The 233630-nt window shown below is 45.3% G+C and overlaps 1 protein-coding gene across 2 annotated transcripts; it reads right to left on the bottom strand.

Moving 5' to 3' along the window:
- Nucleotides 1-47615: 47615 nt before the first annotated feature.
- On the bottom strand, nt 47616-206722 carry COG2 (component of oligomeric golgi complex 2). Of its 2 annotated transcripts, none has more exons than XM_073560121.1 (18): nt 206542-206718; nt 204396-204557; nt 199011-199076; nt 198717-198797; nt 190663-190760; nt 180583-180691; nt 177462-177641; nt 165140-165264; nt 164795-164921; nt 160622-160761; nt 140260-140321; nt 138816-138967; nt 125250-125444; nt 96930-97002; nt 88463-88605; nt 86657-86796; nt 51456-51633; nt 47616-48482 (listed from the first exon to the last, which is right to left on the bottom strand). In XM_073560121.1, the coding sequence occupies exons 1-18, from the start codon at nt 206611-206613 to the stop codon at nt 48387-48389; spliced, it is 2199 nt and encodes a 732-aa protein (XP_073416222.1). In that variant the 5' UTR covers nt 206614-206718; the 3' UTR covers nt 47616-48386. The 2 variants fall into 2 exon arrangements, 1 of the variants encoding a protein (XP_073416222.1); XR_012226896.1 differs by lacking the exon at nt 47616-48482 and adding an exon at nt 63480-63539 and having other exon boundaries at nt 51496-51633; nt 206542-206722.
- Between the last annotated feature and the right edge of the window lie 26908 nt (nt 206723-233630).

Below are 233630 nucleotides of genomic sequence, written 5' to 3'. Positions count from 1 at the left end.
CAAAGAACTGTCTGAGGACTTGAGAAACCAAATTGTGAGGAAGCATGAGCAATCTCAAGGCTACAAGTCCATCTCCAAAGACCTGAATGTTCCTGTGTCTACCGTGCGCAGTGTCATCAAGAAGTTTAAAGCCCATGGCACTGTGGCTAACCTCCCTAGATGTGGCCAGAAAAGAAAAATTGACAAGAGATTTCAACGAAAGATTGTGCGGATGTTGGATAAAGAACCTCCACTAACATCCAAACAAGTTCAAGCTGCCCAGCAGTCCGAGGGTACAACGGTGTCAACCCGTACTATCCGTCGGCATCTGAATGAAAAGGGACTGTATGGTAGGAGACCCAGGAAGACTCCACTTCTTACTCCAAGACATAAAAAAGCCAGGCTGGAGTTTGCCAAAACTTACCTGAAAAAGCCTAAAACATTTTGGAAGAATGTTCTTTGGTCAGATGAGACAAAAGTAGAGCTTTTTGGGCAAAAGCATCAACATAGAGTTTACAGGAGAAAAAAGAGGCATTCAAAGAAAAGTACACGGTCCCTACAGTCAAACATGGCGGAGGTTCCCTGATGTTTTGGGGTTGCTTTGCTGCCTCTGGCACTGGACTGCTTGACCGTGTGCATGGCATTATGAAGTCAGAAGACTACCAACAAATTTTGCAGCATAATTTAGGGCCCAGTGTGAGAAAGCTGGGTCTACCTCAGAGGTCATGGGTCTTCCAGCAGGACAATAACCCAAAACACACTTCGAAAAGCACTAGAAAATGGTTTGAGAGAAAGCACTGGAGACTTCTAAGGTGGCCAGCAATGAGTCCAGACCTGAATCCCATAGAACACCTGTGGAGAGATCTAAAAATGGCAGTTTGGAGAAGGCACCCTTCAAATATCAGGGACCTGGAGTAGTTTGCCAAAGAAGAATGGTCTAAAATTCCAGCAGAGCATTGTAAGAAACTCATTGATGGTTACCGGAAGCGGTTGGTCGCAGTTATTTTGGCTAAAGGTTGTGCAACCAAGTATTAGGCTGAGGGTGCCAATACTTTTGTCCGGCCAATTTTTGGAGTTTTGTGTGAAATGATCAATGTTTTGCTTTTTGCTTCATTCTCTTTTGTGTTTTTTCATTTAAGACAAATTAAATGAAGATAATAATACCAAAGAATTTGTGTTTGCAATCATTTTCAGGAAGAAACTGAATATTATCTGACAGAATTGCAGGGGTGTCAATACTTTTGGCCATGACTGTATGTGTGTATATATATATATATTAGATTATGGCCCGATGCTATCGCATCGGGAGGATGCGATAGCATCACACCTCTTGCCATGTTAACCCTCAACACACACACTCCTCTCACCTTTCACCATCTCCACTCACTCTTTCACTCCACATACGACCCCTTCTCTCACTCCGTCTCTCATACTCACGCCGTCATCGCCGCTGCTCCACGATCCCCGACATCTTCTTCCGCCGGCGCCATCCTGGATCCAGACGTTGTCCACGCCGGCGACATGTTCTTGCAGCGACGCCATCTTGAGTATCGTGAAATCCCGCGATACTCAAGATGGCGTCGCCGGAAGAACATGTCGCCGGCGTGGACGACGTCGGGATCCAAAATGGCGTCGGCGAAATCTCGCGAGTTTTCGCCGACGCCATTTTGGATCCCGACGTTGTCCTCGCCGGCAACATGTTCTTGCGGCGACGCCATCTTGAGTATCGCGGGATTTTGCCGATCCAAAATAGCGTCGCCGCAGGAACATGTTGCCGGCGTGGATGCCGTCGGGATCCAAAATGGTGTTCGCCGACGCCATTTTGGATCCCGACGTCCTCCACGCCGGCGACATGTTCTTGCGGCGACGCCATCTTGACTATGGCGGGATTTCGCCGATCCAAAATGGCGTCGCCGCAAGAACATGTCGCCGGCGTGGAGGACGTCTGGATCCAGAATGGCGCCGGCGGAAGATGTCGGGGATCGTGGATCAGTGGCGATGACGGCGTGAGTATGAGAGACGGAGTGAGAGAAAGGGTCGTATGTGGAGTGAAAGAGTGAGTGGAGATGGAGAAAGGTGAGAGGAGTGTGTGTGTTGAGGGTTAACATGGAAAGAGGTGTGCGGTGACGTCACCGGTTACAACTGGACGGAAGTTGTTACAACCGGAAGCTGCTTAGGGCATTTATTATTATAGATACACACACACATTGTATGTGTATATACAGCTCTGGCAAAAATTAAGAGACCACTTTCAAATGTTCCGTTTGTCTGAGCTTTCTCTTTATAGGTATATTTTTGAGAAAAATGTAAATTGTTCTTTTTGGCTATAAACTTCCGATGACATGTCACCGAATTTTCAAGCAATAAATTTTGTATTTTTTTTCTGACAAAGAAAAATGGTCAAAATTTTTTAAAAAACCCACTACTTTTAGACCTCAAATAATGCAAAGAAAACAAGTTTATAATAATTTAGAAACAACAATACTAATGTTTTAACTCAGGAAGAGTTCTGAAATCAATATTTTGTGGAATAACCATGATTTTTAAAAACAGCTATCATGCATCTTGTCATGCTTTCCACCAGCCTTTCACACTGCTTCTGGTACAAAAATTTAAGCAGTTCTTCTTTGTTTGATGGCTTGCGACTATCCATCATCCTCTTGATTACATTTCAGAGGTTCTCAATGGTGTTCAGGTCTGGAGAATGAGAGATAAAATAAGAATTTCTGCGCAGGTTTCTAGTAAAATAATTTGCAATTATCACATATGCTGGTTAATGGCTGCTTAAATTGTATAAGTAGATTGCTACCTAAAATATTTAATTTTTTTATCTTATTTTTGCTCAGAATTAATTTTATTTTATTAGTGTCTTACATCTGCTCTGGAATTGTGACGAGATTATTGGAATTATTAGCCTAAAATTAGCACACCAGCACTACTACTCCATTTCAAGGTAAATGTCGGTAGATTTATGCTTGAATATTGGTTTGTTCTCCAAAAAACATCACAATTTTATTGGTTGCAGTTTTATTGCAGCTATATTAACCGGATTTTAAGATTTAATACACAGCTATAATTGTTACGGTCACATTAACCAGCCTATGTGATAATTGCAATTTATTTTACTAGAAACCTGCGCAGAAATTCTTATTTTATCTCTGATTTCTTATAGTTCGGTCTTGTTTTTGTTTTTTTTTTAAACTCTTTTTATTGGTTTTTACAAAGCAAAACAGGCTTGTACATTTTAAGAGAGACATAATGCTATGCAAATTATTACATCACAGGCTGTCAGACATTAATAGTAATAACTTTTCTTCTCTTTAGACTTCCATTTGAGCTGGTAATATCTCCCTCCCCCCTCCCCCTCTCCCTCTCCCACCCTCCCCATATAACTTTTTAATACAAACCCCCTCCTCTTACCCTGAAACTTTATCAGACTACAGTTAGAACAAATCTCTCCATTCTGGGATCAACCAGGACGCTCTCCGGCCGACGGTCATCACTTCTTCAGATCGTTTAATTCAGTTTTAGCATGCCCAATGTTCCTCTCAGAGATTCTGTGTGATACCACGTTGTGTCCACAAATGGACCAACTATATGCTTTATTTCTTCCCCATTGCAATGTTCCCTAATAAACTTTTTCCATTTTGTGAAAAATTTAGCTGTATCTTTGGACTTTCTCTTCTCTGCTTCCAATTTATCGAGAATCATTATATGTTTTAGATGTTCTGCGAGTTCTTTAATGGTTGGTATTTCTGGCTTCAGCCAATATTTTAATAGTAATTTCTTTGTGAGCATAATAATTATGTGTACAACCTGTGGAGGGCTTCCGCTTCCCAATCGTATTCTAGATTGTTCCTCCCAATAATGGAAGAGAACCAAGTTCACCGGGATTTCGTCCCCCCAGTCCCAGATTTTTTCCATAAATTTTCTCACTGCCCACCATAGGTCTGTTACTAGTTTGCAAGTCAGCAAACCGTGAAGTAGATCAGTATATGGTGTGTTGCATTTGGGACAGTGGGTGATTCTTTCTGATGCTGCAGAGCTCTTTGGAAACTGGAAGGCATAAATCGCCCTATGGATTATTTTGTATTGAGTTTCTCTCCAGCCTTCGTTACCAAGGAACTGGCGGACTTTTATCCAACCTTTCCTTATTTTGTCTCCCAAATCTTTATCCTCTAGTTGCGTTTCCCATTTCTTATAGAATGTGTCTGGGTGGCTATCCAAGAGGACCTCCCTCATCTCGCTATATAGCTTTGATATAGACGCTGAGTTTTTCGCTGAATTAACCATTATGTCAAACGCATTACGTGTGAACTCAGTCTGCGTATCTACTAGTTAGGCCATGACATGGTATTTAATTTGTTCTTTTAGATTGAATTTTTCTATTATTTCTTTTTTACATAGCCATCTGTTTTCTGTGGGATGTATCAGGTGTGTGATGTCTTTTATGCCCCTATCTCTCCATTCCTTATACAATTTATTTTCTACTCCCGGTAGAAATTCTGGGTTGTTCCATATTGGAAGATATTTTGATATTCTAAACGATAATTTATATTTTTTTCTCACCGTCTTCCAGGTGGCTATGGTGTCTCTAAATATCAGTGAGTTTTTTATTGTGGGCGGTAACATCTTTATTCTTGCATGTATTAAGGATCTAAGATCCCACGGTTGAGCGTAGTCTTTCTCCAATTTGTAGGCAGAGTATTTGCTCTCCTCGTGAATCCAATTCAGAAGGTACCTCGCAAGGCATGCTATATTGTAATTTCTAACACTAGGTAGATTTAGGCCCCCATCTATCTTTGGAGTCATCAGCTTTTTGAGACTTATGCGCGGTTGTTTGTTTCTCCAGACGAATTTGGAGAACACGGTGTTTAAAATTTTTAGTTCGGTCTTGTTGGTTCAGACCCTTATTTTTGCTACGGTCTCTAGGGGGTATTAATGCGCCACCACTATTCACTATTTTTTATCAGATCTGGAGAATGAGGTGCCCATGACAGGGTTTTGATGTGGAGGTGTCTTAATTTTTACCAGAGCTGTATGTATGCATGTATGTATATATATATATATATATATACATATACAGTGGGGCAAAAAAGTATTTAGTCAGTCAGCAATAGTGCAAGTTCCACCACTTAAAAAGATGAGAGGCGTCTGTAATGTACATCATAGGTAGACCTCAACTATGGGAGACAAACTGAGAAAAAAAAATCCAGAAAATCACATTGTCTGTTTTTTTTTTCATTTTATTTGCATATTATGGTGGAAAATAAGTATTTGGTCAGAAACAAAATTTCATCTCAATACTTTGTGATATATCCTTTGTTGGCAATGACAGAGGTCAAACGTTTTCTGTAAGTCTTCACAAGGTTGCCACACACTGTTGTTGGTATGTTGGCCCATTCCTCCATGCAGATCTCCTCTAGAGCAGTGATGTTTTTGGCTTTTCGCTTGGCAACACGGACTTTCAACTCCCTCCAAAGGTTTTCTATAGGGTTGAGATCTGGAGACTGGCTAGGCCACTCCAGGACCTTGAAATGCTTCTTACGAAGCCACTCCTTCGTTGCCCTGGCGGTGTGCTTTGGATCATTGTCATGTTGAAAGACCCAGCCACGTTTCATATTCAATGCCCTTGCTGATGGAAGGAGGTTTGCACTCAAAATCTCACGATACATGACCCCATTCATTCTTTCATGTACCCGGATCAGTCGTCCTGGCCCCTTTGCAGAGAAACAGCCCCAAAGCATGATGTTTCCACCACCATGCTTTACAGTAGGTATGGTGTTTGATGGATGCAACTCAGTATTCTTTTTCCTCCAAACACGACAAGTTGTGTTTCTACCAAACAGTTCCAGTTTGGTTTCATCAGACCATAGGACTTTCTCCCAAAACTCCTCTGGATCATCCAAATGCTCTCTAGCAAACTTCAGACGGGCCCGGACATGTACAGGCTTAAGCAGTGGGACACGTCTGGCACTGCAGGATCTGAGTCCATGGTGGCGTAGTGTGTTACTTATGGTAGGCCTTGTTACATTGGTCCCAGCTCTCTGCAGTTCATTCACTAGGTCCCCCCGCGTGGTTCTGGGATTTTTGCTCACCGTTCTTGTGATCATTCTGACCCCACGGGGTGGGATTTTGCGTGGAGCACCAGATCGAGGGAGATTATCAGTGGTCTTGTATGTCTTCCATTTTCTAATTATTGCTCCCACAGTTGATTTCTTCACTCCAAGCTGGTTGGCTATTGCAGATTCAGTCTTCCCAGCCTGGTGCAGGGCTACAATTTTGTTTCTGGTGTCCTTTGACAGCTCTTTGGTCTTCACCATAGTGGAGTTTGGAGTCAGACTGTTTGAGGGTGTGCACAGGTGTCTTTTTATACTGATAACAAGTTTAAACAGGTGCCATTACTACAGGTAATGAGTGGAGGAAAGAGGAGACTCTTAAAGAAGAAGTTACAGGTCTGTGAGAGCCAGAAATCTTGATTGCTTGTTTCTGACCAAATACTTATTTTCCACCATAATATGCAAATAAAATGAAAAAAAACAGACAATGTGATTTTCTGGATTTTTTTTTCTCAGTTTGTCTCCCATAGTTGAGGTCTACCTATGATGTAAATTACAGACGCCTCTCATCTTTTTAAGTGGTGGAACTTGCACTATTACTGACTGACTAAATACTTTTTTGCCCCACTGTACATGCAACATACACACTACATACATGCTACATACATACACACTACATGCTACATACATGCAACATACATACATGCTACATACTACATACATGCTACATACCACATGCATGCAACATGCATACTACATATATACTGCATATATACTACATGCATGCAACATACATATATACTACATACAATACATACATATAGACATACAGTACATATAACATAGAGTACATACTCACCGTCACTTGTCACTTTGATCCCCGAAGCCATTGTCCCCTTGAGGAATAAATATCAAAATAAAAAAACACCAATATACTTACCCCGATCCGCAGAAGTCCACGAGGGTCCCACGTCCATCTTGCGTGGAGAACAGCAGCATCAGCTGATGCTACCGTTCTCTACCAGCTCCAGGAATACAATGACGGAAGGTAGGTATCCTTCCGCACTGTATTCCTCCACCACTTTAAAAAAAAAAAAAAGTCCCTAGTCTCACTTTATGCCATTGCTGCGTGGGAATTTCCCATGCAGCAATGGCATAAAGTGAGACTAGGGACTTTTTTTTTACAGTGGTGGAGGAATACAGTATACCCACCTCCCATACCATATAAGGTGCCACTCTCTGACCTGGAAGCCCTGCCAAGGCGCGACTAGATCCGCACTGCCCGCATATGCAGACTCACATTCACAGGCACTGCCTCCTCTGCCATGACTTTCATACCTTTTATCTTCTTGATTCATTTGTTGCTATTTGTTTTCTCTCCCTCTTATTTATCCTGTCATGCATTTTTTGTGATCTATTTTATCCATTATTCTGCTCATCCTATTACCTAATATTTCCAGTAGTTGTTTTCATTATTATCTGTTATTTCTTATTTCCCATTGTATTTCCCCCCTTTACTCTCTATTGTCTATTCATTATTTATTTAATCAGTTTTTTTGTAATTTATTTCCATCCATTGTCTTTGCCTGTCTTCCTTCTTCTATTCACTTATATAGGTATGTGTATATATACAGTGGGGCAAAAAAGTATTTAGTCAGTCAGCAATAGTGCAAGTTCCACCACTTAAAAAGATGAGAGGCGTCTGTAATTTACATCATAGGTAGACCTCAACTATGGGAGACAAACTGAGAAAAAAAAAATCCAGAAAATCACATTGTCTGTTTTTTTTCATTTTATTTGCATATTATGGTGGAAAATAAGTATTTGGTCAGAAACAAGCAATCAAGATTTCTGGCTCTCACAGACCTGTAACTTCTTCTTTAAGAGTCTCCTCTTTCCTCCACTCATTACCTGTAGTAATGGCACCTGTTTAAACTTGTTATCAGTATAAAAAGACACCTGTGCACACCCTCAAACAGTCTGACTCCAAACTCTACTATGGTGAAGACCAAAGAGCTGTCAAAGGACACCAGAAACAAAATTGTAGCCCTGCACCAGGCTGGGAAGACTGAATCTGCAATAGCCAACCATCTTGGAGTGAAGAAATCAACTGTGGTAGCAATAATTAGAAAATGGAAGACATACAAGACCACTGATAATCTCCCTCGATCTGGTGCTCCACGCAAAATCCCACCCCATGGGGTCAGAATGATCACAAGAACGGTGAGCAAAAATCCCAGAACCACGCGGGGGGACCTAGTGAATGAACTGCAGAGAGCTGGGACCAATGTAACAAGGCCTACCATAAGTAACACACTACGCCACCATGGACTCAGATCCTGCAGTGCCAGACGTGTCCCACTGCTTAAGCCTGTACATGTCCGGGCCCATCTGAAGTTTGCTAGAGAGCATTTGGATGATCCAGAGGAGTTTTGGGAGAATGTCCTATGGTCTGATGAAACCAAACTGGAACTGTTTGGTAGAAACACAACTTGTCGTGTTTGGAGGAAAAAGAATACTGAGTTGCATCCATCAAACACCATACCTACTGTAAAGCATGGTGGTGGAAACATCATGCTTTGGGGCTGTTTCTCTGCAAAGGGGCCAGGACGACTGATCCGGGTACATGAAAGAATGAATGGGGTCATGTATCGTGAGATTTTGAGTGCAAACCTCCTTCCATCAGCAAGGGCATTGAATATGAAACGTGGCTGGGTCTTTCAACATGACAATGATCCAAAGCACACCGCCAGGGCAACAAAGGAGTGGCTTCGTAAGAAGCATTTCAAGGTCCTGGAGTGGCCTAGCCAGTCTCCAGATCTCAACCCTATAGAAAACCTTTGGAGGGAGTTGAAAGTCCGTGTTGCCAAGCGAAAAGCCAAAAACATCACTGCTCTAGAGGAGATCTGCATGGAGGAATGGGCCAACATACCAACAACAGTGTGTGGCAACCTTGTGAAGACTTACAGAAAACGTTTGACCTCTGTCATTGCCAACAAAGGATATATCACAAAGTATTGAGATGAAATTTTGTTTCTGACCAAATACTTATTTTCCATCATAATATGCAAATAAAATGAAAAAAAAAACAGACAATGTGATTTTCTGGATTTTTTTTTCTCAGTTTGTCTCCCATAGTTGAGGTCTACCTATGATGTAAATTACAGACGCCTCTCATCTTTTTAAGTGGTGGAACTTGCACTATTGCTGACTGACTAAATACTTTTTTGCCCCACTGTATGTAGCATGTAGTGTGTATGTTGCATGTATGTAGCATGTAGTATGTATGTTACATGTAGTATATATAGTATATATGTAGTATGCATGTTGCATGCATGTAGTATATATGTTGTATGTATGTTGCATGCATGTAGTATATATGTATTATGTATGTAGTATGTAGCATGTATGTAGCATGTAGTATATATGTAGTATGTATGTTACATGTAGTATATATAGTATATATGTAGTATGCATGTTGCATGCATGTAGTATATATGTTGTATGTATGTTGCATGCATGTAGTATATATGTAGTATGTATGTAGCATGTATGTAGTATGTAGCATGTATGTAGCATGCATGTAGTATGTAGCATGTATGTAGTATGCATGTTGCATGTAGTATGTATGTTACATGTAGTATATGTAGTATGTATGTAGCATGTATGTAGCATGTATGTAGCATGTAGCATGTATGTAGCATGCATGTAGTATGTAGCATGTATGTAGTATGCATGTTGCATGTAGTATGTATGTTACATGTAGTATATATGTAGTATGTATGTAGCATGTATGTAGTATGTAGCATGTATGTAGTATGTAGCATGTATGTAGCATGCATGTAGTATGTAGCATGTATGTAGTATGCATGTTGCATGTAGTATGTATGTTACATGTAGTATATATGTAGTATGTATGTAGTATGTAGCATGCATGTAGTATGTAGCATGCATGTAGTATGTAGCATGTATGTAGTATGCATGTAGTATGTATGTTACATGTAGTATGTATGTAGTATGTATGTAGCATGTATGTAGCATGTAAATTTTATAATTTTTTTTTTACATTCAACACATTAGCCGGATGATGGGACTACTGCTGTAGTCCCATCAGACGATGCCTGCACAGACCCCCGGAGCCTGCACAGCCCACCGGCAGGCCGGCACAGCTCCCCGGCAGGCCGGCACAGACCCCCGGAGCCTGCACAGCCCACCGGCAGGCCGGCACAGCTCCCCCAGCAGGCCGGCACAGACCCCCGGAGCCTGCACAGCCCACCGGCAGGCCGGCACAGCTCCCCCGGCAGGCCGGCACAGACCCCCGGAGCCTGCACAGCCCACCGGCAGGCCGGCACAGCTCCCCCGGCAGGCCGGCACAGACCCCTGGAGCCTGCACAGACCACCGGCAGGCCTGCACAGACCACCGGCAGGCCGGCACAGACCCCCGGACAGTCGGCACAGCCCCCCCGAAGGCCCGAACTGACGGCGCATCATGATGCGCACAGACAGCGCATCATGATGACGTCATTTCGGCAGCCAATCAGAGCCACAGAAGTGGCATTTTGGACTTCCGATTCCGGTATCCGATACGAAAAAAGTATCGGTACTCGGTATCGGAATTCCGATACGGCAAATATCGTCCGATACCCGATACTTGCGGTATCGGAAAGCTCAACACTAGTTCTCACAAAGCTTTTCGGCGGTGAATCCGCCTTCATCAGGTATGACCAGTGTGACAAACAAGAGGTATTTAAAGGGAGCTAATCAATGATCTAATTTGGACATTTAGCCCCTTCCCAGCTTGAAATCAAATGGGCTGATAACTGCATACAATAGCTGGCTGAGAAAAGAGAATGTTTCAATTCAGGATAATGGGGTATTAAATGGGTAAAAGTGTACTTATTACATCTAAGACACAATAAAAAATAATCCAAATAAAAGGCAAATGAACGTTAAGAATTATAAAAGAAAAAAAAACAAATTTTAAGGTTTTTTTTCCCTTTATAAAAATATTTTTAAAAACATTTCTGCTGATGTAGCAGCAAAAAACAGGGAGATTAAAATTACATATTAAAAAGCTAAGAGTTATTTATTTTTCATATTTTTTTATTATTTTTTTTCACCCAGAGATCTCAGGGAACCTAAATGAAAAAATTCTCTTTTCCCTTACGCATAGAATATAAAGCGTGGAGCAATGGAAAAATAAAATTTCAGAAAATCACATTTTCAAGATTAAGGTTGAGACCCTCAGGGTGCAAACACCCCAACTTGAAAATCCAATAATTCTCCCCATTGATGAGTTGTCTGTACCTGTCATTTACAGTGTCAGATATGTGGTCAATGATTGTCACGTTTAGCTGTTTATGATCTTTCTGGTGTTCAGTTAAAAAATGTTTTGAAACGCTGTGTTGTGTAAACCCATTTTTGATATTTTGCCTGTGTTTACTGAGGAGTGAATGCATGGCCTGTATCGTGCGGGCCAACATATTGCAGGCCGCATGTGCATTCCAAAACATAAACAACGTAAGAGGATTGACAACTCAGCCTGAATTTCATCTGGAATGTTTCTCCTGTTGTCCTAGAGGAAAAAGTTGTAGCCCCTTGGACTAGTGCACCGCAACATAGGCACCTTGGTGCTCCACATTTGAAGCACCCAATAGTACTTATGCCTATAGATGTGCTTTGTCTGGTTTGTAGGGAAGTTAGGCTAGGTGCAACCAAGTTTTTAAGGGAGAGATTTTTTTCTACAGATAATGTTTGGTTTCCCTGGGAGGTGTTTTGCTAGGATTGAATTATTTTTAAGGATGAACCAATATTTATTCAACAGTTTTGTTAGTGTTCTGGTTGATTGGTTATAAGTAGAGTTGAGCGATACCAGCCGATACTTGAAAATATCGGATCGGAATGGATCGGCCGATCTTTAAAAAAAGTATCGGTATCGCCGATTCCGATACCGGGAACCAATGCAAGTCAATGGGGCCAAAATATCGGAATTAAAAAAAACCCTTTCTTTCCTTGTAGGTTAATTCTACATGAAGAAAAACAACTAAGAATAATGTAGAATGTATTGTGGAAGGTGGAGGAGACATTAAAGCCATAGAGGTTTAGCCCAATCAAATGGAATAGCAGGAATTAAACTTTTTTTTTAAAGACGTTAGGAGTTACAAACATATTGACTATGTTAGCCTAATTTATATTTTGCCAGACATGTATGTCTTCTTCTTCTTTCTTCTTATTTCTTATTCTTCTTCCTTTTTTTACCTTCTTCTTCTTATTCCTTTTTTTACATTCTTCTTCTTCTTCTTATTCCTTTTTTTACATTCTTCTTCTTCTTCTTATTCCTTTTTTTACATTCTTCTTCTTCTTCCTTTTTTTACATTCTTCTACATTCTCTTCTTATTCCTTTTTTTTACATTCTTCTTCTTATTCCTTTTCTTACATTCTTCATATTCTTCTTATTCAACAATTATTATTCTACATATTCAACTTCTTCATCTTCTTCCTATTCTTCTTCATCACATTCTTATTTGTGTCAGGCATTCCTGTAGTTGTTATCTAGAAAAGTTAGAAGTTTACACCTTCCGTTCTGCCTGTCACAAAAGATTTACAACAGGATTTGTCCGCGTTCAGTTTGGCCTGCAGCAGCAGGCCTTTTCCAGGGGCACCACGAGGAGGAACGGACTCACCCCCATACACTGCTTAGTCTTCTTCTGCTTATAAATAAGATAATATCATTTGCTCAGAGTATTAGTCTTATGCTTAATGTTCTTCTGCTTTGTTTTTTTATGCTTCTTTGTCTTCTCTCTCTTGTTGTTCTGCATCTTGGTGGTTGTCTTCCTGTTCTTTGTCCTCTTGAACCAGCTGACGGTACTGGCACCCGGAGGGGCAGCAGAAGGAACAAGAGCCAATGGCACTACCGAGGACCAGCTGACGGTGCTGGAACCCGGTTACTAAGCAGGAGGTACCTGTGCTACAAAGCACTACCAAGGACCAGCAGACGTTGCCGGAACTCGGATACCGAGATGGAGGCACCTAGGCCAAAGGCTTTGCCGAGAACCAGCTGACGGTGCTGGAACCCGGATGGGTAGCATAAGCTGCAAGAGCAAATGGAAATAGCGAGGACCAGCTGACAGTGCTGGCACCCGGAGGGGCAGCAGAAGGAATAAGAGCCAATGGCACAACCGAGGACCAGCTGACGGTGCTGGAACCCGGTTACTAAGCAGGAGGTACCTGTGCTACAAAGCACTACCAAGGACCAGCAGACTTTGCCGGAACTCGGATACCGAGATGGAGGCACCTAGGCCAAAGGCTCTGCCGAGAACCAGCTGACGGTGCTGGAACCCGGAGGGGCAGCTGAAGTTACCCCTGAAAAGCAAAGTTGGCATGCCGCAAGCTGGCCGCAGTTACCGAATCACACAGTCCTACAGGGGGTGCTTGTCCTACTGGCACTACGGAACAAGCCTTTCTTACCAGAACCCGCAGTCCACATAGGAAGCACCTAAACTGCTGGCACCCTAGCCTCGGCTAACCCAACCGCAACACGACATGGCAACTTGGGGTGGCAAAATGACATTGACACTTCCCGGAAACAGCAGGCAGGGCTGGAACCAAGCTGGGCAGGAGGGAGTACCCGTGCCAAAGTCAGTTATGAGCAGCAACTGGCGATGTTGGAGCCCAGGGACAAGCACTTAGCAGGCTGAGGCCTGATGTGCTGTCAATTGGGAGGCAGCAGGACAGATTGCCATCAAAACAGCAGGGGAACAGCTGACGTTACTGAACCATACAAACACAGGAGCTAGTGTTTTACTCTGTGAAGACGGCACTTCCGAGCAACAACTGGCTGTGTTGAAGCCCAGGGACAAGCACGGAGCAGGCTGAGGCTGCATTGAATAAATTTTAAGATCGGTTGTAGACTTCTACTAATTTTAACCAAGCTCCACTTAGGCCTGTGGCTTCACTGATTTTCGTATTTCCCCTGTCCTCCAACCCCGCCAGTTACAGCTCCGAAGTGGCGTCTGCACAATCCACACTTGTTCCTGTGTTACAGGTGTTCAGTCCGGTCAGTTAATCCTCTGATGTGTGTCCGGCAATGTCGCCTGCTCTGTCCACATTCCCATAACTAGTTATGGGAATGTGGACAGAGCAGGCGACATTGCCGGACACACATCAGGGGATTAACTGACCGGACTGAACACCTGTAACACAGGAACAAGTGTGGATTGTGCAGACGCCACTTCGGAGCTGTAACTGGCAGGGTTGGAGGACAGGGGAAATACGAGAGACAGTGGAGCCACAGGCCTAATTGGAGCACGGTTAAAAATCAGTAGTAGTAGGACTGTGTAGGCAGCAGGAGACTTTGCCATCCACACAGCAGGGGATCAGCTGGCGTTACTGAACCCCACTGAGACACGGGAGCAAGTGTCTCTTTCCGTGTGGATGGCACTTCCGAGCTACAACTGGCTGTGTTGAAGCCCAGGAAATAGGAGGGTGTAGGCAGAGGCCTACTGTCTTTGGAATGCGGAGACAGCAGGAGAGACTGCCATCCACACAGCAGGGTATCAGCTAGCGTTACTGAACCCCATTGAGACACGGCAGCAAGTGTCTCTTTCCGTGTGGACGGCACTTCCGAGCTACAACTGGCTGTGTTGAAGCCCAGGAAATAGGAGGGTGTAGGCAGAGGCCTACTGTCTTTGGAATGCGGAGACAGCAGGAGAGACTGCCATCCACACAGCAGGGGAACAGCTGGTGTTACTAAACCCCACTGAGACACGGGAGCAAGTGTCTCTTTCCGTGTGGACGGCACTTCCGAGCTACAACTGGCTGTGTTGAAGCCCAGGAAATAGGAGGGTGTAGGCAGAGGCCTACTGTCTATGGAATTCGGAGACAGCAGGAGAGACTGCCATCCACACAGCAGGGGAACAGCTGGCGTTACTGAACCCCACTGAGACACGGCAGCAAGTTTCTCTTTCCGTGTGGACGGCACTTCCGAGCTACAACTGGCTGTGTTGAAGCCCAGGAAATAGGAGGGTGTAGGCAGAGGCCTACTGTCTATGGAATTCGGAGACAGCAGGAGAGACTGCCATCCACACAGCAGGGGAACAGCTGGCGTTACTGAACCCCACTGAGACACGGCAGCAAGTTTCTCTTTCCGTGTGGACGGCACTTCCGAGCTACAACTGGCTGTGTTGAAGCCCAGGAAATAGGAGGGTGTAGGCAGAGGCCTACTGTCTATGGAATTCGGAGACAGCAGGAGAGACTGCCATCCACACAGCAGGGGAACAGCTGGCGTTACTGAACCCCACTGAGACACGGCAGCAAGTGTCTCTTTCCGTGTGGACGGCACTTCCGAGCTACAACTGGCTGTGTTGAAGCCCAGGAAATAGGAGGGTGTAGGCAGAGGCCTACTGTCTTTGGAATGCGGAGACAGCAGGAGAGACTGCCATCCACACAGCAGGGGAACAGCTGGCGTTACTGAACCCCACTGAGACACGGGAGCAAGTGTCTCTTTCCGTGTGAACGGCACTTCCGAGCTACAACTGGCTGTGTTGAAGCCCAGGAAATAGGAGGGTGTAGGCAGAGGCCTACTGTCTTTGGAATGCGGAGACAGCAGGAGAGACTGCCATCCACACAGCAGGGGATCAGCTGGCGTTACTGAACCCCACTGAGACACGGGAGCAAGTGTCTCTTTCCGTGTGGACGGCACTTCCGAGCTACAACTGGCTGTGTTGAAGCCCAGGAAATAGGAGGGTGTAGGCAGAGGCCTACTGTCTTTGGAATGCAGAGACAGCAGGAGAGACTGCCATCCACACAGCAGGGGATCAGCTAGCGTTACTGAACCCCACTGAGACACGGCAGCAAGTGTCTCTTTCCGTGTGGACGGCACTTCCGAGCTACAACTGGCTGTGTTGAAGCCCAGGAAATAGGAGGGTGTAGGCAGAGGCCTACTGTCTATGGAATTCGGAGACAGCAGGAGAGACTGCCATCCACACAGCAGGGGAACAGCTGGCGTTACTGAACCCCACTGAGACACGGGAGCAAGTGTCTCTTTCCGTGTGGACGGCACTTCCGAGCTACAACTGGCTGTGTTGAAGCCCAGGAAATAGGAGGGTGTAGGCAGAGGCCTACTGTCTTTGGACTGTGGAGACAGCAGGAGAGACTGCCATCCACACAGCAGGGGATCAGCTGGCGTTACTGAACCCCACTGAGACACGGGAGCAAGTGTCTCTTTCCGTGTGGACGGCACTTCCGAGCTACAACTGGCTGTGTTGAAGCCCAGGAAATAGGAGGGTGTAGGCAGAGGCCTACTGTCTTTGGACTGCGGAGACAGCAGGAGAGACTGCCATCCACACAGCAGGGGATCAGCTGGCGTTACTGAACCCCACTGAGACACGGGAGCAAGTGTCTCTTTCCGTGTGGACGGCACTTCCGAGCTACAACTGGCTGTGTTGAAGCCCAGGAAATAGGAGGGTGTAGGCAGAGGCCTACTGTCTTTGGAATGCGGAGACAGCAGGAGAGACTGCCATCCACACAGCAGGGGATCAGCTAGCGTTACTGAACCCCACTGAGACACGGCAGCAAGTGTCTCTTTCCGTGTGGACGGCACTTCCGAGCTACAACTGGCTGTGTTGAAGCCCAGGGACAAGCACGGAGCAGGCTGAGGCTGCATTGAAGAAATTTTAAGATCGGTTGTAGACTTCTACTAATTTTAACCGTGCTCCACTTAGGCCTGTGGCTTCACTGACTTTCGTATTTCCCCTGTCCTCCAACCCCGCCAGTTACAGCTCCGAAGTGGCGTCTGCACAATCCACACTTGTTCCTGTGTTACAGGTGTTCAGTCCGGTCAGTTAATCCCCTTTTGTGTGTCCGGCAATGTCGCCTGCTCTGTCCACATTCCCATAACTAGTTATGGGAATGTGGACAGAGCAGGCGACATTGCCGGACACACATCAGGGGATTAACTGACCGGACTGAACACCTGTAACACAGGAACAAGTGTGGATTGTGCAGACGCCACTTCGGAGCTGTAACTGGCGGGGTTGGAGGACAGGGGAAATACGAAAGTCAGTGAAGCCACAGGCCTAAGTGGAGCACGGTTAAAAATCAGTAGTAGGACTGTGTAGGCAGCAGGAGACTTGCCATCTCCACAGCAGGGGAACAGCTGGCAGTGCTGAATCCCACTAACACTTGAACGAATGTGTTTGGCTCTGTGGACACGACACTTCTGAACACCAACTGACGCTGTTGGAGCCCAGGATTAGGCGAGGAGCAGGCTGGGGCCTGTTGCTTTTGGTAGGTGAAGGCAGCAGGAGACTTGCCATCTCCACAGCAGGGGAACAGCTGGCAGTGCTGAACCCCACTAACACTTGAACGAATGTGTTTGGCTCTGTGGAGACGACACTTCTGAACACCAACTGACGCTGTTGGAGCCCAGGATTAGGCGAGGAGCAGGCTGGGGCCTGTTGCTTTTGGCAGGTGAAGGCAGCAGGAGACTTGCCATCTCCACAGCAGGGGAACAGCTGGCAGTGCTGAACCCCACTAACACTTGAACGAATGTGTTTGGCTCTGTGGAGACGACACTTCTGAACACCAACTGACGCTGTTGGAGCCCAGGATTAGACGAGGAGCAGGCTGGGGCCTGTTGCTTTTGGCAGGTGAAGGCAGCAGGAGACTTGCCATCTCCACAGCAGGGGAGCAGCTGGCAGTGCTGAACCCCACTAACACCTGAACGAATGTGTTTGGCTCTGTGGAGACGACACTTCTGAACACCAACTGACGCTGTTGGAGCCCAGGATTAGGCGAGGAGCAGGCTGGGGCCTGTTGCTTTTGGCAGGTGAAGGCAGCAGGAGACTTGCCATCTCCACAGCAGGGGAACAGCTGGCAGTGCTGAACCCCACTAACACTTGAACGAATGTGTTTGGCTCTGTGGAGACGACACTTCTGAACACCAACTGACGCTGTTGGAGCCCAGGATTAGACGAGGAGCAGGCTGGGGCCTGTTGCTTTTGGCAGGTGAAGGCAGCAGGAGACTTGCCATCTCCACAGCAGGGGAGCAGCTGGCAGTGCTGAACCCCACTAACACCTGAACGAATGTGTTTGGCTCTGTGGAGACGACACTTCTGAACACCAACTGACGCTGTTGGAGCCCAGGATTAGACGAGGAGCAGGCTGGGGCCTGTTGCTTTTGGCAGGTGAAGGCAGCAGGAGACTTGCCATCTCCACAGCAGGGGAACAGCTGGCAGTGCTGAACCCCACTAACACTTGAACGAATGTGTTTGGCTCTGTGGAGACGACACTTCTGAACACCAACTGACGCTGTTGGAGCCCAGGATTACGCATGCCGCATGCAGAGGCCAATGGGCAGCGGTTTTTATGGAGGTTGTTGACTACTACTGATTCTAACCATGCTCCACTTAGGCCTCTGGCTCCACTGTCTCTACTATTTACCCTGGCCTCCAACCCCGCCAGCTACATCTCTGAAGTGGCGTCAGCACAATCTACACTTGTTCCTGTGTTACTGGTGCTCAGTCCCGTCAGTTGATCCCCTGATGTTTGTCCGGCAAGTTCGCCAGCTCTGTCCTCATTCCCACTACTGGTTATGGGAATGTGGACAGAGCAGGAGACCTTGCCGGACACACATCAGGGGATAAACTGATGGAACTGAGCCACAGGAACACAGGAACAAGTGTAGATTGTGCTGACGCCACTTCAGAGATGTAGATGGCGGGGTTGGAGGCCAGGGGAAATAGTAGAGACAGTGGAGCCAGAGACCTAAGTTGGGCACGGTTAAAAATCAGTAGTGGTTTGAATGTTGATGGAGCTGGTGACTTTGCCATCCACACAGCAGGGGATCAGCTGGCGTTACTGAACCCCACTAACACAGGAGCTAGTGTGTTTCTCTGTGCAGACGACACATCTGAGCGACAACTGGCTGTGTTGAAGCACAGTGATTATAGTTCAGGTGGTAGAAAAATGAACACACCAGCAGACCTGGATACAGTTGCCAACCACTAATTTAGTCTGTAAGAGGAATGGCAAAGTCTTTGGAGATCCAGGCCTTGTTCATTTTCAGAAAAGTCAGCCGGTCAACATTATCGGAAGATAGTCGCGTGCGACGGTCTGTTAGTACACCACCTGCGGCACTAAAGACGCGTTCCGATAATACACTGGCAACAGGGCAAGCCAGCACCTCCAATGCATACTGGCTAAGCTCTGGCCATGTATCCAGCTTAGAGACCCAAAACTTGAAGGGGGAAGAGCCATCTGGGAGTACAGCGACAGGGCAAGACATGTAGTCTGACACCATCTGACGGAAGCGTTGCCTCCTGCTGACTCGAGGCGTCGCTGATGGTGTAGACAATGGTGGTGGACACACAAAACTTTGCCACATTTGGGCCATAGTGGTCTTGCCTTGCGCTGCGGCGCTGCCTCTGCTCCCTCTTTGTGCAGAGTTTCCTCCACTGCCTCGACGCACAGAGCTGCTTTGTAAAGCACTAGCAACAATGCTGTCGGGTGGAATGGAAAACATTATGGACTGCACCAGTGACTCTTCGTACTCCCGCAGTTTACGCTCCCGGTTCAACGTTGGTATGAGCCTTTGTACGCTGTCCCGGTAGCGAGGATCTAGGAGGGTGTACACCCAATAATCAGCCGAGACGAGAATGTGGGCGATGCGGCGGTCGTTTCTCAGGCACTGCAGCATGAAATCAACCATGTGCTGCAGACTCCCAACTGCCAAAGAACCGCTGTCCCCTGTTTGAGGCGTGACCTCCGCCTGCTTTGCATCACCCCACCCTCGCTGTACATACTGAGTAGAGGTTTGTGTACCTCCCTCCTCTGGAGAGATGTCTTCCTCCTCCATCGACTCCTCCTCATCCTCCTCACAAAGTGTCCCATGCCTAGGCCTTTGTGAGGAAACACCTAGCGCAGACTGTCCAGAAGCAGATGGCATTTGGGACTCCTCATCCTCCACCTCTTCCGAAACCTCATCCCTTAGTGCTTGCAGTGTTTGTTGAAGCAGGCAGATAAGGGGGACAGTCATGCTGACTAGTGCATCATCCTTCATAGAGGCCCACTCAATGGTGCTGAAGTGTGAACGGCGCACAGTGCGACTTGTTTGCGCCTGATGCAGCTGGTACTCCATGACTGCTGCCTGCTGCTCACACAACCGCTCCAACATATGTAACGTTGAATTCCATCGGGTGGGTAGGTCACATATGATGCGATGTTCCGGAAGGCCAAATCGTCGCTGCAGAGCAGCGAGGCGCGATCTTGCCGTGCTGGAACGCCGCAAGTGAGCGCACTCTATGCGGACCTTGTGCAACAGTGCATCAAGATCCGGACAGTCCCTCAGAAAGCTCTGCACGACCAAGTTAAGCACATGTGCCAGACATGGGATGTGTGTGAGGTTGCCTAGGCCAAGAGCTGCCACCAGATTTCGGCCATTGTCACACACTACCAAGCCCGGCTGGAGATTCGCTGGCCCAAACCACACATCGCTCTCCTGCTTGATAGCATTCCAGAGCTGCTGCGCTGTGTGGCTTCGATTCCCCAAAGAAATTAATTTGAGTACAGCCTGTTGACGTTTGGCCACGGCTGTGCTCATATCGGTCGTAACAGGCTCCTGCTCTGCTGTTTCTGAGGAACTTGAGTAGGAGGAGGAGTCTATGCGTACAGAATGGAGTCCTGCAATCCGTGGCATTGGAAGAACACGTACAGCGCCACTCTCCAGATCTGTACCCGGCTCCACAACATTGGCCCAGTGGGCAGTGAGGGAAAGGTATCGTCCCTGTCCATGGTTACTGGTCCACGCATCGGTGGTCAGGTGGACCTTGCTACTAACGGCGTTTAGTAGCGCATGTTTTATTTTGCCCTCAACATGTTTCTGCAGGGCAGGGACGGCTCGCCTGCTGAAATAAAAGCGGCTGGGCACGTTGTATTGGGGGACTGCCAATGCCATTAAGTCCCGGAAGGTGTGAGTGTCCACCAGCCTGAATGACAGCATTTCAACTGCCAGAAGTTTGGCAATGCCAGCATTCAGAGACTGTGCTCGGGGATGGTTTGCCGAGTAAGGGCGCCTTTTATCCCATGCCTGTGCTACCGATGGCTGTGATGGATGGGAACGTGCTGCTATGGGTGGAATCTGACAGGGTCTCCGGACAACAGTGGCAGAGGTTCTTCCTTGGCGATCCTGTGAGGAAGCCGAACCAGCAGTGTGTGAGCTGGAGGAAGAGGCCCCAACACGAACTGAAGAGGTGGTAGGTGGTGCTGTACATTGGCCTACGTCTTCAGGGTGTCTCTGCAACTCCAACTCGTGCTTGGTGCGCACATGTTTCCACATATTTGTGGTATTGAGGTTGCTGACATTTCTCCCTCTTTTGACTTTCTGATGACACAGCTTGCATTTGACAAAGTAAATGTCATCTGCAACTGTGTCAAAAAAGGACCACGCACTGCAAGTCTTGGGAGTGCCCGTTTTGCCTTTGGAATGAGGAATGCTGCTAACGGGTGCCGAAGTGGAGGGTACAGGCAACCAAGTCTTCCCCCTCCCTCTGCCTCCTGTATTGGCCGGTAGGGGAATCTCTTCCTCCGAGCTGCTCCCACCACCTTCCTGTTCCTCACGCCATGATGGGTCAAGGACCTCATCATCTTCCCTCCCCTCTTCAAACAGCTGCTTCTCCGGGGTTGTCTCGCCAGCACCGTACGCACCAGAAAGTGGCAACTGAGTCTCGTCATCATCTGATGCGTACTGAGGTGTGCTGACCATAGGCACTGGCCCACTCGCCTCTTCAGATTCAGAGGGACAAAGAAGTTGCGCATCACTGCATACTCCCTCTTCTTCACATTCAGGAATGCTGCTTGGCTGGCCCCCTCTTTCCAAGCCAACAGATTCCGAGAACAGAAGTAGAGACTGTGATGGCTCCTGTCCATGTCTCTCTGACTGCCTGGGCACGTTGGCAGGTGGTGAAGAGACAGATGGTTGCTCTTCGGTGCTCTGGTCCTGAGAGGCTGTGGAAGTAATTGAAGTCGATGCGTTAGCTGCCATCCATCCGACAACGGCTTCAATTTGTTCCTCCCGCAGCAGTGGGGTACGTTGAGGTCCTACAAAGCTGCGCATAAAGGACTGTTGCCTGCTAAAACTGGGGGATGCTGATCCACTGGTGCCCGCAGCAGGCCCAGAATCCCCACGTCCTCTACCTGCAGAATCCCCACGTCCTCTCCCTGCTGAAACTCCACGCCCACACCCACGCGCCTTACTCCCTGCCTTCTTCATCTTGCCAGACTGCTTAAGATAGACAGAAAAGTACAAAGGGGGGCCTTAGTGTGCTTATTCCTGAACAGCTGGCTACAGGTACAAGAAACACTAATTTTATGAAGTGTGTGTGTGTGTGGACTACACTTTAATAGGAGCTGATGTGGCCTACACAAGTTCCAAATGTAGTGTTTGGTGAACTTTTTTTGTGGTTTCTTTGTTGGAAACAAACTCAAAGTATGTGAACAAAGAATTGAAACTGATAGTATCACCAACTTTATGGAGCTATTACAATGCAGGCAGGTAACCTACAATGCAAAAGATGAGGCTCCAAAAAAATTGGGTAATACTAATCTGGCTGCGCCAGCAGGGCACAAGCCAGAAAAAAAGGCTCCTCTATCTACTCCTATATAGTGTTTGCAACCAACCAATGTTGATGGATACGGATGGATGCACACTAATAGGAGAAGAAAAAATGAGCTGCAGTCAAAGACAAATATGTGTGTGGCAGTGACGCACGTTGAGCGTCCTACAACCAGATGTAGCTGCAGGACACTCTACTCAGCGTGAGCTGCACTCACACACAGTCAGAGACCTCTCAGACAGCCGTGAACAGTGCAGCTAAGTGGGCACTGGCACTGACAGGCTGCAGAAAGGCTCCGCTGTGTACTCCTATATAGTGTTTGCAACCACCGTAGATGGAGACGGATGGATGCACACTAATAGAAGAAAAAATGAGCTGCACTCAAATAAAAATGTGTGAGGCACTGACGCACGCTGAGCGTCCTACAACCAGACGTAGCTGCAGGACACACTACTCAGCGTGAGCTGCACTCACACACAGTCAGAGACCTCTCAGACAGCCGTGAACAGTGCAGCAAAGTGGACACTAGCACTGAAAGGCTGCAGAAAGGCTCCGCTGTCTACTACTAGTGTTTGCAACCAACGTATATGGATACGGATGGAAGCACACTAGATTGAAATTATGTAAAAAATGCAGCTCAAAAATTAAAAGATGTATGAGGCAGCAGTGATCACACTGGGTGGCCTACAGCCTGACGTGGCTGCAGGACCCACTCCACAGCGTGAGCTGCACTCACACAGCCCTTGCAGACAGCTGTGAACACTGCTGCTAGGGCAAAGAAGGCTACAGTGGTGGTTTATGTAGCCTGGGTAAAGCACTAGATGTTTGGTGGAATCGCTATTTCTAACTGTCCCTCACAGTCTTCTACAGCAGCCTGTCCCTAACTGAATTCACAGCAGAGTGAACCAGAAATGGCAGCTGCGGTGGCTTTTATAGTGCATCATGACATCATTTCGGCAGCCAATCACAGCCATGCCAATAGTTAACATGCCTACATGCCTAACAGGATGTGCCCACACTTCGGAGGATTCCCATTGGCTTAATCAAAGCAAGCAGGCTCATAGCATGATGGGAACTTCCGATTCCGGTATCCGATATGACAAAAGTATCGGAAGTCAGTATCGGAATTCCGATACCGCTAATATCGGCCGATACCCGATACTTGCGGTATCGGAATGCTCAACACTAGTTATAAGTTGTAATCAGATTCAGCTCTGCTGCTGTTGGCAATCCTTCCAGATTTATTGGCATCCATTTTTTCCAGGCAGGACTCCTGGGTTTCCTTTTTAACCCTATTAAAGGCATTCTCCAAAAGCTTCTTAGGGTACCCTTTATTCTTAAACCTCTGTCTAAGGATTTTAGATTCCTTAAGAAAATCAGATTCCAGACTACAATTCTTCCTTGCAGATCCTCTCCTGTTCCGTCAGGGTGGACGGTGAATGTTGGTGGACAGCCATTTTCAGGTCTCTCCAGAGATGCTCAATTGGGTTTAGGTCAGGGCTCTGGCTGGCCATCCAAGATTAGTCAAAGAGTTGTTCTGAAGCCGCTCCTTTGTTAATTTAGCTGTGTGATTAGGGTCATTGTCTTGATTGAAGGTGAACATTCGGCCAAGTCTGAGGTCCAGAGCACTCTGGAAGAGGTTTTCATCCAGGATATCTCTGTACTTGGCTTGGTTTTTTCCACACATACCACTTTGAATTATCACCAAAAAGTTCTATCTTCGTCGCATCAGACCAAAGAATCTTATTTCTCATAGTCTGGGAGTCAATCAAGTGTTTTTTTAGCAAACTACGCAGGTTTTCATATGTCTTGCACTTGTAAGGAAGTGGCGTAGAACCTTGTTTGCCCCTCCCCCATGAGAACATGCGGCCTTGTTTGCACGTTTTATATGTTACTCTACTATGTACTACTGTGCATTACCCTGTTATATATATATGTATTGCACTGCTTATGTCATGTGGTTTTAATATGTTGTGCTGTGTTTGCCCTGTTCTGCCATGTTCCTATATATATATCTATCCATCTCTGAGACAAAGAAGTTGCGGTCACTGGGGAGCGCTAGGTCGGTCGGTCTCATAGGGCTCAGTGTTAAGAGGAGATCCACCGCAGCTCCAGCCGTACACCTCCAAAGAAGGACATGAGCAATGTAAAGATAAAACACACGGTCAGAGGAGTGCTAGGAACTCCAAGACAAAGATATTTTGTTCTAGTCCACAACGCGTTTCGATGGTTGCACCGTCTTCATCAGGTACCAGTTTATTAATGACAGAGAGTAAGGGTACCGTTACACTAAGGCCTGTTTCACACTTCCGTTTTTGTGTCCGCCAAACAGATCCGTTTCCGTTTTTTTGACGGAAACGGATGCCAACGGATCCGTTTTTAAAAAAACGGATCCGTTTTTTGACGGATCCGCGGTAACCGTAATGGAAGTCTATGGGACAAAAAAAACGGATCCTGCAAAAATGGCGGATCCGTTTTTTTACGGAAAACAACGGATTTTGACGGATTTGAAAAAACGGAAGTGTGAAACAGGCCTAAGCGATGCACCAGCGATCCCGACAACGATATGGATCGCTGGTGCATCGCTAAGTGGTCGCTAGTGAGCTGCCACACATGCAGATCTCACCAGCGACATAGCAGCGGTCGGGGGTCGCTACTTAACTGTCAGACGCGGAGATCCTGACGTCCTCCCGCCCGCGACCACGCGTCGCTCGTCGGAGCCACAGGAAGCGCCCGACGAGAAACCGCCCAGGACATTCTCGCGCAGTCAGCGATAACCAGCGGGGGAGCTGGTCAGAGGTAAGTATCACATGTAGCAATATCGCTAGCAATATCGCTGCTACGTCACAAAACCAGTGACGTTACAGCGATATTGCTAGCGATATCGCTATGTGTAATGGGCCCTTAAGGGGTATTTAAACATAAAACAACCAATCAGAGGATAATTGCAATTGACGAATCACATGGTAAAATGAAGTTACAAGGAAACGGTGCAGGCATAATAAAAAACAGGAGTTAAAACATATAATATGAACCTCATTAAAATAAACCATAATAAAATATAAAAAAAATATATATAAACAATATATACTTTTGCGATTCAGTGAAGAGGTGTTTGGAAAACCTATAACAAATACCTGTGTGAGTTGCTGAATTGTAGGTTGCTGAGTGCTTTCTACCTGTTCAATTTTTGGGGGGCTTGTTTAACCTATTTTTTCTCTCTACAGGGTTAATCTCTTATTTTAATATCTGTGTTTTTAAGGGTTAGCTATATTGCATTTAAATCTTGAGGTGTAACTATATTCACAAGGGGTTAATTAAGGGTGGGAGTTAAGGGTTTATAAGGGGCAGCTGGTTGGGGTTCAACTCCTTTTGGAAGTGCATTGAGCAGCAGGGTGGTGTGCTGGTAAAAGGGAAAAAAAAAATCTTTTAAATCTTCTGCCTGAGCGAGTGTGAACGACCTGAGTGTAAGTGCGGACTGTGGTAATTGTGTTTCTTGAGATTCAGTGACTTTGGATTCAGGGAGTTTCCAAGGGAGGTATTACTGAATTGCTGTTATATTACGGTATATTAATACTTTTTATTTATTTTTGCTTATATTATTGTCTGGTGCAATCCCCATTAGGATGCGCTCCACTATTGCCAATGCCATCCAGTGCACGTCTTGCCGCATGTATGAAATCCTTGAACAGCCGGTCGAGGGTGCATACTGCTGTGCAAGATGTGAGCACGTTGTGCATTTGGAAGCCCAGATACTGGATCTAAATGTGCAGCTGGCAACACTGAGATCCATAGACAATATGGAAAGGAGTCTTCTGCTCACTGAGCAGATGCTCAATGGGATAGATGAGGGGGGGATGCTAGGTTGGAGCTGCAGGACAATGAAGCAGCTAGCTGGGTGACAGTTAGAAGGCGGGGTAGAGAGAAGAGCACCAGGGAGGCTAGTCCTGATCTGGCACACCCCAATAAGTTTGCTAAGTTGGCAGATGAGGGGAGTGTTAGTGCAGGAGTAGCACTGCTGCAGCAAGGCATGTCCTCTGAAAGCCGGAGGAGTGTCTGCTCCAGTAAGGGGGGGAAATAGGAGAGCAGGGCAGGCCAGACAGGTTCTGGTAGTGGGAGACTCAATTATTAGGGGAACAGATAGGGCAATCTGTCACAAAGACAGGGATCGTCGAACGGTGTGCTGCCTACCTGGCGCTCGAGTCCGACACATCGCTGATCGGGTTGACAGATTACTGGGAGGGGCTGGTGAGGATCCAGCAGTCATGGTGCACATTGGCACAAATGACAAAGTTAGAGGTAGGTGGAAGGTCCTTAAAGATGATTTCAGGGAATTAGGCTGTAAGCTTAAAGCAAGGACCTCCAAGGTGGTATTTTCGGAAATACTTCCTGTACCACGTGCCAAGCGAGAGAAGCAACGGGAGATTAGGGAGGTTAATAAGTGGCTCAGGAATTGGTGTAGGAAGGAGGGGTTTGGGTTCCTGCAGAACTGGGCCGACTTCTCAGTTGGCTACAGGTTCTACGCTAGGGACGGGCTGCACCTCAATGGGGAGGGTGCAGCTGTGCTGGGGGAGAAAATGGCTAGAAGGTTGGAGGAGTGTTTAAACTAGGGATGGGGGGAGGGTATTCCTTTTATAGGAGGGGAAGACAGTGCAGATAGAGACCTGGGCGCAAATAATGAAATTGGGGGTGGGGGTGGCATGGGGTGTGGGGTTAGAACAGTTAATAATTTAAGAAAGAATAGAGGTACAGAGAGCTACATAAAGTGCATGTATACTAATGCCAGAAGCCTCGCCAACAAAATGGAGGAATTGGAGATAATGTTGTTGGAACATAATTATGACATGGTGGGGATATCTGAGACATGGCTGGACGAGAGCCATGACTGGGCGGTAAATTTACAGGGCTATAGTCTGTAGGGGAGGAGTGTGTTTATATGTAAAATCATCCTTAAAACCCATCCTTCGTGATAATATATATGAATCTAATGAAAATGTAGAGTCCCTGTGGGTAGAGATAAGGGGAGGGGGGGAAAAATAATAAATTACTGATAGGGGTTTGTTATAAGTCTCCAAAAATAATGGAAGCAACAGAGAATATCCTCATAAAGCAAATAGATGAAGCAGCGACTCAAGTAGAAGTCATTATTATGGGGGACTTCAACTACCCTGAAATACATTAGGGAACCGAAACCTGCAGTTCCAGCAAAGGTAATAGGTTTCTGACAACGATGAGAGACAATTACCTTTCACAACTGGTTCAGGACCCAACAAGAGGGGTGGCACTGCTAGATCTAATATTAACCAACAGGCCAGAACGCATATCAAATGTAAGGGTTGGGGGTCACTTGGGTAATAGTGATCACAAATTAATAAGTTTTCATGTATCCTTTAATAAGATGTGTAGTAGAGGGGTTACAAGGACACTAAACTTCAGGAAAGCAAATTTCCAATGGATGAGACATGATCTTGGCGCAATTAACTGGGACGATATCCTGAGACATAAAAATACACAAAGAAAATGGGAGACGTTTATTAGCATTCTGAATAGGACCTGTGCACAATATATACCGTATGGGAATAAACATGCTAGAAATAGGAGGAAACCACTATGGCTAAATAGAGCTGTAAGGGGTGCAATAAGAGATAAAAATAAAGCATTTAGAGAGTTAAAGCAAGTAGGTAGTGATGAGGCATTAACTAAATACAGAAGATTAAATAAATTCTGTAAAAAGCAAATCAAGACAGCAAAGATTGAGACAGAGAGACTCATCGCCAGAGAAAGTAAAAATAATCCCAAAATATTCTTTAACTACATAAATAGTAAATAACTAAAAAATGATAGTGTTGGTCCCCTTAAAAATAGTCTGGGTGAAATGGTGGATGAGGAAAAAGCCAATATGATTAATGACTTTTTTTCGACAGTATTTACACAAGAAAATCCCATGGCGGATAACATGATCAGGGATAAAAATTCTCCATTAAATGTCACCTGCTTAACCCAGCAGGAAGTACGGCGGCGTCTAAAAATCACTAAAATTGACAAATCCCCGGGCCCGGATGGGATACACCCCAGAGTACTGCAGGAATTAAGCACAGTCATAGATAGACCATTATTTTTAATCTTTAAAGATTCCATAATAACAGGGTCTGTACCACAGGACTGGCGTATAGCAAATGTGGTGCCAATATTCAAATAGGGGACAAAAACTGAACTCGGAAATTATAGGCCAGTAAGTTTAACCTCAACTGTGGGTAAAATCCTGGAGGGTTTTCTAAAAGATACTATACAGGAGTATCTGGAGAAGAATAACCTCATGACCCAATATCAACATGGTTTTACAAGGGACCGTTCCTGTCAGACTAATCTGATAAGCTTTTATGAAGAGGTAAGTTCCGGACTGGACCAAGGGAATGCAGTGGACGTGGTGCACATGGACTTTTCAAAAGCTTTTGATACGGTGCCACACAAAAGGTTGATACATAAAATGAGAACAATGGGGATAGGGGAAAATATGTGTAGGTAGGTTAAGAGCTGGCTCAGGGATAGGAAACAAAGGGTGGTTATTAATGGAGCACACTCGGACTGGGTCACAGTTAGCAGTGGGGTACCACAGGGGTCAGTTTTGGGCCCGCTTCTTTTTAACATATTTATTAATGACCTTGTAGGGGGCATAGAGAGTAGAATTTCAATATTTGCATATGACCCTAAACTCTGCAGGGCAATCAATACAGAGGAGGACAATTTTATATTGCTGGAGGATTTATGTAAACTAGAAACTTGGGCTGATAAATGGCAAATGAGCTTTAATGGGGATAAATGTAAGGTCATGCACTTGGGTAGACCGAATAAGATGTATAATTATGTGCTTAATTGTAAAACACTGGGCAAAACTGTCACTGAAAAAGACCTGAGTGTATGGGTGGACGACAAACTCACATTTAGTGGCCAGTGTCAGGCAGCTGCTGCAAAGGCAAATAAAATAATGGGATGCATTAAAAGAGGCATAGATGCTCATGAGGAGCACATAATTTAACCTCTATATAAAAGTCACTAGTGCGACCACACTTAGAATACTGTGTACAGTTCTGGTCTCTGGTGTATAAGAAAGACATAGCTGAACTGGAGCGGGTGCAGAGAAGAGCAACCAAGGTTAATAGGGAACTAGGGGGTCTGCAATACCAAGACAGGTTATTACACTTGGGGTTATTTAGTTTGGAGAATCGAAGGCTTAGGGGTGATCTTATTACAATGTATAAATATATGCGGGGACAGTACAAAGACCTTTCTAATGATCTTTTTAATCTTAGACCTGTGACGGGGACAAGGGGGCATCCTCTACGTCTGGAGGAAAGAAGGTTTAAGCATACTCACAGACGCGGATTCTTTACTGTAAGAGCAGTGAGACTATGGAACTCTCTGCCATATGATGTTGTAATGAGTGATTCCCTACTAAAATTTAAGAGGGGACTGGATGCCTTTCTTGAAAAGTATAATATTACAGGGTATATACACTAGTTTCCTTAATATTGTGTTGATCCAGGAAGCTAGTCTGATTGTCGTATGTGGAGTCGGGAAGGAATTTTTTCCCCAATGTGAAGCTTACTGTTTGCCACATGGTTTTTTTTTGTCTTCCTCTGGATCAATGTTAAGGCAGGTTAGGATAGGATATGGGTTGAACTAGATGGACTTAAAGTCTCCATTCAACCTTAATAGCTATGTTACTATTTACTATATATAAAAAAAATATAAAAAATATGTAAAAATATTATATTTAAAAATGCAGCAATAATAAACAAATTAAAATGTGAATGAAATTATCTGGTCACTTTTTCAATAGTCTGATTTAATCTCTCAGGGGCCAGTGTGCCTAGCTTAAATATCCAGAAGCTTTCTCTATTGACTAAGCTGCTATAGCGGTCAGAAACATTATCTGGTATATGATCAATAATTGTTAGTTTTAGAGATTTTAAACTTTTCTGATGTAAGGTTAAAAAGTGTTTGGATAAACTATGCAATAAAAAGCCGTTCTGAATATTCTGACGGTGCTTATTCAACCGTGCGTGCATAGTTTGTATAGTGCGACATACGTATTGCAAGCCGCAACCACATTCAAAAAAATTAAGGGAACACTTAAATAACAGAATATAACTCCAAGTAAATCAAACTTCTGTGAAATCAAACTGTCCACTTAGGAAGCAACACTGATTGACATTCAATTTCACATGCTGTTGTGCAAATGGAATAGAAAACAGATGGAAATTATTGGCAATTATCAAGACACACTCAATAAAGGAGTGGTTCTGCAGGTGGGGACCACAGACCACATCTCAGTACTAATACTTTCTGGCTGATGTTTTGGTCACTTTTGAATGTTGGTTGTGCTTTCACACTCGTGGTAGCATGAGACGGACTCTACAACCCACACAAGTGGCTCAGGTATTGCAGCTCATCCAGGATGGCACATCAATGCAAGCTGTGGCAAGGTTTTCTGTGCCTGTCAGCGTAGTGTCCAGAGGCGCTACTAGGAGACAGACAAGTACACCAGAAGATGTGGAGGGGGCCGTAGGAGGGCAACAACCCAGCAGCAGGACCCTTACCTCAGCCTTTGTGCAAGGAGGAACAGGAAGAGCACTGCCAGAGCCCTGTAAAATGACCTCCAGCAGGCCACAAATGTGCATGTATCTGCACAAACGGTTAGAAACAGACTCCATGAGGATGGTCTGAGTGCCCGACGTCCACAGATGGGGTTTGTGCTCACAGCCCAACACCTTGCAGGACGCTTGGCATTTGCCACAGAACACCAGGATTGGCAAATTCGCCACTGGCGCTTTGTGCTCTTCACAGATGAAAGCAGGTTCACACTGAGCACGTGACAGACGTGACAGTCTGGAGACTCCGTGGAGAGCGGTCTGCTGCCTGCAACATCCTTCAGCATGACCAGTTTGGCAGTGGGTCATTAATGGTGTGGGGTGGCATTTCTTTGGAGGGATGCACGGTGTTGGGCTGTGAGCACAACCCCCATCTGTGAATGTCGGGCACTGGAGTCAGTTTCTAACCGTTTCTGCAGATCTGCAGACACATGCACATTTGTGGCCTGCTGGAGGTCATTTTGCAGGGCTCTAGCAGTGCTCCTCCTGTTTCTCCTTGCACAAAGACTGAGGTATTGGTCCTGCTGCTGAGTTGTTGCCCTCCTGCGGCCCCCTCCACGTCTCCTGGTGTACTGGCCTGTCTGCTGGTAGCGCCTCCAGCCTCTGGACACTACGCTGACAGACATAGCAAACCTTCTTGCCACAGCTCGCATTGATGTGCCATACTGGATGAGGTAAAAGGCTATCTTGCCACTCACCAGGTCGGACTGTGCGATGAAGACAGATTCAAATGCCCCCATAAACAGATTTGCATAACTAGGGGCAAATCTCGTCCCCATCACGCAGCCGTTGACCTGGCGGTAGAAAAAATGTTCAAAGGAGAACACATTATTAAGAACTAAACTAATAGCACTTTTTAAGAAATCCTTTTGGATTGAGGGCAATTGTACATCTGCTGAGAGGAATTGATCCACTGCCTCTATACCACGATCATGGGAAATGTTCGTGTAGAGGGCTTGGACATCCATTGTCAAAAGACAGTTGGGGATATAAGAGAAAGTTTGGAGGGAATCAATGAGGTGGGAGGAGTCCTTGAGGTAGGAGTTCAGATTCATGACATACTTTTGAAGAAAAAGATCCACATAATGTGATAGATTACTGGTGATGGAGTAGATACTGGAAATAATGGGATGACCTGGGGGGTTAGATGGATTTTTATGAATTTTTGGTAAAAAATAGAAGAAAGGGATTTTGAATCGAGAAATAAGAAATTTGAATTCCTTTTTATTCAGAACTAGCTGAAGAGCCCGGCGTTGCCTGGGCATAGTAACCAACTGTGGTTAGTTATAACAAATTATAATGATTATATTGCACATAAAAAACGTGCATCTAATCATATCCTGTGTGATACTGACTGCTGAGCCGTGTATCTAATCCTATTGTGTGATACTGTCTGCTGAGCCGTGTATCTAATACTATTCTGTGTGATACTGTGTGCTGAGCTGCGTATCTAATCCTCTCCTGTGTGATACACAACTCAGCAGACAGTATCAATCCTATTCTGTGTGATACTGTGTGCTGAGCTGCGTATCTAATCCTATCCTGTGTGATACTGACTGCTGAGCCGTGTATCTAATCCTATTGTGTGATACTGTCTGCTGAGCCGTGTATCTAATACTATTCTGTGTGATACTGTGTGCTGAGCTGCGTATCTAATCCTCTCCTGTGTGATACACAACTCAGCAGACAGTATCAATCCTATTCTGTGTGATACTGTGTGCTGAGCTGCGTATCTAATCCTATCCTGTGTGATACTGTCTGCTGAGCCGTGTATCTATTCCAATCCTGTGTGATACTAACTGCTGAGCTGTGTATCTAATCCTATCCTGTGTGATACTGACTGCTGAGCTGTGTATCTAATCCTATCCTGTGTGATACTGACTGCTGAGCTGTGTCTCTAATCCTCTCCTGTGTGATACTGACTGCTGAGCTGTGTATCTAATCCTCTCCTGTGTGATACTGACTGCTGAGCTGTGTATCTAATCCTATCCTGTGTGATACTGACTGCTGAGCCGTGTATCTAATCCTCTCCTGTGTGATACTGACTGCTGAGCTGTGTATCTAATCCTATCCTGTGTGATACTGACTGCTGAGCTGTGTATCTAATCCTATCCTGTGTGATACTGACTGTTGAGCCGTGTATCTAATCCTATCCTGTGTGATACTGGGCTCCCTCTGCAGTCTGTGTCAGAGGGTGGTCTGTGTTGGCACGGTAATAAATTGTGTTATTTCCAGCTTTACAGAAGGACGATAACACCATAGAAATGATAAGACTAATAGGCCTCAGTTACCAAAACTGTCTACAAAGAAAACTGTTGCTGATAGCAACCAATCACAGCTCATTTTTCATCTTTTAAACAGCTCTGGGACAGCGTGGTGAGTTTTTGAGTGGCGACTTTTGTGCTTTGACTTTTATGTGGCGAGGTTGATGTATGTGTGGTGAAATGTGTGCTGAGGGTGGTATATGTGTTGAAGCATGTGGTAGAGTGTTGCGCATTTTGTATGTGTGTGTTCATGTGTGTGGTGAGTATCCCATGTCAGGGCCACACCTTAGCAACTGTATGGTATATACTGTTTGGCGCCATCGCTCTCATTCTTTAAGTCCCCCTTGTTCACATCTGGCAGCTGTCAATTTGCCTCCAACACTTTTCCTTTCACTTTTTCCCCATTATGTAGATAGGGGCAAAATTGTTTGGTGAACTGGAACGCATGGGGTTAAAATTTCGCCTCACAACATAGCCTATGACGCTCTCGGGGTCCAGACGTGTGACTGTGCAAAATTTTGTGGCTAGTAAGCAGAAAAGACAGCACAAAAAGCTGGATAGAGGTAACATATTAAAGATACTAATAAATAAATGCTCCAGCTCATTGTAGGACAATGCAGGATGCACTGCAAAAATATAAATATAAACCAAATGAAAAAACAATGCAAGTCCAAAGTATATTGTGGTTAAAAAATCACAAATCTTTATTGAAAAACCAGGTAGCAAGCAAATGTGGCTTAAAAACAGTGACACATGGAAAGACAGCAGAGAAATAGTCCACAGTATCCCCTAAAAAAGTGACGTCAAAAATATAATATAACCCGGTAATGCGAATAATTTGAAGTAACATTCATATGGCCACAAAAACAACCACAAAGGGTTGAGTATAAGTAGATGGCCAGCAAGTAAACAAATGTAAGGAAAAATCCAAGGCTGATCAACAGGAATGTTAGTATACAAGTTTAAGAGCCATATAGAACACATAACCAAATTAGGCACTGTGATGAAGGAGCGGCCGCCATCTTAGATGTGGGGCCACATATCTGAGCTTGGCATCCATTTTGGTCTAAGTTCAGAAATTACAGGCAGCTAAAGGCTTCTATACCCCCAGGCGCTGTGTACTTAGTGAATACAAGCAGGATTTAGTGTTCCAATGCTAAATAGCCAGGGCATTGGTGTGATAATGAGGATAGGCCCAAAACAGAGCTTCAAAGCCCAGGTACTGAGCCGTGCCAGCAGGGGGCCAGATAAAGCCTGAGGGCTTCAATTAGAATGTGCGTGCTTAGCAGACGCAGGAATATGCATCCTTTGTGTGTCCCAGACACTGTGGCTCCATCCTATGAACACGAATTATGAACTATCTTTCGAGTTATGGACACATGAAAATATCCGAGTGACCCTGAGGGAATCGTGCATCTGGCAGTGTGACTCCCGAGTCGATGAGAGCACTGATTCCTGAGATATAGAGATTGGCCCTCTACAGTGACCCAATAGGGCCATGTTTGCACTCCACACGACCGGCAAAGCAAACCGCATTCACTGGTACCTCTCATGTTCTGATTCGATCATGCTGTAGAAAGTTATCCCCTTTCTTAGATATTGGAATTAAGTTCTGCAAAGAGCTAAAGGGTGGAGATTATTAGCCCACCCTCTGACACAGGGGGAGGAACCCAGCGTGTTTAAGGGCTGGCAGCCCCTGGCATTCAGTCATCCACAAAGAAGATCCAGACGATGATGATCTAAGAAGGACCTGGGGACAGACCTGCCGAGGGGAGCAGCGGCCCATGCTTTGGGGGTCTGTCCAGCAACTAAGATTCTTGTACCTGTAGACTGCAGAGCTCCCCGGCAACCGCATGCACCCTACAATACAATCTGGTAAATTGACCTCCAGCTTAATATCTCTAAGCCTTGTACCCTATTGTTATATCTTTTCTCTGACTGCAAATTTACTGTATATTTCTGTAATTATCTAGTGCGCCCTTAAGGCAATTAAACTATAAACTTAATCTTGGGCTGATGCTTTTACTCTGATCACGAATCTTAGAACCCCCAGCGGGTAACAGGACCTCCTCCCCGGCGACCATTTGCTCTAGGTGCAGTTCCCTTACTGACCTGAGAGACAAAGGGGGGCGCCGGAGAGCTGTGCCTGTGTAGTTACGTCACGGTGGTGACGTGGGAGGAACGGGTCCGCGTGTGTGTTCCTCCACAGGCACATACCAGGATAGCTGGGACGCTGTACACCACACTCTGGAGTTGGCTGAAAAAAATGAGTAATTTTTGTATTTTGAGAACCATTATTCGAAGGGGGAGGATAAAGAAAAAAAGTGTCTATAAGGGATGAGTCCACTAAACTATTTCTCAACAGGCCAGTGGGCTCAATGGTATCAACCACTGGTAATGAAGTGGAAGCATTCAATGTGGTAGAAGAAGATGCTCGAAGTGTAGGTTAGATGAAAGATTGGAAAGAGGGGTATTAATTGTGGACAGTAAATTTAGACAAACCATCGAAATCGTCCCGCACACCAGGAGCAGCCATAATTGCATTACCAGATGTACCCTCCAACAATAAATCAATATTAGTGTTCTCCAAAGACAAAATCTCTGAAGTGGATCCAGAATGGACTGAACCAGGGTTTAAACATGAAGGAGTATTCGCCTCTTCCGTTTGGGTGGGTATAGCTGAACCAACTAAACTGTTATTAATGCTGCCCTTTAGTTTGTCTTTATGTTGTTTGTAATATAATTTCTGCTGTTTATTACTTGGAGTGAAAAATTATTCAAATCTCTGATGACAGATGGTTTCACATTTGCTGAAGAACCAAAATTATCTAGTGGTTAAATTGGCACACCAATTTCCATAAGGACAGTTTCAATATTAGTGAGATAGGTTTTCCTGTCCCTTATGAATTTAGTTGCCTTTTTCTTTATTAAATCTTCAAAATTATTTAATTTACTGTATAGTTTACTTTTAAATTCAATAAAATCAGCAGAGGCAGAATAGGAATAGTGATGTGATTACGTATGTGCTCCAGAGAATGGATATAAACTGCTTGCTGCAAAGGTACACATGTATAATATACATGCTGCAGAGAAATACTAACATTAGATCGCTATCCACTTTATTCTACCCAACAGCAGTAAAGTTAGTGTTATCAAGTCCCCTACAAATTTATACCTGCGGGAAATATTAATTAGTTGCAAAAGTGTTTTTCCTATATTTTTACTAAGTAAACCTGGGGGTGTGTTTAAAACTAAGGTGTGTCTAATAGTTAGAAAACTTTGAAACTTTACATAAATTAACAGCAAAATGTTTACATTACACCTATCAAAAAAATGTTATTCAAATATTCATCTGAGAACTCCTAAAAAACTTTTATTTTTCAGTACCTTTTCCTGCAAAAAAATCTTTAGAAAAAAGTTGTTCTAATGAAATAATAAACTTATTTTATTAATCTTTTTTGTGTCACTTCAAAATTATTTTTTGTTTCTCAGTTAATGAGAAAAAAAAGGTGGTAAAACTGTTATGAGAATTAAGTGCAGCCTGTGATTTATAGGCATCTGTGATATAAAGAACCTCTCAGAGCGGTTCAAAGGGAGGACTCCTCAGAGCCTCCAGAACTAGATTGAGGTTCGCATGCGCAACCCCCTGAAGAAAGGTTTTGACCTGAGAACGGGAGGATAGATTCTTCTGGAAAAGGATGAAAAGTGCTGACACCTGACCCTTTAAGGAACTCAGGGCCAGACCAGCGTCCAATCCCTTCTGGAGAAAGGCCAAGACGGAAGGCAGAGAAAAGGACATAGGCGGAATGTGTTGAGACTGACACCAGTGGAAACAGGCTTTCCAGGTGCGATAATAGACCCTGAAAGATGACGCTTCCTAGCCTGGATCATAGTGAGAATCACCCAATCTGAAAAACCAGACGCTCTTAACACAGCGGTTTCAACAGCCACGCCATTAAATTGAGTTACCAAGAACTCTGGTGGCAGATCAGACCTTGGGATAGAAGATCCGGTCTGTCTGGGAGCCTCCAGGGGGCGTCCGTGAGAAGGCTGATGATGTCTGCGAACCAAGACCTTCTGGGCCAGTCCGGCACGAAGAGAATGACCGGAACCCCCTCCACCTTGATCTTCAACAGCCTGGGAAGGGGGATGAAGCAGATAGGCAAGCGCAAACTTGGACCAGGGAATGGCCAGAGCGTCGGCGCCCACCAAGAGTGGGTCGCGGGACCTAGAGACAAAATGTGAGACCTTCCTGTTCAGTCGGGATGCCGTAAGGTCCACGTCCGGAGTCCCCCATCGTATGCAGATCTGATTGCAGATCTCCTGATGCAGGGACCATTCTCCTGCCGCAAAAGCCTCGCGACTGAGAAAACTGGTGGCCCAGTTGTCGACACCGGGAATATGAACTGCAGATATCGCAGGAACCGTCGACTGTCCAGAGAAGAATTTTGGTTACCTCGGCCATTGTCGCAGAACTCCGGGTCCCTCCCTGGTGATTGACATAAGCCACCGCTGTAGCATTGTCTGTCTGAACTCGGATTGGCAGACCCTTGAGAAGTGTTTCCCAGTGGAGGGACAGAAGAATAGCTCTCAGCTCTAGGATGTTGCTTGGCAGAGAGGATTCCTTTACCGACCAACGTACTTGGGACAGTCAGATGACGGAATACTGGTTCCCAGCCAAGAAAGTTTGCATCTGTCATCACCACTTGCCAGTGGACAGGAAGGAAGGATCTACCATGGAGGATGAGAGGGGAGTCCAGCCACCATCTGAGAGATCGTTTGAATTGGTAAGAAAGCCGAAATGGACGATCCAGGGAGAGAACAGACTTGTTCCACTGTGAAAGGATGGCACACTGAAGAGGTCTTGAGTGGAATTGGTGAAAACGGGACCGCCTCCGATGTTGCCACCATCCTCCCTAGAACTTTCATGACTGAACGGCAGGAAGGAAGCCGTGCGCTTTGTAGAGAGCGAACTCCCTGCTGGAGGATTACTCTCTTCTCTTTGGGGAGAAAGAGCCTTGTTCGACGGGTGTCAAACAGCACGCCTAGAAAGATCAGGCACTGAGCCGGAACAAGGCATGGACTTTTTCCTGTTGACAAGCCACCCGAAACGGGAAAGGGTGTCGAGAATGATGGCGAGGCTGTCTTGGGCCTGAGAAAAGGACGGAGCCTTGATGAGGTATGGAATGAGAACAAGACCTCTGATTCTCAACATGGCCATCAAGGCTGCCATGATTTTGGTGAAAACTCTTGGGGCGGTTGCAAGACCGATTGGCAGGGCGACAAACTTGAAATGATGCTGATGTACTGCAAAACGCAGGAACCTCTGATGCACTGGGAAAATAGGAACATGAAGATAGGCATCCTGAATGTCTATGGTGCACAGGAATTCCTGCGCCTACATGAAAGCAGTTACAGAACGAAAGGACTCCATCCTGAAATGCTTCAGTGGACTCACCTGTTCAGCACAGCAACTTGAAATCCAGGATGGGCCACACTGTGCCATCCTTCTCCGGCACCACAAACAGGTTTGAATAGAAACCTGTGAAGCGTTCCCACTCCGGGATGGGCACGATCACCCCTGAACCGAGAAGGGAGGTGATGGTTGCAAAGAAACCAGAGACCAGAGCAGGATCCCTTGGAGGACGAGATTCGAAGAAACGTTTTCGGGGCTGCAAAGCGAAATATATTTTGTATCCCGAGGATACGATCTCTGACCCATGCGTCCTCCACCGAAGCTAGCCAAATATTCTTGAAAAAGAGAAGACGACCGCCAAACTTGGGAGATACGCCGGGACCTTGACTTGAGTCAGGTCGAGGAAGATCTGCCAGGCTTAGACCTGGTGGGTCTACCCTGGGTGCTACGGGAACGCCAGGAAGAGATGGCTTTAAAGGATGGCTTCCTATCCTGCCGAGCCTGCAGCCTCTGCTGGTGGGAAAAAGTCTGTGGTCACGAAACGATGAAAGGACCGAAACTGCCGCTTCAGAGGTGGCCGATGGGGCTTGGACTGGGGAAGGGAAGAACTTGTGACCCCCAGTGGCATCCTTGATAATCTGGTCCAGCAGGGAGATGAATAAACAAAATCCCTGAAAAGGCAAACTGGTAAGTGACTTTTTTGAAGATAAGTCCGCCTGCCAGGCCTTAAGCCAGACAGTTCGGTGGTTACAATATTGCTAGACACCTGAGCTGCTGCCGCACCCAGGTATTTTCCTGCATGCAAAATTTGGACGGCGAGATCCTCCAAGTCATCCGGACAAGCTTCAGCGCGAATGCCACGACGGAGTTGTTTGGCCCACTTGGCAATGGCCATTGAGACCAAGGTGGAAGCAAAAGCCGGGCATAATGTGGAAGCGGCCGCTTCGAAAGCTGATTTTGCAAAGGATTCTATGATTCTGTCATTGAAATCCTTGAAGGATGCTCCATTAGCAAGAGGGAGCACCGTGCTGGTGGACAGTCTGGACACTGCCGGGTCCACGGTAGAAGCTGTCCAGTTAGCGGTGAGTTCAGGAGAAATGGGATATTCCTCTCTGAAAGCGTCTGGTCGGGTTCTCCCTTTCCCTGTTGAGTATTTCAAATTCTCCATGAGGGGCGAAGACCTTGGAAGATGGTTTTGACCATCTAAATGAATCCTCCTGATCTGCGGGTTCCGTAGAGGTGTCCTTGATGTTAAAGGTCTCGTTAACCGCCACAATAAGGCTCTGGACCAAATCTCTCATGTTACGAGGTTTGGTCCGAATCCAGATCCGATTCATCCTCTAATGTCGCGTCCAAGAATATCTCGCCTGACTCGGGGGAGGAGGATCGGGAGAGGCAGACCGCTGGGAAGACCCGGGGGGTGAGATGGAGTGGGAAGAGAACCTAGAAATGCGCTCCTGTCTGGATCTCTTGCGGCCTGTGTTAGAAAGCCTGGACAGTGACTCCTGTGACCCAGTAGCAGCTGCGGGCGTAGGAGGGGGCAACCTGTCAGTACGGAACACCAGGGTCTGTGATACCTTGGTGAGGTCCACCACGACTGCGAAAGAGAGGCAGCCCATCCTGGACTAAGGGCTTCGCTGTCGGTAGGAACAGAGAGGGGCTCCTGGGCGGTGGGTACAGTGGGGTTGCTGCAGCTCTGACAGAGGGGGGGACTGACCCGAAGGAAGCTTGCACTTACACGAAGAGCACACAAAATGACTGACCAGAGCAGAAGAGGAGGAAGAGGTAAGAGGGCGAGAGAACGCTCTCCTTTAGGCATGATGAGAAAGACCCACTAACAGGTGCCAGAAGGTTAGGGGACAGTAAGGCGCAGTGTCAGGCTGCAGAGCAGCTACTCACGGACCATGCAGGCTGATGGCAGAGCAGGTCCATCTAAGCCCCAGCAGGTATCCAGGGCATCCAGGGGGCAGGCAAGTTCCTGTAGGTACGCGTAAGTCTGCGGGGTGTCCAGGAGGCACCCAGGTCCCTGCCGGTACCAGGCAATCTGTGGGGCGTCCGGGAGGCAGGCGATAGACAGAGGTGCAGTGAAGAAAGCACGCACAGTAGGAGGGAAGAGCGTGCTTTCTCCGGATATGCTCGATCTCAGGGGCCCAGGGGAAGAGGTGGAGCCAGCCGCCATATCCGGAGGTAGTAAGATGGCAGTGGTCAGTGCTACCACAGAGGCTGAGGGAGTGGGCGGAGCTAAATGTCAGGCCGGAAGAGACAAGACGGGCCTAAATTTATTGTTCTTATCACCGGAGCAGGAGGGAGCGGCGCAGAGGTTCCAAGGAGCGCCCAAACAGGTAAGCCAGCACCCTATCTGCCAGATATTAAGGGATAAAAGCCCTTAACAACAAAATGCCACAGCACTCCAAAAAGACTGCATTAAAGGAGAAAAGACTTCTTACAATATGCCCTCTTTATTTTTTTTTTTTCTATTTTTCTTTCCTTTCTTCTTTTGAACCTGGGGGGAGAGAAGAGTACCTTTGCATCCGCAGATGTAAAACGTCCGAGTTTGTTGCCACGTGGGACATCTTTGCCTCCAAATACCGACAGGCTCTGGTGGGCGAGTGGGTAAGGAGATGGGGGTCAGGACTGGATCGCCTAAACACGCTTCTGTGTTAGGGGCTCTTGGTCCTGCAGGTCAGACATGTGAGGATATGGGGTGGGAGTACACACCATACTCAGTCTCTTTGTGGGAGTAGAGTAGTGACCGTTCACACTGTATCCCTCTGGGTACCTGAAAAGGAACGACGCACACTGAGGTAGATAAGGGTCTAATGAAATACCTATGTCCACCTCCTACTGACACTAAGCTAAGACTGAGTAGTCTAGTGCCAGGCGGTGGGGTGTACACTGCAGAGGAGGAGCTATCTTTGTGCATGTCAGCCTCCTAGTGGCAGCAGCATACACCCATGGTTCCTGTATCCCCCAATAAGGCGATAGAGAAAAAAGATAACTGTATGAATACCTAGTGTGCCATGACTCTAAATGGCTTCACCATAGGGCAACGATGTTTTTTCCATTTTAAGAATAGTTTTTCATTCCTTTGTGTCTTTCTGAATCTATTAATTCAACACGCAAAAGATGTTTCTCATCTGAGAAACTGTTGGCTATACTGGAGTCTCTTGAAATGTTCTTAGGTAAGAATTATTAAAAAATTAACGCAGAGCTTCACCTGCTCTCACTCTGTGGATCCAGCAGAGGCTGCTCCAGTGGCCAGTTGGCTGGAAAACTGCATCAGATGTTTCTCATGATAGTTCTAGTCACTTGACAGTTTCAGACAATTCTGGGCCTCATCAGTACTGTGACATTTGGGCAGCTTCTGGAGCCGGTGTTCTGTGCTGGACCCACAGGGCTGACAACTGGTGAAGATTCCTCTGTTTATTATATAACTGTAATGATACTGTACGATATGACATAAGGTTCCCTGAGCATTACACTACAGATGAGACTCATGCCTGTCACACAGCTGCGACCTCCCCCTTCCTCACCCACAGCTCACACACACTGCAGCTCTGTGCCTGCATCTGTAACAGGACACCAGACACTTCCTGTGCCAACATTCCCCTCTCCCCAGCTAAGGAATGTTAATTAGCTAAGTGGAAAGAATGTCCTTTGTTCTCTACCATAGCTCGGACCCCGTTCACGACAGAAAAACGAAACAGACATTTCTGCCACATACTCCAATCCGGCTTCACTACGGTGGTTCTTGCTAAGGTCTAGCCCCAACGGAATCCGAGAAATGGATTTCTCCTAAACGGTGTGACAGAATTACTGCATGTTTGGTTTTGAATTATGCCCTTCGACAGGCTATGGAAAATGATACCATGTGCGTGTTTATACGAGGTACCCTCTGTGAGATATAGTTATAATAAGTTTAGTAGTCAGATTTTAACTCCAAGAGCAGGGGGAGGACCATCACTTGACCGCCCCTTTTATGATGTCAGGACCCAGGACTATAGAGTACACTCACTCAGTTGGGAGGTCTTTCTTGCTGGAGATTTCGTGCTGCTAGGATCCCAGATGCAGGGAGACATCTGGCCCTGCCTCCCCACATGGTTAGCCTAAGTCTATCTAAGCAAACGTAAGTGTTAATCTCTATTTTAAACCCGTTTATTTTATATTTGCATTGTACATATCTAATGTCTCAACTTTGTAAAACCTGTTGTGAGTTCATTTTCCCCTTCACCATTGAAGTCTGATGAACGCCCTCTTCTGGTGAAGGAAGGTAGTGAGGCTGATTACCAAGCATCTGGGCAGGATGATGATGACTGGGTGACGGGAATTGCTGACTGGATATAAGGCAGCCGACGCCCTTCTGCCTTGCTGGTGATCTCTCTGAGGGATTCTAGGAGACCAGTCTGATTCCTGCGCCTCAAAAGCTAAGTTTTCTGCTCTGTTTTTTGCATTTGTGTTTTGGTTTTGTTTTTCCGGATTTCTGCCATTCCCTGCTGGGGTGTGCTGAATTCCTTTTTGCTCTGTCTTCAGAAAATACCTGAGTACTGATATAGTCTTTTTGAAGCCTAGCGTCTTTAGGGCTTTTTTCCCTATCAGCTGTTGGCTCTTGTTTTGATAGGGTTTTGGCGGATTACAGACGACAGCTTTTCTATCCTGTCCTATGTAGTTAGCTTGGGCCCCATCATTTGCTCAGACTATCTTTCTATCTGCGTGAGTGTTTTTTCATCTTGCTTCACCGTCATTATATGTTGGGGGCTGCCTATTGCTTTGGGGTCTGCTCTGGGGCAGTTTAGATTTCCCTTTCTGTCTTTAGGCTATGTAGTTCTCCGGCTGTGATCGAGGGGTCTAGGGCACCGTAGGAACCCCCCACGGCTACTGCTAGTTGTTGTTGATAGGTTCAGGGGTCTGTAATCCGATAGCTGCCAACTTCTCTGGTTTTCTGGACTTAGCTAGTATTTCTGTTTTTGCCTCCTACGGTGACTCACTCATAACAAATGCCCTTTTTATCTTTGCAACACTGACCGTCTTTGGGAATAAACTATAAAACTTATTAGCTCTGACTCCATGCTCTAAAAATGAATTTACGTGCCTTTAAGATAATTACGCTACTGAATCGGGTTGGCTTCGAACCCCTGTATTAAGTTTATAAATTAATAAAAGAAAATCTGGCGGCGAAGTGTGGTCTTGGTCCCGGGTACTGCTGGCTGTGACGGAAAGGGATTTTATAAGCTTATTGGGTGGCTGCGGCCAGAGCATTTTATAATTCCCTCCCTGCAGCGTGCCGGGTGGCCAGTCCTCATTGAAGCATCCGGCCGGCGACCAATTATCCCAGTTGTAGTTCCCTGACTGACCTGAGGGTAAGGAGGGCGCCGGAGAGCTGCGAGTTCCAAAGTGGAACTGAAAAGCTTCGTGAAGTATTGTGGGCAGTGGTGGGACAACCAAAATAAACTCCCCTGCGGTAAATTGTTCGGACAAGACTAGCTTGCTGTTTTTTTTTTATCACATGGTGCCAGCGGTGGGATAACCAAGATAAACCCCCCTGTGCCTGTGATAGCCGTGTGTTGGCAGTACGTCGCATCCCTCCGTCCGTGACATACCGGTGTCAACAGCGGGATCGTAACAATATCAACTGCCATCTCAAACCCACTATCATAAACATGTGTTCTATGTACAGACAGCACATGGGTGGCAATGTGCACGGTCAGTGATTTTCCCCCAACTTTGTAGACTTGTATGTGTAATTTTAATTCATGGCTCACATCAAAAGTAGACAGGTCTCTGTGTATTTTTGTGGACCGTGGGTTCGCAAGAAACAAATATGTGAATAGCTCCATAGAATAGAATGGTTATGTGTTGCAGCTGTGAGAAACAAAATCACATATTTGATTTATGGACGTCTGAATGAGGCCTGAATGTAAAAAAAAAAAAAAAAACCTGGCCAAGTGGCAAACAGAGCTAACTTTTCTCTACAATTTTAGAAATGAACACACATGGCACAAATTCCACTAAATTCAGAGGCATATAGTAATAAATAACAGGCAGCACGGTGGCTCAGTGGTTAGCACTGCAGCCTTGCAGCGCTGGGGTCCTGGGTTCAAATCTCGCCAAGGACATCATCTGCAAGGAGTTTGTATGTTTGCGCGGGTTTCCTCCGAGTACTCCGGTTTCTTCCCACATTCCAAAGACATACTGATCGGGAATCTAGATTGTGAGCCCCATCGGGGACAGTGCCAATAATGGCTGTAAAGCGCTGTGGAATTAATGGTGCTATATAAATGAGTAAAATAAATAAAATAAAACTATTTTAGAGCAACCTGAAAAAAAATAAATAAATATGAAAATACCGTATATACTCGTGTATAAGCCGACCCCCCTAATTTTGCCACAAAAAACTGGGAAAGCTTATTGACATGAGTATAAGCCTAGGGTGGAAAAAGCAGCAGCTACTGGTAAATTTCAAAAGTAAAAAGAGATACCAATAAAACTAAAATTAATTGAGACATCAGTAGGTTAAATGTTTTTGAATATCCATACTGAATCAGGAGCCCCATATAATCCTCCATACAGTTCATGATGGCCACATAAGATGCTTCATATAAAATACACCCCATATAATGTTGCACAAAGGTTAATAATGGCCCCATAAGATGTTCCATAGAATAATATGCCCCATATGCTGCTCCATAAAGGTTATGGCCACATAAGATGTTCCATAGATTATGCCCCATATGCTGCCCCATAAAATGTGCCATAGATTATGCCCCCATAAGATGCTCCATAGATTATGCCCCATAAAATTCTCCATAGATTATGCCCCCATAAGATGCTCCATAGATTATGCCCCCATATGCTGCCTGCCCCATAAGATGTTCCATAGATTATGCCCCATATGCTGCCCCATAAGATGCTCCATAGATTATGCCCCCATATGCTGCTGCAAATAAAAAAAAAAAGACACATACCTCTCATCCCTAGGGGCCAGGTGCTAGTGTCACCGCTGGCTCAGGACCCCGGCACTTGAGATATTCACCTGTCCCCTGTCAATCGCTGCTTGCCGCTGTCTGCCGGGTCCTCTGTCAGTGACTGTTCAGGCAGAGGGGACGGCGCACACTAACCATGTCATTGCACCCTCTGCTGCCTGAACGTCACTGACAGAGGACACAGCAGACAGTTGCGAGCAGCGTTGGAACGGGGACAGGTGAATATTGCATATACTTACCCCCTCCTGGCGCGGTCTCTGTAGCCTCCCCGCTTCTCCCACGGTCTCCCTTCCTTCCTTCAGCGGTCACGTGGTATCGGTAATTAAAGTCATGAATATGCGCATATTCATGACTTTAATGAGCGGTACAACGTGACCGCTGAAGAGAGACCGTGGGAGAAGCGGGGGGCTGCAGAGACGCGCCGGGGGGGTCAATATGATCTGACACCCCCGCTCCCCCTCCAACCCTCAGTATATGACTCACATATAAGCCAAGAAGGGGACTTTCAGCCCAAAAAAATGGGCTGAAAATCTCGGATTATACGTGAGTATATACAGAATTGAGGGCCATATTTCTCATTATTCTTATGTATTCACACCATATGTCTCTACATGTCACTAAAGGCTTGAGAAAACAGGAGCAAATGTTTAAATTCATTTATCTGAAAAAAATATATAAACAGGGGTCTCATACACAATAGACAGTTGTGTGTTCCCCAACATTAGTCTAATGTGTATGGGGGCTTTAAAGAGGATATCAGGAAGTTTAGGAAAAAAGGCATGTTGTTGCCAACAGATGCAACTACCTGTATGTGGCACCCGGCATCGGTCACTGACTGCTCCTGCCAGAGATTCATCTACTCCCTGTAAACAGAGCAACAGTTGTTCTTCCTGTTGACAGGGCAGGACTACTGGTGTCATGCTGATTAACAGTTGGCTTCCGCTGCTTAATTGGGGGAAGCCGACTGTCAATCAGCGTGACACAAATAATCCCACCCTGTCGACAAAGAAAAACTGCTGTTTTGTTGACAGGGAGTAGCTGAATCTCTGGCAGGAGCCATCAATGACCGGCACTGGGTACAACAGGCACGTAGTTGCATCTGTTAGCAACTGCATGTCTTTTTTTTTAAAGTCATAGATATCCCCCTTTAACATGCAGATTAATATTTATATATACACAAAGCAATAAAACCAAAATGGTTTCAAGACCAATATTACATGTTCATCTGTAATAAATGTCTGACTGCAGGAATTTATAACAATCCCAAGATTAAAAGCACCCCTAGCCCTCTGGTTCCTGGCAGAGAGTTGACTATATCCAAAGAGAAAAAAAAGGTAATACTGGATCCTTGAATTAAAAATATCCTTGTTTTTATTTGAAAATCATTTTAAAAAAATCACATCAGGGTAGTCAGTAATTGGTTGATGCGTTTCGGCAAGAGCCTTCAAATAAAAACAAGGATATTTTTAATTCATGGATCCAGCATTTCCCTTTTTTCTCTTTGGATATATTTATGCACCCAGTCGACAGGTGGCTGTGTTCCTTATTTGCATGGATCAGTCAGGTCAAAGGACTTTCTGGTGAGCAACATACCCTCTACTGATTTTTACTTTAGAGAGTTGACTATATATAATCAAGGTCTCAGACTATGGAAACAGCTTTTCATGCAACAGCTATACTTTTATTATTGCTGAAAACTATACTCCATATACAGAACAGATCATCCCTGATCCATTACATTCAGTAAATATTCTTTTATGAGTGCAATAAAACTAACATTTCTGTACAGAAAAAAACATGTACTTTACAAGTCTAATAATTTGGTACATTTTTGCCATGACTACAAAAGGAGTTCTAAATTAAAGAGGCTGGCCACTTTTTGGACAACCACTTCTCAATCACCATATTTTCTTTATGTACAATGAAAACAGTTATACTGACTGTGTGGGCACCTGCTCTTCAAGGGCTTGCGTGATGTTCTTATGTTACACAAGCCCTGCAGGCAATCAGCAACTGCAGTCTTCACTCTCACGTCTTTGACATCAGGAGGAATTGACATCCAGGGGAAATCTTCGCAGCAGCTCCAATTTCCTCTGGATGTCAGTTTTGTCCAAAGGAAGTGAAGCGGTCGCCGACTGGCTGCAGGACTTGCTTGACATTGTTACACGAACCCGGGAGAACAGTCGCCAAAATCGCTGGAACGGCGTCTGCACCATAGGCGGTTATAGCTATTATTACAAAACCAAGGAAGAATATGGTAATTGAGAAGGGGTTGTTTGAGTAATGGGCAACCTCTAATTAATTTGAAAACTTTAATCACATTAGTTTTGTAATCAGAAACACAAGACAAAGTAGAAAACTTGTCAAGCATCAGATAACAAGAATATGTACAATAGATCCCTTTAATTGTTCATTCAAATTATTACTTTATTCCACTACGATTTGCTCTCTAGCAACTTGAACTAACTCGATAAGAGCAGCAAAGCTTTCAAAATCATCTGTAGACAGTCCAAAATTCTGAATCTAAAAAGGAAAGAATACAATACTGTAGTTAACTGGAGCAAAGGTTACAAAGTAATGCAATAACGTATACCATAATGGTTTGTGCTTAAGTAGTAGACATTTGACTTTTTGTCAATGTTTATGTTCTTAGGTGCAAAATGCTGATAGTTTAAAAGTTGGGCCAAATTCACCCGTCAAATTTTTTTCTTGACTGTAAAAAGTGGGATAGCTTTTCAGCAGTAAGCTAGATCAGATTTTCATCAGTGTTTAGCCCATCTGCAGTTATTACCGTTAGTTTTAATCAGTTTTTTCCAGATGCAAGAAAAAAAAGATGATGGAAATGTCACATCCTTTTAAGTCAAACAGTGAAAAACGGCAGCAAACAGATGCAATTAAGACATCAGTTTGCTTTTTTTTTTTTTTTTTTTTATTACCCATTCACTTTGTTCAGAAGTTAGACCAAATTTCTTTATGCCATCAGCAGACGTGTGCTGCCCCTAGAATATAATGTGTCAGTGTGCAATCAGTGAAAAACAATAATGGCACCCATGGACAAAGACTGACATATGAATGAGCTCTTAGGCTAAGTGCACACGTACCGGAACTCTCGCGGAAATTACTGCGAGAATTCCGGAATTCCAGTACGCGGGAAAATCGCATTTTAAATTCCCGCGATTTTCCCGCGGAAAAACTAGCATTTTGCAAGCGTATTTAGCTTGCAAAATGCTAGCGTTCTCCAAGCGATCTGTAGCATCGCTTGGAGAACTGATTGACAGGTTGGTCACACTCGTCAAACATAGTGTTTGACAAGTGTGACCAACTTTTTACTACTGAGGCCGCCTATGCAGCATCAATAGTAAAAGATAGAATGTAAAAAAAAAATAAAAAATAGTGTTATTCTTACCCTCCGATGTCCCGCGCATCCGTTCCCAGTAATCCTTTGCGAAAATGCCCGCGATGACGTCAGTTCTCGCGGGATTGCGACGTCTCGCGGTGATTCGCGATGACGTCGTGCGAATGACCGCGAGACTTCGCGATCCCGCGAGAACGGACGCCATCGCGGGCATTTTCGCAAAGGACTACTGGGAACGAGAGCGTGAAGAGAAGCAGGAAGGCTGCGCGGGACGACGGAGGGTGAGAATAACAATATTTTTTATTTTTAAATTCTATTTTTTACAGGGATATGGTACCCAAAGCCCGGAGGACAGTCTCCTCTCCTCCGGACCGTGGGTACCATCCGCAAATGTTCTGCTTACTTTCCGCATGGTGTGCACAGCCACATGCGGAAAGTAAGCGGAACAATGCATTCCTATGGGTGCGGGATCGCCGCGATTCCGCAAATTAATGAGCATGCTGCGGTTTTTACCGCGAAGCGACTCCGCCGCGGTAAAAGCCGCAGCATTAGCACAGCATTGCGGAATCCCATAGGAATGCATGGGATGCTTATTTTTCGCGTTTTCGCGGCAAAATTGCGCGGTTAAAACCGCCGCGGAAACGTGAAAAAAACGCCACGTGTGAACTCAGCCTTAGAGCTTGATCAAGGCAAGTGTATTTTTTGTCTGTGTCCTATCTGTGCTGGCAACAGAACTCGCAGACAGAATACAGACCAGATATATCCTATTAATATAAAAGGACAATAATTTATAGCTTATATATTGTTGCACAAAAAGCAAAAAGTGAATTTCCACTTTGACTGAAAGTTATTGTGCGAAAAAAAAACCTGTAGCATAGAAGTTTTTCTTTAGCGTCAACATATTCTGCAGCACTTTACAATTCAGAGGCTACTTGTACAAACCAGATAAGACATTACTGAGTAACACATAATACAAACATACTAAGAGGAGTGCGGGCCCTGCTCACAGGTCTACAATCTATGCGGAACTAGGGTACCATAAAAGATAAAAATAAAGAAGTGCTTGTCATGTAATGTCCAGCCATCAGTGTAATAAAGAAGGCATCCAGATAACGCTGCATGAACCGGTCACCAGCCAGCATATGTACAAGCATGGATATAAAGCGCTTGTACTGGTGTGCATGGAAGAGCGAAAAGGGAATAGTTAGATTAGTGAGGTGAGGTATGTTTTACAGCAGACAGCTCGATTACCAGTGTACTGTGCAGATAAACACACGCACACAAAATGTAGGACGTGGCTGGTCCTATTTTAACAACAATATTCTGGAACCTGCTTAAACAATAGCATTTTTCTGCCCAAATCAATAGATGAGACTGCAGAGATAAAAACGAATACGATTCCCAACTATTCTTTGTTTTTGTGTCATCTTATGGTTTTCCAGGCACAGCTTTGTACTTTTGCAGCTGTGCCTAGTATTGCAGCGCTTTCCTATCTCAGTGGAACAGAACTGAAACACAAGGCACAGCCATTACCAAGTATAGTATAACCACAGCAGCCACTGACATCGGGGCTAGGAGAAAACAGATGATGGGGGGAGCAGCACTCAAACAAAAAGGATCAAACAAGCTACTTTTGCAATTCCCATAAAAGTGAATGGAAAAAGCTGCACATAAATGACGAGCTCTCTATTGACAGCAACACAAAAGGGTCCCGCTTCTCCAGATGTGAGGCTTAGCTCCTACTGAAGTGAATAGAATCTGAACTGCAATACTCAGGAATGGCCTGTACACTGTTAACAAAGCGGCGCTCTTCTATCTCTATTCACATCCGGCCTCCACCAACCTGATACTGATGACCTTTTTCTCGCATATAGTGATTAGCATCTTAAGCCTGAAAACCTCCATTACCGGGTTACCATATAATGTATGGCTGTTCCAGGTCCCCCATAGAGGGAGCAGCTATGTTTGTCCCCTTCGCAAACTGTCGCTGAACATGGCAGAGCTCTCTGTAGTGCCTTTACACTGCCGTTTCACATGGCATTAAGAAAAACAAATGTAGAAATATAAGAGACCAGATTTAGTTTTTTGAAAATTTGATTCAATGTACTTTAAGGAACTGATGTAAAATATAATTTGCATACCTGATTAGCAAAATATTCCACGTCAAGAACTAACTGTAGCCGGATTTTGTTGTCATCGCTGATCCCACCATTAGTAGTATTACTGGACATTGCTGTTTTCCGTGCTTGTTTGAGTCTTTTCAGACTTTCCTCCATTTTCTTAACAGAACTGAGAACATCAGACACAGTCTCGTAATACCTGTAGGGCACAAGTGATTCATTTTAAGGTAATACAATAATATCAAAACAGAAGGCAGAATGTACAACCAACCAATGTGTGTGAAAAATATGCAAATACTATAAAGCCAACACTTTTTGGGGGGCTGGTAGACAGAGTTAACTAAAAGTTTTCTTTCAAGTAGAACCAAAATATTGTAGATTTTCTTATGGAGAACTGGGCCGACTTCTCTGTCGGCTACAGGCTCAATGAAAGGGACGGGCTGCAGTGCTTAGAGAAAAAATGGTCAGACAGATGGAGATTTTAAACTAGGATCTGGGGGAAGGGAGGGTAGATGTGCCAAAAAGGGGACAGATCGAAGTAGACAGAAAGCGAGACAGTAAAGGTCAAATCAGGATTTAGGGGGATGGGACATGCTAGGAACATAGGAAAGTGAGCAGGAGAAATAAATATGCTAATATTAAATGTCTGCTGGCAAATGCAAGAAGTCTTGCAAATAAAATGAATGAACTGGAGACTTATGTCAGCCAAAGAATACAATGCGGTGGGCAGTACGGAAACCTGGCTGGCCGAAAGATCTCTATTAATGGACATAAGATCTTGACCTTTCCAGATTACTCCATTGAGGTCCAAAAACAAAGGATGAAATTCTCAGAGGTTAAAAGACGGCTGAGGAACTTAGGATTGTCATATTCCATGATGTATCCAGCTCGTCTGCAATTGGTTGCTCTGAAAGACACCACCCATTTTCTTCCAGGTCCAGAACAGGCCATGAAGTGGCTAGATCAATACGAAAGACAAAAACCGTATTTCTCGGACCATAAGATGCACCCCAAATTTTCAGAAGGAAAATAGGGGGGGAAAAAAAGGTGCCACATGGGGGTCCGTCTTGCAGTCCGGATTCAGCTTACCGGGGGGGAAGGGGGGGGCAAGGTGACAGGGTTTTTTTCCGGTGGTCCAGGCTGGTGCGGTGGCCTCCAGTAAATCCCATCCCAGGTTGGTGCTCTGAGATTCCCGGTGGTTCCGCCAGTATTTTGCGATAGGTTCGTGTGCTCTTTGGAGCGGCAGGGCTCCGGCGGCACTTGGTGAAAGTCCGAAGGCCCTCACAGATCCATTGCTGCGATGCAGTGGCCTCCAGGAAAATGGCCGCCGAGGGTGGCGCATACTCAGATTCACATCTCGGCAATGAGATCTCGTCGCAAGAGCTCATCTCCCGAGCTCTTGTTGCCGAGATCTGAATGGCACCCCAGGCGGCCATCGCATCACAGCAATGGATCTGTGAGGGCCTCCAGGCTTTCACAAAATGACAGCCGAGTCCCACTGCACCAGCCTGGGAAGGGGGAGGCTGCATCGCCCTGCAGCGTCGAACCGCCACCACAGTATTTTTTAAGTGTATTCCGACTATAAGACGGACCTCCAATTCACCCCAAAATTTTTTGAGAAAAAAGTGCATCTTATAGCCCGAAAAATATGGTACGTCATGATGCCACATGAAGCTGCTGAATAGTTAAGAGAGTGGTGGTTTTAAATAGTAGATACTCCAGATGGGGTAGCTACCAGACTTGAAGTTATTATAATGGTTTTTCTTTTCCCTCCTTACTACTTGACTTAGGTTGGCATGGTACCATATACTGAAATATATGCAGAGATAGATGTAATAGTAGCACGTTTACATCAGCTCCAACTGTGTAAATGTCTCCTGTCCTGCTAACTGCACCAGGAGTACTCTCGCCTACTGTACTCTCAGGGCAAGAGAGGAAAACAATACTCCACTGTTTGGGGAGAGGGAAGGTTACTTGTTATATTTGGGGGGACAATCACAGTATGAGTCCTTGAAGTACTGGCATAGTAAAGGTATAATGCAATGGCATTTACAACAAGATCCTAAGTACAATTTATGATCCTAGCAATAATGTCTAAACCAATTGAGATTATAAGCTGGAACGTCAGGGGTCTTTCAGATGGGTCAAAACGAGCAGCGATCCTTCAATATATTCAATCACAAAATCCCTCTATAGTATGTTTGCAAGAAACACACCTCCCAAAAGAGAGGCTTTATACTATAAAGAAGAGATGGATGAAGGCGAGTTACCACTCCATATTCTCTTCATATACAAAGGGAGTATCTATAATGGTAATTATGCAAATTGTCTCTTCAGAGAGGAAGAGGACTAGAACTCTAGTGCCACCTATTAGAAGTAGCAATCCTAAAAGTCAATGTCGACCCTTTAACGAGCCTTGTTACATGACTTAGGATAAAAGCCAAGCCAGAGTCAATTTGCAGACACTGTGATTTGGGGATACTGCCCCTCGTCAGTGCAAAGTGTGAGATCTGGTTTGGCTGTGAGAGAGGCGTCTAACCGATATCCAAGAAGTATCATTTCTCCTTGTGGAGAATGACATGCTAAGCATGTTGAGATGAGGAGACAAAGCCGCGATGCTCCTCTGGGAAATGGTTCACGCTTCTTTACCATGTAACCTAATTAAAATAGATATAGATTGTATATTTAACCTGTAAGATAATTGATACAGTAATCTCCATCGTTTCCATCTACATCCCGCCTCCATATTCTGGTAAGGTTATGCAAAAAATATTAGCTTTATCTGCGTCTAATCAGGGAACTCTGCTCTTGATTATTGGGGATGTTAACAACATTATAGACTCCCATTGGGGTAAAAGGAAACCTGACCTCATTAGAAAAAAAGGGAACATAACACCTTAGGGAACATAACACCTTTTGGGTTGCGCTGGTAGATTTATGGAGAAATAGATTTCCTGAAACCTATCTATACTCGTGTTATTCAACAACACAATTCCTTGTTATGTACAGATTTGGCACTGGGGAATATGACTATGGATCGCCTGGTGGGAAATATTCAATATCTGCCTAGCGTTATCTCGGATCACAGTCCTGTTCGGGTTTCACTCAAAGTGGGCACAAACTCCCCTAGGCTCTGGAAATTAAGTCAGTTCTGACTACAAATCGTAAATGTAGAAAAAGTGGCTGCTAACCTCAGTTTTCCCAAATTATTAATGGAACAGTATCTATTCCAACGCTCTGGGATTCTATGAAGGCCTACTTTCATAAGTTGAGGATCCAAGAAAAGCACTTCTGAGCATCCGCGCTGCTTTAGTGATAAGAATTCTTCAGAAATCCATATAAATCTTTCAAGTTCTTTATTATATGTACTACAGAAACTACGCGTTTCGAGGTGACAAACCGCACCTCTTCTTCAGGTTACAGTACAGAGGACAACTCTGTACTGTAACCTGAAGAGGTGCGGTTTGTCACCTCGAAACGCGTAGTTTCTGTAGTACATATAATAAAGAACTTGAAAGATTTATATGGATTTCTGAAGAATTCTTATCACTAAAGCAGCGCGGATGCTCAGAAGTGCTTTTCTTGGATCCTCAACTTATGATACCTAGTGGACGCTGTCCACCTGCACGAGCTCTGCAGCAGCTATATGACTGCAAAAAAACGTTGAGAGTGGTTGTGTCTGAACACAACCCATAAAGGGTGAGTACTCCAGAGTACTTTTATATTTTAATTGATTTATACCAGGTGAAGCCCTATGTCTGCGCCCCCGCCCTTGTTTTCTCTTATGAAGGCCTACTTGAAAGGGATATTTATTAGAGAAATAACTAGGAGCAAAATGAAAACTAAAAAAAGCAGATTAGGCAGTATTTAAGAACTCAGGCAGGCTGAAGTTAACGTGATGGATGATCCTATACCTGATGCTCAAAGTTAGCTTAAAACAGCCCAGTCCCTGGCTACATGGACGTAATTGCAAAAAGTGGAAGAGGAATAGAGCCTTTCTGGGAATCACTTTTTTTGAAGAAGGTGAAAGAGTAGGGCACTTACTATCTCTTGTTACTGCAGCACAAATTGATTTGTTCTATATTTATAAGCTTCGCTCTCAAAATGGAGATTGGGCAGAGTCTAAAGGGAGAGATTCTGGAGGTTCTGCTTTCATTTTATGAGATACTATACTCTTCAAAGGTAAGGCCTCCGGAAGGAGAAATTTCTAATTTCTTAGAAATGGCCAGGTTGCCCACATTGTCTGAAGATGAGAGGAGGGTTCTGGACAGATCCCTGTCATTGAAGGAACTAGAAAATGCTCTACCTTCTATGCTGGGTGGTAAAGCTCCAGGCGTAAATGGCCTCCTTGTGTTGTATAAACATTTTAACAAGGTATTACCTCCAAATTTGTTAAAGCTATACAACCACTCTTTTGCAGTAAGTTCATTTTCCACCATCCATGAGAGAGGCAAACATTACTATAATCCCTAAAAAGGGAAAGATCCTCAGCTCCCTGAGTCATATAGACCCATTTCTTTATTGACCGTAGATATTAGCTAATAGGCTGTCAGGAATTATGTTTAAAGTGATACATCCAGAACAAACTGGCTTTATGGCCAACAAATCCACAGCTATTAATTTACGCCGCCTCTTTTTGAATGTGCAGCTCCCAGCGGATAATATTGGGCATAGAGTGGTGCTGTCGTTGGATGCAGTAAAGGCTTTCGATAGCGTAGAGTGGAACTTTCTCTGGAAGGTGGTGAAGAAAATGGGGTTCAAACCCATATTTATATCATGGGTGCAGTGGCTATACTCCTCCCCTACAGCTAAAATCAAAGCAAACAGTGAGCTGTCTCAAAGTTTCACATTATATAGAGGCACAAGACAGGGGTGTCCTCTGTCCCTATTGTTTGCCATTGCAGAACCCTTAGCGGCAGTAGTGAGGAATTCTTTTGAAGTTAGAGGATTTCAGTATGGGAATATAGAAGAGATGATTGCACTGTATGCGGATGACCTTCTGCTATTTCTGGAAGACTATGGTAGATCCCTGAATAGTCTAATGGATATACTCAAACAGTTTGGGCGGTTGTCAGGTCTGACTAATAACTGGGATAAATCTGTACTAATCCCCTTAGATTGCCCGGTAGACCGTTCAGACATTCAGCATACTCAAATAGAGGTGGTTTCCCAGTTCAAATACTTGGGGTTGGTAATATCGTACCCTCTTAGAGATTATGAAAAACAGAACCTACTGCCTCTTCTAGACAAAATTAAGTGCAAAATAACGGCATGGTGTAAACTCCAACTCTCTGCATTGGGCTGGTTAAATCTTATTAAGATGGTGTTGATGGCTCAGATTTTATATATTCTACATAATGCTCCCATTTGGCTCTCGCTATCTAGATTCCATAAGATAAACACACTTTTCAGAGATTTGATCTGGCGTAAAGAGCAGTCCAGAATAAGACTAGAAACTTTACAGAGACCAAAATACAACGGTGGCCTGGCACTGCCCAATGCATGGTTATATTTTCTGACGGCTCAATGCCAACATATGAAGGGATGGAAAGAAAGTGACACAGGCAGTTCGGTCTGTAAAGTTATTCAAAACACTGTGGGACAGGGGCCCCTTGTGGAAAGTTTAGAGGCAGGCAATTTTGGGGGTCTCTCAGTATACTCTACATTGGAGTTAGTTTCCAAGGTTTGGCTTAAAATCAAACAAATAAAAGGGATCGAACACTTATTAATGTACACACCTATTTGGAGTAAAGACTCTCAGAATTTGCTAAACTAACTGAGTTCGGGAACTGCAAGAATGAGGCGCTGAAATCCTTGGACTGTCTACAAAAAAGAGTTCCATCTACCCGATAGTTGCTTCTTTCAATACTTTCAACTCAAACACGCCTATAGCGCCCAATGTACAGTGAAAGCTGTTAAAACTCAGAGATGTGGTATTGGACACTATTTGCTCAGAGAGAGCCACAAAGGGGGTAATATCCAGTGTTTATAATGACCTTCTCTTTGTCTTCCTTAATTTCTTACATTGGGCGTACTATTCCGTCCATGTGACCTGGGACTTAAGTCCCATGGACGGAATAGTACGTCATACGCAATCAGCTGCGCTCACGGGGGGAGCGCAGCTGCTCGTGGCCGGGTGTCAGCTGATTATCACAGCTGACATCCGGCACTATGTGCCAGGAGCGGTCACGGACTGCCCCTGGCACACTGCAATCAAACATGATCGAAGGTGTACCGGGGGCATAGGGAAGAATCGCGGAGGGAGGGGGCTCCCTGCGTGCTTCCCTGAGCCCCTCTGAACAACGCGATGTGCTGGCGTTGTTCCGAGGGCCTCCTTCCTGCAGGCCCCCGGATCAAATTTGGCCACGGGGGGCCTTCGGGGTCCTGCAGGAAGGCGGCTTTCTCAGTGCCTGCTGAAAGCAAGCGCTGAGAAAGCCTCCTGCAGTGCCTGTCAGATCGCTGATCTAAGGCTAGTTTCACACTAGCGTTTTTGAGCGCAGCGACGGCCTGTGCACGGCCGCCGCTAAGCCCCGCCCCCTGCCGCGCCTCCTCCGGTAGCTCCACCTACCGGCGCATGACGCTGCATGCGCCCTGCGTCCCCTATCTTTATCACTGGGGGCGCAGGCCGTGCGCAGTATGCGTTTGGCGGCGCATGCGTCCTTTTGACGGTGCGCTGACCTGCGCCAAACGCAACCTGCTGCAGTTTGGTTGCGCCGGCGCACCGTCAAAAAGGCGCATGCGCCGCCGCACGGCCTGCGCCCCCAGTGATAAAGATAGGGGATGCAGGGCGCATGCAGCATCATGCGCCGGTAGGCGGAGCTACCGGCGGAGGCGCGGCAGGGGGCGGGGCTTAGCGGCGGCCGTGCGCAGGCTGTCGCTGCGCTCAAAAACGCTAGTGTGAAACTAGCCTAACAGTGCACTGCAAAGTGCCAGATCAGCGATCTGACACTATATAGTGATGTCCCACACTGGGCCAAAGTAATTAACATCACTACTTCCCTTCCGAGCCCCGACGTGTGCCCATACAGTAGTTTTCTCCCACATATGGGGTATCAGCGTACTCAGGACAATTTGGACAACTTTTTTCTCCTGTCACCCTTGGGAAAATAAAAAAAAATTGGGGACTAAAAGATCGTGTTTAAAATAATACGATTTTTTTATTTTCACACCTGGGCGTTATAAATTTCTGTGAAGCACTTGGGGGTATAAAATGCTCACCACACATCTAAATAAGTTTCTTGGGGGGGGGTCTAGTTTCCAAAATGGGGTCATTTGTGTGGGGTTTCCACTGTTTAGGCACATCAGGGGCTCTCCAAATGCGATATGGCGTCAAGCCAATTCTGTGTTGAAAAAGTCAAACGGCGCTCATTCCCGTCCGAGCTCTGCCATGCGCCCAGTGGTTTACCCCCACATATGGGGTATCAGCGTACTCAGGACAAATTGCACAATAACGTACTCAGGACAAATTGCACAATAACTTTTGGGGTCCTGTTTCCCTTGGGAAAATAAAAATTGGGGGTGAAAAGATCATTTTTGTGGAAAAATATGATTTTTTAATTGTATGGCTGTATGTTATAAACTTCTGTGAAGCCCTTGGGGGTTCAAAGTTCTCACCATATATCTAGATAAGTTCCTTGGGGGGGGTCTAGTTTTCAAAATAGGGTCACTTGTGGGGAGTTTCTACTGTTTAGGCACATCAGGGGCTCTCCATACATGACATGGCGTCCAAGCTCAATTCCAGCCAATTTTGTGTTGAAAAAGTCAAACGGCGATCCTTCCCTTCTGAGCTCTGCCATGCGCCGAAACAGTGGTTCCCACCCACATATCAGGTATCAGCGTACTCAGGATAAATTGCACAATAACCTTTTGAGTCCAATTTCCCCTGTTACCCTTGGTAAAATAAAAAACCTGGACCTGAAGTAATTTTTTTGCGAAAAAAAGTTAAATGTTCATTTCTTTTTAAACATTCAAAACATTCCTGTGAAGCACCTGAAGGATTAATAAACTTCTTGAATGTGGTTTTGAGTACTGTCACTGTACTGTATTTTCTATCATATAGACCCCTCAAAGTGACTTCAAATGTGATGTGGTCTCTAAAAAAAAAAAAAAATGGTGTTGTAAAAATGAGAAATCGCTGGTCAACTTTTAACCCTTATAACTTGCTAACAAAAAAAAAATTTTGGTTCAAAATTGTGCTGATGTAAAGTAAACATGTGGGAAATGTTACTTATCAAGTTTTTTGTGTGCCATATCTCTGTGATTTAAGGGGATAAAAATGCAAAGCTGGAAAATTGCAAAATTTTTGCCAAATTTCCATTTTTTTTCACAAATAAACGCAATTTATTTGAATGAAATTTTACCACAAACAAGAAGTACAATATGTCACGAGAAAAGAATGTCAATCACCAGGATCCATGGAAGTGTTATAGAGTTATTTCCTCATAAAGTGACAGTGGTCAGAATTGTAAAAATTGGCCTGGTCATTAACATGCACACCACCCTTAGGAGTAAAGGGGTTAAGAAATTCCCTCTGTGGGTTAAACAGAAATGGGAGACAGATATTGGTGTTATTACAGATGAGTGGGCTTCAGTGCTGGAATACATTCGCAATCTTTCGCTTAGTGAGTCCAAACAACTCTCGCAGATCTAAGTCTATGTTCCAAAGACATACTAATAGAGAATTTAGATTGTGAGCCCCATCAGGGACAGAAATGATAATGTGTTCAAACTGTAATGCGCTGTGTAATATGTTGGCGCCTTATAAAAAGTTATTATGTCATTCACAGAGTATACAGATCACCTGAAATGATGTTCAAAATAGGTCTTAAAAATGATTCAGGATGCCCGAGGAACGCCCAAGAGGAAGCAGGAATATAACATGTTATGGTCATGCTCGAGTCTGTACTCATATTGGGGAGCAGTTTTGGGCCATATAGAATCAGTCAATGGGTGTGTGGTGACTAGTAATCCTCTAACCTGCATACTGGGATATGTAAATGAATGGTGTACTGTTGAGACTGGGAAACTTGCCATAGCTCGATTACTTTACATGGCTAGAAAACGGATTGATAAACACTGAACTTCTGCAACTCCCCCGACAGGCAGAGCATTTATTAAGCTGAGTCCCTCATATCTTTGGAAAAAGGGGTATACCTAAAAAATGATAGAAGTAACTATTTTGATAAATTATGGGGTAACCAGCCATCAGCCTCAATAGGATCTTGTTAGATGTGTATCAGTTGTTATGGAATCACTACACATTGTGTTTAGAAATGCCAACCGGCTGTGTGCCTTTCTGATTTGCCTGGTCTTGACCGGCCAACTTGTTCTGTTTTGTATGATTGTATATGGAATCTCACAGAATTGGAAGAATTTTCCAAGGAAGAAAGGATGAAAATCCATCCAACAAGAATTGAAAGACTCATGGCTGGCTACAAAAAGCGTTTACAAGCTGTGATATTTAGAAAAATGGGTGCTACTAGGTACTAACCATGCAGGATAGCCAAACTTTTGCATCAGCCCATTTTCCTTTCAGCAATTTTTAAAATGTAAAAGATGAAAATATGTCATAGAATCATAGAATGTTAGTGTTGCAAGGGACCTCAAGGGTCATAGTGTTCAATATATATATTTTTTTAGAAATTCTTTTTATTGGGTTTTCGCCAACATGCAGGAAACACATAAATCCAACAGTAGTGGTACACCTCAGGAAAGGTCCTCACATGTCAACTTGGTATACAAATGACGGTACCACGTGTAACTTTAGTCATAGACCAGAATAACATAACTCCCTCCCCCCTTCCCTCTAATTCAATCAAATGATGCTTTCCAAATCGATAATCAGTACATATCGCAATGTTGCTCTCCATCCACTTCCCCATCTACCATCTCATTAGTGTGGTTCATCCCTCAACCTTAAGCCTCCCAGCGTGCCTCGCAGGTCTTCTAAATTATGCCACGCTGTATTGCGGAAAGGTGAAACCAGCCTATATATGTCATCTCTAGAGAATTGTTGTATAACATAGTCTTTCCACTTTGTGACGAATTTCGTTGTCCTATTGTCTTTGTCATTTTCTGCTTCTGTTTTCTCTAATGTCATTACCCTCTTCAATTCTGTCAACAACTGTCGGAGACAAGGGGCTCCCCTATCTAAACACTGTCTTAAAATGAAATGTACAAGATTGCAACTGTGTGTAATAGTTGAGTGTTCGACTTAGTCAATCCTAGATCAGTCATCTTAGCATTTTGTCCAGTGGGAAATGAGTGTTCATCAGACCATTTGCCCAGTTCTTTATCTAATCCCAGTGAGCGTATATGTGGTTACACTCCCAAAGCCCATGAAACATGTCTGTCTTGGGAGGATCGCATTTTGAGCAATCCTGCCGCCTGTCTTGGTGAGCTTGCGTGACTGGTAGGTTGAAGCCCATTTTTCATTATGCACATCTTTGCACAACTCATTCCACCCAGACAAGATTGACTCCCCCACCTCTGCGTCTTGTAATCTAGTCTCCCAGCTCTTGAACAATTCTTGTGGACCTGATGGTAGTAGGGTCCGTCTCATGATCAGGTAAATGGTTGAGATGTTTACGTCGGATGTGTGACTGGTTAGGAGGTTGTCTAATTCTGAAGAGTGACATTCTTTGTGTATGTCATGTAATTTAGTAAACATGTGATGTCGCATTTGTGCATATTGCAGGACATGGGATGAATCAAGTCTTCATTTGTCAAAAATCTTGTATGCAGTCATCCATCTACGTTCTTAGGTCTGCATCAGATCCCCCATAGTTCTAATTCCATTCTTGCTCCAGATCTTAAACAAGGCATTGTCCTTTCCCTGTCGAAAGTAAGGGTGTCCCCAAGGTGTCAAGTATTTAGATATCTTACATGACATTCCCAATTTGCATCTTATGGCTTTCCAGGCGCCCCTAGTGTCGGGAAAAATCACTGAGTTTCTCACCGTCAAGTCCAGTGCCGCACTTGAGGAGTGCAAAATCACTGTGAGATCCCATGGCTTACATCATTCGGCCTCCAATGCATAGTCCGAGCGTTTGTATGTCTTAACCAGTCAAGAATGTGTCTAGCGATACAAGCCAAATTATACCCTCTAATGTTAGGTAGTGCTATCCCCCCTCCTCCCTTGGGAACATCATTGTGCGTTTGCTTATTCTACATCTTCGTCCTCTCCTTAGAAAATCTGAAAAGGCCCTGTTGAGTTTGTTTACATCTACGTGTCTTTAGGGCCCTTTACACATAGCGATATCGCTAAAGCATCACCGATTTTGTGACGCAGCAGCGATATCACTAGCGATATTGCTACATGTGATACCACCGACTGGCTCCCCCGCTGGCTATCGCGCAAGATCGGCCTGGTCCATTTCTCATCGTCGGCTTCCTGCTGGTGCCGATGAGCGAGCCTTGGACGCAGGCGGAAGATGGTCACCCTCGCCGCGTCTGACAGGTGAGTACGACCGCCGCTGCATCGCTAGTGAGATCTGCCTGTTTGGCAGCTCACTAGCGACCATTTAGCGATGCACCAGCGATCCTGACCGGGTCATATTGTGGTCGGGATCGCTGTTGCATCGTTAAATGTAATGGGGCCTTTAGAAGAAGGGGTAGTGCTGTGAATTTGCTTTCTGGCCTCCCTCTGGTTATTACTGAAGGTAGTGGAGTTGGTCAGGACCAAGTGGTGGATAAGTTGTCCCACTCTCAGGAAAAAGCCCAACGGTTTTCCAACTGGGATAGCACCATTGGTCCCCGGTTTAAAGTGGGTGATATGGTTTGGTTGTCTTCAAAGAATATTCCTATGAAGGTTGCGTCTCCAAAATTCAAGCCAAGATTCATTGGACCTTATAAGATTTTGGAGATCCTTAATCCCGTTTCTTTCCGATTGGCTCTTCCAGTTACGTTTAAGATCCATAACGTGTTTCATAAATCTTTGTTGAAGAGGTTTGTGGAGCCAGTAGTTCCTATGGTGGCGCCTCCTGACCCTGTATTGGTTAAAGGCAATTTGGAGTAAGAGGTAGAGAAAAATAGAATTAGACTTACCGGTAATTTGGTTTCTAGAAACCTTCCACGACAGCATGAGGAGGAGGATGTCTTCACGCCCTAATGGGGGACAGGAAGCACGAGAGGTTAAAAGGTCCCTCCCACCTCCCTCTCACCAGTGACTTATAACTGATTACCATAGCACCGGTTACCTTAAGATTCTCAGAATTTGTCCAAGAATGCAGGGAGGGAAATAGTGGTGTCATGGAAGGTTTCTAGAAACCTTCCACGACAGCATAGGAGGCATAACAACCTATACTGCACTAGGGGGGGACAACGGCCTGAAGAACTTTTCGGCCAAAGACTAAATCCTTGTTGGACACAAGGTCTAATCTATAGTGTTTCGTAAAAGTATGTAAGGAGGACCAGGTTGCTGCCTTACAAATCTGCTCTGAAGATGCACCTGCCCTCTCAGCCCATTAAGTAGAGGTAGATCGTGTTGAATGCGCTTTGATCCCTGCAGGGGGAGTGATGTTTTGCGCCAGGTATGCTTCAGAGTTAGCCTTTTTAATCCAATTGGCAATGGTGTTCTTTGCCACCTTCTTTCCTCTGTTTTGACCAGAGGTATGGATAAATAGGTTGTGGTCGATTCTATATGGTTTGGTGTACTCCAAGTAGTGGAGAATTATACGTCTTACGTCCAGCGTGTGAAACACCTCCTCTTTGGGGTTTGCTGGGTTTTGACAGAATGAAGGAAGAATTATATTCTGAGACCTATGAAAGTCAGACACAACCTTTGGTAGAAAAGATGGATTAAGGGAGAGAACTATGGAATCGTCTCTAACTGTTGGGTAGGGTTCCTTGATTGAGAGAGCTTGGAGCTCTCCTACTCGCCGTGCTAAGGTTATTGCTATAAGGAAGGCTAATTTGTAGGTGAGGAGCTGAGAAGTACAGGATGACAGAGGCTCAAAGGGTGATTGAGTGAGTCCCGTAAGCACCACATTCAAGTCCCATGGTGGAACAGAATCTAGTTTTTTTGGATGTAGCCTAGCGGCTGATGTCATGAATCTTTTTATCCACCTGTGGTTAGCCAAGTCACAGTCAAACAGAGCTTAATGCTGATACTTGTACTTTTAGAGTGCTAGGTTTTAGACCTAATTCCAGCCCCCTCTGTAAGAAATCCAGGATACGGGAAATGCTAGGGTTGTCTGGATCGGGCAGGTCTGGCAGACACCATGAGGAGAATCTCTTCCATAATTTATTATATATGGCAATGGTGACCGGCTTCCGAGATTTCTGGAGGGTTTTAATTACCGCCTCTGATAGCCCCCTGGCCCTCAAGATCTAGGCTTCAAAAACCAGGCCGCTAACTTCATTCCCCTGAAGTTTGGGTGATGCAGAGGGCCCTGTAAGAGAAGGTCGTCTTTTATGGGTAGGATGAATGGCCCGTCTACCTGTAGTTCTGCTATTAGAGTGTACCAGCTGCTCTTTGGTCATAGCGGAGCTACTAGAATTGTTGGGGTCTGATCCTCCCGGATTTTCCTCAGGGTTGCAGCAAGGATTGGAACTGGCAAGAAGGCATATGCCAGATGGAACCTCCACCTGTGGGCGAAGGCATCCACTCCCAGGGATCTGTTCCTGGGGTTTAGGGAGAAGTAGTTTCTCACTTGAGCATTCTCTCCTGAGGCTAGTAGGTCCACCTCCGGGAGGCCCCACCTGCTGACTAGTTTTCGAAAGATTCTTCCATTCAGGGCCCACTCGCCGGGCTGGATGCGTTTTATGCTTAGGAAATCTGCCTGAAGATTGTCCGTACCCCTCAGGTGGACCGCTGTCAGGGAACGAAGGTGTCTTTCGGACCAGCAAAATATTCGGCCTGAGAGGCCCTCCAGGTTGCTGGATCTTGTGCCGCCCTGGTGCCTGAGATGTGCCACTGTTATGTTGTCCGAATAGACTCTGATATGTAGGTCTTTGACCAGGTGTCTTGCTGCCAGGAGAGCTTCCTCCACTGCTTTCAGCTCCCTGAAGTTTGAGGATCCTGCACTCATTTTCTGGCTCCATAACCCTTGGAATGGCTGTCGAGACGCTACAGCTCCCCAGCCTTTTTTGCTGGCGTCTGTCGTTACCGTAACCAGGGGGATCTGGGACCAGTTGATTCCCCTGCACAGGTTTTACCATGCTAGTGAAGCTTTCACTGTTCCCAGGGTCTGGACCCTTTTGTTCAGGCAGGTGTGATCCCTGTTCCAGTTTCTTAAGATATGAGACTGGAGTGTTCTGGAGTGGGCCTGCGCCCAGGGCACCGACTGGATGCAGGAGGTCATTAACCCTAGTATGGACATGGCTGCCCTGAGGGTCGGGGATCTCTGTCCTCTGAAATCTGAGACTCTTTACATTATGGACCTCTGATGTTCCTCCGGGAGGAAGGACATTTGATTCTTTGAATCTAGTAGGATTCCTAAAAATTTTACCTTTTGAGAGGGTTGAATTTGCGATTTCTTTATATTTGGGATCCACCCCAATGATTGGAGAATGTCTAGAGTCTGGGCTGCCTGGTCTTCCAGGGCCTGGTAGGAGGACCTTATTATCAGTAGGTCGTCCAGGTAAGGTACAATACATATTCCCCAGATTCTGATGTAGGACACGGTCTCCGTCATAATTTTGGAAAACACTCGAGGGGCAGAGGATATTCCGAAGGGAAGCACATTGTATTGAAAGTGCTTGACTTCTGGACCCTGACGAATCGCAAACCTCAGATACTTCCTGTAGAAGGATGTATGGGGATGTGGAAATAAGCATCCTTCAGATCTATAGTTGCCATGAAGTACGATGGCCCTATCAGAGGAATGGCGGTCTTTACTGACTCCATCTTGACTTTGCGGTATGCAATGTGTCGGTTGAAGCCCTTCAGATTTATTATCCATGCCTCCCCTGTGGGCTCTTTTACTAGGAACAATCTGGAATAATGGCCCCTTCCCTGCTCCTCCACAGGGACCCGAGAGATGGCATTTGAGTGTAGAAGAAGCCGAATGCCGGATTTTAGTGCTGGGGACTCCTGAGGAGGTAGGGAGGTAACTCTTATAACCCGCGGGGAGGGGAGGATTCGAGCTCTAGCAGTAGGCCCTCTCTGATCACACTGAGGACCCAGGGGATGTTGGAGATCAACTGCCAGGCAAGAAAGAACCTCGAAAGCCTTCCCCCGACCGGGGTCGAGTCATTGTTTTTCTTGTGGTTGCTGATGCTGGGGGACCAGGATGTTCCTGCCTCTCCCTTTAGCGTAGCTCCATCTTCCAGTCTTTCCCTTTCCTCGCGGTTGGGATGACTGATTCTGGGGGGCTCAAAAAAGACGCTTTCTTGTGGTCCTCTGCTCTGGAAGCACTTTCTTTTTATCTGTGGCCTTTTCTAGAATTTCGTCTAAGGCAGGGCCGAAGACTTGTTCGCCTTTGAAGGGTAAAGAACAGAGTTTAACCTTGGATGTAATGTCCCCGCTCCATGTTTTAAGCCAGAGGGCCCGCCTAGTGGAATTTGACTGGAACATAGCTCTGGCAGAGGCACGGATCATCTCCATTGATGCATCTGCCAGGAAACCCGTAGCTCTCTGCAAGATAGGGAGGGAGTTAAGGAGGTCACTCCTTGAGGTACCACAAGATATGGCTCTCTTGCTCCTCAATCCATTGGAAGAGGGACCTAGAGACACAAGTGGACGCGATTCCTGACTTTTAAAGTAAAGGCAGAGGTTTCCCAGGCTTTCCTTAGGAGGCTTTCTGCTTTACGGTCCATCGGATCTCTAATCTGGGATGCATCATCAAACAGCAGAACCGTCTTTTTTACCACTCTTGCCACCTGGACATCAACTTTCGGGATGTCCCATTTAAATTCCTCTCCCTACAGGGGAAATCTATGTCGGATTTATGAGGGGGCCGAGTAGCGTTTTTCTGGATACTCCCATTCCTGGGAAATCATATCTGCTATACTCCTGTGGACTGGAAAACCTGTTCGTTTAGGCCCCTCGTATCCACCAAACATGCGATCCTGTGCTGTCTGCGTGACGGGTTCGTCCTCTAGGCCCATAGTGGCACGTACTGCACTGACCAGCTCCTCCACATATTCTGTGGAAAAGAGGTACCTTCTAGTGTCGGCTGACCCAGAGGTTCCCGGTTGTTCCCAACTCTCGGATCCCGAATTGTATGATCCCTCTGATTCAGACTCCGAATCCTATATTTGAATTTTCTGCTTTTTTGGGGGTGGTGAGCCCACAATCAGAGGGAATGGAGGTGGTGGAGGGGGGGGGGCAGGGCAGCTAAAGAGGTTTCAACCTGATGGGTAACCAAGCTGCGGATTTCGTCGATTAATGACGGGTGCTCAGCCCTAACCACCTTATCCGTGCAAGCTTGACATAGCTTTTTCTCCCAATTTGAGGGAAGTTTTGTGCTGCATATGGCACATTTAGCCGACTTGCTGGATATATTGGTGCTCTTATGGGCAGACTTTTCTCCCTATGAAACAAGGGGGAGAAGTATTTTGAGGACCTATACCCTGAGACCGCACCACTAGGACCCACCCCCGGACACTTACTGTGACTGGGGCAGCGCTGGGCTCTGCAGACGCAGGGCAGGAAGACCCGTCCATGCTAACAGGGGATTCTGCATCTTACCTGTCGGTGTCTTCCGGCGGGTTAATAGCAGATTAACCCCGCCCTCAGCGCAGTAACTCGTTTTCCCCCTCCTCCCTGGGTCCCGAAGTAGGCACAGCAAGCGCTGGCGAGCTCCACGCGCCGGCAACAGGATGGGGCCGCCATGACAGTGCGTCCTCCACATACCCCGGAAGTGACCCGCGCGTGACGTCACTTCCGGGTATCGAACTGCACGCAGGGGGAGGAGGAGAGACCGGAGAGCTACAGGAGGCCTCCGGTCAGGGATCACTGGCCCGCTTTACTCCACATAGGGGAGCGTGGGAGGGTCAGGAACGGTCCCGAATCCAGGAGGAGACGGGAGCAGATCGGGGGAGGGGAGGCAGTGCCACCGACCACCACTGCCCGGCTTTTTTGGATCCTCAGGTATGCTGCAGCAGCCGGCCACACAGCACACCAGACCTCTCCATGCCCCATAGGGGACAGGAAAGTCACTGGTGAGAGGGAGGGACCTTTTAACCTCTCGTGCTTCCTGTCCCCCATTAGGGCATGGAGACATCCTCCTCCTATGCTGTTGTGGAAGGTTGTTAGAGAAATATTGGATTCTAGTTTGGCTAGACGGAGACTCCAGTACTTGGTCAAATGGAAGGGTTATGGCCAGGAGGATAATTCTTGGGTCTCTGCTTCTGACATTCATGCTGAAAGATTGGTTCGTGCTTTTCACCGGGCCCATCCGGATCGACCTGGTGGCGTGGATGAGGGTTCGGTGACCCCTCCTCAAGGGGGGGGGGGTTACTGTTGTGAATTCGCTTTCTGGCCTTCCTCTGGTTATTACTGAAGGTAGGTAGTGGAGCTGGTCAGATCGACAGAGGGGTTGCGAGTTCTCTTTCTGGGCTCCCTCTGGTTACTGGAGCTGATCTGATTGACAGAGGCTTGCCACCTGATAATGATGATGACGATTGGAGATCTGGGGTTTCAGATTGGGATTTAAAACAGCCGACTCCCTTTATGCCTGCTGGTGATTTGCTTCCTGTTCCTCCTGAGGTCTGATTTCTCCAGCTCTGTGCCTGCATGTTCAGCTAAGTGGTTTATTTGCTATTCTGTTTGCATTTGATCTGGTTTTGTCTATCTGTTCTTGGTGCGGGTCAGCCAGCTCCGGCTGGGGCTGTGCTGATTCACCGCCCATATGTTACTGCTTGTGCCAGTTTGTTTTATCCCCTGTTAGATTGGTTTATTTTTGCTCTGCTTTCAGAATAAACCAGAGTGCTGATATAGTGGGGGGGGCGAAGTCGTGTGACTTCAGTGTTTTTTGCATCAGACGTGTTGGACTTTTTGCAGGGTTTTTTGCGTGATTGCAGTGTCTTTCCTGTCCTGTCTAGTCAGTGTGGGCCCCATCATTTGCTCAGTCTATTTTCCTGCCTGTGTTTGTGTTTTCATCTTGTCTCACCGACAATATATGTTTGGGGGCTATCTATTCCTTTGGGGTCTGCTCTGGGGCAGTTTAGATTTCCCCTTTCTTGCTTTAGGCTGTTAGCTCTCCGGCTGTGCCGAGGCATCTAGGATCATCGTAGGTACACTCCACGGCTACTGCTAGTTGTGTACCAACCTCTCTGGTTTTCTGTGGCTTAGCCTGGACATGCTCTCCTCCTCGGTGACCCATTCATAACAGGGTAGGGTTTGTAGAGGATACAGCAGGCATGAAAAGCTTATCATTTTGATTAAATAGTTCCTCCCCAAGAGCGATAGTGGCAAATACTTCCATCTTTTTAGTTCCTGCATTATTTTATTCATGATGGGAGCATAGTTAAGTCTATAAATAACCCTTGTGTCTTTTCCCAAGAAGATCCCTAAGTATTTTATCGCCTTACTTGCTATCGGTATGCCATGTATAATAGCATGTCTCTGCTCCTGCTGTCCATGTCCCATAGGTCTATGGATGAGAAACATGAACTCACATTTGGATTTATTCAATTTAAACCCCGACAGCTCTCCAAAGATGTGCAGCTCTTTCATTAGTCCCAGGAGATCTCTAATTGGGTCTGCCATATAAAGAACAATGTCGCCCGCAAAAAAAATGGACTTTATTTCTCTTTCACCTACTCTAATCCCTTGGAAACTAGGGCCTACATTGATAAATCTAGCAAGTGGTTCTATGGCAAGGTTGAACAGCAGTGGCATAATTTTTGCCACAATCTTTAAGTCCAGGTTAATCAGGGAGATAGACCGGAAGTTGGCTGGCTCGTCTGTCGGTTTGTCGCCCTTGGGGATGAGTTTTATATAGGCTATGTTCATGTGGTTAGGAATGGCTCGACCTCTCAGGAAGTCATTATAAAGTTGTTCAAGTGCGGAACAATCTGCTCCTTCAGAATTTTATATAGGCTGGCGTCAAACGCATCCGGGCCAGGAGCCTTATGAACGAATAGATCCCAAAAATACATCATTTGAAAGGTAACTCACCAAACCCTGACTGATGCACTGGCAGGATGCAGCAGAGCCCCATTGATAAAGGCTGGGGCAGCACAGGTGCATTGCACTGATGAGGACAGCCAGTAACCCAATATGGTCTGGCTGCCTAGTGGAAAAAAAATGCGCACACAGATAAGGCTTGCATAAGGCATAAGTCACACTGATAGGTGCGATGCAAAAGTGTCTGAGCAGCCTATTGATGACACCCATAGTATTAGCAGGCAGGCTGCTCCGCACTGTATACATGATGCATCACACAGAAAAACCAAGCCAACATGAAGGGCTCTAGCTGCAGCCTGCAAAAATGATAAAAAGTGCAAAAAGATAAATAGATATGGGGTATAACTAGGGCCTACATTGATAAATCTAGCAAGTGGTTCTATGGCAAGGTTGAACAGCAGTGGTGAAAGGGGGCAGCCCTGTCTCGTTCCTCTCCCCAGCTGTATCATGTCTGACAGAAACCCTGGTGTATGGACTTTTGCCCTGGGATTAGTGTATTCTAAGGTCAGAAAGTTTCTAAACTCTCCTTGTACACCAAATTTGTCCAACACCTGCTCCAGCCATGGCAAGCCCACACTATCAAATGCTTTTTCTGCATCTAACATGACCATGGTCGGAGCTCCCCCCTGATGACCCCCTAGCCTTACCGCCTCCAGCACCATCATAGACCGTCTTATGTTCCCCACTGCTGATTTCCCTCTCACAAATCCTGCTTGTTCTGGGTCTAATAGTTTAGGAATGATCTTTGCTAAATCTGCCATAATTTTTGCCCCAATCTTTAGGTCCTGGTTAACCAGGGAGATAGGCCGGAAGTTGGCTGGCTCGTCTGTCGGTTTGTCGCCCTTGGGGATGAGTTTTATATCGGCTATGTTCATGTGGTTAGGAATGGCTCGACCTCTCAGGAAGTCATTATACAGGTTTTTCAAGTGCGGAACAATCTGCTACTTCAGAATTTTATATAGGCTGGCGTCAAACCCATCCGGGCCAGGAGCCTTATGAACGTATAGATCCCCAATTACGCCCGAAATCTCTTCCTCCATTATTACTCTGTTTAACGCTAATAGATCGATTTCAGAGATCGTCGGGAGCTCAATACCCTCCAGCCATCTTCGTCTCAGTGCCGGGTCAGATCGTCAGGGCTCGTATAGGGAAGCATAAAACTTCCCCAGAATGCTATTTATTTCTCGTGGGTTAGTCGTTATGGAGTCGTCCTGCCATTTGAGGGCTGCTATTTGGGTCACTGTACAGCATCCTTTGGCCAAGTTGGCCAGCATGCGTCTGACCTTGTCGCCAAACTTATAAAGCTCGGCATCTCTTAATGATTTCCCAATCAACTCCCTCTGTCTAGCCCACGTGTCAAATTCTAGCTTTTCTTCCAACCAAGCTTTTTTATTGTCCTCAAGAGGGTGTTCTTGGAACCTGATGTAAGCTTGTCTGACAATATTACTCGTCTTTAGATATTGAGCAGTCACTCTTTTCTTTATTACTGAGGTGTGTGCTATAATTCTGCCTCTGAGTACCGCTTTAGCCGTTTCCCATAGTGTATGAGCCGTTGTAGTCTGTTGGTTGTGGTGTAAGTACTCCGTCCACCATTCCCTCAGCAGTTCAGTGAAGTCTTTGTAATTTTTTAAGAAATGAGGAAACTTCCATTTTATGTCCGAACCTCTTGGATGCAGGTCGTGTAGTGTGAGGGTAACGAGCATGATCAGAGATGACAATTGTCTATTTCTACCTCCTTGGCCTTTGAAGTCAGGCTCTCGCTAACTAGAAATAGGTCAATGTGAGACCATGTATTATGTGGATGGGAATAATGGGTATACTGCCGTTCGACCGGATGGTGCGGTCTCCATACATCTTGGGTCATTAGGTTAGTTGCAAAGTCGCGCAGTGAAGAGGCCTTCTTCCCCGGGTCAGAGCTGCTTCCCCCCCAAACCTTGATCTATCCTCAGTCCAACATGACCCCATTCATGTCTCCTCCAATTATCAGATTGTGTGTGCCCGTCGACAGTACGGAAGTGCTCAATGTATGAAAAAATAAGTCTTGAGCAGAGTTGGGGGGCATAAACATTATGAATGTCAAATGTTCCGCTGGGGGTTTCTAGGACCACACGGACATGTCGACCTTGATCATCATGCTAGTACATAATCAGCTTGTGTGGAAGTGCCTTGCTGACCAAGGTAATCACCCCCGCCTGTCTACCTTAGCTCCCGAACCATACAGCCCTCCCACCCAAAGTCTATGCATTCGGAACATGTCTTGTTGGGATAAGTGTGTCTCCTGGAGTAAAACTATGTCACCCCACAATCTTTTTAAGTGTCTGAGTACCAAAGACCGCCTTTAACATTCCACGATATGATCTTAACCATACGTGGTGGTGGTGCGTCTCATTGTTAAATGGTCTGTCTGTAAAGTAGTATAGTGAGTATTGGGCAGGATGACCAGTGGATGTCAAGAAATGAACTGTAGGAAGTGAACCAGAATTTAGATAAAGCACCTAGAGCGGTACATAGTAAGCAATAAAAGACTGAACCAGAAATTATTTGTCCCAACATGGGAAACAACTTACACATTCCCTTCCCAACTATCCCTCCCCCTCCCTCCTTCATCACTCGTTTTACATGTACTCCCATTTTTTCCAGTGTGACCTTCCACTTCCCTTTCACCAGCCCGACCTGACATCTGTATTGTCGGCTACTGTAAAGATATGAAAGTTCAGAGCATAGAAAAATGCAACCAATATATATCTACATGTTCGAAGGGGCCCACTGTGATAAGTCTCGAAAGTCCACGACGTCACCTCCAGCCCCGTGCATGTACATGACAGCCGGAATGCAACATCAACAGGCGGCGTCAGTGGAATCTCCCGTTTGGTGTTGTCATCGTAGGAGATCGTTCCTGGCGGAGCTCTCAAGTCGTCTGGTGGGTGGAGCGGCTGCTGTTGTCCTCGCTTTCTCTCACTGCGTCCCGGTGTCCATTGGGAGACTTGCAGAGGGTGTCATGAACGCTCTCAGAGCATCATTAGAGTCCTTCCAAATTTTAAAGGAGCCGTCCATTTGTCTCGTTTTGAGGATGGCGGGGTAGAGTAGTTGGAACTGGATGACTTTCTTATAGAGGAGGCTACAGATCTCACAAAAAGCCCTGCGCTTTTTAGCAACTTCTGGTGAAAAATCTTCAAAAATTACAACTATGTGACCTTGAAGCATCAGTGGCTGTCGTCTGCCTCTGAAAATGCGCAGTATCTTTTCTTTATCCTTAAAAACTAAATATTTTGCAACAGCCTGACGGGGCTTCTGGGCATGCTGGTCGTCGCGTTTGTCGCCATTCAAGTGTGGGCCTCTCAGCGAGCTCCCCCCGGGTGAGCCCACCCTGTGTGCTCTTTCTACCTTGCACTTGTCTTGTAATCCTAGGGCCTTAGGTAGTTCTTGCTCAAAATTGTCATTAAGCTGTTGGTATGTAACAGATTTTGGCAGCCCCACTATCCGGAGGTTGTTTCTTCGGGACCTATTCTCTACGTCTTCAAGTTTGTCTCTAATCCAGGAGCCCTATTTTTGGGATGTATCCAGCTCCTGCTCAAGTTTAATCATCCTGTCCTCCATATCAGACACTCTCTGCTCCAGGCAGTCCAACCTACTGGTATGTTGAGCTGATGTCTCATGGATTTTCTCCAGGGCATCCCTGACTGCCTCTTTCACTGCAGCCTTAATGTCCCCTGTGAGATACCCGGCCACCTCCCTTGCCAGCTCCTTGCGGTCCCCATATGGAAATGCTTCTGCTGCAGGACCTCCGCTACCAGGAGTGTCTGGACTGCGGTCTCCTTTAGGGCTTGTACGGGGTCCCCCCGTGTCTCCCCGCTCTGACCTGGTGGTTTTTTGCTGTGCCTCCGGCATTCTTTGTTTTCCCGCTCTGCGCCGTCACCTTATTAATCTCCATAGCTGCTCTGTGCGCTCCTGCGGCTCCGCTCCGAAGTCAGCGATCCACGTTTCCTACGTGTCGACGTAGCGGTGTTAGCGGGCACCGCATAAAGTGTTCTGCGGACACCAGTGGTCTAATGGAGTCGCTCTATGTTGGGCCGATGCACGGAGCTCCCTCACCCCGCTGCAGCCACGCTGGTGCCAAAACCAGAAGTATATTTTTGCATGCAATACAGAGGAAATGTGTCATCTTTAACCCTTTTAGAGATCATTTCATCTCCAACTTGCTCAACTATTCACAATAACAGTAATTTTGACCAGGGGTGCACAAACTTTTACATGCCAATGTATGGTGTAGGCTGGGAATGTACAGGTATATTTTAATATGTCTCCGTTACTGGTTACTACATTCAATATCAAACAGTAACATTTCAAGTGAATTATAAGAGGAGAAGGGGGACAACATTCCCCTGCTGTACTATGAACTGTGGTGGAGAATACACATCAGCACATTGTAGACAGGACGCCCAATGAATACTTCAGAATCTTGTTATAAGGATAAAATTTGTGTAAGAAAAATAGTATTATAGAAACCATTTCATGCCATCTATTGGCGAGTAAAATTTACTAAGGGTGAGTGAGGGCATGAAGCCCTCCTGACGGCAGACCCTGGTTAAAGAATTAGAGGGTGAAGTACAGTCACAGAATCATCATGTAAGTAGATAGATGTGTTAACCTTGATAAGAGTTTCTTGTAATTACTGAGATATCGAGGAGACCTGCTAGGTCAAAACGATCAACACCTGCACCATTATATGGTGCAGATGTTGATAGTTCTGACCTATAAATATATTGCTGTATTGGACACTATGTGCTGGTCTGCTCTTCTCATGATTAGAGATGAGCGAATTTGATCGGGTCAGGGCTTATTCGGCAAGCTATAGTGCTTACCGAATAAACTGCAGAGGGAGCCAAGCTTCCTGGATCACTCCAGCTGATCAGCGGTTCAGCTCCGCAGCTGCATGTGTTGCGGGTGTGTGACAGTCACGACACATGCATGAAGAGCACAACAAACAAACATCCGATCAAAATCACTCATCTCTACTCATGATGATCTTTCTGTTGAAAATTCATGAATTTGCAGATCACGTCTCAGAGGAACGGCTAATTTTGGAGCTGGGTGGAGGTGCCCTGTGTGTGCATTCAGTAATCAGAGGATCTGAGTAGCTGCAGCTCAGAAGTTCATTGTTTATCTCCTAAATTGCCTTTTAGGGTGTCTTCTAAAGCAACAGAGTATGGGGAATCACAGAATCACACATTATTGCGCCTGTGCTGTCCTTTAGTCTGTGAAGTTGTAGAGCAGGTTTACATGATGCTGGCAGCTCTCCACATCAGAGGATGAATTAGCGAAAGTGAGTAATTCATCAAGCGTCGTTTCAAAATCGTCTACTGTTTGATGGTATTTTTTTTCATCTTGGTAGAGTGTGGGGAATGCGGAACAGGGAATGCCCGTATTTTTAGAAATTTATACAGATCTCTCTGAGAAAAACCATCTGAATAGGTTTCTTGGCCTCAGCTTCTCAGTATCAGCTAATTTTCAGTATGGGAGAAAGATGTTAACATTTATAGCATATTGTCATGGCTGTTGTTGGTAGTCCCGGGACCAGGGTCTCGTTCCCTGTCCCCAACGCTAGGGGCGCTCTAGCTCGCCCTGGTCCCTGGAATACTTCTGACAGCCAAGCCACATACCTTGCCTTAGCTCCAGAAACCTCCCTCCATCTGTACCCTTCCCCATCCAGGGAAGAGGGGAGTAGTACTGTACCGTAATACACCAACCAGACTAACAAGGTAATACGAACAGGGATAACAAAAAATAGTATACATACAAATATCACACACAAGTATAACACAAGTATCAGAGGAATGCCACAGGGATTAGAGGATGGGGTTAAAACAAAGTAGGAAAACAAGAGGAATCACATACCCAAAACATGACAGTCACAGATCAACCAAATACCTTCTCAAATAACCACCAACAACCTCCAGCCATGCAGAAAAAGCTAGCTGTGACAGTGAGTGCTAGCCAGGGCACAGAGTATATAGGAGATAGGAGTGTGGCTAACAGTGAACAGCTGATCCTTAAAGCAGGAAAGCTTCCAGGAGCTCTGAACTGAGCAGATTAACTCCTGCACGGCTAAAAGAAACCTATACCGTTTAATATGACGGTGAAGTGCTTCTAATCAGTGCAAGAGTAGGAGAAATCAGACACGGCGGTCTTCTGGCTCCTCTCTGTCGCAGTAAACCCTTGACACAGACAGTCCCTTCTAATTTGCAAGACAGTTTGTTACATTTTTAAGATAAATATAAAATGTTAAGTATAAAAAATAAAATAAAAAAGGTGCTGCTGAGTAATATCTTCATAAGAATTTACCAAAAGAATAAGGGCTAAGCATTTAAACAGTCAGCATTTTAGCAGTACAACAGACAGGGTTTAAATTGACTAAAATGGGCAAGCTGCATCTTATTTATTCCATCTCTACGTCTGAAAGAGGGCTGTGCCTGATATTTGCACATTCCCCTCCAAGGAAAGCATACTACCATATGCCCTATCAGCCCTCACTATTTCCTCTTTATTCAGGATTTCTGCACTATGGAGGGCCCTGTCTTTCTATTCTCATTATAGGTTTATTACATTTTTAAGCAATCTGTCAACCCTTTTTTGAGATATCATATAATGATATCATTCAGTTGTGTGTCACATAAGGATTCTCTTAGTACTTTTGCTTCCCCCTGACCCCGCACCTTTCATGCATAAATACCTTTTTTTATATCGATTCAGATGTATGTAAACTGTCACAGTCCGGTCCGATGGGCGGGGCTTATCCAACTGCTCCCCCCCTCCCTATCTTGCTTTACACAAGAAGAAATGCATAGAGCAAGACAGGGAGGGGGGGGGGAGCAGGTGAATAAGCCCCGCCCAGCGGACCGGACAGCGGCAGTTTACATACATCTGAACCGATATAAACAAGGTATTTATGCATGAAAGGTGCGTTGTCGGGGAAGCAAAAGTACTAAGAGAATCCTTATGTGACACACAATTGAATGATATCATTATATGATATCTCAAAAAAGGGTGACAGATTCCCTTTAACTCCTTCCCCATAAAACCTGTTCTCACTTAAAGGACCAGCCCAAATGTTACAATTCTGACCACTTTATGTGGTAATAACTCTGAAATGCTTGAACATAGCCCAGTGATTCAGTTTTTTTGTGACATTGCCAAGGTTATTAGGCAACTAGGGGGTCTGCAATACCAAGACAGGTTATTACACTTGGGGTTATTTAGTTTGGAGAATCGAAGGTTTAGGGGTGATCTTATTACAATGTATAAATATATGTGGGGACAATACAAAGACCTTTCTAATGATCTTTTAACTCTTAGAGCTGTGACGGGGACAAGGGGGCATCCTCTACGTCTGGAGGAAAGAAGGTTTAAGCATAATCACAGACGCGGATTCTTTACTGTAAGAGCAGTGAGACTATGGAACTCTCTGCCATATGACGTTGTAATGAGTGATTCCCTACTAAAATTTAAGAAGGGACTGGATGCCTTTCTTGAAAAGTATAATATTACAGGTTATATACACTATTTTCCTTAATATTGCGTTGATGCAGTGAGCTAGTCTGATTGCCATATGTGGAGTCGGGAAGGAATTTTTTTCCCCAATGTGAAGCTTACTGTTGCCACATGGTTTTTTTTTGCCTTCCTCTGGATCAACATGTTAGGGCAAGTTAGGATAGGATATGGGTTGAACTAGATGGACTCAAAGTCTCCCTTCAACCTTAATAACTATGTTACTATGTTACTATGTTAATGCCAGTGGTAAATTTAGGTTGAAATTTGTTGCATTTATTTGTGAAAATATCAGAACTTTTGCAGAAAACTTCACAATTTTCAAAGTTTCAATTTATATATCCTAAACCAGTTAGTCATGCTGTTTAAAATAATTTATGAACAACAATTACCACATATCTACTTTACATTTGCATCATTTTTTAAACTTTTTTTGTTAAAAAGTTAGAAGGGTTACATGTTTATCATAAATTTCTAAATTTTTCCAACAAAATTTACAAAACCGTTTTAATAGGATAGTTTCACATCACTTAACAGCAGACAAAAAGGCAGCAACACTTACCTGCCCAGATCATGGAACAAATGCACTACAGGGTGCAGCCACTCTCCACCTACCCATTCCTGGAGGGGGTGACTTCCCAGTATGCAATTGCACACTAAAGGCCCGTATATTGCAATTGTATTCCCTCCAGGAATGAGTAGGTGGAGAGTGGCTGTTAATTTGGTATTTTGCACATGTGTTGCTAACATTTTGCTTTATGGGCTGGCTGCACCCTGTACCGAATTTGTTCCAAGATCTGGGCAGGCAAGTGTTGCTGCCTTTTTGTCTGTTGTTTAAATTGAATTTTTGGAGACCGAGTCTTCTTTAGTGGCTTTGCTAATTAGTTTAGTGTAGGGACTCGAAAGCGTGGGGACCCTCGGTGCGGGTTACGAGCTTACGTATTTTGGCCAAAATATCAACCAATACCTCACTATTTTTGTATTTTTTGCACTATATTATTCGGAGTGCAGCCAAGCCCAAACACATCTGGTCTCTCATGAGGGGTGTTCTCACTGTGATGCATTGACAGTGTTCTAGGCAGCCCGCCTAATCGAAAAGTAGGGGCATGACTAATAGGCTGTGAACCAGACATTATGCAGTTCCCTTGTGTGAACAACACCCTAAGCGGGCCTTTATTATGCAATTGTATACTGGGCAGTCACCCCTTTATGGGCTGGCTGCACCCTGCATTGGTTCCATGATTTCGGCAGGTAAGGCTACTTTCACACATCAGGTTTTCGGCGTCAGGCGCGATCCGGCGTTGCGCCGGATCCGGCAAATATTTCGTAAAACCGGATGTGACAGATCCGTTTTTCTGCCGGATCCATCTTGTTCTTGACAGACAAAACCGGATCCGTCTCATCCGGCTTTTGTTCCGTTTTTTGACGGATTACGCCGGATCCGGTTTTTAATATTGACCCTTGTGGCCTTCCGAACGGGATTGGCTACTGAAAAACTATATATAGCGTGTTCCTATAGCCCTTCTTTGACAGGTTGTAGAGGAGAAAGTGCAGGTTGGAGAGAAGAGCAAGTTACTGGCGAAGATGGATGTTGTGATTGGAAATATTTTGAAGAATTTGGCGGATTTTATAGCGGAGGCGAATCGTTTGAGGGTGATTGTTCTGGAGAAGGAGAGAGCGAGACAGCAGCGCATCAGGCATCGTAGACGACGTTTGTGGATCCACCCCATCACAGCCAAGAGAATGACGCGTGGGGTCTATTCTACACTCTGCATGGACCTTAGACGAAACCCGGATAAATTTTTTGGATATGTTCGGATGAAAATGGAGAATTTTGATTACTTGGTGGAGCGCATTGCACACCTCATAAGAAAAGCGGACACCTATTGCCGCTTCTCTGTTTCACCCGCAGAGCGTCTGATGGTGACTTTAAGGTAAGCCACATTTATTGGATGTGCTCGCATCAGAGCACACTTTCACTGCAATCTTGTTGGTGGTAGTTTGTATCTCCAAGTGTTATAGCTGACTTTTGGTATGTAATGCTGTGATTTAAAACTAATTGATTGTTTTTTAATTCCCCACAGATTTCTTGCAACTGGAGAATCCCTTTCGTCACTGCATTTCCAGTACAGACTTGGTATTTCCACCATATCTGGAATAGTGAAGTACACATGCCGTGTGCACTGTGGGACTCCTTAGCTGAAGAGTTTTTACCAGAGCCCACAACAGAGAGGTGGATTGAAATTGCTGACAAGTTTCAACAGATATGTCAGTTTCCCAACTGCTTGGGCGCTGTGGACGGGAAACATATCCGCATTGTAAAGCCAGCCGGATCGGGATCGGAATATTTCAATTACAAGAAATATTTTTCAATTGTCCTCATGGCCATCGCTGACGCGGAATACAAATTTATTGCTGTTGATATTGGGGCCTATGGCCGCTCCAATGACTCAAGTTTTCAAACTGTCTGCCATGGGGCGTAAACTGTATGGAAACACCTTCCAGTTCCCACCCCCTAGACCGCTGCTGCAAACATCTGGTCCACCTATGCCATTTGTCTGTGTAGGGGATGAAGCCTTCCAGCTGTCAGAACACCTTTTGAAACCGTACTCTAGCAGAGAATTGACAAGAACAAAACGCATTTTTAATTACCGCCCTACAAGAGCAAGAAGAATGGTTGAATGTACCTTTGGTATTCTGACAGCCAAATGGCGGGTCCTATTGACTGCGATCAACCTCAAGACAGAAACTGTGGACGAGGTGATCAAAGCATGTGGTACTCCACAATTTTGTTAGCTGCAAGGAACCCATTTCCATTGAGGACACCTCTGAAGAAACCACCTTGCAAGATTACCATGACATTACCACTAGAAGTTCTGTGACGGTATCAGTAATGAGGGAAAATTTTGCACTATACTTTATGTCACCTCAAGGCAGAGTACACTGGCAGGATGACAGAGTGTGAAAGATTTGTGCCCTTAACCAAACTTGTGTACCTTCTGTACCAACAGTATATACCTTTGCCAAACAAAGTTGGCTATCTTGTCATGGTCTTACTATTTTTACCTTTAGGCCACAGGTGTGTACCTGGTTGTGTTTTATGCAAAGTATTTCACCTTGTAACAAAAGTTGTGTACATTGTTAGGAAATCACCAACAATAAACACAACTTTTTAGGTGAAATACTTTGCTTCAAACACAACCAGGAACACAACTGTGGCAAAAAGGTAAAATTTACCCACAGTTATATACCTGGTTTTGAATACCTTTTTACCTTTGAAATACCCTGTATTTAACCTTTTTTTTAAACATAGTTCGCCGCAGAAAGAAATGACAGACAACCATTGTAAAACGATAATTTAACTTTTATTTAAATTATTTTTTTTTTGTAAAATGTTTTTAAAGTTTAAAAAACTTTTTTAATAAATGTTTGAAACCAACCAAATGGGTATTTTTATTACAACAAAAAACATTATAACTCGGTGTAGTGTGGGATGGAAATACTGCTGGAGGGGCTGCGGGACACTTCGACACTGGGAGTGTGGAGAAAGGACTGGGATCGTGGTGGGGAAGGAACAGTTAGAGGTGAAGGTGTGGAAAAAGCTACAGAATGGGTAGACATGTGGGAGGCAGAAGAGGTGGTGGGCGGTGGAGTGGAGGGTTGGGCAGGGACTGTAGGAGCAGATGATGTTGATGGCAAGTGGTAGGGGGGCAGGAGTTTGGTACGGGGGCAGGAGTTTGGTACGGGGGCAGGAGTTTGGTACGGGGGCAGGAGTTTGGTACGGGGGCAGGAGTTTGGTACGGGGGGAGGTGGCTGGTACTGGGGAGGTGGCTGGTGCTGGGGAGGTGGCTGGTGCTGGGGAGGTGGCTGGTGCTGGGGAGGTGGCTGGTGCTGGGGAGGTGGCTGGTGCTGGGGAGGTGGATGGTATGTAATAGGAGGGGGAGGATGGAAAGTGGCTGGAGGGGGTGCAGGTGGAGGAACTACTGTGGTGGGAGAAGGAGGTTGGGAGGTAATGTGCTGGAGAGCACCGTGGCATGAATGCATTACATGCATCTGCTGGGTAGGAGAGAGCGTTTCCATGCGCTCCACAACAGACCTGAAAAAGGTGTGGTTTGGCGAAGATCTTGCTTCTGAATGCATGGTTTGCAGAAGTGTCTTCACCTCCAGAATGCTGGAGTTGATCTGCTGAAAGCCTGCGGAGATTTGCTCTGACAAGACTTTTAGACAGTTCTGGAAAGACGCATTCAGATGCAAGAACTCTGGCGCATAAGTCTTTTCCTGACCCCTCTGCCGCTGCCGCCCAGTACCCGCAGGTGTACTAGAGGTGGCAGGGGCAGAAGGGTGGGGTAAAGGGAAATCGATCTCCTCACCAGCAGCTTCATGTAATGTAGGCGGCCACGATGCTCCTGTGCTGGTGGATGGGACAGATGGGTCGAATGTGTGGGAAGGCTGGGAAGGTGCAGATGTACCGGGGCGGTCGAAGTGTCCCTCGGTGCCGGTCTCCTCAGGGATCGCCTCAGAAGGGTCCAATCATGCAGGCTCCCGAGTGCTGCTCACCGTGCTGTGGAATAAAGAGAAAAAAAAACAATTAAAATAGTGACATGGTATGGCCCTGGCTGAAAAAAAAAAAGTTACATCTAAACATTTTTTTTCACATGTGGTGTGTAATATTTACCTTCTGGTGACCATTGTTTCCCGGAGGAACGACAGGGCTTGTGCGTACTTGTACTTGCTCCTGCGTCCTCCAGATCCACTCGGGGCCCGCATCTCTTTATTGAACTCCTTCTTGAAACGATCCCTCACAGACCGCCACCGCTTCACAATTCTGTCCCCTGAAACGAGAAAGGAGTGGTTAGTATACATCAGTGTTTCCCAAACTCCAGTCCTCATGGTCCCCAGGGGTCATGTTTTCAGGATTTCCATAGTAAATGGAAATGCTGAACACATGATCCGTGGGGACCACGAGGACTGGAGTTCGGGAAACACTGGTTTACATCAAGCAACCGGTACTGTATATACTTACGCTCTTTAATCTGGGCCCGAGCATCGAGGTCCTCCCAGCGGTCCACAAGGAGCGAACAGATTTCCTCCCAGAGTCGTCGGGTAACGATCAGGTCAGCATGGCGGCGGTCAGCCATATTCCATAGCGGCTCCCTTTCTCTGATGAGATCGATGAGGTGGTCCACATCAATCCCTCCATCCTCACCGTCAGAGTCGGGAGCACACTGTGAAGGCTGTTAAAGAAAAAGACAAAAATAACATAATTTGCCTCCACAAAAGAAATGAAATAAAAAGTGCAAAAAAACAAAGCAAAAATATTTATACTTACACGCTGGTGACCGCCGGGTTGCTGTCGCCGACGACCCTGGGAGGCACTGCGAGGACCTCTTGGCCGAGCACCAGATTGGGAAGACTAGAGAAGAAAACAAAAAATGTTATGTCTTTGGATGTAGGCATTTGTTTGCTGTGTGTGGTCTGCAGAACATTGTTTTCTATGTGTTGTGTGTAGTGTGATGTTGTGTTTCTGTGTTTGATGCAAAAAACTTACCAATTGTGAGCCCACTCCAGGTGTCTGTCCACCCCTTCCTTCTTCTTCTGGGAGCTCCTCTTCATCTTGTGATTCCTGTTTTGAAATAAAAGGCAATGAATAGACATATATTACAGAGATGATGGATTTTGGAAATAAAAACTTACCGTCAAACGCTGATGATGCGAGGGAGGGCTCCCAGAAGAAGATGTGCTGTCTTCCTGCTGGCCAGACTCCATGCCTGTGGGTGGTGTTACTGCTGCTGCCAGTGCTTCCAGTGCTGCCACTGTTGCTGCTGCTGCATCTCTTGGGCGGCTGTTGAATAAAGAGAAACAAAGGGGCAATGAATATCTTGATATTCCATGGCCCTAGTTTGGAGGAATGGGGGATTTGATAATTACCGTCTCTCATCTGCTGCTGGACTCCCCTCCCGTTGTTCAGCATGCTGCTCCATTTGGGGTGGTGGTGGTGCTGATGGTGCTGCTGCAGTGGTCTCCTGCCTTCTCCTGCGCCTGGTTGCTGTCTTGGGTGGCATGTTGGGTGTGGCTGAGGGTCCCACTGTCATGCTTTTATATGTGTGTCTTGTGGGCAGAGCTACTGAGCATGCTCAGACCAAAAAAACGGATCCGGCCACCGGATCCGGATGTCGCCGGATCCGGCGCATTGCGGCACTCATAGGCTTTCATTGTTTGAAAAAGCCGGACACGCCGGATCCGGCGTGTCCGACTTTTTCGCCGGAGACAAAAAACGTTACAGTAGCCGTTTTTTCCAGACGCCGGATCGCGACACATTGCCGGATCCGGCGAAAACCGGATGAAACGCATGGCCATCTGGTGCGATCCGGCGCAAATGCAAGTCAATGGGGGGGAAACCGGATCCGGCATTGCATTTCGCCGGATCCGGTTTTTGTCAACAGCGCCGGATCGCGCCTGACGGCGAAAACCTGATGTGTGAAAGAGGCCTAAGTGTTGCTGCCTTTTTGTCTGCTGTTTAAATTGAATTTTTGGAGATTGAGTCTTCTTTAGTGGCTTTGCTAATTAGTTTAGGATCACATCACGGTCAAAACAACTTTGAGGGCCTATGTGACAGAAAATACTCAAAAGTGACACCATTTTAAAAACTGCACCCCTCAAAACCACATTCAATAAGTTTATTAACCCTTTAAGTGCTTTGCAGGAATTAAAGCAATGTGGAAGGAAAAATAATGAACATTTTAATTTTTCCCACAGAAATGTTGCTTAAGTCCACAAGGATATATATTTTTTTTTATCATTGTATTCACATGCAATCCTTGGATCAAGGCTGGCATAGTTCCTGCATACCGGAAGATTATAATGAGTGGATCCATCATATGGATCAACTGAGTGTACATACAAGACATCCAAAGGGTGCGTGCAACAATATATATCTTCTTGCGGTGAATATACACCTACACTTTGACTATGCAACCTTGTCTCCCCTTTTAAATCTCTTTCCGATATCTTATTAAGTCCACAGGAGTAACAGGAGAAAATGGACTGCACAATACTTTGTGCAATTTCTCCCGAGTACACAGATACATCATATGTGGTGGAAAACTACTGTTTGGACAAACGGCAGGGCTCGGAAGGAAGGAGAGCCAATTGAATTCTGGAGAGCAATTTTGGCTTGAACAAACTGCAGATGCCATGTCACATTTGAAGAGCCGCTGACATGCCAAAACAGTTTAAACCCCCACAAGGGCCACATTGTGGAAACTACAACTCGAGGAATTCAATTAGTGGTGTAGCTAGCATTTCCTGAGTACACCGATATCCCATATGTGCTTAAAAATTACTTTTCAGGTACAATGCAAAGTTCAGAAGAGAAGAAGTGCCATATCGTAATGCACAATGGCAGAGCACCTGAGGTACAGTACCAGAACAGCAGATCCCCCCCATAAGTGACCTCATTTTACAAACTACACCTCTCAATGAATTTATGTACAGGTGCAGCGAGAATGTTGACACCACATGTCTCACAGAATTTCATACTACTGGAAGGTAAATGATCTAGATAAGCGAACTGAAGGTAAACTAATTAAATTTGCAGACGATGCAAAGCTAGGAGGGATATCTAACACTAGAAAAGACAGAAAGGTTTCATACGATCTAGATAAGCTTGAATAATGGGCAGCGACTAATGGAATGGTATTTAACTGGGAGAAATGCAAGGCTCTACATCTGGGCAAGAAAAACAAAAATGACATCTATATAACAGGAGGAATAGAACTAAGCAACAGCATGTGTGAAAAAGACTTGGCTATACTAATAGATCACAGACTGCATGAGTCACCAGTGTTATGCAGCAGCCAAAAACGCAAACATAGTTCTAGGATGTAATAAAAGAAGCAGAGAGTCTAGATCATGTGAAGTAATTATCCTCCTCTACTCCTCCTTGTTCAGACCTTATCTGGAATACTGTGTCCAGTTCTGGGAACCACATTTTAAAAAAGACATTGAAAAACCGGGGCAAGATCAGAGAAGAGCTACCAGGATGGTAAGCGGACTGCAAAGTATGTCCTACAAGGAACAGTTAAAGGATCTGGAAATGTTTAGCTTGCAAAAAAGAAGGCCAAGAGGAGACTTAATAGCTGTCTACAAAGATCTGAAGGGATATCACAATGTAGAGGGATCACCCTTATTCTCATTTGCACATGGAAACACGAGAAGCAATGGGATGAAACTGAAAGGGTTAAGGTACAGGTTAGATATAAGAAAAAAAACTTTTTGACAGTGAGGGTGAACAATGAGTGGAACAGGCTGCCATGAGAGGTGGCGAGTTCTCCTTCAATGGAAGTTTTCAAACAGAGGTTGGACTGACATCTGTCTGAGATGGTTTAGTGACTCCTGCATTGAGCAGGGGCTTGGACACGATGACCCTTGAGGTTCCTTCCAACTCTAACATTCTATGTTTCTGTGTGGCTGAAGAGGCATGTTTGAAATAGGAGTGATAAGAGCTTTTACAGGGGTCCGTAAACTCCCAAAGCACACTAGCTTACATTCATTTAGGCAAAAATTCTTGTATACAAAATATTAGTAAGGCAGGGTCACTCACTTGTGTGTACATTCAGAGAGGGTTCCTTTTAGCCATCCTTGCCTAGTTGCCATTTTTACTTTGTTCCCATACTCATGCTGAAGTTGGAACAGTGGCTTGAGAGCATTGTCCACGTAGGATGATGCTTTGGTAGGCACCTCCTGCAAACAATGTGCATTTATTTCTCACAAGATACTGTTTTCACTTAAATGACATCACAAGAAGAAAAAAAAGGTGCAATAAAACCCCCTCTAAATATTTTATGTCCATGGGGAGATGTGATCAATAAAATTAAGTTTTGGTGAAAACTTTGCAGCTGTGTGATTTTTAACCTTTATTTTTGAAACTTGTAATTCTCAGATAATATTTTTGCAAACAGAAAATGTTATATAATAGGTTATTTTCAAACTGGACTGTTTATTACAAAAATTATGCTACAAAGCTGGCTATATCAACCACCAAAAAATATGAGTACCGGCCCCTACACAGTGCAAAATTCTTGCGAGTTATATAATGGATGTGGATGTATGGAGTATGCCATGTGCCGGCAGTACTATACAGCAGACACCCCGCTGTAGTAGTTGCTCTTGGTGGTAGTTCAGAGCATTCCTCAGGCATCCCAGCTTCCATGTTTTCAAACACTAGATGAAGGCGCTTGTGGCCACATCAGTCAGCTTCCTCCAATTGTAAAACACGTCATGGGAAAGCTGTAATTTAATAGAGGGAGGGTGCAGGACAGAGCTGATCGCATGATGCTACCATCATATGTCATTTTGAGAACAGGATAGCTGTGCCATCTGTAAGGAAGATTGCACCACCAGGCAAGTGGTGTCTAACAAAGGATGACAACTAATACTTATATATTAGAAGTGCCACAAAACTTTCCAAACATTTTTTAAACTAAAGATAAAGTGGTCAATCCCTTTTCACATTTTGAGGCAAGAAAAATTCTCCATCACACAAACCATATTACATCTCTGAACATGGTAGGCTACAGAGCCTGCCATGGGACTATGGGGCACTAGTTCATAAAAAGACCACTCGGATTTGTAATGGTTTTTAAACACAGTCGTATAGTCAGTTTGTTTTTGAGTGGATCTATTTCAATATGAAAATACACATGCCAGACACGGGGGCCTTGACAAGCCATAGAAACCTATGATCACATCTCAGGGGCGCTGGTAGAGTAATAGAAACTCCTTAATGTGTGCTTGCTGACTACTGCATCTGTGGCAAAGGGATGAACGGCTAGCACAGGCGTTATTTCTGATCCTGGCCATTACAGCTGACATCCAATGCTCAGGAACTCCTCACCCCTGTGACATAACTGGGCACTGAGATGCGTAAAGTTATTAAAAACGTGAACTCAGTTATGCGTTTTTTCAGAAAGGAGTTAACAAAGGAGAAGCACTGCCAGGGCCCACAGAGAAGTAATATGCACAGAACCTGTACGGCTCTAGGTATAAAGGGGCGTATTTATAAACCGGTCTAAAAGACAAACTACCCTTATGCCCATAGCAGTAGATCAAAGCACAGTTTTCAGTTTAGAGGCTGAAATGTGCCTGTGTAAATGGGATTTTCCCATCTCATATAGCGATATCTCCAGTATATGCCATCAGTTATGATCTGTGGGGAGGCACTTCTTAGGAATAATCTCTAAATATCAAATCATCTATTACTTTTCATTTCTTGTTAACCTAAGATACCGTAAATTGATTTCAACTGCATCATGTTCTCTTCAGTCAACATGCAAATAAATCTAGATATATCCCAAACAAAACACACAGATTACTTAATAGTTCACTTAATGGAAGTCAAGTGACTAACTTTGTTTGTCCTTCTGTAAAGCCTAGGGACTTCTACCGCACTTTTAAAGTATATCAGGCATGATTCTCCAAGGTCCACAGAGATTTTGCCATTTATAGCTGACAGCGGAGCTGATAAAGAACTGGATATGTCTCCCAGTGCGCCTAGAAAAACACAAAAATGAGAGAATTCAGTATTTCACGTTTTTGTGCGGTCGCCGCACACGTCAAATCGCCACATGCTGACGCATCCACATACAACGCATGTCCCTGCGTACCCAATGTTAAAGACAGGTACGCAGGGAAACGCAGGACGCATGCAGAAGTAGGCGGCCATCCGCAGCCCTCCTGAACGCAAATGTGAACCTAGTCAAAAGTGTTTTTTAAATTACTGAAAGGAGAGAAATTTTTTCCATCGTAAATATCTTTTAATTTTTTTTAAACCGAACTCTGACCAAGGAGGGGAGAATGTGTGACTGTATAAAGAGGAAATAAACGATATAGGGAGATTTTGCAAAGAGTTGAATTTGTTTATCCCGCTTTTTGATTTAGCCAATTTTTTCCATGTGTAGATAGAGGCAATGAAGATAAGGGTGGTCATGAACATTAGAGCTTTTATTTAGTAATTTTTTAAGTAATAATTCACGTGGAGGCTTATTATTGTTCAATGTAGTTTCTAGTTCTAACCAGGCTGGAGATTCATCAGAAGACAACCAGTGTATACTCTGTTTTATAAGGTTAGCACAATAGTATGCTGTGATGTTTGGAAGTCCCAGTCCACCAAATAGTTTATTTTTGTATAAAATGTTTGCAGAAATTCTTGCTTTTTTTGTTATTGCAAACAAAAGAATTAATCAAAGTTTGAAGGCTTGTTAGATAGGATGTTGAGATTTTTAGAGGGAGAGTTCTAAAGACATATAGGATTTTACAAAGAATAAAGGTTTTAACTGTTAAAGCCTTACCCCAACATGATAAGTCTTTATTGCCATAGAAGGAAAAGTCTTTGTCATGCCCGCCATGTCTGATATGCCGCATGACCCCTGGAGCAGGGTGCAAGCTCACCTAAAGGGGGTTTTACACTAAGCGATATCGCTAGCAATATCGCAAAAACGTCACTGGTTTTATGACGTTATAGCGATATTGCTAGCGATATCGCTATGTGTGATACTTACCAACGACCGGCTCCCCCGCTGTCCATCGCTGATTGCGCGAGAATGTCCGGCTCCATTTCTCGTCGGGCGCTTCCTGCTGAGACTTCCTGCTGTGACGACGAGCGACGCGTGGAGGCGGGCGGGAGGACGTCAGGATCGCTGTGTGTGAATGGTAAGTATCGTGCGCTGCGTCGCTGCTGCATCGCTGTGAGGTCTTTCTGTATGAAAGCTCACTAGCGATCATTTAGCGATGCATCAGCGATCCTGACCGGGTCGGATCGCTGGTCGGATCGCTGGCGCATCGTTAAATGTAAAAGGGCCTTAACAGTCTTGCTTGTCATGTCTTGTGTGCTGCATGACCCCTGGAGCAGTGTGCACGCGCACCTCATGACTGTTGTGCTGCATGATTCCTGGAGCAGTGTGTACGTGCACCTCATGACTGTTATGCTGCGCCACTCCTGGAGCAGTGTGCATGCGCACCTCACCTCATGGCTGCAAGCCGTTGCTGTGTGCGCACCCGTCCCTGCTCTGCCTGCTGTTATCGTCTCTATGGTCCTGGAGGCCCTGATCATGTGACCCTCTCTATGGTCCAGCAGAATCTGATCTAGCTAGCCTCTGTATGATCCTTTAGGATCTGAACCGGAAGTCCTCTCCTGGTTCTGACCCGAAAGTGCAGGTGCTAATGCCCTATATCAGACCGCCCCTTCCTATGGTCGGGGCCTGAGTATTGTGTTGCTTCCCTTCATGGCTGCTTGGTCGCTCCCTGCATTCTGTGCCCCTGCACTCTGCCCTGTTGTGCATCTCTGCACACGCTCTGTGCTTGTATTCTGCCTCTTGTCCCGTGCCATGTCTTGTGTTGTCTTTTGTGCCATGTTTTGTCTCTGTTATTCTTTGACTTGTAGTACTTCCTCTGTTCTCTTCCTTTGCCTGTTTCGCCATGTCTTGTCTCTGCTATTCTTGGACTTGTAGTACTTCCTATGCTCTCTGCCTTTGCCTGTTTCGCCATGTCTGGTCTTTGCTATTCTGAGCCTTGTAGTACTTCTCTTGTTCCCTGTCTTTGCCTGGTTTCCCTTACTCTGTCTTCTGGTGCTCTCTTGCACATTCCATGTCTAGTCTCAAGGTTCTGCCTTGACCCTGCTCTGGGCTTCGGCCTACGCTCCGCTGCTAGACTCTGTCCTATGGTGCTCTCTAGCACATTTCATGGCTAGTCTCAAGGTTCTCCCTTGACCAGGCTCTGGGCTTCGTTCTACACTCCGCTGCTAGCCCTATACTCTCTCTGACCCGGCTCCGTGCTTCTGCCTACATTCCGCTCCTTGTTCTGTACTTTGCCTAGCCTTGCCTCTTGCCTTACCTTGTTTCTTCTTGTGCCCTTTGCACGCGCCTGGCCTTTCCTCGCCTGCCTGTCTGTGCCTCAGCCGTGCCCGCCTGCTTGTGCCTCAGCCATGCTCGTCGGCCAGTGACTTAACTGTGTTCGCCTGTTGTGCTTCAGCCGTGTTCGCCTCAGTCTTGCCCGCCAGTCTGAGCCTCAGCCCGACCAGCTAGCCAGTGCCCCAACCGTGCTCTGTGCTTCCTTGCACCCACGCTGCCCCCGCACTGTGCATTGCGTGCTCTCTTAGAATGCGCAGGCCCTAGCCTGCTCCTTGGCATACCTCCCCGTGCTTCTCTAAAGCATGCGCAGGTTTCGCCATGTACCCTGTAGTGCCCTCTAGCACGCACGGGCCCTAGTCTGTACCCTGTTGTGCCCTCTTGCACGTACAGACCCTAGCCTGTACCCTGTCATGCCTCCTAGCACGCGCAGTCCCTTGCCTTAGCCTGAACCCTGGCGTGTCTCCTAGCACGCGCAGGCCCTTGCCATAGCCTGAACCCTAGCGTGCCCCTCTGCACCCGCAGGCCCTTAGCCTGAACCTCAAAGCACAACGTGTTCCCTAGCACTTGTGGGACCCGTTGTTAACCATGTACCCTGGCGAGCCTCCTAGCACGGCCAGGACCATTCTTTGTACCGTGCCCCTGGCGTGCCTCTAGCACGCGCAGGACCTTGAACCTTGGATCCTGGTGGCTTCCCTAGCGCGCCCAGGACCTTGAACCCTGGCGTGTCCCCTAAACACACACCATGCCTAGTGTGTTGAACCCTGCCTTGCACCTTGCCCTGGACCCTGGCGTGTCCCTAGCACACACCTTGCCCTGGACCCTGGTGTGGTCCTAGCACGCACCCTCTGCCTTGAACTTTGCCTTGGACCTTGGCATGTTCCCTAACGCACCATGTCTGGAGCTCTGTTGTGCCTCCTTGCCTGAACCCTGGTTTGCCTGCCGGATGCCCGGAACCTGACAATCACTGCCAGAGATCATAAGCCTGACGACTGTGGCCTGATGTCCGGAGCTGATGTCCGCAGCCTGATGCCCTGATCCTGTCAATCGTTGCCAGCAGTCCGGAGTCTGATGCCATCGAGCCCTTGCCTGTACCATGCCATGGACCTTGGCGTGCCCACGCATGCACCTTGCTGTGTTTTCTCTGTTATCACGTCTTGCACCTGATGTTACCCCGAGTTCGTTTTAATGAAGATACCTTGAAACCACGCCTTGTCTTGTCTTCTGCACGTCCCTTGTCATTAGACACTTGTGTATTCCTTGAGCCGGCCGTCTGGTTCCAGCAGTCGTGGTGGCTCATCCCCTTGGTCTTACCCCTGACACTCCCTGTATAGGGGGTTGTTCCTCACAAGGTCAGCTCGCCCTTGGTGGGTGGGTGCCACGACCCAGAGGGTCCACTCTAGAATAGGGACTCAGCGATAGCTGACTCCCTCACAGTCTTTAGTAATAGTGTCGATTAAGGATTTCAGGTTGGTGGGGGTTAAGGTTTTTTGTGATGGTTAAGCCTAAATATGTAATGCTATCTTCTGCCCAACAAAATGTAGATATCTTTGATTTGGGCATCTTGGTGTTCTTCAATAAGCTCAAAAGTTGCAAAATTTTTTATTACAGTTATAACTCCAGCTTTTTCTTGGGGTTTGTAGATTCAAATATGTTGGGGAAATTTTTATGAGAAAATATAGAATTATCCTTCATAAATTTTGTTTCTTGAATTCATATTATATCAGCATGTAGATTTTTAATTTCTCTCCAAAGAGTAAATCTTTTTTGAGGGCTATTAAGGCCTCTTACATTATATGTCATGTTTTATACTCATTTTGATAGTTAAGAATTGAAAGGTTAGTTTTTGAATTAAGCAAGTGTCCCAGAAATGTTCCTCACAATATTTCGTAGACCGAGAGTGTATATTCTACAATAGGGTTCAATCATTACTAAGTTAACAGACTATAATAAAACAAAATAATGCTAAGTAAAACAATAAACTAGAGTCCTCTAGAAGGAATCCTGTGCCACTAGTGGATTATCTATATTTTGTTGGGGGGAAAAATAAGTTTGTGGAAAGAGGACCTGAAGTAGTAACCTCTAATATGGGGAACTGAAGTATTTGTAAATTAAGAACAAAATCAAGTAATATTAAAATATAGTATTGGTATACTAGACACATTGAAAAAAATAATTAATAAAACATTGTTAAGAAAGTGTATGCACGAAGAAATGTACAATAAATATATCAGCTGTCAGCACTGTGCAGATTTTAAATTGACTAAGTAATTTAGGCCTATGAAAGAAATTTTGGTGAGTATTTCAGCGTTTACTGTTGAGAGGGGGATTAGTCTTTGTGTAAGGGGCGTCACTTAGTGAGAAGATTCAGGTGAAAAAAGAAAAATAGTTTCTCCTTTGCAGGAGACAAGTAGTTTCAGAGGGAAGCCCCATCTATAGCGAATTCCGATGTTTCAACAAATGACTTTCGGGTTTCAATTGTTTTAGATAAGTCTGTAAATATTTTTTGGTGACTGTATGTATCAGGGAAAGTTTTTTCTTCTCTTATGAAATTTTGAATATTTTCTTTAGTGTTGAATAAATGTATTCTTAAGACGGTATCTCTAGGAGTGTCTATCAGAAGGTGTGCTGGACGTGGAAGGCGATATATTCTGTCAATGGTCAAATAAAAATCTGTAAGATGGAATTGATTTCTTGAAGAGTGTTTTTACATAGTCAGAAAGGTTGTTGGGAGCTATTTTTTCTGAAATTCAGAGGATTTTCAGGTTGTTTCTACGGCTGTGGTCCTCTAAGTCCGCTAATTTAGATTTAAGTTGGCTTATTTCAAGACTTAAGTCTTTGGATAGTTTTTCAGTTTTCTCCTTGACAGTGATGATTCTTTTTTTCGGGATCTGCTAGCTTATTATTAAAAGGATCAAAAGTAGATTGAAAAAGTTTTGCCTGTTTCTCAAAGCCTAATTTCATGTTTTCGTTAATTTTGTTGGCAAGGTCCATCATGTATGATTCTGTGTTGCTAGTCTCAGGTAATGGGAGGTCCTCTGTGGGATTGTCTGGATTAGTTGTATTTTCTATATTAGAAGTAAGAACCACCTCTTTTGAGATGAGTTTTATTTGGACTTAAGTTTGGGGATGAGTCGTCAATTTCATCTTCTTCCTCAGAGAACTCCTGAGAGTAGGAATATTTGTGACCCCAGTCCCTTGGTTCTTTCCTTTTTGAGGATATAGATAGGTCCATTTCTTCGTTTAAAGATTTTACCAGTGGAATTGAGTAAATCTTTGTTTGACTTTGTCTACAGCTTTTTTTGTTTGAGGGTCTGAGGAGAAATGTTCTGTCTGGGGTTTTAAAGGACCCCGAGATTGAACAACTTTGTTGTAGGTGTGAGTAATATTTGTTTTAATAGGATCTGTTTTTTTAACTCTTTTTAGAGGAGATCTAGATTTAAATGGGCTAATAGTGTTTTGTAAGTCTTCTTTAGGATTGTAATAGGAGTGATGTGAAATATTCTCGTAATGAGAGCTGGATGGTTTGTTATATTTAGGTTTTGAACCACTTTTGTTAATTTTGGTGAAAAGGTAGCGGTAGGAAAGTACCTTACTAGATTGCAAAATATTAAAGTTGTTGAATAAAGATTATATGATTAATTCAGTTAAAATAATTAGTTTTGTTATACCAAGTAAAGCTTTGTTCAAAATTCGGAAAATTTAACAGGAAGGTTAAATCCTATTAATATAATTTGCACTAGCTCTAAATAAAAGATCAGCGACAATAACTATAGACCTACACTTATAATGTAAAGAAAGTGTGAATGATTGGTGTCTATTGTTTTATATCAATTAGATGTAGTGACAAAATAGAGAATATATATCTCCGTAGGTATAGATATCTACAAGATGGAAAAATGATGTAACTTTAAAGCAAATTTTTATCTTTTCCAGAGTAAGCAAGATCTCATAAATGGCACCCAGTTCGGCTATTGTGGGGCTAGATATCAAGGGAACTTGCACAATGCTCCAATCAGTCTCACTTTGAATGGAGAACAAATATTAAAATATAATACTTTTGATATAAATTCTCCATATGAATTACTTATAAATTACTGTATTGAAAATTTTACTTCAACTTCTGTTGCAATGGTAAATACCATATGTCCCTTTATAACGGATGGAATATCTACTAGAATAAGAGGTCAACTTTGGCGCGGTAAAGCACAATGACCAAGCTTACTTAATCTATGAAAATGACAAAAAAAATTCCCCAAAGTTCTACTGAGATTATATATATATATATATATATATATATATATATATATATATATATATATATATATATATATATATACACACCCATATATATTTTCTATATCTATATCTCACAATCATCTATATAAATATGAAGTGATGTTTAATCTTCTGATAGGACCTTTATAGTTCCTAAGTGATAAACCGATTCCAGGCGAGAGTCCTCCGGTGTCCGGCGTTGAATGGAATCCTTGGCGGCGTCAGTCTCGGTGTGTAGCACTTTCCAGACGACCTCCGCCTCTCCTCTCCTTATGCTCTGGTACGCGGCTGGCACAGCAGAAATCCTTGACGTGTTGTAACCGGTCTTGTTGCAATGAGCTTTTGCAAAAGGCTCTCGCAGTTGTCAGTCACTGCTCGCGGCTTCCCTCTGGTGACCTCGGCAGAATCACTCCTGGGTCCCGGTCCACAGCTGCCACTCAGCACAGCAGCGCAGTGATAAGGCCTCTTTCACACTTCAGTCTTTTTGTTTTAGTCATAATCCGTCGTTTTGTGAAAAAAACGGATCCAGCAAATTTGCCTGCTGGATCCGTTTTTTCTCATAGACTTGTATTAGCGACGGATGGCCATCCGTTTCATCCGTCATTTGACATCCGTCAAATTCTTTGTCCGTCAGCTGGAGACAATGGACAAAGTAACGTTTTTTTGTGTATGTCGAAAAGTTGGACAGTGACGGATCCAGCGTCGTCCATCGTTGGCTATAATGGAAGTCTATGGGCGCAGGATACATCGCTGTCCGTCAAAAGACGGTATCCGTCGCTGGATTCCGTTTTTCAAACTGAGCATGCCCGGAACAATTTCTCTCCCTTCATTTTAACCCCTATAGCCTTTCTGGCACATAAAAATTCTCTCTCTCTCTCCAGAATTCTGTTCCTTTAAATTTCCTATAACTCCTGCTTCGACTGATCCATCAAAAAAAACGGATCCGGTGCATCAGTTTTTACAATCTGCTCAGGATCCATTTTTTCAACACTTTGAAGGATTGTGACTGATTCTAAAACACTGAAGTGTGAAAGAGGCCTAATCGCTGTAGGACTCCTTATCTTGCTGTGTCAGATCTTCCAGCGGTGAGCTATTGTAAAGAGCTTCCGCGGTTGTCAGCCGCTGCTCGCGGCTTTAACGCTTGTGTTCCCGGTCAAGCCTTTCCTGGGTTCCTGTTATGCTGCCTTCAATTAAATCAATTGCTTGAAAGCAGAGATGGTAGTGGGGCAGGTCTAGCTGAGGCTCCAGTTTTATAATTTACCTCAGGTTTAGTGTATTACGTTACCAGGGATAAGTTGTTTAGCAAGATGGTGGCTTGTCAACGGTTTTAAACTGAGTGTGGTGGTAAAGTCTCTGGCCTGCGGTTCACCTTACCCGCCTTCTTCTGAGGTAAATAACTTCAGATTGGGTAGTCCGATTTTTTCAGGAAAGATCTCAAAATGTTCCTGGTGATTTTCTGAACAAGTCTATTATAATAGTGGTTGAGGAGAAAGACTTCTGGTAGATGTCAAAGTTGATTTAGAGGTTTTCACCTCAGAGCTCCCGAGCGACTTCTGCTGCTCACCACATAGTCTTGGCCACGCCCCTGAAGCCTGCCATTTGTAAATGTTCAGTGATAGCTGGGCACCTGCATACAGAATGTCCAGAATTAAACAACTGAACTTTATACATCATATGGATGGAAGACTGCCTTACCTTTAATTATTTCCATATTCTTAAGTCCAGTTAAACTAAGTTTGACTTGAATCATATCAATTAATTCTGGTATCTAGAAAAGATAAAAAAAATTCTATATAAACAGATTGTCATTTGAGATGCAGTAAGTAGCAAAACTGTGTAATAACACACATCAGTTCTAGTATGCAGGGCTGTGGAGTCTGAGTCGTGGAGTTGGATCCCATTTTGGTGGAGTCGGTATAAAATGGACCGTCTCCTAAAATATATAATAAATTGGGTAGAGTAGTTCAATGCAGTTTGTGGGGACTATTTTTTTCATAAGAATTTGGGAAAGTTATGAAATGTCCTATTAATATCTGTCCTATTCCTGATCTAAGGTCTAGACTTTTAGCTGAGATGAATCTGCGATGCAGTATATGCTCATGATAAGTAGTGAAGCTCCTCCTCTTCAGATCAGGGGAAAAAATAAACATACAGGGAAGGAAAACCTGCATTCATCTCAGAACTTCTGGAGTGAACAGGAAAGCAGGATTAAGGTAAGTACTTCTTAAAGCATATCTAAACTTTCAATAAACTGTGCATAAATCAATAGTCCAGTATATGTTTCTCTGTATGATTGAGGTTTTAATTTCTTTTCTCCTCTTAGCTCATGTTTGGAGAAATTAGCTGCTCTGATGACTTCTATACACTATACATAGAATATAAGGGGAAAAAACTGTTTTCCAACATCTCAAATTTGGAAACACAGTAACAGGATCGATGAAGACATATTTTTGTGTGTGTGTGTTCTGGAATATGATTCAGCACAAACATGCTCCCTCTCTCTACTCCCCTCTTCATAGACTGTGAAGAAATATGATATGAAGCATTTACTGAGCTTGTACCCTGAGACAAGCTTGACACTGAAAGTTCAGAGTAAAGCTACCTAACAACATATTTTACAAACTTTATACTTATCTGTCTTATTGATTTATGCAAAGATTGTTTTATTTCTAACCTAAATTATACAGTACATGATTCCCTATTCTTACAAGAATTACAATATACCTTTTTTTTTTACAAGACAAAATTATTTTGAGAACAAATTTACAAAATGTCTACGAAGCATCTTATGAAGTCAGCTGTATTTGAGCATTTCACAGTGATTCAAGATGAAAAAAAAAAAATTGTGTATCACTGTATGAATGACCCAGATGAAAACAAGTGCTGTGATGCTGCAATCAGTGCATACTCAGGCAGTGATAAAAATGCTCCTTCAAGAGCTTTCAATCTAAAAAGATATTTGCAATGCTGCCACCCAGAAGTTTACAAAACTGTGATTGGAAAAGACTACAGCAGCACCAATAAACCAGAGACCAGCACTTCCCGCCAGGCAAAGACGGAGGAAAGAGCATCTCAAACATCAGTTACAACATATTTTTGTAAGTGACAAAGTTACTGTAACAATGACAGCAGATATGTTTAAAAGACAGCTCACTGAGCTTGTTGGGAAGGACAGTGTACCATTATCATTATTTGCACGACCAGTTTTCCAGCTCTTAATGGAGAAATGGCCCGCAAACTTGGTGTTTCTCTGGAAAAAGAAAGTATTAGAATATTAGTGATTGAAGAAGCCCTTAACCAAAAGGAAGATCTGAAAAAGACTCAAGAGACGCTTTGGGTTTCTTAAAATGGATGTCTACACATGTCACAAAGTGAACTATTTTGCTATTAACGTTCAATGTTTGTCACAAAAAAAAAAAAAATTGTTACGAAGACACTGGCAGTAAAAGGCACTAAAGCGCATCACAGCAGCCAGTTTCTCCAGACCTTACTGGAAAAAGGTCTGCAAGATTATGAACTCAAAAAAGAACAGGTTCCTGCTATTGTAACTGATAATGCTTCAAACATGATAAGTACAATTATACTGATGAATGAGAATAATGTAGGTGAACAGCAGCTAGAAGAACATTTCACATTCAGTATGTTGGAGATGAAAGGCCACAGTTCTGTCCTCATAACAGAGGAACAAACAGATATTACTAGAGAAGAACAGCAAAAAGTTTCTTTACAATTAGATGATCTTGTTGAAGCTGCTTCACACCTCTTTCCTATTCATCAAATGCAGTGTTGTGCACACGTTGCAGCTGGCAATAAGATATAGTCTGCAAGAGGGACATGCTGGAACTCTGAATAGCAAAGTGAGGAAATTGGCTATTGCTACCAGAACCCCTTTTTTCATCATACCAGCGAACAAAGGTGGAGTACAACGCGATCAAAAAGTCATATGTAAACATCCATGTTTTCCCAAAAAAAGTAATCTTGTCCAGTAAAAAAGCCCCCAATCAGCTCTCTCAAAATTTTTTTACGTATTTCAGAGTCTGGAGATGCAAAAACTATTTTTTTCCTTCTATAAAATTGCTTTTGCCGTGAAAAAATAGCAAAATATTAAATACCCTACATAAATGTGGAATCGCTGTACTTACTCAAAGAATAAACCTCTGTCTTATCACTTTTACCAAACTGTAAACTCTGCAAAAAGCAATAAAAATAAATAAATGAAAACAATTCTTAAATTGTTTTTTTTTCACTTTGCCTACCAAAAATCAGAACAGAAAGTGATCAAAAAATATTGTGACTCAAAATAGTAAAATAAAAATTTTAGTTCATCCCACAAAAAACAAGCTCTTACATGACTGTCGGCAGATAAAAAATTAACGCTCTGAAAATATGGCAATGCAAAAATATTTTTTTGGGGAAAAAAGTAATTTAAGTGTGTGATAGTAATGAAACACAAAAAAATTATAAAATATGGTATTGCTGTAATAGCAACCCAAAAAATAAAGCCACCTTAAGTTATCACTTATACTGCATGGTGAACGGTGTAAAAAATAAAAGTAATTCTTCACCTGTTGTGGATTTGCTCATTCTGCTTCAAAATATGAAAAAAAGGCTAATCTCACATTATCCTACTCTACACTGAGTGCTTACATCAGGGTTTCCATGTAAATCTCTGAAATACGTGACTCAGACGAATCCCAGGCGGAAGATTCCCTATAATGAGGCACTTTGGACTCTGGCCTCTGTTCTGGCAATGTTCGTCCTTTCAGTGGTGCACAAAACATTTTAGTGGAATTTTTTTTTCAGTTTCACAGTCTAATGTTATACAATTCTGTGAATCACCTGTGAGTATAAAATTCTCACTACACCCCTAGATAAATTCCTTGAGGAGTAGTTTTAAAAATGAGATCACTTATTTGGAGTGGAGGGGGCAGGCGGTGCCATTTTGGCATTGTAGATGTTCTTCAAATGTGACATGGCATCCGCAATTTATTATAAAATTACGCCCCAAAATTCAAATAGAGTTTCTTACTCCAGTTTGCCCAAACAGTAGTTTCTTAACCCCTTCGCACCCGAGCCTGTTTTTGCCTTCGTGACCGGGCCAATTTTTTCAATTCTGACCAGTGTCACTTTATGAGGTCATAACTCTAGAACGCTTCAACGGATCCTGCTGATTCTGACATTGTTTTCTCATGACATATTGTACTTCATGATGGTGGTAAAAATTTTTAGATATGATCTGCACTTATTTGTTAAAAAAAATCAAAATTTGGCAAAAATTTAGAAAATTGTGCAATTTTCAAACTTTTAATTTTTATGCCCTTAAATCAGAGAGTGATATCGCACAAAATAGTTAATAAATAACATTTCCCACATGTCTACTTTACATCTGCACAATTTTGGAAACATAATTTTTTTTTTTTAGGAAGTTATAAGGGTTAAAAGTTGACCAGCGATTTCTCATTTTTACAACAAAATTTGCAACACCATTTTTTTTAGGGACCACCTCACATTTGAAGTGAGTTTGGGGGGTCAATATGACAGAAAATACCCAAAATTGACACCATTCTAAAAACTGCAACTCTCAATGTACTCAAAACCACATTCAAGAAGTTTATTAACCCTTCAGGTGCTTCACATGAATGAATGGAATATGGAAGGAAAAAATAAACATTTAACTTTTTTTCACAAACATTTTACTTCAAAACCATTTTTTTTTATTTTCACAAGTGTAAAAAGAGAAAATGAACCACTAAATTTTTTGTGCAATTTCTCCCGAATACGCCAATACCCCGTATGTGGGGCTAAACCACTGTTTGAGCACATGGCAGAGCTCAGAACGGAAGGAGTGCCGTTTGACTTTTTCAATGCAGAATTGGCTGGAATTGAGATCGGATGCCATGTCGCATTTGGAGAGCCCCTGATGTACCTAAACAGTGGAAACCCCCCACAAGTGACCCCATTTTGGAAATTAGACCCCCCCCCAAGGGACTTATCTAGATGTGTGGTGAGCACTTTGAACCCCCAAGTGTTTCACTAAAGTTTATAATGCAGAGCCGTGAAAATAAAAAAAAATCATTTTTTTTCCACAAAAATTATCTTTTAGCCCACAATTTTTATTTTCACAAGGGTAACAGGAGAAATTGGACCCCAAGAGTTGTTGTCCAATTTGTCCTGAGTACGCTGGTACGCCATATGTTGGAGAAAACTACTGTTTGGGCACACGGTGGGGCTCGGAAGGGAAGTAGTGACGTTCTGAAATGCAGACTTTGATGGAATGGTCTGCGGGTGTCATGTCGCGTTTGCAGAGCCCCTGATGTACCTAAACAGTGGAAACACCCCACAAGTGACCCCATTTTGGAAACTAGACCCCCCAAGGAACTTATATAGATGTGTGGTGAGCACTTTGAACCCCCAAGTGTTTCAGTAAAGTTTATAATGTAGAGGCGTGAAAATAAAAAAATCATTTTTTTTCCACAAAAATTATCTTTTAGCCCCCAATTTTTATTTTCACAAGGGTAACAGGAGAAATTGGACCCTAAGAGTTGTTGTCCAATTTGTCCTGAGTATGCTGGTACGCCATATGTTAGAGAAAACTACTGTTTGGGCACACGGTGGGGCTCGGAAGGGAAGTAGTGACGTTCTGAAATGCAGACTTTGATGGAATGGTCTGTGGGTGTCATGTCGCGTTTGCAGAGCCCCTGATGTACCTAAACAGTGGAAACCCCACACAAGTGACCCCATTTTAGAAACTAGACCCCCCAAGGAACTTATCTAGATGTGTGGTGAGCACTTTGAACCCCCAAGTGTTTCAGTAAAGTTTATAATGTAGAGGCGTGAAAATTAAAAAATCATTTTTTTTCCACAAAAATGATCTTTTAGCCCCCAATTTTTATTTTCACAAGGGTAACAGGAGAAATTGGACCCTAAGAGTTGTTGTCCAATTTGTCCTGAGTCCTGAGTACGCTGGTACCCCATATGTGGGAGAAAACTACTGTTTGGGCACACGGTGGGGCTCGGAAGGGAAGAAGTGACGTTCTGAAATGCAGACTTTGATGGAATGGTCTGCGGGCGTCATATTGCATTTACAGAGCCCCTGATGTACCTAAACAGTGGAAACCCCACACAAGTGACCCCATTTTAGAAACTAGACCCCCCAAGGAACTTATCTAGATGTGTGGTGAGCACTTTGAACCCCCAAGTGTTTCAGTAAAGTTTATAATGTAGAGGCGTGAAAATAAAAAAATCATTTTTTTTCCACAAAAATGATCTTTTAGCCCCCAATTTTTATTTTCACAAGGGTAACAGGAGAAATTGGACCCTAAGAGTTGTTGTCCAATTTGTCCTGAGTCCTGAGTACGCTGGTACCCCATATGTGGGAGAAAACTACTGTTTGGGCACACGGTGGGGCTCGGAAGGGAAGTAGTGACGTTCTGAAATGCAGACTTTGATGGAATGGTCTGCGGGCGTCATATTGCATTTACAGAGCCCCTGATGTACCTAAACAGTGGAAACCCCCAATTCTAATTCCAACCCTAACCCCAACACACCCCTAACCCTAATCTCAGCCCTAACCATAACCCTAACCACAAACCTAACACCAACACACCCATAACCTTAATCCCAGCCCTAGCCCTAACCCTAGCCCCTGCATTTTTTTTTTTTACTTTTTTTTATTTTTGTCACAAGATCGCTGCCCTGCGATCTGACTCATAGTAACGCCACTTCACCTCTGATCATCTGTCAGTGTGAGATCAGAGGAGAAGCAGCGTTACTATGTGACAAGATCGCTGCCTGGCACATAATAACGCGACTTCTCCTCTGATCTCACAATGACAGATGATCAGAGGTGAAGCAGCGTTACTGTGTGACAAGATCGCTGCCTGGCACAGCTGTGCCAGGCAGCGATCAGCTGTGCCAGGCAGTGATCTAGTCACACAATAACGCTGCTTCACCTCTGATCAGCTGTCAGTGTTAGATCAGAGGGAGAAGCCGCGTTACAATGAGGGAGATCGCCGGGAAACAAGCAGCTTTCCCAGCGATCGCTCCCATTGGCTGCTGTGACGCTGACGTCATCGGGACCTGAACCAATCAGGTCTCGATGACGTCGGGGGGTCCCAGCATGCATTGCGCACCGGGATCCCCGCGTTGTAAGGTATGTGGGGGTCCCGGGGGGCACAAAACCGCCGACAGTAGATAAACGTCGGCGCTGCACAAAGCCCAGCAAGCGCCAACGTTTATCTACTGTGGGCGGTCGTGAAGAGGTTAAAGCAGAATACTTAATTTTCACAGCCCAATGTTAAAAAATAAATAAAATCCGCAAATCATTAGCGAGTTCCTAATGCTCATTACACCCTTGGATACTTTTTTCGATCAATGCAATTTCCAAAATAAGGTCACTTGTGGAGAGTTCCAGATTTTTTGGCACCTCAGGAGATTAATAAATCCAAATACACTGCTCAAAAAAATAAAGGGAACACTTAAACAACAGAATATAACTCCAAGTAAATCAAACTTATGTGAAATCAAACTGTCCACTTAGGAAGCAACACTGATTGACAATCAATTTCACATGCTATTGTGCAAATGGAATAGCCAACAGATGGAAATTATTGGCATTTATCAAGACACCCACAATAAAGGAGTGGTTCTGCAGGTGGGCACAACGGACCACATCTCAGTACCAGTGCTTTCGGGCTGATGTTTTGGTCATTTTTGAATGTTGGTTGTGCTTTCACACTTGTGGTAGCATAAGACGGACTCTACAACCCACACAAGTGGCTCAGGTAGTGCAGCTCATCCAGGATGGCACATCAATGCGAGCTGTGACAAGAAAGTTTGCTGTGTCTGTCAGGGTAGTGTCTAGAGGTTGGAGGCGCTACCAGGAGACAGGCTAGTACACCAGGAGATGTGGAGGGGGCCATAGGAGTGCAGCAACCCAGCAGCAGGACCGCTACCTCTGCCTTTGTGCAAGGAGGAACAGGAGGAGCACTGCCAGAGCCCTGCAAAATGACCTCCAGCAGGCCACAAATGTGCATGTGTCTGCACAAACGGTTAGAAACCAACTCCATGAGGATGGTCTGAGGGTCCGATGTCCACAGATGGGGGTTGCGCTCACAGCTCACAGCTGCACTAACTGAGCCACTTGTGTGGATTGTAGAGTCTGTCTCATGCTACCACGAGTGTGAAAGCACAACCAACATTCAAAAGTGACCAAAACATCAGCCAGAAAGCATTGGTACAGAGATGTGGTCTGTGGTCACCACCTGCAGAACTACTCCTTTATTGAGGGTATAATTGCCAATAATTTCCATCTGTGGTCTATTCCATTTGCACAACAGCATGTAAACTGATTGTCAATCAGTGTTGCTTCCTAAGTGGACAGTTTGATTTCACAGAAGTTTGATTTACTTGGAGTTATATTCTGTTGTTTAAGTGATCCCTTTATTCTTTTGAACAGTGTAGTAGTTTCCAACCACATGTGGGGGTATTGGCGTACTGGGGACAAAATGGAACCCACATGGAAATGGAACCTACAATCTACTGTGCAATCTCTTGTTATCCTTGTGAAAATGTGAAATTTGTAGCTAAAGCTACAATTTGATGAAGAAATAAAGTAATATCTAATTTTCACAACCCAATGTTATAGAATTATGTGAAACATCTGTGAGTTCAAGATGGTCATACCCGTACATGAATTCCTTGAGGTGTGTAGTTTCCAAAATGGGGTCAATTGAGGGTTGTTGCTGGTACTTCAGCTCTTAAAATGCAACATGGCGTCAAATGCAATCAAAACCAGCCAAATTTGCGCTCCAAAAGAACAAATAATGTTTCTTTCCTTCTGAGGCCTGCCGTGTGCCCTAGCAATAGTTTCTCACCACATATGGCGTATTCATGTAGCAAGGAGAAAATGCTAAGCAAACAGTGAGGTCCATTTCTCCTGTTACTGTAGTGGAAATAAAATATTTCTGGCTAAACCAACAATTTAACAAAAAAAAAAATGTTCTCTTCATTTATTTTCTTCCAGTTTGCATTAATTCCTGTGAAGCCCCTGAAGAGTTAACCTACATTCTGAGTGCAGTTTTAAATAATTTGAGGAATGCGGATTTAAAAATTGCGTTTTGCTTTCCGATATACAGTATAGGCCCCTCAAAGTCACCTCCAAAGTGTAGTGAAGTGGTCAGTTAAAAATATAGGTTTTGTAAGATTCATTGAAAAATGCTACTAAAACATGGATTTTTGTGAGTACTCACCGTAAAATCCTTTTCTCCGAGACGCTCATTGGGGGACACAGAGACTGTGGGTGTGTGCTTCTGCCGTCTGGAGGCTGACACTAAGTATACAAAAAAAGAGTTAGCTCCTCCTCCGCCGCATACACCCTCGCCCCCAGACCGGGCGTAATTCAGTTTAGTGCATAAGCAGTAGGAGAACGCGCCTTAAACTCAGGCAAGAAATTATACGTCTGAAAAAGGGACCACCCTGATCCTTACATAAGGATTTGTATAATTCAAAATAAACAGATGCCAACTGGCTAATAGGGTGGGTGCTGTGTCCCCCAATGAGCGTCTCGGAGAAAAGGATTTTACGGTGAGTACTCACAAAAATCCATGTTTCTCCTTCGTCTCATTGGGGGACACAGAGACTGTGGGACGTTCTAAAGCAGTCCCTGGGCGGGATCTTAGCTCACCCAATCCATGCTATTTTGCGCCCCTGATTAGAGGTGCGCAACTGCTGCCTGGAGAATCTTTCTTCCCAGGCTTGCATCCGAGGATGCCTGGGTATGTACGTTATAATGTTTGACAAACGTATGCAAACTGGACCAGGTAGCTGCTTTGCACACCTGTTCCGCTGAAGCCTGGTGTCGCAGTGCCCATGAGGCACCCACTGCTCGAGCCGAGTGTGCCTTGATCCCTGCCGGAACCGGCGTGCCACTGATTTGATATGATTCTTGGACTGTCAGACGAACCCATCTGGCCAAAGTCGCTCTGGACGCAGCGAGTCCCTTCCGCCGCCCTTCTGGAATCACGAATAGAGAGTCTGTCTGGCGGAATGGCGCTGTCCTTGTCACATACCTCCTAAGGGCTCTTACCAGATCCAGGGTGTGCAATGCCTTTTCTACCCTATGCACCGGTGCCGGGCAAAACGAGGGTAAGACAATGTCTTCGTTGATATGGAATGCAGAGACAACCTTCGGCAAGAAGGGGGGAGCTGGCCTTAAAACTACTTTATCCTTATAAAAAGTCAGGAACGGCGGTTTACAAGATAAAGCCGCCAGTTCCGAAACCCGCCTAATAGATGTTATCGCTACCAGAAAAACGACCTTTCTGGACAGGTAAGGTAAGGAGACTTCTTGTAACGGTTCGAAGGGAGGCTCCTGAAGGGCCCTGAGCACTAAGTTCAGGTCCCATGATTCCATCGGTGCCTTATAGGGGGGTACTAAATGTGCGACCCCTTGCATAAATGTCCTAACCTGCCAGACCGAAGCGACCTTTCGTTGGAAAAGCACCGACAGGGCCGAGACTTGCGTTCTGAGCGAACTCGGAGCCAATCCCGCGTCCAGCCCTGCCTGCAGAAAAGCCAGTACGTTGGGGATCGAAAAAACCAGAGGAGCCACTCCGCGATCCCTACACCAACGGAAAAACACTTCCCAAGTCCGATGATATACCTTCGCCGAGGAAGGCTTTCGGGCACTCACCATCGTGGCCACCACATCGCGCCTGAATCCTGCCTGTGTTAACAGCCAAGATTCAATGGCCACGCCGTCAAACACAGGGCCCCTAAGTTCGGATGGCAGATCGGCCCTTGGGACAGTAAGTCCGGCCGATCTGGGAGACGCCAGGGTACGTCCACCACTAGTTGAACCAGATCTGCATACCAGGCCCGCCGAGGCCAGTCTGGGGCCAGCAGAATTGCTGGAACCTTCTCTCTCCTTATCTTTCTGATGACTCTTGGAAGCAGAGGTAGCGGGGGGAACAAGTACGGGAGCCGAAACTGGCTCCACGGAAGCACCAGAGCGTCTGCTGCGATTGCCTGCGGGTCGAGGGATCGAGCGACGAACCTTTGAATCTTGGCGTTCTCTCTGGATGCCATAAGGTCCACGTCTGGTGTCCCCCACCGTTGGCAGATCTGTTGAAAAACCTCGGGGTGCAGGGACCACTCCCCTGCCGCGACCCCCTGTCGGCTGAGAAAATCCGCCGCCCAGTTTTCGATTCCCGGAATGTGCACCGCTGAAATTACCACGTGGTTTTTCTCGGCCCAACGCAGTACCAGCCCGACCTCGCGCATGGCTGCCTGGCTGCGCGTGCCCCCCTGATGGTTCACATACGCTACCGCTGTAGCATTGTCCGACTGAACGCGCACCGGCCGGTTTGTCAGCCAACGCTGAAAATGTTGCAGGGCCAATCGTATTGCCCGTATCTCCAGAATGTTGATCGGGAGAATTACCTCCCGAAAGGACCACCGCCCCTGGGCTGTGTGACTCTGGAAAACTGCTCCCCAACCCTGCAGGCTTGCATCGGTCGTCACCACCAACCACTGTTCCGGGGGAAAAGGTTTCCCCTGAACCAGAGACGAGTCGCGAGTCCACCACTGGAGTGACCGTCAGACCGGTGGAGACAAACTGCACCGATGATTGAGGGAAAGCAGCCTTCGGTCCCATGCTAACAAGAGCGCATGTTGAAGCGGACGGAGATGGAACTGGGCAAACGGGATTGCCTCCATCGCCGCCACCATTCTGCCCAACACACTCATGCCGTACCGGATGGATCTGGAGCCCGGCTGAAGAAGGTTCCGTACCCCCTGTTTGATCCTTTGCGCCTTGTCCTGAGGGAGGATCACCAGCCCCTGGGAGGTGTCGAAAACCATGCCTAGAAATACGATTCTCTGAGCCGGAACCAAGGACGACTTGTTCCGATTGATCAGCCAACCTAGGCGGGCCAGGGTATCCAGAGTGATACCGACATTCTCCTGGCACGCCTGAAACGACGGCCCCTTTACCAAAAGGTCGTCCAGGTAGGGTAGTACCGTTATGCCCCGAGCATGCAGGATGGCCATAACCACCGCCATTATCTTTGTAAAGACTCTGGGGGCAGTGGCCAGACCGAAAGGCAGAGCAACAAATTGGAAATGTCGCCCTCCGATCGCAAAACGCAGGAACCTCTGGTGTGGAGGAAAAATCGGGATGTGTAGATATGCATCCTGCACATCGATCGAGGCCAGGAATTCCCCTGGATCCATGGCTGAAATGACCGAACGGAGGGATTCCATCCGGAATCGCCTGACCCTGATAAACTTGTTCAGGATCTTTAAATCTAGAACTGGCCTTACTGTCCCGTCCTTTTTGGGGACTGAAAACAGGTTCGAGTAAAAACCTTGCGTCTCTTCGCTTTTCGGCACTGGGACAATGACCCCGTTGCGCTGTAGCGTCATTATAGCCTGCAACAGACCTTCCGCCTGCGATTCTGTTCCGGAGAGCCGGGAACGGAAGAAACGCCGTGGCGGGAGTCCGACAAACTCTATTTTGTACCCGGACGATATCAGTTCTGCCACCCAAGCGTCGCGTGCCACTGCGACCCAAACGTGGCTGAACCTTAGTAGGCGTCCGCCCACTCTGTCGTCCGTAGGTACGAAGTGCCTCGAGTCATTTTGCTGGAGGCTTTTGTGATCTGGCCCCCCTCGCTCTGGGCAAACGGCCTCGGCCTCTACCCAGCGGATTGGCCCTGTAAGAAACTTGCCTTTCTCTAATCTGACCATCATTTGCGGAGGTGGATGCCCTGGCCGAAGTCCACCTCCAGGAGCTACGAAAGGGCCGAAAACGCCTCTGCGTCTGCCTGAATGCCGGCCAACTCTTCTGCTGCGGTAGAAAACTACTCTTCCCCCCTGTGGCTTCTGAGATAAGCTTATCAAGCTTTTCACCGAACAACCGATTGCCTTGAAAAGGCAATGAGGTCAAGGATTTTTTAGAGATAGAATCCGCTTTCCATAATCTCAGCCATAATGCTCGCCTTACAGCGATCGCATTTGCTGCTGCCACAGCAGAACACTCGGCCGCATCCAGAGCGGCGCCGACGAGATAATCACTCGCTCCTGATATCTGATTTGTCACCTCCAAGATTTCCGCGGGCAGATCCCTGTCTTGGAGGGCCCTATGCAGAGTGTCTGCCCATGAAACCATGGCCTTAGCCACCCAGGTAGCCGCAAAGGAGGGGGCCAGAGCCGACCCTGCTGCCTCATACACTGAGCGGGCAAGCCCCTCTATGAGGCGATCAGTTGGGTCCTTAATAGAAGAACCGCTGGGTATCGACAACAGCGATCTTGATGCTAAACGTGACACCGGTGGGTCCACTACTGGCGACTCCACCCACCCTTTATGGAGTTCAGGAGGAAACGGATACTTTGCTTGCAGCGCCTTTTGCATTGCAAGGCGCTTATCCGGGTGTTCCCTATGTTTCTGGACTAGCTCCTCGAACTCCGGATGTGTGGCAAACCTTCTATGCGGACGCCTGGTTTTCTTGAAGGAGACCTTGTGACCTGAGGTCGTGGACACATCATCCTCGATCTCTAAAGTCTGGTTGACCGCCTCAATGAGGCTGTCCACCGAGTCCTGGTATCCCAGGCTTTCTGGATTCCAGGCTTCCTCCTCCTCCTCGCCCTCGTCCTGATCGCTTTCTGAGCTTGGCGACAGGGAACGAGATGCCCTAAAAATCGCCGCCGACTCCCCAGAGGGCCCGGCCGACGGAGAACGAGCTCTCTTACCATGAGCTTGTCTGGTGCTGGAGCGGCCCCTAACGGACGAAGGGTCCTGAGACGTGGACGAGCTGTCTTCCGCTGGCAGACCACCATCCTTGACCCTGCCCGGGCCCCGAAGGGACTCAATTGCCTTCGTAAGGGACATCATAGAATGCGATAAAGACACTGCCCATTCTGGGGGGTCCTGACCCCTGGGCTCTGCAACAATGGGGGGCTCCTGGGCTCGCTCCGACTCACAGGCTTCGCAAAATTTACCCGGCTGCGCCTTAGGCAGCCTGACCCCACAGGAAACGCAAACAGCGTATAGGAAAGAGTGAGCTTTCCCTTTGCCAGACATATTGCAGGGTAGGGTAGGAGGAGGAGGGTAACCCCTTCCTTGACAACCAGTGCGGCACTCGAAACGGGGTTGCACTCACCCACCGGTAACGTCCCACCTCTTCCACGGGGTGCAATGGGGGGCTCCTGCTCTGGACGCAGCGAAAACCCTGAGACGTGGACGAGCTGCTTCACGTGCCGTTACTCGCCGGGGGCACTGCGGTGCACTTTGGAGAGAGGCGGCGGGGCTTCCGACCGCACTCCGGCGAGGAAATGCGAGGAGGGGGAGGGGGGCGGGAGCCTCCGGTCACTGTGCGCGCCCGCCGCGCTCCCCGGGCCGCCGGAAGTCAGTGGGCGGGGCTTCCGCCGGAAGCGGCGGGCGGGCCTCGCGCGGAACTCGCGGCCCTCCCCATACAGCGGGGACCGCGGCCGCCGGCGGAGCTTCAGCCGTACTCCGGCGGGAACCTGCGAGGAGGGGGAGGAGGCGCGCGCTCCCCAGTCACTGCGCGCCCGCCGCGCCCCCCGGGCTGCCGGAAGTCCGTGGGCGGGGCTTCCGGCTACCACCGGAAGGGGCGGGCAGGCCGCGCGGGGCTTTGCGGATCTCCCCATACCGCGGGGACCGCGGCCGCCGGCGGGACTTCTGGCCGCACTCCGCATGTGGCACTACTCGCACCGGGTTCCACCGGGGAGAGAGTCGGGCCCCGTGAGAAAAAGTAACCCCGTCGGGCGGGGGAACAGACAGCCCCGCGGCGCATTCTGGAGGGTCCCGTTCCGGGGGGTGACCCTACAAACAAAAAGGTGAGCCTGGCCGCCGGGGGGCTCTCTTGGGGTGCTCTCAACCCCATCCCTGGGCGGGGAGGGGGAGGCTACTGGGGGTGGATGCTTCGATCCCCTGGCTCACCTGCGCCTCCAACTGCACCCCTGGTGTCACTACCTAGGGGTGGAGGGGGCCAACCTGAAATCCCGCGTTGCAGGAGAGGAACAAAACGTGGAGTCCGTTGGGGATCGCCCATCGCTCACACGTGCTCGCCCGTTGTAGTTCATGGGGAAATCGAATCCTCTCATCAGGATGCGTTGCCCCTCTTTACAAAATAAAAAAGAAAAATGGTTGTCTGGGGAAAAGTCCCAGATGTGTCCCTCGGTGCGGGAGAGAAAACACGTGGAGGACTACTCACACGTGGTCGCCCGTTGATGATTTGGGGAGATCGGACCCTCTCTATAGGATCCGTCGCCCCTGTCTTATCTTCAAAGAAGGGAAAAAAAAAAAAAAAAAAAAACTTGTCTGGAGCTCCAGACTGCGTGTGCCTCCATCAGACACTAAGCAAAAACTGAATTACGCCCGGTCTGGGGGCGAGGGTGTATGCGGCGGAGGAGGAGCTAACTCTTTTTTTGTATACTTAGTGTCAGCCTCCAGACGGCAGAAGCACACACCCACAGTCTCTGTGTCCCCCAATGAGACGAAGGAGAAATTTTAATCATTCTAACATCTTAAAAAAAGACTTTTCAAAATTTATGCCAATTTAAAGTAGACATGTCGTAAAGGTTAACTGCTTTAATTATACATCATGAAAAAAGCAAATTAACTTGCTTTTTGTATCTACTGTCATTTTACAGCAATGACCGCTTTTATCTTTCATAGTATACAGTTGGTTTCCAAGAAGTTTGGCCACTAGTGCCGGCCCAGACCAGAGTGTGTAGTAGCTACAATCCAGGAGAGGGGTTAACCCTTAACATACCGGCCATCTCTCTCCATCCTACTGATTTCTATACAGCAATTAGATGCTCATCTCCCCCCTACTTCTCAGATCCTGAAAAGCTGACTTTATAAATCTTTTAAATTCACCAGCACCTACCATTGGCTACTTTCAGAACAGTTCTCCTATTCAGGGCTCACTATGATGTCCAGAACAGATTGCTTGTTCAAATGGACTTTTCTCTATGTGTGTAAATACAGTGTAGAATTCAGAACAAACCCCTGATGGCTGAATGAGTTGCAGCACAACTTGTGTAGAGCTTTATAGTACTACTAATGCTACAGCTCTGCTACACCCCAGGAAGGTCACTCAAGGAGCAGTGCCCTATCTTTCAGAAACTAGGGAGTAACAAAATTTCATGGCTCTGACCTGCACAAGAAACAACTTGAAACTGCATGTTTAACTATTTTGTTTGGTATGACTATTTTAGGGTCATACAGTGATAGTTTGAAAACTGGAAACTTTTCTACATTTGTCAATTTTTTTTTTTTTTTTACATTTTCCTAAACAAAATCATATCAACCTAAATGTTTGCTAGGATGAAGTACGATGTGTAAAAAAAAAAATCTCAGAATCACTGTGATATGTTGAAGCATTACAGAGTGATCACCGCAAAGTAACATGTCAGATTGGAAATATTTGGCCTGCCCCCTTTCTCCATTATTGTTTGCTTTGGCGGTTGAACCCCTTGCTCAGTTAATCAGAGATGACCATGACATAAAAGGTATTAGAACTAACTCTAGAGAATACAAAATAAAGTCTATATGCTGATGACATTTTACTGACAGATCCAACTAATTCCATACGTAAAATACAGATGCTACTTCATAATTTTTCATCTATCTCGTATTTCAAAATAAATGTGATTACGGCAAATCAAAAATCCTCCACGTTAACCTAACCAAAACTCAAATACATGATATTAAAAGTATATCCCCCCCTTGGAGTTGGGCAGGAAAATATATAACGTATTTAGGGCTCAAATTTTAAAGAGACATTCATTCTCTGATCCCTACTAATTTGGATATTCTCATAAAATCCATTACTAAAGATCTCTATTTTTACGAAGATAATGTGTTGTCATGGTGGGGGGAAAATTTGATCATTAAATCTATTATTTTGCCCAAACTTTTACATGTTTTTAGATCCCTTCCATTAATTATATCTACTGCATTTTTAACGAGTATGCAGTCTCACATTAAAATTTTTGTCTGGGGAAACAAAAGGGCCAGAATAGCCACTAATCAGTTATTTAAAAATAAGCTGCATGGTGGAATGGGGTTTCCCAATGTAACTGCGTATTATTACGCCAATTTAATAAGACAGTCTATATTGGTGGCCTAATGAGTACAAGCCCTCCTGGCTAGATTTGGAGTGGTCCTTTAACAAAGGAATTCCACTAAATAGAATCGTCCTAAATCTCCTCATTAAAAAGGACCATTTAGAACGAACACTATTTTTCTGGCTATAATTGAGGCATGGAAAAAGCTTCTGAGACTCAAGAGAAACATCCCTAATTCAGAGCTCATCAAACAACTTTCTCTCACTTTCACTGGGATTATTACTGAATTAAATCTAGATCCCATGTCGGCTGACAGGGAGAGTACCAGAATTCAGGACATATATGATGGTAAATTTTTTTTTTACCCGTTTGTCCAAATTGAATCCAGATTTAGGGTACCCTCTCCTGCCTTTTTGCAATATTTTTTTTTGAAAAACCAAGTAGGGATTTTCCGTCAATATAAACCATCTCTTTCAGAACCTCCAGCTCATATGCTAAGTAATTTATGTCATAGTATATTTTAGAGTATTCAATACCCCTATAAATGGTTCAACAATGATCAAGAATTTTGTAAATCACCATATATGCTCAAATGGGAAGCGGACCTTAACATCTCAGTTTATGTAGACGACTGGGAACGAGCTATTTCATCAACATAATCCTCTACTGTTTCAATGGTATTTCAAGAGTCGTTCTACAAACTGTTATCTCGGTGGTATTATACTCCTAGACTGGCCTTAATCAATACAGACAATTCCCCATTTTGCTGGAGAGAGTGCGGGCAGATTGGAACCCTTCTGCATATTTACTGGTCATGTCCAAAAATCAAACCGCTATGGGCAGAAATTTCATCCCTGATTGATCAGATTTTGAAAAATAAAAATTTTACCCTAACTCCTCAGTTTGCCCTACTTTCTTTAAATGTTGAGCACATAGAACCGTCTTTGAGGCAACTTATTCTCCATATCTTTCTAGTAACAAAAATTAATATAGCTCTTTTCTGCAAATCCCCTCTACACAGGATTTAATAAAGTTTCTTTACACAAACCGCATGAAAACAAATTAGCTTTGACAAACAATTGCTTCAACAAATTTGCTAGAAAATGGCACCATTGGCTGGATTTCCTTAAGGGCAAGTGTTGTTGCTTTAGGTTTGCACTTGTGCTATGTATTTTAGCTATACATTTGATTTGATTTGCATAAATCTTTCGTTTAAGTATTTTAACTACAGTATATGTTTTGAATTGTTGCATGTAAATCGATTTTCCTTATTTCTTTCTGTTTTCCCCTTTCCTTCCCCTCCATCCTGGTTATTACAAAATGTTAATAAAATTTCTTGAAAAAGGAAATATTTGTCCTTGTCAGGAAAGCGAAAACGGACCATGGTAGTAAGGGATTAATGGGAAGGAGACGTTAAGAATTTTTTTTCAATGAAAGAGAAGCGGTTGCAATGAGGATTGTAAAAACTGACAGACCAAAAATGGGCCCACACACTGAATAAAACAGAATATTTTCACATACAAAGAAAAAAAAAGAAAATCTTGTGAAACTGGTATAATCCAGAATGTGTTGGGGGAGTAATACAGTTTTCAAGATTTTGCAATGAGGAGCTTGAAGATATAGGCATGCATAAACTGTAAACATGCATTTTTTTGTTACAAAATATTACTCATAGCTGACAAATTGCACTGAAGACGCTCATTAGGATTGGATGGAATTTTAACAATATGCAAGGTGCTTACTTTCAGAAAAAGTAGAAGTGATTATTTTTTTAAATTATAGAGCTTAGATTTTATTTGTGCATGTGCAGAAAAAAAGTCAAGCGAAAGGATGAAAAAATAAATACCGTATCTACTCATGTATAAGCCGAGATTTTCAGCCCATTTTTTGGGGGCTGAAAGTCCACGTCTCGGCTTATACACGAGTCATATTACTGGGGGTCGGCGAGGGAGGGTAGCGGGGGTGTCCGAGATCATATTGACTCCCCCGCTTCTCCACGGTCTCCCTTCAGCGGTCACGTGGTACCGCTCATTAAACTCATGAATACGCAACATATTCATGAGTTTAATGAGCGGTATCACGTGACCGCTGAAGGAAGAGCTGCCGGAGACCGTGGGAGAAGAGGGGCTGCAGAGACTGCGAGAGGAGGGGGTAAGTATATCCAATATTCACCTGTCCCAGGTCCATCGCTCTTCACCACTGTCTGCTGCTTCCTGTGTCAGTGACGATCAGGCAGCAGGGGGCGCTGTGACGTGGTTAGTGCGCACCGCGCCCTCTGCTGGCTTAACAGTCACTGACACAGGAAGCGGCAGACAGCGGTGAGTAGTGATGGACCCCGGACAGGTGAATATCTCAGGTGCCGGGTCCTGAGCAGGAGAGGAGAGTATGGCATTTTTTTTGCAGCAGCATATGGGAGCATAATATATGGAGCATCTTATAGGGGCAGCATATGGGGGGCATATTCTATGGAGCAGCAATATGGGAGCATATTCTATAGAGCAGCAATAAGGGGGCATATTCTATGGGGCAGCATATGGGGGCATATTCTATGGGGTAGCATATGGGGGCATATTCTATGGGGCAGCATATGGGGGCATATTCCATGGGGCAGCATATGGGGGCATATTCCATGGGGCAGCATATGGGGGCATATTCCATGGGGCAGCATATGGGGGCATATTCCATGGGGCAGCATATGGGGGCATATTCCATGGGGCAGCATATGGGGGCATATTCCATGGGGCAGCATATGGAGGCATATTCTATGGGGCAGCATATGGGGGCATATTCTATGGGGCAGCATATGGGGGCATAATCTATGGAGCAGCATATGTGGGCATAATCTATGGAGCATTTTATTGGTATCTATTTTTATTTTTGAAATTTACCAGAAGCTGCTGCATTTCCCACCCTAGGCTTATACGCGAGTCAATAAGTTTCCCCATTTTTTGTGGCAAAATTAGCGGGATCGGCTTATACACGAGTATATACAGTAAGTGATTTTAGGAAAGCAAAGTATTTTGTTTTATCTGGCAAAAATAGTCACCTAGGAAAATAGGACAATATACAACATTAAAACAAATTGGTTTTTTTCAACCTTTCTGTTCAGTAAAAGTAGTTCGCCATATTACCCAGTAAAAGTAAAAAAAAAATACGATTCAGAATCAAATGTTTTTGAATGAAGAAGCCCATGCACTTCAGACATCTCATCCTCATCACTGCACATTTGTCAATGAAGGAGTAAACAGCTGCCAGTTCTCCTCTAACAGTCAAAAATGTAGCTAATGTGGTGGGAAGGGGGAAAAGATGGAGGGCTCACCAAGGAATTGGGGGACAGAGGGAGGCCACCCCCAGGGAATGGGGGTAAAGAGGTAGGCAACTGCCATTCCTAACTGTATTGACGATACAGTCAACCTTTAAGAAAGAGCAGGGAGACCGGGCCCTAATGCACTACTGCTCCGTTTTGTAGTAACAGCAGGGTAATGCACTGGATGATTCCTAGACAGAGCGATATCACAACATCATTGTGCCAGGTCTCTGACTCAAAGGAGTGTGGCCCCGAAAGGATAACTTATGAATGGGTCACCGAGGAGGATAGCAGGACCAGGCTAAGCCACCAGAAAACCAGAGAGGTTGGTAACTAAGCGGATTGCAGACCCCTGATCCTATCCACACAACTAGCAGTAGCCATGGTGTGTACCTACGATGCCCTAGATGCCTCGGCACAGCCGGAGAGCTAACTCAGCCTAAAGCAAGAAAGGTAAAATCTAAACTGCCCCGGAGAAGACCACAAAGGAATAGATAGCCCCCAAACATATATTGTCGGAGAGACAAGATGAAAACACAAACGCAGGCAGAAAAATAGAGTGAGCAAATGATGGGGCCCAAACTGACTAGACAGTACAGGAAAGGAAAGACACTGTCTGCAATCACGCAAAAAACCCTGAAAAAACCAACACGTCTGATGCACAGAAACCACTGAAGTCACACAACTTCGCCCCCACTATATCAGCACTCTGGTATATACTGAAAGCAAAGCAAAGAGACCAATATAACAGGGGACAAAACAAACTGACACAAGCAGTAACATATGGGTGGTGATCCAGCACAGTCCCAGCAGGAGCAAGCTGACCCGCACAAAGCAGAGATAGACCAAACCAGATCAAATGCAAAAAGATTAGCAAATGAACCACTTAGCTGAACCATGCAGGAACAGAGCAGGAGACATCAGACCTCAGAAAGCACAGGAAGAAAATTACAAGCAGGGATTGAAGGAAGTCAGCTGTCTTAAATACTCCAGTCAGAAACCCCAGATCTCCAATCGTCATCATCATTATCAGGTGGCAAGCCTCTGTCAATCTGACCAGCTCCACTACCTCCAGTAACCACCGGAGTGAGCCCAGAAAGAGAACTCGCAACACCTCTGTCAATCTGACCAGCTCCACTACCTTCAGTAACCACCAGAGGGAGCCCAGAAAGAGAATGCACGACAGATAACATCACTGTGTACGTTCACTGGGGCCTTGCCACAGTCTGCTGGAAGACTCACCACAATCCCTGGGTTAGGTGAGTATATGATTTTTTTTTTTCATTTTAATAGTACTTGTGGTGGCATCATACTGTGTGTATAGGGGAGATGTGGTCCCATTATACTGTTTATATGGAGAGTTGTGAGGGACATTATACTATGTATGTGGGAGCTGTAAGGACATCATACTGTGTATATGGGAGCTGTACATGGGGGACTCGGGACATTATTACTGTAAGTTGGGGGACTCGGGACACTTACTGTAAATTCATGGAACATGTTATGTGACAGTCAAAGGTGTATTCAAGGGTGTAAGGTAGCGCTTGTTATTCAGGTAGGGGATACTCGCTAGGCAGCCGATTAACCAGGTCCGGCACGGGTTTCTCATATAACATCAACAGTCCATGCGGTTTATTATTCAGCATAAACCATAAACAGCAACAGAAAGATCATATCAAACAGCATAACGTCCATGACAGAGCTCCGCTCTGTTAATCCTGTGGTCACACAGGATTTATGTCCTGTACGCAGGCTCTCTAGCCTCACAGTTATTTCCCCTGTCCGGGTTACCTCATAGCTGCTTCTCAGTCCTGACGTTCATTCCCTCTCCTAGGAACTCTCAGACACATGTAGCCATGATACACAGCGTCCCCACGTGCACTCAGGAAGGCAGACACATCTTCCTGCACATCAGCAAGACTAGACCTTCCATACGGACCAACAGGGTCCAAGCATTCACTCATGTGACCTACCCTGGTCACCTTATATGGTCCGTAGCCACGCCCACCGGATCACATGGCTATGACCTCATCGCAGGCCCTACAACCATTCACACACATACTATTCACTATGGGCGTTTTAGACCCACGCCCCTGGGTGGATTTGTAGGTGACTGATCCCACCCATCTCACCAACCACCTGAAGGCTTCTCTCTGACACACTGGAACAGAACATCAGCAGTAGCTGTGGTGATCAGCACATAATCAAGCCTTCATCCCAAGGCCACCCACCTTGGGATACATAACGGTCCTTTAGCACCGTACTCCTGTTACCACACTGGATATGCCTGTACACCCGTCCTGGGACACCCACACAGTGCCCCCTAGCAGACACAGTGGTCACTACACCACATACCTCCCCCCCTCTGATCAAGCTTGAGGGGTTGAACACACGACATCACCCCGGGATCTCGAGACCGGGCACCCATATCACCTTGCCCCACAGGTCGAGAGAACCGTCTCCGTCTGTTTTGTCTGTCATACGGCCTCATATCTACGTTAGGCCTCCCCCGCCCCCAGCGGTCAGAATATCGGCCTTGAGCTTTGGCCTTCCAGTCGCAGTCTGTCTGCGTCATCAGACACTGTTTAGTCTCCATCCTTTCCCTGTCTGTTTCGTTCCCCGACCGGCTCTCCCGGTTGGTGTGGTCATAAGTCTTAGTCAAGCCTACTGTCTGGCCTGAGTCTGACTCATTCAGCATCTCACAGGAAGTACGGTCTCTCAGCCTCGTACTGCTCGTCGAACAGAAAATTGCAGACTTTTGATATCCTGGCCTTGTTGACATTCTTCGGCCACCTGCCATGTCACTACTTGGGTTGAAGGCGGCCGCCACCTGATGTTCCGCACCTCTTTATCTGCAGTAGGTCCACCCTCAACTGCTCAATTTCTTGCAGGTACACCACTCGATACTCCAAGAGCATCCGAAAGTTTCTCAGGCTTTCCATGGAGCCAACCACCTTGACGGGAATCACGCCCTCTTCACCTGATACCTGGACTTCATCATCCGGAGGGATCCTCACCCTCGCCACACCAAAGATATTTACAAGGTCTTGCATTACCTTCCTGAGTCTTCCAATGATTCTCCCAATCAGACCTTTGGGTACAGGAAATAATCTTCTCCCAAGCCCAGCCGTTTCTTTGCTTCCTTTGCTAGCTCTATGCGTCGAGCAGCTTTCATATTACTCTTCCTAAACAACTGCTTAGCATGGAGACATTGCAGATGCATATTTTTCAGGACAGCTACCCAGTTTGCTGTGTCTTCCCTGGCTGATATCACCAACTGCCGAGTCTCAGGTGCCCAGTGCACCTTACACGCTTTGACCGCTCTTTTAAAAGCCTCATGCACACCTTCCTCAGTACAGGCTTCTTGCATGTCTTCGGGCACGTCAATCACAGACTTGAACCCAAGCAGTAACATATGGGTGGTGATCCAGCACAGTCCCAGCAGGAGCAAGCTGACCCGCACAAAGCAGAGATAGACCAAACCAGATCAAATGCAAAAAGATTAGCAAATGAACCACTTAGCTGAACCATGCAGGAACAGAGCAGGAGACATCAGACCTCAGAAAGCACAGGAAGAAAATTACAAGCAGGGATTGAAGGAAGTCAGCTGTCTTAAATACTCCAGTCAGAAACCCCAGATCTCCAATCGTCATCATCATTATCAGGTGGCAAGCCTCTGTCAATCTGACCAGCTCCACTACCTCCAGTAACCACCGGAGTGAGCCCAGAAAGAGAACTCGCAACACCTCTGTCAATCTGACCAGCTCCACTACCTTCAGTAACCACCAGAGGGAGCCCAGAAAGAGAATGCACGACAGATAACATCACTGTGTACGTTCACTGGGGCCTTGCCACAGTCTGCTGGAAGACTCACCACAATCCCTGGGTTAGGTGAGTATATGATTTTTTTTTTTCATTTTAATAGTACTTGTGGTGGCATCATACTGTGTGTATAGGGGAGATGTGGTCCCATTATACTGTTTATATGGAGAGTTGTGAGGGACATTATACTATGTATGTGGGAGCTGTAAGGACATCATACTGTGTATATGGGAGCTGTACATGGGGGACTCGGGACATTATTACTGTAAGTTGGGGGACTCGGGACACTTACTGTAAATTCATGGAACATGTTATGTGACAGTCAAAGGTGTATTCAAGGGTGTAAGGTAGCGCTTGTTATTCAGGTAGGGGATACTCGCTAGGCAGCCGATTAACCAGGTCCGGCACGGGTTTCTCATATAACATCAACAGTCCATGCGGTTTATTATTCAGCATAAACCATAAACAGCAACAGAAAGATCATATCAAACAGCATAACGTCCATGACAGAGCTCCGCTCTGTTAATCCTGTGGTCACACAGGATTTATGTCCTGTACGCAGGCTCTCTAGCCTCACAGTTATTTCCCCTGTCCGGGTTACCTCATAGCTGCTTCTCAGTCCTGACGTTCATTCCCTCTCCTAGGAACTCTCAGACACATGTAGCCATGATACACAGCGTCCCCACGTGCACTCAGGAAGGCAGACACATCTTCCTGCACGTCAGCAAGACTAGACCTTCCATACGGACCAACAGGGTCCAAGCATTCACTCATGTGACCTACCCTGGTCACCTTATATGGTCCGTAGCCACGCCCACCGGATCACATGGCTATGACCTCATCGCAGGCCCTACAACCATTCACACACATACTATTCACTATGGGCGTTTTAGACCCACGCCCATGGGTGGATTTGTAGGTGACTGATCCCACCCATCTCACCAACCACCTGAAGGCTTCTCTCTGACACACTGGAACAGAACATCAGCAGTAGCTGTGGTGATCAGCACATAATCAAGCCTTCATCCCAAGGCCACCCACCTTGGGATACATAACGGTCCTTTAGCACCGTACTCCTGTTACCACACTGGATATGCCTGTACACCCGTCCTGGGACACCCACACAGTGCCCCCTAGCAGACACAGTGGTCACTACACCACATACCTCCCCCCCTCTGATCAAGCTTGAGGGGTTGAACACACGACATCACCCCGGGATCTCGAGACCGGGCACCCATATCACCTTGCCCCACAGGTCGAGAGAACCGTCTCCGTCTGTTTTGTCTGTCATACGGCCTCATATCTACGTTAGGCCTCCCCCGCCCCCAGCGGTCAGAATATCGGCCTTGAGCTTTGGCCTTCCAGTCGCAGTCTGTCTGCGTCATCAGACACTGTTTAGTCTCCATCCTTTTCCTGTCTGTTTCGTTCCCCGACCGGCTCTCCCGGTTGGTGTGGTCATAAGTCTTAGTCAAGCCTACTGTCTGGCCTGAGTCTGACTCATTCAGCATCTCACAGGAAGTACGGTCTCTCAGCCTCGTACTGCTCGTCGAACAGAAAATTGCAGACTTTTGATATCCTGGCCTTGTTGACATTCTTCGGCCACCTGCCATGTCACTACTTGGAGGGACCCTTCGGGTCCTTACATCTTGGGTTGAAGGCGGCCGCCACCTGATGTTCCGCACCTCTTTATCTGCAGTAGGTCCAGCCTCAACTGCTCAATTTCTTGCAGGTACACCACTCGATACTCCAAGAGCATCCGAAAGTTTCTCAGGCTTTCCATGGAGCCAACCACCTTGACGGGAATCACGCCCTCTTCACCTGATACCTGGACTTCATCATCTGGAGAGATCCTCACCCTCGCCACACCAAAGATATTTACAAGGTCTTGCATTACCTTCCTGAGTCTTCCAATGATTCTCCCAATCAGACCTTTGGGTACAGGAAATAATCTTCTCCCAAGCCCAGCCGTTTCTTTGCTTCCTTTGCTAGCTCTATGCGTCGAGCAGCTTTCATATTACTCTTCCTAAACAACTGCTTAGCGTGGAGACATTGCAGATGCATATTTTTCAGGACAGCTACCCAGTTTGCTGTGTCTTCCCTGGCTGATATCACCAACTGCCGAGTCTCAGGTGCCCAGTGCACCTTACACGCTTTGACCGCTCTTTTAAAAGCCTCATGCACACCTTCCTCAGTACAGGCTTCTTGCATGTCTTCGGGCACGTCAATCACAGACTTGAAGGTTGTGGTCCTGCTCTCTTCCTGGACAAAAGGCTCTGGGTTTACCGCGAACACTTCCCTCACTACGGTTGTCCCGACCGGGTGAATATCTTCTTCAGCCCTTGGCTCCAACTCTTCATGAAATTCAGCCTCTTCGCGACCCGTTGCCAAGATGGGTACTGGCAGTTCCGTGTTATCACTCCCGCTCAGCCGCTGTATGTCTTCGTCCAACTTCTCCCGCAAAAGACCTCTTACAGTTTCTTTGAGCTCCAAGACTTCTTTCTCGAGCTCCTCGACCCTGTGCTCGGCCATTTGTCTCAGGACTCTTTCTCGTTTGACATGTTCTTCCACTGTCTCTTTTATCAGCTGTATCTCATGATCCTGTTCCCTTTTGGCCATCACGTGTCGCACCACTACTTCTTTAATAATATTTTCAACAGGTACCACTAGGTCAGCCCCATCAGTCGAGTGACCCCTCAAGTTACCGTCCACCTGTGTGTCTAGTCCAGTCGTCTCATCTCCCAGCCCACCATCCGTCATGTCATGAGACGTCAGGTCCGTAAGTTGGGCAGATGTACTCCTTCTTCTGGTCACTTCTACAACTGATGTGTCCACTTTAGCAAGCGTCACCGTCTCAATGTCTGCTAGCCTAAGAGTAGAAACGTCTCCATCCCCTTGCTGTAGAGGAACTCCCCTCTACCACAAGCCAGAGAACAGTCTAGAATCCCGGCCTATAACCACTGGACAGGACAGATTCTGGACTACCGCAACATCCTGTCCCTCGATGTCCCAGCCTGTTTCAAAGACTACCCGGGCCACTGGACACTCCTTAGTGCCCCAGTGGTTACAAGTGACCCCAAACTTTCTGCCGGGTATCTCCGGAGCAACCCTCAGTAGAGTCACCGGGCTCTCCAGGTCCACCATACCAACTATCTCTTCACTATTTACCTGGAGGCCACACCCCTGTAGCATTGAGCCGGCTGGGTAGTTCACCAGGCAGATTGGACAGACAGGACATTTGCTCCTGGCAACAGTTCATCTGTACCACCCCTTTTACATAGGGATGCTCCGCCCCCATTCCCTGGGACTCCACCCCTATTTGGTTTACCACCCCGATTTGGGTCACCGCCCCCTTTCGGGATTTCCCCATGACCTTTCTACAGGTATTCTTAGACCACAGTTCACACCAAAACAGTATGTCTTTTACGATACCACACAAGTTCTTGCTGGCACAGTCACAGCTCCTGCTGTCACCAATCACCAACACCTCCGGCTGCCGCTCACACACAGCTGCTGGTGTCACCTTCGTAACCCCGCTGAGTTACAGCAAGCCGCTTGTCATCTTCGTAACCCTGCCGAGTTACAGCAAGCCGCTTGTCACCTTCTTGACCCCACTGAGCCACCCAAGCTGACTTTAAAGGGAAAAGAAAAAAACACAACACAAAACACAAGTGTCCTGTCTGTGCGCTATTCAGGATGTCCGTCTCTTCCTGAGACCGTCCAACACACAGGGCGCACCGGGTGCTATTCAGGGAGCCAACCCTCCTCCCAGGGTTTCCCAACACACCAGCCTCACCAGGTCCAGGGGCTCAAAGGGTGCTATTCAGGACATCCGTCACCGCCTGAGACTATCCAACACTCACGCCTCACCAGGTTCAAGGTCACAGCACGTGCTCCAGGGATCCGATTCTTCTCCCAGAACCTTCCAACACTGACCCTCCAGGACCTTGCACACTGAAACCTCCAGGTATACAGTCTTTCTCACTGACCCCGGTCAGTACAACACAGACTCCTGTCTGTTACCTGTTGATATCGGCCACACAGGTTCCCGGACGCCTCTTCTCCTCAGAGGTATCCCACAGTTTATCCACAGTCTCTTTTTTCTGACCCCGGTCAGTATCCCACACAGTTTTCACAACCGTCACCTGCCGGCCACGCAGGTTCTCGAACCCCTCTACCGCAGAAGTGTCCTATAACTCTCTTCTCAGCATATCACACGGTTTTCAAGACCGTCCGCCCTCCTGGCTCAGCGTTGCCAGCACTGCAACATGTTCTTTTGGAAACCGTTGCCCTTAGCAACAAGGCTAGAACACTGCCCTTCGCATGCTCCCGATGAGGCAGTGGAAGTTTTCCTGAGGTATCTCCTCCCAGTCCTGGATTAAAGCATCAGTCAACTTCAGGAAAGTCTGTAGTGCAATTAGACACGATGTCCAAGATGTGCTCAATTGAATTCAGGTCTGGGGAACAGGCAGGCCAGTCCATAGCATCAATGACTTTATCATGTAGGAATTGCTGACACACTTCACCCACATGAGGTCTAGCACAAAAACCAAACAAAATAACATTTAAATACCTACAGTATATAGTAGGTTTACACGTACAGTATATATTTTACATGTATTTTATGTTTTTCTTTTTTCAAGGTTAAAATATATTAGGGTAGACCATGTTACAACATTGATCCGATTTATGAACTTGCTCATTACAAGCACATTAGAGATAAGACTAATAAATAAAACAATATGCTTGAAGAAAGAAGATGTAATAGATCATAATTGTTTGTTCGTTCTCACCTGGTCCATTAGTTTATCTATATCTGCAACAATAAGAATTAGCTGACGTGTTGACAAAACAGAAGACTGGGCATCTGGTGCTGATACAGTTTGCTGGTCTTCAGAACTAAAAGTAGGGGGTACATCTCTCCCACTGGTTGGCATCAAACTTTTGCTCTCAGTAGTATTACCTTCTAAAGTGGCACTGGCTGACAACTGGAAAAAAAAAAATATTAGTCATTTAGGAAAAATCTATTTATCTACCAAGCTAGAAGCTTTAAAGCGAACCTGTCAGAAGAATTTTGCTAAGCATAACTACAGACACTGTCAGGTTGGCAGAGTTAAACTGATTAAAATGATACCTGCAGAGAACAAATCCGTTTTTTGGTTCTTGTGTAATCATTGTTAGAAGTTTACAGTTAATGAGATTCTTGTGCTTTGGGGCGGGAATGTAGGCAGAGTCTTATCTTCCTGCTCTAAGCCAGAGAAAGCAGGGAAAGACCTGCCCATAGGCCACCGCGAAGCACAAAAATGTTCCTCATCATAGAGACAGACTTTGAGCTTTGGGGAGAGCCTCTGGGCAGGTCTTTCCTTGGTTTCTCTTGCCTAGAGCAGGAAGATAAGACTCTGCCTACAGTCCTGACATGAAGCACAGACATCTCCTTAACTGAAAACTTCTAACACTGATTACACAACAACCAGAAGATGGATTTCTTCACCCCATGATCTTCCCACTTGCCCTGTAGCAGTGGCAAGTGGGGTAATATTTGTGGGGTTGATGTCACCTTCGTATTGTCTGGTGACATTGAGCCCACAGTTTAGTAATAAAAAGGCGTCTATAAAAACACCTATCCATTACTAATCCTATAGTTTTATTGTAAATAAATGGCAAGTATAAAGTCTTATTTGAAATCAAATCACACTTTACCACTTTTATTTAATAACAAACAGTTACCGTATTTTTCGGACTATAAGACGCACCGGACCATAAGACGCACCTCTATTTTCAGAAGGAAAATAGGGAAAAAAAAATAATAATGTGTCAAATGGGGGTCTGTCTTACAGTCCGAATTCAGCTTACCTGGGAAGGGATCCGGCACAGGTGGAGAAGTAGTCACAGGGGTCATTCAGTGGTCCAGGCTCGTGCGGTGGCGGCGGCTCTGTGCTGGGGCAGCTGCACTGGGGCTGGGGCGGGTGGGCTGTGCAGGGGCAGCTGTGGCAGGGGCAGCTGTGGCAGGGGCAGGGGCAGGTGGGCAGGGACAGGTGGGCTCTGCGGTGGTGGCAGCGGGCGGCGCTCCGATGCAGGGGCGGCGGCTCCGCCGGCGTTTCTTCTCAGCCCGGAGGCCCCCGCACACCCCTTGCTGGGCGCCGCCATGTTGCGGTGGCCGCCGGGAGCATGGACGCCGGCAAGATGGCCGCCGGTCCGGGGACGGCGCATGCGCAGCTTCAGATCTCGTGCCGAGATCTCGGGGGGCGAGATTCAAATCTCGGCAATGAGATCTCGTCCCCCGAGATCTCGGCACGAGGACAAAAGGAAAAAAAGAGTCAGGCTTTGTTTGGTGGAGGTACCTCCACCTCGAAAGAGTCACCACAATGACGTCAGTATTCCAGTAGGGGGGAGATTGGCACTCTTTTCCCTGGCCTGGGAAAGGATCTCCTCCAATACCTGGATCTTAGGCATCTTAAAAGAAGGCCTGAAAATCCCCTTTGTTCACCAACCGAAACCCGTGTTTGTAGTTACCCCTATCAGAAGAGTGGCCGAAGAACAATTGGCCTTGGAAGCAGAGATCCTGAACCTAATAGACAAACAGGTCCTTTACGAAGTCCCAGACAAACAAAAGGGAAGGGGGTTCTATTCGCCACTTTTTTTGATCAAGAAACCGGACCAATCATTCAGGACAATTATAAACCTCAGAGGACTCAATCGGTGGATAGGGAATCAGACCTTCAAGATGGAGTAAGTGACTACGGCCATAAAGCTACTACATTAAGACTGCTTTATGGCTGTAGTCGATCTGAAGGACGCATATTATCATATCCCTATTGTCACGTCGCCGTCAGACTCGGGGCCTGCTGTTCCGGCCTCGGCCACCAGGAGGCCCTGGACTGTCATGTCACCGTCAGACTCGGGGCCTGTTGTCCCGGCCTCGGCCACCAGGAGGCGCCGGACTGTCACATCGCCGTCAGTCTCGGGGCCTGCTGTTCCTGCCTCGGCCACTGGGAGGCGCCGTGGTTCGGCCCCGAGTGATGGCAGTGACAGAGAAGGGGCTCCTGCGCAGGCATCTGATGGACGCAGGCTCCGCTCCTCAGTCGGTCGTGGAGGGGTTGGTGCATCGCCATCTGGCCTGGTCCTGGGGGCGGTCCTGATGACATCAACAGTCCGGGAACCTGTGAGGGATGACCTGATCCCTCAAATACTTTGGGATTGGTCTTGCAAGCCGCCGGATATATTCTTGGTTCCCCTAAGTGCTACTGTGTGAATTACTATTGTTTGAATCTGACCTCAGCCTGGATTTCTGACCTCTCTACTGCCTGACGATTTTGTACCTCTGCTATTCTCCCGGTTTGTGACCTTGGCCTGGATATTCGACTCTGCTACTGCCTGCTGTTTTTGCACCGTTACCGCCCTCCCGTTTTGTGACCTTGGCCTGGACTCTGGACTCTCCCTCTGCCTGCCTTTTCTGTACCTCCACTCCTCGCCTGGTTTCTGACTACGCTTGTGGCTCCCTGCCTTCTTCCCTATTGGCGACCGTCCTGCTCTGGCGCACCGCTTCTAGACAGCCTCCTCCTGGGCCTTGCTACAATTCCAGATCCCTGTATAGGGGTTAAGGATCTCGGGGTTTCTCGGGGTGCTGTCCCTACTGCAGTCCAGATCCGCGGACGGACGTTACACCTATCCATCCAGATTACCAAAAATACTTGAGGGTAGCACTTTATATCCAAGGCATACTGAAGCACTTCCAGTTCACAGCTCTTCCGTTTGGTATATTCACAGCCCCGAGAGTTTTCACCAAGGTCATAGCGGAGGTAACAGCTTTCCTTCGGATTCAAGATACAGTCATAATACCATACGACAATTTCCTCATAGTGGGCAACTCCGAGGACCAATGTACAGCGCAGTTAAGTCAGGTGACCAACACCTTACAAGAATTGGGGTGGATAATAAATTTCAAAAAATCAAAACTACAACCCCTAAAGCAACAGACCTTCCTGGGATTTATCCTGGACTCAGAACAACAGGTGTGTCTGCTTCCGGAGGCCAAAAAAGAGAAGGTGCGGAACATGGCTTTGTCAGCCCGAGACCAACCTCAGACTCAGATGACGTTGAGGAAAGCGATGTCTCTACTAGGCACTCTGACGTCCTGTATTCCTGCGGTCAGGTGGGCCCAATTTCAAACCCGTCAACTCCAGTGGGAGATACTAGCAGCACAAAGAGCGCTAGGAGGACGTTTAGAAAGAGGTCTAGAGCTTTCATTACAGACCAGAGACTCTCTCAACTGGTGGCTAGACATTACAAATTTGGCCGCAGGAATACCTTGGGACAAACAGGCGACAGATGTGATTTTAACGAACGCAGGCTCCCTGGGGTGGGGGGCCCACCTAAGGGGTCACATAGGCCAGGGGTCCTGGACACCTCAAGAAAGCAGGGCATCCTCCAATCTCAGAGAATTCTGGGCTGTGAACAGCCCTAACCCACTTCTTTCCCCTACTCAGGGGTCGCGAGGTCCGCATCATGTCAGACAACAAAGTGACGGTGGCATACATCAACCAACAGGGGGGGACAAAGTCCTACTCCCTAATGAAAGCAGCAGAAGACATCCTGGGCAAGGCAGAGCAACACTTACACTCTTTAACAGCCTTACACATAAAAGGGGCAGAAAACAGAGGCCGATTTTCTAAGCCGCAATACTCTGAGGCAGGGAGAATGGGTCCTAAATCGGTCCATTTTTCAAAAGATAACACAGCTTTGGGGGGAACCAGTGATAGACCTCTTTGCCAACAAACAGGCAAACACAAAGGTTTTGCTCCCTAAACCCAAGGGAAGATCCATGGGCAGTGGACTCTCTGCACATTCAGTGGGACTTCAAGCTGGCCTATGCGTTTCCCCCAGTCGCTATGATCCCAACAGTGGTCAAAAAGATCAGGACCGATCAAGCCAGAGAAATTCCGATAGCCCCATTCTGGCCAAAAAGGCCATGGTTTGCTCTACTATGGAGAATGTCCGTCTCCGATCCATGGGTTCTGCCAGAGATCCCGGACCTTCTAGCCCAGGGCCCGATACTCCACGCACAGGTCAAGGGATTCCATCTGACGGCGTGGAATTTGAAAGGTCGCTTTTAAGGGGTAAAGGGTTCACCCCGGAGTTGGTGGCCACCCTGCTTAAAAGTAGGAAACCGGTGACAACATCTACGGCAGAACAAGGAATAAATTCCTACAGTTCCTAGGTAAGCCGTTAGAACAAGAACCCCCGATTAGTGCCATCTTGGAGTTTTTACAAGCAGGTTTACAGCTAGGATTAGCGGTAAATATACTTACGGTTCAGGTATCTGCACTATGGGCACTCAATAACTGCAACTTGGCAGCAAATAGATGGATAGCCAGATTCATCAAATCATGTCATAGGGCTAAACCTATTCCAATACCCAGGATAGCGCCTTGGGATTTAAACCTAGTACTAGATGCCCTTACAAAAGAACCATATGAACCATTACATCAGCTCCCTGTAAAATTTCTGACCCTAAAAACAATCATTTTAGTGGCCCTTACTTCAGCCCGTAGAGTAAGCGACCTGCAGGCTCTCAGTAAATCCACCCTATACACAAGTTTTTCAAGACAGGGTGGTGCTAAGGACAGACCCCGCTTATCTGCCGAAGGTAGCGTCAGATTTCCATCGAGGTCAAGAGATTATTCTCCCATCCTTCTGTGATAATCCAACGAATCCAGGGGAAGAAAAGTTCCATAGTTTGGACGTTAAGAGAGCCCTGCTAGAATACATATCTGTCACCAGCCAGTGGAGGAGGTCCCAGTCCCTATTCGTAGCTTTTCAGGGTGCCAGGAAAGGCTATGGGGTTTCAAAAGGGACTATTGCTAGATGGATTAGGGAAGCCATTAGTGTAGCCTACTCAGCTAGTGGTATCCCGATTCCTGACGGCATCAAGGCTAATTCCACCAGAGCCGCGGCAACCTCCTGGGCTGAAAAGGCAGAGGTATCGATTGAACAGATTTGTAAGGCTGCTACCTGGGCCTCACCTTCAACCTTCTTTAAGCACTATAGATTAAATCTATCCTCCTCTGCTGACTTAACCTTTGGTAGAAGGGTGCTGCAAGCGGTGGTCCCTCCCTAAGGTGTTTCAAAGTCTCCAAATGTCTCTCAGGTGTGCTGTCATGGGTGAAGGGAAAACCATGGTTACTTACCGGTAGCCGGTTTTTCCGGAACCCATGACAGCACCCGTATATCACCCCCCTTTTCACTGTATGGGTGTGCACAATTAGCAGGGTGCTTTATATGATGTGGTGTTGGATTAACATGTAACTAACTGGGAAGTCCTCTCAATGCTCTGTAACCCAACTGAAGCGGGGGAGAGGTGCCACCCCTTATATCTCAGTAGGTTCCTGTCCTGGCAGGGCGGATCCCTCTCTCAGGTGTGCTGTCATGGGTTCCGGAAAAACCGGCTACCGGCAAGTAACCATGGTGGTTTTCTCATCATGCTGAGGTCACTGCAGTTAAGCCAGGCTGACAACGCAGCCTCAGTGACCGGCGGTAACCTCGATGAGGTCACTGCTGCTGCACTCACAGCAGCTCATTCCTCAGTTCTCAGCCTGGACGGTCGCATCTTGGCACCAGGACATAGCTTACGGCGTGGGACAGAACAATGGACAGGTGAGGGAAATTGTTCTTTTATTTTTGTTTTATTACAGGAGATGTTAGCTTCAATGGAATGGGCATTAGGTGAGTTTAAATGTTTGTTAGTTTTAAATAAAAATGGGAAAGTGCATTTTGTTTTGATTTCAAATAAAAGACTTTACACTCGTCTTTATTTACAATACAACTATAGGATTAGCAATGGATAGGGGGTCTTTATAAACACATCTCTATTACTAACCATAGGGCTTGATGTTACCAGACAATACAAAGGTGACATCAACTCCACAAATATTACCCCACTTGGCACCACTACAGAGCAAGTGGGAAGAGCCCGGCAAAGCGCCAGAATTGCGCCAGCCGGAGCCTGCAATCTAAATATATAAATTAAAAAAAAAACAGTGGGTTCCCCTGTATTTTGGATAACCAGTCAGGCAAAACTGACAGCAATTAGATATGCCGCTTCTGGTGCCTTGCCTGGCTCTTCCCACTTGCCCAGTAGCGGTGGCAAGTGGGGTTCATATTTGTGGGTTGATATCACCTTTGTATTGTCTGGCGACATCAAGCCCACGAATTAGTAAAGGAGAAGCGTCTACAAGACGCCTCTCCATTACTAATCCTATAATTATATTGTAAATAAACACACAGCAAGAATAAAGTCTTATCTGCAATAAAACACAACACACTTTTCCTTTTTTATCCAAAAATAACAAACAGTTAAACTGACCTAACACCCATTCCATTGATTCCTTGGTCTCACCTGTCAGACGTCCTGTCCCACACCGTAAACCATGTCTGTGGATAGTTTTCAAGCTGGACGGTGCCAAGATGCGATAAGATTAGTAATGGGTACTAATCCATGGGCTTGATGTCACCAAACAAGACAAAGGTGACATCAACTCCACAAATATTACCCCAGTTGCCACCAGTACAGGGCAAGTATAGATGTGCCTTTTCTGGGCGGCAGAGGGCTGCTATTTTTATGCTGGGGGGGGTCAATATACATGGCCCCTTACCAACCTAAGACTACCAGCTCCCAGCCGTTTGCTTTAGCAAGGCTGGTTGTCAAATATGGTGGTGGGTGGAGGGGACACCAGGCCATTTTTTCAATTATTTAAGAAATTATTAGCGGCAGAAGTTGATGGGAGCAGTAGTCCCATCAACTGACGCCAATGACCCGGAGAAAATCTTTTTACTTCTGATCACAGCTGCGGGCTCACTTTTTCATTTGACAGGGTGGGAAATGCGGCTGTCTGACTGGCGGTAATAATTTTACCGCCGATCAGAAGCCGCGTTTGCGGCGCTGTCATAAACATGACAGCGTGGCAAACACTGGATGTTCAGGCATTCAAGTGAATGGAGTCTGGATTCTGTTCTGGTACCGAACCCTAACTTTTTTTTTTTTTTTTTTTTTTTTTAACTGTTCTGTAGGACCCGAACATCTAGGGGTCCTGCCCATATCTAGTCAGATATTATAAAGTAACCAAAAAAGCAAGGACAAGCCAAGCCACACAGCTGAATAAAAATATTTATATTTTAAACTATGACACATATATACAGGCTAACAGATCTAAGCATGCACACCACACAACACATTCTGGACCTTTCCCAAGGAGACAACACATCAAAGTAATTTATATATGTAACAACCAAACATCATCCCGCAGAAACAGAAATCAGAGCAGGTAATTTAATTTTCATGAAAGAGGTTCACAAGTGTATAATAAGATATCACCCTAACCAAATAACAATGATGCCTGTTCCAATTTCTATATCTTAGCATGCTCACCCTACTTGATAGTAGTCGATTGCTAAGCATATAAATCACTTGCTGTGTTGTCGCCATGGGAAGGGTCCAGAATTTTTTGCATACACGCTGTAATGGACTATCTAGATCTGTTAGCCCCTGCTTTCTCTTTCCTCTATAATACTGGATCTACAGTGGGTACGAAGAGTATTCAGAACCCTTTACATATTTCACTTTTTGCTTAATTACAGCCATTTTGTAAATTCAAAAAAGTTCATTATTTTTTGTAAACTCTGCACCCCATCTTAACGGAAAAAAACCAAATGTGTAAATTTTTGCAAATTTATTAAAAAGAAAAACCGAAATATTACATAGTCATAAGAATTCAGACCCTTTGCTCAGATGCTCATATTTAAGACACATGCAGTCCATTTCCTTGTGATCCTCCTTGAGATGGTTCTACTCCTCCATTGGAGTTCAGCTGTGTATAATTAAACTGATAGGACTTGATTTGGAAAGGCACACACCTGTCTATATAAGACCTCACAGCTCACAGTGCATGTCAGACCAAATTAGAATCATGAGGTCAAAGGAACTGGCTAAGGAGCTCAGAGACAGAATTGTGGCAAGGCACAGATCTGGCCAAGGTTACAAAATAATTTCTGCAGTACTCAAGGTTCCTAAGAGCACAGTGGCCTCCATATTCCTGAAATGGAAGAAGTTTGGGACCACCAGAAGTCTTCCTAGACCTGGCTGTCCAGCCAGACTGAGCAATCGTGGGAGAAGAGCCTTGGTGAGAGAGGTAAAGAAGAACCCCAAGATCAGATCACTGTGGTGGAGCTCCACAGATGCAGTAAGGAGATGGAAGAAACTTCCACAAAGTCAACTATCACTACAGTCCTCCACCAGTCGGGCCTTTATGGCAGAGTGGCCAGACGGAAGCCTCTCCTCAGTGCAAGACATATGAAAGCCCGCATAGAGCTTGCATAAAAAAAAAAAAAAAAAAAACACATGAAGGACTCCTAGACTATGGTAAATAAGATTCTCTGGTCTGATGAGACGAAGATAGACCTTTTTGGTGATAATTCTAAGTGGTATGTGTGAAGGAAACCAGGCACTGCTCACCACCTGCCCAATACAATCCCAACAGTGAAACATGGTGGTGGCAGCATCATGATATTAGGGGGTTTTTCAACTGCAGGGATAGGATGACTGGTTGCCATTGAAGGAAACATGTATACAGCCAAGTACAGAGATATCCTGGATGAAAACGTCTTCCAGAATGCTCTGCACCTCAGATTTGGCCGAAGGTTCACCTTCCGACAAGACAATGACCCTAAGCACACAGCTAAAATAACAAAGGAGTGGCTTCAGAACAACTCTGTGACCATTCTTGACTGGCCCAGCCAGAGCCCTGACCTAAACCCAACTGATCATCTCTGGAGAGATCATTTCCAAGAAGACTCATGGCTGTAATAGCTCAAAAGGGTGCTTCTACTCAATACTGAGCAAAGGGTCTGAATACTTATGACCATGTGATATTACAGTTTTTATTTTTTAATAAATTTGCAACAATTTCTACATTTCTGTTTTTTTCATTCAAGATGGGGTGCAGAGTGTACATTAATGAGAAAAAAATTAACTTTTTTGAATTTACCGAATGGCTGCAATGAAACAGTGAAAAATTTAAAGGGGTCCGAACACTTTCCGTACCCACTGTATAATGCTGTACTTGTCATATTTTAAACTAATAAAGTACAATTTTTTTTTTGATCAGATTGTGTGGTTTGGCTTCTCCCAATTTTATTAGGCTGTTGCATGTAGAATTGCAGGTGTCTCAGCCTAAAATCTTTTGGAGGGTGCACAAGCTGTACATTTTAAATAGTAATCTGGACCTGTAAAGACGATGCTACAAAGTGTTAATCCTGTGACGTTTATGAGAGAATATGAAAATCTAAAGCAGGGGACTCAAAGTCAGCTGGGTAAATGGGCTGCAGTCTACAGGCCACATTCTTAGCAGGACAAGATGACGTTTTCAGTGATAACACTTTTTTTTTTTTTTTAAAACAACTTGTTAATCACTTTTTATTTTCTTTTTTGTATGTCAGTATAATGAAAACACAAAATTTTGGGCATTTTTAATTTTGCTTTTTAACAGTGTTCATTGTATGGGTTATGAGACAGTTTTATAGCTTGGGTTGTTTCAGACAATGCGATACTAAATGTACTTTTCCTTTAGTTTGCACATAAAACAGTATTTTTAGTGTCAAAATATGTTTTCGTTATTTTTTCATACTCTAATTTTTACAATTTTTTCCCCCTCAACTTCTTTACTTAGTTGCTATATGGGACTTTAACTTTTACTTGACTGATGGCTGATCAAATATCCTACAATACTTTTGTACTGCACAATATTAGATTTGTTCGCCACTAATACTTCACCTGTTACACTCTACTTTACGCTTCGCAATTCTGAAATAATGTCCCTCATCCTTTAACCCCTTCACAACCCATCATGTGTATATATATATATATATATATATATATATATATATATATAGCGCATCGTGATTACTCGCTAATCCTGCCCCCTGCACAGTAGCTCCGCCCCCACATTACAACACACAATCCCGCCCCCACCACATTACCACACAATCCCACGCCCCACCACATTACCACACAATCCCGCGCCCCCACCACATTACCACACAATCCCGCGCCCCCACCACATTACCACACACAATCCCGCCCCCCCACCACATACAATCCCGGCCCCCCACCACCACACATAATCCCGGCCCCCCACCACATCACCACACATAATCCCAGCCCCCCACCACATCATCACACATAATCCCGGCCCCCCACCACATCATCACACATAATCCCGGCCCCCCACCACATCATCACACATAATCCCACCCCCCACCACATCACCACACATAATCCCACCCCCACCACCACACAATCCCGCCCCCACCACATCACCACACATAATCCCGCCCCCCACCACATCACCACACACAATCCCGCCCCCCACCACATCACCACACACAATCCCGCCCCCCACCACATCACCACACACAATCCCGCCCCCCACCACATCACCACACACAATCCCGCCCCCCACCACATCACCACACACAATCCCGCCCCCCACCACATCACCACACACAATCCCGCCCCCCACCACATCACCACACACAATCCCGCCCCCCACCACATCACCACACACAATCCCGCCCCCCACCACATCACCACACACAATCCCGCCCCCCACCACATCACCACACACAATCCCGCCCCCCACCACATCACCACACACAATCCCGCCCCCCACCACATCACCACACACAATCCCGCCCCCCACCACATCACCACACACAATCCCGCCCCCCACCACATCACCACACACAATCCCGCCCCCCACCACATCACCACACACAATCCCGCCCCCCACCACATCACCACACACAATCCCGCCCCCCACCACATCACCACACACAATCCCGCCCCCCACCACATCACCACACACAATCCCGCCCCCACCACATCACCACACAATCCCACCCCTTTCCCACATCACCACACAAAATCCCGCCCCCCCACCACATTCCCACACATAATCCTGCCCCTTTCCCACATCACCACACATAATCCTGCCCCTTTCCCACATCACCACACATAATCCTACACCCTTTCCCACATCACCACACAAAATCCCGCCCCCCACCACATTACCACACATAATCCCGCCCCCACATTATCACACATAATACCGCCCCCACCACATCACCACACAATCCCGCCCCACCACATCACCACACATAATCCCGCCCCACCACATCACCACACATAATCCCGCCCCCACCACATTACCACACAATCTCGCCCCCCACCACATTACCACACAATACTGCCCCCCACCACATCACCACACATAATCCCGCCCCCCACCACATCACCACATAATCCCGCCCCTCACCACACAATCCCGCCCCCCCACCAAATCACCACACACAATCCCGCCCCCCCACATTCCCGCTCATAATCCCACCCCCCCACATTACCGCTCATAATCCCGCCCCCCCAAAACGCACATCTTACTGAATCCAGTTTGTTTTCGATTTTACACTGTGAATAAAATGTACTATTAGTATTATTCAGATTTTTGATGATTATTATTGTTATTAACTTCATTTTAATTTAATTTACCACCTGCGTAAGCACTATTGAATGTTGTCATTATTTACTTTAGTTTAATCACCAGCAGCGTTAGATAGCAATGAGCGTGCCGAGCGTTAGCTGTCTGGAAACAGCTAGTAGATACATATAGGTCATGTCTTGGAAGTTGATGTGGGCTCCAGCACTGAGCCGGCATCTTTTCCTGCACATGAAAGCTGATCTGGAATCGTGATCCACCCACAGCATTTTAACATGTTAAATGCCGCTGTTAATCTCTGACAACAGCATTTAACACGATTGCGCCTGTTAAACGATCGTGGGGTGCCGATGGGTTGGCATGACATTCGTGAGTCTGCGCCGTGGCCGGGATTCATAGCAGATGATTATTTCTGCTATGTGTAGCAAAAAAAAAGGTTTTAAAAAATATTTTTAAAAAATATCCTTTTGCTTCATTCAAAATAAAGCAACATATTTGGAATCGCTGCGTTCAGAAAAGCCTGATCTATCAAAATATAAAAAGAATTCATCTGATCACTAAACGGCATAACGAGAAAAAACAAAGCACAAAACTAGAATTACGTTTTTTAGTCGCTGAAACATTGCAATAAAACGCAATAATAGGTGATCAAAACATTGCACCTACCCCAAAATGGTAAAAATAAAAAAGTCAGCTCAGCACACAAACAATAAGCCCTCACCCAGCCCCAGATCCCCAAAAATGTAGGCGCTAAGGGTCTTGAAAAATGATGTTTTGCTTTTCTTTCAAACTTTGAATTTTTTTTCACCACTTAGATAAAAAAGAACCCATAAATGTTTGGTACCTGCAAACTTGTAATGACCTGGAGAATCATAATAGCAGGTCTGTTTTAGTATTTAGTAAACACCACCCTCCTCCCTCCGCCAAAAACAAAACAAAAAAAGTTGGCGAACTGCACAATTTACCCAGTTTTCCAGTATACTATATGGTAAAATAAATGTTATCATTCAAAAGTACAACTCGCAAAAAACAAGCCCTCACATAGTCATATTAATGGAAAAATAAAGTAGTTCTGGCTCTGGGAAAAGGGGAGCAAAAAACAAAAAAGCAAAAACAGAAAATCCCAAGGTCATGAAGGGGTTAATGATGCCCCCCCCCTCCCTATAATAATGTTCCCCATCTTGGACCCTATCCTGTTATCATATCCTCTGTCCAGGACCTCATCCTGTATTCATGCCCCCATTGTATAATGATGGCCTCTGTGAAAAGCCCCCATCCTCTTACAATGTCCCTCATACTGTAATGTCCTGGTATGCATCATACACACATTAAAGAAAAACAAAATATACAATTCTTCTCAAGTATCTCCCATCCCATGATGAGCAGTGTGCTCTTCCTGCTCCACAGCCGACACAGTGAGGTGGGGTAGCACATTGCAGTGATGTCATGTACCACCCACAACAGCACGTCGACGTCACAGGCCTGTGGCTTTTATAGCTATTGGAGTGCAAGAAGCTGGAGACTACCGGCGACAATACATTTTAGCTGAATATGTGTCCGAGGATACATACTCAGGTGAAAAAGACACTGATGTCTGTGGGGTCCCCTTTCCTCGATGGACCTGGTTATCATTAGGCCCCTGTCTTGGGAGCTCTGCTGCCTTGAGGGAAACAGAATGTCGCTTCAGGGGCTGCTTGCGCCTGTGTGTTTGAGACCCCTGATGTAAAGGATAACAGTACTGAGTTATTCCAAAAGCCAAAGGTTCTACCAACAGTCAAAAAACAGAAATAGAGGAGCACAATTTTCATTCCTCACCTCTTTAATAAATACACAATAACGTGACAGCAGTTGTAAGGTTAGCTTCCAGAAACGGTGGGCAAGTAGTGGTAGGTAGATTTCATCAGACCAACACGCAGTTAGACATGTCCACAAGACATTTGTAACTCTGAGACAATACGCACTTTCAGCTGAAAAACATAACACCCAACATAAATATCATTACCAACCTATTCTATAAAATGTAATAATAATACTTCAATGAAGACTAGACCTTTACAAGTTAGTTTCACAGTATCTTTTCTTTAATGCTGTCACACACCTTGCGGTCATCTCCAGCACCTAAAGGATTATCTATACATGCTGCTTGCGGCTGTTAAATGTCAGACGATTGGATATATATATATATATATATATATATATACATATATACACACACACACACACACACAAGGCAAATCGGTGGTCATTTAATGGCGTGTTTAGACAGACTGACCAAATTTATATGAGCCCAGAAAAATTATGCTGCCGGTAACAGAGTTTAAGGATGTCATGAACGATCCAATTACCCGATGAACAAGCGTTTTCTTCGCTCATTGGGTGGATAGGCGTTTACCCAAGATGACTAAAGTATCAGTGAACGACTTTTCTAAAGGATGCTAGCACCCAATTACATATGGCTATATGTAAAAGAGGATTATTGTTAAGGGGAATCTGTCACCCTTTTTTTGGACAATGAGCTGCCGGCACAGACATCAGGGGCTTATCTACAGCATTCTGTAATGCTGTAGCTAAGTCCCCGATGTAACCTGAAAGATAAGAAAAAAAAGAGTTAGATTATACTCACCCCAGCATCCGGTCTGGTCTGATGGGTGTCGCCGTCCGATCCGGCGCCTCCCATCTTCATACGATGCCGTCCTCTTCCCTTCCTGTCGTAGCTCCTGCGCAGGCGCACTGCTCTGCCCTGTTAAGGGCAGAGCAGAATACTGCAGTGCGCAGGCGCCAGACCTCTCCGCCTGCGCAGGAGTCACGACAGGAAGGAAAGAAGTGGACAGCATTGTATGAAGATGGGAGCCGCCGGACCGGACGGTGACACCCATCGGACTGGATGCCGGGGTGAGTATAATCTAACTCTTTTTTTATCATCTTTCAGGTTACATCGGGAGCTTATCTACAGCATTACAGAATGCTGTAGATAAGCCCCTGATGTTGGTGCCGGCAGCTCATTCGAAAAAAGGGGTGACAGATTCCCTTTAATACCTCCATGGTTTTTTGAAGCGCACATCTGTAGCTGTACATACTCAGAGACCAAACATCGCCTACTGTAGATAAACTTCTTATTGATACCATCACATATTCACCAACTTTGAAACCTAATAATTTATTTAGCTCGATTATAGCATGTAGACCTAATTCTACTCTTTGCTGTATGGTTGCTTTTAGAGTAACAGTCAATGAGTAGAAGTGATGCAAGGTTACAAACCTGAAGCCTCCTCTCGATGAGAAAGTATTGCAGATTCTAGGCTTCCTGCTATTTCTTTAAACCTAGAGGAAAACCAAATTACATCAAACATTTACGAAATGCATTTTTTAATATAAGGCTTACTAGCTTCTAAAAATATATTTATAAATGGAAACCTAAATAAACGTCAACTGTGTACAGTAGTGTTAAGGCCCCGACTCACTAAGCGATCTCGGTAGCGAGCTCACTGCTGAGTCACAACTTTTGTGACGTAACAGCGATCTCACCAGTGAGATCACTGTATGTGACAGCGATCAGCGAGCGGCCCCCCTGCCGGTATTGCTGAAAGAAACCTCTGGACATTTCTTTGGTCGCTGGTCTCCCGCTGGCCAGCACGCATCGCTGCGTGTGACAGGCGGGAGACCAGCGATCAGGTGTAAAAAATAATAAAATAAAAATATAGTTATTTTCACCTTCCGACGTCCCGTTCAGCCATCCTGCCTCTCTCCACGCTCCGGTCCCAGTGATCCTTTGCACGAATGACCGCGAGACTTTGTTATCCCTCGAGACTTTGTTATCCCTCGAGACCGTGACATCTCGCGGTCATTCGTGCAAAGGATCACTGGGACCGGAGCGTGGAGAGAGGCAGGATGGCTGAACGGGACGTCGGAAGGTGAGAATAACAATATTTTTATTTTGATTCTATTTTTTACAGCGATGGCAAGCGATGCTGGGCGCTCGGCATCGCTGTGCTGATCGCTGGTGAAGCTGTCTGTGTGACAGCTCACCAGCGATCACATAGCGACTTACTAGCGATCCTGACACCTTGATATCGGTGTCGGGATCGCTGGTAAGTCGCTTAGTGTGACGGGGCCTTTACCCATTATTCTAATTCTTCATCAGATAAGCAGTCTGAAAACCAGGGCTGTGGAGTCGGTAAGCCAAACCTGCGACTTCGACTCCTCAATTTCCCTTCCACCGACTCCGACATATATTGCTTATATTTAAGTGAAAAATGTATTGTAGTACAATGTGAACCTCAGACATTTAATCATTTTTATGATACAATAATCAAGACATTTAGATAGAACATAACATTTATTGGAATACAACTTTAGAACACAAAAAACTGTAATAAATTGTAAATATGTAATACACTATGTAATATTAAATATATATATATATCTATCACTATGTAATAAACTATGTAAGTGGCAAAAAAACAGATTTCAACAAAAACATACTAAATAACATTTGTGCAGTCTATGAATTTGTTCTAAGAAATAGAATTGCCTCCATCAGATCCTCCTTCATAGAGGACCTAAAATCTGACCTAATAATTTTAAGGCCAGAGAACAACCTCTCTACAGTAACTTGGGTTGGAGGCAAAGCCGTAACCACATGGGGAACATCTCTAACAATTTCCAAGTATAAAGGAATTGCCTCATGCACAGTCAGTTTTGATGAACGGTTGAATTTTTCTTTTTCTTTGAGAGCAAGTGAAACATTTTGCTGAAATATGGTCAATCTGCTTGCTATAGGAGACGGAGTGAAATCTTTTTCCTTGCAGCAATGCTTTGCCTGCTCCATATCATCCAAATACTTGTCAAACTCCTCATTTGATGAGGATGAAGATATGGCAGCAGTAGCACTGTCAGGACCCAAGTCCTCTTGCGCCTGGCAGTCCTCCTGTAGGCCACCCATCCTAACTGCTACCTCAGTCAGAGCTTCTTTTCCTTTAGTAAGCTGTTGATCATCAAGCAATATACGATGACTTGGGTTCACATAAACAGCTGCCAGAAAAATTTTATTTTCCAATAGCTGTGTCTCTCTCCGTTTCATTGAAGCAGAAATGCCATCTGCGATTAAATCTCCTCTTTGGGACAGGCAAAATAGCAAGTACTTCCACTCCCTTATGAAAATGCCAGGAGTTAAAGGGAATCTGTCACGCTTTTTTTTCGGCTTGCAGCTGCCGGCATAGACATCGGGGGCTTATCTACAGCATTCTGTAATGCTGTAGATAAGCCTCCGAAGTAACCTGAAAGAGAAGAAAAACACGTTATATTATACTCACCGGGGTAGGCGGTCCGGTGGGCGTTGCGGTCAGGTGCGATGCCTCCCTTCTTCATGCGATGACGTCCACTTCTCCCTTCCTGTAATGGCTGCGGCGCAAGCGCACTGCTCTGCCCTGTTGAGGACAGAGTAGAATTCTGCAGTGCACAGGTGCCGGACCACTCCTGACGCCTGCGCACTGCAGGACTCTGCTCTGCCCTCAACAGGGCAGAGCAGTGCGCTTGCGCAGCAGCCATTACAGGACGGGAGAAGAGGACGTCATCGCATGAAGAAGGGAGGCGTCAGACCGGACCGCAACGCCCACCGGACCGGACCGCCCACCCCGGTGAGTATAATATAACTTATTTTTCTTCTCTTTCAGGTTACATCGGAGGTTTATCTACAGCATTACAGACTGCTGTAGATAAGCCCCCGATGTCTATGCCGGCAGCCGCAAGCCGAAAAAAAGGGTGACAGATTCCCTTTAAATCCTCAGCTTGAAACTTTTTAGTCACAGTAAATAGGTGATTAAGCAATCCCTTCAATTCAGCCACCTGTGTCCATTGACCGTCAATTAGGGTTACCTGAGGGTTCGCCATATCTATAAGAAACGGTTTTAGCCAGGATCAAAACTAGGGGGGGGCAGAACCTCATACTGTTCCGCAGAATCTCATACTGCATACCTCAGCTGCTGCAGAACCTTATACTGCACACCCCTACACTTGAAAATAAAGTCTGCACCTTAAGATGTGGTGAATGCAGTCTATTTATTCCAACTATCAATTGATGTTGATGTGTTACTGAAGACGAGCAATGCCTGTCCTAGGCGTCCTTTTGGGCAGCTATGAGGTGTACCTGACTGGTGCTAAAAAAAAAAAAAAAAAAAAAGGAGTGTTAGGGTACTGTTACACCTAGCGACTCACCAGCGATCCCGACCAGCGATATGACGCGGTCAGGATCGCTGGTGAATCGCTAGTGAGCTGCCACACAAGCAGATCTCACTAGCGACATCGCTGGGGACGGGGATCGCTACTTACCTGTCAGACGCGGCGATCCTGCGTCCTCCCGCCCGGCTCCACGAGTCGCTCGTCGTCACAGCAGGAAGCGCCGCAGGAAGTGACCGACGAGGAATGATCCAGCAGCTTCTCGCGCGATCAGCGATAACCAGCGGGGGAGCTGGTCGGAGATAAGTATCACATGCAGCAATATCGCTGTAACGTCACAAAATCGGTGACTTTACAGCGATATTGCTAGCGATATCGCAGTGTGTAACGGGGGCTTTAGTCTGTGTGCTACCCGGCTTTCATTCTTTTTGGTACAGATAAGATATGGATAGACAGATAGGGGTAAATGGATAGATAGCAAAAGCAGATTAGAAATCTGCTCTATTGAAAACATTATCTATGAGCTCTAAAACCTTTCAGGTGATGCGGTTTTTTAAAAAGCTGATCTGCTTTTGCAGCTGAAAAATGTATCCTCAAAAAACGCAGCAAAAACGCTGTGTGTGAATGTAGCCTTAGGTCAGGAATAGAACAGCCATTTATAGGACATTCCATAACTTTCCCAAATTCCTATGAAAAAATATTCAGCACATTCTGCAGTGAACTACTGTACCCAATTTATTATATATTTTAGGAGTCAGAAAATTTTATACCGACTCCACCAAAATGAGCTCCGACTCCACAGCCCTGCTGAAAACCCTTCCAGACAGGGCATAAAATAGTCCCAGTTGCCAGCGTGAAAATTGCAAGATTTCTAATTTCACGTAACAGATTAAAACAAACAAAAAACAAATTTAAAAAATTAAGTACGTGTGACACAAAAACCTTACTTAAAGCACCACTTCAGCATTATCTTTTTTTGAAGTCTGGTGAATATATTACTAAGGGCATAGAACTAAGATTAATTGCACCACTTCAGCGCTGCAAAATAAAAAAAAAACAAAAAACCTGGAGTGGTGCTTTAACTCCTTCACTACCAAGGGTGGTTTGCACGTTAACGCACGGGCCAATTTTTACAATTCTGACCACTGTCCTTTTATGAGGTAATAACTCTGAAACGCTTCCATGGATCTTGGTGATTCTGACAATGTTTTCTCGTGACATATTGTACTTCATGTTAGTGGTAAAATTTCATTCAAACAATTTGTGTTTATTTGTGAAAAAAACAGAAATTTGGCGAAAATTTTGAAAATGTCGCAATTTTCCAACTTTGAATTTTTATGCTCTTAAATCAGAGATACGGCACACACAAAATTAATAAGTAACATTTCACACATTTATTTACATCAGCACAATTTTGGAACCAAAATTTTTTTTTTGTTAGGAAGTTAAAAGGGTTAAAAGTTGACCAGCGATTTCTCATTTTTGCAACACCATTTTATTTTTACAGACCACATCACATTTGAAGCCACTTTGAGGGGTCTATATGATAGAAAATACTCAAAAGTGACACCATTCTAAAAACTGCACTCCTTAAGGTGCTCAAAACCACATTCAAGAAGTTTATTAACCCTTCAGGTGCTTCACAGGAATTTTTTGAATATTTAAAAAAAAAAAAAAAAATGAACATCTAACTTTTTTTCACAAAAAAAATAATTCAGGTTCAATTTTTTTTATTTTACCAAGGGTAACAGGAGAAATTGGACTGCAAAAGTTATTGTGCAATTTGTCCTGAGTACGCTGATACCTGATATGTGGGGGGAACCACTGTTTCGGTGCATGGCAGAGCTCAGAAGGGAAGGAGCGCCGTTTGACTTTTTCAATGCAAAATTGGCTGGAATTCAGATCGGACGCCATGTCACGTTTGGAGAGCCCCTGATGTACCTAAACAGTGGAAATCCCACACAAGTGACGCCATTCTGGAAACTAGACCCCCCAAGGAACTTATCTAGATGTGTGGTGAGAACTTTGAACCCCCAAGAGCTTCACAGAAGTTTATAACGTACAGCCGTACAATTAAAAAATAATATTTTTTCCACAAAAATGATCTTTTCACCCTCAATTCTTATTTTTCCAAGGGTAACAGGACCCCAAAAGTTATTGTGCAATTTGTCCTGAGTACGCTGATACCCGATATGTGGGTGTAAACGACTATTTGGGCGCATGGCAGAGCTCAGAAGGGAAGCAGCGCCATTTGACGTTTTTGGCTGGAATTGAGATCGGACACCATGTCGCGTTTGGAAAGCCCCTGATGTACCAAAACAGCGGAAACCCCCCCCACAAACGACACCATTTTGGAAACTAGACCCCCTAAGGAACTTATCTAGATGTGTAGATGTGTGGTGAGCACTTTGAACCCCCCAGTGCTTCACAGAAGTTTATAATGCCCAGGCGTGAAAATAAAAAACTCGTATTTTTCCACAAACATGATCATTTAGTCCACAATTTCGTTATTTTCCCAAGGGTACCAGGAGAAATTGGACCCCAAAAGTTGTTGTCCAATTTGTCCTGAGTACGCTGATGCCTCATATGTGGGAGAAAAGTACTATATGGGCACACGTCGGGGCTCGGAAGGGAAGGGGTGACGTTTTGGAATGCAGACTTTGATGGAATGGTCTGCGGGTGTCATGTGCGTTTGGAGAGCCTCTGATGTGCCTAAACTATTCAAACTCCCCACAAGGGACCCCATTTTGGAAACTAGACCCCCCACGGAACTTATCTAGATGTGTGGTGAGCACTTTGAACCCCCAAGGACTTCACAGAAGTTTATAACGCCCGGGCGTGAAAATAAAAAAATCATTTTTTTCCACAAAAATGATATTTTTGCCCCGAATGTTTTATTTTCCTAAGGGCAACAGGAGAAATTGGACCCCAAAAGTTGTTTTGCAATTTGTCCTGAGTAGGCTGATACCGCATATGTGGGGGTAAAACACTGTTTGGGCACATAGCAGAGCTTGGAAGGGAAGGAGCACCATTTGACTTTTTCAACGCAGAATTGGCTGGAATTGAGATCAGACGCCATGTTGCGTTTGGAGAGCACCTGATGTGCCCAAACAGTGGAAAACCCCCAATTCTAACTCCAACCCTAACCCCAACACACCCCTAACCCTAATCTCAGCCCTAACCCTAATGGGAAAATGAAAAATACATTTTTTTAATTTTATTATTTTTCCCTAACTAAGGGGGTGATAACGGGGGTTTGATTTACTATTTATGGCGGTTTTAATATTTGGCAGCTGTCACACGATAAAAGACGCTTTTTATTGTAAAAATAGTTTTTGCATCACCACATATTGAGAACTATAATTTTTCCATATTTTGACCCACCGAGTCATGTGAGGTCTTATTTTTTTGACGTTGATGTTTTTATTGGTATCATTTTCGGGCACGTGGCATCTTTTGATCGCTTTTTATTCCGATTTTTGGGACGCAGAATGAACAAAAACCAGCGTTTCATGAATTTCTTTTGGGGGGGTGCGTTTACACCGTTCCGCCTGCGGTAAAATTGATAAAGCGGTTTTATTCTTCGGGTCAGTATGGTTACAGCGATACCTCATTTATGTAAGTTTTTTTATGTTTTAGCGCTTTTATGCAATGAAAATATTTTTTATATAAAATTGATTATTTTTGCATCGCTTTATTCTGCGAGCTATAACTTTTTTATTTTTTCGCTGATGATGCTGTGTGGCGGCTCGTTTTTTGCGGGACAAGATGACATTTTCAGCGGTACCATGGATATTTATATGCGTCTTTTTGATCGTGCGTTGTTGCACTTTTTGTTTGGCAGCATTATAATAAATCAAACTTTATTAGGTTTTCCCAGGGTGGACATCACTGTCCTGTGACAGATCACTGATCTGTCACATCACAGATCACTGTGACAGATTAGTGATCAGTCACAGGCATACACGCAGACTTCCTCATGCCTGCGCTTTGCAGGAACTGAGGAAGGCAGCTCCCTGCAGGCCCCCCGAAGGTCCCCGTCACCATCTTGGATTCGTGGACCTGCAGGGATGGAGCCCCCGCAGCAGCGCTGCACATTGCGCTGCTGTGGGGGCTCAGGGAATCACGGAGGGAACCCCCTCCCTGCCGATGCTTCCCTTTAACCCCCAGGACACCGCGATCGTGTTTGATCGCGGTGTGCAAGGGGTTAACGTGTCCGGGGCGGTCCGTGACCGCCCCTGACACATTGTGCCGGGTGTCAGCTGTAATAATCAGCTGACACCCGGCCGCGATCAGCGGCGCTCAACACGTGGGCGCCGCTGATCGCTATGATGTAATATTACGTCCATGGGACTTAAGTCCCAGGTCTCATGGATGGAATATTATGTCCATTGTAGGAAAGGGGTTAAACAATAAGTTGTTTTCTTTTGGATTATACATTAATTCCCCTTAATATGCAAGAAGGTCCATCAAAAAGAAACATCCACAATAAAAAAACATTTATATAGTGTTAACAGAGCTTTAGAACATTTGGTAGGATAAAAATGAACCTGCAGAAGCTATGAACTCATGAAAAGTTCTATCTGCTCTCTTTCAATGTTCTTTTTATTGAAAAGATTTAAATGTAACAAACAGTGTTGAGAAAGAAATCGTCTCATTAGTATGAACAGTTATAAGTACTTCAGGTACAATTTACGAGGGCACATTTGCGTACAAAACTCAATCACTGCTAACAAGAGAGTTACGGTAATTTTCAACATTTGTCAGAGAAAATGAGAAAAATAGACGAAAGGGAAACAGAAAAAAAAAAAAGAGAGGGGAGGAAGAAGAAGAGAGAGGGGTGGGGGAAGCAAGGGTAGGAATAGAGCTGTTAAGTAGTGGGTAGTGTTGAGGAATTCCAGTTAATAGGTATCAAGGATTTTCCAGCTGCTAGGATATATTGTGCAAGTTTAGAAGCATCTTTATCGTTCTGCCATAGTGGAAGGTTTAAAAAAATATTTTCTGGTTTCAAGAGGACACATTTGCCCAGCACCTTATTTATGATTGTGGATACCTCTTCCCAAAAGGGCCGAAGAATCTGGCAGGACCACCAGATGTGGATATAGCTGCCATCTATCTCTCCACATCTCCAACAGTTTGCCGCCATAGAATGACGCCATTTGAGTCTGCTCGGGCATAATATACAGTGCCTACAAGTAGTATTCAACCCCCCTGCAGATTTAGCAGGTTTACACATTCGGAATTAACTTGGCATTGTGACATTTGGACTGTAGATCAGCCTGGAAGTGTGAAATGCACTGCAGCAAAAAAGAATGTTATTTCTTTGTTTAATTTTTTTTTAAATTGTGAAAAGTTTATTCAGAGGGTCATTTATTATTCAACCCCTCAAACCACCAGAATTCTGTTTGGTTCCCCTAAAGTATTAAGAAGTATTTCAGGCACAAAGAACAATGAGCTTCACATGTTTGGATTAATTAGCTCTTTTTCCAGCCTTTTCTGACTATTTAAGACCCTCCCCAAACTTGTGAACAGCACTCATACATGGTCAACATGGGAAAGACAAAAGGAGCATTCCAAGGCCATCAGAGACAAGATCGTGGAGGGTCACAAGGCTGGCAAGGGGTACAAAACCCTTTCCAAGGAGTTGGGCCTACCTGTCTCCACTGTTGGGAGCATCATCCGGAAGTGGAAGGCTTATGGAACTACTGTTAGCCTTCCACGGCCTGGACAGCCTTTGAAAGTTTCCTCCCGTGCCGAGGCCAGGCTTGTCCGAAGAGTCAAGGCTAACCCAAGGACAACAAGGAAGGAGCTCCGGGAAGATCTCATGGCAGTGGGGACATTGGTTTCAGTCAATACCATAAGTAACGTACTCCACCGCAATGGTCTCCGTTCCAGACGAGCCCGTAAGGTACCTTTACTTTCAAAGCGTCATGTCAAGGCTCGTCTACAGTTTGCTCATGATCACTTGGAGGACTCTGAGACAGACTGGTTCAAGGTTCTCTGGTCTGATGAGACCAAGATCGAGATCTTTGATGCCAACCACACACGTGACGTTTGGAGACTGGATGGCACTGCATACGACCCCAAGAATACCATCCCTACAGTCAAGCATGGTGGTGGCAGCATCATGCTGTGGGGCTGTTTCTCAGCCAAGGGGCCTGGCCATCTGGTCCGCATCCATGGGAAGATGGATAGCACGGCCTACCTGGAGATTTTGGCCAAGAACCTCTGCTCCTCCATCAAGGATCTTAAGATGGGTCGTCATTTCATCTTCCAACAAGACAACGACCCAAAGCACACAGCCAAGAAAACCAAGGCCTGGTTCAAGAGGGAAAAAATCAAGGTGTTGGAGTGGCCTAGTCAGTCTCCTGACCTTAACCCAATTGAAAACTTGTGGAAGGAGCTCAAGATTAAAGTCCACATGAGACACCCAAAGAACCTAGATAACTTGGAGAAGATCTGCATGGAGGAGTGGGCCAAGATAACTCCAGAGACCTGTGCCGGCCTGATCAGGTCTTATAAAAGACGATTATTAGCTGTAATTGCAAACAAGGGTTATTCCACAAAATATTAAACCTAGGGGTTGAATAATAATTGACCCACACTTTTATGTTTAAAATTTATTAAAATTTAACTGAGCAACATAACTTTTTGGTTTGTAAGATTTATCCATCTGTTAATAAATCCTGCTCTTGTGTGAAGTTTGAAGGCTCTAACTTATTTGCATCTTATCAAACCTGCTAAATCTGCAGGGGGTTGAATACTACTTGTAGGCACTGTACCATCTAGTGACAATTTTGAACGAATTTTCCTGAATTCATACACAGTGGGAGGGACCACAGAAATTCCTATAGATGTATAGATAGCTTTTTTTTGGCTTTGCATTTTCGTTTTTTGCTCCCCTTCTTCTCAGAGCCATAACATTTTTATTTTTCCATCAATATGGCCATGTGAGGGGTTGTTTTTTGTGGGACGAGTTATACTTTTGAACGACACCACTGGTTTTACCATGTAGTGTACTAGAAAACGGGAAAAAATTCGGAGTGTGGTGAAATTGCAAAAAAAGTGCAATGCCACAGTTGTTTTAGGTTTGGCTTTTTACTAGGTTCCCTAAATGCTAAAACTGATTCTCCAGGTCATTACCAGTTTAGAAACACCAAACATGTCTAGGTTCTTTATTATGTAAGTGGTGAAAAAAATGCCAAACTTTGTTAAAAAAACAAACAATTGCACCACGTTTTTTCTTAATTTCTAAATGAGCTGTTAAAAATCGATGGGCAGAAGTGGATTTCCCTGATAATGCGCCTCCAGTAATTATTTTATATGAAAAGGAGAATTATCCGTGTGATACATGTAATAATTGTTAGTCTGATCTCCTGATCTCACTGCAGAGCTGTGTATCATCATAACCAATACAGCAAAGCTGAGCTTCATCTCCTTACAAACACTCTGTAGCTGTCCTCATACTGCTTTTAGTTCAGTTGTACTTCCTTTCCCCTGCACTGGCTGCCTGTGAGATGAAAGCAGAAGAGTTGGGGCTGATTCACAAGTTCATTTTTTGCTTATGCATTCTATCCATGGTTTTCACAGAGAGAAATTGTACTTCGTGTAGTCTATTGTGCTGTTCACATGTCCGATTATTTTTGTGGACCAAGTGATTCATGCAAAAGTTTGGAGACCTACAGTTTTGGCGAAAAGTATTGACACCCCTGCAATTCTGTCAGATAATACTCAGTTTCTTCCTGAAAATGATTGCAAACACAAATTCTTTGCCATTATCTTCATTGAATTTGTCTTAAATGAAAAAACACAAAAGAGAATGAAGCAAAAAGCAAAACATTGATCATTTCACACAAAACTCCAAAAATGTGCCAGACAAAAGTATTGGCACCCTCAGCCTAATAATTGGTTGCACAACCTTTAGCCAAAATAACTGCGACCAACTGCTTCCGGTAACCATCAATGAGTTTCTTACAATGCTCTGCTGGAATTTTAGACCATTCTTCTTTGGCAAACTGCTCCAGGTCCCTGATATTAGAAGGGTGCCTTCTCTAAACTGCCATTTTTAGATCTCTCCACAGGTGTTCTATGGGATTCAGGTATGGACTCATTGCTGGCCACCTTAGAAGTCTCCAGTGCTTTCTCTCAAACCATTTTCTAGTGCTTTTTGAAGTGTTTTGGGTCATTGTCCTGCTGGAAGACCCATGACCTCTGAGGGAGACCCGTCTTTCTCACACTGGGCCCTACATTATGCTGCAAAATTTGTTGGTAGACTTCTGACTTCATAATGCCATGCACACGGTCAAGGAGTCCAGTGCCAGAGGCAGCAAAGCAACCCCAAAACATCAGGGAACCTCCGCCATGTTTGACTGTAGGGACCGTGTTCTTTTCTTTGAATGCCTCTTTTTTTTTTTTCCTGTAAACTCTACGTTGATGCCTTTGCCCAAAAAGCTCTACTTTTGTCTCATCTGACCAGAGAACATTCTTCCAAAACGTTTTAGGCTTTTTCAGGTAAGTTTTGGCAAACTCCAGCCTGGCTTTTGTATGTCTCGGGGTAAGAAGTGGGGTCTTCCTGGGTCTCCTACCATACAGTCCCTTTTCATTCAGACGCCGACAGATCATCTCTTATTTAAAAAAATGATGGGCACTCTTTGAGCACTTTAGGCCTTTTTGACTCTTATTTCTGTACTCAAGTCATACTCTGAATAACAATTTTAGATTCTAAAACAGAAAGATTCATGGCACCTTACATATGACCACATTGAAATTGCACACAAAAAAGGGAAAGTAATGCAATTATGGAAATCACAGGCTTAATAGACAGATATGGAGTTGATTTAAAAATAGAAACAAAACTTTCAAAAGATGCCGATTTATTAAATATCCAGTCTGGGGCATCATTTTCAGAAATACATGCACTCGCACGCCTTGGCATGAGATCAATGAGGTTATTAATGGTCGACTACTATCGAGCACATCTCAGACATTGTTGTTATACAACTACTGTACACAGGGAGCTGCTGGCAGCGGATCTTGATGATTTCTAAGATCATTCCTCAGACAACCATTAATAAACTCACTCATGGCAACCAAGGCGTGAAAGTGAGTATATTGCTGCGCATGGCGCTGATGCTCAATACTGGATAAATTGAGATGTTTTGAAAACATCGGGTTGAAACTGTTGTACCCTCGGACTGCAGGGGAGCTTGAACTTGTTTGGATGTTAGTCGAGGTTCTTTATCCAACATCCGCACAATCTTGCTTTGAAATCTCTTGCCAATTTTTCTTTTCCGTCCACATCTAGGGAGGTTAGCTACAGTGCCATGGGCTTTAAACTTCTTGATGACACTGCGCACGGTAGACACAGGAACATTCAGGTCTTTGGAGATGGACTTGTAGCCTTGAGATTGCTCATGCTTCCTCACAATTTGGTTTCTCAAGTCCTCAGACAGTTCTTTGGTCTTCTTTCTTTTCTCCATGCTCAATGTGGTACACACAAGGACACAGGACAGAGGTTGAGTCAACTTTAATCCATGTCAACTGGCTGCAAGTGTGATTTAGTTATTGCCAACACCTGTTAGGTGCCACAGGTAAGTTACAGGTGCTGTTAATTACACAAATTAGAGAAGCATCACATGATTTTTCGAACAGTGCCAATACTTTTGTCCACCCTCTTTTTTATGTTTGGTGTGGAATTATATCCAATTTGGCTTTAGGACAATTCTTTTTGTGTTTTTTCATTTAAGACAAATTAAATGAAGATAATAATACCAAAGAATTTGTGTTTGCAATCATTTTCAGGAAGAAACTGAGTATTATCTGACAGAATTGCAGGGGTGTCAATACTTTTGGCCACAACTGTACCTGATATTGATCTGAGTGTTGGATCAAAATTGGCAATGCAAGTCAATGGGTCCATGAAAACTCTGATGCCATTCGAGTTTGGTTCATTTTTTAACTGACAGCTCGATAAGAAAAGATTTTAACTTTTTTTTCATCATCCAAGAAAATCTGATAAAACTTCTCAAAAACACTGATGAAATATGTTTTTCTCGTACGTGAAAAAAAAGACATCTAAGAAAAAAAACAAAAAAAACAATACAAATGGAGAGAAACCGGAAAGAGTCCTTCAGTAGATATTTCGCCTGCATCCAGCATGTATATTAACGATGTCAAGCAGCATGAAATCGGTGCACACACCTTTTAACCCCCTTCATGACCTATGACGTATATATAGGTTGAGTCCCTGAGCTCCATGCGAGCTCAGCTAACATGTGCCTTTAACAGCCGCGGGTGGAATTGCGATCCCCATCTATGACTGGCAGCTTTTTTTAACATGTTAACAATCTCCATCGGCATGTAACATGGCCGGGCTGGAAGAGAGTCACTAATATAGCCCATCGGTGCCCGTGTCACATGACCGCGAGGCACCGATGGGTTGGCATGTATACCTGGGCTCTGCCAAAGACCCCTGTGGTTGTCGTTGCTGAATTGCTATGAGTGCCACCCCGTGGCCGCGCTCATACCAGTTGATAATTTTATCTACACAAAGCAGGGCTTTTCCTTCCAAAAGTTAAGCTTTCCTTCCACATTGCTTTAGTTCCTGTTAAGCACCTGAAGGTTTAATTAACTTCTTGATTTTAAGTACCTTGAGGGGTGCAGTTTTTAGAATGGTGTCACTTTTTGGTATGCTCTGTCATATAGACCCTTCAAAGTCACTTCAAATGTGATGTGGTTCACAAAAAAATGGTTTTGTAAATTTTGTTGCAAAAATGAGAAATCACTGGTCAAATTTTAACTCTTATATTGTCCCAACCCAAAAATATTATATTTCCAAAATTGTGCTTATGTAAAGCAGACATATGGGAAATGTGATTTATGAATCATTTTGTTTGACAAGACTCTGATTTAAGGGCACAAAAATTAAAAAAGTTTGAAAATTGCTAAATTTTCAATTTTTGCCAAATTTCCTTTTTTTCACAAATACACGCAAGTCATATCGAAGAAATTTTACCATTGTCATGAAGTACAATATGTCAAAAAAAAAAATCTCAGAATCAGTGGGATACACTGAAGCGTTACAGAGTATTATTACAAAGTGACAGTGGTCAGAATTGCAAAAATTGGCTCGTTCACTAAGGAGCTTAATAAAAAAGGAACCAATGTGTTTGGTACCTACGAACTTATAATGACCTGGAGAATCATAATGGCAGGTCATTTTTAGCATTTAGTGAACATGGTAAAAAAAAAAACAAAAACAAACAAAATTGTGGAATTGCAATTTTTTGGCTATTTCATCGCACTGAGTTTTTTCCCCGTTTTTCAGTACACAATATGGTAAACCCAATGGTGTTGTTCAAAGTTACAACTCGTCCTGCAAAAAAACAAGCCCTCACACGGCCATATTGACAGAAAAATTAAAAAAAAAAAAAAAGTTATGGATCTGGGAAGACCAGGAGCAAAAAACAAAAACGCAAAAACTGAAAACCCTAAAAGTCATGAAGGGGTCAAAGAGGACATGTCCCAGATCAAAAGTGGCCAGATCTTGCTTTAATTTTATTCTCGCTGCTACTATTTCATTTTTGTCTTTAATCCCCAATACGGATCTAGTGATATGGGTCGTTTAGCCTACACAATATGCTAATTTTTCTGGTAATTCTCAAGGGAGGTGTTGCTCACAGGGTAACTATGGAGAGCAGCCCAACAACGTCCCCAGAGAATCTGGTGAGCAATACTCACTAGGAAAAGATAATAAAAATTAGCATATTGGGGTTGTAAATAAAAAGGCCCATAACGCTAAAACCTCATTATGGTAGTTAAAGGCCCCAGAACAAAACAAAAAAACATTCTGAGGGTAGCTGCAGGACTAAAATAAGAGCAAAAACTAATCACTTTTGACCTGGTGACAGGTCGCCTTTGACCAGAACAAATCTGAGGCTAGACTCACTCAATTATCTCACCTAAATTACTACCATACAAAACGAGTGAACCCTATAACAAGCACTTACTCCTGACATAGCACATTAATGTGGGTGCCAAAAATGTAACTACCCTGAAGCCATAGTGCAAAGTTTTGCACAGAAGCCCACATCACCCAATGGCCATCTTGCAGCTTATTGAAGGGACGACTTCTGCAACACTACTGGACACACCATGCCCTCTGCTTCACCTTCTGCTGAGAAAAGCACTGAATGCTAAGGTCCTTCGATAGCAAAATGTGACACTATGCTATGCGGAGTCCCAGTTAACTCACATCCCGAAGGCGGTGGAGCCTGTTTCGCAGTGTGGCTCACCCACACTCCTACTCCTCCTGACTAAGAGATGAGCGAATCTGTTCGGCTTACTGAATAAGCTGCAGAGGGAATCTGGATACCTGGATCAGTCCTGCTGATTAGCTGTCCGGCGCTGCATGTGTCGCTGCTGTTTCACTGTCGCAACACATGCATGGATAGCCCAACAAACAGGCTCTTCATGCATGTGTTGTGACTGTGAAATAGCCGCGGCACATGCAGTTGCGGCGCCGGACACCATACCTCTGCAGCTTATTCGGTAGCGCTATGGCTTGCCGAATATGGAGGGAGCCGAACATATTCACTCATCTGTACTCCTGACCCCTCCTCAAATCCTGGGATTTGAGAGGCCAAGATGCTGTGCATCCTTACTGCTAAGAGTTCCTGATGATCACCAGCTGGAACTGGCCAGCAACTCTGCTGCTGGCATGCAAATTTAGTGGCCATCTTGCACATGTGCACAGACTTCCACATTTTTTAAGGCAGGAGAAGTAAACGACTCAATACAAGACACAGCTTTAACATCACCGCTTTAACTGACGGCACTCCAGTGCAACCTGGCATCTCAATTTTCAAACTATACACAGCAATGAAATAGATTATGGTGGTGAGAACTTTTGCTTGCAAATGGAAAAACCTTCAAAAAAGCATGAGCTACGTAAACTCATTTTCTTCTCTGAATTTCACTCTTATGTACCCCCCTGTTTTGAACGTCTAAGTCACAATACTTTAAATGCCTTTCCTCTGTTAATAGACCCATATTAGAGGTCTGGAAAAGCTGTGTAAATTTACAATTTAAACACCATTCCTGTACATTCACAGTGCAGGACTGCCCACCAAGTGGCCCTCTTTGAAGCAGCTTTGCATTATGGCTCCGTCTCCAACTAAATTCTACAATAACATGACCAGTGACTCATAGCTATAAATGATTAGAAGAGAGACCTGTTACACCTTTTTATAACTTGAGGTAAACCCCATTTCTACGATACGATCCTCAAATTGTCAAACCAAGAATGAAAAGTCATGTAACTACGTAAATCACGGAATCGATACACAAGTTAATGATATGCAAATGAAAAATAAATTTTCAAAACATCTCAATTTATCCAGTATTGAGCATCAGCGCCATGCGCAGCAATATACTCACTTTCACACCTTGGTTGCCATGAGTGAGTTTATTAATGGTTGTCTGAGGAACGATCTTAGAAATCATCAAGATCCGCTGCCAGCAGCTCCCTGTGTACAGTAGTTGTCAAACAACAATGTCTGAGATGTGCTCGATAGTAGTCGACCATTAATAACCTCATTGATCTCATGCCAAGGCGTGCGAGTGCATGTATTTCTGAAAATGATGCCCCAGACTTGATATTTAATAAATCGGCATCTTTTGAAAGTTTTGTTTCTATTTTTAAATCAACTCCATATCTGTCTATTAAGCCTGTGATTTCCATAATTGCATTACTTTCCCTTTTTTGTGTGCAATTTCAATGTGGTCATATGTAAGGTGCCATGAATCTTTCTGTTTTAGAATCTAAAATTGTTATTCAGAGTATGACTTGAGTACAGAAATAAGAGTCAAAAAGGCCTAAAGTGCTCAGAGAGTGCCCATCATTTTTTTAAATAAGAGATGATCAGACAATTTTAGAGGACCCGCAAAATAAATATACGGTAACAATAGCGGGATGCGTCATCCACACGAAGCAGGAGGATGGCAATTGCATGAAGATAGGCGGTGCCGAAGCAAGACTAGAGTCACCTATGGGCCGGACCGTCCGGTAGGAGGGTATAATAAAAGGTCTTTTTCTCATCTGGCAGTCCAGATTGGGGGCATATATACAGCATGTTAGGATGCTATGAGGCCTTAGCTCATATGGGAAAAACCTGGAGACAAGCTCCCTTGGGAATATATTTTTTTGTTATGCATAGAGATGGCTCCTATTAGTTTGCACCTGTTCACACCAGTTTTCTGATTTGGAAGTGCCAGTTAGTCTTTTGTTAGTATGTTAATGCGATACAATTGTATCTGAGGATGACCTGACACTGCATTTTATTGGTGTACTAAGCTTGGCAATGTGTCACTGCGCCCACTGCGGACCTGGTCAGGTGTCACTGCGCCCACTGCGGACCTGGTCAGGTGTCACTGCGCCCACTGCGGACCTGGTCAGGTGTCACTGCGCCCACTGCGGACCTGGTCAGGTGTCACTGCGCCCACTGCGGACCTGGTCAGGTGTCACTGCGCCCACTGCGGACCTGGTCAGGTGTCACTGCGCCCACTGCGGACCTGGTCAGGTGTCACTGCACCCACTGCGGACCTGGTCAGGTGTCACTGCACCCACTGCGGACCTGGTCAGGTGTCACTGCACCCACTGCGGACCTGGTCAGGTGTCACTGCACCCACTGCGGACCTGGTCAGGTGTCACTGCACCCACTGCGGACCTGGTCAGGTGTCACTGCACCCACTGCGGACCTGGTCAGGTGTCACTGCACCCACTGCGGACCTGGTCAGGTGTCACTGCACCCACTGCGGACCTGGTCAGGTGTCACTGCACCCACTGCGGACCTGGTCAGGTGTCACTGCACCCACTGCGGACCTGGTCAGGTGTCACTGCACCCACTGCGGACCTGGTCAGGTGTCACTGCACCCACTGCGGACCTGGTCAGGTGTCACTGCACCCACTGCGGACCTGGTCAGGTGTCACTGCACCCACTGCGGACCTGGTCAGGTGTCACTGCACCCACTGCGGACCTGGTCAGGTGTCACTGCACCCACTGCGGACCTGGTCAGGTGTCACTGCACCCACTGCGGACCTGGTCAGGTGTCACTGCACCCACTGCGGACCTGGTCAGGTGTCACTGCACCCACTGCGGACCTGGTCAGGTGTCACTGCACCCACTGCGGACCTGGTCAGGTGTCACTGCACCCACTGCGGACCTGGTCAGGTGTCACTGCACCCACTGCGGACCTGGTCAGGTGTCACTGCACCCACTGCGGACCTGGTCAGGTGTCACTGCACCCACTGCGGACCTGGTCAGGTGTCACTGCACCCACTGCGGACCTGGTCAGGTGTCACTGCACCCACTGCGGACCTGGTCAGGTGTCACTGCACCCACTGCGGACCTGGTCAGGTGTCACTGCACCCACTGCGGACCTGGTCAGGTGTCACTGCACCCACTGCGGACCTGGTCAGGTGTCACTGCACCCACTGCGGACCTGGTCAGGTGTCACTGCACCCACTGCGGACCTGGTCAGGTGTCACTGCACCCACTGCGGACCTGGTCAGGTGTCACTGCACCCACTGCGGACCTGGTCAGGTGTCACTGCACCCACTGCGGACCTGGTCAGGTGTCACTGCACCCACTGCGGACCTGGTCAGGTGTCACTGCACCCACTGCGGACCTGGTCAGGTGTCACTGCACCCACTGCGGACCTGGTCAGGTGTCACTGCACCCACTGCGGACCTGGTCAGGTGTCACTGCACCCACTGCGGACCTGGTCAGGTGTCACTGCACCCACTGCGGACCTGGTCAGGTGTCACTGCACCCACTGCGGACCTGGTCAGGTGTCACTGCACCCACTGCGGACCTGGTCAGGTGTCACTGCACCCACTGCGGACCTGGTCAGGTGTCACTGCACCCACTGCGGACCTGGTCAGGTGTCACTGCACCCACTGCGGACCTGGTCAGGTGTCACTGCACCCACTGCGGACCTGGTCAGGTGTCACTGCACCCACTGCGGACCTGGTCAGGTGTCACTGCACCCACTGCGGACCTGGTCAGGTGTCACTGCACCCACTGCGGACCTGGTCAGGTGTCACTGCACCCACTGCGGACCTGGTCAGGTGCCACTGCACCCACTGCGGACCTGGTCAGGTGCCACTGCACCCACTGCGGACCTGGTCAGGTGCCACTGCACCCACTGCGGACCTGGTCAGGTGCCACTGCACCCACTGCGGACCTGGTCAGGTGCCACTGCACCCACTGCGGACCTGGTCAGGTGCCACTGCACCCACTGCGGACCTGGTCAGGTGCCACTGCACCCACTGCGGACCTGGTCAGGTGCCACTGCACCCACTGCGGACCTGGTCAGGTGCCACTGCACCCACTGCGGACCTGGTCAGGTGCCACTGCACCCACTGCGGACCTGGTCAGGTGCCACTGCACCCACTGCGGACCTGGTCAGGTGCCACTGCACCCACTGCGGACCTGGTCAGGTGCCACTGCACCCACTGCGGACCTGGTCAGGTGCCACTGCACCCACTGCGGACCTGGTCAGGTGCCACTGCACCCACTGCGGACCTGGTCAGGTGCCACTGCACCCACTGCGGACCTGGTCAGGTGCCACTGCACCCACTGCGGACCTGGTCAGGTGCCACTGCACCCACTGCGGACCTGGTCAGGTGCCACTGCACCCACTGCGGACCTGGTCAGGTGCCACTGCACCCACTGCGGACCTGGTCAGGTGCCACTGCACCCACTGCGGACCTGGTCAGGTGTCACTGCACCCACTGCGGACCTGGTCAGGTGTCACTGCACCCACTGCGGACCTGGTCAGGTGTCACTGCACCCACTGCGGACCTGGTCAGGTGTCACTGCACCAACTGCGGACCTGGTCAGGTGTCACTGCACCAACTGCGGACCTGGTCAGGTGTCACTGCACCAACTGCGGACCTGGGGAGTTTTGAAGAGACAAGTTGAGCCTCACTCCCCACCCAGTCAACTAATCTGAGTACAACTTAAGATTTTGTAATGGAAGTTATTTTATTAACATTACTTTCATGTAATGGGTCAACAAATGTGTTAAGAAACTCAGTCTTGTCAAAACTTTGGAAATCGTTCTTACGTTCAGCGAGATACTGTTTAAAATCTTACTTTGCTAAGGTGTTGTACTCATTTATGCTGAGCACTATATATATATTATATATACACATACTAATTTTTATATATATATACACATACTAATATATAATATATATATATAATATATATATATATATATATATATATATATATATATATATATATATATATATATATATATATATATATATATATATATATATAGCTCAGCATACATACATATCAATATCTCACTGAACACATCTTCACCAGAGATTTAGAAAGCATTCTCTCATTATGCATTAAAAGCCACGTGATTACCTGATCTGAAAATACACAGGCAGATTCCACCTATTATTAAAGCTGTGGTAGGAGGGATGTGCACGTAGCCTCTTTACACTTGCTTGTGAACCACACTGTCTTTCAAACTTCCTCAGAAAATCCATGCTAATAGTGTATTTCTGAAAAAAAAAAGAACCCCATCAAAATAACAGAATACTAAATTTAAGGTCACATCTATATAGTTTGCAAAAGGAGATAAACATTCATTCATGACATATCTAAGTTAAATCAGACCCTCAAAATGAGAGATGAGAGTAATGTCATTTTGATCTAAAAAGTGTGCAGAAAACAGTCAAATACTATAATGTGTGTGTATATATCATATAAGATACTCTGAAGCAATTTTTTTTTGGATATTTTATCTCTCTTAAATTTGGCGTCATTTTATAAATGCATTTGGAAAGTTTTGCTCAGAATTCTATGAAGGACAAAAAATATATTTTCAGCTAAATTAAGATTTATAAAAGGAAAAAAAAACAGATCATACGAAACATCGGTATGAAATCATTGCAGCCTTTTAACGAGCATATAACTGTAGTGTTTTAGCTGCCACTTCAGATTAAAAACACAAGAAAAAAAAAAAATTATTGTTACAGTACAATAAGAACTTTACCTGATATGACAATTTTGAAACTCTCAGCAAACACAAAGAATACCTTAACTATAGTATAAAAAAATGTCAAAACTGGAGACAGACTAAAAGCTAGCCACAAGTTGTCTGATTAACCCATGACTGACAGTCAGTTTTAACCTAAAACGGGTTGTGCCACCATATAACATATAGGTAACGCTGTAGACATCATGGAAAGAAACCCTTTTGTAATGTACGTAACCGGTTCACCCCGAGTTATTCTCTTTTTTTTTATTCTTTGTTTTTTGCTCCCATTCTTCCTAGAGCCATAACTTTATTTTTCCATCAATATGGCCATGTGAGAGCTTAAGATTTGCAGGACAAGTTGTACTTTTGAACGACACCACTGATTTTACCATGTAATGTACAGGAAAAATTGCGATGAAATTGTAAACAAAGTGCAATTCCACAATTTTTTTAACCACATTCACTAAATGCTAAAGATGACTTGCAACTGAGTCTCCAGGTCGTTACGAGTTCACAACTACCCAACATGTAGACGTTCTTTATTTAAGTGGTGGAAAAAAATCCAAAGTTTGTATACAAAAAAAAAAAAAAAAAAGCGTCATTTTCCGAGACCTGTTGTGTCTGCATTTTTCGGGATCTAGGGCTGGGTGAGGGCTCAATTTTTGCGCATATACCATATTGGGGTAGATACAATGTTTTGATCACGTGTTATTTCATTTTATTGTAATATTACAGCACCCTAAAAACAGCAATTGTGTAATTTTAATTTTTTTTCTCGTTACGCCGTTAATTGATCCAGCTTTTCTGAACGCAACAATACTAAATAGGTATATTTTTTTGCTTGTTTTATTCTGAATGGGGCAAAAGACTGGAAACTTGAAGCTGCGATTTTCCAGTTGCTTGTGCTACACATAGCAAGGCTGAAGCTGAAAGCTGTTAGGTGCAGTGAAGCGCCTTACCTGCTCGCCTCTTGATAAGCAGAGCTAAATAAGTGTTTGTACTGCTGATGGCTGCTACCAGTGCAGAACATTTGTGATGAGTTTGGCATCTGGTTGCTGCTCTGTACATGGGCAACATTTGATACGACAGGGCTCTGTCTGAGAGCTCTCATCTCAATCACTGCCTTCACAGACAAACACATCACAGGTGCTGAACTCTCTGCCCTGGCAGCAGTGATCCAGAAGACAAACCACTGACTACACACAGGTCAGCCAGCCACACCTCTTTCTCCACAGCTGTGGCATGTCTCCTCCCCCAGCTTCCCAGCATGGAGCTGAATTACTGAAGAGTTTACCAAGTGCTATGTCTCGGTTTCGTCATCTGGTCATTCTTGCATGTCCTCTTACAGCTCCCCTATTCTTTTTATGTCTTCCCATGCCTCTTGGGGCTTCTTGCATTAGTCTCAAAATCTAGTTTTTAACCCCTTAACCCCTGGAGGTATTTTCATTTTTGCTTTTTTGTTTTTCCCTTCCTTTCTTCCCAGAGCCATAGCTTTTTTATTTTTCATCAATATGGCCATGTGAGGGCTTGTTTTTTGCAGAACGAGTTGTACTTTTGAACGACCCCATTGGTTTTACCATGTCATGTACTAGAAAACGGGAAAAAAATTTCAAGTGCGGTGAAACTGCAAAAAAAGTGCAATCCCACACTTGTTTTTTGTTTGGCTTTTTTGCTAGGTTCACTAAATGCTAAAACTGACCTGCCATTATCATTCTCCAGGTCATTACGAGTTCATAGACACCAAACATGCCTAGGTTCTTTTTTATCTAAGTGACGAAAAAAAATTCCAAAGTTTGTTTGGAATTAAAAACGCCATCTTCCGAGACCAGCGTCTCCAATTTTCGTGATCTGGGGTTAGGTGAGGGCTTATTTTTTGCGCGCTGAGCTGACAGTTTTAATGATACCATTTTGGTACAGATACGATCATTTCTTCACCCGTTATTGCATTGTAATGCAATAAATTCAATGAAATGATCCAGCTCACCAGAAACAGCATCCTGACATCGGAGCACGAGACCGCTGTGTCAAAGCGCTTGATTTAAAACAATGAAGAAAAGAATGTCCAGCTCCACGATGTAGTGAATACATAAATCCTTTTATTCACTTAGATACAGGAAAGATGTATATCTTTGTACCGTGTTAGCCAGTAGATAGAAGAATATTCAGGATTGAGAGTCCTCAGTGGTTGATACCTAAAAGATGAACTGAAAAGATGGTAACACATTGCAAGCTTTCGAGACAAAAAAAACAGCCTTGTTTTTCTATGCTGGCCTTTTATCCTCACCTTTGAAGTGACTAAGTGAATAAAAGGATTTATGTATTCACTACATCGTGGAGCTGGACATTCTTTTCTTCATTATTTTAATGCAATGTTGCAGCGACCAAAAAACGTAATTCTGGCGTTTTGACTTTCTCGTTACGCCGTTTAGCGATCGGGTTAATCCTTTCTTTTATTGATAGATCGGGTGATTCTGAATGCAGAGATACCAAATACGTGTATGTTTGATTTTTTTATGATTTTATTTTGAATGGGGCGAAAGTGGGTGATTTGAACTTTTTTTTTATTTTTAAAAACAATATTTTTTTTTTTTTACTTTTGGCATGCTTCAATAGTCTCTATGGGAGACTAGAAGCTGCCATAGCTCTATCAGCTCTGTTATATACAGGCGATGATCAGTTCACCTGTATGTAGTAGAATTATTCACTTGCTATGAGCGCCGACCACAGCAAGCCGGCAGAGACTACCATAGAGGTCTCCAGGAGACCTCCGGTTGTCATGCCAACCCACCAGTGAACCACGATCACGTGATGGAGGTCACAGGTGGGCGTATTTCCTGTACAATTGCTGTAAGCGCATATTAAATGCCGCTGTCAGCGTTTGACAGCGGTATTTAACAGGTTAATAGCCGCGGGTTGATTGAGATTCCACCGGCGACAGTTCCGGGCACTTGTCAGATGTTCAAAACAGCTGACTTGTGCCTGGAAAGCTGTGGGCTCACAGCCGGAGCCCACATCAAAGGGAGCGGAGTCCAACATCAGAGTAAAATTTACGTCCAATGTCGGAAAGGGGTTAAGGAAATCCAGCAGCAGGTTTTGCTATGTAATATGCGAGCATCACAATGTAGGGACAGAGACCCTGATTCCAGTGTTATGTCACTTGGCTTGCTGGGTGCAGCAGTTATGATAGTTTTCTTTGCTGCAGATCTAGCAGGGCTCAGTTGTTGAGCTGTGTATAACCCTTCCCACACCTCAGCTGTCTGTGTATATTGTACAGTGACAGAGCTTCTAATCACTGCTGAGAGTCTGGCTGGACTAGAATGCAGGAAGCCAGTTGTCCTACTGATAAGACATGAATTGTATTGAAACAGAAAAACACAGCCCAGTAACTGACACATCCTAGAAATCAGGGTCTGTTCCCTATATCATGGTGCTCTCAAATTACATAGCAAAAACCTGCTGGCAAATTCAGTTTAATAGATATTTGCAGAACAATGTATGATCATAGCCTCGGGACTGCTGAGAAACATTGCTATAGTTAATAAAAAGCCGATTACCTGATGAAATATGATGGGATTTCCAGGGTTGAAAAGGGAAGGCAATTTTTCTTCTAATCCAAAAGCTATCTCTGGCCAAACAGAATTCACTAAGAAGTCGTATCCTGGAACCATATCAGCTTTTTCACTAAAAGATATCAGATAGTAATGTCAGTTTTTAAAGCAGCATAGGGTTTCATTCGCAAATGTAACTTGTCCATTAAACTTATTGCAATGTGGTAAACTTAGGAATGCTTGAAGGTTTTCCATCTCAGACAAACCAAAAAAAGGTGAAATACAAAATTATCCAAAAAGACAGATAACTAACTTTTAGCAATAGACAACGTATGCAAATTGTTACCATACCTTGAAATGGCTCCTCCGGTTACCTCTCTCAGAAGTCGACAGTGGTGGGGAACGAACTCGAGAAGCTTGTTATACATAACCTGCAGACCATTTGGATGGGATTGTACATATTGTTCTACTATAACCTGTCAAAATAAAATAAATTAATATGGTGACCTAAGTAAATGAAATATGCATTTCAACTATTGAGGAAAGGGCTACACTTGTCTTACAAGTACAAATGTAAATCCTCTAAGTTAGCAAGAACAATTCACCTAGAAGGATGAATTGTATCATAAGAATGACTATTGTTTGTATGGTTTAAGGGATGGGTCATCATAAAATGATCTACTGTTTAAATCAGGTTTGTTTGTATTTCTTATTTCAATTTTTCATATCATGAGCCTAAAAGTCAGTATAAAACCTTCAACCCCTTTGCACCACAGCCTGTTTTCACCTTCCTGACCAGGCCATATGTTTTTTTTAATTCTGATCAGTGTCACTTTGTGTGGTAACTCTGGAACACTTCTATATATCCCAGTGACTTGGAGAATGTTTTCTCCAGATACATTGTACTTCGTGATATTAGTAAAGTTAGATCAATATAATTTGCATTTTTTTACGAAGATATAACAAATTTGACAACCATTTTGAAAAATTCACATTTTTATGCTGTCAAAACAAATATGTTCATGATCCTAAACCATATGTCAACATAAGTCCTATATCTCAGAAAGCCCCCAAACAAGACCCCTATTGTAAAAATTCCACCCCTCGTGCTATTCAAAACTGCATTCATGAATGTTAACCCTTCAAGTGCTTCATGGGAATAATAGCATTATGGAAGTAAATAATGAAAAATTGCTCTTTTTCAACAAAAATGTTGCTTTAGCCCCAAATTTTTCATTTTCACAAGGGTAACAAGAAATTGCACAACAAATTTGGTGACCCATTTTCTCCAGAGTACTCCGATGCCCCATATGTGGGGGAAAACTACTGTTTGGACATGTGGCAGGGCTCGGAAGGGAAGAAGTGCTATTTGACATTTCAAGCACAGAATTTGTCATAACAGACCACGGACACCATGTTGTACTTAAAGAGCCGCTGTGGTGGCAAACCAGGAGAAAAACCCCAAAGGCGACACAATTATGGAAACTACATCCCTCAAGGAATGTATCAAGGGGTGTGGCTAGCCTCTTGAACCCATAGGTGCTTAACAGTCTTTTAAGCATAAGTAATGGAAAAGACAAATGGCTTAATTCTGCTCTGCCGTTGGAAGAATTACTAATGCCAATCTAATAATAAGTGGTTTATTTGCCAACATGTTTCAACTCATATGGCTTCTTCATCAGGATGTTTATGTTGTGCAATTTCTCCTTAGGCCTGTTTCACACATCAGTTTTTTTGGTCAGTAAAAATGCGCTAAAATGGCGGATAACGGATCCGTTCCTGTACTGACCACAACGTTTGGCACCGGACCGTTATTTTAACGGATCCGTCAAAGGAAGAATTTTAAAGGAAACGCTGCCAGAGGGAGGGAGAGGGAGAGAGAGCGAGAGAGAGAGTGTGTTTAGGGTTAAATTTTCGGCTGAGTGAAGTCTTTTGGGCATGCGCAATGACAAATGCGGATCCGGCCGCCCGAAAAAACGTTGCATGGTCCGTTCGGGCATGTCGGCAGACGTCAAAATTTTGGCGGATCCGCAAAAAACGGATCCGCCGGTAATGCAACTCAATGGGAAAAAAAAAACGGATCCGCCAAGAAAAATGGCGGATCAGTTTTTCTGCAAAACAGCGGATTTTGACTGATGGACACAAACGGATGTGTGAAACAGGCCTTAGTATACCAATGCCCCATACGTGGTTAGAATTTAACCCCTTCCCAATCATGGACATACCCAGTACGTCATGGATGGGAAGTATGTCCCCAACCTATGATCTACTAGGTACATCATGGCGATTTTGCAGGCACACAAACTGTGCGATCACCATCCGGTGTTCAGGTGACGTAACAGCTAACACCCAGCTCTTACTGCCAAGAGCACTGCCAACACCACTCCCGCCAGTTTAATCCCCTAAATGCTGCATTCGTTATCAAGTGCAGCATTTAGAAGGCAGGTAGAGGGAGGTGGCTTCCCTCTGAACATCAAAGGGCCTGAATGTTGTCATGGTGACCCGAGTAAGTGCTCAGCATAAAGTGCAGTATGAGATGCAAAATGTTATGTAAAATGTTCCCAACAATAGCTTCAAATCAAACCACAAAAAAAGCAAGTCCTCTCTAAGGTCTGTCATCTGTTAGCGGAAATGTAGGGGGCTTCTACTTAACAGGTAATACAAAGGCCCTGGAAAAGATAAATGGCTCCTCCTACCCCAAAACAAAATTCAGCAAATTCTGTGCTCCCAAATCCAAATGACTACTTCCCTTCTGAGTCCCAGTGTGCGTAAATCACATTTAGTGTCCACATGTTTGGCATTTCTGTAGGAATGAGGGCCCGGCTAATTTACAGGAGTGTGTCTCCAGAAGCATGAACTGGGCATAATGTGCTGGGCCCTATAAAGGTAGATTAGCAATTTTCACTAACCAACATCCAGTGCTGCTCATTTCTGGAAAACACACATGGAACTTAAAATTCTCACAATACCTGTAGTATAATTTCCAAAATGGTGTCACTTGAGGGGGAGGGGGGATTCTGCTCTTCTAGCACATAAGGGGTCTGTAAGGCTATGTGCACTTGATGCAGATTTGTTGTGTTTCCACAGCATTTTTTTCTGGGCAGAAATGCAGCAAAAACGCAAACGTTAATCAATGGGAATACAGAATTGTTGTGCACATGATGCGGAAAATTCCATCCTTATTTGCAGTGTTATATTTTCTGCAGCATATCAATTCTTTTTGCGGATTTGCAGCGTTTTTCACCCATTGACTTACACTGTGTCACTCGAATCTGCAGCAAAAACGCAGCAGATTGGTTAAAAGGACATGATGTCAGAAGGAGGAAGAGTTTGTGGGCGGAGAATCTAGAATAGATCTCATCTTGGTTGAAGCACAATCAACAATGCAATGGAGGTTGGACTTGAAAATGACATTTTTTTTTTTAAATAATACATCTTTACTTAGCTAACAAATCCGCACACAATTCCACATACAAATCCGCATCAAAAACGCACAAAATCTGCACAAAAATTGCGCGGAATTTCCACTGCGTTTTCTGCCAAAAGATGCAGAAACCGCACAGAAATTTCCGAAAGCAAATCCGCAACGTGCACACACAGTCTAAATGGAGTCTGCAAACTATTCTAAGAAAATCTGCGCTCCAGGAGGCAAATAGTGGTCAATCCCTCTCGAGTCTTGCCGTATGGCCAAGAGGTACTGTACAGCCACATATGCGGCATTTCTACATTCAGCAGAAATTGTGGGTCACATTTTAGTGCCATTTTTACCCATTTTCCCTTACAAAAACGTAAAATCTTGGGCTAAAATAAAATTTTGGTGGTAAAAATATTTTTTCTTCACTGCCCAATGGTATATAGTTCTGTGACACAGCGTGGTGTCAATATAAAGTTCTGTGACACAGCGTGGTGTCAATATAAAGTTCTGTGACACAGCGTGGTGTCAATATAAAGTTCTGTGACACAGCGTGGTGTCAATATAAAGTTCTGTGACACAGCGTGGTGTCAATATGTTCACTGCACTCCTAGATGAAATCACTGAAAGGTGTAGTTTGTAAAATGGGGTTACTTATAGGGGTGTTCTGCTGCTCTGACACCTCAGGGGCTGTCCCAGTGGGTCATGGCACCCACAAACCATAACAGTTAAAGGGAACCTGTCATCAGAATTTTGCTAAGTAAACTACAGGAATTGTCAGGATGGCACTTTTACATTGATTAGACTGATACCTGGGTTAAAGAAATCTGTCCTGTCGTTATTGTTTAATCTTTGTTTGCAGTTTTGAGTTAATGAGATGCTCATGCTCCAGGGCATGCCTGAGGATGGGTATTTTTTGGTGCTCTGGCCTCATCGACATCCTTCTGGGCTTAAATAACAGGTCACTGAACCTTCAGTATCCTGCCTCTTATTTTAAACACTGCGCTTGTGCAGTTAATATTGTGGTCTTTAGAAAGAAAAAAAAAAATTAACTCCAGCAAAAATGGCACTGGAAAATTTTCCAATATGTTGCTTCTTCCCTTCTGAAATTTTCATTGTGCCTCAAAGCAGTTTTCCCTCCACACAAGAAGTATTGGTGTACTCAGCAGAAATTGCACAACAAATTTTGGGGTCCATTTTCTTATGCTATCATTGTGAAAATGAAAAAAAAGTTGGGGTTAAAACCTGATTTGTGTGGGAATTTTTTTTTCCACTTTCACAGATCAACGTTGTAAACTTTTGTGAAGCACCTGTGAGTTCAAGGTACTCACCACAGATAGATTTCTTGAGGGGTCTAGTTTCCAAAATGGGGTCACTTGTGGAGGGTTTCCACTGTTTAGGCACATCAGGGGCTCTTCCAAATACAACATGGTGTCTGCTAAAGATTCCAGCAAAATTTGCATTCAAAAAATCAAATGGCCCTTCTTCCCTTCTGAGAACTGCTGTGTGCCCAAAAAGTAGTTTTCCTCGACATATGGGAGCAACATTTATGGGAGGGAGCATCATTTTACTTTTGCGACAGATTGTCATAGCATAGTTTGTGCATGCAAAAAAAAAAAAAAGTGGGACATCAACTTTTACTTCTCTGATCACTTGTCTAATGCATTGTGTCACAATTAGGGGTGTGACCTTTCGCCGCACACAGGTATCACATGTGCAAGGGGGGCTTATCCTAGTTATCCCACCGCTGCCACCAATATGTCACGATCAGGGGATTTGTGTGACCTTTGGCCGCACACAGCCATCTCATGTGGAGGGGGACTTATCTTAAGTTATCCCACTGCTGCCAACAATGTGATGAAAACAGCAAGCTAGTCTTGCCCTAACAATTTACTGCAGGAGGGCTTATTTTGGTTATCCTACCGCTGCCACAATATGTTTCAAGCTGTCAGGATTTATGGTTATCCCACTTTCCAGTTCCACTATGGAACTCGCAGCTCTCCAGCGCCACCCTTACTTTCAGGTCAGTCAGGGAACTACACCTAGGATAATTAGTCGCCAGACGGCTACTTGTTGTGCACGTGATATTAGGCCGCTTCAGTGAGGGAATTATAACTAGTCCTGGCCACAGGCAGATAAATCAGCTTATAAAATCCCTTCCGTAACGGCCAGCTGGCCCACCTGCCCAGAGCACACTTCGCTGCCACCAGATTTCTCTTATTAATATGTAAAATTAATAGAGGGGTTCGAAGCCAACCCAAATCAGTAGCGTAATTAGCTTATAGGCACGTGAATTCGTCACAGAGCAAGGAGACAGAACTAAAATTTTATAGTTTGTTCCCAAAGGATGGGCAGTGTTTACAGAAGTTAAAACGGTTTTACAATATCAGACAATAACAGTATGTACAATGCAAATACAAATAAAAGGGATTTAAAAAGCAGAGATAAACTTACATATTACTTAGATCATTTCAGGCAGAACCATGCGGAGAGGAGGAGCCAAACGTCTCCATGCATTTGAGATCTTATTGCCACGGCATCCCAAGCTCGAATGAGGGAGGGGTAGGGGAAAATACCTTATACCATGTGACAGTCCTCCCCTTTCTCAAAGTACAGATTTGGGTTCTGAAAACTTATAACCATATCTGGGCTTGAGAACCTAGCAGAATATCGGCAGAACCATCATTCATCTTATATTAAAATTAGCTTTCTGATGACATCAAACACTAGCTGTCTATTCTGCTCTGCTCAGGAGAAATCCATTTCTCTGGTTCTGTTGGTTCTAGAATTTAGCAAGAACCACTGTAGTGAAGCCCGATCGGAGCACGTCCCAACATGTCATTTCCATATTTCTATCGTAATCTGGTGACGTTCTATGACCAAGTGATTAGATTCTCATTATTGTCTATGAGAGTAGCTGCACATTTTGGAGACAAAGGGACCCCCTGCAGTGAGGCGGGAAGCAGATCACACTGGAGTTTCACATTACAATGAGTGTGCAGAGGCTGGGGGGGAGGGGGTTACATCTGCAGCGTGTGAGACAGTGTTACAAGCTGCTGGCAGGCTAACAAGAGGGGAAAGGAAGGGGGGGGGGTCAAACCCACACCACTGACATAGCAGTGTTCAGTATGCGAATAGAAGAGTTTGGAATGCTCCAGAAAACGTGATAAGGGAAATCTTATGTCATTTTTTACATTATCGTTACACGTTGCAATACATAAGAACTGCAATGTATTAGACTTATCAAACTGACAGAACACCTTTTAGAATGCTCCTGGCAAGATGTAAATAAATACAATGTCAAAGTACATCGTAGCTAGCAGACCCAGAGACCATTATTTGACCTCTCGTTGCCATTTCTACCATAAGCAACCTGCAATCACGTCGTGGGAATGTTGATCGGGTGTGAGAGAGCCAACACCCTCTCCTAACCTTATAAATGCTGCAATTGCTATTGCGGGCACCACTATCACTTAAGGTGAACTCCCAGCAAGATGTCACCTTGGCACAGCTTATGTGCCCATATGATGATCACCACGATATAATCACGCGTCAATTTGTGGGAACCTCTTCCCAGTCACGATGTACACTTGCGTCATATGTTGGGAAGGGGTTAAATAGCTCTCTTAGCTCTGATGAGGAAGGCGCATTTACTTTTAAAATCAAAAGAAATACAGCAACCTGATCATGAATGAGCGATTTTCCTTTTTTTGCAGTTTAGTATTTTCCTCCCCTTCTTCCTAAAGTCATTTTTTTTTTTCTGTAGACATAGCTGTATGAGGTTTTGTCTTTCTTGTGGGATCAGTTGTAGTTTTGATTAACACCATTCATTTTAACATTCACTGTACTGGAAAACAGGAACAAGTTTCCAAGTGCAGTGAGACTAAAAAAAAAAAACCCCTGAGATTCCATAATTGTCTTTTTGGGTTTTGTTGTCATGTCATTCATTGTGCTCTAAAAATGTCCTGTTAATATTACATCACAGGTCAGTATAATTACAGCAATACCAAATTTGGAAAGTATAATGTGTATATTGTATACTTGTATGGTCTAGTATTGTATACATTGGGTATATATATATATATATATATATATATATATATATATATATATATATATATATATATATATATATATATATATACACACACACACATATACATATATACACACACACATACCTATACACACACGTGAAAAAAATTGGAGACTGGTAAAAATAATTCTGTTTGTGCTACCATTTTGAGAGACACGAGTTCATTTTTGTTCATTTTTATGCTGATGGTTATGTGTGAGAAACAGGTTCTATGCATAGTGAATTTTTTTTTTTTTTAGAACTTCGGTAAAGAGATTTTGATTGCTCCGTAGTGAATTTATTTATGCAGTTGAGGCCACTGAAAAATTACAATTCTGGCGTTATGATTTTTGTTCCTTTTAATGATTGTGTTAACCCCTTACCTACAATTGACGTAATATTCCGTCCATGTGACCATGGACCTAATTACCATGGACGGAATATTACGTCATCGCGATCAGCGGCGCCCACGTGATGAGCGCCGCTGATCGCGGCCGAGTGTCAGCTAATTATCATAGCTGACACCCGGCACAATGTGTCAGGGGTGGTCACGGACCGCCCCCGACACGTTAACCCCTTGCACACCGCGATCAAACACGATCGCGGTGTACCGGGGGTTAAAGTGAAGCATCGGCAGGGAGGGGGCTCCCTCCTTGCTTCCCTGAGCCCCCCACGGCAGCGCAATGTGCAGCGCTGCTGCGGGGGACTCCTTTCCTGCAGGTCCCCGGATCCAATATGGCGACGGGGACCTCCGGGGGCCTGCAGGAAGCTGGCTTCCTCAGTGCCTGCAAAGCGCAGGCATGAGGAAGCCTGTGCACTGCCTGTGACAGATCGCTGATCTGTCACAGTGATCTGTGATGTGACAGATCAGCGATCTGTCACAGGACAGTGATGTCCCCCATGGGACATTGTAATAAAGTGAAAAAAAAATAAAAGTGTAAAAATAATTTAAAAAAAAAAAAAAAAATCGCCAAATAAAAAAAAAAAAATATTCCCCAATAAATTCATTTTTTGGAAATAAAAAAAAAAACAATAAAAGTACACATATTTGGTATCGCCGCGTCCGTAACGACCCGCCCTATAAAACAGTCCCAATAGTTAACCCCTTAAGCGAACCCCTTAAAAAATAAAAAACAAAGCAAAAAATAATGATTTATTATCATACCGCCGAACAAAAAGTGCAATAACGCGCGATCAAAAAGACGCATATAAATATCCATGGTACCGCTGAAAACGTCATCTTGTCCCGCAAAAAACGAGCCACCATACAGCATCAGTGAAAAAATAAAAAAGTTATAGCTCGCAGAATAAAGTGATGCAAAAATAATTAATTTTTATATAAAATTGTTTTCATTGCATAAAAGAGCCAAAACATAAAAAAACGACCTAAATGAGGTATCGCTGTAACCGTACTGACCCGAAGAATAAAACCGCCTTATAAATTTTACCGCACCCGGAACAGCGTAAACGCACCACCCAAAAGAAATTCATGAAACGCTGGTTTTTGTTCATTCTGTGTCCCAAAAATCGGAATAAAAAGCGATCAAAAGATGCCACGTGCCCGAAAATGATACCAATAAAAACATCAACGTCAAAAAAATAAGACCTCACATGACTCGGTGGGTCAAAATATGGAAAAATTATAGCTCTCAATATGTGGTGATGCAAAAACTATTTTTACAATAAAAAGCGTCTTTTAGCGTGCGACAGCTGTCAAACATAAAAACCGCCATAAATAGTAAATCAAACCCCCCGTTATCACCCCCTTAGTTAGGGAAAAATAATAAAATTAAAAAAATGTATTTATTTCCATTTTCTGGCTAGGGTTAGGGCTAGAATTGGGGGTTTCCACTATTTGCGCACATCAGGTGCTCTCCAAACGCAACATGGCATCTGATCTCAATTCCAGCCAATTCTGCGTTGAAAAAGTCAAATGGTGCTCCTTCCCTTCCAAGCTCTGCCATGCACCCAAACAGTGTTTTACCCCCTCATATGGGGTATCAGCCTACTCAGGACAATTTGCAAAACAACTTTTGGGGTCCTATCTCTCCTGTTGCCCTTGGGAAAATAATTTTGGGGCAAAAATATCATTTTTGTGGAAAAAAAAATTTATGTTATTTTCACGCCTGGGCGTTATAAACTTCTGTGAAGCACTTGGGGGTTCAAAGTTCTCACCACACATCTAGATAAGTTCCTTGGGGGGTCTAGTTTCCAAAATGGGGTCATTTGTGGGGGGTTTCCACTGTTTTGGTACATCAGGGGCTTTCCAAACGCGACATGGTGTCCGATCAGAATTCCAGCCAATTTTGCATTGAAAAAGTCAAACGGCGCTCCTTCCCTTCTGAGCGCTGCCATGCACCGAAACAGTGGTTCTCCCCCACATATCAGGTATCAGCGTGCTCAGGACAAATTGCACAATAATTTTTGCAGTCCAATTTCTCCTGTTACACTTGGTAAAATAAAAAAAATTGAACCAGAAGTAATTTTTTTTGTGAAAAAAAGTTAAATGTTAATTTTTTTTAAATATTCAAAAAATTCCTGTGACGCACCTGAAGGGTTAATAAACTCCTTGAATGTGGTTTTAAGCACCTTAAGGGGTGCAGTTTTTAGAATGGTGTCACTTTTGGGTATTTTGTATCATATAGACCCCTCAAAGTGGCTTCAAATGTGATGTGGTCCATAAAAATAAAATGGTGTTGCAAAAATGAGAGATCGCTGGTCAACTTTTAACCCTTATATCTTACTAACAAATAAAAATTTTGGTTCCAAAATTGTGCTGATGTACAGTAAACATGTGGCAAATGTTACTTATTAACTTTTTTGTGTGCCATATCTCTGTGATTTAAGGGCATAAAAATTCAAAGTTGGAAAATTGCAGAATTTTCAAAATTTTCGCCAAATTTCCGTTTTTCTCATAAATAAACGCAAGTTATATGAATGAAATTTTACCACTAACATGAAGTACAATATGTCACGAGAAAACAATGTCAGAATCACCGGGATCCACAGAAGCGTTTCAGAGTTATGACCTCATAAAGGGACAGTGGTCAGAATTGTAAAAATTGGCCCGGTAGTTAACATGCAAACCACCCTTGGTAGTGAAGGGGTTAATTCTTTTTATATTTTGATAGATCTAATTTGTACAAAGGCAGCAATAGCACATTTTCATTTCTTTATTTTTAAAAGAAGGCGATTAAAAATTTTTCATGTTTTAAAACTTTTTTATTTACATTCACTTTTTTAATTTCCCTTTGGGGACTGGAATCTGTGATTGCAACACAAAGAAAATTGTGGTTGCCAATCATTGGCTGAGTTCCATAGAACAACTAAGATGGCAATTATGGGGACCTTCAGGAAGCCCCTGGCTAACTCACTGGGTCTCCGCCATTGCCAGAAGATACAGCCATGTCATCCAAAGGGTGAGTGACCATGTAGGAGTAACTGTGTCTAAGGATGCCTGTACTGCTTTTTCTACAAAACTTTGTCCTCAAGTTTCTCCTGCATCTGAATGACAATCATGATAGATACCAACTGTCTAGATTATTAAATAGTATACGTCTCTCCTCCATGCTGCAGAGGCTATCAAGAATGTTACACAGGCTATGGTAAATGAAGCCAGCTATGCAATGGTAGTAACACTACTACCTAAGCCTGCACAAACATCTCACCTCCTCATGTAGACTTATGGAATGGAGAAGTCGCAGGTGTGTGTCTCCCCCTGCATCCTGGGTGCAATTGTAAGTATCTTCATTAATTTTGGACACATGAAGACAGCACAATAGCACTTCCCCTCTCATTCTCAGTATCTTTCCTTATTCTGTATATACAGTACTATGAAAAACTTTAAGCAGCTGCTGCAAAGTAAGAATGCTTTTAAAAATAGAAGTGTTAATTATTTATTTTAGGCAATTAACACAGAAAGTGAATGAACAAAAGAAAAATCTAAATCAAATATTTGGTCTAAGTTTCCTTTCCTTTCATAACAGCATAAGAAGAATCAATTCTTTTAGCTATGCTTCCTCAAGGTATTTGAAGAATTTCGGAAGGAATGTTGTTACAAACATCTTGGAGAACTAACCACAAATCTTCTCTCGATGTAGGCTTTTACTATGTATATAGACACTGTATAACGCTTCTGTCCTGTATCCTGAGAAAGAAACGGTGAAACGCGCGTAGGGGCAAGCAGGCTGGGGTCTACTCCTTCATTATCATGCAAGCTATAGCCCGGCACATGCACTTTCTTACTTCTTTGCCTCTCTAAATAGCAAGCACATCAGCACTTTTGGTAGCACTCACTGAATAATTGTTCAAATCCACAAAAACTTCTTCTCACTTGATTATGGTACCCCCTTAGAGGACACTTGGAGTAAAAACATTTTCATTTTATTGGGATTCTATTTGGTACTCATTAGTGATGAGCGAGTATAATCATTGCTTGGTTTTCCCGAGCATGCTCGGGTGTCCTCCGAGTATTTTGGCGTGCTCGAAGATTTAGTTTCTGTCGCTGCAGCTGCATGATTTGCGGCTACTTGACAGCCTGAATACTTGTGGGGATTGCCTGTTTGTTATTGATTCTATGGTTTAAATATACTCTTTGACCTCCTCCTGCTTTAATTCTTAGTGGAGTTTTTTGTGTTATTTGACTTTGAGTTTAACCTATCTTCTACTTTGGTTGACACCTAATTTCGTGAAACATTTTTGTTTAACAAAACCACTTAAGGCCTATTTAAGATGGGCTGATTTTGGCCTATTAAATCACAGCAAACCGACTATATACTAGTTGATTGACAGTCATTTACTGACCTGTTTACACAGGCTTGTGAAAAATGATGGGAACAGAACGACTGTTAATACATAATCATGTTATTGGGAGCACATCCTCTTACTTTGGGCAATGTGCTGTCAATAATTATTTTTTTGCCAACATAAACAAAAAAATATATTTATATTACTAAAGGAAATGTCATTACAAAATTCTTATATACTTTAAATTATCAAATCTTAATTATTTTGTGTAAGGGGGTAATCATAACAGAATCAAAATGGCTGCAGTCTTGTTACACTGACAGAAACTTTCTGCATCCAAATATGAGATATGCCAGTAAGAGTGATGGGAATATAAACATTCTATAGCTAAGAATACGGAGATTTTCAAACTCAAAGTAGTTATATACTTTAAGACATACCTCATCAATATACGGTTTTACCAGCACCTGCCCAACAAGTGCTTCGGCATCCTTTGTTTTGTCAATCATTGCATATGTTCTCAAGCAGTGACGAATTATATCCACATTAGAGGTCTGAAGGCCTTCTAACAAGAGACCTTCTAGAGAGCGTTGTAACATAGCTGTGATGCCAGCAATACGCTTAAAAGTAGAAACGGAAACAAAATGTGTGACAGTAAACAACAAATTTTGAAAGGAACAAAAAGAACATCAGACTCTAACGGGGTTCTCCATGTGATAAAAAGACACGTCACATAATTCAAACTGCAACCCATCGCAGTCTCATGTCAAGATTGGTTGCAATTAGAGTTGAGCGACTTTGGTCGGATCGGGTTTCATGAAACAAAATATGTTTCAGATGAAACTGGTCCGACTAGGGCAAAAAAAGTCGGAGTTTCGTCCGAAACCCGACCCCAATGCAAGTCAATGGGGAATAAATGCAGACTTTTATTCCCCATTGACTTGCATTGGGGTCGGGTTTCGGACGAAACTCCGACTTTTTTTGCCCTATTCGGAACAGTTTCATCTGAAACAAATTATGTTTCATGAAACCCGATCCGACCAAAGTCGCTCATCTCTAGTTGCAATCTATAAAAGCCGCTTTCAAGACGGGTCTCAACTGTCAGAAGTATCATAAGCACAAATACTTCAGTGATCTTCCAGAGCAAGGCTATGACAGGAGAATAAAGAAGTTAAATAAATAAATCCCCTAAAGAAATTAAAAAAAAACCAACAAAACTTTAAAACCTTTGTGCTCAGTCAGTAAAAAGATTTGTCTTCTAATGTCATAGCACATGGAGGTTTGCGTATGTCTACAATACTGCTCTTCTGACAGTTGAGACACAGGATTCTGTATAAGTGTCTTCTTCAGGCTGCATCCCATTCTGACATGAGAAAAGGAAGGCATGCAGTTTCAATTATGTGCCATTTAATCATTTTTCTGGAGAAACCCTTAATGAAAGACTATCTCAGAACATACAAATATAATTTCTTGAAATAAACCCTTAAACACCACAATTGCCCCAAAACACGTCTTGAAATATGGCGATACAGTCTTTATGCAATAGTATTAAAACTTGCCTGGGACCCTGTCATCTTCAAAAAATATTTTCAACAATTCAAAAAATTTAATTAAAAAGGTTTTTCATTTTTTTTTTTTAAATATTTAATTTATTTTAATGGTATAACATATGAAAAGTAATTTAAAATGTTTCGATTTCTTCAACTTTTAATCACTAGGGAGAGCAGCTGTTGAAACTTTGTGTGCTGCAAGCTCACATTATAACTGCAGTAAATGTGGACAGGATCTCCTCAATGTGTGCTGCCCTCACGTTCCAGGCGTTCTCAAAATGATAAGGGAAGATGAAGTTTAGGATCACAGGGCGAAGACATTTTGTTGGTTGCTTCAAAGTTAATACTAACATGTGAACAGTGTCACAGAGAACTGCTGTCATGGTTAGATGACAATGTTCTGTTCACTGATTTGCTCAGTAGTGTCATGAGTTCACTGCTGTGAGTTAAATACCGCTGTGACAGCAGTGGTGAACAAAGGTTGGGCAGGCCAACATCTGGCTACTAGTGACAGGCTACTGATCTGTTCTCAACACTGGAAAAAGTCACTTCAGCAGCATTGTTCTCACAGTTCAGAGCAGGGTTGTAGATTGTGAATTCTTCTAGCCACGAGAACACTTGGTAGCCTGGCAATTGTAGTGCAAAATCAGGCTCCCTGACCTTTGCTGTTCTCACTGCTGCTGCACAGATCTCCTGTCATCGCTATCCGCTGAATACTGTGTGAGTGGTGACGGGGAAATTGTAGCTCAAAGCACAGCTTTGGACTACAATAAAATGGCACCTGACTCTCCCCAGAGCTGTAAACTGGATAGCCCAGTTCACAGCTGAGACAGAAAAAGTATAGGAGATGCGTTCGACCAGTGTCTCCTATGGCCTTTGGCTGCAGTATTTGCGGGTAAGGTTGGAATCACACTAGCGTATGACATCCGATGAGAGAGCATAGGATGTGATATGCTAATGACCCTCGGCTCCTGCTCTGCTGCAAGCAGGAGCCGAGTGTCATGCTACTGTGCTCCGAGCTTCTCACATGACAGGATTGGAGCACATCTGCGGAGGAGGCGGAGAAAATAATTTCTCCATCTCCTCTGCTGCTGGTGTCTGAGTATATCGTACTGCACTCGGGTGATAGAATGCTGTGCGTTGTGTCACTCTAAACCATAGACTTATGGGTGCAAGTGAGCAGAGACTCACTGCCAATCGCAGCATGCTGAGATTACTCTTGCATGCCGAATCAGCAAGAGAAAATCTCAAATCTGAGCTGCCGCATAGAGTAAAGGGGGTTTCACACATAGCGATATCGCTATAACGTCACCGATTTTGTGACGTTATAGCGATATCGCTAGCGATATCTCTATGTGTGATACTTACCTCCGACCGGCTCCCCCGCTGTCCATCGCTGATTGCGCGAGAATGTCCGGCTCCATTTCTCGTCGGGCGCTTCCTGCTGTGACGACGAGCGACGCGTGGAGGCGGGCAGGAGGACGTCAGGATCGCTGTGTGTGAAAGGTGAGTATCGTGCGCTGCGTCATCGCTGTGAGATCTGCCTGTGTGGCAGCTCACTAGCGATCATTTAGCGATGCACCAGCGATCCTGACCGGGTCGGATCGCTGGTCGGATCGCTGGTGCATCGCTAAATGTAAAAGGGCCTTAACACTGGTTAGCGCTATGCAATGTTTTATTGTATAGCACTCGACCATGTTATACAGTAGTGTGGCTCATGCCCAAGTGTCGTGCTCACATACAAAGTAGCAAATAAAAATGTCAACCCCGGGGGCTGAAGAAAACAATTAACAAATGTTATTAGACTACATTTAATTTTATATGAAAAATAGCTGATTTAATCAACAATTACTAATACAAAAATATAAATAGCTACATTCCCTTTTTAGAGCATAAAAATTAAATAAATCGAAAAAAAAATGAGAAACAAAAACAATGTAATCTGAGCACGTCTAACTATTAATCTGAAAAATATAAAAAGGGAACTTCTATGTATGTGTAATATACTTACAGGTCTGACTTTATCTAGAAGAGGCATGCCTTTGCTTTGTACAGCATGAAACTGCAGCTGATTAAATTCTGTTGCAATCCTTTCCAAGATCTGCCCAGTTAGCAATGTGCTTTAAACAACAAAACAGGAAAAATGCATTTAAAGCTAATTAAATGATTACAACTTTTGTTTTAAAATAAGTCCCTTCTTTATAAGACATAATCCATCACCTTCAGAGCTTCTAATATATCAGCTCAGCAGACAGAGGATAATTTGAGAGAATAAAGGTACGTTCTCGTGGAATATCGCTATTGTGGAAACGTGCAGTGTTAAGCAACACTGAAGAGGTCCTGCGAGGAAGATGTGATCAAGTTGCACATTTCATTCTTTGCACTGAAAAAGTAACTTCAAATTTACAGTGCCAGTTAATTTATATTGTGAATGTTCAACAAATTCTTGAGAACGCCTTAATACCGTGCTAAACACAGAACATTTTAAGTCTGGAAAATCTGGACAGAAAATATTCTTCATTTGCATCCTGGGACAATATACAATGTAAAACTCCAGGCTGCCTCTAAGAAAAGCTGGCCAAAATCATAAGTTGTTTTCGCATAAAGTCAGGGAGAACATATTATACACTTTACACCACTATACTGGGGTAAAAAAAAGACAAATGTTGGAGCCTAAGTGTTTTGTGATGACTTTTATGCACTCACCTGACCCAACATTTACCGAAATTGCAATAAATTATAGCACAAGTCTATGGCAGATGGTAGCAGGCGTATTTCTGCTTCTCCAGCACAAGGGCAGGAAAATAATGCAATAAATTTATTAAACAGCCTGCTTCCTGACAAATTTTCAACATTTTACTTCAGTGGGCCTTTGATTAACCCCCCCCAAGGGTGGTTTGCAAGTTAATGGCCAGGCCAATTTTTACAATTCTGACCACTGTCCCTTTATGAGGTAATAACTCTGAAACGCTTCCATGGATCCCGGTGATTCTGACATTGTTTTCTCGTGACCTATTGTACTTCATGATAGGGGTAACATTTCTTTGATATGACTTGCATTTATTTGAGAAAAAAACAGAAATTTTGCGAAAATTTAGCAATTTTCCAACTTTGAATTTCATACCTTTAAATCACAGAGATACAGTATGGTCACACAAAAAACATAAGTAACATTTCCCACATGTTTACTTTACATCAGCAAAATTTTAGAACCAAATTTTTTTTTTTGTTAGGAAGTTATAAGGGTTAAAAGTTAAACAGCGATTTCTCATTATTACAACACCATTTTATTTTTACGGACCACATCACATTTGAAGTCACTTTGAGGGGTCTATATGATAGAAAATACCCAAAGTGACACCATTCTAAAAACTGCACCCCTCAAGGTGCTCAAAACCACATTCAAGAAGTTTATTAACCCTTCCGGTGCTTCAAAGGGATTTTTGGAATGTTTAAAAAAAATGAACATTTAACTTTTTCACAAAAATTTTTACTTCAGATCCATTTTTTTTTACCAATGGTAAAAAGAGAAATTGGACCCAAAAGTTGTTGTACAATTTGTCCTCAGTACGCTGATACCCCATTTATGTAGGCAAGTCACTGTTTGGGTGCATGGCAGAGCTCGGAAGGGAAGGAGCGCCATTTAACTTTTCAATGCAAAATTGGCTGGAATTGAGATTACACGCCATGTCGTGCTTGGAGACCCCCTGATGTGCCCAAACAGTGGAAACCCCCTACAAGTGACACCATTTTGGAAACAAGACCTCCTAATGAACTTATCTAGATGTGTGGTGAGCACTTTAAACCCCCGTGTGCTTCACAGAAGTTTATAATGTACAGCCGCGAAAATAAAAAATCATTATTTCCAAAAAATGATCTTTTCCCCCCCCAATTTTTTATTTTCCCAAGGGTAATAGGAGAAATCGGCCTCCAAAAGTGGTTGTGCAATTTGTCCTGAGTACGCTTATACCCCATATGTGGGGGTAAACCACTGTTTGGGCGCATGGCAGAGCTCAGAAGGGAAGGAGCCCCGTTTTACTTTGTCAACGCAAAATTGGCTGGAATTGAGATCAGACGGCATGTCACGTTTGGAGAGCCCCTGATGTGCCTAAACAGTGGAAACCCCCCAATTCTAACTCCAACCCTAATCCCAACACACCCCTAACCATAACTCTAACCCCAACCCTCACTTTAGCCCAACTCTAACCCTAATGGGAAAATGGAAATACTTTTTATTTAATTATTTATCCCTAATTAAGGGGGTGGTGAAGGGGGGCTTGATTTACTATTTGTTTTATTTTGATCACTGTGATAGGGTCTATCACAGTGATCAAAATGAACCAATAGGAAAACAATCTCCAATTGTTGCTGGGTGCCGGACGGCAGATATCGGCAGGCGCACTGCGCTTGCGCCCGCCATTTTCTCCCAGAGGACAAAGCCGGCGGCCCGGGGGACTTGCAGGGGACAAAGGAGGTACGGGGGGGGGGGGGGGGGGAGAGAGGGTGATCAGGGGATCCTATTTCTCTCTCCTCTAATATGCGATCACATCAGGAGAGAAATTAAATGGAAAATCAGACTTTTTTTTGCGGTCGCCGTTATATCGTTAACGGCGATCGCAACACCGGGGTCGGTAAAAACTGACTCAAATCATGGTCTCTGGGGTCTCGGCTACCCTCGGTAAGAGACCCCGGAGAAATTCCGACGCTGCGGGGTACTATAGCCTTAAACCTCAGGGATGTTAAAAAACGGCGCTGTGGTTTAAAGTACCCTTAACTGCCGCCATTAAAAGGCCCATCGGCGGTCGTTAAGGGGTTAAATATAACTCCTCATTCTCACCTGCTCGCGCCGATCACTGGCAGAGCAGGGGAGAATAACGAGAGCTGTGTACAGCACCTGGAGCCGGGGAACAGCGCTTACTGCAACACTTCTCCCCTGGCGCCCGTCCGTGTGGTACTGATGCGGCACACACATGCCACACATGTGCCGCAAGTATTACACACACGTACACGGACATCTCCGGTACCGGAAATATGAGGACGTGTGAAAGAGGCATTAAAGCGGGTTTTTATGTTTGGCAGCTGTCACACGCTAATAGACGCTTTTTATTGCAGAGTGAAAAATTTAAAGGGGTCTGAATACTTTCTGTACCCACTGTATATGTCATATTAATAGTTTAGATGGAGTTTATCACCACATTTGACCTCCTTAATGCTAGATCGCCACTTAATTTTTGGGTCTGTAGCCTGCTCAGGACTCCGTATACACGAGCGCCCATTAATCATCATTGACCAATGGTTTCTAATACTGCTACCCTTCCCATTAAGGGTATGTTGGCAAAGGGCGTTTATGCTGCAGCTTCTGTGAGCTGGAAATTAACAGCATACTAAAATAGCAGTATTACATATAACATTTTACAAAGATCTCATCCACATGTTATGTGAAAAAATGGACCATAAACTGACCAGCACTGCAGATCTCTAATCTGCAGCAAGTAAATTTATAATACTGATTTTCAATGTGGATTTTACCCTGAGCAATGTAAATTAACCAACAATAAATAACCTGACACCTGATTGCCTCCACATCATGTGCGCACGTGAAAGGTATCACACATTTGTCCCACACATCTATCATATTCATTAGATCTGTAGACGTAATAACTGCAGAAGTGATGACATTGGCCCCACTCACCACCCTATAAAAGGAGCATGCCTGATTACCCCCATTAAACTGGCCAAGTATGATTTTTCAGCAGATCAATGGTACTACACATTTTTGCAGTGAAACCTTCCCAAAACAACCACATTCTTAAGAAGACCACTAGATCACAGCAGATTTCCTTTGACAGATTTGCAGTCATATCCTACACTATCTGTGCTGACATTGATCTTTGTTGGAAGGACCACCCTTTACGAAGAGTTTCTGAACTGTGGTCCACATCTACCACCTACAGATAATGATTTGTCAATCTTCATAAAAAATGAATGAAAATTTGCCATTAACAATCTAATGTAAAGTACCGTATTTTTCAGACTATAAGACGCACTTTTTTCCTAAAAAAAATGCATCGGAAAAGCCGGATTACTTACCGGTAATGCTCTTTTAATGAGTCCACGACAGCACACAATGAAGGTAGCGGGATCCGCCCCATAGGAACAGGAAACCTACAGAGAAATAAAAGGGGCGGTCCGCCTCTCCTCCTCAGTTGTATTTCAGAGTATCAGGAGGACCGCCAAGAGTTAGGCAAAGTTCTTGCATTTTAAGGTTTAACTTATTTACTTTTATATTTAAGGAATACACTATTAATACGTGGTGTATCTATCGCTATTATCTTCATAGGGAGGGAAGTGAGCGGGTGCTGTCGTGGACTCATTAAAGAGCATTACCAGTAAGTAATCTGGCTTTTTACCCTTCGCCACGCAGCTCCCACTGGAAAGATTCCAGAGACCATCACCTGGGTGGGACCACCGTGCCAAGGACAGTCCTGCCAAAGCTTAGGTCGGAAGTTGATGAGAGGTCAAGTCTATAGTGATTATAGAAGGTAGAAAGGATTGACCAAATTGCCACCTTACATATGGCTTCGATTGGGCCGAGAGGGGAGACGTTCCAAGAGGATGCTATTGCTCTAGTAGAATGTGCTCTGATGCTCTCCGGAGGATCTTCATTTCTCACGGAGTAAGCTAATCGGATGGCATCCCTGATCCATCGGGATAAGGTGCTCTTCGTGACTCCGTACCCCTTTTTACAGCCCTGAAAAGATATGAACAGAGCCCTTCACTGCTCCAGCTCCTGGATCTTTCGATGTATTTTAAGACAGTTCTCCTAACGTCTAGGGTGTGAAATTTCTGTTCTTCAGGAGTGGAGGGGTCCCTGAAGAAAGTGGGGAGAAGTATCTCTTGTGATCTATGGAATTTTGCTGATACCTTGGGAAGGTATGAGGTCTGGTTTTAAAACCATCCAATCCTGATATATGTCTGTAAGAAGGGTGGATCTATGGATAGGGCTTGAATTTCGCTAACTCTCCTAGCAGATGTTAGTGCTACTAAGAGGGCCGTTTTGAGTGACAAGTGTTTTGGAGATACAGTGTATTGGTTCAAAAGGGGCTCCCGTTAGGGCGTCTAGGACCAAGTTTAAGTCCCAAGGAGGGATTCTAGGTATGTGAACAGGGGCTATTCGTTCACAAGCTGTAATAAATCGGGACACCCATCTATTTCCTGCTATATTATGGCCGTAGAGTGCCCCTAATGCAGACACTTGGACTTTCAATGTATTTACTGCCAGACTCCATTCTTTTCCTTTTTGTAGAAATTCCAAGATAGGAACTATTGGAATTTCTGTGGAATGAGAGGTTGTATGGAACTGCATAAATTTTCTCCATATTTGTGTGTAAATCTGGGTAGTAGACTGCTTCCTGCTCTGTAGGAATCAGTGTTTTGGAAAACCCTCTTGACTTTAGTAGCTGCCTCTCAAATTCCATGCCATCAAGTGTAGGCTGTCCACTTGGGGGTGGAAAAAAGGGCCTTGGGAGAGTAGGTTGGGGATTGAAGGGAGGACCCAAGGATCTGATATCGACATGGTTCGTAGCCATGAGAACCACGGTCTCTTGGGCCAGAACGGTGCTATTAAAATTATCCTCGCCTTGTCCTCTCTGATCTTCCGAATGACCTGTGGTAGAAGGATTATCGGAGGGAAGGCATATGCTAGGTCGAATTTCCATGGGGCCTGAAGGGCATCTAGTATGTCTGGATGAGCCGTCAAGGACAGGGAGGCGAATCTTTTTACTTGTCTGTTCTCTTTCGTGGCAAAGAGGTCAACTTGAGGCTGCCCCCATAGAGCTATTATGTACTTGAAGACACGGTGATTGAGACACCACTCCCCCTTGGTTGTTCTTTCCCTTGATGTGGAGGGCAGAAAGGGACAACAAATAATTTTCGGCTAAGCTTAAGATTTTTGCTGCGGAAGACATCAGAGGCTCTGATCGAGTACCTTCCTGTCTTGTTTAAATACGCCACTGTGGTGGTGTTGTCCGATAAGATCCTGACATGCTTCTGCTGGAGCTGTGGAAGAAAATGATTTAATGCATAATCTAGTGCCGTCAGCTCCTTGAATATTGTAGTTCCTCCTTACTCCACCTTGCCTGACAGCAGCTATTCCCCATATGGGCTCCCCAGCCGTGGGGGCTAGCGTCGGTGGTTATAGTATGGGATGGTGATATTACCCATGGAACTCCTGTGGTCAAATGATTACTATCTAGCCACCATACTAGAGAAGTCAAGACTTCCTCGGATAGGGTTATCTTGTTCTCGAGGTGACCGCCAAGCCGTCTGTCCTCTTGGAGGATTAGATGTTGCAGTGTGAGGATGTGATATTGGGCCTACTGAACTGCTGGGGTACAAGAGGTGAGCGACCCCAATAGCGACATTGCCTCTCTCAGGGACATGCGTGGTCTGTCCATTGCTGCTCTTACCTTATTTTTAATGAGCATAATTTTTACCTGAGGGAGTAGACACCTCTGGGTCGTAGAGTCTAAGTGGAACCCTAAAAATGTCTGGAGGGAGAGTGGAACAAGTCTGGACTTCTGGAGGTTGATGATCCAGCCTTGATGATGCAAAGATGAGACCGTATCAGCCACACGTTTAGGACACTGGGTGATTGAGTTCCCAATAACTAAAAAGTCCTCCAGGTAAGGCACGATCAAGGTGTCTTTTTGACGAAGATAGGCCATCACCTCCAACATCACTTTGGTGAAGATTCTTAGGTATCTTTGGTATATGTCATGGATAGGGAGATGATAGTAAGCATCTTTTAGGTCAATGCTTGCCATTACACAGTTCAGAAAGAGAAGCCTAATGGTGGACCTGATTGATTCCATTTTAAATTTTTGATAAACGTATTCAACTTTTTCAGATTTATGATTGTTCTAAACGTATCATCGGGTTTGGGAACCAAAAATAAAGGAGAGTAGAACCCTCTACCCTCTTGTCTCTCTGAGACTTTTACTAATACCCTCTTGGATAGTAGACTCCGAATTTCCATTTTGAGGGCTTTTGTTGTATTGGTGAGTTAAGAGAGGTTATAATAAATGAGTCGTGGGGAATACGAAGGAATTCTAGTTTTATTCCTTCTTTGACTATATTTAAAATCCACAAACTTGATGTTATTGTTTGCCATTTTGGAGAAAAAAGTTTCACTCTACCCCTTACTGGGGGTACTGGTTGTTCAGTATTTATTCTCTTTTCGGAATCCTGAACTTCTAAACATGGTACCCTTTTGCTGCTCTTCTTTTGTGGCCCATCTCTTTGATCTTTCCGTTTGCCTCCTCTTTCCAAACGGCCGCCTTTTAAAGGCTCTCCTGTAGAAAGGGATAGAATTTAGGGAAGGGTGTCTGCAGATGCATCGGCCATGAAGGCTGCCGCTCCTCTAATTAATGGAATAGCAGCACGCAGTTTTTTCCCTGGATACTTTCTGCTCAATCTGTTGGTCCAACTGGTCTAACCATACGAGCATTGATCTGGCAGTGCATGTGCTGGCTACTGCTGGTTTAAAAATGCCCGTAGTTGCTTCCCATGAAATTTTTAATGATGACTCCGCTTTGCGGTCTAGTGGGTCGGACAGTAGGCCCGCATCCTCTACCGGAAGAGTAGACTGCTTAGAGGTAAAGGCTACAGCAGCGTCAACCTTAGGAATTTTCGTCCATTTTAGTAGCTCGTCACTAAATGGGTATTTTCTGTTTGATGCCGATGGGAGGAAACTTCTCTGATCTTGTTTCTCCCATTCTCGCTTTATCAGAGCCTTAATTGCCGGTATTAGTGGAAAAGCTCTCCTTTTCCTCTCCGCCAAACCCGCAAACATTATATCTTGCGTGGTTTGAGCGCTCTTTGTCTCCTCACACCCCATAGTGTTTCTTACGGATTTGACCAATTTATCCACACTATCCAGGGGAAAACATGATCGTCCCTCAATATCTGATGACGTGAGTGAGGAGTCTGAGGCTATCTCTTGTTCCTCCTCTGAATCTGAGCTGAGAGTCACTTGTTTCTTGCTCCTACCCTCTGAGGGAGTACTAGCACGGGCGATAGCCTGTAGTTCATCCCTAATGATGGTCCGTATGTCCTTAGATGACACTGCGGCTCCCTGTCTGGTCTCCCTAATGCATTGTTTGCAGAGTTTTTTGGGGTAGGAGTCAGAGAGAGACTGAGCGCATAAAGCACATTCTTTGTGTTCTGATTTTTCTTTTTTCTTTGCCTGGAAAGAGGGAGGAGACATGGCGAGAAAAGAGGGGGGGTGTCAGCTTAATAGGGTCAGCTTAATAGGTAGAGTATTTCTGCGCACTCACCGAGTGAAGCTTACAGTACCAGATCAGATGGCTGAGGTTACATTCCTGGATCTTGCTTCTGCTGCGTCACTCCTGCGAGCAGTATCTGTGGACCCCCTGCAGGAGCGGTCTTAGGAGATGCCGGCCCCTATCGAGTCCCTTGTTGGAGGATGCGCATCTCCTGGGGATGACATCTTTCACCGCTGACCACCCGCAGCGGTTCATTTTAAATAGGCTTTTTTTTTTTCCTTCTTCACCGACCCGGAAGTTCCTGTATTTCCAGGTCAGGCCTTGAGCCTGCACAGTAGCGCTTCGCCGCTGTACCTATGCCGATCTGCCCCGGAAGTTCACCCATTACTTCCGGGGCTGGAGCGTCCACCCGGTCGCCGCATGCGCAGGCCCGACTCAGAGTACTGGCCTGTGTCCCCAGGCGCCGGAAAGCTCCTGGCAGCAGCGCTGTTCCCCACGCCACTGGCGCTCTTACCAGTACACGTGCGGCGGCTCCCCGATGCTCCTTGAGCCGCCGCAGAGCTTGGCGCTGCCATCCCGGAGCTCCATGTATGCCGCCGGGGTGCTCTTGAGAGAGACCGGGCGGCCCTTCCCGGACCCGGTCATCGCTCCAACTCTCTAACAGACGAGGGGGGAGCCGTCTAACGAAAACTCCCCCGACGCTGCATCTGGACCGCAGCCCCTGCCGTTCCTTCCGATACTGCACAGGTGGCGTGCGTTGGCCCAGGTATGTGTTCCTGTAGGATTCTTCCTGAGGTTCCCCTAGGAACAGGAAACCAAAACTGAGGAGGAGAGGCGGACCGCCCCTTTTATTTCTCTGTAGGTTTCCTGTTCCTATGGGGCGGATCCCGCTACCTCCAGTGGGTGCTGTCGTGGTGAAGTGTAAAAATGAGGGGTGCGCCTTAAAGTCCGATGTACCTGCTCTGGATGTGATTTTTGGGCAGAGCAGCGGGTCACAGAGGTAGGAGCCAGCGGCTAACTCCTGTGCCTGCTGCTAAAGAGAAATGAATACTCACTGCATTCCATGCCCATGGGATAAGGGGGCCATACACACCAGGATATCGATGAGGGAGCCATGCATTCCATGGTAGGGATGAGGGGGGTCATGTGTATCAGGATGGGCATGAGGGGACCATATACACCAGGATAGGGGATATTAAGTACAGAATTGACCACATTTTTTTGCTTCAATTTTTTTTCCCCCTAACGTCTTCCTCTAAAACCTAGGTGCGTCTTATGGTCCGCTGCATTTTATAGTCAGAAAAATATGGTATTCTAGAATGCCTTAAAAACACGACCTCTTGGGGTACTTGAGAACACTGCTCTAGAATATCTTTTTTTTAACAATTGTTTGCTTGTCTCTAACAGGTTTCACCATAATCATGCATGGACTTATTCTTTTAGAAACATGCCATTGTATTCTGAATGCTTTCTAATTTGTTAATGATCATAGCATAGGGGAAGGACACAGATATCTGCTAACCTGGTCCAAAGTGATTGACAAATACTGCATAGCATTAGGTGCCATGTGAACAGTGGCTATAAAGTTGCAGAAGAGGCCCTTTGGCTCTGCACTGCAGTGATACACATGGGTATTCCACGTACTTCTGTATAGCTTCTATGACAGAAAACCACCATTAGTTGGCATTCATTTTACTGACAGATTCATACAAAATCAGAGAGGTAAAAACCTCCACAGGCATCAATATGTAAAGGCCTATGGGAATTTATACAGCGCAATCATGTGCACGAGGCCCAAGTCTCACCCATTCAGCTCTGCATTTTCTTTATGGTTTTGGGAGTTCAAAATGTTTTCAATCTTCTCAACAGAACGTATGACATGAATCATCCTTAACACACACATCTGAAACAAAGAAATGTTAGCCATCAAAACCAAGATTCAACATGTTCTGTCTGGATCAGCTTATTTACCGCATGATAATTGGCCAGAATTGGAAGCTCTTCACAAACTGTGATAAACATCCTAATAAATGTTGATATGATCTGTGCCTCACATCATTGCCCAGTCTAAAAGGCAAAGCAATTCAATGACAGAACGTTTGATCCCATGTTTTACGCAGGCTTAAAAATGAGCAGTTGCCAGCAGATCCCCTCATATCAATGGAGAATGTGATCCTTACAACTGTGTTAGGGTATGTGCACACGTTGCAGAAAATTTCTGCACAAAAACCTGAATCCCTTCCCAGAAACCGCACCTATTTTTCCGCGGCGGTTTTTGTGCGTTTTTTGCACGGTTTTGATGCGTTTTTTACCGCAGCGGTTTCTAAAAGCATGGGAGAAGCCTAAACCGCGGGAAAAAAACGCAAATTTAATGTGCATGCTGCGGTTTTTGCCGCGATGCGGTTTTTTCGCGGTAAAAAACGCATCAATGTGCACAAAAAGTGCAAAATGCATAGAAATGACTGTGCACCTTATTTTTAGCGGTTTTATAGTGAAAACCGCGGTAAAAACCGCTAAAAAAACGCTGTGTGTGAACACAGCCTTAAGTTTATGACAGCAGGGGACAGACAAATACATGAACAAGTGTTTGCATAAACCCATCTGTGGAGACATGGGTGTCAGCGGGTGCTCTAGACAGCATGGACCAGGGATCATCTCCACTAAACGCCCACTCTCCTTTTATTGCGGGCATAATAATACTCAATCAATACAGGATGAGGGTAAAACAATGTGGCAATACTTTGACAGTATATGAAAGAAAACACGGATGGCACCGCTATTACCGTAATTGGTCTGAGCTGTGTGCAGTTGTCATACCGCTGGCTTGCCCTCAGCCACGGGTGCTCTTCCTTAGGAAACCGCAGCAATATCCATAATCCATTGAAGAAAAGGAGGACCCCACACTCACCGGGCTTGTGAAGAAAAACTTGCTGCTTTATTGACACATGTAAAACATGTTGGCCGGGGGGAGTGAGAGCAGGAGTGAACAGGGAGCTGACAATGGCCGTTTCGCACTGAACCAGCGCTTCAATGGGACCTGTTGAAGCGCTGGTTCAGCGCCAAACGGCAGTTGCCAGCTCCCTGTTCACTCCTGCTCTCACTCCCCCGGCCAACATGTTTTACATGTGTCAATAAAGCAGCAAGTTTTTCTTCACAAGCCCGGTGAGTGCGGTCCTCCTTTTCTTCAATGGATTATCAATACTTTAATGAACCACAAAACAGATAACATATTGAACAGTACCAGCAAAATACTCAAGATGGTTTCAAAATTACAGAGACTAAACCTTCCACTTGCTTGCAGGAAACAGAGCAGCTTCGACTTAGGAGCTTCCAGAGGCGACTAAAAGAGATAAGAGAATATGTTCGGAAACGATCGCCAAATCTGAATTTGCCATATTTGTGCTATTTTTGTATTCTATTTGTACCGAATTTATGTTTGACGTTCTGTTACGAACATATTCATCCAACTCTAGTCCCATTGACTCCAATGACATTTGACAAATACAATATTCGCCGGCGATCGTCATCTGAACTGAATTTTGCTAAATTCGCTCAACTCTGCCGACTTGCCCCACCTGTGACACAGAGAGGAAGTAATGACAAGCTTTGGAAGCCGACAGTACATTGAGACACAAGGCCACGTGACCAGAGACTCACAGCCTGGATTCTCCAAACATGTCCATGGAGATAAGCGATCGGTGGGTCCCAAACCTGGCTTTCCCAAACGCATCCATGGGGCTCAAGTGACCAGTGGGTCCAAATTCTGACTTCCCCAAACGTATCAATGGGTTCAGTGATGGTCAATGGAGCCGACTGTAGCCTTTCAGCCGAGGCCTTGGCCCCCAAGCTGCCATCCTGTAGAATGTCACGTGTCCCTCGTGATGGAGTCATGATGTTCTGGAAGCTATCTTCTTGAGTGTGACTGTGGTTTTGTAAAGAGGTTCTGGTTATTTGAATCTCTTGTTACAAAGGCATATCCACCTTATGTAGTTCACAACTGTCCGTGAAGTCTCAAGTCGTCATCCAGAGGTCAAGAGGAAGGTGTGATGAGACTGACTCGCATTGTTTGAATATTCAACTTACAGTTTTTCCTCCACTGTTTTGCAAGTCAACAAGCCACAGGACCCACACAATAGTCAATCAACAAATTACGCAAACATCCATTGTTCAATGACCCTGCAGGCTGCAACATGTCTTGCAAAGTTAGCAGACAATAAGTTTCAGGAGTGGATTTAAGAGGCAAACATCAGCCATTCAAAAATCAAAGTTTAAAACTCCTATAACAGTATATAGTTCTTAACCAACTGTAGAACAAACACATCAATTCAAAAGTCAAAATAAAGAAAATAGTCTATGCCTCCTGGCTTACTGAAAATAGAATTAGACTTACCGGTAATTCGGTTTCTAGGAACCTTCCACGACAGCCACCTTGGAGGTTGTCTCCCCGCCCTAATAAGGGACAGGAACACAAAGAGGTTAAATAACCCTCCCCTTCCTGCTACCTCAGTGTTTTTCCTGACATACTAGAAGGAATAGTTACCACCAGTAGAGCAGGAATCATCAGGCAAACATATCATATAGGGAGGGAAATTAGTGCTGTCGTGGAAGGTTCCTAGAAACCGAATTACCGGTAAGTCTAATTCTATTTTCTATAGTCAGCTTCCACGACAGCCACCTTGTAGTCATGCCAACGTTAATTTTTCTAGGGAGGGACTATGGCTTGCAAGACGCGTCTGCCGAATGTCAGATCCCTATTGAAGTCCAGTCTATAGTGTCTAGTAAAGGTGTGCACAGAGGACCAGGTGGCAGCTCTGCATATCTGCTCCGAAGACGTATTTCCCCTCGCTGCCCAGGACGTAGCGACTGATCGAGTGGAGTGGGCTGTTAACGACTCAGGCGGAGTGAGATGTCTTGAGGAATATGCCAGGGAGATGGACTGCTTGATCCAGGCCGCTATCGTGTTCTTTGCCGCTTTCTTCCCTTTGTTATTTCCTGAATACTGGAGGAACAGGTTCTGATCGATTCTCCAATCCCTGGTTGCCTCGAGGTAGCGGAGAACTACCCTGCGAACGTCCAGGGTATGAAACCTTCCCTCCTTCGGATTAGAAGGATTTGGGCAAAATGAGGGCAACACGATATCCTGGCTTCTGTGAAAGTCTGACACCACCTTGGGCAAAAAGGAGGGATCTAGACGTAGTACTATACTGTCTGAATTGAGTAGGAGGTAAGGTTCCTGTACTGATAGGGCCTGTAGCTCCCCCACCCGTCTAGCCGATGTAATTGCCACCAGAAACACTGTTTTGAGTGTAAGTATCTTTACTGAGATTTCTGACAGGGGCTCAAATGGGGCCTGTGTCAGGCTGTTGAGTACTAAATTAAGATCCCAGGGGGAACACGATTAGGGAGTGAAGGACGAATCCTGCCTCCCGCTACCATGAATCGCTTGACCCAGCGGTGTCTGGCTAGGTCTTGGTCAAAAAAAGAACTAAGGGCAGATACCTGTACTTTCAACGTACTTGGAGTAAGCACTAGATCTAACCCTTTCTACAGGAAGTCTAGTATTTGGGCTATATTTGGATGGGAGGGGTCAGGGGCCCCAGGGAGGCACCAGGAGCAAATTTTTTTCCATATTTTGCCATAAATTGCATTCGTCACCAGCTTTCTACTTTTTTGAAGGGTCCGAATTACCTCATCCGACAACCCTTTAGCTTTCAGAATATTGGCTTCAATAACCAAGCTGCTAGACGTAGCCTGGTCGGGTTCGGGTGTAGTAAGGGACCCTGAAACAGGAGGTCGGTCCTTTGGGGTAGAAGCAAGGGACCTTCTTGGACCATGTCCAACAGAGCGCTGTACCAGCTCAGCCCTGGCCACATGGGAGCCACTAGGATCGTTGTGACTCCATCTGCTCTTATCTTTTGTAACGTTCTTGCCAGCATCGGCATTGGGGGAAAAGCGTAGGCCAGTCTGAAGACCCATGGATGGGCAAATGCATCCGTCCCCTGGGCTCCGTACGTGGGACTGAGGGAGAAATAAGTCGCTGCTTTTGTATTCTGCGCATTCGCGAACAGGTCGACTTCTGGGTCTCCCCATCTTGAGGCTAGGGTCTGGAAGACCTCCTGGTTCAGACACCATTCTCCTGGATGGACGTCCTTCCTGCTCAAGAAGTCTGCTTTGATGTTTTCCGACCCCTTCAGGTGTACTGCGGAAATGGATAACAGGTGCTTCTCTGCCCAGAGGAAGATTCTTGTTGCTACCTTCTTTAGACTGGCGTACTTTGTGCCCCCTTGGTGTCTGAGATATGCCACCGTGGTCACGTTGTCGGAGTATATCTGAACATGATGGTTCTTGACCAGGGCTGATGCGGCTTTCAGTGACTCTTCCACCGTCGTCAACTCCCTTAGGTTTGAAGATCCAGATCTTATGTTCTGGGGCCACTGCCCCTGAAAGTATGAATCCTCGACCACAGCCCCCCAGCCCCTCACGCTGGCATCGGTACATAGTACTTTTAGAGGAAGTTGATCCCAATTTACTCCTCGTCTCAGGTTTCGGTAACTCAGCCAACACCAAAGAGCCGCTTTTACATGTCCTGGAAGCAGAATCTTTTTTGATAGGTTGTTCGGATACTTCCTCGCGTTCATCAGGACATATGAGTGGAGGACTCATGTATGAGCTTGTGCCCAGGATACCGCCTGAATGCACGCCGTCAGGGAACCCAGGATGGACATGGCGTCCCTCAACATTGGCGCCCTTTGGTCTCTGAACCTGATTATTTTTTGCCGATCTTCGGGGAGAAAGGAGGTTCTTTTCTCCGAATCCAAGAGGATCCCCAGGAATTTCCTCCTCGGGGAAGGATAGAGGGACGACTTCTGGAGATTCGGTATCCACCCTAGGCCTTCGAGTATCTGTAGGGTTCTTGATACGTCCTGGTTCAGCCGGGTTACCCATGGCGCGACGATCAGCAGATCGTCTAGATACGGCACAATGCATATCCTCTGAAGTCGGATAGAGATGACTGCTTCCCTCATGATCTTCGTGAATACCCTTGGTGCTGGGGATACCCTAAACGGCAGGGCACTGAACTGGAGGTGGCCGATTCCTCGGTCGTGGGAGACCGCGAACCTCAGAAACTTCCGGTGATCTGGATGAATGGGAACGTGGTAATACGCGTCCCTTACATCTATCGTAGCCATTTGCCAGTTTTGCTCAATGAGCGGGATCGCTGACTTCACCGATTCCATCTTGAACCTTCGGTACTTGATGAAGTGGTTCAGAGGCTTTAGGGTTATTATGAGCCTGTGTTTTCCTGAGGGTTTTCTTTTTATCAGGAACAGGCGAGAATAATGTCCCCTGCCCTCCTCTTGCGGAGGTACATATGAGACCACTTCTTCCCGTAGGAGTTCCTCTATCTGACGTAACAATATTTTCTGCAGACTTGGGGACTGTGCCGGGGTAATTCTTAGGGCGTTTGGGGGGGGAGGGGGTGCTCGAACTCCAGCTTCAGCCCATATTGTATAGTGTGCAGGACCCACTGGTTCGAGGTCGTAGCCTGCCATTGGGCGAGAAACTGTGCGAGTCGACCCCCTACCCGGGAGTCACTGCTTCTCTGGGGGCTGCTGCTGTTGGGGCACAAGGATGTTTCTTCCTTTACCCCCTTTCGGGTAGCTCCATCGGCCCGTCTTGCCCTTTCCCCTGAATGGCCTCTGGGAGGTCTGCTCTCTTGAGGGACGAAAAAAACGCCTTTTGGTGGATTTCTGTTCTGGCAGAGATTTATTCTTGTCTGAGGCCTTCTCCAGGATATCATCTAGGACCGGCCCAAACACGTGGTGTCCCTGGAAGGGGAAAGCACACAGTTTCGTCTTGGAGGTGATATCACCTCCCCATGACTTCAGCTACAAGGCTCTCCTGGGCGAGTTTGAAAGGACAAGGGACCTTGCTGCCACCCGTACCGTTTCTCCTGAGGCATCAGCCAAATACCCTGTTGCCTTCTGGAGGATTGATAGGGAGTTTAGGATTTCCTCTCTTGGAGTGCCCCCCGATAGGTGGTCTTCCAACGTGCGTAGCCAGAAAAACAAATATCTGACCACGCAGGTGGATGCAATATTTGCTTTCAGCAGGTTCGTAGAGGCCTCCCAGGACTTTTTAAGATGGCTCTCTATTTTGCGATCCATTGGATCCTTCAATTGGGAAGCATCCTCAAAGGGTAAGGACGTCTTCTTAGTGACCCTAGATACTTGGACGTCTATTTTAGGGATCTCCCAAACAGAACTATCACCCTCTAGGGGAAAACGGTTTTTCAGCTCAGAGGGCACAGTAAGTGCCTTCACGGGGGAGGACCACTCCTGAGCTATTAAATCCTTTATAACCTCATGAACTGGGAAACCCTTTCTACCTCTGGGTTTCAACCCTCCAAACATCTCATCCTGAACTGAGAGCTTGATCTCCTCCTCCAATCCCATGGTATTTCTCACCATGGATACTAACTCCTCCATATCATCCGAGGAGAAATAATATTTTTTCGCATCATGACTGTAGGTGGACGTGGAGCCCTCAATTTCCCAAATATCCTCCGATCCGGACCTCTCCCGAGTCCGAGTCAGCCTCCACGGGTGCCCTTTTTCTCTTTTTTGAGGTAGGGCCCTGGGCCTCGGGGGTCTGGGCTGCTATGGAGGTCTGAACCTCCTGCCTAATGAGAGTCTTTATGCTGTCAAACAGGGAGGGTTGTTCGGTACGCAGGATATTTTGCGTACAGGGTTGGCATAACTTTCTGTAGTCAGAAGGAAACCTGGCACCACAAATACCACACTTGCGGGGGTTTTTAGGGGCAGAGGCCTTGTCTTCCTGCAAGAAGAGAAGGCTTACTCAGACCCGTGCCACCGTATTTTGACAGACAAGGGACCTGGCCCTGCTACTCACTGTAGGAGGGGGAACGCTGGGCTCCGCAGATTCTGCAGCTGAGGGCTTCTCACCATCAATGTCTGTACACACCACAGACACACTGTGCTTACCTGGAGCTGCTGCACCCTTTTTAAGGGTGTTGCTGGCGTTCGTTCTCTGGTGCTCCTCCCTCCTCCTCTGTCCCTGGGGAGGATGCTGGTCGACCCCCGCCGCTGTTGGAGCCATTTCCCGGGTCCCCCGGGTGCCGGCGCGCATTTCCCCATTGCAGGACGCCGGAGGCTGCAAACCGGAAGTGTGTGTCATCGCTACTTCCGGTCTACTGCCCGCCCCCTCTGGCGCGCGCGGCTTCCTCATGCAGCGCTGGAAGGGGGAAGGACGCCGGGGAGCTGTGCAGGATCCCGGCAGGCACGATACTGCCCCGCTTTACCCCGGAGGGCGTGGGAGGGGCGGTCATGTCCCGAGTCACACCAGTGGTGGAGACGGGAGCAGCGCATGGAGGAGGAGAGGAGAACCCCCCGACCTCGGCTGCCCAGCTTTTGGTAAGGATCTAGGGCTCCGCTCGCTGGCCATGGCAGCCCCTTGTGACCTCTTCATGCCCCGATAGGGGACAGGAAAAACACTGAGGTAGCAGGAAGGGGAGGGTTATTTAACCTCTTTGTGTTCCTGTCCCATATTAGGGCGGGGAGACAACCTCCAAGGTGGCTGTCGTGGAAGGTGACTAGAGAAAAAAGACATTGGGTTTATTAAGATTAAATGCTGTGTTGTCCACACCATCATTTTGCAATTTATAGGCCTGAGTAAAAGGACCCTTAGCCGTGCTCTAAGGTTTAGGAGATACTGAAAGGTGGAGATTGTACGAGTCAAAAACATCCACATGCAAACTGATGCCACATTAGCATAAAGGTCTACCACCACAGTAAAAAAAAAAAAAAAAATAATATCAGTACAAGGAACATGGACTTGCCTTTTTTTTTCTTATATCATCTTGTTTGGCCAGACGCTCATCTACCGCACTTATGCTGTCATTAACTGATGTTTTCAGGCTCTAAAAATTGGAAGGAGGTAATTTGAAGTTTAGCAAAGCTATATATTTCGTCATATGATTAGAGCATGCAACAGGTGCAATCACGGTAACAGTATTCATACCAGTCTGAAAACGATTTACTGGTTTTATTAAAATAAAGCTTATAATATCTACAGATCTATATTCTGTTGCCAAGAATTTTTATAACCAAAATGTAAAATACCCCACACATACCAATACTTCTTCTTTCAGTTGTCCCAGTGGTACGGAAAGTTGACTCAGAGCTTTATCCATTCCAACCTGCACAATAAGATTAGGAAAATCGCAAACAAAATCAAACTGTTTGGTTTTCAGATAGTGACAATGTTTCTATGTCCCATTAAAGCTAAATGCCTCCCACTAAAGGAAACCAAAAACACTAATGCAAAAGGTGGTAGGAGACTTGTGTACAACATCCAGGGCTCATTCCGACGCAGGGTGACTCCAATAGCTTGGTATCATTGTTCCACAGCTCTTTTATTTTAGAGCTTGCGGCACATTTTTAATTTTTTTTGTACAAATTCAAGGAAAGCAAAGGAAATGTGTCATCGGGAGATGACCTATTGTTTAAATCAGGTTTTCATGGTAAATGTATTAAAAAAGTGCTATTTTTACTTTGATATTACAATCTCCAAGGGAGAACAAAATAGAAATTTTCAATTTTCCCACTAGCCACTGAGGCTTTTCAAACTAATGCCCTGATTCAGGAAATCCATATATACATCAGCAATAATGTACAAATTTAGGTGTGTTGGCATGGCTTTACTCACAGGACAATAATGCAGAGAAGAAATGGCCAAAGAGAATCTGTGAGTAATGCACCCTTGGTAAAGAACAGAAGACAAAGAAAAACAACTAAATAAAGAAGCCCATAGCTCTGGAACCAGATGGTGGATTAAGTGAAACAAAACAAAAAAATACAAAAGAAAAAAAATATTCAGGGCAAAAGACAAAAGAAAAGCAAAAACTGGAGAATCTGAACTGGCGACAGGTTTGCTTTTAAAGGGGTATTCTAGGACTTTTTTCCCACAAGGGCTAAGCTATCAGCAGGTAGTTGCTAACTACCCTCAGGTTCTTTGGTGCAACGATTTCCCCCTGCTCATAGCGCTCACGGCAGGGGAATAGTTACTGTAAATGTAAAAAAAAAAAAAAATCATTTAAAACATATAAAAGTTTAAATACCTCCTTTTTTCCCTCAAACATAAATAGTAAAATTTTAAAAATAAAAATCTTATTTGGTAATTCAAAGTTCAGAAATGCCCAAATAATGAAAAAACATTTATCCCATATGGCGAATGCAGATACTGGGAAAAAAAATTGAAATACTAGAATTGAATTTTTTTTGGTTGTTGCAATTCTCACCAAAAACGCAATAGAAAAAAAAGATAAAAAACGTTGCATAGAATCCACAATGGTAGAAACAAAAACATCAGCTCGGTCGATAGACGCAAGACAGTTATGGGACTCGAAAAACAGAGACACAAAATTTTTTTCACCATTGAAATATGAAAAAGCCTTATAAGCTTTGTGATGCCGTAATCCTACTGACCTGAAGAATCATATCATGTCATTTTTACCACAAATGCCAAAAAACAATTGCAGAAATGGATTTTTTCTTCTCTACTTCACAGCACTTGAAGTTTCTTTCCAGCTGTTCAGAACATTGTATGGTACAATGAATGGTGCTGCTCAAAACTACAAATCACAGTGCTACACCACTTCTGGAACTCCTACTCAATATGGGGGTGAGGCCTCACTTACATGGCTGCTTTTTATTTTGCATGTGATAAAAAGACCAATTGTTTTTCACAGGGCTGTGGAGTTGGAGTCTGTGTCCATTTTGGTGAAATCGGAGTCGGTGTAAAATGCACGGACTCTGAATCCTAAGATATATAATAAACTGGGTTCAGTAGTTCAGTGGAAGATGTGCTGTAAATGTTTTCATAACAATTTGGGAAAGTTCTAAAACGTTGGTTCTTTTCCTGATCTAAGGATTTCAGCTTTTAGTTGAGATGAATCTGTGCTGCACTTTATATACATGCTCAGTAGTGACCAGTGCTGTGGAGTCAGAGGTGAGATGAATCTGTGCTGGACTTTATGTACATGCTCAGTAGTGACCAGTGCTGTGGAGTCAGAGGTGAGATGAATCTGTGCTGCACTTTATGTACATGCTCAGTAGTGACCAGTGCTGTGGGGTCAGAGGTGAGATGAATCTGTGCTGGACTTTATGTACATGCTCAGTAGTGACCAGTGCTGTGGAGTCGTAGTGGAGATGAATCTGTGCTGCACTTTATGTACATGCTCAGTAGTGACCAGTGCTGTGGGGTTGGAGGTGAGATGAATCTGTGCTGCACTTTATGTACATGCTCAGTAGTGACCAGTGCTGTGGGGTCAGAGGTGAGATGAATCTGTGCTGCACTTTATGTACATGCTCAGTAGTGACCAGTGCTGTAGAGTCAGGGGTGAGATAAATCTGTGTTGCACTTTATGTACATGCTCAGTAGTGACCAGTGCTGTGGGGTCAGAGGTGAGATGAATCTGTGCTGCACTTTATGCACATGCTCAGTAGTGACCAGTGCTGTGGGGTCAGAGGTGAGATTAATCTGTGCTGCACTTTATGCACATGCTCAGTAGTGACCAGTGCTGTGGGGTCAGAGGTGAGATGAATCTGTGCTGCACTTTATGCACATGCTCAGTAGTGACCAGTGCTGTGGGGTCAGAGGTGAGATTAATCTGTGCTGCACTTTATGCACATGCTCAGTAGTGACCAGTGCTGTGGGGTCAGAGGTGAGATGAATCTGTGCTGCACTTTATGTACATGCTCAGTAGTGACCAGTGCTGTGGGGTCAGAGGTGAGATGAATCTGTGTTGCACTTTATGTACATGCTCAGTAGTGACCAGTGCTGTGGGGTCAGAGGTATGATTAATCTGTGCTGCACTTTATGTACATGCTCAGTAGTGACTAGTGCTGTGGAGTCAGAGGTGAGATGAATCTGTGCTGCACTTTATGCACATGCTCAGTAGTGACCAGTGCTGTGGGGTCGGAGGTGAGATGAATCTGTGCTGCCCTTTATGCACATGCTCACTAGTGACCAGTGCTGTGGAGTCAGAGGTGAGATGAATCTGTGCTGCACTTTATATACATGCTCAGTAGTGACCAGTGCTGTGGAGTCAGAGGTGAGATGAATCTGTGTTGCACTTTATGTACAAGCTCAGTAGTGACCAGTGCTGTGGGGTAAGAGGTAAGATGAATCTGTGCTGCACTTTATGTACATGCTCAGTAGTGACCAGTGCTGTGGGGTCAGAGGTGAGATGAATCTGTGCTGCACTTTATGTACATGCTCAGTAGTGACCAGTGCTGTGGGGTCAGAGGTGAGATGAATCTGTGCTACACTTTATGCACATGCTCAGTAGTGATCAGTGCTGTAGGGTCAGAGGTGAGATGAATCTGTGCTACACTTTATGTACATGCTCAGTAGTGACCAGTGCTATGGAGTCGTAGATGAGATGAATCTGTGCTGCACTTTATGTACATGCTCAGTAGTGACCAGTGCTATGGAGTCGTAGCTGAGATGAATCTGTGCTGCACTTTATGTACATGCTCAGTAGTGATCAGTGCTGTGGGCTCGGAGGTAAAATGAATCTGTGCTGCACTTTACATGCTCAGTAGTGACCAGTGCTGTGGGGTCGGAGGTAAGATGAATCTGTGCTGCACTTTATGTACATGCTCAGTAGTGACCAGTGCTGTGGGGTTGGAGGTGAGATGAATCTGTGCTGCACTTTATGTACATGCTCAGTAGTGACCAGTGCTGTGGGGTCGGAGGTGAGATGAATCTGTGCTGCACTTTATGTACATGATCAGTAGTGATCAGTGCTGTGGAGTCAGAGGTGAGATGAATCTGTGCTGCACTTTATATACATGCTCAGTAGTGACCAGTGCTGTGGGGTTAGAGGTGAGATGAATCTGTGCTGCACGTTATGTACATGCTCAGTAGTGATCAGTGCTGTGGAGTCAGAGGTGATATGAATCTGTGCTGCACTTTATGTACATGATCAGTAGTGACCAGTGCTGTGGGGTTGGAGGTGAGATGAATCTGTGCTGCACGTTATGCACATGCTCAGTAGTGACCAGTGCTGTGGGGTCGGAGGTGAGATGAATCTGTGCCGCACTTTATGCACATGCTCAGTAGTGACCAGTGCTGTGGGGTCGGAGGTGAGATGAATCTGTGCCGCACTTTATGCACATGCTCAGTAGTGACCGACCGATGCTGAGGGGTCAGAGTTAGGGAAATTGAGGAGTTGGAGGTATGGCTTACTGACTCCACAGCCCTGGTTTTTCATCAGTATGCTGGATCAAATGCTTATGCTATGTTGATCTGTGTGTTTTTTTTTCCCATTTGTGTAGCATCAATTTTTCTTCAATTAAAAAAAACAACAAAAAGAAAAGATAAATCAAAGATTCTCTTACTCATAAAACAGACAGCACACCGACAACATCATCCATATTTTTAACAAACTGACTAAGTTGAACGGGTAAATTTGATTCGCACATCAGATAAAAAACAAGACCCTCTTTTACAGTCTGCAAAAAACCCATCTAAGTATAGAACAGATATATAAACACATGCGTGTGTGAATGGGACCTAATAAAAACAGAAGAGCGCAAATTCCTGTGTGTACCATTGGTCACCTCTTCTTGCCACATATTGACAGAAAGTCCTATCAGGAATGCCACTTTAAGGTTTTGTTTTTGAAAGCGTTAAAGGGGTTCTCCAGTGAAAAATAAGTTGGCCCTTAATCTTAGGATACGTGACACCTTACAGTGGGGGTCTGAGAGCTGTGCCCTGCATCAGCTGGTAGAGGGGAACTCTGATCCCCTATACAATGGAGTGACAGTGACTATGCTGGACCCAAGCTCCATTCATTCCCTTTTCAGGTGCCAAGTGCTGCACTCTGCTTTTCCCGGAAGCCAAAAAGAGAAGGAATGGACCAGCGGTAAGACATGTGCACTGCCGATCTATGCTAATGGGGATAGAAGTGCCCCTTCAGGGATAAAATTCCTTGCTCGGCTGATTGGTATAGGTTCCAGTGATAATTAAGTCCTAAAGGGGTTGTTATACTGGACAACCACTTTAAAGGGAATCCGTCAGCAGGCATGTGCTATGTAATCTGACAGCAGTATTATGTAGGGATAGCATAAGTATCACTTCGTTTACTGACTGCAGGCGTTATGATACAGTAACCATTTTCTCTGCTGCAGATCTAGCAGAGCTCAGTTGTTGAGCTGTGTACAACCCCCACCACAGCTGTATGTATACATTGTATAATGACAGAGCGCTGCTAATCACTGCTGGGATGTGGTCGGAATGGGATGCAGGAGGCTAGTTGTCCTGCAGTGATAATCTCCTGCTGATAAGACACTGATTGTAGTGAAATAGCAAAATCCAGCTCACATCGCTGTAACCTGGGTGTAAGCCCCTTCATTGTGCTCCTCTTTGATTGCATAGCAAAAACCTGCTGACAGATTCCCCTTTAACACATCTGAAAGTATATGAAAATCCCTGAAGAAATATATTGTACCAAATTGGTCGAGAGGTTGACAAAGTCTGCGTAGTCCTTGTTAATGAGCTCAACCATGGCAGTTTTCAGGAGACGGTAATAAATCTCAAGATCGGCCCGAAGATCTTCCAGCTGCACGCGCTTTCTGCATTCTGACACAAAGTGGTCGACATCAAACGAGTCCTAGTGAAAGAGAAACTTATATGTACACGACAGGAACACAATATTTCACAAAAATTACCAATACCAGAGTCATGAAATGGAAAAATATATTAAACTGGAGAACGTAAGGGAAGCCATGACCCCGGGAAATGCCATTTACCTGCAGATAATAGCCCTGAAAGTGCGACTATTGGGAGAACATTAACTTCTTACTGGGGCCGCCGGCTTTCAGTCATGGGGGCGCACACAGAGCCACTACAGTCATCAGTCACTATGTCGCCGGCTTTCAGTCATGGGGGCGCACACAGAGCCACTACAGTCATCAGTCACTATGTCGCCGGCTTTCAGTCATGGGGGCGCACACAGAGCCACTACAGTCATCAGTCACTATGTCGCCGGCTTTCAGTCATGGGGGCGCACACAGCGCCACTACAGTCATCAGTCACTATGTCGCCGGCTTTCAGTCATGGGGGCGCACACAGAGCCACTACAGTCATCAGTCACTATGCCGCCGGCTTTCAGTCATGGGGGCGCACACAGAGCCACTACAGTCATCAGTCACTATGCCGCCGGCTTTCAGTCATGGGGGCACACACAGAGCCACTACAGTCATCAGTCACTATGTCGCCGGCTTTCAGTCATGGGGGCGCACACAGAGCCACTACAGTCATCAGTCACTATGCCGCCGGCTTTCAGTCATGGGGGCGCACACAGAGCCACTACAGTCATCAGTCACTATGTCACCGGCTTTCAGTCATGGGGGCGCACACAGAGCCACTACAGTCATCAGTCACTATGTCGCCGGCTTTGAGTCATGGGGGCGCACACAGCGCCACTACAGTCATCAGTCACTATGTCGCCGGCTTTCAGTCATGGGGGCGCACACAGCGCCACTACAGTCATCAGTCACTATGTCACCGGCTTTCAGTCATGGGGGCGCACACAGAGCCACTACAGTCATCAGTCACTATGTCACCGGCTTTCAGTCATGGGGGCGCACACAGAGCCACTACAGTCATCAGTCACTATGTCGCCGGCTTTCAGTCATGGGGGCGCACACAGCGCCACTACAGTCATCAGTCACTATGTCGCCGGCTTTCAGTCATGGGGGCGCACACAGAGCCACTACAGTCATCAGTCACTATGTCGCCGGCTTTCAGTCATGGGGGCGCACACAGAGCCACTACAGTCATCAGTCACTATGCCGCCGGCTTTCAGTCATGGGGGCACACACAGAGCCACTACAGTCATCAGTCACTATGTCGCCGGCTTTCAGTCATGGGGGCGCACACAGAGCCACTACAGTCATCAGTCACTATGCCGCCGGCTTTCAGTCAGTCATGGGGGCGCACACAGAGCCACTACAGTCATCAGTCACTATGTCACCGGCTTTCAGTCATGGGGGCGCACACAGAGCCACTACAGTCATCAGTCACTATGTCGCCGGCTTTCAGTCATGGGGGCGCACACAGAGCCACTACAGTCATCAGTCACTATGCCGCCGGCTTTCAGTCAGTCATGGGGGCGCACACAGAGCCACTACAGTCATCAGTCACTATGTCACCGGCTTTCAGTCATGGGGGCGCACACAGAGCCACTACAGTCATCAGTCACTATGTCGCCGGCTTTGAGTCATGGGGGCGCGCACACAGCGCCACTACAGTCATCAGTCACTATGCTGACGGACGGCTGGGAGCATACCCCGGCACTCGGTGGCACAGCGTATATACACATACTGCCGGGGTGTGTATACAGTATAATGAGCAGTGCGGTCAGTGGTGACTGAAAGCCGGCGGCTCCCGGGAGGAAAGAAGGGAATTTTCCCCCAATAGTCGCACTTTCGGGCAGCGCTGGAACCCTATTCACCTGCACAGTATCACTAGATCTGCAGCTAATGGCCCTTTCCAGAAGTCCATAGCAGGCAGTCAGCTCCAGCTCCCGGCATGGCTGCCACACAGCACACATGGAGACACACAGACACGCGTGGGATAACATCGCCACAGACCTTCATGAACTCATCTTTATCGAAACACAAGGCGCTCGGACTCTGCGGCAGCTGCATCCTCCCTCTCTCCATCACACAGCCCCTGACAACCCTCAGCTGACGCGGCACTTCCGCCAACCTCAAGGATCTGATGACGGCGAGTCATAGAGAGCGACGCCTTGGGCAGGAAGCTACGGATCACAGCGCCACCTGGTGGACGCTGAACGTGATCGCAGCCTGGAACTCAACTATCATTATTATTACTGTTAATTTACACCAAAACACAGGTGATAGTGGTAATAACAATAAACCTTAGAGAGATGATAATAATATTAATAGCAATTCATTGCAAATATAAGAATAATTATTATTTACCGAGATAACAAGACTGAATGTGAAACAGTTCATAATAATCATTCACTACATCGATAAGATAATAAATTCCTTATATAGCGGATGATAATAATAATAAATCCTTACAGAGCTGATAATAGTATTTTTTTACTTTGATTATAATTATTTCAGTACGAAATAATTGCTATTAATATTTTCTTTATTATCATCACAGTGAGAAATTATTGTTATTATTATTGTCCAATATAAAATTATTAATAGTAATAAAAATAATCGTATGCGATGTATTATTATTATTATTATAGGTATAACTGTAAACTCTCTAGCGTTCTCATAGTTCCTAGTGAATATTGAAGCCCGGCTAGGACCCCTGATGGGTTTCTGAAGCCCAGCCCTGTTGTGGGTAACCGGAGGGGAGATAGGTGGGTGTAACTTGTAGTAATAAGAGCAAATGCCAAATTCTAGTCTTGGTCAGTCCTGTGAGATGCCATTTCTCTTAGTTTTGACTATTACCCCCCAAAAAATGAAGAGCCCCCCTTCATAAAAGCCAGAGCCAACCCTGAGACATCAGGTTTAGTACATTTCTTCTGTTTATATTTTTGTTATGCAGTTGTATATACTGTATTGTTTTGTTCATTCTGTAACGTCTTTTGTATATTTTTATAACCACTGTCTACCTATCCGGATTAAATATATAAAATGTAATAGCGTTGGTCCTCTTGTTCTGAGAACCGCACCTCTGAAGCTTTGCCAACTGTTGTCCAATCGGTCTATATAAAACGATTGGTGGTGGCAGCTAGTTTTCAGTGGGTTAGTCTGGAGCTTGAAGGTGACATACCTAAGTATATATGCAGTATATTCCATGCGTTGGAATCAGATGTGTATATACTATACGTTCACTGTGAGCTCCCTAATATCCGGCCTAGTAGTGAAAGCATCCGTGGCCTCGTCCATGAATTGTCAGCCAATTGCATAATTGTCTTCACAATTGGAGTCGGCGGAGTGTTGATTCGTGAGCATCTGGCAATAACAATTTCTGTAAGGAACTACTGTATTATCTCTGTAAGAAACTATTATTGTCTCTGAACAATTATTCTTACTTCTTACAAAGATATAAATAATAATGATACATATGATAATAATAAATTCTTACAGATATGAAAACAACAATAACAATACTAATACAAATAATAATGATAGTTTTCTTTATATATAGCGCCATCATACTCCGCAGCACTTTACAATTGAGACATGTACTGACAGTAAATACATTACTGAGTAACATATTATTCAACAGTTACAGAAGGATTGAGGGCGCTGTTCATAAGCTTACAATCTATAAGAATAGAGCAGGGTTCCCCAACTCCAGTCCTCAAGGCCCACCAACAGATCATGTTTTCAGGATTTCCTTTGTATTGCACAGGTGAAGCAATTATCACCTGAGCAATACTAAGGAAATCCTGAAAAAATGATCTGTTGGTGGGCCTTAAGGACTGGAGTTGGGGAACCCTGGAATAGAGGACATGTGGCGCCCCCAGGAGTATGGTCGCCACAATGGCATTGCCTTCCTCCAGGGAGGGTGATGTCATGCTTGGAAGCGTCTCTCTAACAGTTAATCAATTTCATGCAGCACAGTTCCCACTCCAGGCCAGCACAGGGAGCTCTGAACCAGGATTGGGGGAGGAGCGCGCTCTGAGTGCCAGGAGGGGAAATAGTCAGTTAGTGTGAGGAGGGCAACGAGTGTAGACGTGTGGAAAGAAGCTGGAGGTTGAGCTGAGGAAAGAGAGCTCCCTCCCAGTGAGAGCGCATGATGTGGAGCCTGGTCTCCACGGTTGTATGGATACTGAAGGTCCTGCAACAGAAACCAGAGGAATAGGAAGCTGTAAATTCTCTATTCGCAACTAAGACTTGGAGGCACAACAGCGACGGGTGAGCCAAGAGAGATAGAAGGCTACAGCTGTCTGCCATACGAGGTGGTTCTAAGAGAAGATAAGGAAGAACTCCAGTGTAACACAATACTGGATGTACCTCAAGCCAGCGCTAGGAAGGAGACTACACAACCCATCTGATAGAGAGATTCCTGAGTTGCTTCCAGGTTAGCCTGCTCCTGTGCCATCTGTAACCAGGACCCTGGACTGTGTTTGCTAAGTAAAGGTAAAGAAACTGCACCTTGTTGTGTCCTTGCCTCCTTCCTGCAACATCCTCAGCACTGCTACATCTCTGCGCCAAACACTGCACCCTCTTCCTAACATTCCGCTACACTGCCCTGGGACCAACAGCCCTACCTGTGGAGGGCTACAAAATCATTGCTGCACTACACCATCCTTCCCAGAGGATCTGTCTGCAACGTCGGCTTAACACTTCCCTTCCACAGGTGGCGCCACGAATCACTTATAAACTTTATTCCCAACTCAACCCCTTTTACATGGGCGCCCAGGGCCACGGACCGGGTCACCGCTGCTGTGACAACCCCCTCTGAGAGACCGGCCCGGTACTGAGTACCCCACAGCCCTGGGAGGGCGACCCAGACACAATAGTTGACAAACAACAAATATAAACCTAGCACTCAACTTAAAGGTATTTGTAAGGCGGTTTATTGTAGTACACGAAAAAAGACGTTTCGGTCAATTTGACCTTCTTCAGTTACGTGTGGTATATAGATTGTGTAGAGCTTATAGGCATCTATCAGAGAGGACGATGGTACTTTAAGCGTTGAGGAGAATAATCTCTCTAAGGTAATGAGCTTGTCAGTATATAGGAAAGGGGCAAATGTGCCTCCAGATGCGGTGTCCACCGAAACGTCTTTTTTCGTGTAATACAATAAACCGCCTTGCAAATACCTTTAAGTTGAGTGCTAGGTTCATATTTGTTGCTTTAACGGTTTGGGAACCTAACCTTAGCACCATCTTGAGTTGTGCTCACGGTGTTCTTTCTATACAATAGTTGACAAATGCATGAACCAGCCATCATTATAATAAACTAGATGGTGGCCCGCTTCTAACGCATCGGGTATTCTAGAATATGGCCAGCGGGAGACCAATGTTCAAAAGATGGTCCAGGACGATCCACCACGATCGGGGATCTCACAGCGGGGGCCTGGTCGCTGCTGCGTGTCACACTGAGGCTAAGTACCAACGTTGCAGAAATGCTGCAGAAATTTCCGCAGCATTTCCGCAACTCCCGCCGCGGGAAAAATGCATGCAAATTCGTATGTGTTATCTGGCAAAAAAATGCGTTTTTCACGTGATTTTCGCGTGCAGAATTCAAACGCATTCCAAGCGATTTGAATCTTCGCGTGTAATGTGATTGACAGGTTGGTCACACTTGTCAAGCTTAGTGTTTGACAATTGTGATCAACTTCTTACTATTGATGCTGCCTATGCAGCATCAATAGTAAAAGATAGAATCTAAAAAATAATTTAAAAAAAAGGTTATTCTCACCTTCCGACAGCCCCCGATCTCCTCTCCACGCTCCCGGCATCTTCCTGTCCCAGTAATGCTTAGCGCGAAGGACCGGAGATGACATCACTCTCACGAGAGCGTGACGTCATCAGCGGTCTTTCGCGCAAAGCATTACTGGGACTGGAAGATGCCAGGCGCGTGGTGAGAGGAGGGAAAGAGTCCGGGGGCCATCGGAAGGTGAGTATATCACTATTTTTTATTTTAATTCTATTTTTTACAGGTTTATGGTACCCAGGGCCTGGAGGAGAGTCTCCTCTCCTCCGGACACTGGGTACCATCTGCACATTGAACGTTGCGCCGGTCATCTCCCAGCTGCGTCGCCGCTGACCTCTGTGCGGCAGGAGGTGACCAGCGGCAACCGTCGAGAGATCAGCAGCTGGCGCTGCTGATCTCCCGATGGTAGTGGTGGCGTGCGTCGTTCGAATGCCGCGCCAATTCGCGGCCGGACTGCACCTGTTGCTGATTGGTCGCGGCCGGCCGCGACCAATCAGCGACACGGGATTTCTGTTACAGACAGACAGACAGCCAGAATTAGACAATTATATAGTAGACTAACGCATCGGGTATTCTAGAATATGTATGTAGTTTATTTAAAGGGAATCTGTCTAAAAGGTAGTAATCAAGTTTCACTCACTGAAACGTACCTTAAATTGTTTCACAGAATACATTATGTTCCCTGTTTCCTACACAGCGTTTACCATACGGTACCTGGCAATTGTTTCAGGGGTTGCGCTGATGACGGAGACACACTCCACATATGGTGGGCATGCCCGATAGTGAAGTCTCTCTGGAAAGACGTCATAAAATTAATCAACACTGTCCTGAATAAGAAACTACTACTAACACCGACAATGTTACTTCTAGGGGACAGACCAATCCATGCGAATAACAAAATGTGCCGACTTATTGATTTTATTACTATGGCAACTAGAAACTACATAGCCAGTAAATGGAAAACTAATACGTTGTCAATATTACAGGTGAAAAAACGAGTTTACCTAATGATGCTGTATGAAAAAATAGAAGCCATTGGATCTGACTCTTTTGATGTTTTCAGAGGTATATGGTAACCTTGGATCCAGGCGCAAAAGAATGATGATCTACCTAGAATGATATCCCTATCCATGTAATATATAAATATAGTTATTATCACTTTTGAACATAGGACATGAAACAAATGTTCCACTATTTCGCATCGACTCATTTCTTAATAACAGCACTCATTGTCCATCCCCCCTCTTTCCTCCTTCCCCATTAACCCTAACTTAGTTGTGTTAAGACTGCTAATCTATAGTTTTATAAAGCTAAGACTATGATAATAAGGATATTGCATATTTTTCCATTTATCCTCTCACATATGTCCCCCTGCGAGGGGACCCTTGTGCTTTGATATCAATGTCTTTCATGTTAAAAGATATTCATGTTTTCAATAAAATCCCTCGGCTCCTGCGCACGCGTACTTTATCTGCCCTGTTGAGGAGGAGCAGAGGGAGAAGCAAGGAGGAGGACTTCATCGTATGAAGATGGGAGGCACCAGACGGGACGGCGACACCCATCGGACCGGACCGAACGCCGGGGTGAGTATAATCTAGCTATTTTTTCTTATCTTTCAGGTTTCATTGGGGGCTTATCTACAGCATTACAGAATGCTGTAGATAAGCCCCTGATGGCGGTGGCTGCAGCTTATAGGCCAAAAATGGGGTGACAGATCCCCTTTAAATTCCGCACCAATGTCGCTGATTGCGGCAAATCCGTGCGGCTGGAGATGACCCGCGGCAACCATCGGGAGTTAAGCAGCTAGCGCCGCAGATCTCCCAATGGTAGCGGTGGCATGAGTCATTCGAATTCCGCGCCAATTCGCAGCCAGGCTGCATCTGTAGCTGATTAGTCACGGCTGGGCGCAACCAATCAGCGATGCGGGATTTCCATTACAAACAGACAGACAGAATTAGATGATTATATTAGTAGATAGGAGTATTCAAATAAAGCTGCATGTTCCAGACATCAGTCAGAATCTAAGTACAGTTACCAAGTGCTATTTGATGCATGGAGGATCCGGACACAGATGAATAGTGGATCACCCACCAGGGCAGTGGGGATACTTGGTACAGGGCCGCTTCTTAAAGGGGAAGTGTCACAGCAGCAGTGTTTCGGTCCGTGGCCCTGGGCGTCCAATAAAAGGGATAGTGAAAAAGGGATAATAAAGTTTGTAATAAAGTGTTTGTGACGCCACCTGTGGTATTCGGTCAGGGGACCGACGCTGCTATGCAGATCCTCTGGGACGGTGACAGGGCAGCAGAGATGGTTAAGCTCTCCACAAGTAGAGCTGTACCCCATGGCAACTTGGATGTAGATGTTAAAGGTGAGGATAATGAGTGTGGTGCAGGAATGATTCGGAAACCAGAGCAGGATATAGTTTCCTTTACATTTTACTGAGCTGTGCAGGTACAGTCCAGGGCTCAGGTTACAGATGGTTCTGGAGCCAGTGTTACGGTACTGCAGCAGAGGACTAGGGTAGGAGGGAGGGAAAACTGACCCTGCACTGCGACTAGGCTGATACCCTAAGATAGAGTGGGTGACCCATTCCTAGTGAATAGACCCACCAACAATCCTAGGTTAATCTCAAGAGAAGACATAGATAGGGGGAAGGGGGTCCCTGTAAGATCTAAAGACTGGGTACAAAAATGGGTCACCTCCTAATAGAAACCAAAGAGAAGGCTGCAGAAAGAAACTGAAAACAGAAACTAAGACTAGCAGAACCAGAGGTCCTAGCACTGCACTAATTAAACACACAGAAGGCAAAGAGAAGCTCCAAGCCAGAACTCAAGCGGATTAACACTCTTGTCCAGCAAGGAATGGGAGACAGGTGCAGGTTAATAAAGGGTGATACAATCACCTGACCAAGTCAAGCCCAGCATCAGAGGAAAAAGACCAGCAGCCACAACACTACAAGCAAATGGTAGATAGTCACAAACTGAACAGATTCTAACAGCCAGTCAGCCTGGTAACAATTTGGGAATTTCCCTAGTCAGGTGGATTGTGAGGCCTCCTTTCTAGAACTATTCTCTGAGGTACTTGCTGCTGTATACTCTATTCAAGTCCCTCATCAATCTGATGCTTAGGTAGAACGCCACTTGCATGACAGGCAGCTGGTGCCTGCTTCAGGGGTCGCTCTTGCCTGGCGTCTCTGGCTCGCACGTGCTGCTGTGTCATCGAGTATCAGTAGGGGACAGAGGATCTGGGCCGTCTGCCCTCAGGATTCTGCTGCCGGGTGTAACAACCCTGCTGGCATCACTGCATGGCCTCCCATTCCCCGCACACCAACTTACTTTCTGCTTCAAGCCATGCTGTGAATTCTGTCTGTTGCCAGATCTGTGCCTCTGCTCTCCATGTTTCCAGACTGTGTGTATAGGGGGGCGGCGCCTGAACTCTCTGGTTCTTATGCAGTCAGGGTGCACCTGTGTAATATGTCCCTTACCAATCAAATGGAGCCCTTGACTATTTAGTTTCGCCACTCCCACTAAAACATTTCCTGTGCAATGTCTATACTCAGTTAGTATCTTGCTGCTGAGGAAGCCAGGCCCTGTTCTGTGTATCTCCTTTTCTGTAGGAAGAATATCCTGGCCCTTGAGTCTTGTTCCCAGTGCCTTCTCTGTTCTCTGTCCGCCTGCCAGGAGGCAGAATATCCTGGTCCTTGTGTCTTTGTCCCTGTGTCTCTGTCTGAACTCAGTCTTACCTCTGTCTGTCAGTCTCCTTGTTTGTGGTTCCTTCTCTGCCGTGTCTTTCCTTGTGTCCTGCCTGTCTGTGCATCTGCACCCTCGCAGCTTTATCTGTGCATCTGCACCCTCGCAGCTTTATCTGTGCATCTGCACCCTCGCAGCTTTATCTGTGCATCTGCACCCTCGCAGCTTTATCCTGTGCATCTGCACCCTCGCAGCTTTATCTGTGCATCTGCACCCTTGCAGCTTTATCTGTGCATCTGCACCCTCGCAGCTCTGCCTGCACGGCTCCCTAACCGCTCTGCCTGCACGGCTCCCTTGGAGCCCAGCCTACTCCGCACTCCTGCGGCTCCGCCTACCTGCACCTCCTGTGTGAACAGGTCCAAACCTGTTCCTTCATATTCCACTCCTTCCTGCCTATATCCATACCTGCACCTCCTGTGTGAACAGGTCCAAACCTGTTCCCTCATATTCCACTCCTTCCTGCCTATATCCATACCTGCACCTCCTGTGTGAACAGGTCCAAACCTGTTCCTTCATATTCCACTCCTTCCTGCCTATATCCATACCTGCACCTCCTGTGTGAACAGGTCTAAACCTGTTCTCTCATATACCACTCCTGCTAGCCCTGTGTCTCAAGCCATCACCTACCTGCCCAGTGTCTCCAAGCCATGCCCGCTTGCCCAGTGTCTCCAAGCCGTGCCCGCTTGCCCAGTGTCTCCAAGCCGTGCCCGCTTGCCCAGTGTCTCCAAGCCGTGCCCGCTTGCCCAGTGTCTCCAAGCCGTGCCCGCTTGCCCAGTGTCTCCAAGCCGTGCCCGCCTGCCAGTGTACCAAGCTGTGCCTGCTTGCCCAGTGTCTCAGCCTGCCTGTTAGTCACACCTGTCTAAGTGACTTGTCCCCGAGTGGGATCAGCAGCCACAGCCAGACACCACCCTGGAGTGGCACCCGACAGCTACCTGCCGCACAAGTCTGACCTCACCATCAGAGGCTCCAGTGAAGACCGAGGTAGCTGTTGTAGTCACGCCCCTTCCAGGGTAGTCTGGTTTGTGGCTCAGTGGGGCCACAAACGCCCCGGCTCACGCCAGTCAGCCAAGGCGTGAGCGTGACAGTTTGCACAGGCCATGGTCCCCGCTGAGTCCCATGTCCTTCCGCTCGCAGAGCATGATAAACTCTCTCCCTGCCACTGTGAGCCACCGGAAGAGTTTGTTCCGCCTTGTGTGGTTCCAGTTGTTGAGACTTCTGAACCACTCATAGTCTCCAAGGCCATCTATGAGTAGCTCCTGGCCTATGAAGAGCACGACCCAGCAGACCCGCCTAGGTTCTATGGAGACCCCAAAGAGTGCCAAGGGTTCCTGAAAAAGTGCCTGCACTACATCCTGCAGAATGCAGCTTGTTTCCCCTCTGACCGGGTCAAGGTGGGATACATCATGTCCTACCTAGCTGGTGATGCCTTGATGTGGATCTGTCACCTTTGGGAAGCAGGGGACCCTGTCGTCTTGAGCCTGGGGGCCTTCCTGGTGGCCTTCCGTAAAGTCTTTGATGTGCCTCATCCAGCTGCTCCTGAAAAGTCTTCCCCTCCAAGCTTCCAGAAACAGACCAGACAAGAGGAACCTGTGGGTGAAACATCTCAACCACCTATGACCGTCCAGCCATCATCTGTTCCCAAGTCTGCCGATGCGACCTCCCGTGCAGGATCCAAGAGGTCTAAAAAAAAGAAGCGGGCCAAGTTGCAGCCGGAGTCTGGCCTCTGCCCTGTGATGCCTGTACTCCAGAACCCTGGGCCAGTAGGAGAGGCTGTCCCTGGCGAGAGTACTCCCTCTCCATTAAACTCTTTGACTGTTTCTCTGCCTTCAGGGAACTTTGGTATGTTCAAGCCACCAGCCATACAGAGTCGGTGTGTGATCTCCATTCTTCAGCTCCAGAACCCGGCGTGGGCATCGTCTAAAGGTGGCCGAGCCCTCTTTGAGAACAGTCGAGTCCTGCAAGGACAACTACAGCTCCAGGTCGGAGCTTTGTATACGAAGAAGTTCGTCTTCCATTGGCTGTCTGGTATGCCCATGGGTCATTCTGAACCAGAGATCCTGATGCCCATTTATGTTTGGAGACCCAGCAAGGCACCACACTTGAAACAACCAAAGTGACAAGAGGTGTCTGGTTCCCTTGCGTCGCATTCAGTCAGCAAGGTCGTCTTCTTCGCCTGGTTTGCTAGTCGCCGGGTCAAGGTGTGAGGATGCCTCTGAAGAGCGGGAGGCGGTCTCAGTCTCCTGACACATCCCCAGCGACTATACCAGTGTTCTGCTCCCAAGAGCACCCCTGCCACTTGATTGTCTTCCCCAGGATAAAGGGCTGAAGATGGATCCAGAGAGTATGCCTTCAGCTCCCCTGTGGCATAGGGGTGAAGGTCCCAAGACAGAGCTTCACTCATCATCTAACCAGGAAGATGTTGTCCAGTTTTTTCAGGGTAACAGGCTGAAGTGGCTCCCTGTATGTATGCCTCCAGCTTCCATTTGGCAGGTGGGTGAAGAGGTTGGAACAGTGACCTACATATCTCCGTTTCTCACCAACCGGGAGGAGGAGGTCCAATTTTTCTGGCATGTCGGGCTGAAGTTGGACTCAGTGAAGGTGTCTTCTGTTTCTAGCTGGCCGGCTGATGTAGGGGTCAAGTCTGAAGCTTCCAGGTCCCTGCCTTCTGCCAATCAGGAGGAAGAAGTCCTTGTACCCTCTGTGTTGGAAACTGTTGGGCACCAAGAAACTTGGCACTCGGTGATTCCAGATGGCACACGTATTCCACCCTACCTGAAGGATGTCGTGTCAACCTGGACTGTGTGTGGTCCCGTACTCCTTCTTCTGGTCATTTTGGCAGGCTTGAGGAAGAGGGGCCGTAAAGGGGGGGTACTGTAACAACCCTGCTGGCATCACTGCATGGCCTCCCATTCCCCGCACACCAACTTACTTTCTGCTTCAAGCCATGCTGTGAATTCTGTCTGTTGCCAGCTCTGTGCCTCTGCTCTCCATGTTTCCAGACTGTGTGTATAGGGGGCAGCGCCTGAACTCTCTGGTTCTTATGCAGTCAGGGTGCACCTGTGTAATATGTCCCTTACCAATCACCTGGAGCCCTTGACTATTTAGTTTCGCCACTCCCACTGAAACATTTCCTGTGCAATGTCTATACTCAGTTAGTATCTTGCTGCTGAGGAAGCCAGGCCCTGTTCTGTGTATCTCCTTCTCTGTAGGAATACTCTTTGTCTCGCTTTGTACCTTGTCTGCCTGCCAGGAGGCAGAATATCCTGGCCTGTTGTGAGTTCATTCTCCCCCTTCGTCACTGAGGTCTGGTGAACTCCCTATTCTGGTAAAGGAAGGTAATGAGCCTGATTATCAGGCACCTGAACCTAATGAGGATGACTGGCTGAGTGGAGTCACGGACTGGATATAAGGCTGCCGACGCCCTTCTGCCCTGCGGGTGATTTCTCTGTGGACTTCTAGGACACCAGTCTGATTCCTGCTCCTCTAAAGCTAAGTTTTCTGCTTTGCCTGTTAGCATTTATGTTTTGTTTTTGTTTTCCTTGCTTTTCTGTATTCTGCCATTCCCTGCTGGGGTGAGCTGAATCTCCTTTTGCTTGTAGCACTGTCTTCAGAATATTCCTGAGTACTGACATAGCTTTTTTGAAGCCTAGCGTCTTCAGGGCCTTTTTTCACTGTCAGCCTGTTGGCTCTTATTTTCATAGGGTTTTTCACGGATTGCAGACAGCAGCCTTCCTGTCCTTTTCTATCTAGTTAGTTTGGGCCCCGTCTTTGCTCAGTCTATCCTTCTGTCTGTGTTAGGGTTTTCACCTTGCTTCACCGTCATTATATGTTGGGGGCTGCCTTTTGCTTTGGGGTCTGCTCTGGGGCAGTTCAGATTTCCCCTTTCTTTCTTTAGGCCTATTTAATTCTCCGGCTGTGATCGAGGGGTCTAGGGCATCGTAGGAACCCCCCACGGCTACTGCTAGTTGTGTTGATAAGTTCAGGGGTCTGCAATCCGATAGCTGCCAACTTCTCTGGTTTTCTGGACTTAGCTAGCATTTCTGTTTTTGCCTCCTACGGTGACTCAATCATAACACTGGCCCTTGAGTCTTGTTCCCAGTGCCTTGTCTCTTCTCTGTCCGCCTGACAGGAGGCAGAATATGCTGGTCCTTGTATTTGTCCCTGTGTCTCTGTCTGAACTCAGTCTTACCTCTGTCTGTCAGTCTCCTTGTTTGTGGTTCCTTCTCTGCCGTGTCTTTCTTTGTGTCCTCCCTGTCTGTGCATCTGCACCCTCGCAGCTTTATCTGTGCATCTGCACCCTCGCAGCTTTATCTGTGCATCTGCACCCACACAGCTTTATCTGTGCATCTGCACCCTCGCAGCTTTATCTGTGCATCTGCACCCTCGCAGCTTTATCTGTGCATCTGCACCCTCGCAGCTTTATCTGTGCATCTGCACCCTCGCAGCTCTGCCTGCACTGCTCCCTAGCCGCTCTGCCTGCATGGCTCCCTAGCCGCTCTGCCTGCATGGCTCCCTAGCCGCTCTGCCTGCACGGCTCCCTAGCCGCTCTGCCTGCACAGCTCCCTTGGAGCCCAGCCTACTCCGCACTCCTGCAGCTCCGCCTACCTGCACCTCCTGTGTGAACAGGTCCAAACCTGTTCCTTCATATTCCACTCCTTCCTGCCTATATCCATACCTGCACCTCCTGTGTGAACAGGTCCAAACCTGTTCCCTCATATTCCACTCCTTCCTGCCTATATCCATACCTGCACCTCCTGTGTGAACAGGTCCAAACCTGTTCCCTCATATTCCACTCCTTCCTGCCTATATCCATACCTGCACCTCCTGTGTGAACAGGTCCAAACCTGTTCCCTCATATTCCACTCCTTCCTGCCTATATCCATACCTGCACCTCCTGTGTGAACAGGTCTAAACCTGTTCTCTCATATACCACTCCTGCTAGCCCTGTGTCTCAAGCCGTCACCTACCTGCCCAGTGTCTCCAAGCCGTGCCCGCTTGCCCAGTGTCTCCAAGCGGTGCCCGCTTGCCCAGTGTCTCCAAGCCGTGCCCGCTTGCCCAGTGTCTCCAAGCCATGCCTGCTTGCCCAGTGTCTCAGCCTGCCTGTTAGTCACACCTGTCCAAGTGACTTGTCCCCGAGTGGGATCAGCAGCCACAGCCAGACACCACCCTGGAGTGGCACCCGACAGCTACCTGCCGCACAAGCCTGACCTCACCATCAGAGGCTCCAGTGAAGACCGAGGTAGCTGTCGTAGTCACACCCCTTCCAGGGTAGTCTGGTTTGTGGCACAGTGGGGCCACAAACGCCCCGGCTCACGCCAGTCAGCCAAGGCGTGAGCGTGACACCGGGGCTTTAGTAAACACACAGTCTCGGGCTCCAGTGCCCGGTCACTGGCGCTCCAGCTTGGGGTGAGCTCACATGAAGCTCCTATCCCCAGCTCCTCTCCACACATCCTCTCTTTAACCTTGTTCAGGCTCTAACTCCCTCCACTAACTTCCTCCTCCTGACCAGAGAAAGCAGCTCCCCTGAAGTCGGGTATAGAGCTCCCCCTGCTGGCCTGAAGCAGGAACTGTGTTGTATGCTGGAACTTCCTGGTAAGGGTTTTATTCTTTGCTTCCAGGCATGACATCACTCCCTCCTGGAGGGAGGAAAAGCCAGTGTGGCACCCAAACTCCTGGGGTGCCACAATAGGAGGGACCAAATTTAGAAAAGGGGAACAGGGAAGAGTTAGATTAGTGAAGTGAGGTGATAGGTTTGTCTAAGTGTTTTTCATGCACCCTTAAATATGTGGGGGCTAGTAGGTATTAGTTGGATCATCAGCAGCATGAGAGAAGTCTTGGAGATGGAGGTGTGAAGTTCAGATTATGATTGTTGTAGAAAGTATTAAAATCTCTACTCCACACAGAATTGCAGGGACAAAATAGCTGTCAGTGAGAGCCAGACTGATACCAGGCCACATTCACTCATTTCCTGCTCACTGCTCTTTTTGCAGTAAGGCAAGCAATCAAAGGTGCCTTTATGTGAGTTATGGGGACACGGGGGGCAGTGGGTGCTCTCGTCTGCTGGCCCGGCTCTCTTTAGAAATACTGCATGAACCAGGGCTCATACCACTGCCCATATATTTCCTTTAAAAACAACCTTTAACCCCTTCCCGACATTTGACATACTATCCCATCCATGTGCCTTGGGCCTTCATGTCCATGGACGGGATAGTACGTCATTGCGATCAGCTGCGCTCGCGGGGGGGAGCACAACTGATCACGGCCGGGTGTCAGCTGGTTTTCACAGCTGACACCCGGCACTATGTGCCAGGAGTGGTCACGGACCGCTCCCGGCACATTAACGCCCGTCCCACAGCGATCAAACATGATCACAGTGTTCCAGGGGCATAGGAAAGTGACTCGCCCCCAGAGGCGGTAGGGTTACTCGGTGCCGGGCCCATTGATTTCAATGGGAGATGTCACAGTGGCAGTGACCCGGTCCATGGCCTCAGGCAGTCAATGTAAAAGGGGTAGAGTGATGGGGATAAAGTTATTGAGATGATTCGTGACACCACCTGTGGTTTCTGGTCAGTTTGACCAGCGCTGCAGGGCTGCTTCTCTGGGACAGATGTTGTGGTGCAGCAATGATGTTGAAGCTCCCCACAGGTGGAGCTGTAGTCCCAAGGCAGTAGTAGTAGGTGTTGAGGAAGAGGGTGCAGTGTTAGGCACAGAGATGTAGTAGTGCTGGATGAGTGGCACAGGAATAAGTGGAGGACACAAGGGCTTGTAGATCCAAAGGCTTTACTCACAGTCTGGTGCACACCGATGCCCGCTTCAGTACTGAGTCCTCCAGGCGAGGGGTCCAGATAACTTCCAGATAGGACGGAATGCTCCTTCCCAGCCTTCCCTGCCAGCGTGTTCCTTTCCTAGCCGTCTCCAAACTATACACTGCTTATACTCCTTCCACTTCAGCACCTCACAATTAGCAGTCCGGGCCAGCAACTGCGAGTCCTGTTCAGGCAACAACTCACTGTTCCCGTGACTCTATATAGCCACCTTTCCGGTTAGACTAACTGTGGTTGGTGGCTGTGGCCCCTAAAGTGACCATAGCTGTCAGCTTTGCTAGTTAAGTCCTTAGTTCCACTCCACTAGGCTAAGGGGCCGAGATCCTACTGCGACCAATGCAACTTCTTCCTCCACCTGATGACGGTCAGCGTGGAATCAGACTCACGGGATCACTTTCCAACCATGGCCCTGGAAGAACCACTCTTCCTTGTGAAGAATCTACTCCTTCGTCCAATCTGTCTGGCACTCCCCATGCAGTTGGGAGCTGCACAGACCACGTCCTTCTCCTTTCCTCCCTCTCAGGGGATCTGTCTAACCTCAGCCTAGATTCTCCCTCCTTGCTACGCTCCGCCCACCTCCCAGCACACTTCGTGTTCCAAGCAGGGAGCCATGAAGGGTGCTCTGCTACACTACTATGTGTGAAATGTGGGTTGTTGAAGTCTGAATAGGTGCATCCACCCTACCTGGTCGTGGGGTACCACACCTCTGGTTGAGGTGCAGTACCTCTGTGGCCTCTGGACCCACAGGGGCACCACACTCCCCCCCGCTAAACCCAGTACGTCCGCGGGCAGCAAGTGAAACAAATGATGATACATAAGGAACATACAAAATTTTATTTTAATAATACTGACAGTAGTAAACATTACTTACATCACTAAATAAACTTCTCCTAAGAGAGGCATTTTTACTTTTAACGTTACCTAAGATAACTTTATATTTACTACTACAACCGGAAGTGCTGCCTTGGTGACAACCGCGAGCTCCTGGTTCATCACCTGGTTCAGATTTTTTTTTTTTTTTTTAAAACTTCACATTTTTATTAAGCATTGCTACTAAGCTAGATTCTGCAAGATATTCACTCCTAATCAGATAGTTAAACATTGCTACCAACATTTTTATAAGGCAAAATATAAAAGATTTCACAGTAAAACAGCAATAATTCTTGCAAGTGCTGGACACCACTCCCAGCCGGGATTGCTTGCAGTGTCCCTGGTGCTGAAGCAAAACCAGGTCTGAGGTAGTCCTTTGTTGTGGTTCAAGTAAAACCAAGAGAGAGCACCTTAAGAGGTGCAGAACTATATACAAGCAAAGTTTGTGGATCACTCCAAGTTCATGACCACTGAAGTATTTAAACTTTCAATAAACTGATGCCAAACGGAGGCAAAACTGAAGAAAAGCAAACAATGGGGGCACAACGGTGCCCATACCCTCCTGGGTAACAGTTCAGTTATTTAAAGAATGTTCTTAGTGGTTTTCCCCCCCTGGGGTGGTGGAAGCAGGTTTCTTCTGCTTCCAGGGGAGACTTTCAGGGTGACCACTTCTGGGTGGCATCACCCAACGATGGTAGTCCTCCGGTGGTGGTTGGGCTCCTCCTGGTGGAGCAGGGATAACGGCTTCCTTGAGCGAGTATGCAGCCTGCTGGGAAGTTGCAGCTGCCTGTGGGGGTAGCACAGCAGCTACCGGTGGGATTGTAGCTGCCCTTGTTTTGGGTCGGACAGCCGGTGGAACCACTGCCTGTTGTGTGCAGGGGTAGCCACGTGGACAGGCGGGTGCTTCACCTCAGTGGATGTGGCCTGCTTTGCCTTGATGGGTACATATACCACGGTGGGAACTGCCTCTGCCGGAGGGATGTAGGCCTGTCCTTTTTCATAGGCCTCTATGAACTCCTCCGGGATGCGGCGCACATTCAGGGCATACCAGCCGCGTAGCCCCACATGTCGTGTAAATGTCACATAATCCCCCCGGTGTAGATCACGGGCGGGTGTCCCCTCCGGAGGTGGGACTCTACATCCCTGCGACTCACGAAGAGGTCAGAAATTCCCTCGGGGTCCGAGATGAATCCAAATCCCTTTCCAAATTGAAATTTAGGACGTGACCCCACCCTGCCGAGTCCTTGGGAACGTACAGCCCTGCGCAGGTCTGTTGTTTCCTATCGAGGTCAGGGCCTAGCACTGCCAGCTTCCTTTGCTCCCACTCCCGCTGTTCCGCTGCCAGCTTAAGGATCTGCTGCTGGCAGTAGGTTTCTACCTCCTCCTCTTGGGCCCGGCCAATGCCAACAGCAGACAGAGGCACCACTGCCAGGGGTTCTGGTGTTTCCCCCAGGGACTTGTGTCCCGGTCCCAGGCCAGATCCAGCACAATCTGCCCGGACTTTGGGGCAGACGGGAACTCAGGGGCCTCCCTGGTTGCAGGGGCGGCGGTCATACCTGGCGCTTCCCGGTGATGTTTTGACTCCGGTGCAGGTACAGGGTGGCGGTCGGTGGCAGCGGTGATTGTTGGAGCTGCCTGGTCAGCGGGCAGCAGCTGGTGTGGAGCTGGTGCTGGCTCAGGGCCAGCTGAGGCTTTCGGTGGGACGTGCGCGGCCGCGCCAGGTCCAGGCAGGAACACGGTCCCTGCGTCACAGTCGGCTCCCGGGCCCTCAGGTAACTCCTACTGGCAGGCAGCGCCCGGCGGAGGTATCAGCATGGAGGTGGTGACGGGCGCTGCCGATGGCATCGCAGCGGCCGCAGGTTTCACAGGTGCTGTTGCTGCCTGGGGGAGAACCAGTGCAGCCGTGGCGGGTACCGGTGGTGGAGGTACCGCTTCTGCAGGCCCCTCCTTGGTGCGCTGCTGATCCAAGGTCCGTAGGGCCTCTTGCCTCAACCGCAGACTGTGGTTCAGCATAGCGATTTCCTCTTCCAATTGCTGATGGTCCATCACGGAAACAGGGCCGGAGCCTTCAACTTGTGCGCCGGGGAAGATAAGCTCCTCTTCCTCACGCTCTCCAGGTCTCCGTCCTCCTTCCATCATGGCGTCCTGGCGTTCTGGCTTCTCTCTGGGCTCCCTTCCCACCTCACAGCTCTGCTCCTCCTTCCTGGGGCGGTGCCTCCTCCCTCTTCCTCCATACCAAGCCAGTATACGGACCCCCCTGGGGGTGGGCCATGTTGCTGTTGCATAGAAGTTCCCGCTCTTTTCTTAGGGTCACCCATGTTGTCACACCCTTCTTCACGGTGCCGGCGGCCATTTTGAGAGTCCATTTTACAGTCTATCATTTTGGTTATTTTGCACATTTTCAGCAATATCCAATGTAATAAATCTTCAGCACACAGGACCCGGTGGTACTGGGCTTCGTCATCCTGTTTGTGACGCCAAAATTAACTCGCCCCCGAAGACGATAGGTTTACTCGGTGACGGGCCAGTTGATTTCAATGGGAGATGTCACAGTGGCAGTGACCCGGTCCGTGGCCTCAGGCAGTCAGTGTAAAAGGGGTAGAGTGATGGGGATAAAGTTATTGAGATGTTTTGTGACGCCACCTGTGGTTTCTGGTCAGTTTGACCGGCGCTGCAGGGCTGCTTCTCTGGGACAGATGTTGTGGTGCAGCAATGATGTTGAAGCTCCCCACAGGTGGAGCTGTAGTCCCAGGGCAGTAGTAGTAGGTGTTGAGGAAGAGGGTGCAGTGTTAGGCACAGAGATGTAGCAGTGCTGGATAAGTGGCACAGGAATAAGTGGAGGACACAAGGGCTTGTAGCTCCAAAGGCTTTACTCACAGTCTGGTGCACACCGATGCCCGCTTCAGTACTGAGTCCTCCAGGCGAGGGGTCCAGATAACTTCCAGATAGGACGGAATGCACCTTCCCAGCCTTCCCTGCCAGCGTGTTCCTTTCCTGACCGTCTCCAAACAATACGCTGCTTATACTCCTTCTTCCACTTCAGCGCCTTACAATTAGCAGTCCGGGCCAGCAACTGCGAGTCCTGTTCAGGCAACAACTCATTGTTCCCGTGACTCTATATAGCCACCTTTCCGGTTAGACTAACTGTGGCTGGTGGCTGTGGTCCCTAAAGAGACCACAGCTGTTGGCTTTGCTAATTAAGTCCCTAGTTCCACTCTACTAGGCTAAGTGGCTGAGTCCCTTCTGCGACCAATGCAGCTTCTTCCTCCACCTGGCGATGGTCAGCGTGGAATCAGACTCACGGGATCACTTTCCAACAGTGGCCCTGGAAGAACCGCTCTTCCTTGTGAAGAATCTACTCCTTCGCCCAATCTGTCTGGCACTCCCCATGCAGTTGGGAGCTGCACAGACCACGTCCTTCTCCTTTCCTCCCTCTCAGGGGATCTGTCTAACCTCAGCCTAGAATCTCCCTCCTTGCTAAGCTCCGCCCACCTCCCAGCACACTTCGTGTTCCAAGCAGGGAGCCATGAAGGGTGTTCTGCTACACTACTATGTGTGAAATGTGGGTTGTTGAAGTCTGATTAGGAGCATCCACCCTACCTGGTCGTGGGGTACCACACCTCTGGTTGAGGTGCAGTACTTCTGTAGCGTCTGGACCCACAGGGGCGCCACAGAAGCATTGCGCAGGGAGGGGGCTCCCTGCGTGCTTCCCTGAGACCTTCAGAACAACGCGATGAGAAGCCCCCTGCACTGCCTGTCAGATCGCTGATCTGACACAGTGCAGTGCAAAGTGTCAGATCAGCAATCTGACTTTATATAGTAATGTCCCATCCTGGGACAAAGTAATAAAGTAAAAAAATATGTAAAAATAATTTTTTAAAAATTCCTAAATAAAGAAAAAAAATTCCTTAAAAAATTATTTTTTTGTGAATAAAAAAACAATAAAAGTACACATTTAGTATAGCCGCATCTATAATGACCCGCCCTATAAAATTGTCCCACTAGTTAACCCCTTTATTGAACCCCTTAAAAAAAAGAAGGCAAAAAATAGTGCTTTATCATCATACCGCCGAACAAAAAGTGCAATAACACGCGATCAAAAAGACGGATATAAATAAACATGGTACCGCTGAAAAGGTAATCTTGTCCCACAAAAAACAGCATCATCAGCGAAAAAATTAAAAAATTATAGCTCGCAGAATAAAGTGATGCAACAATAATTATTCTTTATGTAAAACAGTCTTTATTGTATAAAAACGTCAAAACATAAAAAAATTATATAAATGAGGTATCACTGTCATCGTTCTAACCCAAAGAATAAAACTGCTTTATCAATTTTACCACATGCGAAACGGTATAAAGCCCCCCCCGAAGAAATTCATGAATTGCTGGTTTTTGTTCATTTTGCGTCCCAAAAATCGGAATAAAAAGTGATGAAAAATTGTCATGCTCCCGAAAACAGTACCAATAAAAACGTCAACTCGTCCCGCAAAAAATAAGACCTCACATGACTCTGTGGGTTAAAATATGGAAAAATTATAGCTCTCAAAATATGATGATGCAAAAACTATAAATAGTAAATCAAACCCCCCTTTATCACCCCCTCAGTTAAGGAAAAATAATAAAATTTTAAAAAATTATTTATTTCCATTTTCCCATTAGGGTTAGGGCTAGGGCTAGGGTTAGGGTTGGGATTACCATTAGGGGTGTGTTGGGGTTAGGAGTGGAGTTAGAGTTTGGGGGTTTCCACTGGTCAGGTACATCAGAGGCTCTCCAAACACGACATGGCATCCAATCTCAATTCCAGCCAATTTTGCGTTGAAAAAGTCAAACGGTGCTCCTTCCCTTCCAAGCTCTGCCATGCGCCCAAAGAGTGCTTTACCCCCACAAATGGGGTATCAGCCTACTCAGGACAAATTGCACAACTTTTGTGGTCCAATTTCACCTATTACTTTTGGGAAAACAAAAAAAAGTGGGCAAAAAGATAATTTTTGTGGAAAAAAATATGATTTTTTTATTTTTATGACTCTGTGTTCTAAACTTCTGTGAAGCACTTGTGGGTTCAAAGTGCTCACCACACATCTGGATAAGTTCCTTGGGGGGGTCTAGTTTCCAAAATGGGATCACTTGTGGGGGATTTCTACTGTTTAGGCACATTAGGGGCTCTCCAAACATGCATGACACCCGCAGACCATTCCATCAAAGTCTGCAATCCAAAACTTCACTAGTTTCTTTTCGAGCCCCGACATGTGCCCATACAGTAATTTACTCCCACATATGGGGTATCAGCATACTCAGGACAAATTGGACAACAACTTTTGGGGTTCAATTTCTCCTGTTACCCTTGGGAAAATAACAAAATTGGGGACTAAAAGATCATGTTTATGGAAAAAATATGATTTTTTTATTTTCATGCCTGGGCATTTTTTTTTAATGCAGGGGGGTTTCTATGGGGGGGTAAACATTCTCCATCTATTGCCAGCATTGTTATGTGCTATTGGGAGAAAATGTTTTTGTACACGTGTCTGACATCTTCTGGTATGGCAGATACATCGACGATACACTCCTTATCTGGGGTGGCGATGTGTCTACCATACCAGAATTTGTAGGTTATTTGAATTCTAATGAGTTTAATCTTCGTTTTACTTATAAAACTGATTCTTGTTCCATCTCATTTTTAGATCTGAATTTGCGGGGTCTGGAGGGTAAATCAATAATTACCTCAACCCATTGTAAACCTTTGGCAGGTTATAGTATTCTGCATGCCAGTAGCAGTCATCCAAGTCATACTATAAAATCTGTTTCTGTAGGTGAACTAACAAGAATCACCAGGAATTGTAGTGATGATAATGCCCTTGCACAAGAAATTAATATGTGCTGTGGGAAAATGGAAAAGAGGGGTTATCATAACTGGTCCTTGGAACGGGCGAAAAAAATTGTACAGCAGAAAAAACGCTGTGATTTAATAAAGGTAAAAGCGAAAAATAATGGAAGAGAGGGGAATAAACGAAAATTGGTATGTTCAATTCAAGTTTAATGCTGTTAAGGCTTTAATTCATAAAAATATTTCTATCCTTTATGAGGATAATATATTATCTTCCATTTTATCTGGAGGTTGGCAAATAGTAGCCAAAAAAGCCACTACATTGGCAAATGTAATTTCACCCAGTTTTTTTGATTCAGGGATTAAAAAACGCACATGGTTGAATTACACTGGGTTTTACCATCTAGATGTAGAACGTGCAGTTACTCTAGAATAACGCATTCATTTTCAGATAGTAGCAATGATTAACAATATAAAACTAAACAATTCATAAATTATAATACCAAAAATGTTGTTTATTTAATTAGATGTACTGAATGTAATTTAAGTTATGTAGGATGTACAACCCGCATGTTAAAAATAAGAATTTCAGAACATATCACTGACATTATTTCTCTTACCAGCTCGAACCGCACTATGTCATTTGCTTCTAAACATTTTGTGTCTTGACATCATAGGAGTATGGCATCTCTTCAAGTTATTGGAATCAAGAGATTATTGATGTCAGCAAGAGGAGGGGATATCAAGAGACGCCTTATGACACGCGAGGCATATTGGATGTTTTGTTTGAATACTTGTCATCCTGCTGGTCTGAATGTCCGCAAGGAAATAATGTTCCACTATTAGAGTATTTTGTAACTTGTGTTTTATTTTTTTGGGGGGTGTCTTTTTCTATTTTTGATATAATTGTTTTTAATGATTGATCTTTTTTGTACCACTTGATTGTGTAAAATTTTATTGGTGGAGATGGGTGTATAAGCCAATTACCACTAAATTGTAGCAGCTTTTGTATCACATCATTGTGTAAAATTTTATTGGTGGAGACGGGTATATAATCCAATCACCAATAAATTGTAGCAGCTTTGAGAAAGAACATTTGACTGTTCGAAACGGGTTGCTGTGTGAAGACATGTGCGGTCTGACCGCTGCTCTCTTTTTTTTATATGCTTGAATACATTTTGGATTGTTTTTGGAAGTTGGATTAACTCCCTTTTTCTTACTAAAAGATTATGTTTAAGAAAAAAATATGATTTTTTTATTTTCATGCCCGGACGTTATAAACTTCTGTGAAGCACTTGGGGGTTCAAAGTGCTCACCACACATCTAGATAAGTTCCTTGTGGGGGTCTAGTTTCTAAAATGGGGTCACTTGTGGTGAGTTTCCACTGTTCAGGCACATCAGGGGCTCTCCAAACGCGACATGGCGTCAGATCTCAATTCCAGCCAATTTTGCGTTGAAAAAGTCAAACGGCGCTCCTTCCCTTCTAAGCTCTGCCATGCGCCCAAACAGTGGTTTACCCCCACATATGGGGTATCAGCGTACTCAGGACAGATTGCACAATAACTTTTTTGTCCTGTTTCCCTTGGGAAAATAAAAATTGGGGGTGAAAAGATCATTTTTGTAAAAAAAATATGATTTTTTAATTTTACGTATCTACGTTATAAACTTCTGTGAAGCCCTTGGGGGTTCAAAGTTCTCACCACACATCTAGATAAGTTCCTTGGGGGGTATAGTTTCCAAAATGGGGTCACTTGTACTCTTGGTAAAATGAAAAAAATTGGACTTGAAGTAATTTTTTTGTGAAAAAAGTTAAATGTTAATTTTTTTTTAAACATTCAAAAAATTCCTGTGAAGCACCTGAAGGGTTAATAAACTTCTTGAATGTGGTTTTGAGCACCTTGAGGGGTGCAGTTTTTAGAATGGTGTCACTTTTGGGTATTTTCTATTATATAGACCCCTCAAAGTGACTTCAAAAGTGATGTGGTCCCTAAAAAAAATGGTGTAAAAATGAGAAATCGCTGGTCAACTTTTAACCCTTTTAACTTCCTAACAAAAAAAAATTTTGGTTCCAAAATTGTGCTGATGTAAAGTAAACATGTGGGAAATGTTACTTATTAAGTATTTTGTGTGCCATATCTCTGTCATTTAAGGGCATGAAAATTCAAAGTTGGAAAATTGAGAAATTTTTGCCAAATTTCCATTTTTTCACAAATAAATGCAAGCAATATCAAAGAAATTTTACCACTAACATGAAGTACAATATGTCACGAGAAAACAATGTCAGAATCACCAGGATCCATGGAAGCGTTTCAGTTATTACCTCATAAAGGGCCAGTGGTCAGAATTGTAAAAATTGGCCTGGTCATTAACATGCAAATCTCCCTTGGGGGTAAAGGGGTTAATATTTTAGATTATTAAAAAACAACTACCCAGTAAAAAGTTGGTTAGATACCAAAAAATAAACTGACCAAAATAGCTTGCCTACAAGAACCCTACTCTTCCGTCCTCAGCTAAATGCACGGGGTACTGTTATGAACTAATTTTCTGGTCTGCTTCTGGTTTCTGGTAAGGGAGCTGGTTGTGCTGACAGAGGAGTTGTGAGTTCTCTTTCCGGGCTCCCTCTGGTGGTGGCAGGAGGTAGTGAAGCTGATCTAATTAACAGAGACCTGCCACCTGATAATGAGGAAGAGGATTGGACATCTGGAGTCTCAGACTGGATTTAAGACAGCCGACTCTCTATTCCCATGCTGGTGATTTTTTTCCTGCCTCCTGAGGACTTAGTTTCCAGCTCAGTTCCTGCCTTCTCAAGCTAAGTTGTCTTTGCTAATGTTCACATTTGATTTGGTTTGGTCTATTCAGTTTTTTGTGTGGTCAGCCAGCCCTGGCTGGGGCTGTGCTGAATTTCCACTCTTATGTCACTGTATGTGCCAGTTTGCTTTTTGTCCCTTATTAGATTGGCCTCTTTTTGCTCTGTTCTCAGAATATGCCAGAGTGCTGATATAGTGGGAGAAGTCTAGTGACTTCAGGGTATTTTTTGCTATCAGAAGTGTTTGACATTTTTACAGGGTTTTTTGGCGAGATTGCAGACAGTATCTTTCCTTTCCTGTCCTTTCTAGCTAATGTGGGCCCCATCGTTTGCTCAGCCTATTTTCCTACCTGTGTTCACATTTCCATCTTGTCTCACCATCAATACATGTGTGGGGGTTGTCTATTCCTTTGGGGTCTGCTCTGGGGCAGTTTTAGATTTCCCCTTTTCTTGCTTTAGGCTTATTTAGTCCTCCGGCTGTAACGAGGCGTCTAGAATCAATGTAGGTACGCTCCACGACTGCTGTTAGTTGTATGGTTAGGATCAGGGGTCTGCAATCCGCGTATTTACCAACCTCTCTGGTTTTCTGTGACTTGGCTTGGTCTTTTTTTCCTCCTCGGTGACCCATTCATAACAGAATCACCAGCCATACCGCAGATTCTAGGGTACTCAAAAGCAGGGAAAAATTGTAAAAAAAAAAAAAAAAAGTCAGAATTTTTTTTTTACATATGTATTTTTTCCTCTTTTTCTCTGGGGCCGTAGGAGGATTTTTTCTCTAATGGAGATTAAGCAATTGTCTGATCGTGTGGAGCAGCTTGCTGCTGAAGTGCAGAGAATTTGCGCCTATCTCGCTCAGTCACATGCTGTTGAACCAAAGATCCCTACTCCTGATGTGTTTTCTGGGGATCGGTCTAAATTTTTGAATTTTAAGAATAATTGTAAATTATTTTTTGCCTTGAAGCCTAACTCATCGGCGAGCTCTGTGCAGCAGGTTAAAATTGTCATCTCTTTGCTGTGCGGCGATCCTCAGGATTGGGCTTTTTCTCTGACACCTGAAAATCCTATTCTGACTAATGTGGACACATTTTTTCAAGCCATGGGGTTGTTGTATGATGAACCTAATGCTATTGATCAAGCTGAGAAAACCCTATTGGCATCGAACCAGGGTCAGGATTGTGCAGAGTCATACTGTCAAAAATTCCGAAAGTGGGCGGTCCTTACTACATGGAATGATGGTGCATTGGCAGCTCTCTTTCAGAAGGGTTTATCAGAGACCGTAAAAGATAGGATGGTGGGATTTCCTGTTCCCTCTGGTCTTGATGATTCTGTCATTAGCCATTCAAGATGATCGGCGTTTACGTGAACGTAAAACTACACGAGAAGTGTTGCCACCTTTGAACAAACATCTGAACCTATGCAATGTGATAGGGTTTTGTCTAGGGCGCAACGGCAGGAGTTTAGAAGGCGTAATAAGCTGTGTTTTTTCTGTGGAGACGCCTCTCATACTATTTCTGTCTGCCCTGAATGAGAGAAATGTTTTGCACACACATTTGCTGTGGGCAGTGTACAACCTAAGTTTCTTTTGGCAATTACTCTGATCTGCTCCTTATCCACATTTTCCGCTAAGGCTTTTGTAGATTCTGGAGCAGCTTTGAATCTGATGGATTTGAACTTTGCTAAACGTTGTGGTTTTCCTATGATACCTCTGTGGACACCTACTCCTTTGGTGGACAATAAACCTCAGTTTTGGACCCAGGTGATAATGCAAGTTGCCCCAGACCACCAAGAAAATTGTACATTTTTGGTGCTGCACAATATGCATGATACTATTGTTCTGGGTTTTCCCTGGTTGCAAACGCATAATCCAGTTTTGGATTGGAAATCTGTGTCTGTGGTGAGTTGGGGTTGTCAGTGTGTTCTTAGGGACACTCCTGTTTTTTCCACCTCTCCTCAGTCTCATGATATTCCTGATTATTTGTCTGATTTTTCTGATGTATTTAGTGAGAGTAAGTCTGCGTCTTTGCCTCCTCATAGGAGTTATGACTGCGCAATTGAGTTGATGCCTAGGTGTAAATTTCCCAAGGGTCGGCTTTTCAACTTATCAGTACCCGAACATGATGCTATGCAATCCTATATTAAGGAGTCATTGGAGAAGGGTCATATTAGACCATCCTCTTCACCCTTAGGTGCTGGGTTTTTTTGTGGCCAAGAAAGATGGTTCATTAAGACCTTGTATTGACTATCGTTCCCGTAACAAGATGACGGTTAAATATCAGTACCCGTTACTCCTGATGTCTGATTTTTTCTACAGAGGTAAAAGTGCCTGCTGGTTTACTAAGCTTTACGTCAGTGGGGCGTATAATCTTATTTGCATCAAGCACTGGGATGAATGGAAGACAGCGTTTAATACTCCGGAGGGACATTTTGAGTACCTGGTGATGCCTTTTGGGCTCACTAATGCCCCTTATGTCTTCCAATCCTTTATGAAAGATATTTTCCAGGACTTTGTGGATAAGTTTTTGATCATCTATCTGGATGATATTTTGATCTTTTCCAGTGATTGGGATTCTCATGTGGAACATGTCCGGACTGTGTTCCGGATTTTGAGGGAGAATTCCCTGTTTGTTAAGGGATCGAAATGCCTCTTTGGTGTACAGAGGATTTCATTTTTGGGATTTATTTTGTCTCCGTCGACTATTGAAATGGACTCGGCCAAGGTACAGGCCATTTATGATTGGGTTCAGCCCACGTCTTTGAAGGCTCTCCAGAAGTTTTTGGGTTTTGCCAATTTCTATCGTAAATTTATAGGTAATTTTTCTGGTATTGTCAAATCCTGACTGATCTGACCAAGAAGGGCGCTGATGCGCTGAATTGGTCTCCAGAGGCTGTCTCGGCATTTCAGGAGCTTAAGCGGAGATTCACTTCGCTCCGGTTTTACGGCAACCTGATGTCTCTCTTCCATTTCAGGTGGAGGTAGATGCTTTTGAGATTGGTGCGGGAGCTGTTTTGTCCCAAAAGGATCCTGTGACTTCTAAAATGAATCCCTGTGCCTTCTTTTCTCGAAAGTTCTCCCCATCTGAACGCAACTATGACGTGGGGAATCGGGAATTGTTGGCCATGAAATGGGCATTTGAAGAGTGGAGACATTGGTTGGAGGGAGCTAGACATCAAGTTGTGGTCCTCACCGACCACAAGAATTTGATTTATCTGGAGTCGGCCAAACGCTT

This window comes from Dendrobates tinctorius, unplaced genomic scaffold, assembly GCF_039654945.1.
Source record: "Dendrobates tinctorius isolate UK_male_01 unplaced genomic scaffold, ASM3965494v1 ptg000293l, whole genome shotgun sequence".
NCBI classification, from domain to species: domain Eukaryota; kingdom Metazoa; phylum Chordata; class Amphibia; order Anura; family Dendrobatidae; genus Dendrobates; species Dendrobates tinctorius.
The sequence above is the reverse complement of the archived record's forward strand: the minus strand, read 5'-3'. Positions and strand labels throughout refer to the sequence as shown.

Excerpts from the sequence above, each read along its gene's own strand:
- COG2 (XM_073560121.1), bottom strand. The coding sequence starts at position 206,613 with ATGGAGAGAGGGAGGATGCAGCTGCCGCAGAGTCCGAGCGCCTTGTGT. Across the intron at positions 180,692-190,662 it reads GAAAATGCAGAGCTGAATGG|CACATTGCTAACTGGGCAGA; the intron begins GTGAGACTTGGG and ends TGTTGTTTAAAG. Across the intron at positions 177,642-180,582 it reads TTCTAGATAAAGTCAGACCT|CGTATTGCTGGCATCACAGC; the intron begins GTAAGTATATTA and ends TCTACTTTTAAG.